General features: G+C 38.9%; 19 protein-coding genes and 1 long non-coding RNA gene across 29 annotated transcripts; 8 read left to right on the top strand and 12 right to left on the bottom strand.

Annotated features, from left to right (window-relative positions):
* The first annotated feature begins 4,544 nt into the window (after positions 1 to 4,544).
* On the top strand, positions 4,545 to 14,247 carry LOC116805683. The gene is made up of 2 exons (XR_004365338.2): positions 4,545 to 6,116; positions 14,128 to 14,247. It is a non-coding gene; the product is annotated as an uncharacterized LOC116805683 (long non-coding RNA).
* Positions 14,248 to 15,028: 781 nt separating this feature from the next.
* Positions 15,029 to 15,775, bottom strand: LOC6566581 (mitochondrial pyruvate carrier 2). Its single transcript, XM_001993334.3, has 3 exons — positions 15,617 to 15,775; positions 15,507 to 15,547; positions 15,029 to 15,441 (listed from the first exon to the last, which is right to left on the bottom strand). Exons 1-3 carry the CDS (start codon positions 15,720 to 15,722, stop codon positions 15,166 to 15,168), a joined length of 423 nt encoding a protein of 140 aa, XP_001993370.1. The 5' UTR covers positions 15,723 to 15,775; the 3' UTR covers positions 15,029 to 15,165.
* Positions 15,776 to 16,216: 441 nt separating this feature from the next.
* Positions 16,217 to 18,081, top strand: LOC6567203. The gene is made up of 3 exons (XM_001993333.3): positions 16,217 to 16,504; positions 16,748 to 16,819; positions 17,647 to 18,081. Exons 1-3 carry the CDS (start codon positions 16,232 to 16,234, stop codon positions 18,079 to 18,081), a joined length of 780 nt encoding a protein of 259 aa, XP_001993369.2. The 5' UTR covers positions 16,217 to 16,231.
* LOC6567202 (carbohydrate sulfotransferase 11) lies at positions 17,862 to 23,857 on the top strand. The gene is made up of 3 exons (XM_001993332.3): positions 17,862 to 18,410; positions 22,972 to 23,443; positions 23,513 to 23,857. The coding sequence occupies exons 1-3, from the start codon at positions 18,129 to 18,131 to the stop codon at positions 23,740 to 23,742; spliced, it is 984 nt and encodes a 327-aa protein (XP_001993368.1). The 5' UTR covers positions 17,862 to 18,128; the 3' UTR covers positions 23,743 to 23,857.
* A 2,154-nt stretch (positions 23,858 to 26,011) lies between these two features.
* On the bottom strand, positions 26,012 to 26,740 carry LOC6567201 (electron transfer flavoprotein regulatory factor 1). The gene is made up of 2 exons (XM_001993331.2): positions 26,589 to 26,740; positions 26,012 to 26,472 (listed from the first exon to the last, which is right to left on the bottom strand). Exons 1-2 carry the CDS (start codon positions 26,628 to 26,630, stop codon positions 26,257 to 26,259), a joined length of 258 nt encoding a protein of 85 aa, XP_001993367.1. The 5' UTR covers positions 26,631 to 26,740; the 3' UTR covers positions 26,012 to 26,256.
* Positions 26,741 to 26,971: 231 nt separating this feature from the next.
* Positions 26,972 to 27,627, top strand: LOC6567200 (histidine triad nucleotide-binding protein 1). The gene is made up of 3 exons (XM_001993330.2): positions 26,972 to 27,037; positions 27,107 to 27,248; positions 27,323 to 27,627. Exons 1-3 carry the CDS (start codon positions 26,997 to 26,999, stop codon positions 27,590 to 27,592), a joined length of 453 nt encoding a protein of 150 aa, XP_001993366.1. The 5' UTR covers positions 26,972 to 26,996; the 3' UTR covers positions 27,593 to 27,627.
* On the bottom strand, positions 27,431 to 28,655 carry LOC6567199. The gene is made up of 3 exons (XM_001993329.3): positions 28,440 to 28,655; positions 28,009 to 28,360; positions 27,431 to 27,897 (listed from the first exon to the last, which is right to left on the bottom strand). Exons 1-3 carry the CDS (start codon positions 28,498 to 28,500, stop codon positions 27,672 to 27,674), a joined length of 639 nt encoding a protein of 212 aa, XP_001993365.1. The 5' UTR covers positions 28,501 to 28,655; the 3' UTR covers positions 27,431 to 27,671.
* Positions 28,656 to 32,140: 3,485 nt separating this feature from the next.
* LOC6567198 (synaptotagmin 1) lies at positions 32,141 to 51,988 on the bottom strand. Of its 5 annotated transcripts, none has more exons than XM_032739394.1 (11): positions 51,939 to 51,988; positions 50,434 to 50,754; positions 44,728 to 44,965; positions 44,401 to 44,663; positions 44,248 to 44,343; positions 43,256 to 43,450; positions 43,013 to 43,189; positions 37,432 to 37,546; positions 35,821 to 35,954; positions 33,066 to 33,296; positions 32,141 to 33,003 (listed from the first exon to the last, which is right to left on the bottom strand). In XM_032739394.1, the coding sequence occupies exons 3-10, from the start codon at positions 44,945 to 44,947 to the stop codon at positions 33,090 to 33,092; spliced, it is 1,407 nt and encodes a 468-aa protein (XP_032595285.1). In that variant the 5' UTR covers positions 44,948 to 44,965; positions 50,434 to 50,754; positions 51,939 to 51,988; the 3' UTR covers positions 32,141 to 33,003; positions 33,066 to 33,089. The 5 variants fall into 5 exon arrangements, with proteins under 5 accessions (XP_032595285.1, XP_032595287.1, XP_001993364.1 ...); XM_032739396.1 differs by having other exon boundaries at positions 44,248 to 44,337; XM_001993328.2 differs by having other exon boundaries at positions 44,401 to 44,660.
* Positions 51,989 to 66,437: 14,449 nt separating this feature from the next.
* Positions 66,438 to 68,856, bottom strand: LOC6567197. 2 transcript variants are annotated; one of them, XM_001993327.2, is made up of 4 exons: positions 68,524 to 68,856; positions 68,363 to 68,465; positions 67,289 to 68,285; positions 66,438 to 66,971 (listed from the first exon to the last, which is right to left on the bottom strand). In XM_001993327.2, the coding sequence occupies exons 1-4, from the start codon at positions 68,703 to 68,705 to the stop codon at positions 66,562 to 66,564; spliced, it is 1,692 nt and encodes a 563-aa protein (XP_001993363.2). In that variant the 5' UTR covers positions 68,706 to 68,856; the 3' UTR covers positions 66,438 to 66,561. The 2 variants fall into 2 exon arrangements, with proteins under 2 accessions (XP_001993363.2, XP_032595442.1); XM_032739551.2 differs by having other exon boundaries at positions 68,528 to 68,554.
* A 663-nt stretch (positions 68,857 to 69,519) lies between these two features.
* On the bottom strand, positions 69,520 to 70,474 carry LOC6567196 (seminal metalloprotease 1). Its single transcript, XM_001993326.2, has 2 exons — positions 70,222 to 70,474; positions 69,520 to 70,164 (listed from the first exon to the last, which is right to left on the bottom strand). Exons 1-2 carry the CDS (start codon positions 70,442 to 70,444, stop codon positions 69,617 to 69,619), a joined length of 771 nt encoding a protein of 256 aa, XP_001993362.1. The 5' UTR covers positions 70,445 to 70,474; the 3' UTR covers positions 69,520 to 69,616.
* A 4,870-nt stretch (positions 70,475 to 75,344) lies between these two features.
* LOC6567177 (odorant receptor 35a) lies at positions 75,345 to 76,900 on the top strand. Its single transcript, XM_001993325.2, has 4 exons — positions 75,345 to 76,220; positions 76,289 to 76,384; positions 76,591 to 76,773; positions 76,840 to 76,900. Exons 1-4 carry the CDS (start codon positions 75,345 to 75,347, stop codon positions 76,888 to 76,890), a joined length of 1,206 nt encoding a protein of 401 aa, XP_001993361.1. The 3' UTR covers positions 76,891 to 76,900.
* A 7,169-nt stretch (positions 76,901 to 84,069) lies between these two features.
* Positions 84,070 to 85,370, bottom strand: LOC6567176 (zinc metalloproteinase nas-4). Its single transcript, XM_001993324.2, has 2 exons — positions 84,702 to 85,370; positions 84,070 to 84,646 (listed from the first exon to the last, which is right to left on the bottom strand). The coding sequence occupies exons 1-2, from the start codon at positions 84,922 to 84,924 to the stop codon at positions 84,135 to 84,137; spliced, it is 735 nt and encodes a 244-aa protein (XP_001993360.1). The 5' UTR covers positions 84,925 to 85,370; the 3' UTR covers positions 84,070 to 84,134.
* A 2,396-nt stretch (positions 85,371 to 87,766) lies between these two features.
* LOC6567175 (seminal metalloprotease 1) lies at positions 87,767 to 88,792 on the top strand. The gene is made up of 2 exons (XM_001993323.3): positions 87,767 to 88,036; positions 88,090 to 88,792. The coding sequence occupies exons 1-2, from the start codon at positions 87,826 to 87,828 to the stop codon at positions 88,635 to 88,637; spliced, it is 759 nt and encodes a 252-aa protein (XP_001993359.1). The 5' UTR covers positions 87,767 to 87,825; the 3' UTR covers positions 88,638 to 88,792.
* A 900-nt stretch (positions 88,793 to 89,692) lies between these two features.
* On the top strand, positions 89,693 to 90,581 carry LOC6567174 (seminal metalloprotease 1). Its single transcript, XM_001993322.2, has 2 exons — positions 89,693 to 89,928; positions 89,982 to 90,581. Exons 1-2 carry the CDS (start codon positions 89,718 to 89,720, stop codon positions 90,527 to 90,529), a joined length of 759 nt encoding a protein of 252 aa, XP_001993358.1. The 5' UTR covers positions 89,693 to 89,717; the 3' UTR covers positions 90,530 to 90,581.
* Positions 90,582 to 92,659: 2,078 nt separating this feature from the next.
* On the top strand, positions 92,660 to 93,661 carry LOC6567173 (seminal metalloprotease 1). The gene has a single exon (XM_001993321.3). It carries the CDS (start codon positions 92,695 to 92,697, stop codon positions 93,481 to 93,483), a length of 789 nt encoding a protein of 262 aa, XP_001993357.1. The 5' UTR covers positions 92,660 to 92,694; the 3' UTR covers positions 93,484 to 93,661.
* Positions 93,662 to 117,182: 23,521 nt separating this feature from the next.
* On the bottom strand, positions 117,183 to 150,552 carry LOC6567172. Of its 3 annotated transcripts, none has more exons than XM_001993320.3 (3): positions 150,368 to 150,552; positions 120,020 to 121,922; positions 117,183 to 119,027 (listed from the first exon to the last, which is right to left on the bottom strand). In XM_001993320.3, exons 2-3 carry the CDS (start codon positions 121,867 to 121,869, stop codon positions 117,857 to 117,859), a joined length of 3,021 nt encoding a protein of 1,006 aa, XP_001993356.2. In that variant the 5' UTR covers positions 121,870 to 121,922; positions 150,368 to 150,552; the 3' UTR covers positions 117,183 to 117,856. The 3 variants fall into 3 exon arrangements, with proteins under 3 accessions (XP_001993356.2, XP_032595521.2, XP_043070577.1); XM_032739630.2 differs by lacking the exon at positions 150,368 to 150,552 and adding an exon at positions 147,802 to 147,897; XM_043214642.1 differs by lacking the exon at positions 150,368 to 150,552 and adding an exon at positions 142,861 to 142,878.
* Positions 150,553 to 152,755: 2,203 nt separating this feature from the next.
* On the bottom strand, positions 152,756 to 153,451 carry LOC6567171. The gene is made up of 3 exons (XM_032739467.2): positions 153,227 to 153,451; positions 152,910 to 153,167; positions 152,756 to 152,853 (listed from the first exon to the last, which is right to left on the bottom strand). Exons 1-3 carry the CDS (start codon positions 153,385 to 153,387, stop codon positions 152,829 to 152,831), a joined length of 444 nt encoding a protein of 147 aa, XP_032595358.1. The 5' UTR covers positions 153,388 to 153,451; the 3' UTR covers positions 152,756 to 152,828.
* Positions 153,452 to 162,678: 9,227 nt separating this feature from the next.
* Positions 162,679 to 163,500, bottom strand: LOC6567170. Of its 2 annotated transcripts, none has more exons than XM_032739524.1 (2): positions 162,956 to 163,500; positions 162,679 to 162,897 (listed from the first exon to the last, which is right to left on the bottom strand). In XM_032739524.1, exons 1-2 carry the CDS (start codon positions 163,491 to 163,493, stop codon positions 162,869 to 162,871), a joined length of 567 nt encoding a protein of 188 aa, XP_032595415.1. In that variant the 5' UTR covers positions 163,494 to 163,500; the 3' UTR covers positions 162,679 to 162,868. The 2 variants fall into 2 exon arrangements, with proteins under 2 accessions (XP_032595415.1, XP_032595417.1); XM_032739526.1 differs by having other exon boundaries at positions 162,679 to 162,894.
* Positions 163,501 to 184,982: 21,482 nt separating this feature from the next.
* Positions 184,983 to 185,741, bottom strand: LOC6567169 (calmodulin). 2 transcript variants are annotated; one of them, XM_032739392.2, is made up of 2 exons: positions 185,198 to 185,741; positions 184,983 to 185,130 (listed from the first exon to the last, which is right to left on the bottom strand). In XM_032739392.2, exon 1 carries the CDS (start codon positions 185,686 to 185,688, stop codon positions 185,245 to 185,247), a length of 444 nt encoding a protein of 147 aa, XP_032595283.1. In that variant the 5' UTR covers positions 185,689 to 185,741; the 3' UTR covers positions 184,983 to 185,130; positions 185,198 to 185,244. The 2 variants fall into 2 exon arrangements, with proteins under 2 accessions (XP_032595283.1, XP_001993353.1); XM_001993317.3 differs by having other exon boundaries at positions 184,983 to 185,135; positions 185,200 to 185,741.
* A 21,637-nt stretch (positions 185,742 to 207,378) lies between these two features.
* On the bottom strand, positions 207,379 to 212,894 carry LOC6567168 (serine palmitoyltransferase 2). The gene is made up of 4 exons (XM_001993316.2): positions 212,487 to 212,894; positions 208,607 to 209,725; positions 208,261 to 208,523; positions 207,379 to 208,187 (listed from the first exon to the last, which is right to left on the bottom strand). The coding sequence occupies exons 1-4, from the start codon at positions 212,778 to 212,780 to the stop codon at positions 207,971 to 207,973; spliced, it is 1,893 nt and encodes a 630-aa protein (XP_001993352.1). The 5' UTR covers positions 212,781 to 212,894; the 3' UTR covers positions 207,379 to 207,970.
* Positions 212,895 to 223,096: the final 10,202 nt, after the last annotated feature.

Raw genomic sequence — 223,096 nt, 5'->3', positions numbered from 1 at the left:
GCGCATTGGCAACATTGTCAAAGTCGTTGAATCCAACAGTTAAACTTTCACAATTTGCATGTGCAACAAAAGTTTGCCCTGATTTCTCAGCAAGCTGATCAATCAACAACAGCAACAACAACGACGACGACATGGACAACAATTGTTAGGGTGTTGCATTGCATACTCAATGCAAAGTGCATCAAAAAAAGAAAGAAAAAAAATCGCTGTTTAGTTTTTCGCCATAAGCAACGCTCCCTGCATGCAGATAAAGACCGACCGACGGACCCACCAGACCCAATCGACGATCCCAGGCCGGGACCGAGTCCAAGACAAGCGAATCAAATCGAATTAATATGCAAGCTGCGTGCTTCTTTGCTTGGCTTCTGGTATCAGCGGGCATTCCTTGACGCATTGGCCGATATTTGAACTGCCGACGCTACCTCCTAAGTTTACTGGCGCTATCGCGATGCCAACTATGCAAAAAAAATAAATAAAAAAAATCCCAAAAATTTGCTGCCCTTTGACAGGGCCGGCCAAGATGGCGAAATATGTAAGTAACAGTATTCGTGTATCCTTCCTTGCAGGATGCCAAAATCGCGACAAAAACAATTTCATGCATTCAAATGCCAGAGCGCACAGCATGACAGCATCTATATGAGTCGCAAGAACTATTCCCGTAGGAGTGACGACTATTAAATACCCTCTTAATATTCAAAACTGCATTAAATTAATTTCCCGTGAAAGTTATTGGTGTTTTCGAGTTGCTCAGAGTTAAAACACTGACAGCTATTTCCCAAAGACAATATGCCCTTATCATAATTTATCATTATTATTATGATATGTTTTAAAAAATCTACAGATTTAAACTTTTACTCATTTTTGTCAAAAAACAAATGACGAAGCTGAAAAACCTTTAATTCACATACTATTTATGTTAATATATGTATATTTTCTGAATTAAAAGAGTCTCTTGCAATGAGTTACACATTTCGTTAACGGTAAGTGTAATACTTTCAGGCAGGGTATAACAAGTGTGTAAGCATTTATTTATTGCTGGCTGGCAGACGCATCCACCCTTTCCAAATGCCGTTCTAGTTGAGACCCTCGAAAAAAATGTTGTACAAAATAAAATGTCTCTTTGTTTTGCACTTTGCCCAAGCGAATCCAGCAAAACACATAAATCTAAGCATATGTGCATTAAATTGCTTCACCCTATCAACCCGCTCTCTAAAAATCTAAGAAATATTTTCGAGCTGTATACTATATGAGTATATTCAGAACGTGCTTTAATTGCCCCAACTACTACTGAAATGACTACTAGAAATTTCAATTGTTTTTCTATTGCCGTTTTCCTGACTTTGGGTTAATTTACACCTTCCTTTTGCTACTCGTCTGACTTTGCCCTCTGTCTGTCTGTTCGCCTGGTTTCTGCCAAAGCTGTCGACAAACTTAATGACCTGAAAACTGTTCGATAATGTGTGGGTGCTCTGCTTTGTGTGTGTGTGTGTGTGTGTGTGTGTGTGTGTGTGTGTGTAGTGTATAAGTTTGTGCACGCCTGCGGAAATTATCAACTCGCCGCACTTCACAAAAACCCCAAAACGAATGAAAGCTAATTTCCAGGAAGGCGATTAGAAATCGTGTAATTTAAGTGTGGCAGCAAAAACAAAAGGTTTCTGCTCTAAAAACGGTTGACAAAAAAGGGGCCAGCAATAAGAACAGACACCAAATATTTTTGGATTAAACTGGAGCTGTGAGCAATAGCTCGGATTGGACAAGGAAAATGTATATGGGCATTAATTCTATAGGGGCATGATAAGTTTTAAGTCTTTAGTGGTAAGTGCACAGATACAATCTCAAATTGAAAAGCAACTTAAGCCAGAAGATTTGTTTGTCCCTTTAGAGTTTGGTCAGATCTCGGATTCAAAAATGACAAGAAAAATTTTTGATGCTCTTCAGCTTTAAATTGATTCCTAGATATGATTCTCCTTAATATTCTGCACTTGTAGGATCTAATAAAGAGAGTTCCAAAAATATGGTATATTTACAGGTTTTTCTTCTTCAGATATATCATTTCATATTAAATTATATATGTATATTATTGTTATTATTATTTTTGTATATTTTACCTCTCTTATTTTGCACAAATGCACTCAAAATGATTTCTACCACCAAACCACTGCCGCCCGCTGCTGTCCTGCAATTTGGCAAAACCGAGTAAAAGCCACGTGACTAACATAAGCAAATACAGTTATAGCCAGAGCGATGGCCACAGCAAGTGCTCGAGAAATGTTTTGTTTGGCAAAAATCAAGATGTGTGTGCAGCACCAAGAAAAAAAAACCCCTAAAACTGGTTGATGGTTGTTGGTTTTTGCCGTTGCCCAGTTGAGGGATACAGAGTGGGAGAGAGCTTTGGCAACAACCATCGTTGTGGCTGTTACTCAAGCCCCAGTTTCGAATCGTATGTTTATCTTTGCCCTGGCCTTTGTCTAGCTGAAGTGGCGCTGGTATGCAATGGGTACAGATGTGACGGGGGTACAGGGTGCCGGGTGCCGGGTGCCGGGTGCGGGAGTTTTACATTTTCGATCCTTTGGCGCTGTTAGGGCTATAAATAAACGTTTAGTTGGTGCGGAAGCACAGCGACAGCGACAGCAACAGCAGTCTGTAATACAGGCTAAAATGGATGCGTTGTGGATGCGAGGGGTGTGGTGAGGGGATGGAGGTGGCTGGGGTACGCTTGTTTGTCTAGTGGCATCACGTGCTGTTGCGGGCTGCGGTCAACGTGTGTGGCTCCTCATTGCTGTTACCATTTTTGTACGCCTGTTAACTGTTAACTAAGTCGCCTCCCCCCGCACTAATAGCCACGTAATCGGCGCTCAATTAACACAGTTAACCCCTACGCTCCATTGCCAGTCCTTCGTTTCAGTTACTACATTGTGGCTTTTTATTTAACATGCATTTATTAGAAATTTATTAGCGCATTGCATATTTTTACAGCGCAAATTTTATGCAATTGCATAAAATTTTTACAGTGGCGCCACTCGATTTCATAACTTAAATAAAGGACTGGCGACCTGGACGAGTTCGGGCATGGATTCGAGGAGCAGGCTCTTTCATACTAACACTGATTGGCATTGGGTGCATTGGGTGCATTGGGGACCTGTTGACCATTTTCATTTCATTAAGTTTTCGACGCTCCCTTGTGAGTTTTGTCTTAGCACATTTTTTACTGCCTCATTTAAATTCTAATTTTATGACTGCGTTTATGTTTTTGTCGAAAGGCAAAGAAACACACACACACACAACACTCATACACACAGATTGCTGTATAAACTCTAGCCATCTATTTATATGTCTGTGCGGACTTTCCGCTATGCATATTCGAGTACATTCATAATTGTCAAAGACACAAGACAACTTAAGATTGTCGTTGAGATAGAGCTGTTCGTCTTTTCAATTCGATTGTTTGCCAAATGACAGAGTAATCATATCTTAAGTACCTGATCTTATATATTTACATAGGTAAACATTTGGCTTAATATTATTTTTAATTCGGTTATATTACACAAAACAATAAAACGAATCTGATTTCTAAATAACAAAGAAATGCAATTATCAAATAATTTGGAGTTCATTTTCCGATGCGAATCTTTTCTGTTTCGAATAGTTGCTATTAGATCATCAGGTATTCTTAGGTGATTTTTTGGTACATGTAAATACAAGATCCCTTAAGGGAGTTGAGAAAGCTTACATTTTGAATTCGAAATTGATACTTTGCTTATATATCCATATTGTCAACTCGATTCGTAATATTTACATATTACACCGGATCTATTATTTAACGGCAATCGAAATGCTTATTTACAGAAAACAGAATATGTAGAAAAACTCCGAGTTATGTTCCATAAGTTGTAACAATTTGAAAACAGTTTTGACCAACATTTTAAAGCATTTACTCAATCGCAGATTAACAGTAAATCTTATTCAGTGAGCTGGCATTCTTTTTGAGTCCATAGGCAGATGTGGCATTTGTTCGCATCAAAAATCAAGCCCATTTCCCCCTGCTCACCACATGTTGCCATAAATCTTCGATCCCCAGCTAAAACGATTTGCGCGGGTAAAAAGATTCGCCGCACATGTGAAAAACCGTATTCTGAAAATGGTGTTTTATTTTTTTTCTTTCTTGAAAAGAGGAAAATTATGAAAACAGAGAACGAAGAGAGCGACAGGCAGCATGAGAGCAGTGCCGAGCAAGCAGCAGAGGTCGACGTGGCAGAGACCGAAGCCAGACGATGGCAACGATGGCCAAAACGAGCGATGCTTTGTTGCAGTGGGGGTTGCCGGGGGAATCGCTTGAAGCGCAGCCAGTTGGAATTGCACGCGACAAAGGCGTTGCACGACTGACGAGGGCGAGAGGTGTGGGGCTGCAGGGGCAGCGGCGGCGGCTGCGATGACGACACAAAAAGCAGCAGAGACGACAACAACGACAACGACAACGACAATGACAACGACGACGACGCCGGCAGCAGCAGCTGTCTGCTGCTGCTGCTATTGCTGGCTGAGGGCTTCTGCTTCTGCTGTTGGCTGACTGCGAGCAGTCGTCAGTCAGTTGGCCAAGAAACTGGTAGCGTCGGTGTTGTGAGCCAACAAAAGGCTGGCAACTGGCAAACTGGCAGCTGGCAGCTGGGCAGCTGGCACAGTTACCGGCTACGGCTCTGGCACCGCCGTGCGAGAAATGTGTGTGTGAGTGCAAACCACCACAGAGCACGGGGCAGCCGTTGGATTGGCTTTGGCTTTGACTTTTGAGCGACGCGTAGCCAGCCAAGAAAAGTGGCCAACTGTCAGCAAGCCAGCCTGCCAGCCAAGTCAGCCAAGCCAGCCAGTTAGTGAGCCAACAACATCAATTGCTGGCCAAGTGAGGTGGTGATGGTAAAGGTCCAAGAAGATGATGATGACGACGCAGCAGCAAACCGTGCCAAACAGTGCAGGATGGTTGTCAAGGAATATATTTTTTTTGGCCGCAGACGCAGTTTGATTGGCCAAGTCAAACAGTGGTTTTGACCCTGGCCAAGATCGCCACAATGGACGCCAATTGACAGCTTGTACACACACACATACACACACAGATGCATACTTGCATAGACACAGTGGTGCAGCAGCAACAACAACAGCGTCATGCAGGATACGTTCGTCTCGATTATACAGCAAAACAACAACAACAACAAAATAAAACAATAAAAACGTGTCGCGCCGCAAAAACAACAACATACAAAATGCGCTGTGTTCTATATATGTATGTGTGTGTGTGTGTATGTGCGTGTGGCAACCTTTTGAACTGACCAACGTGCGCCGCCAACTTTTGGCCAGTGCCAAAACACGACGTGCGCCAATGGAGCAACTGGCGCAAAGCCCAGAAAAAACGCAGCAGCAGCCGCAGTTGCAACAACCATTGTTTCAACTGGCCGCTAATCATGTGTTGCACGCCAATGTCAGCGAACAAATTGGCTCAAAGCACACGCGTCCGAAACCTCAAAGGATGCGCATCAGGCATCAGGCGGCATCGGCATCGACATCAGCAACAGCAACCGCAGCAGCAGCAACACCACCAGCAGCAGCAGCTCTGAAAATCACGCATACGCAGCGTGCAATAAGAAAATTAAAATAATATACATAAACTCTAACCAAACTTCAAGTAGTGACTAGTGACTTCAAATACCACATTAAATATTAAAACAAAAAAAACTAAATTATATAATAAAAAAAATACAAAAAAATAAGTAGCAAACGTAGTGTTAAATACTTCTATGCCAATTATATAAACGATTTAAACAAACTATGATATAACCAACACCAATAATTACCGAATTACATAAACACTAGTGCAATCTATTAATAATTTTGCAATTTACATACAATTAGAAACAGTTAATGAACTTAATTGGTAACTGAAGACACTCGTAGACAATTTACGTTTAGTAAAACCCAAAACTGATGACATAAAATAAAATCAGCGCGAGTTTTGGGCATCGTTTCCAAAATATTCAATCGAAGTGGCAGCCCGACAAAAATCTGTGAGAGGATGCGTAGCGGCAACAGTAGCAGGAGGACATCTGAGCAGTTATTAGAGTGGACCAATGGTGAGTAGGATGAAGTGAATATAAATAAGGTTTCATATTATTGTTGGCTTAGTTCTGATCTTATAAAACTCATAAATATCTGTGCATGCACTTCGACAATTGACCACTTGTCATTATTGCAACATTATTTGCACAAGAGAACATCTTATTATTAAAGCAAATGCAGCATTTTACATATACATTCTATATATTTAAGCTCGCAATAAAGGTGGGGAGGAGAAGTTTCTTGCAAGTTTACATTTTTATTATTATTACTATTCAGATTTATCAGATTTCTCTTCTTTGTTTTTAATTAACTTTACTTCATTTTACTTCGTGTTCTTTTTTACCTGCAATTGCAAAGATAATATTCTATTATCTGTAAGAAATAAGCCCAACTCTTCAAGACCTTAGTGGACTACTAATTTTTTCTGACATCTGTCTTCACAAGCTGATCACTTCACTCCAATGCGTTCCACTTCCCTCCAAGACGCGTTGGCTTAGACAAAAAAACCAACAGCCTGGCGCCACATAAATAAAGCAAAATGCAGCACAAAATGACAACATGTTAAATGCGTCATGCGGCAGGCGGGGCGCAAGGCAGATGTAGGCGTTACAGTAACAGTTAAGACAGACAATTCATAGGCACTGCAAAAATGTTAAAGCATCCTCAACCACCTCAACCACAATGTCTACTTATGAGAAGTTCAGAGGGTTCACAATCCAGAGATTCCATCCTTGCCCAGTTTCACTTATCCAATCTGGTTGTGATTCAATTGGCAATAAATACCAATATTGTATTTGATGCGGAACAATAACAAGATTCCCAAACCGAATATGGAACCTGAAGAGATAATAATCGTAAACTTGAATATAATTGTTTTATGGTAAATTTTAAACAAAGCAAACATCTAAGGAAAATCAAATACCGACCAATTAATTTTAAAATACCAGAAAGTGCGCATGTTTTTGAATTTTAAATATCCTAATTTATGAGCGCGACTGCGAATTGCGTTCACTTACAATTATACTCGTACAAGTTTTATTATTTACCCTGTAAACATAAAAATCTATAAAAACGCGCAGATGCTGCGTGCACAACTATAATCATTGTTCTCAAATTTTAATGTACGAAATCATAATGTTTAATTGGATTTTAATGACTCAATTAAGGAGAGGCAAAATGATCTATTATTGCACAGATAAATAGACATATACGTAATATTCAATTACAGGGTATATTTAGACTAATGCGCTCGTATTTTGCTCTCTGCCTTGTACATAATATTTTCGGGCCATTAAAGCAATTAACAACAGCGAACTACACAACGGACTGCACTCAGTTAATTGGCTCAAAGGAGATGTTGGGCCCAAAAGTTACTCAAAACTAACACGGAATTTCATTGTTCGAGCGGTATGCAAATGCAGAAGGACAGCGGCAGGACGAGCTGTAGGGGGGTTGGGCGAAGGGGCTTTGGGCAACTCGCTCCTTAATGTTTGCACATTAATTTTAGAGTTTTTTTTTTCGCTCTTTTTGGTGATAGTCGAACATTTTTTGCAGTTGGCATTTGCTGAAAAGGAATTTGTTGACACCAACAATGTTTCGGACATCCTGGCAAATAATTCTTGGCCCCGTCCGCTGTTCTTAGCCGGAAATTGGCAACTAAGCCAAGCAGCGAGCGCATTGTGTCCTTTCCTCTTGAGTGCCTGCATATGTTCGCCGTGCAGTCTATGGCACAAGACAAACAAAGGTCCTGGTCAGCCCCGGCCAGAGTTCGCACTTCCTTTTTGCCAGTTCTTATCATTCACGCCAAACAAAAAATAGATGCTGGCTAAAACGATAGCCCGTTTTGCATTTGGGCACGTTTCAATGAACGGCCCAAAGATTTATGGCCCGCATTGATTTTATTGATGGTCCCCGGCTGCATTTTTTTAAAAATAAATCGAAGGCAACGCGCAACGACGAGCAATTAAAACTAATTGAATCGCTCCGAAAATGTCTCTGTGACGCAAAGAACATGCAATGTGACAAATAGTTGCGAATAAACGATTTAGCGACGACTGAGAAAACAAATACAAATAAAGTAAATGGCACAGGGTTAAGTTTAAAATAGTCGTCTATTTTATTGTGTTACTTATTTTGTAACTAGTTTGAGTTAGTTTGGACGAAGCAGAAGAGTGTCTTCAGATACATTTTCGCTAATGCAAATTTCAAGCATAATTAACAATTACGTAACACTTTTATTAATTATAAATGACACAATATTATTAATAAATAAACGGGAGTAATTAACAAAGTACTAAAAATAGTCTAATATAGGGTCATATTCTAAATAATTTTGATATTTGTAAAGCATTTTTGAGAAATTAGTTAGCCGACGTAAAAAGCACTAATATTATTTTGAATAATTGGGTATTTTAATTGTGCTCCTATTCAACTTGTCTAAATTTGTTGCAATTTAAATGCAAACTACTTTCATGAATACATTTCTAGAACAATTCCAACTGCGCAGCTGTATATGAATATATTAGTGATCCAACAATAAAGTCAACGATTCTTGATCTAATAACTACTTTTTAAAGTTTCGCATTTCAATTGAATGATATTCAATTGTCATAACCACTTCCTCGCCAGATTCCACAAACCTCCCCCAATACAAATCACGCTTCGCCTTCGAATGCCATTCGCATTTGTCGCTTGAAATTATGTTTTGGGTGCAAAAGTCAGTCGCCATAATTTTCATGGCGTAGACATGGCAAATAAAACAAACAAACAAATAAATCGCCAAATTATTATTTGGTCCTGCGACTCCTGGCAACTGCCTCCATCCATCCATCCATCCATCCAGCCAGCCAGCCAGCTGCAACTAGGAATGCTGCTCACCAATTTTTATGCGGCGCTTCAACAAAACTTTGTCTGCGCCGTTGTCCAGTCATAATGATTTACTTGATTTGCATATTTTTGCACTTATAAAAATGCACAAACGATTTTTCATTTTCTTGAAAACTTATTAGTGCGCCGCAGCGAGCCTTTGATGACCAAAAGGGAAGCCGACTATCCATATTTTTTTAAAAAATATTTTTTGTTTGCTGTTGCCCCGTAATGAGGCCTGGTTATTTATTTGTTATGCATGAGGCTTGAATATGTTTTTTTTTGGTGCTGTCCGGGCGTATACGTAATTTGTGCTGCCTGCGGCCACATTGCGTATACGCCCCGATGTCGCATTCGTCTAGCGTTTGTCTGCTCCGCAATTTGCAGCGCCTACAAGTCTGCTGCAGCAATTTTCTTGGTACAGCTCCAAGACATTTGACTTCCTGCCCGCATTTGGCACACATTACCAACATGATCTGGACGATAACAAAAACAACATCCAACATCAACAATAACAACAAAAGCAACAACGAAACATTAACATAGACGCAGCTGCGTCGATGACTGCGTCTGTCTGCCAACTTGGCACCAGCGACGCATCCTGTGTGTGTGTGTTCGTTTGTGTGGAATGCGAGAGGCTCGTGGCAAGTTGGCTGCTGGCCACTGATGGGCGGTAGGAGCCACTTGGCACTCTCATTATGATTTTAATTGATGACGCAGTTTTTTGACGAGTTGCCCAGTCTGACAACGTCATCAGTTGTTGCTGTTGCTGTTGTTGTTGTTTTTGTTGTTCTGCCTGATTGTTTATTGGCCAAAAGCACTTGGCTCGGGCAACAGGTTTCCGTTTCCAATTATCATTATTATGATTATAAGCATTTTCTATACACTCACACACACACACACAAATACATGAATACATATTTATGTAATGACGCCTTGATTGGCTCGACCTTGACCAAGAAAATCGTTGGCCGCATCGTCAACGACTTGTAAAATTTATTGGCCAATATTCAGGCAAATTTTTTGTTCATCATCACAGTTTTTGTGTTATTTTTTTTTGTTCTTGCTCTTGGCTTGCAAATGCTGCCAGTCGTTTTGGCAGCAGTTAATATTCAAGTTTTGTTGCCAATTTCCTCAGATCTATATTTGATTGTTGTTGTTCGCAATTTGATTATTTGTTTTGATTGACGTTCAGTTGCTCAGTTCTTGACGCGTCGTCGTCGGTGAAAGTTGCCGCTTCGCAATACTCTTTATTGTCCAACTGAAGCTTGCGGCTTATCTATTGGAAAGCTGACACATCTGCAGCCATTCAACCTGCCACTACAAACAACAGCAACGCATTTTAAGCGCTTCAGATACATATAAATAACATTTGCTTCTTCTACTTCTTGCCGCTTAATCGGATGTGAGACAAGCTTTTTCAAATTTTAAGTTATTATTAATGTGCTGAACGCCTTGATTTTTTCTTGTGTGTGCTTATTAGAAACAATCCCGAAATAAATTGCAATTTGTTTGATTCATCAGCGAGTTGGTTAAGAAAAGAAATAAAATTATATTATACCCTGAATTCATTAAAAATGTGTAAGAAGAGTATAATGGTTTTGTACAAAGGGAACATCTCGTCTATCCAACAATTAAAATGGAATTATCTCGCGTAGATCAATTTGATTAACTGCCCCCGTTTCACGATTATCGATACTTATCGATTTACGATAGAATAAAAAAGAAAGCAGTGCCTTCCAATTTATATACTGCTATACGACTATATATGTTGTCAATGTTTATTTGTAAATATTATAAGCAGTTCGCATTTGCGACAATCCATTAGTATTGTATTTCATATATTTGCTTTACTAAATCTGGTATAACTTAGATCAATGTGGTAGCTCGTACATATTTAATGAACCACTCTCGTGTATCAAAGTGACAGCTTCTGTCTTACTACATCGCATTGGCATCTTCAAGGTATACGTGCAAAATAAGAAAAATTCTAATTAAAACTAGAGAAACTAGCACTAATTACAATTTGTGCCGCCGCCCTAAAGACAGAGCACACAAATCCACGAGATAAAATACAATTTCGATGAAAACCCACAAAACAAAAATAAGAAAGAAAAACCAACTAACGAATAACTAACAAAATGATGAAGCACTGAAATAGATTAGGCGAAATATACGAAAACAGACGCCTGCATTTGCTCTAACTGTGCAAGCTGTATCTACATACACATGTATATAGATATAGATATATATCTGTATCTCAGTGTGTTTATGCCTGCTTTTCTATGTGCTCCACAAAAATAGACGCGACGGCGACGAGAGTCGCGCGTTTTCAACGCGTCTTTGCCCGCGTCAATTGCGCGTCATCGCCTCGGTTCAGCTCGCAGATCGGCGGACAGTATATAGAATATCGCATCAGCAGAAGTCGAAATACTATTTATATGTATACAATATATTGGGTATATGCATGCGAGCATGTACCACTTATGTGGTATATAAGGGCCTTCTGGCGACAGTTCTGCGCAATTTTTTGGTCTGTGCCTTTCGCTTGTCGATCTTCGGTCCCGTCAAGTGTGTCCGAAAATAGCAAGGTAAATAAAAAATCTACAAACAAACGAGAAAATCGAAAAATTACCCAAAAACAAAAACAACAAAAAAAGAACAAGAATATTGGGCGAAAAAAAAAATTGCTTTTAGCTGCCTAGCAAAATAAATAAAAGCAACATTTTCCCGATTTACAAACAGCGACGAAAACAACAAAAATATACAAAAGCGAAATTTGGTTAAGGCGTCAAAGGCTTTTTGCGTTGTCCGTGAATCGTTCTATATAGCACAGACCCCAAGAATGCGAAAGCTATATCCATATATACATAATAACTATGTGTATATAAATTTATATATATATATATATATATATGAGCAAAATTACTCATTAATTAATAATGTCTAGTCTTTATTATTCATATTAAATGATAGACACAGAAAATTATTTGGTATAATAAATGTTCACGAATTTTATGATAGGGGTTTGGTGGATTGTTTTGATTACATAATTTAGCAGCAAGCAACCACTAGAAAGGTTAATGAAAAACTAAGTAAGTTTTAGATGGCAAGTAATATGTTTAAAAAAAAGTAATGGCGAAAAAAAATGAAAAAAAATAGTGGAACATTTTTAACAATATTTATTTATTTATTTTAAGTGGACTAATAACAGTCAGCAGTCTTAAAAAGGTTTTAAATTTTTTAAATAAAAATTTAAAAATAAAGTTACGGATTGAATTTTATAGAATTACAAAGTAAAAACTAAATTAATAATTTAAAGTGAAAGAAACAAAATTTAATTGGCATTGAAATGTAAAATGTTGAACGATTTTTATTTTTTACTTATTGCATGGATTGGGTAAGCCAAAAAATAATCACGAATCAAACCAAACATTTTTATGCGTTATTAGCTTTGGAAAGAAAAACGTAAAGAATGCAGAAAGACTAGGCATAACTAAATTTTAAAAAATTAAAAGTTAAATGAGAAGCGAATTCAATTTCGCCATTAATTATCTTATGTAGAAAACTCTCTAAGCAGTGTTCTACGCTTAATCAATGATGACAGATCAATAAGAAGAAAAAGTCTGTCTGGTAAAGACTCTTTTAGAGAATAAGATACTAAAGTTGGTTGATTTTATTTTAGTTCGATCTACTTTTAAGTATCGCAAAAATCTGTTCATTCGCGCAGTCAAAGTACTTGGAACGATTGCCACGACTTGCATAATGCAAAACACATCTTGTCATATTTGACACTTTGCTATTTTTAGCAAAGCACTTTAAGGCAACTAATATAAGGCAGCCTTCTAGATTATACAATAATCTTCTAATCTTCTAGTATCTTCCGACTAAAGTCATAAATTGAGTGCTCAACAGCTGTTCAATTGGCAATTAATAGCAATTGTTGCCATTTTCGAGAGGAGTCCATAAATCACATCATAATTAACACGTGCAGCCTATATGAAGATGTAGTCATTGCTGTGCGGGGAAGGGGGCACCCCAAGGAGGGGTTGAGGAATTGCCTGGAATGGATAGATATCTTGTGGCCACAATTGGCAGCTGTTCAATAGCACAATTTTGGTGTGGGCCAATGGCAACAGCAGCCCTGACCTCAGTTAACTAACTCAGCAGCAAGATAGAGTCATTAAGAGTGTATGTGTTGTGTGTGTGTGTGTGTGTGTGTGTGTGTGAGGGGGCAAGATCGTCAGCCCAGTATTTGAGTATTTCCGTGCAGACAGTTTGTCTGCTCATCCAGAAACTTATTGGCAAAACTCCATGATCATAAATTATGCAGTCCAAATTTGTTTACGCGGCAGGTGGCGCTTTAATTACACTGTAGAAGAGGCATTTTGTGTGTATGTGTGTGTGTGTGTGTGTGTGTGTGTGTGTATGTGGGGAAATCCCAGGACGGCTGCCAAGATTCCTCAGCACGCAGCAGCATTACGCAACAACAGAACTTGAGAGCGGGAAAAGTTCATTGCCATTGAGATTCTTTGGAAGCGAGCGTGAGAAAATCTCTCGAAATTTTGGCAACCTACCATCTTGGCAAGCGCCCATTCCCATCCCCATTCCCATTCCCATCAATGCGTAGTGGCCCGAGCAAGTCCAACCCGCTCTCCTCACCAAAACCAACTTGGAGGGCTGGGCAGTCCAAAAGCCATGACGTATTTGCTGCAGCAAAAGTTCGCATGGGGCAAATTTATTGGATTTCTTGAAACAGAAACTGGAATTGATAGAAAAAACCATAATTTTTTCATGCTTATCAGTCATAAATGTGAACTGTTATCCTTCAAAATCAATGTCAACATTTTTTAAAAATAATAATGAAAAACACTGAAAAATTACGTTTTTATTATTATAGAAAATTACATTCCTTCTTAAGCTTATATTTACGACTTTAAAGTCTAATTTATGTAAGAATAGAAATTGCTTAGACTTAGTAATAAATTATTGACAAATAAAATTAGAGCTTGCCCAAATCTGGCCAAAGTTTGGCAACATTTTCCACTCTGATAAACCAACTTATTCACTTGCACTCGTTCCTTTTTTCTAAGTTACTCTCTCTATCTCTATCTCTCTTGCTCTCACTCTCATTCTCTCTGTCTCCAACTCTCTTTGCAGCGATGCGTTAAAGGAGCCTCGTTGGCCAATTGGCGGCCACGGTCGTTGCAGCTAGTCCTGGGTCTGACCAACCAATGGCAGCGCAGCAGCGGCTGAACTTCAACTTAGCAGCAGCGTAATGCACTTGGCAAACTACAAAGCACACACAAACACACACACACACACAAAAGTTTACATGCACAAAGTAACATACATATATATACATATATATATATATATACAACACACACATATACAAACAATTTGATTGCTGCGCTCACACGCGCATGAGAAAAACGTTGATAAATAAATCACGCATACGCCTGTTGGCACAGCAAAAACTATACGTTTGACAGTGTATGTTTACATATTTATATATATGTATATATATGTGTGTGTGTGTGTGTGTTGACTGGCTGTTTGCCAATTGCAATGCGCTGCGCTCGTTTTAGCCCGGCTCGAACGACAATTGCACGAACGAAGCCTCCTTTGCAGGCAGCGCATTGGTCTCCCCACCCTATGCAGGACGACCAATCAGAGCGACGCTCGTGCGCACCATCCTTGGCCAAACAGAAGCGATGCCAGAGCAACCAAGCTGATTACATTTTGTATATACCACAAAGAATATTTTATTTTATATTTATGTTTGATTTTAGTTCAGTTCTTAAGTCTTAATAATTATATTATTATAAGTCACATGCCCAAAGCCCAAAGCGACCACAAAAACAACAACTACAGAAGTGGACGTGAATTACTTAATATTATATATGATAAACTGCTATATATATATAGAGATTAACACATGATAGTTTCAAAAAGGATGATTGCAAAATGCGTAAGAAAAAAGAATAAAAAGAACTGTAAAGCTTCCGAGCGGCACGCAAAAAAAATAGTGTTTTGTATTTGATTTTATTTTAATTTGGAATGGATCCATATAATAAAAGGCACTGTAGTTCATCATCAACTTAAAAGTGAAATGAATAATAAATATATATATTAGCGGGTATATTTATATATATATTATCCAACTATCTTTTTTAAATATTATTAAATGCCTGTCTACTGGTCGTCACCTAAGCTGAATGGGGATTGGGAATGTTGATAAAAGGCATTTTTCGGATTTTCACTACGCCATTTCAGATGTTTTGCAATGAGAAATCCTTGTGTTAGGAATACAACAAAATTCGCGGCCAGGAGGCTGTAGTTTTTAGGAATAATAACAACGGAGTATCGGGACCAAATTAAACCGGTTGCGGCCAGGACCCCCGACTGATTGAGGGACACATTTTGAGGAGGTCGTTTCACGATATCGCCAATGCCAGCCAAAACCAAGAGCTGAATTGAAGATCATATCCGTATATCAGAAAATATATATTAAAATGCTGTGGAGCAGTACTCACCCATTTGCCCAATGGCCCCCAAAAGAAAACAGTCTTTGGACCTAAAATGCAAATGCAAATCTCAGATTTCATTTATTTAACTTATTTAATTAATTATTAAATTCACACACCTGCCGGTGATTCCCATAATGGGCGTACAGCTTGTGGCACTACTTTGTCAACGGAATTGATTACGGCATTATACAGTTTAGAGAGAGGTCCTGTTCCCTTCGACATGATCCCAGTATTTTGAATTTTGTTTCTTTTTTACTCTTTCTGAATTAGGAATTATTCGAACTATCGTACTCTAACCAAAATCAAATACAAAGTAAAGCAAATGAAGCACATATTTTGAATACTTTGATATACTTACTTCGATTGCTGCTCAACTAGAATTTTGGAATTGTCATATCCGTAAATGAATTATTTTTGCTGCAAATTCAAATTTGAAACGCAAATATGAGCAGAGCAGTGCGCGCAATTAAGTGCGCGAGCGAGCGAAATGAGTGAGCGGTGAACAATATGTTGCACCCATTGGTCACATTGATTGCAAAACAGATGTTTTGTGTACGCTACCTGTGAATGGCTAGACGCTATTGCAGATTGTTAATGTAAGTAGATTGTAGTTGCTTTGCATATCTTCCCATATTTGAAGTTTTCACCAACTAAATTCATTATTTCATCTACACAGGATAACTGTACAAGTGTGACTTTGGAGTTATTTTGATAAGATTTGAGCGCACAAAATGCAACCAAACAATAAAAAATTGAAGCGTTTGCCAATTAATTTGCGTCGCAAAGCAATCAGAGAAGCGCGCAATTTGGCAGGAGTGCGGCCTGCTGCAAATAGAGCTGTTAAGCCAAAACTAAGGTCACGACATAAACAGAACGACTTTGACCGTGCCGAACACAATGCAATGCTGGCGGCAACAGCGCATGAACTCCAACAGATTCTGGAGGATTGCGAGGAGTTGGCAGATTTACCTTACGATGCTACGCCGGCTGAGCTGTTGGGTGAGGTAAGCATGGCAGCATGGAATGAAGCACTCTCTTTTGGTGGGGTGTGACGTCACAGATCATTGAACTCAATTAGCATACGTTCGTTGCTTTCGTCACAACGCTTTTTTGGCTGACCCACTGCGGAAGAAGCTGCTAATTGACGACTGTTATGACAGCTTTATGGCTGTTACAGCTAAATGTTATAGTTATCTGCAGATCGGGCTTTCTCAATACATACACATATGAATATTTCATAATTACAGATTGCCTTAGCAGAGGGACATTCCACCACGATCCACGTGCAGCGCGACGGGCTCAGCACGCTAAAAATTGTGGTGAGTATTAGCATTCAATTGACTGACCCAAATATTCCAGCTGCATGCGCAGCTGTTTGCACTTGATCACCATTCAATCAACGTAGTCCATGTGTGCGTGTGTGTGTGTGTGTGAGAGTAGCAATCTATCAATTTGATTAAATTGCTGGTGAAATTTCCACTGTCAATGTAAACACTTTATTTATGGCTGTGCAAAAGGGTAGCGCCAATGACGTCACGCTCAAATAAAATTGAATATATCCTTCGCTTTTTGATTGTTCAATTTCAATTAATTGATTTTGACTAATATCTATTGATATCGATATCGAGTTATTTTCACAATACAAAGGAAGTATTTATCTTATTCGAATTGAATTCTTTTAATTAATATAGACTGTTTATTTTTCTGATTCCCATTGCTTTAGGTATTCAAGAGAGGAATATGAAAATGAATAGGAAAGAATATAATTTTCCAATATAGCGCATAATATTATAATGTAATAAGTTAATACATTTTAATTAACAGTAAACATGACTTAAGAACGCTTTGAGAAGCTATTTTAAATTGCTGAATTGTGTTTTTTTTTCTTCACTTAATGTTTTAATTAAAAGAGTTGTAGTTCATTATTTAGAATGAAGCAAAAGATATAAATGCTGATGCTTCAGCAGAATTGCAATAATCAGATTTCATGGTCAAGTGGTCCTTAATTATGGGGGAAAATGCTGTACTCTTTTTAAATATCTCAATGCGAAGAATGCTAAAAACTCTAATTTGCAAAAAAAAAAGACAAAAAAAAGCAATTGTTCTCCATGCATTTCTCACAATCTGCACTCTCATCGAATTTCAGCTCCATCAGCGCACTCCGACGATTGCCCAACTGAAAAAAGCGATCGCCTCAGTTTCGCTCGCTCAGCAGAAACGAAGGCAGCGCGAGCAACGTCGTGCGGCGCACGAAGACGCCGCTGGCCGAGCCGACGAAGACGGAGACGAAAACGAACAACAACTGGTTGTGACGGGACTAGCTGGAGATGGAGCGGCGATGGTGTGCTCCAGTGGCGAGTTAGTTAACTCTGCGCTGCGGAACGGGCACGAACATCGCACGCTTGTCTCTTGGCGCTTTCTATGGCGCTGCTTTGCACTGTTCAACGTGGATACAAATCAGCCGATCGATGACCACGCTGTCAACGGACGCGCAACTCTAACGGCGCTGGGCATTGAGAACGGCACCATTCTTAAGTTTGTGCATCGCGTCAAATATTTTGGTCGCCGGCGACAAAGCTAAAAAGAAACAAAAACAGCAAAAGTTTTCAAATCATCAAATGAACAGTAATGGATCATAATGTGCAACTATTTGGCATTTTGCTGCTCTACGCCTTGATGCGTCTCTTGGCCGCTGCTGCCTTTGAGGATGGCAACAATAACAATGTGAAGATCACGCAACATAGCCTGCAACTCACGCAAACGATAAACTTGCAGCGCCAGGAATTTATGCAGCGGCAATGTGATCTTATCGGCGCCGACATGGAAACTATCGAGGATCTAACCGAGCTGCAAATGGATCACATGATTGTGGACAAAGAGCACAAGCTGCTCTATTGCTATGTGCCCAAGGTACCCCTTTAAGCATTGCTACGGAATTATTTGAATGCGTCAGCTTTTTCGGCATTCAGTATTTTGTTTTGATATTCTATTCTGACTTGTGTTCGCCATGTGTGGCTTTAGCTCCCTTCCGGCTGTTGAGCGTGTGGCGTGTTTCAGCCGACCCTTCGTCAACTGCCTCGCATCTGCAGAAGCATAAGCAGAATCAGTAAAAAAAAACTAGTTTTATTTTGGTTGCTCCACGTTTTCTCTTTTACTGGCCTGCTGACACTCGATGCTCTCCTCCCATTGACTCAGACCGGCCCCCTAACGCCGCTGTTTGCCTGTCTATTGTTAATTCTTGCCACATGTGGAATGATTATTGATCAATCGATTTGTTGTTTACTCGAAGCGCTTTCACCAGACGAGTTTGACAAGACAACTGATCAATGTAGTACAAGCTGATTGCTAATCTTGAGGCTTGTAACACTGATTTGCTGGTTTTATCAATGGTTTGATTGTTCGCGATTCAGCTCCATGTCTGTTATAACGGTCAGTAATTATAAAGCACTCGCATAGACACATAGACACATAGACTGCATAACCTTCACTAAACCCCTATATACTCCAAGCAATTATCAAATATAATGCTTTGCTAGTGCAATATTCACTTATATACCCTGTATAGTCCGATCGACGAAGAGTTTGACTGTTTATGTCTCAAATATGACGGTTAACAATTTCTTTGTATATTAAATCTAATCTCTTGAATCGAATTGATTCTTAATTAAACTTGAAATATAATTTCAATCTAGTCTTTACCTAAACAGGGTATACAGCGTTGTCTTGTTAAGTATACCCTCAGTTTTAATATGCAAACTTTAGTAGTTCTAGTACAGCGTCTAACAATTAAGTGTTATTATTATCAGGCTGCTTTGGCTTGTTGTTGAGCTGTCGTGAGAGTTATGAGCAACGCAATAAGCTAAGATTAACAAATATTCGAATACACTTATCAAAATTGGTGCCAATTAATTGACATCCATTTGGGGGGTTATCAAAGTTTGTGTCTCTCAGCAGATCTATTAATTAACTTTGAATTCAAATTGGGTCTTCTTTCGATAAGAGTCACAATAATAATTTAGCAGCTTATTTAAAGGAAATTAATAAAAGAGCAGAGCACTTCAAGTAAGCATTTCCCCTATACGCCGCTGCTATCAAAACCCAAACTTATTTCGCACAGAATTAGACGAACCATTTGATTAGATTAATTAGCGCACAGCTCAAAAGCTCACCTGTTGAATGTGCGGTGTATATATATATATAAATAGCTTCGTGTTTCATGTATCCGCCGCACTTTGAACCATCGCACAACATAATGAGCGAACGACTCACCTGAGTTTGGGTGACTCGGATTGCGGTCGACTTAAGTTGAGTAATAATATCAATTGGCACTGGCAGTGTCAATAGTGAATTCCTCTTGCCAATGGCGCGATAAATTTGAAGATTACTCTTTACTTTAATCTGTGTATTTTAGAATAGTTGTTTGATTTTGTTTCGAGATCTTATTTAGAAATCTTTGTGTGACTAGGCGGAATAAAAAAAACGTTAAAAAACGAGAAATTAAGATTATTTTAAATATATTTTCAATACTAAGATATATCTTTGAAACTTCTTGCAATAAATGTTGAACAGTTTTACTTTATTTATTTTTCCATTATTTTAGAAACGCAATTTAATTTCTCTGCTTTCATTTTATATAACTTAATTCGTAACTTTAGTTTTACATTTTTATTTGAAAAGCGAGATTGCTTTCTTTTTTTTCTTAAATATCCTAGATTACAGAAAAACATTAGGAAACTTTTCCAAATAATTATACTTTGATACCGAAGGTATCATAGTATATTGGTTTTGCGTAATGTCTATCTGTCTGTCCGTCTGTATGAACGCAACTTTTTTCGACATCCATAGCGATAGAGATTTGAAACTTGGAACACATACTGGTCTGCGTCCGCGTCAGAAAAAGTGCATAAATTGGAGTGCTACGTCCACTAGGGGCTAGGAAATCGATTAAATCGATATTTGCAAATCGATAAAGCCAAATGTCTCCCACAATTTTATGGCTACAGTCACAAAATTTGGTTGGTAAATTGTTGGCGATGTCCTTCAAAGATCGGCATATGCCACGCCCACCTCCGCCACCCCCACGCCCCTCGCCCCTACAAATTTTAAATAGCTATATCTTCCTCAGTTTTTGAGTTAGATCCGTCAAATTAGGTAGGTGTATTACTGTTAGCCGCCTTTATGAACCGATAAGATATATCTACCACAATTTTAAAGATAGAGTGACCAAACTTGACAAGGATTGTCATATATTTTCAGACCACGCCCACACACGCCGCCCTCTGTATCGCGGCCATAGAAATCTGAAATGCGCATATCTTCCACAATTAGAAAGTTAGAGTCACCAAATTTTGAAAGTATGTTTCTGGGCACTCCTCGAAGAAATCGATAAAAATGGTTGGTCACGCCCACTCCTCCTCCCTAAACCGATACACCTGTTAGCGTAAATCGATAAGACCATATTTCTCACACAATTTGAAAGCTAGCTAGTCACCAAATCTGAAAGGTATATTGCTAGTAGCAGCCTTCCAAAATCCGGGGAACACATTTTGGACCACGCCCACTCCCGCACCTAAAAACAATAAAAGCCTATATCTCCCGCAATTTAAGAACTACAGTTACCAAACTTCGAAGAAACGTTACCAGCTTATATCTACCGCAATTTGAAAGGCAAGCTTGGACTGCACTTCTTGGCTACATCCACCCTGTTATCTGTTACTTGTTGTCCGCTGGAATTACTTATGTTATCAAAGTATTTCGCAGTCGGTTACACCCGACCGCAAGGTTCTCTCTTGATTTTGTTAGATCGCTTCCAAATCAGTTAATTGCTAAATGCTTCGATTAGTTATCAAGTGGGAATATTTGAGAGACTACCTCATGTTCCAATCTCATTGATAATTGCCGATCGATTCGTTTGCCGCGCTGTATGTGCGTATCTAGTTGAATGACACGCTGGTGCACGTTTCGCTTATCAGCTGTTATCAGCAAGCGACGAACGGAGGTGTTGCCTGATGTATAAGCTTGGCTTCAAGCGCAGTGCGCAGAGAGCGGAGAACGTTTTTAACCAACGTAAGTTCAACTTTGCGATACATAAATTAACATGTATATTCGTTGGCTAGCCTGCTTCCATGAAGTCGTAATTGTGTGTCTAACCTGCCCCGCCGTCCACTTTTCACTTAGTTTTTTATGCGACCACCGCGTGTTGTGCTTAATGTGAGGTTTATAGCCGAAAGAAATTGTTAAACTTTTTATTTTATGATCTCGCTTACGTATTGCAAATAATGTTTAAATATATGTGAGTACGCAGTGTGTGCGAATAACGTTGAACCTGAACCTTTGCCACGATTTACTTGCCGGCGTGCACAGTGGAACAAGGCCAATTGATAAGCATAATGTTGCCAATTGAAGGCATAATGTTTACAGTGTGATGCAAAGTGCAAAAAGTTTTTTTTTTTTGCTTAGACGTACTTAAAAAATGTCACTTTCATCTGACAAGTTGACAACGCGCTCTCTTCGGCTGAGTGATTGACTGATATTGGCACCACTGTGCGCAACTACCACTTGGCACACACCGAGTTTTTCCTGTGTACGAGAAATTGTTTATTTTTGTGATTTGAAATGTTGTTGTAGCGTTTAATTACACTCGACATTGTCGGCCCGACTGCCGAAGCGAATTGTCTATATATATATATATATTTAGCCGATTTTCTGCGCTGGATGTTGTTGCCTGTATTGTAATTATACATCTTGGCGTAAATGAATAGTTTGTGTAATTACGATTGGCAATTAACTGAATTGCATTTTAAGTAAAGTATCTCATTTAACAAGGTCACCCCGTGGCAATTTTAATGTATACATTTGCACAATTATTGCATATCTTTCTATAACCATATTACATATTTTGATCATTTACTTTCTATAATTTAAACAAAGCTCGTATTGTCAGGTCGTTTGAAATTCCCTTTAAAAATATTTGGTAACCGAATCTTCGTATCTTTACTGAGGTATGTGACAAATGGCATGTACACATGTGACAAAAGCGACACAAATAGAACGGGTTTTTTAAATGACTACGTTGAATAAGTTCCAGCTCAGAATGCTTACTTGCAACTGTTGTGCTTTAGAATGCTTACTTTCAACCCATTTAAAAACAGATATCTTTTGGTTGCATTGACAATTTACACTCAAATATACATCAAAGACGCAGAATTGTCAGAATTCGGAATCCCAGGAAGTGTGCTTATCACTAATTGGATACCCAACGAATCGCAATTGGATAGATACGAAAATTGTGAATCACAACCAGTCAGCATTTAGTGTGTCGTCTTCTTCTTATTCAGGGGTAAACATATTTCAAAAGAAAACCACAAAACACATTTAGTGGCCTCATTTCAATACAAATCAAAATCATTGTTTATTTAGTTGAAATGGAATTTCGTTCAGAATACAAATTGTTTTATATCCTCCCGTGTAGGTGGCGTGCACGAACTGGAAGCGGGTGTTGATGCTGTTAACGGGCAAGTGGCAGAATGGCACGGATCCGCTACAGATACCTGGATCGCTGGCGCACTCGTCGGGCATGTTCAGCAAATTGTACGATCTCAGCGAGGAGGAGCGCGCCCAAGTTCTTGGCGACGACTACACACGCTTCATATTGGTGCGGCATCCGTTCGAGCGACTGCTCTCCGCGTATCGTAACAAGCTGGAGGGTGGTTCGACGAGTGCGCGATACTTTCAGTCTCGTGTGGGTCGGCAGATTGTGCGGGAACTACGCCCGGGCGCCAGCAACGAATCCCTCGACCAGGGCAACGATGTACAGTTTGGCGAGTTTGTGCAGTATCTGCTGACGCCGGAGCTGAGTCGCAGCAATCAGACGGACTACAACGAGCACTGGGAGGTCATCGCCAAGCTGTGCAATCCCTGTATCATGAAGTACAACGTTGTGGGTAAGTGCGGGACTTTGGTTTCTTTCCTTTCTAATGAGTCTCAAATCTGTAATCTGTAATCCCTTGCAGGCAAATACGACACTTTACTGGATGATTCCGCATTGGCGCTGTATCTGGCGGGTGCCAAGAATTTGACATTCCCCACGGGCCACAAGCCGTCAAGCACGCGTGCCAATCTGCGTAATTATTTTGATCCGCTGCCCATTGGCGCCATACGGCGCCTGTATGAGATCTATGAGGAGGACTTTCGCCTGTTTGACTACGGCATGGATGATGTTTTAGGCTTTGAGTTCGGCTAATTACACATTCAGTGTTATAATATGTAAATGCTCAGATACTTTCAAATCATTTGCACTGTGAACATGACGCTTTCCACTGGAAAACTTTGTGATTTTAAACTAAGTTTAATTGTAATCGTTTTTAGTTATTATGTTGCACTTAATTCAGCGGCATGCGAATATTAGTTTCTTTTTTTATTTAGTTTTATTATTTTTGTCATTATATATATCTAGATGCTTAACTTACATTATAAAAAGATCTTATTCTTAGAATATCTTATATTTAAAGATTCGCTCGATTTCTTCTTTTCTGATCTGACGATCACCCAGTCCATCAAAGCAGCAGTTGCCATTCCAAGATCCTTCGAAACATTAAGAACTGAAAGCAGTAGCCCGCATTCCTCATATGTTTTTAATGTGTTTCACTTGCAAAAAGCGTCGAATGTAATCTTGACATAATAAGAGTTCCACTCCTTGTTCAACTTACACGACAGGGTTTGAGCCTTTCCCCTTTTCATCTATTGCATCTATAAGCTTCCCATCGAGGCTCCTCATTAAGCTCCCATAAACTTTAGCCTTTTGAATGTTTTTGTTCGACATACCGTTTACTAAATGTGGTGTTCAAAAGAAACGAGTTTTGCTTTTGAATACTTGTCGATAGGTAGCTATCGCCTACCGCCACCAAAGAGGGAATTTCACAGAGCCAAATGGCAAATATAAGCAAACAGGTTGGCAGAGTTAACGAGACCACAATTTAGGTTACCGCAGTTTCCACAAGGTGGCGCTAAATAGGTTAGGGAGAGTTTTGCTTATGAAAAAAAAATAAAAATAAAAGAAGTTGGGCAGGTCAGGTTCTTTGACAGGGGGGTCAAATTTTTGTGTGCTGTACGACGAACAATTTAAATATATATGAAAGTACACGAACTAAAAATATGTTCGTTCGTTTGATTTTTTCTTTTTGTGTGTTTTTTTTTTTGATTTGGCAAGAATTTAAATTCAAAATTAATTAATAAGTTTTGTTATTCATTATCTATTATAAGCAATGCATGTTAATTAAGTTATAAATAATTAATTATGAATAGCTCAAAAATAAACATACTGCTTACAAATGTGCATATGTTCCATTTTATATGTATAATTGTTTAAATCTAAAGTTCTTTCAAAATAAACATTGTTATTTAGAATAGACAGGATTGATTGTTTATTAATTGTTTTATTTTGTAATCTGTATTTTTTTTAAACGTAATCAAAATATGTTTATAGTTCTATTACGGACAGTTGTCATTTTAAACCAAAGCACAGTTGGCAAGTATTTGTTTACATTTGTTTACACCAAGCGATGCGATATTTTTCCCGGGTTGGATGCAAATGCAATAATATAACCCGTATATTTTTACTTGGCATCAATGAACCCACCTTCTTATCGGCTCCGGCTTCGGCTTACGTACATAAAATACGTTTCAGCGAGTCTTTTTGTAGACACATTCCACGATCATTGACAGGAGATACGATTACAGAAATTGCAAATGACGAGCGGTCAGCTTTCGAATTCGAAGACAATTCAACTGGAATACGTTTGCTGTCGTTTTAAGTGCGCTAGTATATCATATACATATAACCAGTACATTGTTAATTATAAAACTGTTTGACTATGTTTTAATAATTATTGACTTGACTATTACAATTTTTCATGTTGCAAACACTTTGACAAAGTGCGCATACCAGCGACAAATCTATAGGAAAACAAGCGAGAACATTGTAGTTGGGCGTAACCGAGTCCGAAATATTCCGTTACCAATAAGTAATACCATATGATAACATATATATGTTTGAAGTCTCTATCTCTAACGGTGTCTAAAATAGTTGTGTTCATACAGGCGGACAGACAGCATGACAGCATTGCACAAAGCCAATATACTCTGAATACCTTCAGAATCAGAGTATAAAAGCTCAATTCGCTGGCAACGGCGTCTGAATTGTTTATCACCAATACAAGCAGACAGCAAGCACATGCATATACATGTGTGTGTGTGTCTGCGGACAGATGATCAACGTTCAACTGAATTTAAATACGCAATTTTGTCAATAACACAGATAGATCAGGCGCCGTCCGCAAACGCATTCTGCTCGACCATCAACCCGTGGCAATAATTTGGCAAACGTATCCAACATTTATTATCGGCTGTGATATCTCTTCATAAGCAACAACAATAACAATCACGGCACCTGTAAAGCCCCCGCAAAATATTCCAAGGTCAAAACACAATTTACAAAAACAAAAAAATGACGGTTATTTTTGGCTTGGTTAACCAATGACTTTGACTCTTTTATTCAACAATAACTTAAAGTTAAGCATTGACAAGACATTCGAATTCAACAAATTATTGTGTGTTTTTTGCTGTGTTGGGTTTTAGTATGTGTGTATACATTTGGCTTTTTTTGTTTTGGTTTTTTTCGAACAGTATTAAAAAAACAAAAGCTTTGCATGTATCATATTCTCTTTCTGATTCAGTCCTTCATTTTTATGTTTCCACTTTAATCGTTGTAACTGTATCGCTGCTTCACGCTTCGATACTTTTTGAGCGAGTACAACGCCTCCACCTCCTTGGCCAAGTATCGTCCCTGCGCCAGGAGGGCGACGATCTTTTTGGGATCACGCTCATCCTTGTTCTTTATGAACGCATCGTGGACTTGTTTACGGAACTTTTGCGGCCCATTCAGGCCAGGGTAGTCGCGGCCCAGAAATTGTAACTGCAATGGGGGAATTTACGCAACTTTAGATTCACCTTCTTCACTTCACCCTCCATAAACAACTTTCGGCTGCAACGCATTTGCACGTGCTCAATTGCAATTGAGTATTTACTTACGTGCTTATAGAGAGTGATAACTTTGGAGCGCAGCTCTGACATCACCAGTAATCAAGGCTATTTTTTGACAGTTAAATGCAAAATATAAATTAAATCTGTATTTTGTTTTATACCACCCGTAGCTCAGATGACCAATGCCGATAGTTGAGGAGGTGTGACCGCTTATAAAATGTAGAAAGCACCGAGTACCTGTGTGGACTATCGATAGTCTGTACGATATATATAGATGGTCATGTCGCATTTTCGAAGCTTATGTACTTTTAGGCCATTAAATAATATTTGCAATTATCTTTATTCATAATGTTAAAATTAAAATAAATTGAATGTTATCGACATTTATATCGTAGCAAAGCGATAGTTCGATCATTTTGCCTCGTCAATCGCCGTCAGTTGGCAGCACTCGTATCAATGCTCGTGTCTGCCGGCCGGAATTTATCAATTGCTTTTCGGTAAGTGTGCATAGAATTTTCAAATTACCTTTTACATATTTTCAAATGCGCATTTCTTGCATTCTCAAGTTATCGCAGCTTAGCAACTACCTGCGCCCGAATGGCAAGCGAGGTGGATAAGGCGCAAAGCGCCACGGCATCTGAAGACACTATTTTTGGAAAGATTTTACGCAAGGAGATTCCATGCAAATTTATCTACGAAGACGACAAAGTTGGTACAAAGGGCATTTTTTCAGTATCTATTCATTATATATATATATCTTTGGTTTATCTTTCAATTTGTAGTGTGTGGCATTTAATGATGTTTCGCCACAGGCACCAACTCATTTTCTGGTCATACCTCGCAAGCCAATTGCGCAGCTTTCGCTGGCCGAGGATGGAGACGCTGAGCTTTTGGGCCACTTGATGCTGGTGGGTCGCAAAGTGGCCAAGGAAGTGGGCCTGGAGAAGGGCTACCGAGTGGTAATCAATAATGGGCAGCATGGCGCCCAGTCCGTTTACCATTTACATTTGCACTTCCTCGGCGGTCGCCAGATGCAATGGCCACCTGGCTAATATATTAATATAATATAAAAGTAAATAACAATTTACACAAATAAAAGTAAAATGTACAAAAAATATACAAATTAGAATATTAGCATGTTGCTGGAAAATATTGCTTGAAATCTATGGCATTGTTAAGAAAATTACGCAGTTTGCCCCCATTGCGTGTTTTCTCAGCCAAACTGTCGGTGTCCATGCAATTGAGCAAAATCTCATCGGCGCCCAGCTGGTCGGCAATGCCGCCCGAGCGGTACTTCCGACGTGTCTTCAACATATCCAATTTTGGTGCCCACCTCCAGGATGGGTACGTGACGCCGCTTCAAAATGGGTCGCATTTCGATGGTTGCGATTTCGAATTAATAAAACACAATGGCTGATACAGTAATTTGAGCCGTTTTTCTTTCATCTTTTTATTTAGCAGATTTTACATTAATATAATGCCATCGATGTTGCCATATAGGCGATTCCTAAGCATATTGCTTCGCCTTCGCAGCGAACCCTTTGAATCGTAAAATTCCACAAAATATGGAATCATTTTGCACGCGATCCACTCTCCGCGTGGGAACAATTCATTGCAGGCCAATCGCTCCGAACTGTTCCGCGAGGAGCCAGGTGACGAGGATGATGTACATTCTGGTGTCGGCGGCAGTCCCTTATTGCTGGGATACTCGTGCAGACGCACCTGCACATTCCACCACTCGTCACCGACGCTCCTCGTCGAGGGTGTGGGCGTGTCCACGCTTCGGGCCAGCAGATCCGTAAGCCTTGACTTACCAACACCTGCAAAAAAAAAAAAAAAAATAGAAAGGGAAAAAACGGGGGATTCTTTTAATTTGATTTAATTTTGCGGGAAACGCACCTGCGTCGCCGAGCACCAAAATGCGAATTGTGGAAACGTTCTGAATTGTTTTTTCCTCCATTTTTGTTTGAAATGAGATTGTATGCTGTAGCAATTATATTTCACGAATGTCAGCAGTCAAATGCACGCGAGAAGAGCCTGCTTGATATTATCATATTCCAAACTGAGAAATTGCCTTGACAATTTCCGATTTATCAATAAGGAGCAGTTTCGATTGAATGATCAATCAATTGAAGAGCACTTGAAAGTTCTCCTGATTTACTCTCTGTTAGCTGTTATGTTAACTTTGGCTTTGCGATAGCCTCTTATTATTAATAATCGATAATTGGCCGGTAAGTAATACTCATGAAATAAAACGAAATAAAAAGTAGCTGTAGTAGTTTCAAACATTTGTTTATTCTTTATAAACGTTTTCAATGTCAGTGTGTTTTTCTTGTGGTTTAATTTATCTATAGACGACGTTGTTGAAGGTTTGCGACTGGAAATTCGCAAACATCGGTTTTCGTTTTTAAATTCTTTGCGCTTTTTTTTGTTGTTTTTTGTTTTGGTTTGAAATAAAAGTATATACTTGTTTGCAAATATAGTTGCCACATATATATATATATATATATGTATATATATATACATAACGAAGTATGCAGTTTGTTTATTAACATAATTTAATCATTTTCGTTTTCCAGTTTATTCAGTTTGCAAGTAAGAACTTTTTAAAACATATAATCGTTCGTATTATGTATACTATTATATACGATTTGTTTGTTTTTTTTTTTGCTTGTTGATTTCTTTAGTTTTATATAGTAAATATAATTTATTTAAAATTCAAAAAACAGCTATAAACAGTTTATCATAAACAACAAAACTCCGGAAAGAGCTTAATAATGTGGTGAGTCTCGTTTGGATAGAGTGTGGTGAGAATGTGTGTCGCCATGTGTCTCACTACATACATCTATGAATTAACGGTAAATAGTTGGAGTGTCTATACTAATGCTGAGTTGCCCAATAACGGACCACAATCGAAGGGGGGAATGGGAGTGATGCATTGAACAGCGACCTATGCAGGCTTATTTATGTATTATATATATGTATGTATGTATATCGTATGGCTAAACTTCATACTATGCGGTGCTGTTGTGATTATGTACGTATGTCTGTAAATCTTTGTTTTTATGTTATTTTCCGTTATTTGGTATATAAAATGATTTTGAATTTGTTGCATTTGTATGTATATGTATTTATGTTAATATTTATGTAGGTATGTTATGCATATTCCTTATGTATATGTGTATGTACTTTCATATAATGCTCACGCTATGTGGCCTTTTTAACTCATATTTCAACATCAAACATTGCCCTATATTTTGGTTTACCTTTTTGTTTATTTGTTTACTTATATAATTCTTGCTGTTGTATTTGTCATTATTACATTTTCCTTTTGCCCAACACACTCAAACATATATTATATATATATAAGTGCAAATACTCTGCCAGATCCAACTGTCCAACTGTCCGATCATCAGGTGCGCTCTATATAGTATCGTTTTTAGTTTGGTTTTATATCGTTTTCGTATGGTGTTGCTAAATGCATTTATGCCTGATTTATCGAATATAAATTACATACACAAATATCTAAAAATAAAAATACATGGACATCTACCGTTTTGTTTTTGCTTTGGTAATTTCTATTTGTATTTTTTATTATTACTCATTTTTAACTATTGTTATTAATACTTGTTTATGTTTTTCTTTTTTTGTTTTCAGTTTTCTTTTTTTTCTTCTTTTAACTACTGATTTGTGCTTTTGTGATGGCTTCTGCTTTGCGCTTTGACTGCTGCTTGCATTTAAAATGTTTAAAAATAATACAGATACCGCATGCCTAATGATAATCATATTGTACATCCATGTATAGATATAATACATATTGAAGTGTTTGACTTTTGCTTTGGTCAGTTCATGGGTGGCTTTATGTGTGTGTGTGTGTGTTTGTTATTTCTGTAAGTATGTACATGTAGTTGGGTTAATTACACTGTCCTCCAAAATGTTTCGGACAGCGCAATATGTGTTACAATTAATATACCAAACTGAAGAAAAACGCAAATGAAGTAATTTGTTTCTTTTGCTAATATTTATATATGTTAAAGCATATATATATATATATATATATATATATATATATATATACATATATATATATATCATATATATATATATATATATATATATATATATATATATATATATGTGTATATGTATATATATAATTTGCTTTTATTCATTCATCAGTTTAAATCAATAATCAACATCATTTTATATAATTCCATATAATTTGTTTAATATGCAAGTTTTGTATATATATAAATATATACGTATGTATATATATTTATATATATATGTATGTATATATAGTTTATTCTTGTGGTTGTTGCTGTTGTTGTTATGGTTTGTGTCATTGTTTAGTTTTGATAATTTACAGTAATTATTTGGAAAAGCAAATTACTTAATTCTTTGTTTGTTTTTTATTGAACAATACTCGTAATTTATTGAAGAATTTGGTTGCCTGTTTTTTATAATTTAGTTGAATTATATTACATAAATATTTTGTTGTTAGTATATTCAGTTTGCAAATTGTGTGTGTGTTTCTATGTTTTTATTAGTTGTAGCCTTGGTGAACATAACTACAAACTGTGTGAGGGAGTTTTTAGGTCCCTGGCTACGCATTATCATTATTACATATAATTATTATAATTTTTTGTTATCCATTTTTAAATATATTTTTTACAGGACAAAAACATCTAATTTAATAGTTAATTTTACTTGCAATATGGAAATAATCAAGAATTATTTTGGCCAGCTCCCATTTTGGAATGCGTTCAATTAAGCATTTTAAAGACTGCTGTTGTTATTTCTTCTTTGTTCTTTTTGCCAGTTCATTGAAAATACCAATTTAGTAGGTTTGTGCATAGTCCGCACCACGTCATAGAAGTATATATGTATATATATATATATATATGTATATATATATATGTATATATAAATGTATATTGTTTAGAGTTCATGTATATATATATATGTTTATATATACTTGAATATAATGTAAATAGTAATAACTATTATTGTTCTTAATATTTCTTGTTTTAACATTGTTTTTTTTTTGTTTTTTTTTTTTGCCATAATCGTAATCATTTAGTTAGTATTTATGTATATTTTCATTATGACCTAATATGCTTTTCCAAATCATTAAATATGACTAACGAATACAAAAAAGTTTAGAGTTCTTAGAAACCTTAGAATTTCGACAAAGAGCAGAAGCAACTCAAAGAAAATCAGTTAATTGAAAATTATTTCATAAATTAAAATGTAATATTTAGTATTTGTGTGATAGATAAATCAAAAACAATAGGAGAAGCCTATAATGTGTAATCTTCGATATAGGTTGATAGTATTTTAAGGTTTAAACTGATGATATATTCCATTGAAATCACGCTTTAAAGTTAAACTTTTGTTATTTGCTTTTATGTTTTTTGATGTTCTTTGTATTTGTTCTACTTAAACGTCTGATTCTGTTAGCTTGTTTCGCCGATTGACCAAACCACAGCGTTGTGTATACATAACATTAGACTATGCAACGGTTATACATTTTTTTTATATATATATATATAGATGTATATATATTTACTCGTAATATAATATATTTATTAATGGATTTGGTTTTTTTTTTGTTTTTTCATCATTAGTTTTGGTTTTGGTTTCTTCCTTTCATATGTCTGTTATGTACTCTCATGTATGTTGATGTCTATGTACTTACACAGTTACAGTAATACATAATGCTCAATAATTAAATATAATAAATAATTTTCATAACAGTTTATGTTCATCTTTGTTGTTATTAGATTTCATTATCTCTAATATTTTTTATTGATTTAATAATAAACTTTCAACAGTTTTTTTGTCTATTAATCAAAATGAAAACGGTTAATATATATTTTTTTATTTATACTCGACTTATTACAAATGAATATAACTTAAGTTTTTAAAGTGATGATTTACCTTCCTTTTTACCGTTAAATAAATGTATGCATATATGTATTGAGTATATAGACTTTTTGAATAAAATTGTTTAACATACTCGTAGATTTTTATTTATGCTCAATAAACTTTAGTTTCGCGTTTTTTAAATTGGTGACAACAATATTTGTAGTCCTAGACTTGAAAACGAATATAAGTCTGCATTAATTTGAAACAAATTTGATTAATCCGAAAAGTTGTTAAGTATTAAATTGTGTGATGGATCAACCAATGTGAACAAAACTTAAATTTCTAGATCTCATTTGAAAGGTTTTTCTCATTAGATGTTCTTCCCCTTTTTGTCGTTGATTAACTTTACGGAATGAACAATTTGCAAAAACTACGATATTTGATTTGATTGTTGTTGTTTGTTGTTGTAGGCTGTTGAGGTTGTTGTATATCAATAGAATAGCTGATGATGCATACGATTAGAATGTTGACGGTTCGCTTGAGTTCTCTTTGGTTTCCTTGTTTCATATATACGCTAAGGTTTGCTATAATTCTAAAGTGCAAACAAACCATATAAATAGTCGAATGATAATGCGATAATGAGCTGGAACGCACCTGCATTTGTCATCCATGTAGCGTTTACTTCATATTCTTAAGTATTTCGTCAGTTTCCTCGGGATCCTTCAGAGTATGCCATTGTGCTATGGGTCGACGTGGCGAGGCCAACATATCGGACCAATGGCGCAGCTCAGTGCCAGTTCCCATACAGCCGAGTATACAGCGTCCAATGGGCTCAGAGGTGCCAATACGATCGTAATCCACAACGGTAACAACAAGACAGATTTTCTATACATTTCCCAAATTGGTTGGAATTGCAAAAAAATATCAATAAATTGCATTAATTAGTGCTTGGATATTTCAATAATTATCTTAACGACCGGTTTGTTAGGGACTGCTATGCGTTGAGCATAGTACAATTGAGTAGAAGAATATTTTCATATTATTTGAGATACACGTGTTTTGATTGTGGATTATTAAGGGGATAAGAGTTACTGGTTACAGGCAGACACTACAAATGCTGTATTGGAAAGCATAGTACATAGGCATAGTTTTTGTTTAATGTTGAACTACTATTCTTTATTTGGTATTGTTTTTTTTTTTTTTGGTTTTGGGTGCTCTTTTAGAACAAGGTGCATTTGAGTTTAGAAGAGTTTTGCTTTGGAAAGCGGTATGCCTATATAGCTTCAACAGATTTGATTGTTTCCTGAATTCTGTCGAAAGTGAAGAGTTTTGTAGAGAATCCCATCAAATTTAAATACAAGCTGGTAGGAGTTTATCTAAAGGTGGGCGACATATTTTCAAGCATTACAAAAAGCGCCATTAAACACAATTCTAAAGTGGATGGAATTAAGATGTGTCCATGTTTTGGATGGGGTTTTTTTTTTTTTTATATTTTGTATTTTAACAAGCATTGCATGCATTTGTCTAAGCTTTAAATTAAACAAAATTGTATAATGATACGTAAATAAAAAGTTCTGTTAGATTGCTGAAGTGATATTAAGCGTATGATGTTCTCCTTGTGAGTGTTTTTTAGTTGTTCTTTGCTTGCTGGTGGTATGCGCAATGAGCTTATATTGAAATGTACAAATATATATCTTTTCTCTTAACCTGGGGCTAATGAACAAGTTACTTTCTTATATTTTTATATATAGATATATATAATGCTTTGGTTTTTGTCAACATTTAAGCTGAAGCAAAAAGAAAAATGTTCATTAAATACTTGTAAACGAAAATGTATAATATTCAATCCCATTTGTCGTTCAAATTTTTTTATTTCCTTTTTTTTTTTTTTTTTTAGTCAGATACTACATGTTTTTCCATTTTGGGGGGGCAGGTCTCGGACTAGCGCACGTAACCAGAGTTCTTTAGTAATGGTATTCATATTTTTTTTTATTTTTTATTTTTGATGTACTATATGTATGTTGTCATAAGTATTCATGTTGATACGCTATACTTCTCTGTGGTGACTTGGCTTGTGTTCTTTTCTATATTATTTTGAAACTTGTACTGTATTGCTTGTATTGTAGTACTGTAGTTTGGTGGTTTAGTGGTGCGATTGGTTTATTCGATATTCAAATCAGAAGACAGTGTCAAAATAATGGACCCATATTGTGGTGCATTATTGACGCCGCTGACGATAGTTTGCGATAGTTTGTATTATGGAAAGAGTAGTAGGTAGTTTTAAAGTTTTGTAGTTTTGTAGTTAAGAGTGAGTGTGTTTTTTTTTCATCAATTATCGAATATTTTCAGCTTTCTATAATCTTGGACTCGTGCACTGCATTGCGAGTGTATTCAAGAGAGCCAGCGGCACTACTGCTAGCTCTCTCATATTAACTACGAGTAGACAGTGTGGGTGTTTTTTAAATTTATTTATTTTTGGTTGAGTGTCTCAATTTGTTTTCTTGGAGCGTCTGTAGTTGTTACTCCGAACCGGAACAGACCTAACCTACAATAGTTGTCATGTTGTCTGTGTCAAAATCAGCATCAAACATACAAATATTTTTAAAACCAAATCAGCTGAGCTAAGCACAAACTAAACAAAAAAAAATTGTATTGTATTTTTTAATTTAACCACAAAAGTTTCTCAATCAACTACACAAAGTAAAAGCAAATCAGGATTAGATTTTCTTTGGCAACAACGCACTGCGCTCAGCATATCTTATATTATTTACAGCCGGCATGTGGGCGTGGCAGTCGTTGAGCAAAGTAAAAGTAAAAGTAAAAAAGTAAAGCAAACGTTTTTTTTTGGTTTTTAAATTGATAAGTTAAAATACAACATTGAACATTGAGTACGTTTCGGATAAATTTGTTTAAGGAGCACACATATAACAATTAAATTGATTGATTAATCGAGTAGTTTAGGAGGAGTTTTGGAGGTATGCGGGCAATACGAAAGTTTTTTGGCTATCCGTTTGCTTGTTTTGTGTTTGTAATAGTGTTTTTTTTTTATAGTTTTTGAGTAAGAATACGAGTATTCAACACATGTAATATACAATATGTATGTATATATTTGTATATGTATATATATATATATTAATATATATAAATAGTTATATTAATAACAACAATTGCACGAAAAAGGCTAGAGTGTTTGATTTTTTTTAAAATTTTTTTGGGAGGCGGGTTCGTTACTCAAACTTGTTTAGAACATGTTTTTGGTTGATAGTTCAGAAGGGACAGCTTTAGTTACAGTTAACAGTAGGTAGTAGAGTAGTAGTAGTAGTAGTAGTAGTTAGTAGTAGTAGTAGTTAGTAGTTAGTAGTAGTAGTAGTAGTGGTTTTATAGGATAGTATAATACATTCTCGCATACTTGTATTTGTTCAAATGGTACTTCAAATGAGAACGACTCATTATAGTAAGGGTTGAGGGTGCATTTTTTGATACTTGTCTTCTTCTTTTTCAAACGTTTGCCATTTTGCATGATTGCAATTTTCACATATGGATCTATAAAATAGAAAAAATTGAAAGAAAGAAAAAGAAAATACTTCTTTTATAATACTAAAGTAAAAACTTTGAAGTTGATGAGCAGATTTTTGGGTTTTTTTGTTTTTTGTTTTTTTTTTTTAGTAGATTTTGGCTTGTGTTACACACATAAAGAAAAACGGTACATAAAACGTTGATTAAATATATATTTAATATTGGTTATAAGATAGTTAACAAATAGTACTTCAATAAATGAAAACAACGATTAAAACATATCAACAAACGAAAGCTGAAACTTGGTTAAAAACGAAGCCAAACCCATATTTGGAGGAAATGGCAAAAAATAAAATAAAATGTTTTAAATAAAGTCTTATATGCTGATAAGTTAGCATTTAAGGTTTCATCGTATAGAAACGGTATCAACATATGGAAAATCGCAAGAGTTACAAAGAGCTCGTCAACATTAGATCGATAGGATCCGCTCGGTTATCGATAATTATTGATAAAGTTTGTTTCTGCTTTCGTTTGCCTGCTGTTGAAAAGAATTGTTGAAAAAATGTTAAATCAAATATATATTTAGATATTTAGTTAACGAGTACTTTAGAACACAGTAACTCTTGAAACTCAAGGCACACAACATAAAAATCATAAGATACGAAAAAATAGTTACAGTTGAAATAGTCTCATCATCAGAATTTTAGATCGAATATCATTAGAGCATGGAATAATGTCAATTGCTTTTTCAAAACATACTTGAAAATGTTCTTTTGTTTGTAAAAGCCTAGAAGAACTCGAATACCCTTTGGGGTATTTTTATTTTTATTTTTTGGATATATTCGGCGGCAACGCTTTCAATTTGGCTCTTCACTTGGGTGAGCCGAAAAACTTGAATGTGAGTGTTTGAATTATGTAATTAGTAGAATTAGATTACATGCAAAAGTGAAGCTAGAAGCAAGCGAATTTAAATGTACCGCGAATTTGAGCAAGAGCCGTCATAATTTTCTTTTTGATTTTGCCAGGCATAGGTTAAAAAACTGTGCACAATTTAGTGATGTTAACGTTGCCAGACGAGAATATATCCATGTATTATTGGTATTAAATGATATCATTTGGAGATTTAGCGTACGCGATATTACTTAAGAGAGAATAGTAGTATTATAAAATATGCAAGTCGAAAATTTGCGCTAAGGTAGTTGAAAAATCGAAAGTTGCGAATTGACAAAAGTAATTGGGAATAAAAATTGAATATTTTGCTCTCTGCAAACGTTGCCTTGGCGTTTGCATTTCTCCATTGATCTTAACAGTAACACAAAAGTTACTCAACTCAATAATCAAATCATAAACGAAGCAATACGAAAATTAAATACACTTGGTTAATCGAGTATGCACACATATCAAAATAGAAACTGAAGCGTTGACAAAACTGCAATAACACTCCGATTCATGTCGAGAGTCATTGTTTGCATTTTGGCAACGCTTTGGTAGCACGCCATATTACCAGACAATCCGCCCACGTCCATCTTCTTCAAGTTCTTGGCCTCGAGAATGACAACCGTTAGTTTTCCGGCGGTCGGCACGTAGCGTAGCGAGAAGCAAATGTCACCAAGCTTTTCCTGTTGTCAGTTCACGAAAAAAAGTTAAGAAAACATTTCAATGAATTAGTATAAACATTTATATTTAATCAAGTATTACAACATTGAACACTTCACATAAATTCTAAGCAGATACATTTACGATTTATAAACGAGTAATATTAACTAATCGAAATGGGCTTCAATCGGTCGAGATCAAGACCTTAGCTTTACAGCTCTTACAATCCATAAATGGATTAGATTGAACGTGAAAATTATTTTGGGACATTGATTAAGAATCGCTTTAGTTAATGAGAAAACTCTTGAAATTGATTCAGAATCATAATTCAGTCAGTGAGAAATCTACTAATAATATATGAACGATATTTCGATTCACAGAATAATAATAAGAAGACTTTAATGCCTATTCAATATTAATATTATTGTCTTAGTGCTAGCTGATAAATGAAAAATTTTCATTACGAATATAGTTGAAAAGTTTCTCTTGAAGAAATTCTCGAGGGTTAGTAAATTCAGGTCTAAGAAAATGGCCACCAGGCATGAAACTGATTGGTACGGCTTTGATTTATTAATTAAATTCAATTGAGTTACCATACGATATTTATAATAATAAGCTAAAGGACAACAAACAAAAATAGTAAGATATTTTCACTTAATACACACGAAATAAATGGGAACTTAAATAGATATATATCGTATATACGTAAAATTGGTTGGGCTTACAGGGGGATAAATGAGTATACTTAAGTACGTTGTACAGGGTATACAGTTATTGTATTATTTAACAATGGTTACATTTACTTTATTTATAGTTTAATATTGACACAAAACAAAAACGCCACAAATAGATACATGGAAACACATTTACTGCACGTCTTAGAGCTTCGATTTGATTAAGTGTTTATACATAAATATTAATGGGTATAAATACATATATATATATATATATTATATATATTTTATGTATATATATGTGAGTAGAACTGAAAATTGATTAAGAACCAAACCTAAACAAACAAAACAAACTTATTGACTTTTGTTTGCGTGTTGTTTGTTTTGTTGTAGTTTCACGGGTATTTATTTTTTTTATTATATATTGATTTGTAGTAGATGTAACTAGTTGTTGTTGCTGTTCATTGACTTACTGTTCATAATGGGTAAAGATTACAGTGTGTATAGACAAATTGCTTGCGAGTTCTTATGTTGTATAACCCAGCTCAAAACCAACGGCACAAAAAGCAAAACGGATATTTTTCTTCCTTTTTTATTTTATTTATTTATTTTTGTTGTAATCAAATGAATATTTTAATTGAGAGAAAGAGAGAGTTTTGAGATTAAAAGAAAGATTGGCCGATTTGTAATATATACAGTTGGGCTAAATTCCTTGGACAACTATGTGGGCCGTGGGCTCAAAAATTACTTAGTAGTTAGGAAATCAAAAAAATAGAAATAGAGAGGAGAACGAGCGAAAGTATTGGATATTATTTATTTATATGTACATGAAATGCAAAATGGAGTAATTAGATATATATTACAATTGTAAAAAGTTGCACATGTATTTAATAGAATTATCTAACGATTAAACTTTTATAATACGAGCATGTAAAAACCCTTGGTTTGTTGGAACCACTTGCATTTGTTTGGGTTCAAGTTTAAGTTTTCGATTTCGATTTCGATTTGATTTTTGGTTACGATTTCGCCATATTCTAATATACACTAATCAAATGCCAATTGCTTAATAAGCCTGCTCCAAAGCCAGCAATTTGTACAAACTAACCCGGGATTTTGTTGAGTTGTTTTATACTAAGTATTTACTACATAAAAAGTGTGTTCTTTGAGTTGTTATTAAAATAAAGTATTTTATATAGAGAGCGAGCGAGCGAGCGTTATATAGAAACAGAGTGAGAGAGAGAGAGGAACAGAGAGAGAGAGAGAGAGTTTTTGCGTAGTCACTTACCGCTACTTTGATTTGAGTTTGAATTTGAGTTATTTAATTGAAAGATTTGGCTTTGCATGGGCTTTCAAAATGTCTCAAGACTTATATGTCGAATGTTGGGTGAATCATGTTTATGCTGACCAGAATAGAAAATAAAATTCAATTTAAATAAACAATAAAAAAAAACTCTAAATTTAATCAAATCAAAATTTACGAAATTATAGCAAATTAATATTTGTTGATCATTTTGTTATACTTTTGTTTCTGACTGTCATCGAAGCTCTGCTTAAACATTACAGCACACAAACAAGTTGCAAATCATAAATATATATAGATATATAATTGCATTATACAAATATCGGGCGAGACAGCGATATAGTTAAAAACACAAGAATTTGCTGGTAATAAAAACACGAAAGAAGCATTATTACAGTTTCATTTATTAAAACACAAAATTTATTGACGCTTGTGCAATCACATATTTTAATTTAAATCTTTGTATTTTTTTTTATTAATTTTTAGGTTTGTTTTTTTTATATTTTTACTTGTAAACATAACGAAACACAAACACAACGAAAATAACTTGAACACATTTATGAGGACAACAACCAAAGCAAATAACGATAATTATGATTTTTCTCCCACGGAGAGTATCGATACTTACATGTTTCCAGGCAATTCAGTATTGTTCCAGATGTCGGTATCGATATGAGTCAAATTGTTTCGAGTAGAGTAGAGTTTTGATATTGATTTTTTGTTTGGTTTCATTTTGGTGAATTTTGAGGCGATTGTATAGATTTTTTATTGATTGTTTTTGGTTTGTTTTAGCGATACGTTCAAAAGTAATTAAAGAGAAAAATGAAGAGCATATTAAAGATTTTTCAATTGCAGTTCCATTAGAATTTCAATAAGATGGCAAATTTGAAAAAAGAAAAGGTTTTGCTTTAACGAATTTTATTGTGTACAAGTGGTTTTGCGTGTCTCCGTGTGTCTGAGGGTGTGTGTAGTTTTGGGTGTAGTCAGGTGTGAGTGTACAGTACTAATACTTAGTGGCAATAATGTCTTTATAGAGTATATAGTCGGAAGAGTATAGTTTGTAAGCAAAAACATGCAGTTGGTTTATTCTTGGAATGTCTTTATATATTTACGAGTATGTTTCAGTTGCTAAACTAATTGCTTATAATGATAATTATATGAAAAGCTTATATTACATTTTGTTGTATACCATTGCAGATAAACTTATTTTCTTTAAACCAGCAACATATCAAACAATCTTCTTTTAAAATGTTTATCTGGATTGCCTTTAAGCTTAAAATAAATTCTCTTTTACTTAAAATAACTCTATTTTCTATTTATTTAAAGAAAATGAACGTTTATATTTTTATTCTGCAAGTGTATAACATATTCGGCATACCGAAAGCAAATTTCTTTGTTTTTACTTCCTTTCGTATTTTATTTGAATTTAACATTCGCTGACGAAATTAGTTTCTTCTTTATTTGTGTGCTTTTTGTGTAAGTTTTTGTGGGTGTGTGTGAGTTGGGTTATTGCTTTCTTTAGAATTGCATTCATTAAATTACTTGGACCAATTTTCAACTTCTTATTTTAAATGTGAGTTTTAATTGAGTGCACCGGTTTATGGCTACTTTAAGAATGATAAGCAAGATAGTTGGTTGAGCTTAGCTTTTGGGCCTTAAACAGTTCCAATCAAAGTGCAAAAGGAAAGGAAAATGTGTGTATGTAGCAAAGTGTGGAAGTGTGCGGTGTTAAGTAGGATATTTGTGTCTAAAGTTTTGGCATTTTTAGTTTCACTTGTCAGCATGTCGACAGACATTTTGGAAAATGGTTTTAAGGACTCTTGGAAAGTTTGTAGGCCAAGCATATTTTGTACATATACATATATAGTTGAGACCATGCTGATTGATTTATTCTTATGATATTATTATGCCACAAATTCTCTTCACAAAATAATATTGCAGTGTGATTATTTGCATTTCGGAATGCTAATTAAGTTCTTAAGTTTTGTACTAGTATATGTATAAACAATTTGATAGAGTAATACAAAAATTCAACTACAATATTAATGATGCCAGAAAAGATGCAGACATAACAAGAGAAAGTTGAAAAACAATGCGCAAATCTCTTAAATTCTTATTGAATATTGAGTTAGATTGATTATCTTGTATATAGTACAATAGGTTGGGTTAGCAGGTAAACAGTGTTTTTTGTGTAGTTCGATGCATAGAAATTGTTATTTTGTTATAATTATGTAGGTAGTATATTGATATATTGAAATGTTGGAGTGTATACAAGAGCGACAGACCAAAGAGACAGAGCAAGTATATAGGAAAATGAAAAAAACTAAATAAATCAAGTATGCAAAAGTGTTTTTGTATTGTCTTTTAAAACTTTAAGAATTTTTTTTCATTGTATTTACCTTCTACAAAAGTTCAAGAAAACAAGAGTTTTTATATATATATTTTTGTATGTATTGAAAACAATTTGTTGAGGGGGGAATTGGAGAAAGAGAAATTGAAGAGTATATATTTCAGTTGTAGTTTGGTTGTACTCTGTGTTTGGTTAAAGTTTTAAGAAAATCATAATGTAAAAAGTAGTAGATAGAAGAATGTGCAAAGAAATCAAATTCAGTTGTGCCAATCTTTCATCAACTTTGCCAAGAAGGTTGATCAAAGATTGCCTGAGCTTGTTTCCATGTTGTCTTTGTTATTGTTGTTGGTTTTGTTATTGGGTTTAATGGAGCTTTAAAGCTGTTATATATGGTATATATACAGAATATATATATTATTTTAAAGTTTTTTTTTTGTATTCTTTTTTTATATTATTTAAATTTGCATTTTGAACTGGGTAGTGTAAAAGTTGAATAAAAGTTTTGCACTTTGCTGTCTGTTATTTGTTTCTTTCTTGTTTATGATATATTCTTGTTGTTCTTTGTTATGGTTATTTGTTGTTGTCTTTTTTGTAAGTTGTTTCTGTTGTACTTATGGACAGAGTGAGTTTATTTGGGGTAAATATTTTACTGGAGCCGACACACATTATTCAAATGACAATTGAATTACTTAAAAAACAAACATCAAGTTGGTCTGCGTTAGTAATGGAAACGCGAATTACATACATACACACACAAAACACACAATTTCGTATAAGATTTCAGGAGTTTGAATACTTTGTAAGCACGTCTAGATTACATAAGTCAACAAATTTACGCGCTTTGAGTATGCTGTTTTCTGTAGTTTGTGGCTTGTTTTGTGGGACAACTCAAACAAACCCAAAAAATTATAAGCAACAGTTGTTATTGTTGTTGTTTGGTCATATACGTATAAGTATATTGAGTAAGTAAAAATTAAAATCTAAAATCAATCAGAATGAAATAAATGACACTTAGAGGCACATTTAGTTTAGTTAAGTACATATACATAAAAAGTGGAAAACACCATCGAGGAATAAACCGCCCATTACCCCCAGATATAAAATAGTAGATATGTTTATCGTTTGTATATACTGTTCTTGGTGCCATGGGCCAATGTCTACATACCTGTCCGCCTTCACCCTCAACGCTGATTAGATCACGCCATTCCTCAATGGTCTGCGCCAAGTCAATGGTGCAGAGCGGCACCTTCACCTCGCCGATTTGGTCATGTTTCGAGAATCGATCAAAGTCAAATATGGCAAAGACGAGCGTTTTATTCATGGCATCAGCATAGGGTAAACTCTGCAGATCAATTCACCGGTCAAAGCGGTCATCCTCCATTAAAGCTCAAAATCAAGAAATACATACCTTGAAAGTGAATGTTTCATTGAAGACGGGACTCAACGTTTTGCGATGCACCTTTGTCTCGAACTTCTTTTTCTTGTCCGGCAACAGATAGACTTTGACGTAGGGATCTGAGGTGCCGCCCATGTCCAAGGCGGGCAATTCCTCGGCCTGTATTACAGTAACGGCCAAACTATTCGAATTGAAATCGTATTCAAGCTGCAATATACACATTATAGAATAATAGCCACAAAATGAGGCATTCGTTCCCATAAAGAAAAAAGAGATAAAACAAACAACATTAGAAGAAAGCTTACACAAAATATCAACTGTAAATGTGTTATGGATTTTGTGCACTGCAATTCTAATTAGGTGAGTGTTATCAATAGATTTTAAAGAAAATTCAAATACATTTGTATTTCGAATACTTTTGTTATTATGTTATTATTAATAACACTTCAACTGAAAACTGAATTTTAACAATGGACAAATAAATTTCTAGTAACTTATTATTGCTTTTAACTTAAGGGTCTGAATTCACAAGGCTTTAGGTAAATATAAAAAACTATAAAGTAACAAAAAGGTTACTTTAAAAATTAAACAGTTGTGTAAAGGATTTTATCATAAAGTTAAAGTTCAACTTTCAGCTAATGTCATTGTCATATAATGTCAACGGTACATATAAAAAGTATTTGAAATATATATCTGAATGCAATTTCTTGTTTGAAATAGCCTCTAAATGAGTTTATTTTATGTATGTATTGGCCAATACCTTGAATGTTGTGAGCAAGTAATAAAGTTAAGTTATGCAAGCAAGTTGAAAATTGCGCTTCTTAGCATTTTTAACACTCTCGACCCGACTTGTGTTTACTTAACAGGTGTTTCCTTCATTAAAAAATAGTGCATTGACATTTACTGTATCTGGTATTGAGTTAGTTGGGTTAGTTAAGATCGTGTTGTTGGCCATTTGCAAGTAGAGTTCTGGGTCTTTGGTTATTATGTAGATCGAAGCTTACCTTAAAGTTGAGTCGCCCCAGCTTTTGTTCGCTCTGTTTGTCCTCTTCGTCGCCCTCTTCGGCATTTTCGGTTAGTTCCTCCATATCAGGCTGAACCTATGGCATACCAGAACCCAATAACTACTAAGATTTGATGGCATTGCAGATACTTACTTTCTCTTTGTATGCCGATCCCAATAACTGTACCGATTTCATATCGACACCCTTCTTACCCTTACCATCTTTGGTTCTTCGTTTCTTAAGGAATCTGCGCACACAGAAAAATATGATACCAAAGACGACGAGGAATACGAGTATTATAATCGCCACAACGCCCCATGTGGGCAGGCCGGTACGTTCAGCAATTGCCTCGGTGACCACTTCGCCGGCATGCTCAATCTTTTTGATTACCGGCACAGAGGTGGTAGTAGCTTCTTCTTGATCATGCAATAATATGACAATTTACTAAATCGTCTTTCGACAATGGGACCTATGGCTTACCCTCGGGCTCTGTTGTTGTTTTTGGTGCTAATGTTGTTTCCACTTGTGCAATTCTTTGACTCTCGGCTGCCTGTTGCTCCTGCTGATCCACTTCCCGAAACTTGGAGTGATGTGTCGTTTCTTCCAGCTTCTGATTGGCCGTCTCCAATTCTGCTGCAGGCTCAGCATCTGCCACAGGCGCCGGCTCTGACTCCGTTTCCGATATTGCATTTGGCGGCATTCTGCACTGTGTTTATTTCTATATTGAAAAACATTGTTCAGAGGGATTAGAATTGATTTTTCAGATGCAAATTACAAAAACTAGTTTGCACTTATTAGCTAACTCAGCTCTGACAAATGCATAGTACATTTAATTAAAAAATATACTGTTTATGACTGATTTGTTTTTCCCAAATATATCTTATTTCACCTACAGATAAATTTTTCTTTTTATGTGGTAGTTTCGAGAAAGACGCTTTCATATTGCATTTTTTGTGTAATTTTAGGTGTTCTTTGTGTTATCAAAAGTACTTCTGATGGGCTAAGCTTTTGTTAGTCTAAACTTTATTTCTTCTTTGAAGTATTTTACGTTCAAAGCTGTTTCTGTTGTTAATTTTTCTGTATTCTTGATTTTTATTTGTTAGCCATAAGCATTTCAAAATAACTACAACATATTTCTGAAAAGGAAATCCCACAAAAGTCGTTGGCAATTTCACTCTAGCTGTGCATATCCTTGGAAACACTAGAAGTGCGCCGAGGGTGTCGGCAATTACTTGGCACCAAGTAAAAGTACTTTTGAATAGCATGCCAAGGACACACACACACACTTAAGCGACTTCCCACACACACAATAAGTTCTCCCACATACACAACAAATTTCATAGCTAGCCCTTCGCTCTGCTTATTTCTTAACTCTCTTTTTATAAAGATGGGTTAACATAATAAAATGAAGTTGTGCTCTTTTTCAGAGCACAAAAATGGGAGCATCTCTGATTTGGATGAAGAACACTCAAGACTATATATCTTAAAATAGGAGTTTTTGTTGAGCATATAGTACAGATAAGTATAGATGCCTCCTACAAGGTATCTTCTCGTTGGTCGCTTAGCACTAATTAAATTCCATCGATTTTGTTTTGTTTGCTATTCAATTTCAGAGCATTTCTCTTTGATGAAATCCATATTATTTTCCACAAAAACAAATTCAGTTTACTTTAATTGTGTTGCGTTTAACCTTTGACCTTTTAAGTCATAAGCAATATTTTTCACAATCTTCAGTCATATTTCTTTGATTGACAGTAAGCTGTGTGACAAAAGACAGGAGGGCGTATTGTGGATACTAATGAAACTGAATAGCCAAATCTAAACAATTTCCTTATAACAAGCTTGATTTCCTTACTGAAGAGGCCCCAAGAGATATGAAAATATATCTGTCATTTCTCCATAGAAATTATATTGCGAGTGATACATAAAAATCATAATATTAAATACAAGCAGTTTTAATTCTTTTGGAAACTAGTTTACTACGTCAATACAATAATATAAAATAAGCAAGTTAGGGTTCCCAGATGAATGCTTTCAAATATTGCATGAATTTGAGTAAGTTTATTAAGCGAAAATCCTTTATTCTATCTATCTACTTAAGTTTGCGGTTTTAGATTCACTTAGCTAGAAATTGCTATTGACAACATGTCGTATGCGCATTTTGTAGGCAATGTGGCTACCAATTGCTTCTTACTGCGCCGTGCGGAGCTGCCTGCTATTGCTCTTGCTTGCACACCAAATGACGTCAAAGGTAACTGGACACCCATACACACACACACACACACACACATACGCACAGGCACCCACATACTTACACACACACACACACACACACACAAGGAGACGCAGCCTCGAGCGATTATGTTTATAAGTATGCGTGGAATTTAAATGCGACGGAAAATTTGAGTATAAATTAAATACAAATGTCTCGCTTATGGTACGGGAAAGGAGATCGGGGTGTGGATATTGGGCGTGGCATTTGATGTATTTGTAATATCTATATGTATGTATAAGTTGCTATGGGTTGTGCTTGTTTGTGTTCCACCGAAAATTCTTTTACACAAGCCATTTGTAATGCTTCAAAAGACACTCGACTCGGGTCCCTTTAAGCAGCTACGGTATGTGTGGCGCCACTTGAGTGCCACTGAGCACAAACATTGGTGACATTTTGTTTTTTCGCAAAATCAATACATTTAAATGCTCTCCACAAAAGTCAATTTGAGCTTCTGTTACAAGCAGCTGACTCAGCTGTCAAGTGCCCCAACAGCAAAAGAACAATGAAGTTGAATCCCACTGCGTTAAGTGCGTTTTCACTGGAAAATTGAGTTTGACTAATGAATCGGGGGAGCGAAAAATTGAGACTTCTCAATTGGATTATGTACTGGATTCTTGTTGTATGCCATGACTTGTTGTGAACATAGAAGAAGCATTTTCCAACATAAAATTCAACAGCTGAGCATCAATTTCGAGCACACAACATGCTCCATCTGTTGAGTCTCTTCATGAGCTCTTCAATCTTTGCTAAGGTCATAAGCTTTGCATGGAGATTTTCAATTGTGTAAGTGATAGAATTTAAAAGGTAGCTAAAACATGGTACAGCGTGTTTGATTCCCAAATTACAATGCTGTCGGGTTTCCAGCTTTATTCATTTTATTCTGCCTCCTTATTTGAGCAGACATTAAATATAAATGCGACAGCAGAGCAACAGCAGTAAAACGACCTTAGAAAGTGGCAAGAAGTGAAGACCCAATTCGGAGATGGTACGTGATATTTTATTAATGCTGCAAATCACAAGCTGAATAAGATTTCCATAAAACAGGCCAAGCAGTCGGGCATCCTTGTATGGCCATTGTAAAAATAATGTAAGACATATACGGGGCGAAGCGTAGGAATCTGACATAAAAGTACAGCAACAAAAGGGACGGAACAGGGATTTATAGTAGGAAAGTGGGCAGTGAAACTTCTTTACAGCAACAGAATCACACACACTCGCACACATACAAAGATACACATACGCTTGCATTTTATTGTAGCATATATTTAGAGCGCAGCAAATATATATTTTTTTTTGTCATTTTGCCAACGCTGCTGTTGTGTTTTTCCTTGCCTTTTCTCTGTCTTACAACACGCAGGCCAGCTAGGTGTTCTAGGGTGTGTGTGTGTGTGTTTTTTTATGATGTGGCTGGTGCCCACTTGTCTGGCATATTCGTGTAAAAAACTACGCAGTTCCAGCTTTTGCCCTTTTGACCAGCAGGTCGACAGGCAATTTCAAGGTGTTACTTATGATATGCTCCAAAGTGCTGTTATTTTATTAGTTGTGCTCGCGTTGTTTAGCTTTTGAGTAATTTTTTTTTATTATGACAAAATTAATAAAAGCGGAAACTAATTTTAAATTAAAGGCATGAACAAATTGGTGAAACTAAATCAGTGCTCGTGTTAAAGCTGCTTGGTGCTTGTAGTCAAAACAGATTTTGAATTTCTCATATTCATAAGGAATTTTACTCGGCATTTGTCTGATGCGAAGAGCATTCCAAGCATATTTGGCATTTCATAAAGCTTCCCTTTTGAGGCAATTCATAGGAACTCGTTTGCCTTATGTGTTTCTGATGACCTTTGCCAGCATTTTACCATAAATAGATTGGCTTGTGTGCGTGGGCTCCGATGTAGCGTTCAATTACAAGCTGGCGAGGCAATCAAAAGCTCAGCTGTATTGCACCTGTGAGAAAGAGCTCAACTAAAAATAGCAACAATTGGTTGTCGTTCAGATTGGGGACGAGTTCAATTTGTGATAAGATAAATTGACTTCATAAAACATGCAGCACCGATAAGTGAGCGAGGCAGCTAAAGTTATTGTTGTTGTTGTTGCTGTTGCTGTTGCTTTTGCCAGTGACAGGCACTCAAATTGCAGGCCAACGTCAAGAACTGACAATCAGGCTGTCAAAACAAATTAAGCTCTGGCCCGCACACACACACACACACACACACACACAGAGCACAGTCAAATATTTTTACCTGCAGCAGCAGCAGCGCAACAGCGAAATCACAAACACGACGTTCGCTCCTAATAGAAATGGAATTAAGTGTTATTTTGTGGTGGGAGGGTTGTCTGAAAAATAAAAAAAACAAAAAAGGGAAAAGGAAAACAGGAAAGCAGGAAGGCGACCCTCGTTGAAGCTCAGCCAATAATTGTTAAGCTTCTTCATTCGCTGATAGTCGCTGAGCAGGAAACGGTTAAACTTTTTGTAGAGCGCGCGCACGCGAGAGATAGAGTGGCATGTGTTTTGCCAGCCAGCGCGCTCGCTCACGCTCTCTGGCCTTTTCTCTCTCTCTCTCTCTCTCTCTCTCTCTCTCTGTCGTTGTCGCTCTCTCTGTCTGTCTGCGTGTTCTGCGCACATAACCCAGAGAAAGCAACAAAATAAGTTAAAAGCTGTGGATGGAGTAACGCGAAAAAGAATTGAATAAAGCCAGACGAACGTCTAACCAAGTTAAGATTGCTTAGGCGACACTTTCCCCAAGGCGACAATGATAAAAGGCCGATGATGATGATGATGATGTTGACAACAAAACTAATTTTCCACATCATTAAGCTTTTCGCTTTCAACGCTCAATATTTCATACTATTCTATCACTACACAGTTACACGGCTGCAGTCTACTACTACAGTTGCAGTCACCTACACACACCAACACACTCACTCACACAAGCACACACCCAAATCCATACATCATATTTATTGTATCAAAATTCGTTTAAGCAAGATTTTTCGGCACAAGTCTAAAGGGTCAAAAGTACGCACATACTCCAAAAAGCAGGCCCCCTGTCAATGTGTGTGTGTGTGTGTGTGTGTGTGTGTATAAGTCTTACTCTCTGAAAGTAAATATTCCTTAGTGCGTGTGTGTTTGTGTGTGTGAGTGTTTGCCTTTGTTCGTTGCTAACTTGATTATTGGCAATTATGTGAGGTTTTAATGTGTTCTTCCACGGCCATCTCTACACATAATTTGAGCTAATAAAACAAACGCTTATCGCACACATCTTAGTGCTTGCTAAATGTACCCTGCACTCCTCAAAAACTCTTTCCGACAAAGCAGACACCTTCGATTCCATGGGATGTCGTTTTTTTTTTCAGTTCAGAACAATTTCACTTTTTGGTTACTATTTTATATTCCGCCATCTTATAACCATTTTTTTACAAACGAAAAATTAAAAGTGCTTACAGGGTATCTTTAAGGGGGCCACTGAAGTCCTCTTACTAATACTAAGTTCATTTTCGGGCTCACAGCTTTGTGAATTAACAAGAGCCATGCCAACAAAGATATGCATAATTAAGTTTAGCTGACCCCTAATAAAACTTGGAAGACTTTGCCTTTAAGGTAAGTAGATTAACTCAAGATGAGATGGAAGCATATGATATTCGTAATTCTATTTCCATATAATATACAAAGTGTATAAGTGAAGATAATAAATTCTCAGGTAAATATTTTCAAATTTCTTCTCGTAACACAAAGAAATGCTAATTTAAACTTTTAAAATATAAAATCAAAATTTACGGAAAAGGACAACCCGAAGCAAAAATTCAACTTAGATTGTGCTTGTAATTTTATTGAATAGTTGAACAATAATAATGATTCGGCAGATTTGCCCTCAAAAATAGGCAACATATTTGATGTCAATTTATTTTATATTTACCTATTTCTTTAGACAATGTTGCCAATGTTTGTCGTAGCCGCAAAGCCAAATTGTTTACTGTTTGTTGTAGTTAAGGCTGTTTTCTGTTGTTTTATGTTGTTGCTGTTGCTAGTAGCTGTTGGGCTTGGAGCAACGTCAAACGAAGCGTAAACGTTGATACGCTGATCCGGCTGGAGGGCGGAAGGCTCAAGACGGTCTCAGGCTCTCAGGGCTGCTGGCAGACGAATCATGTGAATGATGTGAGGGGACTGAATGTGTGTTGTGCTGCTTGGCTAGTGAGGCCTTTGCTTAGCGCTGCTAGTCTCACATGTATTTTGAACACTTTTTTTTTGTTACCAATTTTCGATTTTCGATTGGTAATTATCGATTAACCATCGATTTGCACGGTAACAGCAAATTTAGTCGAATGTTTTGTTGTTTAACAAGTTAAATGTATTTTGGTGTATATTTTGCCAGACGAGAGGCGCAATGCAAACAGCGTGAGCGATAAACGATACAAAGAGAGAGAGAGAGAGAGAGGGAGAGGAGAGCGTGAGCGGGCAAAGAATTAGAGCGAGAGAAAGAGGGAGAGAGAGAGCAGAAAACAGAGCGTATACGTAATATTAAAAATACAATGGTATGCGTAAATATTGATAGAGCGAATCTCGCTGCTAGTTGTGTGTCCACGAGTATGTGTGTGTGTGTGAGTGTGAGTTTTTCTGTGTGTGTGAGTGTATAAGTGGTGCAGGGGAAGGGCAAATTCGCTTTTGCTGCTCTGCTGCTGCTGCTGCTGCTGTCCACGAAGACGTTGTTAAAAGCAAATTCAGGATAGAGATTTTCTTAGAGCCGTTTTCCTTTTTTTGAGCTTTTCTCTTGTCATACACACACACACACAAAGTCAAATCACACTATTGGGCATGTGCAATTTTTGTTAAATTGTTTAAAATATTTTACACAATTTTGGGCACAATTTGCAACTGTAGAAAATATTATTAATCTTGATAACAGCAGCAGAATTTTCTCAGTGGGTCACGACGCGTAAAATCATGTGGAAAAATCAATATTTAAGCCATGCACATCACACGCGTTTTCACTTTCCATTACATTTTGGCGTTAAGCCATCGCCAACAATTCTTTTTGATGCGATTATTTCAATTCACAATTAAATATTGTATATTTTTCAGCTTGCGCAAATGAATTTGCTTAAGCAACTCCAGAATTCTGATACACAAAAAATGTTCTGGTTTTTAGCACAACGCGTGCCAACACACACACACACACACACACTCACTCACCCCCACACACACACTCACACATATAAAGACACGCACACGCACAACACTTTTCGGGCCATTCGTTTGGGTTTCGCTTTATGTAATAACTCAATTGGTAGATAATGCAAATACTTTTAGTATTCCAATTGTCTTTCGACACTCTTGCAAATAATTTGTTTGTGTATTTCGATGGTTTATTTGTCGTTTAATTTTGCAAAAACTTTTTATTCTTGTTGAGTTTTTTCTATTCACCTTCAGTGCAGCGTGTTGTACTTGCAGTCAACTTCCACGGTCGATGTTCATTCGCGTTTTGGGCAATACAGTCAAGGAGCTGCGAGGAAAAAGCCAACAGACATCGTTCAGTTGTCACCAAGAGAGCGAAACGGGTCAGGCATCGATTTTGCGTTGGTGGCCAGCGGGTGGGCGGTGCGGCTTTGTAGACCAGAGCAGAGCTTTTGAAGAGAGTGTAGACTTTTGCTGGCATTGGGCGATATATGTGTTTGAAATCCTTCACATTGATTATTTGTTATACATTTGGCTTCAGTTAAACCTAGTTTAAACACACCAACAATTTTTAGTATCTAAATTTTTAAGACAAAAGAATTTTATTTCTTCAAAATCAGTAAATTTAATTTAACCATGGTTGCTTATCATAATTTTAAAAACAATTCTGAAGTGATTTGTAGAGTAAAATCCACGAAAGCCAACGAAAGAGATGCAAAAGCTCTTACATTCACTCTCTCTTTCTCTCTATCTCTCCCTCTTTTTCTGTCCATTTCCCTCAGCCGTTTTGCAAAACATCTGATACGCAGACACATGTTTCGGATATAAAGAGCCCTTAACTGAAAAGATTCGGTGCATGCGTACTACAATGGAACTTTCTGAATGACAATGGCAATAGTTACTCGAAAGCGTGCCTATATTGGTGTGAGGCCTCTTGCCGTTAACCCGGCAAGGACATGTGCCCATGTGGGGGTTGTAAGCTAACGCATTAAAAGCTAACATCGCAGTAAGCACGCCAAAGTTTAAAAAGCTTTAAAGTGTAAGCTTCTGGTTAGATTTTGTGTTGATGGTTTTATGTGATAGATGGCGCCAGTGTACATTTTTTTGTTACACACACTTTGAATCTGTGCAAAACTAAATAATAAACAACTAAAAAGCAGCGAAATGAGCCAGTCAAAATGTGTAGACATCATCATTAATGGGGCAGCTGGCACTTCCGATGTGCAATTACGGATGGCAAACACAAATCAAAATGTAAATTCAAATGTGATATGAAAATCATGTCCTGGCAACAGCCTGAGTCACACGCACGTGATCCACAGAATGGATGAGCCGCAATTCAATAAGCTCTACATAATCAAATAGATTTTGCCATATAATTCTAGTTATTTATAAAGCCAAACAGTCATTTGCTATTAACATTTTTGACATAACACTAACTAAGCGGCTAGCATTGTAAGGTGGGGGATTGCTGGGAGGCGCACTGTCTATGCAGAACACATGCATATTTACATTTCGTGCTTAGGACATTGGCGCTCTGTCAACAAATGCTTAAAGCAAATAATCTATAAATGTGCCAGGGTCTTTGGCCAGGAGGAGGCACTGAAAAGGATCAAGTACTGGCCCAGCCAGGGTCTGACTTGAGCTGCGCCAAGAATTGTCGTTCTGTTGATTGTTGTTGCAGGAGTTCGTGCTGAAATCATTATCCTGTTACTTGTCATTAATTCAGCATATCAATTGTAGCTACTGCTGCTATTGTTGTTGTCATTATTGCCACTCAGTGCGCCCAGCCGTTAAATTAGCAGCTTATAAATTATAAATTTGAATTTAATTGGCCAACTAAGAGCTCCTGGGTGTTATTGTGATGCCTTCATTCATAGCTTAAATTCTACGTTGCTCTGCTCATTTATATCTACTTTTCTGCTCAAAATGTAACTTATTGCATATTTTATTTTCATTGTTAATCAAGGTATATATCATACATGCACTAAAACAAATGCATTGCTTCTGAAAATCGATTCAGTTTTGACTATTTTGGGTTTTAATTTCCCTGCGACTCAAACTTCAAATGCTTCGATTTTTTTCATACCCTTGTCTATTACAATTCTATTTTTGTTTATGTCCACAGTAGTAGGGATGGGTGTGGCTTATTGCACTTTGATTTATAATTTCTTTATTATTGCACTTAATTTATTGCTTTTGGGAGGGCGAGTGCAATGAGTGTGACCTTTTTTTTATTAGAAAAATTTGTATTTTTAGATCACGTATGAGATATCTGTGATCGAAAAGTGTACATTTTTAGTTGGCCCTTTTTTATTGACTTGTTGACTGGTCTGTGCCCGCGACAGACAAACTGTAAAAATAGGAGTGATACTAGGGGGTTAGGAAATCGATAAAATTTATAATTGCAACTTGATAATGCCACATATCTCGCTCAACTTTGGGCTACGGTTTCCAAATGTGGTTGGTAGGTTGTTAGCGATGTCCTTCAAAGACATCGGCCCAATGCGCCTCGCCCTTAACAAATTTGGATTGGTTATGTCTTTTTCAGTTTTTGAGTTAGAATCGTCAAATTTGGTGGGTATATTACTGGTAGCCGCCTTTAATCGATAACAAGTATCTCTCTCAATTTTAAAGATAGAGTGACCACGTGGGCACGCTCACTCCGCCTCCCTAAACCGATACACCTGTTAGTATAAATCGGTAAGACCATATATCTCACACAATTTGAAGGCTAAGTCACCAAATTTGAAAAGAATATTACCAGTAACACCTTTACAAAATAAGGAGACGAACATTTGAGCCACGCCTACTCCTTTACCTTTAAAAACGATAAAAGCCGATATCTCCCGCTAATTTAGGAGCTACAGTTACCAAACTGGAAAGGAACTACAATAATCAAAATTTGAAGAAAGGATACTAGGGAACTCTTCCAACAATTTTTTATTGCCGCACCCACTCCAGCCTTTAAAATTCACTGAAGCTTATATCTACCGCAATTTAAAAGGCAAACTTCGACTGTACTTCTTGGCTACACCCACCATGTTCTTTGCTATCTCTTATGAGCTGGTATTATTTATGGTATCAAAGTATTTCAACGTTCTTTCTTGTTTGAGAATTACATTTTGTGCTAGGCGAGTAACCTGTAACCTATGTGGTAGAATTAAGTGGAAGATCGGTTAGCAGCTGCTGTGCATGAACATTATTTGATTTTTGAGGTTGGGTTCAACGATCTCTGCGTTTGCCACGTGCTGATACCTTCTTTGTGTGTTTGGTTCTCTCCCTTTTTACAGTGCACTCTGTTTGAGTGACCGTCCTTACAATAATTTCACAATTATTTGAAGTAATAGCCTATTTTGATTTGTACACCAGTGGTATAAGTTTGTAGAGCCTAAAATGTTTAAATAAAAGAAATTTTTTCCATTTTTATATTTGTAAACATTTTATTTATAAATAAATAAATTATATTATAAAAAAAATGTTATTAAGCTGAAGCCGTTCAGCTCGCCTTTTGCATGCTCGATGGGCGCGATCCTTGTTCAGGATCACCACCGCCTGATTCATAGGACACCGTATGGCTTCCATCTTTACCACTCTCCAATCTTGGAAGGGAAGAGATGGATTGCATTTATGCAACATTTTCCACATCTGGTGCGGCTTTATAATAACGCCGGGATCCAGATGCGAGCCCGAGGTCTACTGGAAACTTCGCTCCAGTCAACTGCGACCAGAGTAAACCTCACCAACGCTGGCTACGGCCTCCTTGTGTATCTACACAGATTGTGCGTCGTTACATGCAACGGCTTTATACCTGCCCTGATATGAGCCAACATCTTTACGTGCTGGTTGTGGTTCGGGTTCACTCATGATCAGTTCAAAGCTGCGGGTAGCTAGCGCTCCTTCCACCCACTTCGACTTTTTAGATATCTTTCTTAAGGCTTGTTAATATCGGAGGTAGCCAGGTATCCTATATGCTCGATGAGCGACTGGGCTATTTACGGGCTCCCAGTCAGGCTGACTATCGGCACGGGTTACGTTACTCCTTAATCCGGACCAACCTCGAACCATGATATGCACCTTAAATCAAGAACATTTCTATATGACGACCATGTCCGATGTTCAGGGAACAGATCTTAGCTAGCAGACTACTTTGATGCAATTACCAGTCGGAACCGATCTCTCTTATAATATAACAGCAATTAAAATGTAAATAATTAAATTGTTTTCTGTGGTTGTCACCAACAATTGTTGGATAGTTGGTCAATTATTATAAGCGGCAACAAAATGCCTACAGCAAATTTAGTTAGCAGCCCGAAAACCAGCGAAATGGCAAAATCGAACAACGCTGACCAAAACACTCATACATTAAGTGCTTTATTATGAACAGTAAAAATACATAAAAATTGCTAAACGGAAATACAAGTCGAATTGCACTATAACCATAACGGACAACTGATTTACGCGGCTTTCGTTGTGGCTCGTTTTACGCTTTTATGGCCGACACTTTAAAGAAACCAATGAAGCCATTGAATAACCCCAAAAAAGTCATTTGACATCAACTACAGTTCAGCATCAGAATCGGAATCATCACCGGAATGCGATGCAAATGACCACAGAAATGCATACACCGCTTCGATTGTAATTAAACGATTTCAGATATTGCCCCCAACGAGAAATTACAAATGTATCCAATGACAACAACAAAAACATCAACGAACGACCCAATTGTAATAATCATAAAAGCTGGCAGAGCTCATCGGTCAGTCAGGATGCAATTATAACAGTAATAACAACAACTATTAAATTAATGTTGAAAACAGAAAACAATGTATTTTGTAGAAAATTAAATTATACAATATATGTGTGTATGCATATAAGTATGTAAATGTGAGTGTCTGTGTGCAGCAGAGTATTTAATGAATAAATCGGACAGCTCTAGCCAAATAATCAAATCAAACAAATTTCAATTGCAGCCACTGCAAAAAGCAAAAATTATAATTCAAATTAATTATTTTAAATCTAACAACCAACTTGCTTATATTTTATTTCTATATAACCTGTTTGAGCATGCAAAAATAACTCTCATCACTAAAATCTAGCGAAAGCTGGATGAATTATTCTTGCCTGATTATTCTGATTATTCTGATGCTGATCAAGAATATTTATATGTTATATATTTATTTAAATATGTAATAAGACAAAATGTAAGATAAATATATAGACTTTTGTTGAGAAATAGAATTTCCAAAAATTGTTGACTCTAAGACTTGTTGACTCTTTATTTTGTATTCACTCGCTGTCCACTTGCGGTATCTCGGCTTAGGAAATAATGTGTTAATCTAAATTGCACATTTCCTTAACATAGCGTCTTTGAACAGATCTTGGCAAATTCTTTCAGAAGTCAACAGTTTAATCAATCACTTGTTGTTAGCATCAACGAAATGGGAAAAGACACAAAAAGTTCTCCTACCTAAGTTGCGTTGCGTAAATTGATAAATCCTTTAATCCTGTTACACACACTCACACACGCAAACACACACACAGATACACACACACACACATGCACACAAATTTTACGACAACAAAAAGCTTAGTGGGAGCGTGTTAGACGAAGAAGTCAACTTTCGATTTCGGCGAAATAAATCCACTTTACAGATTGAGGCACAAGGACAGGCAGCAGCGGAAAGTCCAACCCGTGCCATGGGGGAATTTCAATTCGTGCTAAGCACAACGACAATAAACTCATTGAACGACAGCAAAGACAAACACGTGCCCCTCCCCCACCCTCCTCCCCCTGCACATATATGTTAGAGAATTGGCGATAGGCTGGCTGATAGAGATGGCAAACATATCGTGCTCGAATAATTGAATTCATCAAAGTTAACTCGCACAATTCTCAAACGGTTGGCTGGCTTGGGCTCCTGCCTCCTTCGACTGCCTACAGCTGCCACTGCTGCTCCTCTGTCTCAACGTTTGCCGAGTTAGTTTTGTAAAGTTGCTGCCTTTGATGATGGTGACGACGGCAACAGCAACAACAGCAACAACAGCAGCAGCAGCACTCGCCCAAAAAAAGAATGTCGTATAAAAAGATTTACGAATTGACAAAGTGCAAGTAGGTTTTAGGGCACGGCACGAACCAACTGAGCAACGCATCTAGGTGCGGGGAGAAGCGTCGTCCGAGGTAGCTATGGATAAGCCTAAGCAGCAGCACAAGGCAGGCCGTGTCGCTACATTGAGGACATCCGCAGGCAATGACACACACGACAAACAACTTGAAAATCCATGTCAGTGTCACGTAGCAGAGTGCCTACAACAACAATAAGATGTAAACGAAAGCATCTCAAATAACAACAATGGAAAATTTGTACACTCAATACATCGAAGCCAAGATACACTTGCAAAGCAATTGAAACGTTCCGAGATATTAAAAAAATAAAACTCAATAAAATCGATTCGAAATTGGTGCCATAATCTCATTAATAATCCCATTATTATGACACCATTTTTTTTAGCTTTTTGGTATTTTTGTATATAATCTCGTTTTTTGACAGTTTCCAAATGATTTCACTTACTTTTTCTGACGCCATTTAGCTTTTTGGTTTGGATCGATATTACAAAATAATATATATATTTATATATACATATAAAACTCACTACATTATTAACATATAAATATAATTTCTCAAATAGATTCTGAGATGCATTCAACAAAAATGATTCTGAGTTTTTCAGTAATTCACATATAATCAACTATATCTATATCCAACTTGTTTATTATCAAATCGAAAGCGTCTCAAGCTGTCTGACGTAGTATTGTGACCCCCTTGTATAGATTGAGACATGGCATATCTGCTACATCTATAAAGATTCTACTGTTTTCTCCACAATGTTTTCGGGTTTTTTTTTACCAGTGCTATTTTTGCTGCTGATTGGTGTCTTTGTTTTTCTTTCAGCTTCATTTGCTGTTGTTTTTTTTTTTTTTTTGGTGCAGTTGTTGTTGCTGTGTTGTTGTTATTGTCCATCATTTTCATCATCATCTGGTTCATCTGGATTGCTGAGTACTTCATTGGCATCTTCGCTGACGAGCGCTTCTCGGTGTATATGTTTGTTGTTCGCATTGCGTATACGCCACGTGGCACGCACTTGATTAAGTCATTCGATTTCAATGTTTAATCAATTATGCGACGTTTGCAAATTTGCCAGTCCGTCTGCATATTCCCCTTTAGTAGGCGAGTTATTTACGCTAATCATTAAAGCTGGCTTTGGTATCCATCTGGACGGGATTCACTTTATTTTGGCTTACCCAAGCAAACTCCAGCTCAAACTCAAAGCGGTTTTGTAGCTTTCCATTTTGAACAACTGCTCCGACACGCAGCATGTCATTTTTCATTCGAATGAAAATATTGATTTTGCCGCCAGTTGCCGCTTGCCGTCTGTGTATGCCGTTGATGTTGATGTCTGTTTGTCAATTGGCGATTGCTTGCTGCGGTCGCTCATCCGCCCAGGTAGAGTCCACATCAAATAACTTTCGTCTGGCCAGTCAAGGAGATTTATGAGCTATGCGACTCAAATGAAATATCGCCCATGGTGATGCACGGTGGCCAAATAAATATTTGCTCAGCCTTCGATTGTGCTCGCTTTTTGGTCGCTTCTTCAAGCAAATCAGTGGCAAAATCCGTGGCGGAGTTCAAGCTGCAGCTGGTTGCCGTTTAAATATTAAAACCACTGACACCACTGGTCGGTCGGTCGGTCGGTGGCTGTGGGCGGCAAGTTAAGCGTAATAAGGTCATCAACAGCCAAACGGACAGTATTCAATGTGGTTAGTTAGCTGATTTATGAAGCTATACGCGTGCTATGCGTGTGCGAGAGAGGGAGAGATAGAGAAATGAGAGACAGAGAGAGAGAGAGAGAAAGAGCGACAGAGAGAGATGAAATGATAGGTAACTCAATTGGGGACAAAAAGCATACGCCATGTGGTACGATGTACGCCCCACCTTTGGGTCAGTCTCAGGCTGCGCTTTGTGCCTTCTGTTCGCTTCTTTTGCTGCCGCTCTTTTTCCACTCGCCCAAGCGATTTATAAACGTTACAAGCATAAATAAACAAGCAGCTGTTGAAAAATTCAGAAAAAGAAAGATATAGAGTGAAGGGACAGAGAGCGGGGCGTTTGTGTCGCAGTCTGGCAACATATGCTGTGTCCGCCATTGTATATTTATTTACTTTTGCTCTCTTTTATAAAATATTTTTTTAATATAGCCCACAGAGTGTTGCCAATTTGTGCAGATTTATAGAGGCAGTGCAGCGAGCCACGCGCAAAAACTGCGCTGTTGACAATCGCCACAGGAACTGCCTGGCCAAAAGGGAAAACCTTGTTGCGGAGACCGTGTTATTGTTGTTGCTGCTACTGTTGTTGTTGTGAGGTCATAACTGATTGCAGCAGATACTTACGCCTGTGCGAGAACAGTAGACAGTAGCAGCTCTATGCATTGTGGTTGCCCTCCTTTGCTTTAAGCGATAAGGGGTATTCATGATTATTCTTTACACAAAAATGTTTGTTTGCAACAGACTGACATGGTAAGATTTCTATGAACAATACGTTCCAATAACAAGACAAGCTTGAATCAATCAATTAGTTTTGAACAAGTTTTGATACAACAAGAAATCGCTGTTTTAGTGTGAACGTAAAGATAGATATGCGATAAGCATTTGCACTCATTATATTCTCGGTAAGTGAAATTATAAAAACAAAAAATTATATTTTATTTGATTTTATTTTATTTTTAGTAGGTCAGAAGCGAGTACCCCCAATAGCGCCCATGTGCATGAGTGCATTAGATGGGCAGCAAATAAAGAATCTAGTTTTGTCAATTTGACAGTATAATAGATTTAGTATGTTTACAAGTCTGTGGCTAATTCTGTTTTCAGTTTTTGTTTTGTGGCACAGCAGTTGTTGTTGTGTGAATTGTTGTTGTAGTTGTTGTCATTATTGGGCCGTCGAGACTGCAATTGCTGAATTGAATTGCTTTCGCTCGCAGACAGGATGTGGTGGAATTGGAACTGTTTGCTGCTCCTGTTTGCTGTTCCTATGGCTGTGTAAATTGTGCGGAACCGTCTGCCAAATATGAACACCGGAAATTAGCAGAAACCATCAACACGCTTACGGCTTAAGAAGGGGTCCAAAATTGAATGTACGGAGAGCTTCAACCAAGCCGTGTAATTACTTTCGTCTCAGTTCAGAAATTTGTGTGTATTTGCTTTTAGGGTACAGGTCAAAATGTTTCCGGTCACTAGTCAACAGTCGCCGGTCTAAATTAACAAAAGGCCGCCAATTAAAGGCTAATCAGCCACTTGGCCATTTGGTCTGACCGCATCGCTTGTGAGATTAGGAGGCTGCAAAATGGATTTATGATGCAATCACTAACAGCATATGGAAATATACTTGAAACTTCTCATACGTTTCTGGCCCCAATGCAATCTGCAAATGAAAATCAGGCAAATGCAACTTCAAACCCAGCACTGATTCAGTTTTTATGCATGACTCTCAACGAGTTTCTGCGGGCATTTCGACTATGTGAAATGCTTGACAAGCAAGTAATAAAGATCTGATTTAGGGTTTTATTTTACATATTTTTACACAACAATAATTTGTTATAAAAATCGACACAGTTATATGAATAACTTTTTTTAAAACAACTATCGTTTTATTGCTTAGCAATAAATGCAGCAATACAAATTGTTTTATTTATTATTTTTTTATCAATTTCAATATTTCATGTGTAGCAGAAATTCTAGTTTTTTAGCTAACAACTTTTGTGGCATTCTTTTTATGGCAATAAAATTTCAAAAATATATACAATATCTCTTCCATTTTATGCATCGAAATAAACCCAGTTTTAGGCAATTATTGATTTCAAAGTATTTTAAATTAAATTAAAAAATAAAAAAGTGTTCATCAGAATAAAATTTTTATTCATATCTGCATATTGCCAATCATGGCTGTCCGAAAAAATTAATATATAAACACTTTAAAACAAATATTTTCATTTTATTTAAAATGTAGGCTTTCAGCTTAATATTAATTTATTTAAAATGGGCAAAAACAAATCTTTCCATCTAGAAGAATAATTTGTGAATAAGTTAACATTTTAATATGATTGTTTAAATTTTGGAAAAATTGTTTTCAGATAAAGTGAATATGATTCCAAAAATTTTCAAAGAGCTTACAAAATTTCGATATGGTAAAAAAGTTGTTGCTTGAACCTTTGTCTTGCCGAGGTGGGTGCAAAAAAAAAATTAGAAAAAAATGTTGTGGTTGCACAAAGTTTTGCACAAGCTTTGCACAAATCGAGCGAGTGAAGCGCAAAACCAAAAGAGTGAAAAGTGGGCAAAATGTTGGCAAAGCGGGCAACTTTGCTTGCTTTTGTGTTGCAACTTCGTTTGCGCCCATTTGAAATTCATAAACGTGTGTGTGGCATATATTAGCATTACTTGTGGTGCATACATTTAGGCGCAGGCAGTCAGGCAGCCAGGCAGCTAGGCAGGCAGGGAAAATCAAATGCGCACAATTGCTTATGAAATTGAGCAAACGAAATGGAAATTCAAATGGCAACTAATGAGTCGCCACTCCAAAGCCGACAAACCCTGTCACGCCAACTTCTATTTACTAATTTAAAGTTGGCTATAGCTAACCTATCATGTTCGCCAACACAAACTCATCAGCCTGTCTTGCTAAGGCATAGTCAATCAGTCAACAAGTCGAGCCACAGAACAAGCCATTAAAATGCTGTTTAAAGTGGGCGGCGAGGCGAGTGTGATAAACAACGATGCGGCAGACAGAAAAAAAAAAAACAGAAAAAAGACGAAGCAAAAAAAAAAACAAACTTTACAAAACTGCCAAACAAGTTTGTGTATAAGTGCTTAAGGGGGACGAGTAACAGAAAGTATAAAAACCTGACAGCGAAATTGAAGGCAAATGTTTGGTGCAAGTTGGGCAGAGTTTAACAAAAAAAAAAAAAAAAAAAGGAAAAAGTGTCCCCGGGGCGCATTTGAGTGAACGAGGGAGGAGCAGCAGGCGTGGCCTTGCGCCAATCTTTAATGCGACCCTCGCACCTGTTAGGCACCACGTGTAAAATGCTGCCAACGGCAGTTTGACCCTCTCTGATGCTCCCTTCCTCCCTCTCAGTTTCTTTCCTTCTCCCCACCTGTATTGCTTTATATCCTTTTGTGCTCGCATGTAAATTGAAATGGGGCCAAAATGCCATTAAGAGTGTCGAGCAAAGCAAGTGAACAGGCTCCCAGTTTATGTACATTAAATTAAAAATTAACTGTCACTGGGGATATATTGAGCCGAGCAACAGGCAATAATAGTGACTTGAATTAACTGTAACCAGATGCGTCATTCTCCTTTGAGAGACAATTTTTTAAAACGAACAGCTACAGTTGCATTAAAGATAATTCCCTTACATTTAAAAATATGGAAGGCCAGTATCTCTGCACTGGTTTTTAGATCGAGATTTTATTGTAATAGATTTTAGTGAAATGGCAGCTGCTATCAATTGTTCGAGATTTTTGTATCTTCTTGTGATGTTGACAGCAAACTTAGAATGTGTAAACAACATTTATTGAGCTTAAAGTCATTCCTCACTCTGTTCTGTAATCGAATCCTTTGCAGGAGCTTGTGTTCATTTATTTGCAAGTTTCACTTACATTAGATTTGTTGTTAATTGATCAATGCCACATGTGCCAACACTTTTGCCCAAGCAGCAAAGTAAATAAATTTAATTCTTATTTTGGGTTGAGTCCTGGGACTAAAACTTTCAGCATGTGCTGGCTGCTTGAAAGGGCAGCCTTGAGTTCGGTTGCTCCATGCCCCATACCTGATTTGAGCCGTTGTTGTTTCCATCGCTATGTTGCCGTGTTGCAATAACAAACTCATGCTAATTGCTTTGCTAACAACTGGCAACGACAACTTGGGTTTGCCCTAAGACCAATGCCAAAGCGCAGCAGCAAACTATAAATATTGCCCGAATGTGGCAACAACAAGTTGCAACTGTAGCAGGAGCACGCGTCCAAGTCCTGTCCTGGCCGGGCCCGGAGCAGCCTTTAATTACGACAGTAGGACACCGCAATGCCCAACTAGTTGCACACACACACACTCTCTCTCTCTCTCTTTCTCTCTCTCTCTCCCTCCGTCTGTCCGTCTGTCTGACACACACATTTACACTTATATAACTTGTGAAGTTGACCAGAGGATGCAGGACGATTGACCTCTGCAGCTTAGGAATGGCTTGCTGCTGTTGCAGACTGCTACTGCGACAGGTGCAAGGATACTGTTCAACTGTGCGATATAAATTTGCACACGAACTGGCGATAATTGCTGGGAAATTAAATAAAAATGCAATTAAAGACGACAACGTCGCGATGTTGGCAACTCGGGCAAAAGTCCTCGTTGAAATGAGCATTCAATTAAGAACCAAGCATAGGAGGAGTGCTGAGTGCAGGAGACTGGCCAAGGCCCAGGACTCGGTTGTCATGGGCATACACTTGATGGCAGCCCTGCCAATGCCATCGTCGGCATTTATAAAATGATTTTTATCTTTATCAAATTAGAAAACGACAACAGCAATGGCGATATCCAGCTCCCTCTTCTACTATCCGCCACCATGCGCAACTCTCCTAAATTATCCAGTGCGACCAATTTCCAGCTCCAGTCAGCCGTATCTGCAGTGTCACAGCAATTAAAACTGTGCTGTGGCATAGTGCAGATTACATCGGAGAATGGCCTGAGAGGGAGGCGAGAGGCATGGGGCAGGCCTCTTGGGCCATTGACGGTCGGTGAACAACTGCTAAATGCTTTGAAGTTTATTTCCAGATTCGCAAGTCTGCTCAGTGAATATATGCATGCGAAGTGGATCTAAATTGTAAGGGCCGCATAAGACCGGGGGCGTGTTCTGGCAGCTCCTCAATGGGCTTGAGGCTAAATGATATTGGCCTGTTAGGTGTTAATTAAGGCTAATTTCAATTGGTATTAAAAATGTTATTAAAAATCATTTTGTTTTCAAAACTGCAGCAGATGAAATTGCTTGCACCAAATAGCTTTAAGGTGAATTAAACATGAAAGTCATGCTCAAACTGTTACGTACCTCTTATGCGTAATTATCTTTTCCAAAATTGTTTTATATATTTAGCTATTTATAACTTTCTACAGAAAACCTGTAGTAGCACCCTTTAAAGTCTTTACCAACTGAAACTCGATGGATATTCACAATGCGCTCACTCCAACTTATCAGGTATCTTTCAATAAAACCTTGCAGCTTTTTAATCTTCTTTGCTTGCCCTTCAATTCTTAAAACTCAAGACTACATTCCAAACTGTCTTACCCCCTCATCCTATCTGTTCTGAAAAGCTCATTTATTGCATTTGATTCACTCAGCGGGGGTTTCGATCTGATTTTTTTTCTTTGGTTCTTTTGCGCAACATTTTCTTATGTGTATTTTGCCAGTGTCTATAGCAGTGGCATTGGTTGGCTTTTCTGGTGTCTGGTGGTTACTGGTGCTCCACTCGCAACGACAAGGATTATGCAAAAAGTTTTTCATTAATGTTGGATTTAGATATTTTTTCACGCTTTGCAGCACTGGCCCTTGCCGCTGTTGCCCGGTTATTCGCACGGTTGCCTTTATTTTCGCGTTGGCTTGTTGACAACGCAACTTTTGGGTCCCAGGATACGTTAACTTTTGTGCAGTGCTGCTGCTCGGCACAGTGCAATGAAAGCTGCCACCAGCAACAAACAGCACCGACAAACAGCGATATACCGACAAACATTCAGCAACAAAAACCACCACAACACAGAGCTGCCACGTGAAGCGGGTTGCAACAAAAAGGTTTTTGCAGTTGCTATTTTGAGAGCAATATAAATTAGTGTATACGCATTAATCTGATTTGGGATTGAGCTTTGTTATAGCCAGCACACGACCAATTTCCGAATATATAAAGGTTAATTCCAGTCTAGGTAATCTATGTTTAAAATGTTTATTTAATTAATTTTCTATGATAGAAAGAATATATTTCATAATGTCAAACAAATTGTTACGTTATCCTTGTCTATACACAATTTTTAGATACTATCTTAAAAGGGTCTTTAAATATCGATTGTCTTATAATATCATAGTGGCATTGGAAACAGATTAGTACCAAACTCTTTTCCAAAAATATATTTAAACCAAATCGTTCAGTGTTTTTTCCCCCCTCGTAGTCGAATCCATTTTTTGTTAGAACTTTTTTAGTCTATTCTTTTATATAAATTGTTTTTTTTTTTAACGGAGCTTGGTTAGTTTTGGTGGTTGATTCTTTTGCGACACTTTTGCTGCTTTGTAGTGCAAATTGTTTGGTTTGGCTCCGCTTTTCGCTGTGGTTTCTTTTTATATTTCTTGGGTTTTGTTTCCTTTTGTGGCGTTTTCGATTTGTCTTCCCACATCCGCTAGACCGGCGACCTCTCCCACCCGTTATTCGGTCCCTTATTGCACATGCTTCACGCTTGCATTTATTTGAGTGTGTAAAGTTTTCTTACTTGCTTTTTTTATTCTTTTTTTTTCTTTATTTGGTTGAGGAGATTTGGCTGCTGCAATTTCACAGTTTTTACTCTTCCTGTTCCCGTTTTATGCCAACTTTGATAGTTTTGTCAAAAGTTTTTATTGCGATTTGTTGCAGTCGTGTAAAAGTAATGCCACCAAAGAAAAAACTGAAATCCCCAATTGATATTTTGGTGTGTAATGAAAAAAATGTTAGAGCTAACTATAAGGACGTTGCCCTAAATCGCGCTTAAAGATTTATTGGCTGCTGCCTCTTTTCGTTATCTAAGGGAGCGTAGATGGCTCACTATCTATTGTTATCACAATGCTCGATGACCACCACATCGCCGTAATTGGGCGGAGGCGTTTCCGGGCGTGCTGCTCCTCTCTCCACAACGTCCGTGTAGAATCTAGTAGTTGCCGCTGGTGGAGTTTCTGGGCTACTTGGCTCCCGATCGCGATTGCTGAACAGATTACTGCGGCTCAGGCGTCGAATGAGCGTTGCTGTATTCTGGTTAATTGTGCGATAGTACTGATGCCTTGCCGGGCGCCCAAACAGACGCGAGACAAAATTATCCTCGGGCCCATAAGGCTGCCGCACCAGAGCCCGCGAAGGAACGTTCCGGTAACGCGGATTAGAGCGACGCGGATTGCGAGTGCGCGGAGGCGACCAAGTGTGAATCGTGGGCAGTTGCTGTTCCGACGAGTCCAGTGTGGCTGAGAAAAAACAAATGTATAAGTTATATTGGAAAATAGACAAATAAACTGATCGCTTTATCAAATATCTTTCAAACGTACAAAAATTTAAAACTCTTATAAAAATGAAAATTTATTTAATTGTACCTGAATCTTTTTCATAAATTAGCTTTTCACAACACTTGAAATCTGTAAGATAAATTAACTGCGAAGTACGCATTTAGTGTACCCATTTAATTTAAAATTGAACTCTATTAAGTTTAAGAAATTAGTATGGCTTTTCACTCTATTCAGCTGTTTTCACTTGTGCTTTAATTAAATGAACTTTAACAACTTACAAGTGTTGCTCTGCGCAGTTTGTTGCCGTTTCTTTCGGACGTCGCAGCCGCTTTTCACACAGAGTGCAAAGCTGATTATGAATATGACCATACAGATGCCAGTGGCGCCTCCCACTGCAAATGCCAGCTTGACATCGTCCTCGTCAAAGATGTGCGTGCTTTGCACCTGGTCTGGCGGCTGAACAGCTCCGCCAGCGAGCAACTCGTGACTGACACGCTCCAGGCAATTGCGGTAGCGCAGACAAAGCTGTTCGCGATTACCTTCACAAACGTCGATAAGTGTTGATAGCTCCTCCTCTTCTTCCTGGTCTAAATTCTGTTGTTGCTTCTCCTCATCCAGCTGTTGCTCTTCTGAATCATCGGGTAGCTCTCGCCACACAGTCGAGACAGATTTGGGAGCATCATTGCTGCTGCTGCTACTCGCATCTAAGTGCTTCATGCTTTCCATCTTAAGTGGCTCGACAGCGGTGTCCTCAACCTCCACATCGAGTGGACGTGACTCCAGCCTCTCCTCCAAGCAATCGCTCATGCTGACGGCGACGCCTCGCAAGCTGAGCCAAGTGGCGACCTTAATCAGTGCTCGATCGCAGTTAAGTGGATTCTCTTCCAGGTTAAGAGAGGCCAAATAGCGTGGAGCATGAAACACATTGATACTGAGTGTCAGCAGCATATTCTGTGCCAGATCCAATTGTCGCAACTGTGGTAGAGCACTGAGCAAACTTACGCCCAGCTGATTGATCTGTGCATTGCGTAGATTGAGGGTGCGCAGCGATCTGCTGCGGAGCAGTGGAGAGTTTTGCAGAGTGGCCAGCTTATTGCCCTCCAGATTGAGGTGCAAGAGCTGTGAGTTCGATTCGAACAAATGTTCATCCACCTGCTCCAGCCGATTGTAGGAGAGATCCAAAGAGCGCAATCGTCGCAGTTGAGCAAACGCATCCACGTGCAACGTGTGGATCGCATTGTGGGCCAGCGTGAGATTGATAAGATGCACTGTGATCTATTTAATGGGTGGATATTGATTTGGTTAGCATTTAGTAGTCACTTATTACTCACAACTGTAACCGTGAAACTCACCTCAAAAGAATCCACGTCAATGTTGGTGATATCATTATAACTCAAGTCCAAAAGCTCCACTGTTTTGGGCATTTCAATGTTGGCGCTTATCAAACGTTTAGCGCTAAGTAAATAGATATTAAAAGTAAAAGTGAAAGTAAATTATTCATTCTTTCTCTCACCTACAAATGGCTCGATTTCGCTGTGCATATAAATCACACTGACAAACGCTGGGACAATTGAGCTGCAGTTGGGTCTTGCTGCGACAGACCTGGAGAACAACGCAGAGCAGCAGACCCACATAAAGCAAAATCTGCTTAAGGCCTAGCCACATTTTTGGCTGGATCATGCATTGTAGTGCCATAGATATTTGTATCCACTTCAATTGATGGACATTGTGCAATGTCCTAGTAAATTTATTACTTTTTTTAATATAATTTTTATGCTGGAAACACCTTTCGATTGTGGACTAAAAACTGAATTAAGAACTTGCTTCGAACTTTTTCAACCATGACTAACTGAGGCGCTGCTTCCAATGGTCGAGCCTATCAGTCCCCTATGATATTGTTCTGTTTATTAAGAAAATTCGTGCAACCTGCAGATATGCTCGATGGGTGACTGTAGCGCAGTTTTTCCAGTGCGATAAGATAAGCGAAGTGGAGCTTATCGATGCGGTTGCTGGGAGAAATGCAGGCAGGGGCTTCTTTGTTTGCCTCAAACTGAGTGAATGGAAGCCCCAGCTGTTTGCTATTTCTGTCAAACTTTTCTACACAAAATAATAAAGAGACATTTTTATGATACAATTTAACAATTGGGTAGCTATTCATAAATTAAATTCTTTAATCGCTGTTGTTTCTTTATAAAAATATTTATAAGTTTAAAATCAACAGAGAGATAGTTTTAGTTTAATATAATTTCGAATTGTTAATTCTAAGTAACCGATAGATATCAAAATATATAAATTAAAATCTAAAATATTCTATAATCTTGGAAATTGGTCTAAGCTAGTTTGTATTTTGGAAGTACTCGAACGTAGTCCCACTTGTTTGGGGGCTTAACCGATACAAAAATTTACGATGATAATTTAAAAAAAACTACAACGACGATAACAACGGCAAGACGATGATAACGACAAATTAGACCTGCTGAACATAATGCTCATAAAGAAAAATTACTCATTGAAGATTAACGACACTTTTTGTGCTTTATTGGTGTTCGTAGTCGACAGTCCACCTGACTGAATAGTAGAAATGCATTTTAGTTTTTACTCTTTATTTACACCTGTAATGGACACTTGTACATGGTATTGAGACGCGTCACATCAGCAGGGCTGAGAACGGTCCTTTGTCCCATTTCGGATTTACCATCTGGATGCAGTGCGATAATTGTTTCTTTTCCATTCTTTGAGAAGGCCTTCGGGCCATAGTGCAATATGCTACCGTAGTCATAGGCCACATCAAAGTCTCCCACCACATCATAATCGTACTTTAGGAAATTCTTTTCCTTTCCCTCTGAAATGTTTTCCTCGACAATTTGGACAAAATCATCGCGGTTTGGGGAGCATTGTTGATGATGGAAGCCCAAAGTGTGTAGCAGCTCGTGTTGTATGGTGCCCAATCTGAAGCAACCACTATCCAAATTGTTTGCTGTCAATCTGAGGTTCTGTTCTCCGCCACGATATCCAACAGCGGAACTACAGCCAGATTCCGAATCGAAGATATATACATAGTTTAAGTTTTCTTCACTGGCTGGCATAAATCGTATGCAGGACGCAAGTTCAATTAGCTGCATTCCAAGTTCAATATAAGCAATATGTGCTGCATCTAAAGAAACGATTGCGCATTAGAGGCAACGATTGTCATAGAATGTTCAGAGCCTACCGAATTCCTTATCGATCTTGTAGTAGACTGTGGCATTGGGCCAGTGTCGAGTCGTGGCTAGTACTCCGTTCCGTGTGAGCTCCACATCCATATCACCTTGAAAGTAACCAGCCGTTAGTTCCGGATCAGTTTCCACCTCATGCCTCATGACGGGTCCAGCAATGGCGCCCAAGCACAGGCAACCCACGACCAAAAAACCATACCGAATCCACAGTGCGACCATTTTACACTAATTCATTTAAAAATTTGCACTAAGAAAATTTAGCTTAATTATTTATTATCAGAAAGAACGCGTTTGATAACGGCCTCTTAATCAAGATTGGAAAATATGTTTGATAATCGTATGTTGATTGGACAAAATTTTTAAAGATAATTTTGTTTAAAAATCAATAAGAATGGTTTCGTCGAGAGATGGTTTCGTCGAGAGATGCCTTGAAACCATTGTTAAATACGAAGTAGGCTTGCAGAAAATTTGTTTTACAGTTGGTCAATAATATGACGAAATATTCTTTATCAATTCAATGGCTCAATATTTACAATTGTGTCTTTTATTGCTATCAGAAACCGCTTCGCAAAATTGAAGCTATCGATCAAGTAATGCGTTGGCTTATATTATAAATTGAAGTATCTTTCAAAATTGTTGATTGAGAAATTTTTAAGAATGTATATAATAAGTTTGGATATGCTAATTTGCTCCAGTTTTTAAAATGTCAGCTCAGCGCTTATGCGGCTGGTAATCAAAGTGTTTATAATTGTTTTTCTTTATAAGATGTTATGCTCGCTCTATATTGGGCTCCCAAAGTGCGATGCGTATACATGAGCTGTATATACAAATATATTTATTATATATATAGTCATAGTTTCCCTATGCTAAATATCCAAAGGATGAGTACTCTTAATTAGATCAGTCTTGGCTCTTATATATAAATAATCAAGCCACCTGCTACTCTTACATTCTTTGGTATTCCCAGAGCTAATGTCGCACAAATAGAGAGAGGGAGAAAGAGCTGCACGATGTATATGCTGTCGGAATGAAACACTTCTATCCGCTGCATCTGCATCCAGCGACAGCATCTGCAGGCCAAAAAATATCCAAAAAAAAGCAAAATTAGAAAAATAATAGATGAGGAAAACTTGAAGTCCGGCCTGAGGCCAGTAGCTACGACTTGATCGTTAGCTAGGACGAAGGCGACGCTGGCTGGGGGCTACTTAACAGCACAGCTTGCGCTTCCGCACTGCTTCAGTTTCCACAACAATGTGGCCCAAGATGTAATGGCCGCAAATCCACTTGTCTGCGCTGAACCACCCCGCTTCATGGCTGCCCCTTTTTGCTGTGCTCGTCCGTTTGCGACTTGCTTCCGCTCTCCGTTTGTTGCCTTTAATTTATGACCATGGCCTGGCGCGCCTCAGTAGCAGAGATGCTGCTGTTGCTGCTGCAGTCGGCGGCGGCGGCGGCGCCTCTCTTCAGTCTTGTGGTATGGAGGGGGCTATGCGGTGGGCCGGCCAGTGGCTGCAGCATCCGCTGTTTGTTCGAGCCATGTTATTTCCCACCCTACCAGCAGCAAAGATCGGCACAATGAATGCAACGAGAAGAAGAGAAAAAAAGAACAAACTTTTCACACACATTCAGTTTGCGCAGCTTTCGTTGCTGCAGCGTCGGAAATAGTTAACTTTTATATGCATTTCAAATCAGAAACTTTTGCATTCAAACTTTATTAAAATTACGTTTGATGTTCGTCCAATTGCGTGCCCTGGTCACCCCTGCCACAGCGCCTCTTTGCTGCACCGCTTTGCGGGTTGATTTTTGCAGTTTCTATTTGGAGTATTGTTGTCCAAAATGTTGGTCGCCATCGTCCTAGTTCGTTTGGTAGCTCTTTGTTAGGTTGTTTTTTTTCATAAGAGTCTTATATGGGGCATACTAGCTTGGCCATCACTTGACATTTTTCATTCAGCCTATAAGATTACTTGTTCTTTGAATTCAAATTACTGCATTTTGCGTTTGGTGCTGGTCCCCAGCTTTCAATACAGATTTTGTCACACACAAATGAATAAATATTCTTTTCATCGAACTATCTTGAATAATCATACGCCATATTGACTATTTATAAAGTCGTTTTGAAAGCAAATCATCAAAGAACATTTGGCAATTTCGGACACCATTAAAAATTGCATATTATTGCAAAGTTTTAATAACCTTGACTAGTATTTAACTGACTATGCAAGCATTATGATGGAAAGCGTATTTTAAGTTCGGGGCAAGCGAAATAGTTTTTCTTTTGGCTTGCTTGAATTGCACATTTCCATTATTGTTTTGACTGCTGGCGCTTTTTTGTGGCATCTTCTCTGACTGGCACTCGCATCAGTTGGGGACTCTCTCCTCGACTGACCTCTCCGCTGCTACCCACCACACCTCCTACCCACTAATGACCGACATTGCTTCCTAATTACAAAAGTTTTCCATGCACTCGTTGCATTCAACACGGGGTCGGGCGCTTGGAGGCTGGCTCCGTTGGCCGAAAAACTTTGAAGTTTATTTGATTTCCTTTATTTAATATTCGAATGCTTAAAGTTCAGCATTTCATTTGGTTTATGGAAGGACACCAACCACAATTAACTAGCGGCTTCATTGACCATGCAGCATGAGGCCTGAACCGCGCTACACATGTTTGGCCAGTTGAAAAAAGAGAAGACACAACGCACAGTGTCACATATGTCATGTGACACATGTGGTACCGAGTCAGGAGAGGCTTGAGGCCAAAACAGGGACACTCACGCGGACGGACAATCGGGGGGATGGACGAAACGACGAAAGGACGCACCGACGGCCACACTTAATGATAAACAATGCTTGCGGTCAGTTTAACATGCCGAGCTATTACCCCAAACACTAACACCCCCATCAGCAGCAGCCTCACACACCCACATAACGAGTGGACAATTTACACACATGCTGGAACTGGCCAACAGAGGGCGCTAATGCTACTGCTGCTGTTGCTCTATACACATTTTGTGAAAAAATGAAACAAGAAATCATATCTTTATTCAATACCACGAAGATTGAATACCCTAACAGACTTGGGCAAATAGAATAAAAATTTTTATTTTTTTTTAAATCAACTTTATAACTAGGATAAAATAAAAATTATTCTAAATGGAAAATAGTAAATAAATTTATATTACCTCACCTTGGAACTTCATCTTGCTGCTGTTTTATATTTAATTACAGTAACTATTTCTTTGTTGGCATTATAATTAGGACCTTATGGTAAAATAAACTAGTGTACCTCAAGCAAACCACATGTATTGTTTATATTATTTAAGATGTACTTCGTTCAAAGTGTTGCCCAATTTATGATAAAACTCGAACACACAAACTAATGTAAGGATATTAAACAAGTGCACAACCAAAGCCAGAAGAGAGCGACAAAAACAACATGCTTAAAAGAGCAGTAAATGAGAATTTATCCACTTGCTGACCAACTCACATACACTTCAACTAGCACACACACACGCACACATTAATGCTTGGACGAGTGGAATACACACGCACATCGTAAAGTTTTAATCGGATGTTGTCCAGCTTTACATGACGCCATATACTGGCTTAGAGTGCAATATCCTGTGGCACGCGATAACATCGCATACAAAGAGAACAGGCGCTGCCACACACACAGACATACACACACATGTGTGTGTGTGTGTGTTGCTTATGCCACCGTTTTGGGATGCCTGGACAAACGGTTTTGGCCCTTTGTCGTTTGATGGCATTCGGCAACGCCACACGAACTCAAACTACGCACTGCCACAATGCTATCCCTGCACCACATGGCAAAAAAACAAAGCGCACAAACAGACAAATAGACAGACAGATAGACAGACAGATAGACAGACAGGCAGACAGACAGACGGACAGCAAGACTAGACACAGTTACAGCCTCCTAGGTCCGCTGCCTCGCTCTCTCCGTACAGCTACCAATGCTGTATACAAAACGCAAAGGCTATGAAAGAGCCGCCACAAAGGCTTAAAAAGTGCTCGCAAAAAAAAGTGTGGAAGGGGAGAATAGGGTGGATCGTTGTCGTTACACGCACACTTGTCCTGACCAGTGTCCAGAGTGGAGCATTCAATGTGCCGGGGCTCCGAGCAGCGACAACTTCGTTGTCATTGTCGTGACAGGAAATTAAGATGAATGTGGCGAGCAAACTGCAGATCCAAACCTGACTTTGGCTTGACACTGGACACAATGGGTGAGGGCAGTCGGAACTAACTGTGCGGTGGAGGTGGGTTGGGAATTTCGACTTGGTTTTTGTCTCTTGTTACTACTATTTGCGCTGTTTGTCGCTTTGGCTCTTAAAATATTCATAACACAAACTGTTGCCACTATCTGCTGCTGCCAAGCCACAAAATGCGGTAATGCTACCAGCTGCAGCAGGGGGAATCGTTAGTACAAGAGTACTGGTGCGAAAGGATGGATAACAAATGAGATTGTTTGGTGCTAGAGTTGAAGTTAATTGATTTTTATGAATTAGCTGAATGACCTTCGCATGATACAACAAATAAAAGGGTATTGGTATTGAGAGTAAGCTAAATATACTGTGAGGTAGGAGTTGTAAGTGGACCATTAAAGTAATAATAAAAAATATTGTAAAATTTTATACAATATAAAATATGAATAAATATTTATATTCTATTCAAAACAAAATCTGATGTGCAAATAAAATAATATAAAATATTTAAAAAATTGACAAGATATTGCATTAGTAGCTTTTGATGTACATTCGAATAATTGATATTAAATTCTCATCTCAGCTATTAATTTAAATTATGTTTAAAACTTCTGTTTAGGATTCCCTGCAAAGTTCAAAATTAAAACAATTACATGAGGACAAAAGCGATTACATGGTAAATGGGCCAAAATTGCTGTTCAACTTTCGACTGTTTCCGTTTGCTCTGTTTTGGGCTAATAACTTAATTGAGCCATTGCACGCATGGGAGAGCTCATTAAAAAGTTGCCAACTGTCTCTCGTAAAGTCCTTCGACTGGATGGCTATTGTTAGTGCAAAGTTAAATGATTTGCTTCGTATAAAAGCCAAAGTCTACTTAGAAGTCAGTTATAGTCTTGATTATGGTTCGTTACGTGCCTCGCCTGGCTGATGGCCAACGGATAAAGCTTTCCTGGCCTCTTGCGCTGTATCGTCACGATATCTTCTTCTGGCCATTGGACCCGAGTACCTCACCCAATGGGCGTCGCTTTTATTATTCGCTGGCTTTCGTCGGATTCCTAATCTATTTGCATCTCACTGATGCGGAACTTCGCTATTTACGCTTTCAGAGAAGCAATGTAGATGCCTTTCTGACTGGGGTGCCCACCTGCCTGATTCTTGTGGAGTCCCAAATTCGCTCTGGGCATGTCCTGTGGTACAGAGCAGAATTGCTTCAGTTACTGCAAACATACTTCGCTTGCATCTATGTGGATCGTAATACGGAACCGAAAGTCTTTCGAAAAGTTGAGCGCAAGCTACTGCCAAATCGACTGGTCTCCTCGCTCTACTTAATGGTCGTCTCTGGCTATGTGATCGCGCCCATTATTATGTTGATCAAGAGAGCCCAAGATTATATTTTCCCCATGATCCCCGCATACGATAGCCGACCAATGTACATATTTGTGCCACTGACGCTAAGCTGTGTCTGGGTGGGACTTTCTATTGTTAATATGGTTATTGGGGAGACTGCCCTGCTCTGTGAACTGCTTTCTCATCTCAAGGGTCGCTATATGCTGTTGCAGCGCGATATGGACTCCGCAATAGATCAAATACTGGCAGCTCGACAGAGTCCGCATATTGCACGCCAATTGCGTCAGGTGATTGTCGAGACTCTTCGCAAGAACGTGGCACTTAATCGATTTGGAGAACAGCTGGAGAATCACTTCACTTTTCGCATATTCATCATGTTCGCCTGCTGCGCCGGCTTGTTGTGCGCCTTGAGCTTCAAGACAATTGTGGTCGGTTTTATAATTTGTATGTGTAATCGAGTATGAATTCATTGAAATTTTCCTCTATTTCTTTGCAGAGTCCAACGGGCACCTATATATATCCGATTTGGTTTGCCGCCAAAACTATAGAACTACTTTCGTTGGGTGAGATTGGCTCCGATCTGGCACGTATGGTAATTAATAGACAGCTTGATTTCAATTTATTTTCCAATTGGTATTCAATATATTTATGGAAACCATAAAGTGTTTCAAATAGTACATTACTATTATTAATCATTGAATTAGCCACTTACACATTAAACAACAATAATAGATTTAATATTTGTATTTACTAGTTTTAATTTGTAATGTATTTCTTAAATGTATTTTTGGTTAATAGACAGACTCTCTAAGTACGGTGTACTATCTAACGAGATGGGAGCAGGCAATCTATTACTCCTCCAATCGTCGTGAGAATCTGCGGCTGATGAAGGTCGTCGCAGTTGCAATTGAGCTCAACCATAAACCTTACTATATGACGGGCTTGAAGTACTTTTCAGTCAGTCTCCAAGCAGTTGTAAAGGTGCTGTGTGTTAAGGTGCTTAATCTTGCAGGCATGCACTAATCCTTGACAAACTCTCTTTTCTAGATACTACAGGGTGCTTTCTCCTACTTCACGTTTCTTACCTCGATACGCTGAGTGAGCGACTTCAGTGGCAGCAGCTTTGCAGGAGCTCATTGCGTCTGCATCTGCACGATTTAATAAATCGTAATTTTTAATTATAAATAATTAAGGATATCAGAATTGAGCAGTGAGCTCTCAAAACCATGATTGCATATAAAGAGTCAATTATTGGTGAATTCTTTTTAATTAAATTAAATTAAATTGATAAAATGTTTCGTTCACACATCGCTGCCTGCTGTCGACGCCAGTGGATATTTATGTTTGCGTATCTGTGTGTGTGTATGAGTGTGTATTTCAGTGTTAATAATGTCTGCATCACCCCGAAAATAGGCAATAAAATATTCATGACTCCTGCTGTGGGCAACGAGTGCAGAAACTTGCCAAAAAGTTAATAAAACTTTGGCCTTTGGAATTTTCCACTGAAATTAGAAACGCTCAAAAACAGCTGATCAGCAGCAATCCCATAAATCTTCAGTTTTTGTCTCATCCTTCGTCTTCTTCTGGCTTCGTTTATCACTTGTGCTGTGCTCCCATTTCAATTTCCTGCAGCACGAACATTTTGGTAAATTAATCCATTAAAGTTTTGCCCATGAAATGAACGAAAGTTTTCACATAAAAATCTGTGCATCCATCTCTTTCGCTCTGTATACTTCTTCCTTCTCTTTCTCTCTCTCTGTCTCTGTCTCTCTCTTTCTCTTTCTCACTCTGTTAACCATCTCGGTGTCGCACATAATTCTATAGTACATGCGTCAGACTCATTGATAATTAGACGCAGAACCGAATCGTCCCGCCCCATTACCCAATTTGCACTTCATTAGCGTCGCGTTGTTCAGCTCGAGCTGAACATACTAGTTGCCGGAGCAGCAGTCGAGTGGATATCGCTAGCAGAAATTGAGTTATTCTGCTGACATTCGCGATGAAGTTGCCCCCAATTGCAGTGGTACGCAACTTACCTAATGAGTTTTTGTTTGCCATGACGAGTGGGAAAGACACAGTGTGCTACCTAGTTGACATGGCTTTGTTTCAGATCTTATCAGTCACACAGATATATATTTTGAGTAGACAGTCCTTGAACAGTTTTAATAATGATGTACATATATATATACATATGTGTATATATATATGTATATATATATATATATTTTTTTTTTTTTTTGTTGTAATCTTGTCAAATATAGTAACAAACTGAATTCCAGGAACAGCTGACAATTTTTTTTCAACGGCTTCCTCTCATGTAATCCATAAATACTCAGACTATGGTACACATATTATTCATATTACATAGACATATATATCTGTATTGCGCAAATGTATATGAGTACTTTTTAAAAATTCTCTGGAAATTGTCACAACTTTTGCGCAAGCCAGTGAAAAATTTTATATTTATGCTTTGGTGTTGCCAACTGAAGTTGAAAAACAAACAAACAAACACTAACACATAAACACACATAAAAAGTGTGTATGAATGTGCTGTGGTGTGGAAGGCGGGTGAAGGGCAGGCAAATGTTCTAAAAGTTTTAGCTTGTAATTATCATTAGCGATATTGTGTCTAAAGTTTTTGAAGCCGCGTATTAAGCGGCCTGCGACCCACAGAATGCCAAATGGATGGCAGTTGGTGTGTGCTTCTGTGTGAGTGTTTGTGTCTATGTGAGTGTGCGTGTGTGAGTGTGGGTGTGGGTGTGGGTGTGGATGTTGGCGTGGCTGGTTGAATCATACAGTTATGCTTCAAAAAGGCGCATACGCATTGAAACTTTTGGCTTCATTTAACTTGGTCTTTTGATTTGATTGCACAGCCACCAAGATATAAATGTGTTGAGAAAGAGATAGAGCGAGAGAGAGAGAACGAAGGGAGCGAGAGCGAGACAGAAAAGGGCATTAAATCAAATTAAGCGCGCCATATAAGCGACGAGTTGGGCAAACAAAACTTTTAATTGCCAGCGCTTTTTCTTCTATATTTTAACAATTTTATTATTAATTTTAATTGTGTTTTTTTTTTTTTTGCCTCAAGACTTGACCAGAAGGTCTGCCGTGCATTAAATTACGGGTCATGCAAGTCATATTTGTCTACCCCTGCTGAGTGAATTACCGTTTTATGATGAAGTTATAAAAAAAAAAAATATATATATATATATACTATGCCATATATATTATATGAGGACAAAGTCTGTCTGCTTTCTTATGCAAACTTTACAAAGTCAAAGTATTACATACATTTTAATAAAATGTTTATAATTCATCACTAAATATAAATAAGTGTTTAGTTTAGTTGATACAGCTTACCTGCTTTATTATTTTGATCGATGTCATACTAATATATTGTCCGCCAGTGTATAAGGACATCGAAGTTTGTTGCATGTTTTGTCAAATTACGTTTGCAACACGTCGTTTACTTCATTAATTTTAAATGCACTTTTAATAGTTGAATTGCGCAAAGTTGGCAAATGAATTCCATTTAATGATTAACTCAGGCAGTCTGTCAATGATTACGACTATTCTGAGACACCTTTAAGGCTGAAGAACATTTTAACTTTCGCTTAAACTAAATACCAGTAAGAACAAATAAATCGCAAAAAGGTGGAAAACAGCAGGCAGCGATATTCATGTGTGACGGCATTTGTTAGGCTCTGCCTGTGATTGTGTGTGCGTGTGAATATCTGAGTTGTGTGTAATTATGTTTGAGATTATGCCCACAGTCATACTGTGTGTGCGCCTTTAATGCACACATCATTGTCCCGCCCCGCATCTTGGCCTTGTGGACGTCCCCAACGTCAAAAGTTTTTGCGGTTTTCTCGTGTGCAAATCTCTGAGAGCATCTCGCTCTAGCCATGGTAATGTGCTGATGTCTTGGAGTGAGATTTGGCCTCAGAGCCAATGACATTTGCCAAGCAAGATATGCAACTGCTAAAAAAAAAGTATTGGGCAGTTGAACTTAAGAGCTTAAGTGCAATTATTAAGGATTAAAACTTTTTCCTGAGTTCAGCGCTGTTTAAGAAAAAAACAAGCAGTCTAAGTTGAATTGTCAAAGAAAATAATATATCTATTTCCTATAGTTAAATTAATTAATACTTCAAATTTATAAAAATAAATCAGAAATTTTAATTTTGAAGCATCGAAGTTTTCAGCGTTCTCGAAAATTGTAAAGTTAATACTAAATTGTTGGACTTCATAGAAAGCTTTAAAATGCAATTTTATATTGATGTTCAAGCATATTTCAATATTATTCCATTAGTAGAGTAGAAGTCTCAGCCTGTGTCATTGAGACGTTTTGTTGTCTGAGTGCTTTAAGTGTGGTCTTAAGATATTTTACTCATATGCGCTGCTCTCCGACTTAAGTATTCGCATTTCCCTGTAGCTGCTACTGTTGCTGTTGTTGTTGTGATTGTTGTTGCTGCTTGTTGTGCTGCCAGTGCTGCTGGGTTTTTCTTTTGCTTGGCTCGTAAAGTCGCAGGAAGTTATTATCCTAAAAACTTTACCCCTGAGGGCAATACAAACAAAGGCGTAGCACAGCAACAAAGCGCAGCATTCATGTCTGACTATGAAATGGCTCTGCGTGCCCTCTCCCACACACACACACATATTATGTACACTTGGCTCGTTATATATGTATAAATGTGTATATCTGTGGTTCGCCTATGCATGAAAATAGAATGTCATAAAATTAGAACGATCATAAGCAGAACAACAGCCAAGGCAACGTCTCGAGTCGAGTAAAACTCAACACACAAAAACTTGGCCAACGCGCTGACTTTTTGACTGCTCTCGGCAAATAGTTGATAGCGAGGCGTTCTACTAGCCGCCTTAACCCATTAAATTCTTTTTATTTTATCTATTGTAGCAATAAATTTAAAACGCAAGCATTCCAAAGGACCCCAGTCCCTGTCGTTACTTTACGTTAGCAGATGCAGTGCGCAAGTGGCATTATTTAAATTTAAATTGCATTTGGTAGCTAAGAAAAACCTAAAGTTGTTTTCAAGTAACTTTTTGCCTTTACTGACGGCAGTACAAAGCTCAAAGATGACCGGATCGAACCACTTAAAGTAAATCATATTGCTGCTGCAATAACAATCGATCGAATCAATATATTAAGATTTTGTTTCTCACTAATCTTAGAATGAGATATTTGCGATTGTTTGAAGGTTTTTGCAAGCAATGAGCATGTCAAATTTGATGGCTCTTGCTTTGAATTTTTGAATTAGTTATATTAATGTATCGATCAACACCACACATATATTGGTTTCGGGGGCTGAAGTGGACGCGACCACTACATTATTTAGCGATTCTTCAAGCCGTGGTGGATATGCCCTGGCAATTTATATGTCGATCTTAATCAACATAAAAACCACTTTGAATGTGAGGATCGCACAAAGAGAGCGTATTAAATTCTTAATAGCTTAGCTCAGAGAAGTAACTTAGTATTCGTGCCTTGTTATCCGTTTTAGAGTGTGACTTTACAGCTCTCTCCTCGTAACCATCCTCTTCGCCATCTTCAGTTGTAACTAAAAACGCAAATGCATTTCCTGCATAAATTAAATGTTTACGGCTTCCGTTCCTTGTGTATGTGTCAGTGTGTATGCTGCTGAGGAGGTTGCAGGTAGCACAGGCAGTTGGAGGTTGGCATTATAAAGCCAAATATATTCGAGGTGCACATAACAGACAACACCCAACAGAACACGCACAGACACACACACATACACACTTACACAGATAACGGACTGGAAGCTGGCATTATAGACATTACCATGGCTCTTTGCTCTGAGCTGCGACTTTGTTGTTGGTGCGCTAATTTTTAATTACGACCACTAAATATTCAATTTTTAGTGCCGTGCACAGGCGACTGCAAACACTTCCTCTACCAGTCTGGATGGTGCCTTTTGTTTTGTAGATTAACCACAGCCGGCAAGTAAGAACAACAAAAAGAGAGAGAGAGCGAAATGATGTGCAAAAGAGATACTTGATTCCTGTCCCTTGGAATTGCAAATGCTGTGTTTATTCTAGGACCACCACATTAGAATGATACTTATTAAGTCCAGGCAAATCTGCTTGATTTTATCCAGTAAGTTTAATTTTGGAATTTCAATTGTTAGGCGGTTAACGAACGAAAAGCTGACGAATCTTTACGCTAATCTAAAAGATTTGCTTCTGATAAATTATACTTCGTGCTGTTTAGGGTATCATTCAACTGCTTTGCTATAAGCAGCATCACTTACCGAGGGGAAATAGCCACATGGCTTTTATTGGACATAAAAAACATGATACGTCAAAGTTTCAAAGGTAAAACACTCCCAAAATTAAAGACTTAGCTGTTTGCATATACAAAATTATGCAATATAAAGAAAATTCAAATTCCACAAGTGCTTCCGAAATTGCAATAGAAATGGCTCACAATGGATTCACCAGGTGTCCAGACAGGCAAGCTTTCCATGGAGCAAAGATCATTGTCACTTTGCGAATATAATAAATTATATTCGCTTAGTCTTTTATTACGCAATTGAAAATGGGTGAAATGGTTTTGGGCAAAAATTGATATAACACGCAGAATAAAGTATCTCCGACCTCATAAAGTACATATATTCAGGATCAAAAGCCAAGTCGAGAGTATGAACACGCGGCTCTCAGAAACTATAAAATTTTAAATATAGGCTCTCGGATACTTTATAGATAACTTCTCCGTTTCGCAAATATCAATACTTATTGTATTTTGTAGAACCCCGTTATCTATGCCTATGCATATATACATATGTATGTATGTATTTATATGTTTGTTGCAAGCCGGTGATTTCAGTTCGGGCTTATGAATAGATGTAAATATAAATATAAAAATATGCGATGGCATTTTTTTAATCTTCACTCTCTGTAAGAAATGAGAGCTACTCCACGCAAAAATGTAAAAGGGAAGTTTGGCAATAAACCTAGAATATATATAACACCTTGGTTCAGGACTTATCGTTGCGAGCTCACTAGATTACAGTGTTCTTATTTGCTTATATATATGTCAGTATAGCGCATGTCGAGCACGTCTAAGGCTGAAAAAGTTATTAAAAAATCCAACTAAAATATGCAATTTTTCGAAAAAATAATTTCATTTCTGAGATTGATTTGCATGTAAAATTTGCCATCGATTTCTTTTTGCAGTGTTAAGAGGTAAGTCAATTTATAATAAATCTATGAGAATAACTTTTTGTAAAGTCTCGGAAATGAAATTTCTTAATTAATTTGATGCTTTAAAAATAATACATATATTTAAAAAAATGATTTCGCTCTTGCTTATTCATACGAACTGCAAGCTGTTTCTATAATTAATTTTACAGAACGGCGCAAGAGCATCTGGCGTTTCCACTGTTTGGATCTGTTCTAGCGCTTGAAAAGCCGAGAAATGCTTTCAGTTTAATTTCTAAAGGCAGCCGAGCAACAAATCATGATGCGAGTCACAGTTTTTTTATTATACTGTTTGCAGCAATGCCAGCTAGTTTGCTGGCGACTATGTACAAAAAAAAGAAAATAATTAATAATCATTTTATTGTTAGTTATGAAGCAAGATGTAAGTGAAGTAAGTTCGGTTCTTTTTTAAAGGATAGTAACTGCTTCTCCGCCGAAAGACGTATCACTGAAGATAATAAACCACAATGTGTTGCCATCTGCGATAAGGACTGCGGCAATGAAACCTGTAGCCGCCCCAATAAGTGCAAATGTAACCAGAGCTTTGAAAATCTACATCATCGGCCATATAACCGGTAAGTATTTAAGCAATCATTTATTAAATTAGATGTGTGCCTGTCTGCTAAAATTGATGGACAAGCGGACAGTGTATTGCACCGGAGACGTGTCGCTGCGATGCTGGCTACCAGCTGGAACTGGTCCAGTCTGCCCCACTGTCTGCCGCAAAGGACGTTGCAAGACTCCGGAAAATTGCACATGCAACACAGGCTACGTTCTGAAAGCTGACCAAAGCGGTGCTCACATATGCACAGGGGGATGGACCCAATTCAGATTGCCTGATGTTAAGTCAAAATCATCAAGACTCAAGCGATTGAGATTATCAAGCCAAAAATCGTTTGAAATACTCATTTTAGTCAAAATGGATTTAATTCATACATAATTGATGTTAATTTTTAAAATGCTTATTGATTTCTAAACTATTTTTACTATGTAAATATGCTTAGCGCTCTCTCCACGTTAAATGTCATGGTCACAGTATATGCAACAGTTTAGCTAACCTCAAAATGCTATATTCCATTGACGACTAGTTGAAGTAAACACCATCAACAATAGATGCGCCTGAGCTTTAGCATATCTTTGATGCTAACTCCCTTCCGCTGACCAATTTGGGCACCACCATGCAATTGGACAATGGTGGGCTTCCCGTTCTTTGAGAACGCAGTGGGTCCATAATGCAATACACTGTTATAATCATAGCCGATACCAAAGTCACTCACATCGTTTGCTTTGTAGATGTCAAAATTGACCTCCTTGCCAGGTATAATATTTTGATAATCGATCCTTATGAACTTGTCCCTCCTAGGATCATTCTGCATGTGCACTAGGGCGAGAGCATGAAGTAGTTCATGCTGTATGGTACCGATTCTCATGCAACGTTGACTCAAATTGAGCTCTTGCCGTCTGCCTTGATAGCCAACAGTGGTCCAACAACCAGAGCCACTTCTCTGAATGGCGAGCTGAGGCTCCTCCAAGCTATACGTGCGGCGAAAGCGCACACAGGTCCAGTCTGAAATTCTTTCCATGGCTTTCCTGACAATTATTTCGTCAGTGGAATCTGTGGAGTAGAAACAATTATACTACCCGCTTGGCTGCACGCCTGCCCTACCTACTTAGTCCCACGATGCTGTAGACGAGCTCGCTTTTGGGCCAGTAATAGCGCGACCAGAGCATCACATTTCGTGTCATACTGTTTCCGGCCAAATGCTTTAATTGCTCTGGCGTGAGACGCATATCGCCTTCCGACAGAGTCTCATCCTGTTGGACAGCCAAGACCTGGCTAAGGCCCAAGGCATTAAGCAGGAAATTCCAAAATAAGTATTTGCAGTAGTTCATTTTCAAAATGAATTCACGAACCAACAGCAGATTTTATATATTTGTGCTTAGCTTTGTTTAGCTTTAGTTCATAGCGAGCTGTCTTAGTTTCTCAACTTGGACTGTGCTTAAGTATTAGTTTATGATATATGTATAAATGATAAGGGCTTATTGCCGTACTGACTATCATAACATATACTTAATGTTTCAGTGACCTTGAGTTGCGGTATTTTAATTGATTAATATACATATCTACTAGCACTAATCAGACAACACCTATGACGCCTCTATAGGCATCAAATCGACAAGAAAGCGCATCAGGTTTTTTCTGAACCTATGGGCCCGGTGGACGCAGGCTGCGACGCGTCCAAAATTTGGCAGGGATAGATAACTTTTAAGAATTTTGATTTTCTTTGCAATTAATTCACTTTTGTCTAGTTATATAAATCTCCAACCAAATATACGTTGTACTGTTGCATTCAAGCACTAAACAGACAAGCATGTGGAGGCGACAAATCGACTAAAAATTGGCTGCATGAAAAATCTGATCGATTGGCTACACATCTCGCTCCACTGCACTTCGGGTGCTGACAGCGGTGACCCGATTGGAATGCTTCGAAAATTTTTCAGACTTAGTGTATCGAGCAGCGAATGCAGATCATTGTTTGGCTTGCCTTCGCTGTGACATGTTCTCGAGTGGAATAGAGACCCAATTCTCTTATGGGCATGCGTGCATTGGTGCGACCAGCTACCAACTTTTTATACTACATCCTAAAGGGTTTTGAATGTGTGGGCCTGGGATGTATCTTTTGTAGAGTTTTGTGACCGCAGACTATTTAAATTTTTAATAACAAATACTTGAAGAATTCCTTAGAAGAAATCTAATTTAAAATTTGCTAAGCCAACTGTGATTTTATTAGACAAATCTTTGTTCAAAAAACAGTCGGCGCATTGTGGCATGATCCAGTTGAGACCCATTTTGTATGTGTGCATTTATTGAGAAATAATGAATTTGGCATTTCGAGACAATAATACCTTTTTTAGATTTGTATATTTTTAGTCGATTTGCCCCTATGTATATTGTCTGAGCACTTATTAAAGTCATTACACTGAGTAATTTAAAACCCCACCATAAGGCTACCTACTACCTGAAATCAGCATGACACACTGCTACAGCTTCGCTTAAATCTTTTATGGTTTTCATAAACATAATATTCCCCAAAGCAAAAAAAAGTTTATTTCACAGTTGCGCTTTTCTTTCGCAACTTAATGATGATAAATTCCAATTCCTTATTGTCCTTTACTCAGCTGCCTTGGCACTTTCTTTCCTGCCTTCCTCCGCATCAGTCGTCCACATTTAATCAGTTTATTGTGTTGACAAATGTAATTAGGTAAACTCTGTGCCGCTGTCATTTGTGTTCAGATTCATTTTGACAACGTTCTCGCCCTCATAATCGCCTTGCTGCGTAAGCGATTGGGATTGAGATTCGGATTTGGACAGTGACAGTGACAAGGCAGCAGACACAAAGACCTCGTAGAAGGTAACGAAGGAAAACATTAACGAAAAATAAGGGGCTGTAGTCGTGTGAGCTCGACTACAATATATCCTGGGCCCAGCTGTTAAATATATTCCAGCTTTATTGGCAAATCTCTCTTTAAAAAGTTTTACTTAAGGTCGTAGATGCTTTCTTCTGCATGTTACATACATTTTCACAAAACCATTATACAGTTTTATTCATTTTTAATGGGTTCATGGTATAAAAATATGTGAAATATGCCAAATAAGAAGTAATAACTAAAAATGTACGCTTTGAAGCAATCGTTTTTCAATCGTATAAGTGAAGGTTAATTAACAACTAAAAGTATGCTTTGAAAATAAGTGGTAATTTGTTAGAGATGAGATAATTTAAAAAATACCGGTAAATATAGTATAGAGTAGTATTGTATTGTTTATGGAAAATGATTTTCTATGCAATTTGCTGTGTTTCATTAAAAAGTTTTGAGATCAGCAGAATAAATGTCATCTCAAAAGCGAACTTTACTCTATAATTTGCATAAAGTAGTTTTCTGCAAATGATGTTGCATATTAATCAAGTAAATCCCAGCCAAACATATTAAGTAATTCCCTCTAAAATACATGCAGTTTAATATTTACCGAGCGAGTATATAAACATTAATTCAAGAAAATATTTTGGCACTGGAAATATGAATCCTTTTGCATTTCTTTTGTAAAAAAGTGCTATATTATTGACTATAATTTTTTTTCAAATTTTTTTAATATTGAATGGAATTCTTACAACTAGGTACAAGAAATATACTATCTAGACATAGTGTATATTATTAATGGCTCTGATAAGATAAGATCGGAAGCTTTGTTTATTTCGGCAGACGCAAAGAACCAGCTATAAATCTAAATCAAGTAGCAAAACTGTAGTCGAGTGAGCTCCACTGCAAGATACCTAGAACCCTGACACATTCATTTTTCCAGTTTTATTGCCAAATTGCCCTTTGGAAATACTTGCACAAATGTTGTAAATGTAAGTAGTTTAGCAAGTTATCTCATTTTTGATGGCCGGTTAACAAGTCTAAGGTATGTTATGGATGCTATTAATATTTTGAGTATAACTTGGGTGCTTATTATAAAGTAAATTGACTTTTCTGCTTTCTCATACAGATGGACAGACGGATATGGCTATATTGACTTGGCTGTTGATTCTGATTAAGAATAAATATGTACCTTTTAAAGTCGAAGAAGTCCATCTGCCTGTTACATACTTTTTAAGAACTTCAATATACCCATTTTACCCATTTTTATGGTTTAAGAGTATAAATAGTTCTCAATAAACTGGCCACATTTTAAACTTACTGTGAAGACTTGCGTGAATTGACTGGCAGTTGTGGAAAATCCATCCGGCGGTCAACATGAGAGCCTTACCAATAATTCTATTTGTCCTTGTAAGCAGCAAGAGCTGCCTTGCAGCTCCAGCAGTTCGTGTGGAAACCGATCCCGAACTGACTGCCGGCTATACACAAGGTGATATGATATTGGAAAATCAGGAGAGAAATGGGATGATCAACGAATCTTATCGCTGGCCAAATCGCGTTGTTTATTACTTCATCAATAGGGACATAGGTAAGCTACTATAAGAAGCTTATATAATAATAATAAATAACTGTGTACTTTAGACCAACAACATAGGGATCATATTCTTCGTGGCATACGCATCCTTGAGGCAAACTCGTGTCTGATTTTCAAAGAAGCAAGCAGTGATCTGCCCTACTATATAAATGTCACCTCCGAGGCTGGCGGCTGCTTCTCGTATGTGGGCCACAGAAACCGAGTCCAACAGCTCAATCTGGAAAACTACGATTTGGACAAGGGTTGCTTCCGTCTGGGGACCATTGTTCACGAGTTTCTGCACGCCTTGGGCTTCTATCATCAACAGAGCACATGGAACCGTGACGACTATGTTCGCATTGTGATGGAGAATATTCAAGAGGGCACGGAGCACAACTTCGACAAATACGACAAAGAGACTGTGGACAATTACGGTCAGGAATATGACTATGGCAGTGTAATGCACTACCAGCCCACTGCATTCTCCAAAAATGGACAAATGACCATTGTGCCTTTGGAGGAAGGTGCTGACGAGATTATGGGACAGCGACTGCAGATGAGTGGTCCAGATATTGAAAAGTTAAATGTTATGTATAAGTGTCCAAGACATGCTTGACGCAATGCTAAAATACATAAGCAGAAATGACCAAGAAGATTTTGCTTTTGTCGCATGCCATGCAATCAAATAAACGATAAGATAAGAACTGCCCTAATTGACGGTCTATATTTTCTATTGTCAATAATGTGCTGTAAATAAAGCTTTAAAGATAAGCTTAAAGAATTTTAAATTTGAAAGGGAACTTTGGTCGTCAAACGAGTTAAATCAGCGGCACACTCGACCATTCTGCATTTGTTCATTCAGTCGAGAACATGAAGCGGTTTTTCAGGACGAACTAATTTCAGGACATACGGAAGGTGTTATGCTGCTAAGCAGTGAGCAGTGAAATGGACTGGGTAACGGAACCTATCGCTGACCCGATCGGATTGTCTATTAGGTAGGTAGGTCAATTTGTATTACTTGATTTGAAGCTCTTCAATATTTATATAAACAGATCACGCTCACCGCAATCACAATTATCGGCATTCGTACATTCGGCAGCCCTACTATATAAATGTCACCCCCGAGCCTGGCGGCTGCTTCTCGTATGTGTGCCACAGAAACCGAGTCCAACAGCTCAATCTGTAAAACTACGATTTGGACACGGGTTGCTTCCGTCTGGGAACCATTGTGCACGAGTTTCTGCGCGCCTTGGGCTTCTATCATCATAAGGTCACATGGAATCGTGACGACTATGTTCGCATTGTGATGGAGAATATGCACGACAAAGAGATCAGGATTATGACTATGGCAGAGTAATGCACTACTCGTCCACTGTATTGTTCAAAAATGGACAAATGACTATTGTGCCATTAGCGGTGGGTTCTGGCAAGATTATGGGACAGCGACTGCAGTTGACATAAATACATAAGCAGTAATGACAAAGGAGATTTGGTTTTTCGCATGCATCAAATAATCGATAAGATAAGAACTGCACCGATTTTATGGTTTATAGACTATATTATCAATAATGCATTGTAAATAAAGCTTTAAAGATAAGCTTAAAGAATATTAAATTTCAAAGCAAACAATGTTCGTCAGACGAGTTACATCGGCGACACAGTCGACCATTCTGCATTTGTTCATTCAGTGGAGAACATGAAGCGATTTTTCATAGTCACCTTAATCTTTGTGCTCCTCAAGAATATTCTGGGAGCACCAGCAGCTCATACAGAGTTGGATCCCGAACTAATTTCAGGACATACGGAAGGTGACATGGTGCTCAGCAGTGAGCAGCGAAATGGATTGCGAGATGGAACTTATCGCTGGCCCGATCGGACTGTCTATTACTACATCAATAAAAACATTGGTAGGTCAATTTGTATTACTTGATTCGAAGCTCTTCAATATTTATATAAACAGATCAAGCTCACCGCAATCACATACTTATCGGTCTTCGTACTATCGAACTGAACTCTTGCCTCATCTTCAAAGAGGCTCTAGTAGATCAGAAATACTATGTAAATATCACCTCCGAGCCTGGCGGCTGTTTTACTGCTGTGGGCTTCCAAAACCGAGTCCAACGAATGAATCTGCAAAACCACGATCTTGATACGGGTTGCTACCGCATGGGCACCATAATGCACGAGATGCTACATGCCCTGGGCTTCTATCATCAACAGAGCTCTTCGGACCGTGATGATTATGTGCGAATTGTCACAGAGAATATTGTGGAAGGTAAAGAGCACAACTTCGATAAGTATGATGAGGGTATGGTTGATAACTTTGACCAGACTTATGACTATGGAAGCGTCTTGCACTACACTCCTTATGGCTTCTCCAAGAATGGTGAAATGACCATTGTGCCACTGATAGCTGGCGGTGATAAGATCATGGGGCAGCGACTGCAAATGAGCCAAACGGATATCAACCGATTAAATGTTATGTACAAGTGTCCATTGCATGTATAAAACTTTACTTATATATTTATTCAAAATATAGTATGCTACTTAATATTGTTTATATTGTGCATTATAATATTTAGAAGAAGATAATACAAAATGTATGTTGATCAATTAAAAACAGTCAATTAGCACTTGCGATATTTTGAATCTTTTAACAAGCGAATCTTTTAACAAGCGAATTGAAAATAAATGCACAATTCTAATGTATCAATCAACAAATGGAATTACGGATTTGTCAAAATTAGCGTCGAACTCCAAATTCCTATACCACACTCTCTTTGGTTTTATGTTCTCATTACCAGTGAGCTTTGCCAAATAATTGCACACCAAAAAGATTGCTACTTTTTTAGTTGCTTGGGTCTTATCTCAAACACATGTGCACAAAATTATCGGGTTGTTTTAATCCTTATCAAATTACAAAGCTTAAAATAGTTTTAATTGGTAATTCTCATTTAATTTAATTGGTCATATTACTGAAAGGTTTTGCACATAATTGCGATTGTCAACAAAATCCGCTTCCTACATTATAATCGCTTGATAGCCCTTGAACCGATATATACCAATAGTATTGATTGTAAAGAAAATCCACATTCTGCGTTATTATCGACTGATAAGTCGTTAACCGAAATAGAACTGTGAAGTGCTTAATCTAGTTTGGACTGTGCCATATGCGGTCATTTCTTACAATTCCGCCGGCTTGGGAACCACTCAAAATGATAAAATGAGAGAGAGAGAGACAAAGAGAGAGAGAGAGAGAGAGAGAGCGAACTCGGTCTCTCGAGTCGTATCGAGTGATAAGCACCATTCAAGCCTGAAGACAACTGTTTATCTGTAGAGTACAACGATTACTAGTGTTTTCGTATCTGGAAAGCATTCAGGTTACAATTAGTCATGCTTTGCAGTGTTTTGCAAGTTATATTAAATATACGTATTGCTCGTTGACCACTTTAAAATTCAATCACACCATTGATAATATAGATAATATTTCAATTAAGTGGTAAGGAATGACAAAATCATTTACCACATGACGTATGATATGCAGTACGTTAAGAATCAATTGTGCGTGAAATGGGGGAAAATGATAGAGCTCAAACAGAGTCTCTGCGAATCTCATTTGTCATGCCCAACATGATGTACAACTTTTTTTTTATTTATTAATTCGTTAACATAATCTTCTGCGATTTACAAATAACTTAATTTATTCCATCCATTTTAGATGCACTGCCTCTAAGTTACTTCCGGAGTACCACAAATCTTAATCATTTTAAATAAATATTTTCTTAATGGCAAACCACTTGATCCCAACGAATGTGTTGATAATTTAGGTATTTGATTAGATCCAAAGCTTTAGTTTGACCAGCATAATTCTTCAACTGCTATTTCCATTTCTGCGTCCTGGTTTTTAATATTACCATAGACTTTTATGTGTCATATTATTACATAAGCCAATAAATGGTGAAATTGATGCTTCTGAGTTAATCAGCCAACTAACTTTTGTAGGAGGTAGAAGTACAAGGAAGTTTCTACCTCTTTCTCTTCAAATTTTTGGTTCTAACTATGCTGCCCACAACCCACAACTCTTATTCTTCGAATATCACGAGTTTTTCCCCTTAATAAGCTGTGTTAGTGCTATGTGATTTGTCTATCAATCGTTGGGGCACTTGAATGTGCTAATCGTTAGCTCTTCAACTTCTAAATCAAAAAAAATAAATAATAATAATAATAACAAACTATACACTCTCCAATTGCCCTGCATTGCGGGAGCTGTTCACAAGAAAAAGTTGCTTTATAATTCTTCTAAGGAATTGTGGTAAAATATAGAAGAGCAGGAATAATTTTTAATCGTTTATCGATTATTCAAGATGTACACTATAACTAGTAACAACGACTGTTATTACTTCTATACGATATGCTATTACATAACATACGATATCAATATCGATTGATAGGTGATCATTTGTTGTGCGCTATACTATTGTCTTTAGTTAATCAGTAACATGCATTCACACAAATTTGTTTTACGCTTGCCAAAAAATTGTCCAACAGAATTTTTTGAGCGCAATCAATTGCTTATATCTAATCTTCGGTATCAACTAACAAGTACTTCATATTTATGTCCAGTACCATCTACCCACTTGCGTTAGTAATAAACGAGCAACGTCGCGAGCAAGATGCAATACTATAAAACTGTGCTCGGCTTAGTGCTGTCCACCCTACTACTGCAGGGTGAAGCAGCACCGCTGCCTGCAGGCATTGAGGATCCCGAGGAGGCAGCTGGATTCGTGGAGGGAGACATGCTGCTCACAGTAGGACAGCAACTGGTATTGGAACAAGGACCAATGGGCCGCAATGGTTTAATAGATACAACCAAACGCTGGCCCCAAAATACGGTCGTTTACAAAATATCGGCAGACTTTGATGACACGCATCGGCAGGCGATTCTAGATGGTATTCAGACGCTGGAGGAGAAGACTTGCGTGCGGTTCAGGGAGGCTAACGACGAGGATGATGGCTATTTGAGCATCACTGCCCAGCCTGGTGGCTGTTACACAGCCGTTGGTTATTTGGGCACGCCGCAAGTTATGAACCTAGAGATATATCCGATTGGTGAAGGATGCTTCAGACCCGGCACTGTATTGCACGAGTTCATGCATGCGCTTGGCTTCTACCATCAACAGAGTTCGGCGATACGAGACGATTTCATAGAGGTGATCCAGGAGAACATTGTCCCTGGCAAGGAATTCAATTTCAAGAAATATGCAGAGAGTGTTGTCACCGATTTCGATTTGGGTTACGACTATAATAGTTGCCTGCACTATCGTCCTGGTGCCTTCTCCATAAATGGCGAGGATACGATTGTGCCGCTAGATAAGACAGCTCAGATCGGGCAGCGTATCGGTCTCAGCGCGAAGGATATTGACAAGATTAACATTATGTATAAGTGCCCCTTATTAATTTGAGCATCCGCAAGTGTCAATCAACTTTGTATTGCTGCCTAAGTATTAGATAAATGTGATATTATATACCTTCCCCTGCCTAGCCTTCTCCATATTTTTTAGTCATTTTAATGCATATATATGTATATATACATCACAAAGTGTATTGCGTAAATTAAAGTTCATGTTTTGTGAAAGACGATTTGGAGTTTGTTTTGTGGTTTTTTGTTCCCCATTTTTGCGAGTGTGCCGATAAGAAGTCCGGCTCTTATCTCAAGTGGTGAACAATCGCAGTCAAAAGAATCTTGGTCGATGATTGCCCATAGCTGTGTCATGGTCAAAAATCTGCGCCATAAAAGTATTTGGGATTGCCTCTAATATCACACACGCGTACATACATGCATAATATTACCTTCAATTAAACAAGGAGTCTTTTTGTTGGCATCTATGCACAGATGGTAAAGCCTGCGTCTTTCCGGAATCACACAGACGCTGCCATGTTCGGTGCTCTGTAATTGCGTGCTCTTAATGCGATTTATATGCGAGATGCAAATGTCGAGCAGCAGCTGCACGAGCTATGCATTTTTGGATGCCTACTGCTGTCGTTCTCCTTGTTGAAACGAAACCCTGAGTTTGGCCTGGCTGAGGCACTCAATTCTCGCATTTTGACAGCGCTTGCTAAGACCATAAATTTATTTTCGTTTCGACGAAATGTCGTCTCGGCGTTGCCAATGTCTCTTCTTTCACACTGTTTCATTTGAAATTAAGAAGCAAACCCACATGTCAGTGTTTTTGAGTGTGTGTCAGCGTTCATGTTCTCCCAAAATTAACACAGGCAAGCAACGGCGGGAAGAATGAGAATATTTATAATATTTATAATGCGTAGAGTCTGTAAAACGACATTTTCGGCCTGCCGTTTGGGTTCCAGATCATAAAATAGGACAAGTACAGGATGTTAAACGGTTACGAAAAGTTGAAACTTGAAATACTTAAAATCATCATGAATAAGGAAAACATCTAACATAGTTCACAGCCAAAAAAAAAATCCGACAATTTAAAATAAAGAAATGTTTTTGGGTCACATCATAAAATAATAAAATTTGATTTAGTGTTTGAAATATGCAATTAATGCTTAACAATTTCCTCTCCGTGCTGACTTTTACAAGTTTTGTGAAATAGTTCTATATTAGTCATTCTACTATCTAGCCAAAAATTCAGAAATCCCCAAATATTATACCCTGAACCCAATAAAAATTGGTAAAACGTATAATGGTATAATGGTTTTGTGCAAATGTATGTAACAGGCAGAACAAAGCATTTCCGACCCTATAAAGTATATATATTCTTGATCAGGGTCAACAGCCGAGTCGATATAGACATGTCCGCCTGGCCGTCTGTCTGTATGAACACGCGGAACTCAGAGATTATCAGAGCTAGAGACTTCAAGTTTGGAATATAGGTTCTCGTATACCCGGCGCAGATCAAGTTTGCTATATTTTTATCGATAACTGCCCCCGTTGCTCGAATATCGATGCTCGAATATCGATACCGGCAGCAATAATTGCTAAAATTTTAAAGTAAGAATCTTGTAATTAATACATTATATGTATATGCATATTATTCATTAACTTCCTAACAAGTTCGAAATATAGTCGAAAATATATTCTCAAATTGATCTCATTTCTATCAGCAGCCCAAAGCATATTCTGTATGCATAAATATGAGAGTGCATGTGTGAGAAAGAGATGGCATCATAATCGATGCGAGCGTCAATTTTGTTTTTTGTGTATTATGCAGAGCCCCGTTACCTACGAATGTGTACGTATACATGTATGTATGTATATGCACGTGTTTGGCGGCAGAGCGCACTTGCAGAGCAGACCTGCTCGCATTTTGGTGCAAAACTTTTCAAAGGGAAATTTGCCAATAAAACTGAAATATATTTAACAATTGGGTTCAGGGTAAATTGTAGTCGAGCGCACTCAACTATAGCATTGTTATTTGGTGATTATGTGAGTTAGACTGTAAATTTTTATTACCAAAAAGTCAAAGTTTCATTAGCACTGTGATATAATTTAAGTTTTATTTTTAGACTTATAATATATAGTTTCTTAATATATAATCGCGACATTAAAAGCTGCGCAAAATAAGTGAAAAGTTATTTTTTCGCGCTTTTATTTTGTAATCTAATATGATCAGCAAGCGATAGGAGCAAAATTTATATAGAAAGTATTTGTAGTGTTTAATTTGTAATTGAAATGGCGACACAGGTGTCTCTGGCTATCAAGCTTTTTAAATGCATTTTTAATGTACGGACTTTGGACAGCTTTTATTCTGCCAATATATTTCTACAGAGTAACCAGCAGCTAAAAAATACATTATTTAGTGCTATAAAATGATACATTTTTTAATTGCACTTGGAATGGTTTCAGAGCTCGCTCAACTTTGTAAAATAAATTTTATTTCCATAAATAGATCAGAGCTTTTGAAGAGTTTAAATTCTAATTACGTTTACTATCTAGAATAAAGTAGAATTTCTTTGATTAACATTTTCGACAAATATCTCAAAAAATTGTAGTTGAAATAATAACGGATAGTTCTTAAAAGTATACAGAAAGTTAACTTTGGTTTAAACTAATTTGCTTGAGCTCAAAAGTATGCATCACGAATAGGAGGCGGATTGAAGTGCTGCTCAAACTATAAATAAAACTATGTCCGATTCCATTTTATATGCAAATACGGCATTGCTTTTGTGATTTTGGTTCGCCTTACCAATTGTGCAGGTCGCCACTAATAATTCAAATATAAGTTTCGCCGACCAAGAACAACGGTCACAAGGTGTTCAGAAAGAACGCATACGGGTGAGTTTTCTCACAGAGCGTGTGGCAGCAACTTAAAAAGCGGCAGCAGCCAAATAATATATGAAACAAATTGTGGCAATTTCCCAAAGGCCGCAGACTCGCAAATGTGACCAGCCAGTGCGAGGCCAGGGTCCTTGGCTCCTTGGCTGCTGCTGCTGCTGCTGCTATTGCTGCGATTTATTGCTGACGAATGCGTTTTCAATTTTAAAGCATGGCATATATGATTTATACATTTGATTTTATTTTTCACGCCAGCCAGCATTTTTTCCTCTCAGCTTAGTACAAATGGGAAATCACTTGCTGGAGCACCCGGGTTCCGACTTTGGATTCGTTTCCTTGCGATTTCGTGTTGAGCACAATTTCGCATCGTTCAATTTATTACTATGACATCGTAAAAAATTATGCTTTAATTTGATTATGATGCTGAGCAGTTGGTCTTGCTGAGCACACACACACTTACACACACTCACACACGTGCTCACACATTGCTATTTACGAGGATTTGTTGTGCTCATGCATTGCGTATACGCACCGTACATCCTTAAAAATTCGTTAAAAAGTTATTGACAAGCGCATCGCGAGGCGAATGATGCGTGCAAAGAACTGCTCTGACTTTCTGCCAGGCACTTCAACGATAAGCCAACAAATCCTGACTTGCACTTAAAGTTGCAGGATAAGCAAGATGGCCAGATATAGTTCATCATACATTTCCGCCCTCTCCCACAGCTAACTGCTTTAATAATAACGAAAAATGTGCAGCAAAATGCCTGTTTTGAAAACAGCTTTTTAATATCCTGCCTTTGCTCTGAGGAATTTCAGATCCATAATGATATTGTTAACGCACGCAAGCATTCATTGCTGAATCTATATCGAACTGTAGAAAGCATAAAGCATATATATTGAATGTTAAAAAAGAGTTAAGCTTCTTAGCGTCAGTCACAAAGCCAACTAATTAATTTGCAACTTCACAGCCCCCTCCACCGGCGCCCCTGTCATCCAGCGGTCGCAGCTGCGCGTCCCTCTTGTGTGCGCATTAAAATCTTAATTTAAATATGTAACTGCTTGTCTATGCTACTATAATCATTATAATCTCCATTTGGCACGATGTGTGGGGCTTGTCTGCATGTTTGTGTTTGTATGTGCTACGTGTCTAAAACACGCGTGTTAGAAACCATCATGTTAATTTCAAAAGGTAATTTCGTCGCTGAGCTTATTATGCTCATTAAGTCATCAGCAGCAGCATCGCTGGCAAAAAAAAATAATATGGGCCAGCACCTATGGCCAGAACGCCTGTCCAGGATCAGTTCATATATCCGCCACAGCATTATAATGAGCACAGCAGCCAACCGCAAACGAGTGCATTTGTTAGCTGTTGTTGCTTAGCCTCAGCTGCTGATTTTGCTGTTGTTGGTATTGTTGTTACAGTGGTAGTCACTACTGCTGGTACTACTTCACTTCATTTTGTACCCTTTCCCAGTTAAGTAAACAATATGGTATCATATGCTCAAATATGTATACGGTAGAAGGATAAGAAATCATCTGCAATTAAATGCCGTCAGATTATCTTAACGTCAATATCCATTGACTTGACATATTTATAGCCACTACAAAAAAATCAATTGGCATCCCTGGCATATTTCAAGGAATAGCATGTTAACTGCCAAAAGATCGGGGTAAAAACTCTACTTGAGAGAGTATATTCTGGTCGGATAGAATATGCATTTTTTCGTATTTGCAGTCAGGAACATCATGAAACGACTGGTCCAGTACATCGAGCGTGAATTAATTTTTAATGATGTTGCGAACTCTCCTGTGCAGCGAAAGCAACTCCCATTTTGTCTATCTCTTACAAGCTGCTTAATGTGTGTGTGCGAGTGTGTGTGCGTTTGTATCCGGTGGACAGTGCCGGATGTAGGTCATTTCAAAAATGGTTTGCCTTAAATTTCCACCGAGCCACATAAGCCACAAGTGTTTTACCGTGCACCACGCACTACGCAACCAAGCACAAACCATGTCATCAAATGAGATGAGCGGCTACAAAGAGAAGGTTAGATGGGTGTGGTTCGTACATGGGCTGTGCCCGTTTAGCCATTAGTTAAGGATCGCTGCAAATATGCGACGAGTAGGTCAACTGCCTAATTAAAAATTATATTCACTCAAAATGTTATGAGCAAACATTTCATAAATACTCTAGCTACCATTTAATTTTCCTTATGCTTAACAAATTCCTTTAAAGATACATGTATCATGTCATTAAAGACTTCTGGGCAACCTTATTTCATGTGAGTCTCACGCCTTTTCCATTTCTACCTGTTCCGGGTTAATCAATTATCCGATTAATTTGCATCCTCACTCACCTGCTCTTACATCTCTTACAGCTCTTTACTCTCTTGTTCAAGCTCTACCTCTCCTTTTCACCCGGTCTGCCTCATCCATATGTATGACAAGCGAATATAAATCAAAAGGAATTTTTATTGAGGACGCCGCTGGCGATTGCAAACAGTTCGTCGGTAATTTTATTGCCAGAGCCTTCGATATTATTTTTTTTTCGTATTTTTCCTTAACTACTTTGCAACTTGGTGTTGATTCAATTGCACTATCGCACACATACACACTTACACACTCAAACTCCTGTAAAAAGGTTTATGCAAATGCAATAAATTATATTTTATTATGAAAAATTTAAGAGCATGCCGCCCTGAATTGGAACGTGGGCAGCTGAACAAAAAAAATTGAGGAGGCCATAAAAATCCAATTAATTGTTATTTTATTTGTTTATTGTTTTCTGATTACGAAATAACAATGACAACAATAACAACAACAAGGGCGCGATTTCGTTGTGGAGCATTTTGATTTATTGCAACATTTTTATTTATAATTTAATTAATAATATATTTAAAGCAAACAATGGAAACGATAAAAGTTAAATAATAAAGGTAGCTGCCCATGAAAATATAAGTAGATGAGCGTTTAAAAATTGTATATCTTTAAATATGATTGATTATTTTAAAAAAATCTTCAATGATTGCTATTTCCACTTATTTTTATTTGTGCATTTTCAGGATACACAGTAATGACGCCATTGCATTACTGCTAAGTATTTAATGATAAAAGATTTCACAAGAGACTCCAGTTCCGCATTTGAGAAACAATACATTCCATACATTTTCTGTTGGATGGCAATCCGATATTCAAGGATATGTTAAAGCATTTCTCATGTGGTGTTTTTACCAAACTTAGCCAGTTAATTGCCAGCTGTATACAAATGATGTAACTGTGGCTACGCCAACTTGCTCTATCTCACTCTCTCTCTCTATATATATATCTGTATCATTCTCTCTGTTGCTGTCACTGTCTCGTTGTGTTTTACCTATTACCAACTCTTGAGTACCTTCATTTGGGTTGTCAGCCAGCGCAGAGTTCATTTATCACCGCCAATGGGGCGCTTTGAGCTTGGTTATTCCCTCTGAGCGGCGTCAGCTTAGAGCGTATGTGAAGCACAAAGCTCCCCTCGCCAATCGCTGCAGCTGCCCTTGTTGAGCAGTTCGCAGTTGGTGGAAAAGGCACAGGTGACAAGCGAGCGAGTAAGATAAATTATTATTTTAATTGCATTTAAATTACATGTTGAACGCGGCATATATGCAACAATTTAAAAAGCCTGCTTCCAAACCTTGTGAGTGGATGCGGTGGTCGGTGGGCGGTGGGCGTGACGCTGTCAAAGCTCACCCGCTGTTAGATTAAGGGCCACCCGTGACGGCAGCTGACCAGTATTTGGGCCAGAAGTCAGGTCTATGAAATCATTCGGGAAATTTCTGTTTTCTTATTGTTATTTTTATACATATTTTTTCTTCTTCTTTTTTTTTTGAAGCAGTAACCGTTGGGAGTCTTATGTCAGGTCGGGATATGACTCTGTCCTGTGTGGATTTACCTGGCAACGGCCTGTTTTTAGACACTGCCTTATAATTGCCAACCACCCGCAGCGTTTGCCCCACCAAAAGTTGCTATTGGGCCAAGTCAGCAGCAATTTATATTCATGAGTTGTTGTTATGTATTGTAAGCTGTTGTTGTTATTGTTGTTGTTGCTGTTGCCGACTCCCTTAAGCATGCTTATTGTTATCCGTGAATGAAGTTCTCTTATCGCGGCTTGCCACCCCAACCTCAGAAAAGTGCCTCTAAGGCGTCTATGCAGATGTTTTGTGATTTGATTTCAAGTCTTGACTTGTGTTGTTGTCGTTGCTGCTGTTGTTGTAGTTGTCTACATTGTTGTTGGTGCACAACGCATATCAAAGTTGTTATGGACGCACGCAAAATTACTTTAATTGTCATGCTGATAATTCAACGTTGATGACAAAGCTGAATACAACAAAAGCGAGAACGAGAAGCGAACGGGAAACGACGACGATCTGAGCCGCAAATCTTTTGTGGCTTTAAATTTGCTGGCTTTCGGGAGGCGCCGGAAATAATTGCCAAAATATAAACTAGTTATAAATTATTAGCATGCACATGGATGAAATGACAACCAAACGGAGCTGAAAGTCTAAATGAAGGCACAAACAGCCAAGCATCCTTACAAGCTCAGATACACTGAATAAACACACACACGAACACTTACACACACAGACACACACTTCAAGACTGGCATATTTTATAAGTCTGCGCTGTGTGGTTGAAAATTTAAACAAAGCCAAGCCACAAAATCACACAAGGAGCGTTCTTTGCCTTACTTTGAATATCCTTGAGCAACAACCAGAGGCGTTGGCAGGAGAGCAGACTGGCAATCAGTTGAAGCTTTTGGGCAGTATTCAAATTTATATACGCTAACTTTTATTTAAATTATACAGTTCCTGATATAGGAATTCAGTTTGTTGCTTGAATTGCAGGGTATTTTCTGCATAAGCTAATGAATATATCCAAAACAAAATACGGTATCCTTTTGTATATTATACAGGTTGTTATTGGTGAGTCGCTTTGGCAAGCATTTAATAAAAGTACTATGCCTCTTGCACCTTGCAGAAACTGTGTGAATTCAAGTATACCCTTTCTAAGGGTATGGCAATCAACAAAGCTCGCTGGAGAGGGCAACATGTTGGCAACATTTTCTCCCGCAAAGTCGGCGTCAGCAACACATTAAAGCAGCTTCATTGTCCTTGGCTGCCGTTGTAGTGTGAGTGTGTGTGTGTGCGTGTGTGTGTTCGTGTGTGTGTATAAAGTGTATGAGTAAAGTTTGTAAGTAGATAAAGTCATTTGCTTTGATATCTTTTACTAATTATTGCCAAAGCGGCGTCTAAGCCAGTTTTCTACACAGCAACAACAACAGCAGCTACAACAACTTGCACCGCAGCAACATCGTCAGCGACAGCGGCAGCAGCAACAACAAGCATAATAAATGACAGCAATTCAAGCTAAATGCGGCTGCTTCAATCCTTTTATTTTTTTCTCTTTTTTTAAAGCAAACACACACACGCACATACCGGCAACCAGACCACATCCTTGCTACACATAGACAGAGAAAGAGAGTTGAAGCGGAAGAGGGAGAGACAGAGAGAGAGAGAGAGAGAGAGAGAGAGAGAATGAGAGAAACCATTAACAGCATATTATCCCTGGCATCGCATACAAACAATATTCAACGAAGCGTTGCGCCGAAAACGCTTCAGCAAAGCTAAAAAGTGGGTGGGCCAAGTTTCTAGCAATTGAGCTCCCGGTTTGCCATATATATACATATATATATTTGTCATTGTTGTTGTTGTTGTTGTTGTTGTTTTAAGCAGCCAACAACAAAGTGAAAAATATGATGAAATTAATTTTTGTGTTTACATTTAAGCGCATTTCTTGCTGTAACCACTGTTGCCTGTTGTTGTTGGTTATTGTTGTTGTTGCGTCTGGGGGAAAAGGTTGAAAACTGAAATGTTTGAGATTAAATTAAAGCTGCTGAAATGTTGTCATTTATAATTTGCACAATTGCCGCTAATCAAATTTTCGACGCACTGTCAAAGAGATGGGCGGCAAAAACTCTCACGTCCTTGCCCCAGTGGCAAGCATAAATATTTAGATACTTATTTGGTTGGCGCCTTGCAAGCTTTCGCTTTTTAATATGCCATAAAATGGAGCTTCATAGTGGCAGTGGGGCTCTGGCTGTAGGATTTGGAAGAGCTGTCTGGCGTTCGGCATAAGACGATAAAATAGACAAACCTAAGGAGCGTTTTTGGTGTGTGGCTGACTGCAACTGACACAGGGCGGCGTGGGATAAACCGATGCAGAACACCAACAACCAGGCCGCCATTGTAACGAATCTATTAAGTGGAAATTTATTAAAGCAACAATAACAGGAAAGTCAAGTTAAGCTATAAAATGTATCTTGTTTCTGTTTTGCCCCCTCAGTAGTACATAAAAATATTAAAAAATATAAAAAGAGACAGACAGCCAGCCAATAATAATGGGATGGAGACGCTGCCTGCCTGTGTATCCTTTTGCTCTGGCTTTGATATTTTTATTGCTGCGGCGGATTAGGACGACAGTATTTGGTATAGCAGATCCTTTCCTTTTCCCATAGGAACACACAGAAAAATTTGCACAGCTTTTGCTGAAGCATGTGGATTCTGGGATTGTTGATAGAGGGTGTTTTTCTTGTATTTGTCGGGGAAAAGCATTTCGATGCGCATATATTGACGATTTAGCAACTGAGCTTGGCAACTCTGGCGTATGCGTAATTTTGCCGTTTATTGTTAATAGATTTGTGCATATTTTGTGTATATCGTATGCCTGAGACCTACCATGTGGGGAAAAGTAACTTCCTTTGCCTGTGATTTGTACTGTGGATAGACATTCAAAACGGATTGCTACATAAATATGCTTAACAATTGAGATTTTCATTGCAACAATATGTAAATTTGTAGGAAATCAAGCAGAGGATGAAAATAAAGAGAAATGTTGATATAATTATTTTGTATATAAATATATATATTTATATAATTTTTTTGGGAAATTCATTGAATGAAAATTGTTATATTTTGGTTATTCATTTTGTAATAATTTGACATTTTAAATTTAAGTTTCAAAATTGTTATATTTTGGTTATTCATTTTTTAACAATTTGACATTTTAAATTTAAGTTTCAAAACATTTCGAGTATTCATTAACTGAGTACATATATTTCCGTATTTATTGTGCGTACTTTTGGTTACTTCGGCTCTTAAGTCAAGAGCTATCTTCCTCTTGTTAAATAAGCTCAACGCTTAACCAAAAATAATCACAATTGTGTATGTAATAAATCACTTACTTTACTTACCAGAAATTTAAAATCGAATTCTCAATTACGTTTTTAGCTTATTATCAATTCTTCAAAATAATATAGGAATATCTATAACTTTTAATTGAGTCCAATTATGCTATTATATGTCAATGCGAATGATTCTTTTAATCTCAATTCGCAACTCTCGATTCTCCAAATGATTAAGCCTCAAAAGAAACTGATACCAAAAGTATATGAGTATATTAGTTCCATATATTTCGATACCGAAGCGAGATTGGTTTTATAATAATATGCATATAATAAGAATAATGAGAGAAACAAGAAATCGCCTTGCCCGTATTAGATAAAGAGTTATAACTTGGATGCAAATCGGTGAAAACAACATATCTTCTAAAAATTAAAAAAAAGAGGGTAACCAAATGTGGTTCGTATCCGAAAATCTTATATTTCCCTAACAGCTGGAGTCACCTGAGTATTTCGCAGTCGGTTACGGCTGACTCACTCACTGGTTTTATTTGCTTTATACATTTTACTTTTCATAAGCTTTAAGTCGACTCCCCATATCCATTGGGGCCAAGCTATGGAGGTAATTTGCCAGAGTAAAACAACAGAGGAAGACAGTGGGTGCTCGTGCCAGTAAGGGACGGTGATGGGAGGGAGATTGTGTGCCTGGGTATAACGGAGTTGTCTGCGGTGTAAGTGAGAAAGAGACAATTAAAAATCCATTAATTTGAGTAGCGGCAACCCATGTAAGGCTACTTATACTTATATCACCCAACCACGCCCTCATGCACACCACACATTCTGTATGTGTGTGTGAGTCGCTGTGAATGGAAATTTACATTACATTATACTGGCATTTAAATAATTTTTTGCAAAATTAAAACGTAATGCATAAGAGAGAAGAAGCTCTCAACTACATGCATACATACATATATGTATGTATGGCTGTGGATGGGTGAGTGTGGATATGAGTGTATGAGTGCTGATGCATTGGTCCGAGTCCAGTGTACAGCGTAGTACAAAATTATTTATGTGTCGCACATTTAACTTGCACATGGCAAAATATATTTTGCATTTACAGAATGCACTTCCATCATTATCCAACAGACAGAGGGAGAGAGAATCAAGTTCTGGCCAGGCAGCTGGCCGGATGTATGGATACAGGACAAAAGGATTGGCATTGTTTTTGTCCCAAAGTGTGGCCAGCCTGGACGCTGCGTCCGTGCGGATTAAAATGCATGGGTTCATGAAGTGGTCATCTGTCATCTTTGCGGTAGGAAGAACTTCGCATGTTGACATTGTCGCAACAGTTTATACTTACATACAATGGACGCAACAGCAGCAACAATAACAACAACCAGTGCACCCACTCAGTGGCAGCTTGTTATGGTGTTTTTTATTTCTACACCCACTATTGCAACTTCGTTGAGTTTTCTGGTGCGCACTTCCCCTTGAAGCTGGATTAAATATGGCTTAAAAGTCAGTTGACACGAGTTGGCCATTTCTCCATGCCTCCAGCCAAAATTGTGCACTGGTGTGAGATAATAAAACATTTATGCAGATAGCCAGGCCAAGAACATCATTGAAATTAAGTAAAACACGTATATGCAATGCATGCCAAGGAATGACCAAGATAAAGAGAGACAGGGAGAGGGAGAGACAGACATAGTGAGAGCACAGCGGCACCTCATTCTCTGGTTGGGTGTGATGTGTGCGGAGTGGGTGGAAAATTGCCTTTAGATGTCAAATAAAATAATTGCAATTGCCCTGACTGACTGGCAACCAGATAAGGATTTAAATTAGTGCCTGATATTGGTTTCGGTGTGTTAAACTGAAAATCTCAATTTGGAAACAATTTTTCCTCTTCAATTGTGTAAATCTTTAGCTTGTATAGATATCTCATATTTGACAGTCACAAACTATTTGAAATATCAGGACGTGAAATAAATTAGTCAAATAAATAAAACAAAAGCCTTTATGAAATAGTAATCAATTGTCAATGAAACTAAAAGAAGCATGTGAAAATTATTTTTAGCTATAAGTTATGACAACTGATCCAGTTTGATAATTATAGTTATGTAGTAAAAAGGCAGTCTACCAACTTGGTTGCTGTTGACTGTGACTTAAAGACCAGTTCTTTAAATCTTAAGCATGATTTTGTCATGTTTTCCTATTCAAATTCCATATAAAATTGATCTATGATGTCAATTATTTCAGCTAAATATTGTACTTATTAACAAAGTCTCGAGCAAGATTGATGCATTAAAGATATGCTGTCCCATCCTCACTCGTCCGACCAGTTGTCCTGTGGCAATAGAGTCTGCTCCGCTGCAGCCGTTCTTCACCCAGGCATATTGCACAAATGTTGTATTACGTCCTGACATGCAACATGAATATTCACTTTGCACTTTAGGGGCATTTCCAGACCGGATTTAGGATACAGGTGTTTTGCTCATGCAGTTGCCCTCCGTCTGTTCCTGTTCCAGTTGCTGTTGTTGGTTATGTTGTTGTTCCTTACCTGAAATTTGCATCTTAATCTCTGCCGTCAGCGCCACTGTTGACATGCAGTAGCAGCAGCAGAAGCAGCCGCAGCATCAGAGGCAGTAACAAATCATCTGCTTACGCATAAGCTTGCAGGATATGCAGAGTCAGAGCCAGACACAGACACAAGTGCAGGCAGGACTCTGACCAGCTACAGTTGTGGCTGATTGTTGTTTAGTTTTGCAATTTAAATCAAATTTTCAGGTGCAATACTCGAAGAGGCGGTCAACGTTGACATATGTACCAGGACTCCGAGCGGGTCCTGTGCGGATTCCCTATGCTATTAGCAGGATAACACATAATTGGGCAGCCTTAAAGTCGACTCGTCGACATGGTTAAACTTATGCATTGGCCGGTATATACTTATCGGCTGGACCAAGGCTCAAGGGACATCACTCGAATGAAAATACGAGTTGAGCCGCCCAAAAAATGGCCACGAAGGGCGCTCTTTCAGGCCAAGTAGCTGTTGCCTTGTTGGTTTTCCTTTTTTATTTTTTACGCATGTGTATTTTTGTTGTCCAAAAACAAATGAAATGAAATGTAGACACACATATCCTTTGCCTAACGTCATGTGTGTGCGTGTGTGTAAATGTAAATTGTATAAATGTGCGCATAAATTTTCGTTGGCAAAATTTGAAATTCCGATTTTCGACCAGATTGGTAAACAATTTATGTAAACAACAACAACAGGAGCAACATTGAAATCTGTTTCAGATATCTCGCAGCTGCCGCTTCGAGAGTCCTTTGGCTGCTGCTTTTGTCTGCTCTTTCTTTCTCTCTCTCTCTCTCTCTCTGTCTGTCTGACACTGTCGCACTCACTGTGCAAGTCTGCCTGATGGCAGCATGTAATTGCGTAACCCTTTAGTTAATAGCACCCTTGAGTACTCGAACATTGTGTGTTGTTCGTCCTCGTTGTCCCTTTGCTGCTTATGGTTATGATCAAACCAAATACCAGAACTGCCCGAGACCACTTGCCCATCACTTTTGCTTATCTTAAGTATTTTACGTATGTCCTGATGCTGTCTGTCTATCGCCAATGGTTTCTCTGGAGACTTTTGTCCATTTTCAATGTTTGCATTTACACATTTCACATTTTCCATGCTATTTACAAGCCGAGTACAAAGTGCGTATGTGTTTCTATAAATGATAACGATGCTATTTCACCATGTGGCGTACTCACGTAAGTGTTTCTCCTATCTCAACTGATGCTCTGTTTCTGACTATACATAAAACCATTATAGAGGCCTCTGTGATATGCCCACCAAGTTAAGCAATTATTATTTCCACCCTTTTAAACCAATTTCTCATGCACTTCACTTCAAAATTCTCAACGATGTGTCCCACTGTAAATCTGAATTCTATTTATTTTTGTGCCTGCGCCAAATAGTATGTAATCAGTTCGGTAGTGAAATTGTGTAAAAAATCCTTTTGGTCTCACTCACATTGGGCATGTTGCGCTGAATGCGTTAGTTAAATTGTGTTTCTATACTCTGTCCCCAAGCGCAGAATGAGTATAATGTTCCGTGCATTTGTAGAGTTGCTAAAGAGTGTCTATTACACGTATCAATTTTTTCCCTTGTTATGGGAACAGAGTATATGTTAACCAGTCCCATTGGACTGCAAAATTTCAGCTAGTTGCTTTTTGAGCCATTCTGTAGGTTCGGCTAGTATTTTGCTCAGCTTGTTGAAGGTAGTTTGAATGGCTTTATGTGCTCGACATTTTGCCATTAATTGAAAATAGATATGTTGCCGAGATTGCATTGTCGAAGGCAATTGGATATCGGTTCAAATTAATTATATATATCAGGTCCTGCTGCAGCTCTAAGTGCAGAGACAAGTGATAACCTGTGAAGCTAGTAATAAAATCTAATTCGATTTTATGCAGAAACAGAAATTAAATTTCCAGTTTCAAATTACTTTTCCAAAATCTGTTAAATGCTGCATTAAATTCTGGACTCGCAAATAAGCAGAAAAATGGAAAAATTAAAAGAGCAAAACAAAAATAGCTATAATAGTTGTGACTGCGGAAACGGATATGCTAGCTACGGAAATGCGAAGCTGTGAGTAAGTAAGGGTAGTAGGCCAGGGTTGGTTGACGTCAGTTGCGTGACATGTTAATTGAGCAGAAATTTGTTCGCACGTGTTGAATTGCGTATCCTGTGAAGAGAATGTGTTTGCTCTGACCATCTGACCATATGCTTGACACTATCCAATTGCGCGTTTAATGTTTTCGTGCACTAATATTTACACACAATTAAGTTCAACAATTAACTATTTTGATTGCCAACAGTCGTTTGGAGTAATCCATTTAATGACAATACCATGAACAATAATTATATATATATATTTGTTTTTGTTATTTTTACTGTGATCTGAAGTTATTTAAAAGTTTTCAAAGGGAGGGGCTCAGGGAGCATATCACTCCTTATTGGCTTATCCGCAATATATTAAATCTGAAAAAATGATGAAGTTATTAAAAAACAATAGAGAACTTTGCAGTCGGGCGTAACCGACTCCGCAATACTTTGACACCATAAGTAATTCCAGCAAATAAAATTTTTGATGTAGTCAAGAAATACAGTCCAAGTTTGCCTTTCAAATTGCGTTAGCTATAGGCTTCTGTGCATTTTGGAGGACAGAGTGGGCGTGACTGAAAGTAATTATAGAGAAGGGTCCTTGTAATCTTCCTTCCAAGTTTGGCAACTGTAGCTGTTGCGGGAGATATATGCTTTTAGAATTTCATTTAAGGAGGCGGAGTGGGCGTGGCCATCCAATATTTTATTGATCTCTTAGGGCAGTTACTAGTAACATACTTTCAAAAATTGGTAACACTAGGTTATATATTGTAGCTGAAGTTCCTGGGGGCGGCGGGTGTAAAAATGTATTTTTCGAAATATCGGCTTTGGCGATTATGGGCGCATGTGTGGGCGTGGCTAAATACATTTTTTATCGGTTAGTAAAGATGGCTACCAGTAATATTCCTACCAAATCTGATGGCTCTACAGCTGATACGATCTCAAAGTTTAAATATTGTCTTCTACGGTGATCTATCTACTCTACCTTTAATATTAATGATCTTTTTAAGTTAAACTAAATAGTTTTGCGTATAGGGACTAAGAATTCGGAATGCAATTTAATGTAATCCAGAAGTAAATATTAAATAAGCAATGCACCAAATTAGCTTGCACTTTAGTGTTATGCAAATATAATAATCATTGACTGGGCTCTAAAATTTGACTGCGTGGAATGGATGAGCAGACAGCCTGATGGATTATCTGATGGATGGATGGACACATTGATTTGTTAGCAAACGCCAACTTGACCACACGAGACCCGAGGCCAAAATGCTTAACCCGAAAATTAAATTGTTTGTTTGACTGCGATTGCTATTTGAACATGTGTGTGTGTGTGTGTGTGTGCACATGTTGTTTGCGCATTTGTGTGTGATTTTAATTAAAAATTGATTTGGCAAAATTTGCATAAATTATAGATAACTCTACGGTAAGCTAGCGGACTGTACGCATTTTTGCCAGTGTCAATAAATTAAAAAAGATTTATTGAAAAACATTTAATAATGCACCATGAAATAGTTTAGGTGACACTAAAATACCCAGCACCAACGCGTCATTGTCCATAGATCCTTCGACATCCGAACAAGTAGTAGTTCTCGTTGTGATAAGGGTTCTTATATCCTATCTGGAAGCATATTCAAGTTGACTATACAAATTGTTCCAGTTAAGGGATATGCATTTTTAATGATTGATGTTGCGTTATAAAATCATAAAACCCCTTTGCGAATAGCATAGCATACTTCATTTGCAAATGCGTTTATTCAATATTTATCTTTATTTTGAATTGCATTACCAAATGCATTAAAACTGCCGCCCAATTAATTGCTATCTAGAGTTTAGTTTTATTTTATTAAATATGCTATATGCTATTGCATAATTAAATATTATTTAAGTTAGCCATTGAAGTTTCATCTGCTTCCGCAGTGCTGATTGTCATCAAAAATATTCTAAAAATATGCAAAAGTTGCTAAAAAATAGATGAGGGATGATGGTGGGCTGGCTCGTCAGGGAGCGGGGTAATAGGGGTATGGAAGTCTGGCTAAGGGTGGAAATACTGAGAGGCAGCAATTTATTGTGGTACCGTGAAATATGGCAAAAGTTTTCAAATGAAGTCAGTCTGGGCCACAAACCCAACAGCATAAACAAATGAATGAGCAAGTGAATGACTGAATGACTGAGTGAGCAAGCGAGTGCATAAGTTAACAATTGAATTCTGTTGTCAGTATGACGAAGTTTTTATACACTTGTTAATCTCGCCGCAATTGAAGGCACGCTCTGTGATTTTGAAGTTACAAAGTTTTATAAAACTGTTTGTTAAATAATATTGAAGAAGTTTTGGAATAGCTTGAAATTGAGCTGCCAATGAATAACTGCTTGTTAAATGGATCTCACTATTGAGCTGGGAAAATATCTAAATACATAATAACATTTTGTGGCTGTAAGATTCGATTTATTTTTTAACAGCCCTAATATATAGTATTATAATTTAATATTAAAATATAAATAAACTAGAATAACACAAGTTGGCAATAGTTTGAACAAGTCAGCTTCATATTATAAATGTTAACCTATAAAATTGGGTTGTGCTTTTTATTCCATATCTGTCGTAATTATTTTTATCGAGTCGATGCTGCTATTGTCGCAAGCTCCCTGATAAAGTTATATAACTTATGCTAATGTTGTAATGAGCAACCCGCACTTTGGGCGGTGTTTGAATGTATTCGCTTTGGGTTCTTCGAGTTTTGGCTGTGTGTTGATTCAATTTGCTGCCTTTTGACGCCTCGCAATTAAGCCATTTGGCCGGACAAAGAGTACAGCTTCTCTTGTGCTCGACAGTTGCTTCCATCGTTGCCCTTTTGCCATTTGCATTTCATTAAAAAAGAATTTTCCCTTTTTTTACATTTCGTTTCATATGATTTTCCTTTTCCTTTTTTCTCAATTTCATTTGCCCCGCACAAATATTTATCGACACTTTTGCATGTTGCTTATACGAGTGCATGTTGCTTTTTTTTTTGTAACTCTTGCATTTTTTAGCGTATGAATACAAAATAAGTACGATTTTGCTACGAAAGAGTTTCACACTTAGAAATACTCTTTACGAAGCTTTGCTTCAACATATATAAACTAATAAATATAAACTCCTTGTAAAATACATTTTCAGAATATCTTATACTTATACTACAGGGTATAAAAAAAAACACCACCTTTGGCTATTTGCGTGGCAAACATTTCGAAACTCATATCTCGTTTCTTGGCCTTTAGTCGTTCTGCTGTTATATGAAAATGGACTTTGTTAGTTTCATCCAAACAAACTTTATGCTCATCGATGCCAAAACCAATTTAAAATCAAATTTTCCTATACGCAGCAGCCATCAACAGTAGCTGGAGGTCTGCACTGGGCGGAGGTAAGGTGGCATCTCTTGATATGTGTGCAAATTAAATAAAATCACAAAAATGGCGAGAAGAAAAATGTTTCTCATGGACGGTCGTTCGTCCGTTTGTCCGTTTGTCCGTTTACTCAACGGCTCTGCAGAACCTTTAGTCGCCCCGAGCCCTCTACTGGCCCCATAGTTGATTGTGATGTTGTTATTATTGTTATACTTGGTGTTGTTGTTGGCTTGTGCTGATTGTCTGTGATTGATTTAAATCGCCTCAAGCGATTTCACTAAACGATTCAACTTTCAAATTGGTTACTTTACATAGTGTGTATGTGTGTGTGTGTGAGAGAGAGAGAGAGAGAGATGAATGGCGAGATAGAGTTAGTGTTTGCATAGGTGTGCGTGTGCGAATGTTGTTTTACACTTGGTACTGACTGTTGCGCTTCCGGTGCACTTGCCAATAAATACTATATTTATTGAAAATCATTTTTTTACAAGACAATTGATTGAGTTTTTGTAACACATCACATCATATTGATTTATAAGACTTATATTTAACTTAATTGATAAAATCATTTATTGTTTTTTTTTTGTTTGTGGCCACATAATTACCTTACCAGCATCATTAACTAAATAACTTTCAGGGTAGCTCAATTCAATGTAGTAGTTACATAAAATAAAATTGTTAAAGCTTTATAAGATTTTAAGTAGAGTGAGTAAGCTCCAAGTTGATTAGTTTGTAATCACTAAGCCAATGGCACATTTTGGCAGTCACTCAACTTGTGATGCACACAGAGAAAGTAGATGAAGCTAATGCTGCAGCTGCAGAGTGATGCCAATTTTTCAGCGCCCGGCAATTACAAAGGCCAAAAAGTTAAGCGCCAACTGTCAAGTCAGGTGAGAGGTAAGAGCTAAGTGAGAGAAAGCTGCAACAGCATGAGGAAGTAAGCCCGGGTCGCAGGAGAGGTAGTTGCCACTTTAATGAAAAGTTTTTGCTGGGGGCCGCTTAGCGGTTTGGCAACTTCAACGGCTTGTGCCACTTGCACCACAGTAGCGGCAACATCAACAGCAACAACAACAACAACAACAGCAACAACAGCAGCAGCGGGTAATCAGCCGTGTTATGGCAGTTTTGGCAGCTCCGCTGCCTCTCTGTGTGTGTGTGTATGTGACTCAATCTGCGGACTGTGCCGCCTATCGTGGCCCTGTAAAGCGGTTACGGTTACGGCTCTGGGGATTACGGCCTTGTGGCGCACTTGAAATTGTAGTTGCTACTGCAGCTCTTGTTATTGCTATTGTTGCTGTTACTGTTTGACAGCAACCGGATAATCTGCTTGGTGTGCATCCGTATTCTCATCATCATCATCATCATCGTCCTGTTTGCCCATCTGTGTGTGTATCTGTGTGCGTTTGCTTGTGTGCTTGCATTGGTTTCATCGCCTTCGTTCTGTTTGAGTTTTAGTTTTCATTTTCATTTATTTTCTTAGTTTTTCTGGGCTTACCTTCCCAAAACCAAAAAAGAGTCAAACTTTGTGAAAGGTTTCTCTCGGTTACATTTTTCTGGCGTGCAAATGCAGTTCTTGTTGTTTTTGTTCTAGTAGTTTAGCTTAATGTTCTTATTTTTGTTGTTGCCTTGTGTGTTGCATTGCATTTTGTGTTTTGGCGGCCGTTTTGTGAAACAGCTTTTAGTGGCTTCATTTGTTTAGCATTTGGTCTCTGTGTTGGTATATTAAATCGGGTTCCATTGGCCGGATAAAACGGGCCAAAGCTATCTAAGTATTTTTGCTAACGACTCAGATACTGATGCACTTGCAGCACCTTTGAGTAAATTTAGCTGGAGTGTTTATGAAACTTGTTGAATATGTATAGTTAGAGCCGTTGATGGCATAAAAGAATGTAAAGCTTAATTCTCAATGAGCTTATGAAAATTAGATCTCAAAGTTTAAGCACTGATACTCCGTTTGATATATATTCATAGTCCTTGGCAAATATAAATCCTTTCTGTTTTAAATTCAGAATATAATGCTTATTAAATACAAATAAATTGACATAGATAAAAGCTCAAGTATAAATATTTAAACATTTATAAAAAAATTGGCGATTCTATAAAATTACTATAAATTTTAATACAGATACTTGACACAGTCATAGTCGAAATATTTGAACTTCATCTTATATTTGGCAGCGCACATTATCCTTGACACTTTCAGCCGCCATTTGCATTTTGTTTTTCATTTCGCTCTCATTTCTTTTTTTGTTTGGTTTTCCCTTTTAGCGCGGGCGAACTGCTTTTGTTTACTGAATTATCAGTGAGCTCGTTAACCACGTTAACCCCGACAACGCAGGGAGAGCTTGAGCCCAACCCCAACCCAACCGCCCATTGCGATTGCGTGTTACTGACACTGGAGATGCATCTGCCTGAAAATGATTTGACATTGATGCTTTGGCTTGCCTGCGGCCGAGCTCTTGAGCTCGCCGAGCGCTGACCTTTAGCTGAACGTTCGGATTGAATGATTACCCTCACTGACTTAATTCGAGATACATATTTAAATGCGCGCAACAAATTGAGTACTTCGAGAATCAATGAAGGCGTTTGCCACCACAGCCATTTGTAACTATGTTGCCATGCTGCTGAAAAAACTATTTTTCAATTTTCGCGTAAATAAAAGTTTTGTTTTTAACAGCAGGCGCCGCGTGTGAAACGCATTTGTGCTTGCCATTTTCTCGAGTAATGCAACATCCATTAAAACATTCAACTTTGAGGGAACGCAACATTAAACAGAATGCTCGCTCACACACAGGCTCGCGAACACTAACTCAAACAGGCAGGCAGACGGCGATAGCTTTGCACGCAGCTATTAGCCACATATCGATTGCCAATATTGGCAATTGACTGTGCAGGCAACGGTGGTGGGATGGAGGTGTGTGCGTTGTGCACAAGGACAACTAAATGGCAGCACGTTGACTAAAAATAAACTCAAGCAGAGGCCAGAGCTGAAACTGTAACTGTAACTATAGTTGTAACTGAAGCAGGTAGCAGCTGCCTCCTGACGGTAAAGTGCCAACTTATGCCACACAAAAATGCTTGAGTATAATGGACATACCCCGTACAGAGGCAGCGTGGTGTGGTGCGGATGTGTTATGGGAGTGCCGTGCTCTGGCATGCAATTGTGCGACCACAAAAGACCGTAGCAAAAGGCGAAGGCGAAATGCAAAAGTGGAACGTAGAACGTTCGGCGTTGGCATTAAGTGGCATGTGGCAGCAGCAGCAGCAGCAGCAACAGCGGGTACAAGGACATTGATAATGATGAAAAAATTCCCAAGCACACACACACAAGCTTACGCTCATAGTATACCGATGTATACACAATTTATCTGCTGCCTCGCTTGGCACACACTGACGAGAATAAAAATTGCACTGGCAGCCCAAAGACAGTGACAAAAAGCCACTTGCAGGCCAAATTTACGTTTGTGTGTATATACCCTTACTGCTGTAACCCTTTGGCCATGTGATGGCATGTTGCACAAGGTGCATGGCTGCCACCTGTGTGGTGAAAGCGGCTGTGGCAACCAGCAAACGAAATCGACCTTGACTGACAGCTTGACATGAACTCGACTGCTCTCAACGTTGCAGCTGCCCCTTACTTACAGCAACTAACACACATACTCTCTCTCTCTCTCTCTCTCTCTCTCTATCTATCTACCCACAAACACACACACTTTAGCCCTCAACAGTGGGCTCATTATTTTCGCTATAGCCGGTCAGCAGGACGTGAAGCCCACGTGAAGCCCAGAGAGAAATGGGACAGGGTATGGTAAGGTAAGTATGCAGAAATATATAGGTGTATGTGTTTGTGTATGTGTGTGCACCTTAATTTCGCCAAACCGCAAAGAGCTTGGCGAACTTGTGGTAAACATTTGAAACTGCTCTTAGGCATATTTTTTTTTCTGCTCTAATTATTGTTGGTGGATTTAAATGTTTTGTTGCGTGTTTAAGACTCATGAAGCGACCAGTTTTATCAGCCCTATGTATAGATTTACTAAATAAAATATAATTACTAAAGCATTTCAAGCGAAACAATTAAAAAAGGATGACTCATTCGTTCTCATTCATTAGACAAGTCTGATCTTAGACGATTCATATGGAATATATTTGCCTGGAATGTTTTAATGATAAATTAGTGTATCATGTATCATTAAACATGATCCCAAAATCTATCTTTTGTACATGAGCCCGAAATCTATAGCTTGCACAAATATTTGCGTATTGTTGCTATATAATCGCTTGAATTTGAGTTTATGAAATAGTTTTAAATCAAACTTGTTCGATTTATCCATTTAAGTATGTATTAGGGAATATTTGATCAAGTCTCAGTCAATAGACAAGAATTGTGTTTTTCTTTTGGAACTCGCAGGAAAGTCTTCATCTATCTGCTTTTGAGATTGCAAACATTTTTTTCGTTTGCATCAGCGTTGCAGTTACGCAGACTTAATTCATAACCGACCCCAGAAAGTAGGCAAATGCCTGCAGGTCACTATGTGTCATTGTGTGTGGGAGCGTAATGTGAGAGTAGTAGTGAGGGGCGAGGTCTGTGTAAGGTATCCGGGTATGAGGTGTAGATGTGGGTGGGGAGCATATAGCCCGCATGTGAAAGCTGTCATGTCATCGCCGTTGTCGTTGTGGGCGCTGCGTCGGTTTGAGTCCGTGTCAAAGGTTCATAAATTCCTTTTAATCCTGCTTTATGGCGACATCACATCGAACATGAACCCAAGCGCGACGACGACGACGTTAAAGACGCGACTTCATTTGCATTTTACAACTTCATTTGTGCGGCCAAATGCGCGGCGACATAAAAAAATGTTTGCAATTTTTACACAAAACCAATTGGCGCAATTTGTGTGAAGTTGCGAGTGTGTCTTTCTGTATGTGACTGTGATATAAAATTATTGCTTAATCTGGTCGAGCGACCAGGGCGTGTCAGACAAACACGCCCAACACCCAACATTCAAGAGGGAGGTAGGCAGAGAGGGTACAGCAAATGTCGCACGACAAGCGACAATTATTTTGAATGGCCATGCCCCTCCCTTGAACGGCCGCCCGCCTCTCTCTGATTGGTGGTGCAAACAGGAAACGAACATTTACACCGCTGTCGATTGAGCCAGTCATTGACCCAACTCCTACAGAAAAGAAAAAAAAAAAAAAAAAAACAGAAACAAAACGAAAACAACAGAAATCATTAAAATTCGATTTGGTTTTCATTTTGTGTATTTTGTTTCAATTCTCAACTAATTTATTTGTATTCATTTTTTTATTTTGTCTTTTGAGTTTTAGTTTAGTGACACCTTAAAATACATTTTTCTTGTTGTTTTCATTATTGTTAATTACAAGTTGTTCGTTTGAATTGAGTTGGCGTTTTTTAAATTTATTCCATATTTCCAACTTTGATTCAATTTGATTTCTCGCACTCTTGCATAACTTAAACCTCTAATAAAATGTCTAACAATCAAACGTCAATCAAACTATCAACCAATGCCAGCAGTCTGTGCCAACTCAATTCCACTTAGAATATACATATATTATTTAATTTTAGTATAAATAATTACTATAAATTGAGATCGCTTAAAGTACAAAAACACTTTTAGTTAGACTAACACGAGAGCTTTGGGACATGTATTCTTCATTCTGGATAGGAATTGAAATAGTTTTTTTCTTGGGGAAAAGGGATCTGTCTATACACTTACAATGTGACTGTTTAATATGCGTAGCGAGTAGAAAGAGTGGAAAATTGTGTTTCTATAATACAACAGAGGGGCTGGCATTGGAACCATTTGAAAACCCCCAGCTACCTAATACTTACTATATAAAATTTCAATCGGATGAACATTATCTTGCAGGCAGCCAATTGGCAGATGATTTAAAATGAATTACGAAAATGGACAAAATATTATTTTACTTCTCATGCCCCAGTGCATGACTTTTAGTTAAGATCACAGAGAACAATCCTCTAAAACGAAAAAGTTGATTTCTTGAGATATAACAGAAATCATTAATTTGGGTATTAAAAAACTATATTGATTGTTTTTCATCAAAATTAAGAATCAGTTTTACTACAAGTTGATATTGAAGGTAAGTATAAAAATCTTAAGCATTCTACTTTGTGTTTTTCTTAGGAACCATCGGACCAAAAATCTCTAAATGTGTGGAGCTACTACTTCTGCAAGATAATGTGGGCTTCGGTGCACCGAAGTCATTTTCTGGTTTCTGGCTTATTCGTCGGCTGTACACAAGATCGATTAGCTCTTGAAGATATCATGGCCGGGCTGTGGAGAGGCGGCTCCACTAGCCCCATTGCCAGGTCCATTGGTATCGGCATTCAGACGCTTCAGCATTGCATTGCGATGCAGCCAATAGGGCGGCGGATCGGGTGGTTGGCCCGGCAGTAAAGTTTTCGCCTTCAGCGTCGATGCTGGCGGCTTTGGACTGTGCGAAGCAGCCGCCGCACTATACATTACAGGATCGGCCAGCTGGGCAGCGGACTGGCCGCTAATGGCAACCCGAAGTGGCGTCTCCTTTTTGCGTATGGTGTCGCAAGTCTCCTTCATCTTGCACAGCTGATCCTGCAGATTGCGGTACTCCTCCAGGAATCGCTCCAGCTGCGCCGCATGATAATCATAGGCAGCCACCGAGGAGTTGGCTGCTCCGGCGGCCCGTGTCGCCAGCGCCGAGAAGTCAAGCAACGGCGTCGCAGCGCTGCTCAGCGAGCGCTGATGCTGCACCGGTGACGAGGGCAGACTGGGCTTTTGACCCAAGTGGTGGGCATGGATGCCACTCTTGTGGGCGCCACTCTGCACCAGATTCAAGAAGCTGTTGGCTCGCTGGCCTCCGCCCGTGTAGGTTGTGGTGCTGGCATAATTCGCATAGCTCGACTCGGCCGAGTATCGCCTGCCCAATCCTATCGCCTCGTTCAGAAAGCTTCCGTCCCCAAGCGTGCTGCTTCCGTACTTGCTCGAGTTGTCCGCCAGCAGTGGGGATTGGCTATCCGATGAGTTGCGGAAATACTTGCCACTATGCTTCAGCTTTCGTGGCAAGGTGCACAGTCCTCCGTTGGCGGCAGCCGTGCCAGTGGGCGGATAGGCGTGGCCAGTTTGCGCCGCCTGTGCCACAGCATACTTGGCAATGTCCAGCAGATCCGGATAGTTGCTGTCGAACAGATCGTGCTCCTGGCCATCGCCATTGCTGCTGCAGAACACCGAGGTGGCCATCTCATCAGCCGCATGATTCCCATAGTGGCTATATGGCGTGCTTGTCGCTTGGGTTGACTGATTGACTGGCAAGCTGTGCGGCGATGTGATCTTGGTGGTCGCAATGGGCGTTGTCTTCCAACTAGTTGCATGTCCCGCGTATCCAGCAAGACGAGCAGCTGCATCCACCTGACTAGATATCGAGCTTGAAGCCGAGTCAGTACTGTAAAGGGATTACGAAAAGAAAACAATAGATCATCATTATAAGGGTGCGAAGATAATGTTATAAAAACTATTTCAAATATTGTGATAGTTTGAGCTTGGAAAATTGAATAACTAAAAAATTTATGGAAGTATGAACATGCGACGCTCTAAAATAAGGACCTGCTCGTCATCGAATATAAAGTCGTCCCGTCGTGTGTAGTGGGTACTCATCACACATTTGATATTATGGGAAGAAAATATGCATCGAATAATTTGATTCCATAGGACTTTTTATACAACTTAAATAATGTATCTCATTTTCTTATAGATGTTATGTGTCTATCCTTCTGCCTTAATTTTGTATTTTGTTCAAAAACTAAATTTCTATAAATAATCGAAATTTATATTACTCCTTTTCTACTCGCTCTTCTTTGCCAACGAGCTTTATCTGCGTTTCCATCGATTAATTAACACAACCCCTTTTCTTTTAAATCATATATCTATTTTTGGAATTGGCCTTTGAGGCATCCCTTCATATGTTATGTGGTATTCATACTATGTATATAATCATTATTTTGCACATGAGTAGCACTTGGAGCACACAGCTCATAGTCGTTTCCTCTGACACGAGAGGCGCCCGTCGGTGAGGGGCGACCAAAAATAAAACACTCGTCTCATATGTGTGTGTGTATATGTGTGTGTGTGTGTGTGTATGGTAGGCAATGCATACTTCGCGCGTCATTAGCAAGCGCCTTCAAATGAAGTGATGTGTGAGGGGAAACCGGATTGGCGCAGCACTCGAGCGGAAAGTGTCAAGTGTTGCCCATAATATGAACGGATCCTTCGGCGCACTTGAGCATGACAGCTCTTTGACGGGGCAAGTGCAGCACAGGACACAATTGCCACTCGAAGTAACGAACCGCAGAGAACAAAAGCAACCACCACAGAGTGTGCATATGTGGTTGTGAATGTGGGATTTAGGAAGGAAGGAAGGCTGTTGGGTCAACTTACCCGCCGATGTCAATCAGGCGTGGTATGTGCAGATCCGTTTCCTCAACGGTTGTCACAGCATTATTCACAACGGATGCGGAAATGGCATTTGAGCCCTTTCTTGGCGCCAGCTGTGGCTGCTGTTGCTGCTGAAGCTGCTGCTGCGGTAGTTGCGATTCCACATCATCGTCGTCGCAGTGCGTGGACACATGCAGGTAGTCGCCGTTCGTGCGACGCGTGCCATTGCCAGCGCTCGGATTCACAGTGGCTGCCTGGCCCACTGCGTCTTGATCGTTGTTGAGTGGGGTGTGGGCTGCCCGCAGATAGTTTTGCTCCTCGGTATCTTGAAAGAGTGCTGCTCCTGTGGCGCTGCCACCGCCACAACTGGCGCCGCCACCCAAATCCGGCCGCACTCGGGCCGTCATCTCAATCTTCTCGTAGCTCTCGCTGCGTCGAACCGGTGGCACTGAGTTCCACAGTCGCAGCTTGCGTCGCCGTCGCAGCGAGCAAAAGCAGATGGCCGCAAAGGATGACCCAACTACAAAGAACAGCGCCGCCAGTACGCCCAGCAGAACAATGCGTACACCCAGCGAAGCCTCCGGGGGGCGACGGGAGACGGCAAGCGTTACGCTGGCCTCCACCTTGCCGGCCTTGTTCTCGGCGGCGCAGGTATAGATGCCCGCATCCTGCATGTCCGCCGTGAGTATTGTCAGATTGGAGGCATTCCGCAGCATATTGACCACATAGGTTTTGCGACCCTGTGTCGCAGCAGCTGTTCGCGGCTCCTCGGCATCCTCGCCCGCACGTGCCGCACTCAGATTGGCAATCAGGCGATTCTTGAGCAGCCATCGGACTGCCGGCTGGGGCACACCCTCCACATAGCAGCTCATTGTCACATTACGTCCCTCCACGCCATGGGCGGTTGTGTCAGTGGCAACAATTTGTGGTACACATGCAAAATCATCCACATCCAGTTTGTCCCAGGCTCGGCCGGCCAAACGAGACGGTGACTCACATGTGGGCGGTATACCACTGGGTATATTCTGCTGGAGCATCCACGCCCGCAACGGTCGCAGCGAGCAGCTGCAGTTCCAGGCATTGTTAGCCAGCTCCAATCCGTGCAGCGAGGCCAGCGATGTAATTGTGCCCGATCTGACCTCGCTGAGCCGATTGCCATCCAACTTGAGCCACTCTAGGCTGCTCTCCAAGCCGGCAAAGGCGCGCACCGCCACGCTGGATAGGCGGCAGTCGCTCAGCTCGAGTCGCACCAGCTGGGGCACATGACCGAAGGCGTCATCCGGCACGCGGGTTATGGGATTCCCAGTGAGACGAAGCTCGCGCAGCTCGGAGACATGGTAAAGTGCTAGCGAGGGTATCGCTGCCAGCTGATTGTGACTCAAATCCAGCTCCACCAGATTGATAAGCTTGCGGAACGCATGACGCTCTATGAAACGCAGACGGCATCTGGCCAGGTAGACCTTCTGCAGGTTGAGTAGCTGGGCGGCGGCAAAGATGTCGTCGGGTATGGTTTGAATATCGTTGCCGCTTAGGTCCAGCAGCTGGGTGCCCGCATCTAGCGGCTCGGGGATATGTGTGAGGTTGGCGTTAAGGCACAAGACGGACTCCTTGCCGCTCTTCCACTTGCACTCGCATACCGACGGGCACTCGGCGTGAAGCTGGCTGAGGCAGCACAGCAGCCACAGCAGCTGGCCAAGCGGTATGGGCGGATGCAGTCGCCGCAGTGGTCGCCTCTCCCGTCCTTTTCGCCGCACCTTAGTTGCCAGCGTGAGCTGCTGGGCGCTATGATCGCTGGCTATATCGCGGGGTCGCGGCACACAATTCTCCTCCAGCGCCGCTGTCGCTGCTGCCATCGCATACTAGGATTGTGAACGTGGCACGAGCAAAACCGCTCAGCTGATGTTGCCTGCAAAATAAAAAAAATGGAGAGTGTGAACTGGCTGAGTGATTTAAATGTGAGACGGTGGCATTGGAGTCTATTTCAAATTAAATTTTATCTTGTATCGTACAAGTAAACAGTTGTACTTATTGATCATTTTAATTAAGTGTGAGACAGAGAGAGAAATTAATTAGAGTTTAAGGGGCGTGGAATTATTCCTCTAGTAAGAGTGTTTAACAAAGTCTCAGTACCATAATCATACTTTAATATGTAGCAGTCAAAAACTAAATTATATTTCCTTCAAAACGATTGCGCTCTTTTCCTTCAAGCTGGTGATCACAACAATGATATCGATTGATATCGATATTACATGTTAAGCACACGTTACATGTTAAGTTACAGATGTTATGTTACAGTCTTCGTACTACACTAGTCAGCTGCTACATATATGAAATCTTTCAGTAACATAATTAATTCAATTTCAGTCAAATACTTTGATACTCCAATACTCAAGCAGCTTTCAGCACTCATAGTACTCAAAACTCTTTGATACCAATTACATCAGCTACAAAGAACACGTCACTTAAGCGATTTATGTTTACACTGTTAGTGGTCGCTATGCAATTAAATTGGAAAAAATATTAATAATTGTTGAAGATTAGCGTAAATTAAATTCATTGAAAAATTTCCAGATTTCATGAGCTTAAATACTAAGTAATACTAAATGTTCTACATGCTGATCAAGCTTCATTATCCAGCTGCTTTTTAATATAAGCTTCAAATGGCTTGAAATCAGGCTAAAATGTACTGCTTACATAAGAGTTGAATTTCAATTTTGTATATTACGCTTATTCAAAGATCATAGCAATATTTTCCTTCACATTGGCTCTTCAGTGCGTGGCCTATATGTATATACATATCAGCCCCTTTTGTGTACGCCCATGGTTATAGCTATGTAATGCAGCTGCCATAAACATTGCATTTGTGACATTTTAATAAGCCCTTCGTTCTCGGTGTGCTTCCATCATAAATGTCACTTGGCGCAGCGACATTAAGTCATAACAACACCAGCCCAACGAGCTCAGCCTAGACGTAGTATTCGCTTCAATTTGTACCTCTGCAGTCTGCGATCCCCTCACTCACAAGCAGTAAGTTGACTTGAGTTTTTATCGTGTGGCCGGCGGCTTTTATTTGACTTGTCTGGCAACTCAAACCCCCATCACTTCCCCATTTCATCTCGCTCTCCTCTCTCTCTCAGTCTGGCACTCTTGTGAGTCCCGGTTTGTGTTTGCGGCTTGTTGCAATTATGAACGAGCAGCATGCAAGCAAAGTAAGCAAAGTAAAGCAAAGCAATGCAAAGCACATCAAGGCACTGAGCCCCACTGCTTGTTAATATATAAATTTTGCATGTGACAACGGGACGTATGCACAACATTTTAGTAATTCCGCTTTAATATATGCAGTCAAGCGCAAATAACTTTGAAACCCTCTGAGAACATGCTGGCATTCCTACGCCATGGTGATATATTTAGTGAATATAACTATATATTATTATTTTATTTTTTTTTCAGAGATTAACAAACACACGTGATTAATCATAATATGGTCTTAAGAAAGATGTATGTAAGTTAGATAACGAACCACTTATCAATCAATTGGTTAGATAGATAGCGTGAGAAATAAAACACTTAGAGGAGAATCAATAAATATCTGTCAGAGCTTGTTATAGATCAAGATATAGATATATTCATAGAGAAACACCGGGAATGTGAAGACTTTTAAGTGACCCACACATTTCCATTTACACAAGCAGTTTAAGTTCAACTCTATTTATTAATTAAAAAAGAATGCGTATCATTAAAGCGAACTATAATCACTTTACTCCCAATTTGCATACGGAAAAAGCGACAGGCTTCGATACCTGCAGCTACTTAATTATGATGATGTGGGTATTTAATGCCGCTCATGCTTGTATTTAAATAGTGGCAGTCTGCAACGCACAGATCATTTAATGTGAATGCGAAACGCTTGTAACATTTTGACAGCAACGCAAGCCGCACAAATGCTGGCAACCCCGTTCTGCATAAATGGTAACAGTTGTAGCGCTCTCTCGACTGGCAAAAGGGTGGCGAAAAAACAAAAAATATTTTAAAGCGGTTATGCAGTTATCCGTAAAACGGATTCGAAACAAAACCGGAAGCCGCAAAGCAAACAGACGCTTTGCAAAAACCGCGACAAGTCAACGGACGGAAAGCTAGACAGAGACACAAAGACAGAGGGAGAGAGAGAGAGAGAGAGTGAGATAGAGAAAGAAGGAGAGTGTTCAGAACGGAGGAGTAGTGGAAGGGGTTGCGGTTGTATTGGGTTGGGGCACGTGACTAAGGCATGTGTGTGAGGCGTTTGAGGGTCAATACACTGGACGGCGACGTCACCGGCGCATGAAATAAAGTTTTTGCATGTTTTTACTAAAATACTCAGCCGCATTTTTGTGCACCACATACATAGAAGGCAGAGTGACAGATAAACAGTCAGACAGGCAGCGACGCGGGAAGAATGGAAGTGTGTAGTTTTGGGAGACAGTGGAGCATAGCACAATGGGGCACATGTGTGCGGCATTGTCGCTGCTGCCAGTCCGTTTATCATATGAGCATGACGACACCATGAAGTATGCAACATGCAAAATGCAACATGCAAATGTTGCCCCTATTCTTGGTGCTTTTCTTGCGGACTTTGGTTTTGCTATTGTTGCCATTGTTGTTGTTGTGCATTTACAGCAGACACTAATCCTATTTATGTTGCATTGCAGCGAGGTTAATAATTTTATTTACCAACTGGCAGTGGCACGTCCCTTGCAGTTGCAGTCACAGTTGCAGTTGCCAACTTTCAGTTGCCGTTGCTCCTTAAGCTGCTTCTGCTTATGACACACGATACGTGCCGTGGGTTCGAGAAACTTTTTGTGCGGCAAGCAAAGATTTCTTGCAGGCAATGGCCTCCAGTGGTTGAGTGCCCGAAGTGCAGGTTTGAGTCGACAGTTGTCAGAGCTTAATTAATTTAATATTATTACTTGTTTATATAGAACACACTCTTTGTTGTAAACATAAATCATAAATTGCACGCTTATATTATCGCCGCGTTGTGTTTTTTGCAAACCGGAAGCCTAATAGCAAGAGAAAAATGATTTCCGTTAAATATTCAGAGTTTTGCACATTGCCTTGAGGACAAATACAAACATTATTTATTACACTTTACAATTGAAATGCAATTGATTTCATTTAACAGTAATACAAAGGAATACAAGCAATCATCAATCCAATTGTTCATTTACTAAAGCCTCTCGAAATGAATATGCCTCGCATATCACACGGTGTTATAGGGCATTAAAAGTATTAGGTGACAGCTGCCAAATCTTTGCTGACGTCGCTTTGGCAGCACGAGCACTCATGGCACATTTACACATATTACATATATACACACACACATATCCAAACAAACGTACACACACTCTTCGGTCTCGCTCCGGTTCACTTACTCTAAAGCATTTTTTCTCGCCCTGCTATAATGTAAAAATAATGTCGCTTCAGGCCGCATTGATTGCAAATAAATTACACACATTTGCCCGTAGATGACGGGACTGGAGTTCGCAGGATGATGTTGAAGTGACTCAGACTGAAACTGAGATGGTAACTGAGATGTGAGAAGCGAGTCAGATTAAGTGCCCAAAGAGCCGTCGTTGACTTAATAAAGCAGAACAAAACAAAAAAAAAAAGCAGAAAAAATCGAAAGAAGGCCACCAGCAAGCAACAACAGCTTGCAAAATACGACCAAAATGAACAACAACAAAATGATGGCAAGAATGCCAACGCCATTAATTTCACTTTGGCGCCGACGCCGCTGAAACTTTAATTAGAAAACCTTGGCCGAGATTTTGTGTAATTTTCTCTTGATGCCGATGCTGCTGCTCGCCTACTGATAATGAAGTTCCTTTTCTTGTACTTTTCTTGTTATTGCGTTCACACTTCCGCCTTCATTATGCGCAAATTATTTTAACTGCACTTTTGGTTTACCAAATTCCTCAACTCATTCCCCCACACCCCGTTAAGGCTGTGAAAATATTTTCACTGGATGCAGCCGAAGCTGAGACTTTGATAGCGAGTTCGCTTGCCCAGGTCCTTAGCGAAAATTAATCTACCCATTGCTCCAACCCACAACCCACAACCCCCAACCAACAACCCCCAACCAACAACCCCCACACCCTTATCTGCACTGGCCACCGTTCACTGTCATTATTCATTTTTCTGTGTATTTCTTTTATGCTCTGTAACCTTTGCCGCATTGTTTCTAGCCGCTGCCGCAGCTGTAAAGCAATTTTCGTAAGCATAATAGACTTTCCCAGGGTCCTGGCCAGCAAAAAAGGCAAAAAAAAAAACAAAGATGAAAATAAAAGAAAGCAAACAAAATGCCATAAAAATGACAGGGTGGTGAGAGGTGAGTGGCGACAAGTCAAAAATTAAAGAAAAAAGAAGAACAGCAGCTAAGCATTATTTCTCAAGGGGCGCAAAGCCTAAGTATTATGTCGAGAGTTTAGCTGACTTCTCGCTATCCTTTCTGCCCTGCCACGCCTCCAGCTCGTGGTCAGTGGCCACTGCAGTTGCAATTTAGCCTGTGGGCCATTCAGTGTGGGCTCAATTCTACGACTGCTGCTATTTAACTATGCATTTTGTTTGTCCTGCATCCTGCAGCGTTCACTTTTAGTCAACCCTCGCTCTCATTTTTGAAGTGCGCACTACAGTTCTTGTTTTGTGGTTATTGTTTGCTTTGTCAACAATTCTATTACCATTTGTTGTTGTTGTTGTTGTTGACTTAAACTGATTGAGCAAAGGTAGGGGCCCATAAGCACAATTCACTTAAAGCATTTAATTCAATGTGCAAAGTGGCGTATACGTAATCAGGTTGCAGCCTTAAAGTATGTCACAAATATGTATTGTCAGCCAGCGTTCCTGCAAACGATTGCGGTATTTGCTTATACAATATTAATTGGGTATGTTTAAATACACAATGGAGTTAAAATAGAATATAATAATACATTTTTAAAAATAGATTAATTGTGCTATCACAGATTATACTTAATTTATGCATTGAATTATATTAAAATGTTATTTGGTTATTTATAAACATAAATTGATCTCGAGCTTGAGTTAATTTAAAGAAAGAATTATGTGAATTTAATTGGTAAATAAATATGTATATTAAATTCAATGTCCTATTACAAGTCAACTGAGTCTGTTGGCATGAATATGACACAAATAAATACATTAAATTTTGGAAATTTAAATTGTGAGTAGTTTGGATGAGTAACTTATGCGGTGGCTATTAAGGGAACGTTTATCTTCAACTCTCGTTCCAAAGACGAACATAATCAATTCTGAAGTGCTATTCAATATGCAGCTCGATTGGCAGATAAATTAAACAGCCCTCGGCTACGAAGATGTGCGTTTTATTGAGCCATAAATGTAGAAATAAAAGTTAAATTATATAATCGGCCATAGACTACCTTTTGGCTAAATGCTCAGTTCTGCACTGCTCTGATCTGCTCCTCTCTCTCTGCTCTCATCTCTGCCACTTGTATTTGGATATGTTTTGTCCATTGATGCTGTTGGAGTGAATGTATCCCCGCAATAACCAATAATACCAAAGCTAATAAAAGTAAACAACCCAACAAAACAAAGGCGAGTAGACCACATCCACAAAATGCTTTGGGGCCCGCATAAAACCTTACACACACACATACTCACAATGTAATACTTACACACATGTATTCGCATACGTTTACAATTTCTAAGCACAAATATCAAAATACTGTGGGTGCTTCAATTTTACGACAAGAACGACAAGAACGTTGAGAACCTGCTCGCCTTTTTGACTTCTACAGAGCGACTGACAAACGTGTTCAATTGCGGCAATAAAACTTCTTGATAATATGTGAAAATCATACAAAGCACAATATTAAATTAGCTCCAAAGATGTGAATGGTAGTTGTATGTATTGCCTGTGTGTGCGTGTGTGTGTGGGTATATATCTGATGGCTATGGCAATAAAATGTCAGCTCACAAAGAAAATAAAAATAAAAAACATGTTCATATGCAAGAAAAAATAAAGGAAGCAGCATGGGAGGCGTAACCTCAACCGCCTACAATCGAATAGATAAGCGAATGCCTCAAGGTATGAACGAAAAATATCCATATCATGTAATGTTTTCGCTGTTACAAAATAGAATGTCTTTAAAATTCAAAATGGTTTTTGTGGCATACTTTTGAAATTATTTACAAAAGATGGATACAATATGCACTTATGCATAACCAGCTAAGAAACCAGTTAAGGAGGACCAGCTACCAATTTTGACAGCAGAATAATTGATGGTCACATTCTGGGACTCTCAAAGTAAATATTTTTAATTACTTTACATATAAAGAATTTTCTCAAAATCAATAAATAGATGTCTGCGAAACTTTGGCTCATTATTGTATGCGTATGACTTTGTTTTTAAGAAGAGGCGTCTTATAAAATATTTATGTTACTCACCCAGTACAACTGCGCTCTGTTGTATCCAATATCTGAGATTCATGAACGATCCTAAGTCAATGTTCACCAACACATTTGGCATTCAGTGTGAGTCGAAGTGGCTTTGAGTTTAATTGAATATTCATTCAAATATTGAGTTACATTCGATTGATGAATACACAATACCATTTCACTTTCTCTGGCAATTCACTGGAAACGAATTGCAAACGCCAATCAAAACAAATGCAAACAACGCATCAGTTTATTTGCCGAATGTTTTGGACACAAAAGTTTCAGGGGCAAAACTTTTGTTTGGCACACGAGAGAGAGATAGATGGGGTCGTAGAGACAGTGAGAGAGAAAGAGAGAGAGAGTGGATGAGAAAGAGCAGCACATTGATTGTGTGACAGTTATTGATTATTTACCAAAAGTTTGCAAGATGTCGCTGTTAAGCTGCTGGGGAAATCAGCGAAATTGGAGCGTCAGCTCGTAATTGTCCAGGTGCCCATGGCAAAGTGGGGAAACTGGGCAACCTGACAGCTAACTCTACCGCGGCAACTTTAATGGCCATGCCCGGCATTTATAAGGAATTGAGATGAGCTGCCAAAGTGGCTAAACTGCGCTTTAAGGCAGGCGGAAATTTGATTTGCTTGAGTTACCTTGCAGCGATGCAATCTGCAGCAATGTTAGCCATAAAAACCCATTTGACGTTCACATTTTAGTGCTTCAACGAATGGAATGGGAGGGTAGATGGTGATAAGATGGGTGAGCGGAAAGGGGGGCAGGGGGGTTTCCATGCACTCGCTAAATGCATTTCGCTGTACGCTAAGGATTTCAAAGTTTCGATGCTTTCAAGGCGCATAAAAGCTCAATAATAATATAATAGATTTTCGTCTCGCGATTCCTTGGCGCATTTCAAGCGAAGTTGACTCGATTTGCACTTGAATCGCTGAAGGGTTCGCCGGGTTCGTTGGGGCATATGGAAATACTGTATAGTAAGTATGAGAGTTCGCTCTTTTTACAGCTTATTGGCTCGTCGGCTCGAAATTCCAATGACACTTTGTTTTTTATTTGCAGTGCAAATATTTGTAAAGTTTCAGAAGCTATTTGCAAAAGTTGAACTTTTTCCATGTGAGCATACAGAATTTACAGTATACTTGCCAATAACATGTATGCAAAATATATTTAAATATTATATGTATGACCCAAATATTCTTTAAAAAAAATTTAAAACTTTCATAAAGAACTTTAATTTAATGTTTAATTACTCCAACAAAAAAAAAAAATTCTGTATTAAAGAAAAATATTCACAAAGTATATTTTTTCATATTGAAATATGAAAATAAATTATATTTTATTTGGTTCTGGATTTTATATTGCTGTTTAAAATAACAGCACACTGCAAGCCGTATTTCTGCAATCCCCTATCAAATCTATTAAAAGCTTAAAAAAAAATCTGTTAAAAATTTTATGGAAAAAACATTACAAACCAACAAGGCGAGGGAATGAGGTAAAAGCAGAGGCAGAGGTAGCTGTCTGATTGCATTTCCCTTCCCCACCTGACAGCTGTTTTCAATTTCCCTTTTGCCTTCGCATCTTTAAGGAGACAATATTGCCACTGGCATTGAAAGCAGCCGCTGACTTTTCCAATTGCAACATAGCTAGCAGAACTAGCTCCACGGCTGACGATGCTCAAGGCGCTCTGCATTGGTTGATGGCTTCGCGAAACTTTGAAACAAAGTCTTCGAGTAGCAGCAGCTAAACTAACAGATGCTTGGATGGCAATGTTAGCGGGTGGGAGGTGTTGGTTACCTGAAAAAACTTGTCATGACTGGTTTCCCATTTACAATTTTCGCTCGCTGAAGCGTTTTCAGTTCAATGACAATAATCAGCCAAGTGAATGCATTTGTTTATTGGCACTGCGCTGATGAAACATTTTCGGAACTATAATATTGAAGATATCGGAATTGATTTGAAAGCTCGTCATCTGATGAACATAGAACGAAAGTAATATATTGTGTATTTTGAGAAACATATACTTAATTACGACTCTACTTTGATTGACATTGAATTACATATATCAGATAATATTAATTTAGGGCACACTCCAAGAAAACCTGTTAAGATCATTCAATTTAATTTTGTTTCATTTTACTACTATTTATAATAAATAAAATCAATAAATAAATAAATAAAAAGACCCCAGCCCCATTAAGCTACTGCTGCAATTAAAAACAAACCACCACGATTATTATTGGAGTAATCATAAAATTAAATGTAAATACGCATTTGTGACTATCATAATTAAAATTCGTGTGGATCAAAAAATGCAAATGGATACAATTGCTCTCCCTAGATACATTTGAATTGATTGCTATAACCAAAAGGGACTGCACACGAATTGTTTTTATACACATGTATATAAATATGTGCATATAACTCATTTTACATGTTCTTTTATTCTTTTTTTTTATGGTGGAAACGGCGATGACCTACATCATACTTTATAGTTGTTAGTTGCAGTCAATTAAATGCAGCGGATTATAACAAAATGGTTGCTATTTTTAATAAATATGCAAACATTTGCATAGAACACACACATGAACTCACAAATTTGCATAAAAAAGAGCAAGAAAAATGTTTTTTTTTTGCTGTTTTCATTGGCCGCAAGCAATTTATAATAACTGGCTATTTTATGGATTTTACGGCGACAATCGACAGGATAAAGCCAAAACATTTCAGGACAAGAACTAAGCCCGCATAAGCATCACAGCAAAGGGCCCACACAAAAGAAAGAGACAGGGGCATGGCAATACATTATGTGGCATTAGCTTGGCATAAATTTCAAGGCTTGCTTAGCACTTACCCCTCTGACCACTTGCCACCTTATTTATGCAGGATAACAAAGTGTATGGATCATTTAAAAATGTATGCGATATACCGTAGGCATTTATGCAACAATACAGTAAAGCTTGAATATATTTAATTTGGAAAGTGATTTAGCCAAATCAACAGAAAAATATATTATTCATTTGCAGTTGTGATCTGTCTTGGCTTGTAACTTATTGGCCAATAAGAGGTAAATAAACAAGACATTACTGGCTTACATTTGATATAATTGTTTAATAGTTTTAATTAAGCAATCTTCAATGTACATAGTTCTCCTGATGCAAAATGCACATATATATTGTAAATGGAGAAGTCAATATATGGGTAAATTTTTAATACCTTTGCTGCTCAGGCACAAGGTTGCCATACACAGCTACATACCCTTACGGTAACGAAGTCAATACTTTCTTTGCTGTTGCTTACGTCTTTTGGTTGTTGTTTGTTGGCTTTTGTGCATCGGGCTGTTGCCTCGTTGTTATTGAAAAGTAATTGGTCATCAAATATATATATATAAACATAATGGCTATATATACATATATACATGTTGGGTAATGGTTGCACATTGAGGTCAGTGGATCAAAATTGGCAAAGACAACTCGCAAAAGTTGGAAAATATTCGGCCTTTACACCAGACATCAGATTGTTGTGCCTGATGCCAGGACATGGCCAGTGAGTGTGGCCACAGATGCCGTCAGTGTGCCCCACTTTCACTTTTTGTGTTTGCTTGCAGCTGTCAAAGGTCAGGCGAACGACTCTATCAGCTGTGACTGCTCTTAACTTTGGTCGAGCGCAGCCGTTGCTCTCACCACACCTACGGTTTTGCTAAAGCCACACTAAAAGGCTTTAAAATTTCGGCAAACGATAAAAGCCAGCAGCAATGCTTAAAAAGCCAAACCAATCTTTTAGCTTGCACTCTTATTGCCACAATTCCATTGCCAATTCTCAAACCCATACTCAATTCCAATTCCAATCCCATCACCATCAGCATCTGCTCAGCATCAACATCTATTCTGCCGCATTAGGACCACAAATGAAATGCATTTGTATGCATTTTGTGCCTCACTAACCGAACAGCGGCTCACCACCCACATTAAGGCCAATGTATGTATGTGTGTGTGTTTGCTCGTTTGCGTGTGTGTAGGAGGCAAGATATGGGAGGGGTGGTATGCATGCCATTATGCAGCCTGAGCGGGCGTTAAGTGCTTTTTCTTTTGCATTGTTTGAACATTATGTGGAAAGTGTATGACAGTATTTTGGGGATGTGTGCTGCCACAGCCTTGACTACTCAGCAAATGACTATGTCAACTTTTGCCGCTGAGGCCATCCTTTTACAGCCGCTTATTGAATGACCTGAGCCCAATAGAATTTTGTAAGCCCAAAGGGAGTTGCTCTACAGCTCAATGCAAATAAATTGTGTACACTTAAAAATTTCGTACTCCTTACATTTTTAATTGGGAATTGCCAACGAACAAAATAAAATTTATACGCAGGGAGATTACATTTCTTGAAAATATACAATAAAAAATGCAAAATTAAGTTCAATCAGGGAAAAACGTTGAAGGCAGAATGTCAATTGGTTCGTAAATTGATTTTAAATAAAATTTCAATATATAAAATTTGTAAATTATTTTAATAGAAAATTCAAAGACAGCCCATCTTAAAATGTGAATACATTTTAAAACGAGTTTATTTAAGCTTGTGGCCATGTTGTTTGAATAGCGATTTTAGAAACGATGTGATAAAAAATGATTCAATACCAGAGCAACTACAAACAAAAGTGCATTTGCAGCACATATGGATGCAAAAAGGAATTGAAAGATTTGTTGTGTGGCATAATAAAAGCCACTAAAAAGAGTAAACAATTTGCGCGCATTAAAGCCGAAGAGTAAACAAAGCTGAGCCCGAAGATCCAGAGGAACGAACGAACGAACTCGTGGAACCAGAAACCGAAACAGAACCAGAACAATGCAAATTGAACAGAAGCAGCACTCGCCTCTCGCAACAAATGCAAACACACTCAAAGCCACAAACACGCACAAACCCACATGCAAACACATACAAACACACACGCACACGCACAGGCACAGGCACCAATGCGAACACACATACACACTTTAGCAAGGTACACCCTGTGTGTTGTTGGTGTGGGTGGCGGGCTTAGTTGCTTTAATTCTTAAATGGCCTCCACGCGACGTAGGCAAATCTAACAACTTTTAATTATGATTATGGCCAAACAAACACACACACACACACACACACTCTCTCTCTCTCTCTCTCTCTCTCTCTCTCACTTGTTTTAATTTATTGTGCATATTTACAAAAAGGAGGCAACAAAAAAAACAACAACTGCATTTGCGAAACCTGACAAATTTGTTCAATTTATTTTGCATAGGCAACAACTGAAATAATCAAATAGATAAATAATAGTAAAGGTAACAGGTAAACCCTTAACCCATCCCCCACATCATTACCATGGCCTCATTCCCCTCAATATCAATGCCAGTACCCCACTCTGCTGACAGTTATGTTCGCGCGTGCTATTTTTAATTGTCTGAATCAATCCGCGCTCGAAATTTTAATTAAATATTTAAATTAAATGTGCGAACAAGCAAAACAAAGAAAAGCACACACACACACACACCCTAGAGCAACTCACACATACATGTAATTGGAGCTATACACCCTTGGTGCTCATATGTGTGTGTAATGAAATTTAATTTAATTTTTTTTCACATAATAAATATTTTTAGTAGTTACCGCTTGTTGTTTTTGCCTTTAGCTGCCATTCATTTGCATTCATAAGTACTTTTCTCTTTTTACGCGTATGTGTGTGTGTGTGTGTGTTTTTGTGTTAGTCAGCAATTAAACAAACTCGTAAGGGATGAAGCTGAGGGGCACGTACGCAAAGTCAAGGACAATTTTCGCATTACACGGGCCTCGCACACACAAACCGCTCGACAGCAACAGGAGCAAAACCAAAATCAGGACAATCAAATAGTGGCACTCACTGTGTGTATACGTGTACGTGAGCTTGTGGCTCTCTTTGTGTGGGTGAGTATGTGTGTGCGCCAGTCATTTTAAATATGCATTGCACTGCATATAACAGTGAAATGCAATTCCAGCGAGCTGATTAAACAAACGATATACAAAACTTATCAATACTCTAAAATAGTTGCATTCGAGTGCATTTCACGGAAAATATAAATAAGAAATCTTTGAATTAACTTAATAACCAGTCTCAGTAATTAAAGACAGCTCAGTCAAATAAATGTTTAATTAGGACATATTAATTGCGACCAGTATCATCAATAAGCCAATATTACCACAGACCGCGTTCTTTTTAACACACTTAAACTAAACTATTATAAATGAATAACGCTACTGTCAGCTGACAATGTAGGGTATCAAATGTTCATTGTGTGTTGTGTCTGCTGCTTATTAAAATTTTAAATTAAATTCGGTGGCTTTTTCATTTTACTCACTTTGGACGCATCAAAAATGTATGACAATTTTCTCACGTACTTTTATAATATCATTGAGTCAACTTTGACTTTTAGCCAATTAGGCAAATGATGCTAACTAAGCAGATTTACAATTATGATGCAATGTTTTTGGTTATGCAACCTACTTCGCAACCGTACATACTTTCTAAACTTAGAGCTAGCTGAGCTGGGCCAAAGGTCAAATCAAATTCCAGGTTGTCACGCTCAAACAACTCAGCACACATTCGCAATTTCCATGGCATATGCTGGCCTAATTTCACTCAGGCAGCCAAGGCAGCCAAGGCAGCTAGCAGCTGCCGTGTTCCACCTTTGACCTTAACCATTATATATAAATGCTCCAAATCTGGCCGGTTATGATGCAGCACTTTAATAAACGCCACCAGCTGACCACCTAACCAACCATCCACCCAACATCCCCTCCTGCTGCTCCCGCATTCGGTTCCGTCCACAGCTAATGTCGCAGGCGTCGTTAAAGAAGAACCTGCAGACCGGACGGCAACTTTTGATTAATGTTTGTTAGTTTGCCTCGCCGGCAAATTCATTTGTTTTAAACAAAATGCAGCACACAAGGCAGATAGAGCGACACATACAAAGAACGAAGGAGCAGAGATATGGGCAGTGGGCAGTGGGCAGGGCTGAGTTAAAAGTGTGGAGTTTCCCATTTATGAAACTTCATGATACTTCAGTTTTAGTAAGCAATTTCAGCTTTATTACATCACACACTAAAACTGCGGAATATTACATTTTATTCCTCACATAACTTTTTTAATTTTACATACATATTATTCTTGCTGGTAAAAACATATCAGTTGAATTTTGAGTATAGATTCTTAAATATATTGGAAAAAATCAGGCAGACATGTGCCTAGATTTCAATACTCTCACAATAAAAACAGTTTAAATTTGTTGTATTGCAGGGTATTTTAAAATCAACCATTTGTAAGTTGTCAAAATTGATGCGAGTTGTGTTTTAACTGTCCTTTTGTGCTAGACTGTTAGCTGCTTTTGTTTGTGTTATAACGATTGAGTTTGTTTTGCTCTCTGCCTTCCTGCCAACTCTCCTACTATCATATTGGCCTTAGTCTCTCTTTCATTCATATACACGAGAAATTTCAGTGCTCATTCATCCTTGCATTCAGCAACCGCTCCAAATATTTTTTTGATATATTGACTAGCAAAATATTTTGGCTTTACACGTGTCCAAACACACACCCACACACATGGAAACAGTGATGTATGTATAAGTTTTCATATACTGTGTCAGTTTCGGATTTTTTGTTTTGCTTTCTTTCCACTGTTCATATTTTATATGTCTATGGTGCTCTATGAAAAATCAAGCGACCCTCACACCCAAACACCCACACACGCACACTATGACGGTGTATGTGTGTGTGGTGGGGTAGTGTGTTATGTATTCAAGCGTAAAGCAAAAGATTAGATTTTCAAGCAATTTTGTTGCCATTTTTTTTTGGTGATTTGGATACTTGTTGTTGTTGTTCGCTAGTCCAATTTGTACAACTAAGCAGCTGCCAAGTTGAGCAGCAAGAGAAGCGAAAAGAAGAAGAAGAATGGCAAATCCTAAAGAAACAGCAGGAAATTAAATTATTTTTCGGTTACTTTTTGCAAGTATTTAAAACACCATTATCAATGTGCTATAGCGTCAGCGGAGTATGGCAGAGAAGAGAAGATGATATCCTTTAGTTAGCATCTTAAATATACAAAGCAGAGCCCAAAAGCTTTAAAACTGTTCAAGTCGTCGGCGCTGTTGGGAAATGTGCCAGGATAATAGCAGGCAAGATCCGAACGGCCTTTAGCCCCCAGGAGAGGGATAATGAATGCGCGTTGAGCCTGTGGGCACTTAACCCGTTGTTGACCACCCTTGGTGGGTTATGTGCCATTACGTGATTATGTGGGAGTGTATGGACGGTATGTGCAAGAGTAAGAGGTAGCACTAGAAACAAGGCACAACATTTTAAATTACAAAATATGCGATAACAAGCAAGCCTCATGCCGAACAAAACTTGTGCGGGCTGTGTTTTGTTTTCTTTTCATTTGTGTGGTTTTTGTAATGCTTCTCACTCTCCGGGGCTGCTTCAATGGGTGGATGAATGAATGGTCCCGGGTCTGACAAACCACTGACAAAAACTAACTAACGCAGCGTTTAGTGTTCCATCGGGTGTCAATCGAAAATTGAATTGCATGCCGAATGCGAAATTCAAACGAAACACGCGAAAATGTCAAGTTCACCCAGCGTGTCAAGCAGAATGATGCCACTGATCTGACAGAGAAATGGGGATGATTGGGTTAGATACAGGCAGGGATTGCCGAATTGAATGTAGCAATTCTAACTGACTAATCAGACGCAACGTTGTCGCTCGTTGGCATGTAAAACGATATTTCAGCTGTCAGTTTATGCTTCAACTATTTCAAATCAAATCAATGCCAACGGATCTAACGTTGTGTGTGTGTGTGTTAGTATTTGCGAGGAGATGAGGACGTGCTTTACGCACTGGCAATGATTTATGCTAAAGGGCTTACACACATGCACACACACACACACACACACACACACACACACACATACGCACACCTACACCTTATGGCGAGGCCATGAAAATGAATGCGTGGAGTTACGCCAACAATAAAAACGACTAAAACAACAACAACTACAGCCAGAAAGAGTCTTTTGTAGAAAACGGTTGCCTCGACATGGGAATGCCCTAAGAGCAACTCATTTTCAAATGTTAAGCTGTCGAAAAAATATCGGCATCTGTATATGACATATATATTGCATGTTGTTTCAATGTACACACTTTTTATATAAATAAATAGAAGCCGCATGCTAAACACTTTCTTCAAATTCAATTTCCTTGACGTCAATAACAAATGCATTTCGCAGAGTATACAAATGGGGAATTTCCCGTCATTGTCTTCCTCTACCTCCATCGCTTTTATCGAAGACCTTGTCCTCGTACACGTCGTGTGAGTTTTTCCACCATAAATTCACAAAATGAATCTACATTGCAAATGCAAGCAAGTTGAGTGTGTGGGTATGTGGCCGTGTGTGTGCAAGTGTGTAAATGAAAAATGAAAAAGAAAATCATAAATGTAGCTGAACGCATTTTGCTGCACACGAACGGCACAAAAGAGAAACAAGAAGAGGAGGGAGACAGAAGGAAACTGGCAACTGGCAACTGGTAACTGGTAGCTGGCAACTGGAACTGGAACTGGGAACACAGCGAAACAAAAGCTAACGAAGCGTAAAGTTTGCCAAGCGGCTGCCATTTGGAATGGTGAGCGGCCAAGCGGGCAAAGCTTTACACAATCCGGAGTCGTTCTTCATTCCTCCCGCTCGCCTGATGCAGACAATTCATCCACAATTCCCTTTCAGCCTCTCAGTGTTTGCCTTGTGGTATTTTTTATTAAATATTCCTAATAAATTATGCAAAAATTCTTGTATTGCATGCAGAGACAACGAGAGTGAGACAGACCAAGACAGAGATAGATGTAGATGAAGTGCGAGAAAAAGAGATAGATAAAGACAGTAAACGAGAATTTCGGTCAAATCAAAATGTTTGCCCAAGGGCCTGGCTACTGGTGGAGGTGTGGAGGAGAAGGTTTTGGGCGTTTGGGCGTGCCATAACTATCAATAACTTTTTTCGGCTTAAAAGTTAGCAGCAGCAGTAGCCTTGGCATCCCATGGCAGCAACCATGAATGCTGTCCCGGCGATTGTCGGGATTTTTGGGTAGTCTTTAATATAATGCAAAAAGGCAAAGGATGCGCCCATATATGTATCCTTTAGATACAACATCTCTCGATGTCGGTGTGCGAGCATCGTTTATTGCGATAATAAAATAAAATTGAAATATGGTTGGCAATTGACTGAGCGCAATGAGTGGAAATTGTTGAATCGCTTGCATTATGACAGCGTGACGCCAGCGGACGGGTGGCGACGATTGTGGACGAAGGGGGAGGGAATGGTGGTGCGAGTGGTGGCATGTTAGGTTTGTTATGGTGTGGAAGGTGTTTGCCTGTTGTGCAGCATCTTGCATTCTGTCACGTGACAAATGCCACAATAAGTAGCCAATACTTTTTATTATGGCGCTACATGAGATGCCGAGCAGAACGCACATTTGATTTTGATGGTTGCGTAAAAGTGAGACCGAAAAGACCGAAAGTACATTGAAAATCGATCAAGAAATTAAGTTGGTGGTGCTAAGGCAAATGAGTTATTATTAGTTATTTCTTTATACTCGCGTATGATGTCAAACTTCTTCCTATTTCGAATACATGTAGAGATTCCGGTGTAAGCAGTACATTTTAGTGGTTTGCTAGTTCTAATTAATTAAGAGGAGTCATAAAAAGGTATGCAAGTTAATGTTCAACATTGCGTTTTTATAAGTTAGCCGTTCTTTAAGGTCAAACTTAAGTTTTCAAAACAGATTTTTGTATATACATTTTCCCCTAGTAAATCAGCTGGCTCTATAAATAATAAATAAAAGTAAAAATACTGAAATCAATCAATTGAACCGCATACCTTTTGGTAATTGAGCAGTGAATCGATTGGGTGCATTCAAAGACAAGAGTTTTGTTTGATTTTGTGCACATCAACGCGTTTCAAAATTTATAACGATGGCGGGGTAAGTGGGGGGGAGGCGAGATGCAGAGAATCTGAGCTAATAGGGGCGGAAGTTATGGCCACAATCAAATTGCGATATTAAAGAGGATTTTGGTATTGTTTTCATCTTATTTATTTGTTTGGCGCATTAGGGCAATGCTGATGATCAAAAATTTGTTCAACAACGAAATGCGCTTACGAATAAATAAACAAACGCTTCACACACACACACACATACACACAATGGCACGCAAACACGCACACATACCCAGATTTATTATGTGAAACAAATCACTCATACGCCACGTTGGACCCCGGCGTATATATCGTGAGCTCGCTAGCTGAACGTGAAACATGAAACGTGAAGTGACTGTCAGGGATTTTCACAAGAATTCCGTTTATTTTTAGACGGGCAGAAGCAGCAGCATCAACAATAACAACAACAACAACACCAACATGTTAACAACATCACAAGAACAACAACAGTAAATGTCTTGTTTATTTGAGCTTCAGTATTCTGACTGTCGAGAAAAAAAAGAAACAGCAAAGCAAAAAAATAACAAAAAAGAAATTAAGTTGCTGCCTGCAGCTTAATAACACCAGCAAATGCCACGCAACCACCCAAAAAAAAAAGAAAAGGAAGAAAAAACAGCAAAAAACACGCTCACTTCATCAACAACAACAAAAATATTTATCTGATTTAAACGTTGGCAACAGTCGCCCATCTCCCTATTCCAACCAACCCTCGAGGCAACATTTCTCCTTACTATGCTCCTTTCCATTCATGGCATGCGTGCTTGGTAAACTTATGCTGCCTGTCGCCGTGCCCCGCTTAATTTTCACTCTGTGGCAACTTTAATATTAATCATACGACCCGCATACGAGACACAAATGAAACACAAACACATACTTGCAGCTCGACCTTGTTGCGGTAGGTGCGCTGTTGAAGAACCTGTGCCGTTTCCCTTTTTCTATTGACAGACTATGAGGTGGTCCGCTCTCAGTATGGAAGTATTGCCTGATGCGGGCACAAGCAGGGAGTAAACACAGTCGCAACCGCAGCGCCAAACGCCAAAAGTTCTTAGTTAAACTCAACGTTCGCCAAAAGTTTCCTCAAGTGGCTCATTGTGGTTGGCAGTAAAATGTTGACCCACAGACAGGCAGTGAGGTGGAGAGAGATGGGTATAGTTAACTGAGGCGACACTTGCTTACTTGTGAGAAGGACACGCACAGGCAACAACAACAACATCATCTCATGCTCTTTGCAGCCCTTAGCGCTGCAGCAGGCTCCAGAACTTGGCAATGCCCAAAAACCACCAAAAATGTTGTTGCTGCTGCAACCATCAACAACAACAACAACAAATAAAACAACAACCACAACAGAAAAAACAAATGGTGAAAATCGTTGGCATGCAAAAACTTTTGGGATGTGGTAGAGAAAACGCAAATGATTAAGTGCGTCGTGGCATAATTCACCAAGACAACATTCAAGATGACACAGCGGGCAGAGTGCTGAGGGTGCTGTCAGAGACAGCGACTTTTGGAGGGAGTTAAGCTGAGTTGCAATTGAAATCACTTTCGCAATATTCAGAGCAAATCTCAACTGACAGTAACAGGGATGGACAGGCACGTGATAAGTTTGAAAGTGACCGAATGTCAAATCGGGTGCTTATTTGTGAGTTTGAATTCAATGTGTTTATTGCTTGAAAGCAATCTTTATCTGTATGCCAAACACCACAAGAAGAGGAGGAGTTGAGCTGCATTTAAAACAATGAGAGCGTCTTAAAAACTTAATTATTTTATTAGAATTTCGTTGTATGTGTGTAATTAAGAGATTCATTTATATGTATATTCTCATAGTTAGACAAATAAATCATAATTAAATCATTAATTAAATATACATGTATGCTTTGAGTTTAGACAATCATCAGAATGGTAATTTTGTGTATTTTAAGACAAATAACTTGAAAAGTTCCAAAGGAGAAAAGGGAATTCCAAAACTAAGAAGAAGTAAATGTGAATTTATTCTTAACGTATCTCAAAGAATTATTTTCCAATATATGAAGTGATTTTTTTCAGTGTACTTTCTACTAAATGCCCCTTTAACGACGCCACTGAGCCTGATTCTGTGCTCTTGGAAACTGATTCTGAGACAGCTCTCGCTGCTCTGTCCCATTGCGCTTGTTAGTTTAGTTCTTTGGTTTTGGTTGAGGTCTGGTTGTGTTTGGTTTGCTTTACTTTGGTTGTGTGCTGTTTGCCGTGCCCTGTTGCCATGTTCCTTGGGGACTTAAGAGCTCTGCCATTTGTTAGTAAGGACAACAAAAACAACAAAACGACGACTAAGCGACAACCAAGAGTTGTAACAACTAGAACTTTTGCTGTTTAGCATTTCAACACGCAAAAACGCTGCTGCTATTGTTGTTGTTGTTTTGTTCTTATCGTAGCTTTCGGATCCTTGGCATAACAGCAATTAATATGTATCTTTTACTCGGCACACTTTATCGTTGCATTACGCCCTCTCCCCTTTTGCCCGCATCGACCACACCCGCAACAGCAAGTAGAAAACAAGAAATTTTAAACAGTTTTTGTTTTTGGAATTTCGTCCAGCATTTTGCACGTTTGCTCTGACACAGTTACACATTATAGCCACGCCCCCTGTCTCTGCCCGTGCTGCTTAGCTCCATTGGCCAGAGACGCACATTTTGAGCCAGCTCAAGTGATCTATGACAAACGCTAGTTGCAGCGTGCGACAGGAAAATGAGGGGAGAGTAGTTGCATTGCGTATATTCTTGATATTCTGTGGCAGGTACAACGAATGTGACTTTTAAATCAAAAGAGACTTGATAAACTGGCAAGCAAGCAGACATCAGAAATTAGAGCAAATACTGTCAGAGCGAGTGAGTAAGTGCGAGAAAGAGAGAGAATGCTAAAAATTTAATTAAAATGCACATTTGTCCTTGACAGCGTTTTGTACTTTTGCTTAATTGGAAGGATGCAGCTGCAGCGACAGAAGTAGCAGCAGCCGGAAATACGAATGCGACCAGAACAAAACACTCACACACATACCCGCATACAGACATGCTTTAGTTAAGATGCGGTTAGATATTCAAAATGAAAAACGCGACACAACTGCTCCAAATATAGAGTGAGAGTCGTAGGCAAACCCAACTCACTTCAGGTCTGCCCCAGTTAGGCAAGCGACACGCAGTTGCCTGCATACGTGTGCATGTGTGTGTGTTAGTAAATTAAAATAAATTAAGGAAAGGAGAAAGCAACTGACTAAATTTAAAGTTGATTACGTGCCAAGTTGAAGCAAGACGAAACTTCATCACTGCGGCGGCAAATCTGTGCAAAGCGCTAATTGAACTGTGTTGGGTAAATATTTAAATAGTTTACCTCAGGACGTTTGTAGAGTTGGTTACTCATTTTCCTTAGACATCAACAATGTCACTTCAGTGTTAATTGAGCAACCGCTTGCAATTAATTAGGTTAGCTTAGGTTTACAGCTCATCAAATCAGGAAGTCCTAAATAAACTTTAGAATAGTATATAAAATTGTCTATTTGCATTTAATTATTTTAGCGGCAAGCTTAAAAACTCATTTTTGAAATTAGCCTGAGCAATGACAAAAAGCATTCTATCTGATTAATCTTATGCCAAATATAATAATTTAATCCTCAGAGCGATCAAATATATGCCATAAATAAAAGTAAATGCAAAATTGATATATGTATATACATATTAAATTTGGGTTATGTGGCACTTAGAGCTTTTTTTTGGCTGTCAATTATACAAAGTTGAAGTTGTGAATGAGCTGAACGCACACATTGAGTAAGCTCCTCTTGTGCAGAACTAACTAGAAAGATGAAGTGTCTCTTCTGAGCTGTATGACAACTCATATACATTTGGCTGTCCTCTGCTGGCCAAAACAAAACACATTAATGCGGAAACGCATTTCGTCTACTCCTATTTGCATATGAGCTTGCGCCAGAGCCTCGCACGTTTATAACTTTACTTAAAGTGAGACAGGGACAAACTGAGAGTAGGTGAGAGGGCAGATGTGGAGCATGTTGTCCTTTTTATGATAGCACATACACAAATTTGTGCCAAAGAACTTTTACTTACAAACGAGCGAGCATGCAAAAAGTGCAGAAGAATTGCATTGTTTTTCGCATTGAGATACACAGAGCAGCATTCAGGCAGCAGGCAGCAGGCAGCAGGCAGCGGACATAAGCCAGCCAGGACACAGACAAACACGCATACGTGCAGGGATATGCATGTGCCTTGGCAAGGATTTGTGTTGCTCCTGCCTATCTCCCTCCCTCACAACTTCTTACTTCACATTCACCTCTCTGGCAGCAAGCAGTTGCAGATGATGAGCCTCAGATTATATGCACTCACTGGCGTTGCTTTGTCTCCTGCTTCGTCTTTGCAACGACAGGTTTTTGTCAGTCTTGTGCCTGCTGTCTGACTTGCTGACTGTCAGACTGAACCCAGCCATTTGTAGCGACCCGTCCTGTCCCCTTTGTGTGGTGCCAACAGGACATGCATAAGTGGCCTGTCTCTTCGTCCTGGCTCGACAACGTTGCTGGATTTTTATTTATATTTACTCTTGATTGTTGCAGTCGCTCTTCATCTTGTTGTTGTTCTTGTTTTTATTATTATTTCTATAGTTGTTTTCACTGTTGTTTCTTCCACTGCTGCTGTTACAGACAAGAAAAGACTATACGCGAAACAAAAAAAAAATTACTTTGACGGGCACTTTTTGCTTTCAAACAATGTAATGCAACAAACTTTCAGTTACCACCTCTTCATCTGTTTTTCTCGCTTATTTCACAATTTTATTTTATATTATTTTTTTTCGAAGTGCCAACTGCCAAATTTACTTGGTCTTTAATTTCACTTTGTGTTTGTTTATCCAATTTTTAATGCAGTTGTCATTCTTCCTTTTTTGAAGCATTGATGTCAGTCACTGAAAAAGTAACTATCACATTGTGAACTGGTAGGGTTCGAGTCTGTCGCTGTTTGAATGACATTTTAATGGGCTTTCCATATCCGTGTGACATATGTGAGAGTGGTCAGAAAGAGAGATTCGAATATGCAAATGGCGGGAAAGAGGCAAATATATGAAAATTTTATTATTTTATTATAATATATACAATACAATTATATATATTATAAGATTGTGACGTCGCAAATTTCATCTGGAGTTGAACGCACACAAGGTCGATAATTTGTTTGGCTGCCAGATTTTGGCATTTGTTTATTATTTAATGTCAGCGCACAAATAGCATTTTGTGTCTATTCTAGTTTTAATTTTCCGCTTAAACGGTTCTCAGAACAGAGCCCAAGTCGACTCGCAAATACCACTCCACCCATAAAACTTGAAGCTCCAGCAGTGAAGCGCAAGCATCTGCCGATTACTTTGGAGTGACTTCTTCTGCTGCTGCGGCTGCTGGTGCCACTGCGTGTGGCAGCCAACTGCAAAAATGGCAACTTAAAACCAAAAATATTGGTTTGCTCTGCGCCCGGGTTATAAAAATAGCAAATGCTACCCAAAAACAAAAGCAAAAAGAGCCACAAATTGAGTTGAACGATTTTCCAAATGTTCTTTTCTTTTTTATTCTGGTTCATTCTTATTTTTGGTCTATTGACGAGGCATGCATATTGTGTGGGGTGTCTCCAAAAACGCCCCATAGTTTTTGGCATGCTCATACAATATTTTTTGTTTGCTATCGATTTCAATTGTGTCATGGCACCCTTTTCATCTTTCCCTCTCTCTCTCTCTCTCTCTTTCTCTCTCATTCTCTCTCTCTTTCTCTCTCTCTCTCTCTTTTTCTCTCTGTGAGTGTCTTTTTGCTATATTTCATTTGCTCCGCAACAACTTCAAAGCGTGCAATAAAATTGACACCCGCAGCGCCACCAATGCTCCAAATTGAAACTATGGGCGAGAAAATAAATGTGTAACAAAATGGAAGCTGCAGTCAACACAGCACAATCCACAATCCCATCCACCGTTGCCACCACAGAAGCCCAACAAGCACCCCTGCGTTGAGGGTAGCTTCCCAATGTGGCAATGAAACAGTTTTAATGAGATTTAATCTTTAAATTTCGCGCTTTATTTACGTGAGTGGCAGCACCAGCTCCAAAATGATGCAGCTAAAAAGACTATTCATGCCACATCGTGATAGTCGCCCATTAAAAAAATTATTTTATACAAAAGGAGTTAACTTCATTATGTTACTCAAGGGAAAATTTAATTAAAAGCGTGCGAAAGACTTAATTGATTATACCCAGTGCTACAGCGCTGCAAGGGGTTGTCATTATATGTAAGGGTGGCGGCTAATCGAGTAAATGGGTAAAAACTAACTTTATGAAACAGTTAGTCAAGCAGATGCAACTTGCAGGGTAAGTTATACTCTATCAGCAATAAAGCTCTTTAATTTTGTTGTGCATACGCCGCGTTGCACAGCATGCTAGATAACTCAAACTGACCGCTGGTCATTGAGAGCTGCTCAGCCTCCAGCAACTTGCCAAATATTTTAACATGTTTGTTGAAACATTTTATGAAAATTGCAGCCAAAATATTAGAGAGGGGAGCGAGCTGGCTCTAAAATAAAAGTTTACACAGTTAATAATACAACCATTTACTTTGCAAATATTTTGTCAGTAGAAATGGAGAAAAGAAGGAGAGGTCGCCAGTTGGGTGGCAGCCATAGGGCGGAAGGATGGCATTTGACCTAATCTCAAGTAAATTTTCACGCTTAGCATATGAGCCTTTGAATTTGGGAATGCAAAATGGCCGCAGGATGCAAGAGAAGTCTGGAGACGAGACGATAGTCAAGAGAGGCCAAATGTCGGTACCCCATAACCACCAACCCCCCTCCTAAAAAAAAACTAAAACCCACAACTGGGTTCGAGTCGAGATGAGTTGTGTTGAGTTGAGTTGAGTGCATGCAAATGTGTTTGCAATGGGTTAAATATGCTCTGCAGTACCCCATAGCTATATGCATATGCATTGTGTGCATGTGTGTGTCTGTCCTGCATGCTGTCTGCTCCTGCAACCTCCGCGTCCAGCATCTCCATTGGATTTTTCCGTGAATGAAGTGCAGTTGGGGTAGCGGGGAACAGTTGCAGCAGCAGAAAGGCAGCCATGAAAAATTAAAAAGGGATTTTGGAGCGGCAGCTGGTGAAAAGCGTTTGAATAGTAACTTGAACAAATTTTTTCTTTCTAGTATTTTTTTTGTTTTCTTTTTTAGGGAAAAAGGAGGAGGGCTGACAGCGTTTTTTGTAAGTGCCTCACAGCCACACAAGTTGAAAGATGATATAAGCCAGCATATTGGACATGTGCTTGCAGCTCTAGAGCATCACAAAAGTGGCCACAGTTGGTTGCCGTTTGCCGAATCTAGTGGGTTAAGAGCTATTTTCGAGCGCAGAGCTCGCTTAATTATGTGGCAAAATGATTGTGGGATGGGCTGTGTAAAGGGAGAATGCCAACTCGTTTAATTAAGTATGTGATATACTCAGGATATGATAAGAACTGTTTTACTGCTCAATAAGAAGCCCCATTGTGATTGGATTGTGGTGGGAGTATACTGATAGTAATTGGAAATTGGGAAATTGGTTGTATAGACTGAGTGGTAAGACACTTACTTAAGTTGAAGGCAATGCATTAAATTATCACTTATAATTCTCAGACGAGCTAGGGAGTCCTTTAAATAAGGAACACGAATCTTCAATCAGGTTGAAAGCTTAAGACATATATTCATATTTCATTATATCTATGCAATATTTTTCAAAATGGGATGTAAGCAAAAGTAAAAGTAAAACAACATAATTTTTTTGTTCTTTTTTTAATTATAGAGTGCTAATTTTAAAATTGATGAGAAAAGGATTTAATTAGATTATGTATTAGATATGTATATTCCATGGGATGTATTTACATACATATTGAAAACAGTTTTTACTATGCCTTATCGGCTTAACAAACTGGTAACTAATTCCTCAATTAAACTTCCCCACATTGGGTAGAAAACGAAAGTGAATTGAACACACTTTAGATATTATATAAGATCATATGGCCAAAATAAATCCTTCTGATTCAAAATGCTTTACTTAAACTGTAAGCTGTGCTGAACACAGAAAATGATTTGGAAGATTTTCTTTACACTTGTAACTATCAAAAACCTAATTGGATTTGTGCAATAGAAGTGGTCAAGAATTTAAGACCCGAAAGACTGGCATCTGCTGAAAATGACAAAAGCTGCTGGTAAATTGTCAAAGTGAGCAACAAGGAAAAAAGAACGAATGAAAATAAAAAAAGGAAAGAAAAGCTTACCTCTTGCAATAATGAAAATTCGTTGTAAAAAGTAGTTGGCAACTCGTAAAATTGTTGCCAATAGCTTCAAATGCTTTTGTTGCTCTTTACTTGGACCTCTATCTATATCTCTCTCTCTCTCTCCCTCTCTGTCTCTCTCTCTCTTTTAGTCAACTTTTATTATTACAGCTTCTGTAGATTTCGATGTTGTTGTTTTGGTATTAGCAGTTAAACAGTGTTGTTGTTGATGTTGTGTTCGCGTTTGCCGTGGTTGACGTGGATGAGGGTGAAGAGGGCGCGGGAGCTGTTGTTGCCATTGCCGATTGTCGACATTGTTATTGTTGTTGGTTTTTTTTTTTTTTTTTTTTGGCCGAGAATTTGGCCAGCGTTTTATTGTGTTTATTGTTTTAGTCACTTGGCAGCGCGTGAATTTGAATTCGCTTTAACCCTTTGCGCAATTTCAACAATTCGGAAAATTGCGAAATACTGCGGGATACATTGTCTATAGGCTTTGTCAAGTTTATTGTTTATTATTTGTTTAACTCAAAATGTCGAGCGCATAAAAAGAAATAAACAATAAAAAATGTAATACGTATTTTTTGTCAGATCGTTGAATGAGTTTTTCTGCAGCTTAAACCACCGCAACCCCTTGCTTACTTATATCGTTAACGCAATGCCAACGCATATGTCAAAAGATTTATGGCCATACAAAATGGCAGCTTGTTTTTTCCCTCCCACCCAAGTAATGAATGAAATTTGTTTCATTTTTCCCAGCACAAATATTCACAAACACACACTAGCACACATTCCCACACTTGCTGGGCAATTGAAATTTTGAGAGATTAAAGCGTCAACGTTCTTGTTGTTAACGTAAAAAATTCAAGAAAAATGATTGTTTAATTTATAAAATGTATTTGTTGGTGCTGTATTAAGCGTGAAAATGCTCGCCCCATTGCGCTGTCAGGCTGAAATTTGCACTTGAGCACACGCTTTAAAAATAAAATAAATGAACCACATGAAAAAATGGTCCGTTAAGAATGGGGAAATGGGTGCAACTCATTTCGGCTTTGCCACGCTTCTTCTGCATTTTTATCTTGCGCTCGCTCTGCACTCATTTGTGCCTCGAGGTCGCCAAGCCAACCAACTCATCCGTACCCGCACCCTGCACCCATAACCTTGGCAGCCTGGCAGCCTGGCAGCCTTCTGGGGCGCGGGCTGCTTCCTGGGCGCCGAATATCATTGGGCTAAGCTCAGACGCTTGAAGGACTTCCCTTTAGTTGGTGGTGCTGCTCTCTGACTGTGGATGTGGCTTCTGGCTTTGTCTCGTAATCTCGTAGTCCCATAGCCTCGTCTCCCTTTCCCTCGCCTCTTTTCACTTATTAGTCTGCGTTCTGCAAATATGTTTTTGCATACGAGGCACGTCTCCGTCATTTTTCTTCAACTTGTTCTTTATTTATGTTTCTCTACGTTTCCTTCATTTTATTATTATTATTACCATTGTTGTTCTCGCCACTGTTGTGCGTTTTTGGGGACAGCCTTCAGAAGTGCAAATGCGAGATTTGTTTACACCACATTAAATAGACGACAGAAAATGGCAAAAGAAAAAAGGGTCAGGGTTTTAAATTATAAAATATCGTTGAGCTTATGCCATTTTGAATTTGCTTCATATTTCAGCAGGTTTTTTTAAATACTCAACTTAATTATAAGAGGATTCAGGTGTCATGCTAAATTGCCTTTAGCACCTTGAAGATTAAGATTACCGATTACTTTAAATTTATTTTCAATTCAAATGATTTTTGCAAGAATTGATTTTAACGCTACAATGGATTTAATGAAAAACAGATATTTTATGATATGTTTCCGATTTATTTTTAAGCATAAATCACAAGTGTCCTAATTAAGTTCTTCTTGAATCCTTTCTTTATTTTATAAGGTTTCTTTGTGAGTTGTATATCAAGTTACGCGTTCTTAGTTTCTTTGTGAGTTGTATATCAAGTTACGCGTTCTTAGTGAAATGCATAGACGGTCTCAACCGAGAGTCAATATATTTGTTTAATGATTGATGTTAATTATAATTAAGCCACTTTTTGGCTAATACTATTCCCGAAAATCATTCCGAGACACTTCCAATAATACATTCAATTGCTGATTTACTTGACGACCCAATTTATTTTGCAGGCCTTGCCCTTTTCAAACTGCCTGAAGGCGGCCCCATCAAGTTGTAATTTGTAAATGAAATTGCTTTTTCAGGCATCGCTTTTTGCGGTTCCCCCGATTCAGTTTTTTTTGCCCCAAAAAATGCAAATTTATCAAATTGATTCAAGCGATGGATGTTGATGGCGGCCAATTTAAATGCCAAAAATTAATTACATGCCACACGTGCACACACATACACACACACACACTTACACACACACACACCAGTGCACAAAAATACGCACGCACACACAGAGCATCAGCATCACATGTTTTTTGTTATTTCTTTTGTTGGTAGTTGTTGCAGCTTACACCTTTTAATTGATTACACTCTCTCACACACACACACAGACACAGACACAGACACACATGTATACTTATGTATGCACACCTCTTCAAATTGTGTTGTTTGATTTTGGCTTATTGGAATTTCGTTGACACTTGGCCACTTTTAGGACTCGGTTCGAAAAAGACGTCAACACGGCACACGAAACACAAACTGTGTTGTCATTTGGCGTTTAACATTAGGTTTTGGCTATTGCCAATTGTTGGTGGCTAGGCTAAACGAGCCGCAACGAAATCGCGGCAAAACGAACATGGCCACGTTTCCGAGTTGACTGATTTGAGTTTAGCTGCTGGCCAAGACACGAGCCGCAGCACAGCACGAGCCACGGTCAAATCCGAACCACTGACTCTTATCACAGACGATGCCGTTAGTCGTGCCACTGTGTTGAATTTCCGCTTCGGTCCAAAGAGAGCAACGCAGACGCTCAGAACAGACACACACAGAGAGAGAGTGAGAGAGAGAGAGAGAGAGAGAGAGAGAGAACGAGAGCTGTTGCCGGCATTTGTTGGTGTGTGGTGAGTTTGTGTGTAGTACGCATTGGTGTAAGCTTGTTGAATGTTGCATGTGTCCAAATTTCGAGGCAGCACACTCTTATCAGTAGTGCGTAACAAATAACGTTGCAGGCGACATTTTATCGGTCAACTGTGCTACTGTTCATTTGTCCAACTGTCAAATCGACCGACTCTGACGAAAGTACAAGCGCCAGCAGCAATCATCCCGAAATATGTCCACATATCCTTCCCAATATCCTACTTCTGTCCAAACATTTCACTTGGCTCAGTGTTCTGACAAATGGCTTGAGGTTTATGCCAACAGAAAGGAAATTTTGTTCCGATTGGCATTAACATGTTGAAAGTGGAATTTTAGTACCGAGTTCATCAAAATAAGCTGTAAATCTAAATTGTGGACTTCTCGTTACGATTTGTCGAATTTTCAGTGTGATTTTCAACAGTTATGCTCAATAAATCACAGCTGTAGAAAAAATCAAATTTCACATTGTGTCAAAAAAAAGCTATTTTATACTTATTATAAAATAGATGCATTCTTCAAAACTACTTAGTGTATATTTTTGAAACTATTGTTGAGCTTTCAAAAATTTAAAGCCATTACTTTTATTTAAGGAGCACATATTTCATGCGTTCTTCATGTCGGATTCGCTTGATTAGCTTAATTCAATTAGTATGGATAAAGTTTTGACTTCTTTGTCAAAGTTACAACAAGCTGTGCTTGCTTTTAATTACAGGTATCTTTCAGTGTTCAGTTTTCCTCGCTATGATTCCCTACGCTAGGTGTCACTTTGATGTTGATTTTGCTTGAAGCCCTGCGATGTCATGTTTCAGTGTGAGATTGAAAACTTAGCAAGTTGCTGCTTCTAATTGATATATTGCCGCCTGCCTTCGTACAACATGTCCATGTCCCGTTTGTCAACCACAATGGCGACTTCCGCTTCGGCATCGTTGTCCTGCTGCTTCCACTCCCGCTCCTGCTTCTCGGTCTCGTCTGGTCTTCTCAGACTCCGTCGACGTCTCTGTCCCTGTCACTTTGGAACATTCATTTTGACTTTCATGCGATTGTCAACTGAGGACTGGGAGTGTTTTGTTTGCGGCCACTTCATCGTCCTTGCTCGTCCTCGTCATCGTCATCATCTGGTTAAGGGACTAAGTAGCGTCTGTGCATGGCTGTTGTTGTTGTTGCTTTAATGGTCTTGTCACTGTAACCAAAGAAATTCAATGCAGTTACTTGGCATATCAATGCGCCTGGTTGCTTGCATTGGCCGCTAAACAGGCCAAACTAATTACCGTGCATAATAAATCAGCGCTGTCATAGTTTGCCATTAGTTTGACACCACCCTCGTAGTGCAGATCCTTAGATCCTTGCTCCTTATTGGTACCATTTATGCAAATTGGCCTCAATAGTACAGGGTAAATGTGAGCCAAGAGCTGAGAGACGAAGTATCGAAGTATTGCTTTCGGACTTGCACGATGCATGCCTTGGGTCTGCCTTTTGCATTATTAATTGCAATTTGTTAACATTTTCCAAGAACTTGCTACAGCTATAACCTAATAAGCGACGCCCGTTACATACATATATTTTCTATATACACATGTATGTGATTATATGATGTTAGTCAACTTGTTCATGCTGACGATTCAGTTTCTTAATGCAAAATTAATTGATTTCCATTGAAAATGAAAGAGCTGACATGTTTTACTTAAAGTAATGGCAAGTGGGCGGCGGAGGGAAAGCTATTACTGTGAGAATGTGGGAAAAGAATTAATAATTGCATTGCTTTGGAAATGCTTTTAAAATAGAAACTTTTGGCGTGACTCGAATGATGATTGAGCTAAATTGCAACAAATTGTGAGGCAATTAGTTTGTGGAGAGGCAGGCATCATGACCAAGTATACTTGAAAGAGTACTTACAACTTTCTGTCGGCAACAACAATAATTATATTTTATAACATTTTTCATTATGGTACATTACACTTAACAAATATGGATATAATCAATAAAGCAAAAATGATTGATTTCTGTGAATTAAAAGAATAAATAAAAGTTACAATCCCAGGAATAAGTTGCAGCTCACCTCAACTGCCTGAAAAAGTTAACCTTTTTGCGCACTTCGGGTACATCGTGCATGTGATCATCGAGAAACTTGTATAAGGTGCCCGTTTGAGGGTCAAAATCGTTTTTAGGCAATCGATTGAACATAAAGTCGGGCGTTCCCCCTTTCGGTTCCAGTACCTTGCAGCGGGGCAGAAAAGGCTGTGTATACTCACGCATATAGCTAGATCTTAGCGGCGGTTCCGATTGCTCCTCGTAATCCACATGGCCATAGCGTGGACTACAATCGGATGAGAAGTCAGATAAACTGAAGCACGCTGAAGTCCTGTTCGCACTTACTCATCCATGTTAAAGGACTGAAAGTTGACGAGCTTGTGATCGGTGGTGCAAAGGGTGCGCTGTGGCTGTGAGCCCTGCTCAAGCATTATTTGTGTGGTTGTCTTCATGAGTGAACCATCAATATTCGACTCCCATAGCTGGGTCTTCCTCTTGCAAGACATGCCCACAACAAATTGGAAAGTGTGATGTAAATGCAAATACTTGTTTTTGAAAAAGTGCTTTTGATCAGTGGAACTCCGAATTTTATGTGTATAGATTAACTATACATTTTTCTTAACAATCTTATTTGACAGCGAAGCAAAAGTGTGGTAAATAAAATCAATACAAATATAGATCGTTTTTGTGAAGAGTTTTTAATAAATGTATTATTAGTTTGAAATATAGTTTAACAACTAAATTAGATCAGAAAGGCACAAAGTGTGTACATCGAACACCATGCAAATCTCATGCGGATTAATGGCAAGCCAAATCTGTCTGATGAAACTAACAAATGAAATGGAAATCGAATAGTCCTTGAGTGGGTCAGTGGGCAGAATATATATGTGCAGGCCTTATGGGGAATGAAATAATTGCAGTTGGAACAATTGGCCAGAACAATGGTGCTGGTTTTTGCAGTTTTCATTATGAGTTTGCCACCTTGTTTGCTTGACTCGACATTAATATGGGCTAATTAAACAAATATTGGATGATTGTGTGTGCGTTGATGTGTGCTGTACGTGTGTGCGTATGTTTGCGGGTGTGGTATGTTTATGCATATCATACGGCTTGCATCAACAATCGGCATCGATGACACCAGAAAGCAATGTTAAACAACATAATGCGATAGAATTGCCACACCAACAACACTTGCAACACAGGGAGCCAACGGTATGCATATAGATGCGTGCGAGTGAGATATTGTCTAATGGCTGGGATATGGCAGGGCGCAATATTTGCCATGCGTGGCATAAATTATGGGCCGCAATTTTACATACGTTGCATTTTGCAGCGCATAATTTGCATTTTTGAGCATTTTCACAGTGCATTGGGCATAATTAAAAGAGACCGCGACTGCAGCAAGCTAAATATTTTTTTTTTCCATTTTCCATTTAAATGCATTTAACTGAAAGCATTTTAAAATAGCTGGCCCAACTGGCTGTGCTGGAGGGAAAGTAATACTGTTAAACTACTCAAGTTGCTCACCTTAAAGATTGCACACTTGACTGGGTGTGTGGTGGGTGGTTTGGCAGCTGATGGTGGCAAGCGGCTGGCGGCCGGCGGCATGGGGCAGGCAGCCGTGGCGCACTTAACAAATTAATGTCAAGCCACAATAAAAGTCAACAGCTGGTTTGGTTTGCGGGGCAACCAGAGGCGAGGTTGCTTCTGCTCCAAAGGTGAAAGCAAAGTTGAGTGCAATGTCATGCAGAGACTTAGTGAGAGTTAAGGGCTAAGAGGGGCAGATGAGTGAAAGGGGCAGGGATAGCGCGTGCAGCCAAGAACGGAGAACAGAAGCTGCCACTCACACAGCAACATTTACAAATGCACAGAGAAAGACAGGGAGATAGTGTGAGAGAGAGAGAGAGATATATACTCGCATGCTTAAGCGCTGTGTGCCTGAGATTTTGCGCTTGACATATAATTTTTATGTCGCAACTCGCCATGCTTAGTGTATATACATATATATATATATATATATGTGCGTGTGTGTGTGTGTGGCGTCTGTGCATCCTTGTGCATCCTGCGCAAATGGCAAAAGTTTTGCCAGCACGCAGCACTTGCTCAACTCTTGATGACTGGGGTGTGAAATTTACGAGTTGCGAATCGCGAGTCCAAAAAGGCATATAATTATTTAGCACAGACACGCACACACACGACACACACACACATACCACAGCATTTATGCCTAAGCATGCAGACGTGAAACTTTAAATTGCATAGCTTGAGAAATGGCTTTAAATTTACACATCAAATTATTTACCGACAGCGCAGTAGACAATTAAGCAGCAAATGAGAGTTTAAAAAGACTTTCGTGTCTCACAGTCAATAATTTTTAGTTTACTAAGCAGCAAATGCGACTTTAAGAAGACTTCCGTGTCTCACAGTCAATAATTGTTAGTTTAGACTGAACGCGACCAGCACATACCAAGTATTAATAGACTAATTACAAGAAGCCGAAGTCAATGGATGTTCAAGTAAATGAGTCTCTGACCTCACTGAAAAAGTTGCTTACTGTCTACAATATTAAAAGTAAAATCGCTCAAGGCAAAAAACAAAAAGTCGGCGAACTTCAGGTGAAGAAATGTATTTATTTGTTTTTCGAATTGAAAGTAATCCTCTCAAGCCTAGTAAAAATTACATATAGAATGATCAACCTAACCAATCGATTTTTTTGAGGACTGCAATCATAGAACCTATTATCAAGTGTCTCTCTATCTCTCTCTCCCTCTCTCTTTCTCTCTCTCTCGCTACCCATGCTGTTAGTCACATATATATAAATACATATACTCATACAATTGGCAGTTAAAAAAAATGAAGAAAAGTTAAATAAAGTATGTTGAGTGGAATTCCATGAGCTTGGACGCTTTTGCCAACATCCATTCATATGCTGCTGCGGCTCCTGCTGCTTTAAATGAACTTCCTGGCAAAAACAACTTCACGGCACTTGGAGCCAACCACAATGGCAACAGCCCTGAGAGAGGGGGAGGGGAAAAATGCAGTTAAATGAGCGGAAATGCAAAATTAACTCGCCGCGAAAACATAGAACAAACAAAGAAATGGTTGTACAGCTAAAAAAACAAAGTAAAAGCAAAATGAAGAGGAATTGAGAATGAGAAAAAATGGAATACTGGGAGTGGCTGAGGAAAATGGAATAAACGTTGCCACTTGGCCAAATTTAATGTAAATATTTGGGCAACCACGAAAGAAAAGGCCTTGTACAAAAAATTGAACGTCTACCAGTGCAAGAAAGCTGCCTACAATTGGGTTAACTACGTTAAAGCAACGAAACGAAAAAGTTTAAAGCAATAATCAGCTAAAGGCAGTCTATTTTAAAGTAATTTAAACAATTTATTACCACATTTTCCGATTACATTCTGGCAAATGAATCGTAATCCTTATTGTGATTCACACATAAACAGCAGTGAAGTGTGCACGTCTAGCACCCTCAAGCAAATACCAACCCCATACTAAAAGCTACGTTCTCACAAAGTTGCTGCTTTCTCTATATATGTACATATTTGCCAAGGTAACGACCAGTATTGGCCAGACAACACACATACAGCGACAAAAAGCGCCCCTCCGCAGCAATCGTTTAAATCGCTTTGCCCCACACTCCACTCCGCCCAGCTGGGGTTTTTGCTCATGCTAAAAGGGTCTTTGAGAATATCCTTAAATGTTGAGCTTGATAAATAGAAAATGAAAATTGCAAATGATTTATCTGCAGCGCGTATCTTTATTTGTTGTTGTTCCTAACGCTGTTCTTGTTGCTGCCGCTGGTGACGCACTTTTGAGTATTTGAACTGGACGAAAATTGTATTTAATTGTTGTGCTGGCAGTTGGCCGTTGGTAATTGCAATACAGATATCATCAAGACAGGAAAAGAGAGAGAGGTACAGAGAGAGAGAGAGAGATAGAGAGAGCAAGCAAGCGAGCTGGACCTGGAAACTTACTCGTAAATTAAACAAACATTTTCACAGCGCGCAATGAAAATGACAATAAAAATAGCTTAAAATTTATGGCATACCAAACGAAACGAAATGGAACGAAACGAGAGCAGCAGCAACGGCAGCTTCTTGGCCCTTTTATTATTCTGCACTTGGTCCATACACCCACACACATACACATACACACCCACACTCCCAACCCAGTTGTAGTTGGCACTGAGTACGGCATCTGCCACTTGGCACTGACTTTTGCCTGAGGCAGACAGCGATCCACAAGAGAGAGAGAGGGAGAGTGAGAGAGAGATAGGGAGAGATTGAGAGAGGGAGAGAGGGAGAGAGAGAGAGACAGAGAAGCATCAAGCTGCCAGGGGCGACACATTCAGTCGCACTGACTTTTGCACAATTAATGGCGGCCAGCCTGACCCAACACCCCAACCCACTCCATCTACGCCCCTACACCCTGTCCATCCTCATCCCCACCAGTCTTGCGCAATTATTGCGCCATTGTGTGAGAACCTTTGCCAAGTGTCTGTGTCACCGCTAAATTTAACATAATCCTCGAACGCCGACGAGCCTCGAAGTCGTCGTCGCCGCCACTCCTTTTTGGCAGCTACCTCAACAACCCCCCCCCCCCCCCCCCGGCCCTACATCCCCTCTCCACCACCAACCACTGACGCATCCCTTTTGGCTCTCCTTGCATGTGATGTCTTTGTCCTGCGGTAAGCCTTTCTTTTGCCGCGCATAATTAATTTCACGTTCCTGCCAAAAATATGCGCCAGAATCGCGTCCGCTCTGCTCCACTTTGATTTGCTCTTTACGTTGTTGCTGTTGTTGTTGTTATTACAGACCCTTGTGAAGCTATGCTATTTATTTTGTTTTTGGCAAGCGCTTTCGAGTCGCAAGTAGCCAACTTGCCAATTGGCATTATTCAGTTGGCCCTAAGCAGGCTCAAAGCCGAGACAATTTGACTGGTAAAATTACGATAATGCCATCATTTCGATAAATAGCACAATTCAAAATTCTCAACACACAAATTAAGCCTAAACCCCAAAACCTTATTCTTGAAGAAGTGAAAATGATATATTGCAGATATTTCCCCAGCAACAGTTCTTGAAAAATATGTATATAATTTTTCCATGCAACATTCAATCACACACGATAAATTTCGCTGGCTTTATTCATAATTGCTTCACAGCTGCAACCGATAACAATTTAAATCCATTGTTGTCAATAAACAATTATTGCAATTCCAGCAAAACAAAGTGGAGAGCACACTTCATGCTCTTCCCTCACCACCCTCTTCCCAACCATTACACGCCTTTTGGGCTGTCAGCCCCATTAGCTGCAGGCCGCAGTCGACCATAAGCGGACCAGAGCCAATGCCATTGCCGTTTGCTGAATCGCTGATATTTTTATCTTCAAAAAAAAAAAAGAAAAAGAAAAACGCCGCCAGAGAAGGCGACAGACAGACGGACACTGTCCCAAACGAAATTCATTGCAAAATGCTAAAAAATGGCACACGATAAAAAAATTAACAAAACAAAAATAAACGTCACGCCGAAGATTACATACACTTGCAGACTGGAAATAAACTGTCGAAACTCTTACGTTTACTATAATTAAGAAAACCGATCGAGAAAACTGTATGATGTAGTAGTCTTGCTTATCAAGAATATACGTATATATACTTTAGGGGTCGGGAACGACTCTTGGAATCGTTACAAACTTCACGACAAATTCTAAAAGGATCTGCAAGGGTATAAGGAACAATTGAATGGAAATGAAGAGGAGGTGTGGGGATCAATGAAATGGCGCCCAACGGGCCACGAGGAAAGGGTAGTACTAAATAAAGTTGCAGTAAAAACTATTAGAGGCGACGGCGTACCAAAACAAAAAAGCATCACTAGAAATGCCCAAAGCATACAAATAGAGAAAATATGTGTGGTTCAGTGAAGTTGGCACGACCAGGAGATATCCTGTATTTGTCTCATATTTCTCATTTCTCATTTTTAGCTCTGCTGGCTTTCAATAGTTTTGACGAAAATCTTATGGTTCTAGCTGATATATTTACCTAAACAAGCTTACTAAATGTGCGTATCTCGATATTTATGGATACTTTATCGAAAGGTTGCTTAAAAATACATTAATTGTTACTCTCATTCTGTCATATTCATACCCACTATTATTAGAAGCAGTGCATACAAGAAGAGATTGAAAAAATTTGGCCATATTTGCAATTGGACAGGCAGTTGGGGTTGGGGTTGGGGTTGGTGTGTGCCGGCGGAGACCGATAAAAGAGCAGACAGCAACCGAAAGCATTCGGAGAAGCTGCAACCGAAATAGGAAATTACAAACGAATCGTTCGTGTGTATTTCTGTGTGTATTTCTGTGTGTATTCTGTGTGTGTTTGTGTGCGTGCGTGTGGAGGTGTGTATTTTACAGATGTCTGGCATCAGAAGACACTTCTGAGGCGGCAAAATCACAAAGTGTTTAATTCAATATGAGGCCAGGGACACTGGGCAACATGCAATGAACAGTGGCATGCAGCAAATGGTGGCCTGCTAGCAGTCAAAAGTTTGCCCTCTTACATTGACTCTTAAATTTATGTGCAAACTTTTAGTGTGCCCATGTACGAATGCGCAGCTGTGTGTGTATCTGGGTTTGGGTGTTTGTGTGTGTGTTTGGAAATTATGCAATTTAAGCGCATAAATTTCACGACTCGACCCGAGGCTAAGGAACAGCCGCGTCGTCTGCTAGCCCATAACTTAACAGACTTAACGATTGTCTAATTAAAGCCAGTTCAGCGGACGTAGCCCCTTTCCTGTCTCCCGGCTATACAAATGCCTTCCGTGGGTGGGGGTAGGTAGGATTCATAAGCAATTCGATTAACTCTTGCTAGGACGAAGCTGCGAATTCTTCGCTTATAGTAAATACTTGTGAGTTCTTAAATTGAAAATAAAATTAAGAATTGCATTTGTTAACTTAAATATAAATATTTATATAATATTTGTGACGAAAAATACAAGGACAGATTTAAAAAATGCAATAATTGAAAATAAACGTCTCAAATTAAATGTTTTGATAAAAATACATATGTAAAAATGCATACATCATATTCATAGAATATTCACAGTTCGTTGAGCTGGCACATTGTGAATTTTTAAGCTGCTATGGACCGCTCGTAAAAATAAAAGTTGGCAACACTCCCCGGAGACAAATCAGTTTGATTTTGATTGCACCTTTTATGGCCTTTGGCACCTTATAACTTTTTTCCACCTTAAGCGACCTTGCCTATCGCGGTCCGCCAGCTGCGCAGCTTTGGATGCTTTTGGCCATGTTGATATCTTTCATCTGTCTGCCGTCTGTTTTAATTCTCCTAACGTAGTTGTTTTACGTGGTTGTTATGGTTGCTCGCTGACGGTTGTTGTTTCTTGGTTGTTGGTTGTTGAGTGTTTGTTATTTGCAGTCAACGTTATTGGCACGTGTTTTTGTATGTTTTTCATCATGGTCGTCGCTGTCTTTTATTTCTTGGGATAAGCTCGTAAAACTTTTGGCAACAAAAAAAAAGGAAAACAAAACGTTCGAAAAACTTGACTTGTACTTGTGTATTTTATGCGTGCTTCGTGTCGCAACCGCCAAAAAAAAAGTGGGCAAAAGCACACGCCGAGCCACTTGGCCAGGCCAAAGTCTTCAACATTTTGTCTTAACAATTTAATGACTCACTAGGGGGAGGGGTGGCTGTGCCAGCCGGTGTATTCTGTTAAAACAAACGGCGTGACAACACAGACATGAAATATTTTCAACCGTATGCGGAAACACCAAAATATCGTCTGGACTTGACGATACTCTAAGTTAATTCAGTATACAATTGAATAGAAATTTGTATGATACACTTTCACATATAAGTTCAGAATCTGCGACGGATATAAATAACGTTTTTAGTTAAACGTATTTCATTAAGATAGAGTGCTCAAAATTAGAGCAAATCTGACGGGCCATTTGCACAGGAAACTCATCACTTTGTTTCGACTGTTGCTGCTGCTGTTCTAGATGTGTCAAAAAAAAAAAAAAAAAAAAATGCTTTGCAAGTGAAATGTCAATAATGTTTTATGGCATTGTAGCGTAAGGCTTCAAAAACTCGAACTTCATAAAGTCACACTGAACGAAACTTTGAAAACTTGCTTAAAATATTGCATATTGACAATATAGATATAATGAATGGAATAGGCAGAAGAAAACATTTCGAAAAGCTTACAATTTTTATATTCTTCTAATTTAATTGAATCATTTATCAGCAATAAATTACACCGTAACGAAGCTGAAAAAAGTGTATCCCGTAGTCGGCTTATTATTATTTTAAAAAATTAGATTCTATTGGAGAAAGGAGGTTTTGTTTAGCAGTGTAGCAACAACAGAATATTTTCATTTGGTTCGCAAAATCTTTGACATGCAACAGGAATCAAAAGCAATGGGCGGTAAAAAAAAGAACTGGGGACATGGGCCTGTGTTTGCCGAGGGTGCTGGCTAACGGTGCAGTGGGGGGGAGGCGCCATTTTGTGGCCTGTCTTGCGGTGTCGCCTGAAATTGGCCGGCAAACAAGGCAACAACCACTGATAGGCCAAAAGTGGTATACAAAGAGCGGAGGAGAGAGAAAGGCACACAAAAAACAAATGTCGAAATCCAATTCAAAATGCCATCAGACATTCTAATTTCATTCATTTCTTGATACAATCAAGCGAGCTGCTGGCTGGTGTGGGTGAAGCAGAACCAAGTCCGAAACTCAGTTCCTTATGTCACATAGAATCTGATTGTGATAACCAACAAATACAACGCCATTGCTGCAAACGAATCGTTTGCTCCTTCTTCGGCATAAATTGCGGCACAAAATTGAATTTTAATCTGTGATTTCTAAATTCTGCATATGACCAACCAAATGCCATTTGCACAGAGAAATATATTATAACTACGATTGTCCACTGCCGAGGATGGGAAAGTTATGATTTGAAAGTGGACTTGAAATATCTTTAGGTGCTCCATTGAAGTTTCTCACACGTTTTGCATTTTGCATATTTTCAATCTGGGCACGCAACACTTCAGCTGTTTCCTTTACTTAGTTCTAAGCGTTAAAATGTTGTACTTTTTTTTGTTGTATTTTTCCCCATGAATTCTTCCTCTTTTCTGAACATTTTATGCTTTAGAAACTGGGCCAGGCGAATGCCACAGAACCACTTGGAAAGCGAGCAAAGCGAAAGCAAAGAGTCAGAAAAAGAGTCATTTGGGACATTTTCTGATGCAACTGGACTCATTTTAAGTGTTTTCAGTGTGTCGCCTGCTGGTGTTCTGACTCATTTTTGTGCAAACTGTGTAAGTTGAACAGAATAAATATGAATTGGCTGTGACGGTTGCAACTTCAATATCTTTATTGAAACACAGTAATGCACATGGGATCAATTTATTGTTTGGCTAACGCTTAAAGAGATTTGCATTTAAGCTTTGATATCGAAATTGAGTAGTCATACAAAATGATAATTGGCATCATAAAGCAACAGTGCCGAACATAAATTAGTTTAAGATGCAATGCCAACAGCAACCAGAACAACAGTGCATATTAATTTCAACAACAACATACATGAATAAGGGACGAATGCAATCAGAAATTAATTGTGGCAATAATTGACTTATAAATAAATCCGACTATCGAAATAGGCGTATGTGTATGTGTGTGTGTATGTGCGTGCACCACAATGTAAGATCAAACCCAATGAAACTGCAGGTAAGTTAATTAGCTAGATAAGTTGATTTAAGGTCGCAGCCAACGGCGCGTATGATTTATTAATATAAGTGTGAGAGTGTAGTAGGAGTATCAGACAAATAGAGAGAGAGAGAGAGAGAGAGAGACAGGTAAAAAATGTTGGCAATTGCCTCAAGGAATTGTTATCTATTTGCATAATACAATAATTGACTTGCGTGGTTGCTATCCCTGTTAGTCGAATAAGTCCACTTAAAGCCATTCCCAGCCAACATAAGCTACTAAGGGTTAAAAGGCTTAACTAATATGAGGTGCACATGTTGCGTAACAATGACTCACCTGCAATCGTCAGCAGCAGCGGCAAAAAAACGCGTCTGATCCAGCTTCGATGTCTTGCCGACTGATAGAGACGTTTCTGGCTGCAACTGTAGCACAATGGCTGATACGGTTTCTTTATGGCTCTGATAAGGCTTTTAGCATTGCGATCCAAGCCAAACATGGGCAGCAACTCCTTTTCATTCTCAGCGCAGTTCTGCCACGAGATGTTCACCATTACTTTTTGCGCATGTGTCCAATCTTCGTCCTCCGTTTGATAAGCCGTGTGAGACTTGACCTTGTAGTTGACTGTTAATCCGCAGTTTGGCTGATCTGCCCGAGACGGCTGCATCCAGATTATTAGTTCGGTGGTGTCGAAATCAGCCAACTGGCCACGTCTGGGAAACACTTGAACAAGTGCCTCATTGCTGATGTCAATACTGAAGATTATGGGATGGTTGCCGAGATTGAGCAGGCTCAATTGACGCTTTTGCATGTGCGCAAATGGAGCTTGAAACTTCATGTTTGTTTGCGATACAATCAGTACATCTTTTGCAGCCATTTTCTGACAACCAATAAAGAGTTATTTTTACTGATTTGTCGAATTTTTTAACTTGACGTCACATTTCAGAGTTTTAAAGAAATACACAAAAGAAATTCGTTTATTTAGTGATTGTTTTAAACTAAACAAAAAGAGTTAATTTACACTCTACTGTCAAATTACAGTCAGCTAACTGAAGTTGGTAAATGTTTCATGGGTCCTATCATGAATGGCAAATATGTCCCATCCATAATATCAATACGAACGCTTGAGTCATTATGTAGATTACTCCTTGTGTGCTATGTACTCTTATTTGTCACATCGACAACATTATTAGCAACAAAAGTCCCATAAACGCTTTGGGGGCCCTTCAAACTACCGCAATTCCGCCAGCTTGGCCAATTTGGGGCTACCCTCGTCTTATTTTTGCTCCTTTTTTTTGTATTAAATGGCTGGCTTGAAGTGTGTCCTATGGGTCCGTCCGCTAGCCGTTTGTCTGCTGTCAACAACATTTGTACAACGTATTTTTTCATCTTTCGCTTAGCAGATTTATGAAAACGAAGTAAACGTACAAGGACGAAGGGAAGCAAAAAGAAAGCATTGTTATGCCAGTAGCCAGCCAGGACACTCGTTGACAGCAGGAAAAGCAGCAACTTTGGACAAAACGCTGCGTAGTTGAGCGCAGCTGCTTCAAAAATATAATAAATAAATAAACATAATTTATAAGTAGCAGATTTCTTCCGTCTGTGTTGGCATAAATGAATCAACCCACACACACACACACGCACAAGTAATCACACACGCATACACACACACAGTTTTTTCTTATTTTTTCCGTCTCTTCATTTTTGTCTGTCTGAATGGTTATGCCATCTCTGAGGGTATTTACCACAGCAAAGCTCTGAGACAAAAGAACGATAACAATGAATTTTTGTGGATAGCTGAATAATACGTAAACGTGACGTGGAGATGATGTGGAGAAAACTCAGCAACTCTTAAGTAAACTTTAAGTAAAAGATGCAACAAGTTTAATTTTGCAATTGTCTTTAATAAGATGCAAAGGAAACTTAGTCAAAATAAAGCCCAGCTACAAAATTCATAATATCACGATTTTCTTAACACTTTGATCCATATTTACAAATAGTGCACTTTGATTTGTCACATCCATGTATACTATATGCACGCCCACCCTCGAAAAACGCCCACCTCTCTGTAGTCCATATAAAAGAAGTCGACAGCAAAAACAAAGACATTTCCATCCGACTCGCTAACCGGAAGTCAAGAACACAAACGAACTAAAAGCCGCACTCTCAGCAACAGCGTCGCATATACACTCGTACTTATGTATATATATTTATGTATACATATGTATATATATGTATATATGCTCAAGTATATATCCACACATTTCGGGTGCCACACCCACATGCTCATGCTGGAGAAGTGTGGGGCAGCTAAAGAGGGCCGCCGCAATCAAATGGTTCCATATTTCTTGACAATTTAGGACACCATTAGCGAGAAATTATTACTGTGCAACGTAAGCGTCGCAGAGCTGTTGGGAGAGTCAGGGGAGAGCGGCGTGTGGAGTACTGTTGCTGGGCCGGGTGGGCGTTTAGGGTGGGCAAGGGTAGGGGCCATTCTCTGATTTTGGCGGGCAAAACGACAACATTGTGACACCCACCAACCCAGCAACGCCTCTAAAATGTGATGGAGAAAAAAAAAAGAAAATAGAAAAAAGTTAAAGTCGGGCGGCTGTTGAGTTCTCCATTTTTTGCATACACTTCGCGAAGGTATTTATATTTGTGACTGCACATGTAAGATGGGCATGGTTCATGAAGTGCCAAAAATAATGGCTCAGCTTAAAAAAATCCGAAACAAAGACAAGTTGGTTCATTAGATATTACTAAACATTTCCTGGAAATCTGATGAAAGAAAATAAATAAAAGAAGTTGCTAGTTCTTACAAACTTTTTAACTATTGAACTAACTATTACAACTAACTATTTAACTATTTTAATATTATTTTACATAACAACATTGAAAAATTGCTGAACAACATGATAATGTTTGCTTAGAACCAGCTCTTCTGTCTGCCCAGAAGAAGTACAAAATAGGGTATTCCATTTTCGGCGGTCCAAGGGGAGTAGTTATTATGTGTGGTGGGTTCTTTTTTGTGTCGCTCTGCTTTTGGGAGCGCGCGGGTAACTTATGTGGGTGCTTAAGTGAACCATTAGCGCCGTGCGTCATTAAGTTGTTTCCGCTTCGCTCATTTCTTCTACTGTTTTCAGCTGGCTGGGATGTGGCACGAGGTTGGCAAGGGTAGGCCTAGCACCCCGACTGCTTCCCGACTGAGACTGTTTTGAAGGGAGGAAACCGCGGATGTAGCATTGAAGCACGTACTCGTGCGCATATCGTGGGCTTGTGGCCCAAGTCATTAATGGTTATAGACTGAGTCCCGAGCAGATACAAACAGACCAGACTTTGGCCATGGCCACATCCCATCCCGTCTCCTTGACGCTTTCGGTTTTTATCCTCTTTTTTTCATCTTATTGCCTACCCATTGCGGTTCATTGACCAGACCCCAAGAGCAGGCGTCTTGATTTATAGGCAGCAGAGTTGTCTGCCCGTTTTGTGGCAACTCGTAATCATTTAAGTTAGCTCAACATATTTGAGTTGGTGCTCTATATTTTTCGACACAATTAAATGAGTTCAGCAAATTGATGGGCGAAGTGTGAGTTGGACACAGCTTCAGTTTCAGCAAACAGGTCGAATGGCAGCTGTGTCAAGCACAAAATTCAATTAAACGCAAATCAGTGTAGTAAGCACATGAAATAACGTCCTACATGAACTGTCCAAAAACCCAACTCGCACTCCCGTCCCAATGGAATGGAGCATAGAAAGCAGCTGGCAGCAAACAACAACAGGAGCTGGCTATTATAGTCCTGGCTCGTTCTGGCTCCTGTTCATTTCACCTTTGGCTCGGCTAAAAGGTACTTAAATGCCACAGCAGACAAGCGAGGCACATACGCACCCAGAGGACGCCACAATCAGCTATGCAACGGTGCAACGCGTCGTATGCGTGTTTTGATGCTAGCTGATGGCAAATAAAACCAATTGGGTGGTGGTCACATCTAAAGCAGTTACAGTCATTACCAGTTTAAGTGGATTTGATGAGCGTTTATGTGTGCACACTGCGGTGTGGTGTTGTGCACTCAGCATGAGTTCCGAGCATGAGCACGTGATATGTCCGGCTGGCCGAGGTCAAATTTCTGGTTTATAGAAATGCTTAACATCTGTTGGCCACCCATGTTCATTTAATTGAATGTAGTTTACAAGCAAACTACATTTTGTTCAAATAAATAATATTGAACTATAAATATAATTCTTAACAAATAAAAACAAATATCTAGATTTCTTCCATAATTGAACACCATATGAAATATATAATTGGTAGTTCTGTTGCCTTCAAGCGTGAAAATTGAGTATGGTCAATTCTGGTTGTATTTTAATACGTTAAGAATCGCTGCTGATGATGCGGCTATCGACACAAATTGGCTTATCGCACATTCTAATGGCGTATACCACGCCCATTGCATTTGCATGTTTATTGTGAGGTGACTTTATGGCTGCCAAAGCAATAATTAACGCTTATTTACAAGCTCACAATCCACACAACACACACAATCTGGCAATACGGGCAATACGAGCATCAACAACAACAATGTCGACAACAATTAGAGCGCTTAGAACAACGGCAACAAGCAAGGACGACAACAGCAACAGCAGCAGCAGCAGCAGCAGCAGCAGCGGCATCTCACCTGTCCGGCAACATATTGGTAAACATTGCAAACGACACAGGTAACGAAGGCACCCTCCTTGTGTGTATGACAGCTCATATTGGTAATTATTTGCATATAGGTAGAGGAGCACAATAAACAATTGACTGGGCAAACAACACTAGTTGGAGGGAAAAAGAGATGATGCTGCTATTAGAGTGTTAGCCAATCTGTCAAATGCGTTGATTAGCTCCACTCTCCACTCTGCCAATAGGGGTTAAGGAGGGGGTAGCAGGAGTACCAGCTGAGTGTGCTGCATTCCAATGCAATTGAGCTGAATGAAAAGAACTAAAATGCGTTCGCTCTTAGCTGCAAATGAAATAGAATGCTCGACATGCACTGTGAAGGTGTGTGTGTGTTCAGATTGCGTGTGTGTGTGTGTGTGTGTGGATTGTGGATCGGACTAGAGCAATTTGGCTTATATCTTTTATGGAGCAACACAAACAATTTGCACGTAAAAGCAATAAAGTGTGCACATGATTTGGTCCTTTTGTGAAGGTAAATGCAGAGCAGCGGCGAAATAAAATAGAGCCACTTGACGGCAACAGCTACGTCTGGGGTATGCCACGTGTCTGCTTCCAAGCCAGGAAAAGCCAATCCAAAGGCCAGACGATAACGAGATGTAGACAGAGACGTGTGTAAGTCGGATGGAGATGCGGATGGGGATGTGCCTGGGTGTGGGCATGAGTGCGATATCATTTCAAATTGTTTTCCATCAAATGTGACTTGCATCTGTAATTTGTATGCAAACGAGTAGCGAGTAGCGATGCCGTCGTAGTTATTGGTGTATTGACTGATTCGTGATTGACAGCACACATGGCTAGCACTGAAACGGTATCCGAAACAAAAAGCCGTGAGAAAATGCTGATTCAAGTAAAAAATAAGAAACAGAGTCTTGCCTAAAATCTCAGTGCCTTTGGTTACGGCATTTGTTGATTCGATTTTGATCACCTCTTGAGCTTGTAATGACGTAAAAATGCTTATCATAAAGAAATCGATTTCAGTTTGCTTTGCTTGCATTTCAAATATCAGACACACAATGAGCTTAATTCATAGTTTTTCGACAGTCTCTACCAGTCCTTGAAACTGAATTTCTTATCAATTTTTTTTAAACTATTGCGATGAGAGAAGGATGTTCAAATCACTTGAGTACACAGCAGACCCTGACTTGTGCATTCAATATTATGATTAATTAAATTATAATGGCCGTGTTAATTATTTAATGAAGCGAGTTGTTGAAGCTCTTGCAGCGATGCATGCGTCAGTTGCACAGTGGCATCAGTCAATTGTGCCATTGACAGACTCAAAGGAATCCGCCCAGCTAATTATTTAATTTACGCACATCCACGCATTTAAAGTTGATGGGAGGTCAACGAACTTCTGTTTGCAACAGTTTGAATGATTCTGTTTTTTTTTTCAGCGCACATTACAATTCAAACAGAAAAGAATGTCGAGAGAGGAAACGAAAACCGTGTTTCCAAAAATAAAAGCAATATTTTTATACAGATCAAACTAGATGGCCAATGTGACGGTGTGAGCTAAATATTTACCTTCTAGGCAAAAAAAAAAAGAAATATAATACAGATATATTGAATGAAGTTGTCATGAAAGCAAAATATAACAAGACAAAAGAGAAGAGGATACATAAAGAAATATACATATTTTCAAGAATAAACAGCAGCCCGCGAGCCGTTTGATTTTTCCTTACGGCAATTAAGGGTCCGACTCCCCAGCAACAACAGCAGACCAGAAATCAATAGAGAAATCACCATAAAATTCATACTCTACTCTAGTATTTATAAATAATACCAGAGGTATGTATATTTTCTTAATATTAAATATTTTGACTTAAGCAGACAACTTTGTAAAGAAAAGTATATGCATGTGCATTATATATTAGGTAAGGAATAATTCAGACAAAGTAATAAAAAAAAAGTTGCTTCTGTCGCCTGCTGTGTTACAATTTCACAATATCTCTATGGGATTATAAAAATCCAAAGCGTGCGTAAAATTGCATTAATGTTATTACCAACAAAGGAAAATAAAAGGGAAAACAGGGACATTTTGTATTGAGGTCTTAATATCAGCTACCACTTGAGGTCCTGCGACTTCTTTTCATTTTTGTCCTTCTTGCGGTTGTCCGGGCAAAGTGAAATGTACTTAAAAGTAAACACAAAAACGGTCCTTTCACTTTTGCCCTTGTATTCCAAAGAGACCCAAAATCAAATTGCTCATCTTACCAATGGGGAGTTTTTTTTATGGAATAAAGTGCGTCTGATGGTTAGAAAATTAAGTGAGCAACTCTGCGAAAAGCAGGGCGGATGGCTCTCCTTACTCAATTTCAACTCTTTAGAATTTTCGGGTAGTGCCCTGCCAAAAAATATGGCATTCATAATTCAAGGACTTGCAACCAGACGTTCGTATGCTAACGTAAATACAGATAACTGTTTATCAGTGACAGCTCCACCTGCTGTTGCTGCTACTGCTGCTTGCCACACTCTACTTGCAGCCTTGCCTCAGGCTCCATCCAGCACTCCTGTGCCGTTCTCCATTAACATTACCAGCTTCGGATTACATGTGTAGTCACACATGAAGAGAACGAAAACGAGAAGGGGAAAAAGCAGGGTGGCAAGAGTCGAAATTCGCTCTTGGTCGAAATCCACTCGCACTTTTGTTGATTTAGTTTGCCACTTGTTGCCGGCTAACAAATTGTTATCCTTTATTTATGGCGGATTTTTGCCGTCTTGTTCCTGGCTGCTCACCGTGCGCTCTACCCCTCTCTCTCCCCTTCTCTCATCTAAAGCTTTGGCCAAAATGTCGCAACAAAGGCGCTAAGCGCATTAGTCGACTCCGCTCGAGTGTAGACCGTGTGTGCTTCGGGATAATTTATTGAAAGTGTACCGTGTGCGGTGACAATGCGCTAATGTGCTGCATAAAGCACATAAATTTAACTCGTTACTGCATTGACCAACTCTTGCCAGTGTATTCTTTAAGGACATGCTTGCCGGCATGTGGCTGAATCCACACCATCCACACCATCCACACCATCCACACTTCTGCTAATAACACAGGCTGAAAAGTTGAAGTCAAGTTGACATAAAAAAAAAATACAGCAACGAAAAAAAGTATATAGAATAATCTAATCTATAATATATTACATTATTCAATTTCATTCTCTTTGAATAAAACCAACTCGAAAGAGGAACACTATCAATACTGTGCTCAGGCAGCTGAATTGCGTTCAGTCAATGTACTTAAACCTGAAAGCTTCCGGGAGCTCTTAAAACTATTTCAATGAGGGCAATCATTTATTTATTAATATATTGTTCAAAGAGTTTGTTTCGGTTTGTTCGTTGAGTCGCAACCTAATCGAGAACTTTTTCAACGACAATTACAAATTGTTTGCTGTTCATTCCACTTTGCAATTGTAAACGTTCCCCTCATTTTTGCATCTGTTCGCTTAACATATGGCAAATGCCGCACGCACATCTACAATTTGTTTGTAAATGTATGTTCAAACATGCAACTATAACTCAGTATAATTGTATGCCAATTGCATTGCAACCCGGAGCACGGGACCAAAATACAAATGAACAACGTGGCGTATACGCATTTAGATTAAATGAAGCGATGTCGACGTTTGGCTTCTGCGAATGCCACGAATTCCGTTGACTTGCCGTCGTGATGCGGACGAGGGCACAGATAGCGACAGAGATAGATACCGCGAAAGAAGGAGAGCGAGGGAGAAAGAGAGAGAGAGAGAGAGAGAGAGAGAGTGAGCAGAGCTGTACGTGCCGACACTGACACAAAGGTGCAACAGACAAATGCAGATGAAGATGCAAAAGAAGCAGACAAATGCGCATTAATTTCAGGAGCAATAAAAGCAAACTGTGAAAATCTGTCTGCGGAATATTTCAAATCAAATCAAAACCCACAAGTGATGCGGATAGAAAGATTTATAGTTTGAATACAGTTCATAAATATTTGTCTAAGCATATAGATACTATTTACACATAGTTCATTGAGTATGAAATGCGACAAATTCAATTTATAATTTGAATAACTACTTTTAGCATGCTGATACAATACAATATTGATAAGCTATATTTGTTAAAAAAAATATATCGATATAGTATTATTATTGCATAAAAATTCGACTTGCACAATTCAATATTAATATACAATATTTGATTTTCAATTTACGATAAATTAGCACTTAATTAGTTTATAACATACTTACGTATATTCTTTGTATGTTAAATATGACTCCCATCTATTTGATCTGCCGGTAAATAAACAGGCAGCTATTTAACCAAGTCTCACTGATATCATTTTAATAATGGGAGAATGCTAAGTGCAGACAGTTGCATCAGTGTGTTGAAATTAAAATACCCTCGTGGCTAGCCATAATTAAATGAGCATACAATGAAAACATTGTAGCAAAGCGCAATCATTAAATACTACAAATGTTTCACACGAAAGTCACATAATTAATTAATTGCTGTGCCAACATTATTATAATTTCCATTAAATTGTTAGCAAAGGAGCAGGTTGTTTAAATTGCACTTTGTTTTATGGGCCATTTTTATGGCAGTGTATGCTCGTATGAAATATGTTTACCGTAAAGATTTGTAGTAGTTATATTTCGCTCAATTTATTTATGTTGCACCATCACATCCATCAACTGCCAAACGACAAATCCATTTCGCGTCTGTTAGTTTCGGATTATGCCAAAAAAGAACCAACAACAGCAATAGCAATTGAAAATTCTACAGTTAGTTTTATGCAGTTGCCTGTTTGCCAAATTGCTGTGCAAATAAATGAATTGAATTGTTATTTGCCGTTCGTGTTATATGAAAATTGCATTGTACGTCATTTTGGAGACACCATCCATCCACATGACACTATATATATATATATATGTATATACAACGGCATTTGTGACTTAGGTTAGACACGAAATGAGCTTGTGATATAATTAAGAGACATTCAGAGTACAAACAGAATTTAAGTAAGTTCCTAAGCGTCAGAAGATATTTAAGCATTCCAATGCAAAAGTAAGGCAAATAAGTCAACTATGTGTCTTCCCATTTAACTGTACTGAATCGAGACAATAAACAATGATTTAGATGACACTGAAAGGGTGATTTGACAAAGGAGTTTCTGGTCTGCCAAGTGATTTGACACATTAAAACAATTTCGCTTATTTTTTATACTATCTTTTATCTAAGTTAAATATTCAATCGTCAATAGGAACATTTAAATTGTGTCGTGTGTGACACGCACATGCAAGTGGCTCGCTTCACAAATGTTAATTTATTTATTTAAAACTCCTCTCTTATTTTTGTGCCAATTTCAATTTCCTACATTTTCGTCTCGTTGTATTTGTATTTTATGTTGTCTATTTATTTCTGCGGCTGTGAATCAAATTGAGGCTACCAACTGTCAGTAATTTGCATAGTTAAGCTGAAAATTTGCCACCCACACAGAGTACATACATACATACATATACATACATATATATATATATATAGACGGAAAGATGGCGAGCAACTCTATCAAATGCTGCCCGAATGATTGAAGGCGACTTGTTAAAGGGGCGTATACAGTATAGAGATATGGACTGGGGTACTGTTTTGCCAATTTATAGAACTCAAAATTGATTTATTATGCGGTAATTGTTTTGGCCCAGTTTGAGCCCTGCATACACAATGAAGGCGAGCAGCCGCATAAATGATACGCCTAATAACTGCACCGTTTAGGACGGCATGCTCTGCCAAGCGAATGGATGGGGGCGTGGTCAGCCCAACAAATTTAGGTTAATACTAAGATATTCAACTGGCGAACATTAAACAAAGTGGCAGCAGTAGTTAGAAATTGACAAATCTAAATGTTTATGGCTTTAAAATTGAAGGGACACGACCTGAAAGTGGTATCGAAGTATTTGATCAATTGTGGACACTGTTAAAGGGTATCTACCAGTCAGGTACTTTTGACTTGTTGCCAAATGGCCAACAATTATGAGCAGACAACGAACAATTTCAATGACTTCATTGTGTTGGAATTTATGTCACAGTGCGCCAAATTGGGGGAGCACAAAGGTCAAAGGTTCACGCGTAAGTATGAGAAAAGCTGCAGCAGTCGGGATAAAAATAAACATGGAAATAAAGTTTTATATTTATAATCTTGATTGCTACAAATGAAATTCGCTCCGCAGCTTCTTTTGGATTCGCGCACTGGCATTAAGTCCACATTAAAGTTACAATGAGTGAGTTTCATGTACAATTTTGGGCAGCGAAAAGCGTTCGCTCATTCAATTTGCATTTTCCATTTGGCTTTTATGGACAGTTTAGCCAGAAAGTGCAACCAAAACAGAACAGGAAACAAAAACCAAAGCAAATTTGTAGCCACACACCCACAACCCAACGCGTTGTCATTTAATCCGAGATCAATTGCTGTAAAAATGACAAAATTATGCTGGGCATCAAAAAAAATTCGAGTGGAGTAGAGTGGAGTGGAGTGGAGTGGAGTGAAATGAAGTGGTCAAAAACAGAGTGGAGGGTCGAATGAAATTTGCAACAGTTTACAGCTTTGCTCGGTTTCAATTTGGCTTAATCTGTTTAAATGACCGTTGGACAGCCGAACAACAAAAATAAAGAACAGTAAAAGGAAACAAAAATATAAACAAAATTTACCGAAAGCTTCCATTTGACAGATTCAATTTGCAGCGCGTGCGAGCTGAGTAGCAATGGAATTTGCGTAACAGCCAATAAAAACAATCAAAAAGAGTGTTGAACATGTCACGCCTAAATGTGTATCAACTTGCCGCCAACCTGTAATTTCAACATAATCAAAATTTGTGTAATCTAATCCAGTCTAATCTGACAGAAGTTACACTAGAATGTTTTTCAATTTGAAGAAAATGTCTAATGAAAATAATTCGTATTTGCAAGCGTCTCAGCTTCGACTTATAGCGCTAGTTGGCCATATATTCAGAGTGCAGCTAAAACAAAATGGAAAACAGCTAAATACCTGAAATATTCTACAGCTGGTTATATTCAACAGCTGTTGAACGCATTTCGTTGGCTGCCTTAAAAGACCGGATCCATAATTTGCTGCTGCACATCAGAGTCAAGACATTAGCTTAGTTTATATTATGCCTGCCGCCAACAACTAAGTGCCAAAAGATGCTGCAACTCAAGTTTTCTCACTCTCTCTTTCTCTCTTGTTCATGCTCATGTTAGAGCCGCTCTTAAAGCAAAAACTTTGTTGGCCTTAATGGCTTCATAACATGCAACATTACAGAGCTATAAGCACTGTATTTGTAGGCGTGGCTGCTGCTGCTGCTGCTGTTGCCTGCTAATATGCAACTATTTATTATGCGAATGTCTCTTTCTCGCTCGCTCGCTCTCTCTCTCTCTCTCTATTTCTCTCTTTCTCTCTCTCCCGCGGTCTATATGCCTTTGTTGACTTTGGCGGCACCTGGCAACATGACGACAACACCACCAGCAGCAGCAGCAAAAACAGCTGCGCCCCACTATCAACCGTTAATAAATGTTATAGTTGTAATTATAATAAAACTTGACTTTAAGCGTTCACCCACACACACCCAAACACACACACACATTGAGAGCATAACTTTCACACAGCTGTCAGCTAACGATCTTAGAGCTCGTTGCTAGCGGCCATTGACAAGGATTCAGCTGGCACTGTTTCACGTCCACAGAGTGGAGGATATGTTATCTGGCAGACGTCTTTGAGTTACTTCCCATTCCCCATTCCGAAGGGTCTTGTCTGCACTCTTAATACACCAACAGTGAGCATAATTTGGAAACGTAATGCGATTTATATATCAATATATTCATATACCATATGATTATTCGGGCACTCAAGGCAACAAGTTACAGAAGAATGATACCCTTTACATAACCAGTATAAATAGCAAGTAATAATTAGAACAGCAACAAGAAAATAATGAGAGTCAAAGCAAAAGCATGAAATATAAATCAGGGCTGTATACATATTAGAATAGACCACGCTCAAAATTGGGTTTAGTTTACAGAGCACATATGTACTTTCATATTTGTATAATTAATGCGTAGAAGTTGTAACGTTATTTATTTAGGTATATTCCCAAGTTGGCTCTTAATGCAAGACCCAGTGTATCGTATGTGGCTTTTAGCCAACTGTTTGCAACGTGTCCTGCTGGTCTCCATATATATTGCACTCGCTTCCCCTTTTCCTCTCTGGCTCTTGGCCATCTAAGATTGAATGTGTCTATGTGGGGGCTTGAGCTTGTGTGTGTCGTTTCTATTTGTGGTATGCGGAAAACGTTTGGTGCTGCTTGAGCACAGGACAGACGCACTTGAGTTGCAATTGCCGTGCTTCAAGCATCTGCACAACCAGTCTAGCTCAATCTCTCTCTCTCTCTCTGTATGTGTGTCGCTCATTCCCGCATCTTTCCTTTTGTATGTAATTGTCTAGCGTTTTAATTAAAATTGTTCTAAATAGTCACAGTACACACACACATACCAACAGAAGAATAAAAGTTATGCGCGAGTGCAGCGCGTGCTGAAAACTTGGCCAAAAAAGGACCCGAAATGCCAACCGGCAATTTATAGCCGTACAAAAATCTTTGCAAAAACTCTCTAAGCTACCATGAACGAAACTTTCCACTTTGCTACTATGCTGTGTATTTACATCAATGGGTGCCATGTGACTCCGCCTTCATTTCATTCTCCGCCTCCGCCTTCAACTTATCTACAAACTGGGCTAATGAATATTTTCGACGTACTCGTAGATTGTAACGCAGTGGAGCTGCGGTTTTTACTTTGTCTCATCTCTCCATCTCCCTCTCTCTCTCACACACACACACAAATACTACCTCATACTGCCCCTTGTAACCCTTCCAGTCAATGTCTTCAGCTCGATTGGTTGCTTTACGCCCGCGCCATTAATGCCAAATGCCGAACGCGATTGCAAAGGCGTCGAAGCATCGGCTGAAATGCGCCTGGGACATTTTGGTCCAAGCCACACCGCAACAGCAGTAGCAGCAGTAATCCCAAGTGAAGGATAGGGGCGGGAGAGAGTGGATGAGTTGAAGCTATGCAATTGATGGCAGCGTCCACGACCATCGACCATTGACGTTCGCGTCCGCATCCATGTCCTTGTCTACGTCGATGTCAACTGCTGGCTGCTGCCGAGATTTGAATTGCAATGGCGCAACGAGCGCAAAACCAAATTGGAGTTTGTACATTGCTACTACAGATTCTTCTACGTCAAATCCGCCAGCTGCTCCTGCATACCCTGCTCCTGCTTCCTTTGGGGCTTTTTTGCATTTTCTTTTTGTTATTTTTTGCAACTTTGTCTTCTCGCGCGTTTTTTAACGCTCATTGGCTTTGGTTGCCTTTGGCTCCTCCATTTGCTGCTTGCTGCTTGTTGTGGCACGGCTGCCTTTTGCCTTTTCACCAGCTACAACCTCGTACCACTGCAGTCATGCCCGCTTAAGCCCCTTTGGCAATGCATTTTTTTTTTAGCTACTTTCTCTTTTTTTGTGAACACGCCATATCACTACACGCTTCGTTCCGTGGTCGAGCCTGATTCGGTTTGACATTTGACCGTCAGCCTCAAAGTTTAATTGTGGGTTTCACGTACACGGCTGGTCTACTCTTAACTGTTGTGGTTTTCTGTCTCTTCAAGGCTTTGAACATGCTGCAAATTAAATTCGCGTTAACCATCCAAACTCAGCAACCATTCAAAGTAATTACAGTATCACAATCAGAATTCTAAACATCATCTTAGCACCAACTACATGGAACAGAGTGAGCGATCAGAGTGAATTTCGTTTTGTATATAATGAAGCAGTAAAGATAGAAAGAGTTAACAGTTGTTACCTGATGGTCTATTCAAGGAATCTTGTAGCAAAACAACTTAGTCGCTGCACATATGCAGGGCTATTACAGTCCTGATTTTTGCAGCGGCTTACTTACTGCTATTTGGGGCTGCAGATCTGCTGACCGCTTGTAAGGTTTTTGGTTTGCGACTCTGCCATTAAAAAGGGCGTAAAAAGGCTGCTGAAAAGTGCGCACAGGAGCTCATAAAGTTTGACTTTTTCTCTAAACTTTTTCAATTCGCCGCAGCAGCACCTACAAAAACAACAACATTCTCGGCAGTAAGAAAGTTTTGGTACCAGTCAGTCGTCAGTCAATGGCTGCTGTTGCTGTTTTTTTCTTCTTATGACTTGGGCACAGAGTAGCTTTTATGGCCACAGAGGAATCTCAGACGGCGAGGTAAGGCTGTGATCGGAGTGCGGAGTGGGGCGCTGCGAGTCTCGTAAATAATTTTTAAGTGCAGCATATTTTTTCATCTATTTTCTTTATTTATTTTTTTTCAAGTTTGTCTTTTATTTTTGAGTTTTCGTCGCTGCTCTCAGATGCTTTGTTTTGTTAAATGAAATTGTTTCGCCGCCGTTGCTGGCATCGCCGAAAACTTGCTCAAGCTACGAAAATTTAATTCGTTTTTATATAAATATTGTGAAAGCGAATTTTAATCGCACTGCTTGACTTTTTCCCCTTTACTAAAAATTCTTTGAAATTGAAAACAATTTCCTTGGCACTTTATCCGAGCTTGCAACGACTGCTACTGCGACTGCTGTTGCTGTTGTTGTTGTTCTTGTTTTCGATCCCAAATCCCAGCAATGGGTTATTAGTTTTCCATGTTTTGCGTCTTGAAGAACGGAAATTGGTTTTTAAAAATCCATTACGGACAGCGGATATGCCATCGCCTAAGGCACATCCTGTCTACTGATTTCTACACTCTACTTATGTATATCTAGAGACATACCTCGAGATTGCATTTGGGATTGTCTCAAGCTAACGGCAATTAAACCAATCCTCAAGCTTTCGGCTTGGCCGAATTGTTGCCCAATTAGCAGCCGGTTTCGACTGCAATCCCAAATCATGAAAATCAACATAATCGATTCGAGGTTTCCACCAAAAACATTTCCTCGCAATTCACTTGCACATTCAAGCAGCGCGCAGACATTTCATTTGGTGGAATTTCAAATACATTCATTTCAAAGAGAAGAGAGTATACTCGTATATTGATTTTGTGAGAAAACGGGAATCAAATAAACTTTCAAATATTATAAGTATCTGAAACCAAATCGCTTATTCACATATTCCATATATTCTAGATACACGAGTGGCGTATTTCAAGACAGATAATCACGCAGTCGGTGAATTTCGGCTGTAGGATTTTTACTTTACTTTTTCATTTTGCTGCAGCTATTATTGTTGTTGTTGTTGTTGTTGCTTGGCAATTGCATTTTTGCCTCATTGCGTTTGGCTGCGGATTTCCGACTCGTCTCTCACATTTGGAACTGCCTCTTCGACGTTCTCCCTTGGTTTCTTGCTTGGCTGAGGGTTGCATCGGTTGTCGGTTGTAGCTGCTTGCTGTTACCACACTGCAGACTGCAATCGATATCAAGATACACTTACAAAATTAACTATCGTCAACATACGTGCTTGGTAAATGCAATTACTTGGCGATTGATGAGGCCAACGCGTTGGATGAGCACGATAGTCGAAGCAGATGGCAAAAGCCAAAACGCAACCCACACAACGAACATGAGGGTCTTGAGACGGTAAACGGCGAAAGATGCATTCACGTCTTCTGTGGCAGGACAAGGTCGTGGGTCTTGAGCTCTAGCTTCCGCAGAGTGCATGGCAATTGCATTAAGTCTTGAATTGATGTCTAATGAATGGAACAACAAGCTTCATAGCATAGGACAACTGTTGCACTTAGAATAAATAATGCACTAAAGAATTCAATTTGCATATTCTATTAACAACATGAGCGCGATACAATGGCAACCGAAAATGCAGATCACTGTTGCGGCATACTCTAATAGAGACCATTTATAGGCAAGTTGGGTACTCTAGTCGCTAGATAGCTCTTTTGGGAGATACCTTGTAGATAGATATTTTAAATTGAAGTAAATACTTAAAAGATTATTATTCAAGATCTGTCAAAGTCTGGCTGTATAATCGAGTATGAAGTTTATTATATCGTTTTACTTTCGTTTTAGTTACCAACAAGCACTAATCCCCCATATTCATATGTAGATTGTTATGCGGATGTTAATGGATTGCTTTGGGCACTCCTACCGCTTCCAAAATGCCACACTCCCTACAATTGTTCACCTTAAGCCCCAAAAAAATAAATGAGAAACAAACACGAAATATGTTCGACTCCAACGTTTGACATAAGTTCGCATCTGGTTGACGAAGGTCGCACAAGGTAAACGAACCCAACCAAAAGTGAGAAATCATTTTAAAGCTTGCCTCCACCCCCCCACCAAGCACACACAAAACGTGGCATAATATGCTTTGCTTGGTCAGGCCTGATGTATCGCCAAATAATAAATCACCTAGATTTTGTGTCCATTGCGGGCAACCCCAGAGATTACGACTTCGCTCTCTGTCTTTCAAGCTCACCCCACTCAGTTTGTCATGCCACAAATGCGAAGCACTCGAAAATTATTTGTAAATAAAGGAAATCGGCTTTAGCTGATGTTTCAAGCATGTGCAATGTACAGCTAAGTGGGCGTGCCAGCACTTAGGACACACTTCAAGAGGTAACTGGGCGCCGTGCTTGTGCATAAGAAAATTAAGTTTGAATACAAACATGGCGAACGAGACCGTGCCAGGTGTGGCAGCTGCAAACACAATCTGAATCGTTGGCTAAAATATCCAGTGTGGGTTTGCTGCTATGTATATAGGATGAAGTTGCTTCAGCTCCTAATTAATTATGAAAGTGAGAAAGCCATCTTACTAACATCCGGCAAACACACACATACTTCTGCTTTATGGAGCGTATAATAAAGTTACGAAAAATACTGAAGTACCTTTAAAAAAAAATGAATAAAATACCCAGCTAAAACTCACAACACTTTCTGGCCAAAAGCTCTTAGCCGGGATTCCCAGGCGCAGCATACAAAGCAAATTGCTGTAGTCAATTTAATTAAATTTGTTTGTTTGGAGCTGAACGAAACACGCCTCGATAACAGCCTGGCTGCTGCAGGCAACACCCAGACAGCTGCCACAGCTCACAACAAAATTCCCAAGCTTAAACCCAATCCACAATCCCCAATCGCAGATCCAATGTAACCCCAAAGCGTCTAAAATACCCGCGCATCGATACAAAAGGATGCGTTTATCACAATTCTATTAACGCACCAAGTCAGTCAGATATACCCAGAGCCACAGTTCAGTCTGAGTGCGGGAGTAGGAGTCGAAGGAGGAGGTGCCGACATCAGATGGATTCTATTGCTACTCTGTGTGCGAGTCTGTGCGGCAGCTCGAGGGCGTTTTTCCAACCGCTTTTCATGTTTACACTGGAAATTTGCCAGCAGCATAAGCAACAACAACTACAAATAACAACTTGTACTGTCAGCATGTGTGTAAATACAGAATAGGAGCTAGAGATTATATATTTTTGTTGCACAAGTCGCTGATGAAATACCTTCTATGATGGTTATGTTACAAAGTTAGCTGAATCAAAAACTGTCAAGTGTAGTTGTTAACTTAATAAACCAATTTTATGTCTGAATTGTTGACGATTTAGGTGCAGATAAGAGCCATATATAAGTTAGTGTTGCGATTTTTGTAAGAATTACTCAAACTGTTGGCAGTTAGAGAAGGAGAGGAAGGAAAGATTGAAGCATGATAAGCTAATCGACCCTAACTGATCTGTCAAGAAATTATAATACCCGTTGGCAGAGTAGCACTGAAATACTGAAGAAATATAAATATACATATGTACTCATGCAGATGGATAAATGGAGTGGGAGAGAGAAAATGAAAGCAGCTTTTCAGGCAGTCGAGTGTAATTAAATTTCTTGTCAGCAATGAAACGACTCAAGTCGAAGGATCCTTGAGTTTCTCGTCATGCATTTGAATGGAATTACAATTAGAAGTAGACGCATTCAAAATCAAATAAAATTCTGTTTAAGTGTGTCAAACAATGACATAGGGACGTACAGGAAGCGGGGTAAAGTGATGCTTTTGATGCTTCACATGTATTTATTTAAATAATTCTGCTGCTGATATTTTTACATTTTTTAATAAGCTCTTTTAAAAGCATGACGTTAGTTGGCATTCGATTCTGCAACATTCATGAAAATTCCCAATATTATTTAATATGCCGTCAGCAACAACAGAAACAATAAATGTGATATCACAATCCAAAAATCGAGCCACAATTAAAACGAGCTCAACAGCTTGGCCGGCCGGCGGTTGAATAAAGGAATTTACAGCTAATCCTGGGAGCAGCGTAATTACATGCTGATCCTTTTTGTTAGTGGCATGTCCTGACTCTGATTAAATCGTTCATATCAATATAAGTGGGTGTGATGACGTGGTAGGAGGCGGGTTCGGAAGTGGTCGCATAAATAATTGCAAGTGCCATAGGAGTTATTTGTTTAAATGACAAATAAAATGCAGCAATCATTTTTATAAACATTTTATCGCTTCTGTTACGTTTTTGTTGCTAGTGTTGTTTTACTTTTGCCCTGTTGGCCTTGTCTGGTTGCCTTTGGCAAATACGCGTCGTATGCGCAATTTATTTACAAGCATTTCTGTTTGTCTGGTTTTTATGGCTGGTTAGGATTGGCAGCAGTTGCTTAAACATTTATGCAACGTGTGGATTTTGTTTGCATAGCCCGGCACACGCCCATCCAATTGATGAGTGTAGAAAAAGGCTGAATCGACCCAACGACTCCCCCTAGTGCTGGTAGTCACTTCGGGGATACATTTTTAATGACATTTACATTGCTGATGGTGATTTCATATTTCACAACCAAACAAAGGTTGCAATTGAAACAGGGGCATTTTAAAATAGATGAAAGTTCGTTGAAGATTAAAAAAATTTCATTTATTTCCAACAAATAATTTTTTCTGCGTATGCAATGGGTGTCAACCAGTGCAGCTCTTTCGACAAGAGCAGTTTGCACTGTGATGCAGGCTGACTACCGCATGATATTTCTCTAAATAAACTATTAATAAGTAACACTTTATCATTTTCCCCATCATTTTGCATTTGGCTTCTAATCAAAGCATTTAATAAAAATATAACTATATTTACTGAAAACATAACTTGACTCAAGTGCTCTCCAAGTTGCAGGCTCTTCAAGTGTTGATGCTGAGACGACGACCCACTTCTGTGGCAATTTCTTCTGGGCAACCGCAAATGGCAATGTTTATTAGCCATAATGCTGCGGCTCCGTCAACAAAAGGCAACAAACATGGCCAAGGAAAATATGTTGATGTTTTGCCACCGCAACTAAGTGAGGTTGGAATCCTTGAATAAACTATAAGTTTTGTGTAGCACACGAAGCAAATAGAATGCAAAAAAAAAATATGTATATACTTAGGGGGGAACAACATAAAAGGCGAGCAGACCATAAGAAGTAAACAGACAGACCAAGGTATCCGTTCCGTACCCAGTTTTCACTCTGTTCCCGCGCAATCTCCCTTTCTCTCTCTCTCTCCCCTTTTCTTTCTCTGATGTCGAGGCGACAATTTTACTTGGCTATTTATAACTGTCGAGCCTTTGTTGCTTCCTACTGCCTCCTCGTTCTCCAGCTCTCTCCACGAACTCCCTTTTGGTGCTGCAAGCAGCGGCTCGTAAACATCTTCATTCAGTTGTGTGTGTGTGTGTGTGTGATAGGTGCACAACGTTAACAGCTGTTCGTTCTACTGCACGTCCTTGTCAGGCGACCAGGCGACCACCAATCACTCGACGCTCTCGCAAATTGCGGTAATTTCTTGTTGTCGCATTCAGGCAGCGGCAAGCAGTCGCTGAATTATAACCAAAGTGGCTAATTTGTCACACTGAGCGCCAAGAGAAAAACGGAGACACGAGACGCGAGACGCGAGACAGACATAAATACACAGAGAAGGAGAAATAGAGAAAGAAATGACAAGTGGGATGGGCTGACCGATTATAAGTCAGACAAAGCCTTAAGGGTCTGTCAGCATAATTCGATCATCCGTTCAATTGCTTATGATGATATTGCTCTACTCGACTCCTGTACAACATTTCGCCCAAGATGATTTCCTTGATATCCTCTGCATATATTCTTACCTTAAAGCAACACACACACAAAGAGCAGCAGCGTTGAGCAACGTTTACCATCGTCCAACATCGATTTGGCTCTTTATTGCTATTTTATGGAGCAAATACAACTTTCGAGCATGCAAAATTTGTGCTCAGTGCACAATGGACAATTGTGTCCTTTGGAGCTGAGCAGACCATCGCCTGCAGATGGGCTGCTTAAAGAAAATTTCGAGCATAGCAAAGCAGAGAAAATACGAGTGCCTATACCATTCAATGGTCCTATGGGGCAACCAAAAGTTGTTGCTCATCTCGTGTCTGGCTTTGATCCAGCTATTGCTGCTGCTTCTGCTGGCCCTTGTATCCTTTTTTTTTGTGTATGCAAATGCCACTCTGGCTATTGGATTTGAGTATTCGGATAAACATTTCAATTGGCCATACGCTTCATTACGTCCAACCCGCTATCGAATGCCGTCCCATCCACTGTTCACTGTTCACCCAACTTTTTCAATCTGGCTACGGTAAAATTGCAATTGGCAAGGGAAAATCAAAACGAAACACAACGAAACGCATCGAAAACTATTGAAAATTAATTTTGAAAGAAATTTGCAAAATGCATCCAACAATTGTTGCACATTTCTCTTGTAGTTTGCGATATTTTTGCCTCATCCTTTTGCTGTTTGCTCGTGTTGTTGTTACTGGTCTGTAAATTATGCAAATTAAAATATGTACACATAATTACAAATGTAAATCGCATTAATTGTACAGCTCGAATAACTCTCACACAATGTCGATGATGCAAATTTGTGGTTAAAATATCACAAAACACTTTTTACAATTTGTTTTTTTAACCACTCCATTATTTTTTTCATTGACTTGTAGTTAAGTTTTTGGGAGGTCTATTTAAACATAGATTTATCATCGGATTATGACTGTGAAATTTATTCATTAAGTTAGTTAATTAAATATTTTAGTCAGTAATATCACAGGTTATAAGCTAACTTTTCTTTATTCCTTAGAAAGGGATCACTCTCGAGTCAATTTAATTATATTATATGGTTCAAAGTTTGATAGAGTATCTGCTAGTCAACTATTTAATAGTTAATCCGTTTAAAATACGAAATGACCACAAATGATTTTTATAGCCCAGTTAATTGAGGTTTACAGCACGGTTTTCATTTGATTAAACTCAATAATTACAAATACGAGCAACTCACAAATATTTTCACAACTTGCCCATTACTAAATTCAGTCAGCTTAAACACAATTTAAAGTCAAATAAATATAAATATATATATATATATACTATGCACTTTATAATAGTTAGTCAGTCATTATGATAATTGCCAAACTTAGCAAAGTCAGTTCCATTGCACTTAATAATAAATAAATAAATGTATAATAAATAAAACAATACAAATAAGGCAATACAATTTATAATTTATTAATAGGAGGAGTTTTGTAAGGGTATAGAGCAATCAGGGCAGGCTTATTAGTAAGATTCTCCATCATATAAAATAAGTAAAATTCAAATCAGATTGAATAAGCGAATTTTAATTAGCAAAAAATTAGACTTAACATATTCAAATTTAATCAGAAAACATATTAGATTATTGCTTTGCCAACAAATGAACAGACAGAAGCCTCCATTGTTATAGGGCAGCTTTTCTAAGGGTACACAACCAGGGCAGCCTTACTAGTACGATTCTCCGTTCGATCAATAAACCAAAATAAGTGGTTTTAAAAAATGTATATATAAAAGCCTAATAAATACCGAAAGGGATTGTCGGGTATGGGGATTATTATCGATTGACAGTTGATCTATTTGGTGGTCATCATCAGGACAAACTCCTCGTAACTCAGTTTTCCATCACCATCCTCATCATGGGGGCGTATCATCTCCTCGCACTCCTCGGTGGTTAAGTGCTGATTAAGATCCATCATGACGAGGCGAATCTGAGCAACTCCTATAAAGCCGGTGTTGTCCTTGTCAAAAATGCGAAATGTTTCACGCAGAGCATCCTCGTCCGGAGGATAGCTCATTCTGTAAATCAGTAATCGCACAAACGCGTCATATTCAACGAACCCGTTGCCATCATAATCTACATCGCTGATAATCAATTGTAGCTCCTTTTCTGTCGGCTGCCTGCCCAAGGCACGTAAAGCATTCTCAAGATCCTTGACTGTGACTCTATCATCATTGTCAAAAGCTAATATCTGGAAGGCGGTCTTAAAATGTTCAAGATCATGAACAGAGGGTTCCATTATCGAGTACTAAAATTTCGACACGTTTAAAATTTTAAATAAAAAAAATGAAGAACTTTAAAAAAAAACAGAGCTTTCGGTTTGAGTGTTAAAAATATAATTCTAGAAATGTGTTCCCAAACGGATGTTCAGCAATTGAAATCACAATTTCGCCTGCTGTGATTTGTTATTGGAGTATGTTATGCGATACACGAATACTTAAGACACCCCACATAGCAAGTGACATACGATGTCAGTGTGCTCGCTGGGTCATGATTAATTGCATGTGCGGCTTTCCACATACATACACACATACCATATGTATGTATATGTATATTGCATTCTGCCATTCGCCGTCTCGTTTTCGTCTTTCGCTCTGATATATTAGTTACAGTTGCTGCCCTCTGATTTTTTTTAATGTTTTTTTTTTTATATTTATCCGCGAAAGCATCCAACAGAGCACCGACAACAACAAGAATAACAACAACGACAACACCAACACCAACAACATTAAGTTTTCGCCGCATGCTGTGGTCAGCCGCACACATCAACAGCCAGGCCCATGAGCCACACCAACAGCCAGTTACAGCAACAGAAACTGCAACAACTACAACAACTGCAACAAGAGCAACAACAATAACAATGGTTGACCAGGCGAAAGTTATTTACTGCAAATCGGTCGAGTGAAGACCAGATCGCAGCTGACGACGCACAGTAGTCTCACCTAATCAATTTCATGGCACAAATCGGAGGAAATCCTTAATAAATATAAAGAATTTTATTATCTTTTAAATATATGTTTCATCTCCTAAAAACCGGTTAAAACGCTTCTGAGCAATATTTTCTCAAAGTTTCAAATGTTATCGGAATTAGCTAACAAAAAAAAATCCGGTTTTCATATTGAAAAACAGTATTAATATAAAGGATTAAAGAGCTTAAAATCGGTTTAGATTTGACAAAGGTGGTACGCATGACCAGATGTGATCTTATAATCTTGTAGATCTTGATCCATAAAATAAATATCTCATTGCGAAAACATGTAAACATAGATAACTTCAGAATTGTGGAATCCAAATAGGCGTCGACATACATACATAACAACACATATAACTGATATAACTACACTGAAGTAATATATTGGATTCCAAGCAAGCAACTTCAGCGCAAATCGTGTCTTCCAATTTCCATAATGTAACTTTATCACTGTTCATATTTGCAATATATTACGCCCATAGTGAGACGGTTCAAAATGCTGCCAAAATTTCTGAAAGGCAAACAGCAACTGGTAAAATTTGAGCAGACCGTTGGCTTTAAACATGCTCCAAACAGCTGAATATTCAATTAAAATCTCGAAATTAATTTAAGAGCTAACGGCAATGGCAGCCAGGTAAACTTTTCTGTGGCCACTTGAACCGAATTGGGGCACGGTGCAAGCAACAAGGCATCTTTCAGCCACCATATTTGGATATTTGATTTTGATTTCGATTTCAAAGCTACACTTTGGCGCCGAATGCTAGGCAAACTTTTTACCAAAGCCTTAAATTATAATTGAAACAATAGAAAATAAATCAACAACCAAGAACTTACTGAAACTAAATGTGATGTTGAAAAGTTAATTAGCAATGCGAGAAGTTGTGATTGTTTTCGTTTACCAATTTAACACAATTATTTAGAAAACCATTTTAATTGAAACATTAATTCTAATAAATTAGATTACATGAAATTAGATTCTACCTCAGACATACATATAAACATTTCATAGAATTATAAATAGCATCATACACTTAAGGCAATTCCATTTTACATTATACTTAATATCCCATCTACGTAGAGTTAAGTAGCCGTCCATTGACGTTAAGGAATTTATGTTTTCCATCGTTTTATAGCATCTGCTAGCCGGACAATTGGGTCGACTCTTGCAATATTCTTTGCTGTGCTTATCTGACTCGCATTAACCGCTTCAATTGCCGGAATGACTCAATGGGGCAACTGTTAACCTCTTTACAAGTGAATTACTCGCCGTTTATGTTGACGACAGTTGTTCACTTGCAGTTCGTTAGATACTCGTGTGCGAGTAAATCGAATGTCTTCCATATTGAATGGCTGCCAGGCGCAATGGGAATCCTGCAATCCTTTTCAGCTCCACCTTCATTCATTGTGTTAAATGTTCCGGGTCTTATACTCATATATTTGTAAGCAATTATAAAGCATACCTTGCGCCATATCTTGCACCTTATCTTTGCAACTCACCTCGGGGCAACGTGCTACGTGCTGGGGCAGCTGCCAGCTGCAGTCGAGCGACGACGCTGCAAAGGAGGCAACAATAAATTATTTCATTGCTGACCACAAACAGTTGAATCTTGTTGTCGTTGTTGTTGAGATGGTTGTTGTGGTTGTTGCTGCTCACGTCTGCTATTAAACTCGCCGTAAAAAGAGCTTGAAATATGTAATTTTCCGGTTCAATTACGACGCCACAGCAGCAGCGTGGCCTGAAGTGGACTGAGCAGCGGGGCACGGATATCGGCTGTGTCAGGAATCCGCATCCACATCCGCATTCGCCTCCGCAACATCGCGGCCAGCAGGCCAAGATCCATGTACACTGATAGCGACTGGCGACCACCAACGCGCTTGTGCGATATGCGGCTCGGATAGCACTCAGTAATTTGTAGTAAATCTCTGCGGCACATGAAGGAAGACTGCCCGAGCAGCCTGAGTTAGAGGCAGGAGGAGGCGATGTGGCTGGAGAGCTTTGAGTGACTCGCTGCGGTTAGATATATTCGGCGGACGTGTGCCGCATTTTAAAAAGTCGAAATTTGAATTAAATCGTGGCCCTAACAAGCATTTCATGTCTTAATATTTTACATTTAATGAAACTAAGCTAAATGACCTTCACTAGAGATTAATCTACAAAGTAAATCCAAATGCTTCGATCGCGGAAATGGTCAAGGCTAATAACTTATTAAACGAAAATAATAAAATTATTTGGTATTTTCAAAATAATTTAATTTAAATGTTGATTTGGTATTCAAACGGTTAAACAATTTGATCGATGTGCAAAGGTATTCAAACGGTTAAACAATTTGATCGATGTGCAAAGTAGATACATCAAAATCAAAAACACGCATTAACAGAAAGCAGTGAATATTGCTAAAATAAGAATTGACTTAGCAATATTTTTTGTGATTATAGCAGTATAGACAAAAAGTGTATTAAAGAAAATATCAGTCACATAATACTTAAAGCTTTGCTAAAAAGAACCATTTCGTTGAAATGTCATCTTTGTACGATTACTAAGAAATGGATACGTCAAACTCATTTTCCCATTGTTTATGCAGAGCTGGTTAAGCAACGATTCTTTATCTACTTAGGAGAATTTACAGTTGATTTACATATAAAAATAAACAACAGCCTACGAGTGCGACTCGTTAAAAAAATGACAAGTGCTGAGAAGCAAAGGAGGAACAAAATCGATGTTGTTGATGGGAAAATAAATGGTTGGTGTGGATGGAGAGGGGTGCATGGGTATAGTATTTTGCTAAGCAACTTGACTGCAAAAATGCCAGCAAGTAAATTTTAAACATCGCACGTGGCCATAAAAACCATGCCAGGCCAACGAATGTGCCAGTAGCAGTCAGGACTATTCAGCAGCCAGACAAGGTGGGTGAGGGGGATGTAGGAGCGATAGACGAAGAAGGGGGGTGGAAGGGGTTGCTAAAAGGAAGCTACGTGTGGGCAACTGCATTTTAGCGCCATATTTTATACACACTTAAAGTCACACACAGAGAAAACAGCTAGCAAATGGAAATAGGAGTGAGAGGGGGATGAGAGGGGCAAGTGGGTACTGCAGTCGTCGCAGTGTCAAAGCAAGAAAGGCAACGGCAATGCAGGCAAAGATAAACGCGGTGAGTGCAAAGGGAATAGCATCAACAACAAATGGTCAAAAAGTTTTCCATTCCATGCAAAAAGACAAAAAAAAATGTGTGAAAAAGCAAGTGAAAATGGGTTAAACAAATGCCAAGAGCACAACAAAAGAGGCCGCAAATAAAATGCAAGCCAACGCCACGCCCACTTACTGCCCCAAACACACAGCAACACACACACACACTTCAGTTAACTCTGGTCGAGGTACGGCCAAATGCTGCGTACAACAGTGCGTATAATGAATATTAATAAATGTGCCACTGAATTAATTAATGAAACGCCGCATTTTCAATTAGCAACAAGACGCAAGCAACAAGCATACTTCGACAGCGAACAAGACATTTCACAAGGCCACCAACTGATTTGGCCGTGGGCTTGGCTAATTAAAATTTAATTAATTAACAATGCGACGGCAAATGGCCGAAAGCAGGCAATAGAAAAGTATCGAAATTACGCCAAAACAGCCGCCATCTGGCTAAAGATTTTTGAAGTAGTCGGAAATGAAGATGGATTTTCATTTCAATGGACCATGTGGCACGTGGCGCGTGCCACATTGGCCACGCAACACATGCCCACAAACTGTATTGATTCCATCGTTGTCGTTGTCGTTGTTGCTGTTGCTGTTGATGTTGCTCTTCTAGTAATTGTTGCTCCAATATGCCACATCATTTTCGGCTCATTAATCATTGAAGCATTTTCATTAGCCTGGGCCAAGTTTCCTCGCTTTAATTACCAAACGGCCAGTGCACCCACGATAAGCGATAAACGACAAATACAAAACCTTCTATTGAATTTAGACCACAACAAAAGGCCATAAATTGGGATACTGTTAATTTCTAAAATGCCTCGACATGAAACAAACCAAATAAATGCGTTGAGGCTTCTGCGCAAAAACTTGCTGAGACGAAAATAATGTAAAATCAATGTAATTATAGGAGAATAAATTGAAATGCATGAGTAAGGAAATTTCTTTAAAATTAAAACTGCTAAGCATATAATATCCATCCATGCCTATTCACGTTTCACAACCAATCTCTTCTTGTTTTCTCGTTTCATTGGTTGTTACTATCTAAAGAATATCTATTTTAACATTAATGTATTCCTAAAATCGAAATTTTTCTTTTGTTCCCACAGCAAGTCTTAATTTAGAATGAAAACCATTTTGACAATTCTTTTTCAATAGAATTGCTAAATATTTTGTAAATGCTTCTAAAATTTTCTCTTTCTCTTGTTAATCTAAATCTTCAAGTTCTGGACCATTGGCTTTACCAGAGGAAGAATAATTTCAAAGAATTAATGTCTATTCCACAACTATTGGTGAATTGGCCTGTTGCATTAGTAGCATCAGGCTTACGAAGTGATGGCTACAAAATAAGCTGGCACTGGAATAGATTTTGTATGGCCAACTAAATTGCAGTCAAAGTCATCTCAATATTTGGCAACAATTTGTGGCAGAGACGACAGCGTTGCAGCAAATGCTGCAGATTGCTTGTCAAACTGGCGGAGAAGATGTGTATGTGTGTGTGATTGGATGGGGAAGGAATGAAGGGCCTGCATCCATGACCATCACGTTCGGCACGTTGCTGGCCATTTTGCACATTTGACGACAGTGACAATTATCGATCAGGCACGCACAACGACACGCTTAAATGGGTCAACGACGCATCCTTGGCCTCATTTGCATAAATGGCGTGCAACAATCTCCCGCACCACCAGTGCCTCATACAAATGTGGGCACATACATATAATGTTTCGTGAATGTGCGCACTTTTTTCGAAGGCTGCTGAATATGTAGGCGTCAGTTGGACGAGGCATGCAGTTGTTGCAATAATAGCCCTTAAACATTTACGGCCAGCGGCATGCAATCAAATGAATTTCGTTGCTTGTTCCACCCTCAGCGTTAAACCGTGCTGCTCCGATGGAGTTGCAATTGCCTAACGCCTAAATCAAAGCTGCTAAATGAAATGTCTTCATTAAATTAAACTGGCGACGAAAATTAAAATGACGAAAGACGAACGAAATGCTTAGTGGCATATTTTATAGGCCATGGCAAAAGAAATATGCGGCGATAAAGTCTGCCACATCAGCAAGGGGAAAGCCAAATATAGGCAGTAACAGCACCAACTGCACAGACAACCTTTGCTTCGTCCCGATCCGCCCCGCCACCCCGCCTCCCCATACCCGTCTGTGGGCCAGTAATTGCCGAGTGTTTTATTGCCAAATTTTAGAGCTCGATGTCTACGTCTAACGTCGAACATTTGTCAGGCCACAGGCGCCAACAGAGACGTCGCCCGCTTTGTCTCTCGCTCTCTTTGTCTCTCTGTCTCTCTCCCTTTCTATGTCTGTCTCTTACTATAGCACTTTGTCCTGTCGTTTTTGGTCATAAATTTTGGCACTTGACTTTTCGCGTGGAATTCATTAGTTTTGCCTCAGCTGAAGTCAGTGCTGACGCCAAATTAAATTACATTTAATTGCTTGGCTCATAACTTGGGCAACCAGCTCCTACAGACTGCAGTTCACAGTGGGCGTATACGCAATGTCTGCTACTGATAATGCAGACCCATATGCTTCCTTATTACAAAAAATTACTAAAAATAAACAACAAAAAATATAAAGATACCATGAAAATTCCGCTAAAATTACGAAATTTTAAGTCTCTTCCGTTTCAATTTATTTTCCATAGTAGCAAAGGGTCAAACTAACCGTTTACTTATCGATTATTGATTTTGGGTTTTCGAATTTTCTAACCAATTTTCCTATATGTTTTCAATTCAAATTTAGTGGTGGCAAAAACGATACTATTTATTTTTAAGTGTAGTAGTCGGTCCGGTGACCATTCAACTTATTTGTCATCATTAGACAAATGTCCAGCCACAACTTGGTAGTGTCTTCAACCGAATTTAGTTGCAGCTGCTGGCCAGCAGTCGCCAGAGTGACTCAAGTTGCAGGCGCTTGCTTCTGACAACTCAAATATATATAATTCTGTTGATTTTCAAGTGAACTCAAGAGCGCCTGCTGACATCGGTTCAGCCAAGCTGTAGATAGGAGCGCGAGAGCTGCAAGCGATAGCTAATATAAATGCATGTAATACATTTCAGACAGGACCCAACACTCAGTTGCCTGAGCCGCACAAACGGTCGGTGCTCAAGTGGCAGAATTTGTGGCTGATGTTGTTGGATCTCTGCAAACTGCAGTTCAAACTTGGCACAACTTAGTTTTTGTCCTTCAGTAAACTACATTTACTCGACAGCCGTCCAATTTGAGCTTATCCACTTGGGGGCGCATGCTCTTCTGTGTTGATAAATGTGCATGTATTAGTTGGTGTTTATCCTAAAAGCTGAAGATGTTCTGCTTTACCCCACTTAGCTCAGTGAGATCCGCCGTAAGAGAGCTAAATAGTTGTAAAGAAAAGCCGCAAATAATATGACTATGGTTGATTATGTCTGTGATGCTATCGGTTATCGTTATCGATTTGTCCTGTCGAAAAATGCATTTAGAAAAAAGTTGGTTTCTTGCTTGTTTATACTCCTGAATAATCATTAATATTCAGTTCTCAATAAGGGATAACAACAGTTTCTTTGTTACATAATCCTACTTTCTCCCAAATATATTTGCAATAATTACGATATATTAAATGCACACTGCAAAATTCTCTCAATCGCTTGTTACGCTCATATTAGATGGTCCCCATGCAAAAATATTGTAAACATAATAAAACAATGTAAAACCAATTGCAATTCTGCTTGCGCACCTAAACAATGCTTTTGGTGTTATGCAATTCTCAGTTGCGACGCAGCCAATTTGTTTCTTCTCACTCAGCACGAATATTGAATCTCGCTCTCCTTGGGCAGGGCTATTTAAATGCAACTCCCTGAAGCAGCCGTAAACTTTATCATCATCATGGCAATTGCTACTCGAGTAGAGTGCTGACTATTGTTCAACTCTGCTCGTTCTTCACAAATACTTGCCGAAAAATGAGCTTGCTGTGTTGAGTTTCATGCAATTCATAAAAATTAATTAAGAACTAGATGTTGAAGAACTTGCTGCTGCTGCTGCTGCTGCTGTCAAACACTTGACCACGCGCCAAGTGAGACAACACAGCTTGAGACAAGTTGGGAGCCAGCAACCCACCCCCACCCACTCGACTGCTACAAGTTATTGCCAGTGTTATTGTCTTCTTGTTATTTCAGGCTATTGACCAGTTCACACTCAAGTTGTTTGCCTTGTTGCTTCCCCTCTTGCCAATGCTGCGCACTCAAGTGCTGTGTCTCCAACTGCAGCTTCGACTGCTGCCTTCAACGACTTGTACATTATTTCATCTACATTTTTGTAGCCAGTGCCTTTAGTTTGCTTAAGCTGTTATTTCATTTTTCACTTGCACATTGCCACGTTCGTTATGTGTCCAGATAAGGCAGCTGATGTTTAACCGCACTCTGGTCTCCAGTCCCTAGTCTCCGGGTAAGTTGCGGTTTCCTTACGTTCTGGGCTGGCAACGTTGCGGTGATAAACTCTCTACATTTGCAACAGTGAATGGTGCTGCTACTGTGGCAAGTTTGCTGCATAAATCGCCGTCAAATGTATTTAGATTCGGACTTGAACAGTTTTTAATTGAGTTCCGGGGCCCCAAAATCATATAAGTTGAGAACCATCCACTACCACGCCAAAGAGTAAAATTTCAGCATGTTTGATTAAACAACACTTACAGTTCAGAGAAAACTAGCCCATTACTCACGAGTAAGCCGCTATATGGCTCTCCAGTTAAAATTACTCAATACGACTAAAAGTCAAAGAGGACTCGACCCATCCACACAAGTTTCCATGTCAATACATAGATCAAGTGCGCAGCGGGAGATGCGTCTGCTTTGGGGTTACAACACCAAAAGTCGCGATTCAAGCTAAGAGTTTTTGCTGCTAATGAAATAAAGATGTCCGCTGTATCAATGTGTGTGTGAGAGAGAAAGATAAATAGAGAAAGGGAGTGCAGCACTCGCAGTGGATTCATTTCAAAAGTTTGCTAATGGTTTTAAGCGTAATGAAGCCGGAAATTAGTAAACATTTTGCACATTGGCACAAGTGACATTCTAAATGGATTAGTTAAGCCAACAGAGAAATCCAACACAACTTTGATCTCTGCAGATGTGTTTGACTAATGACAGCTCGATGCTATAACATAATTGCGCAAGTGAAAACTTGGGAGAAGAAAATAAGAAGTGTACTTGAACATTTATCTCTTACTGCTGCTTTCATCAGAGCAAATGGCTTTAACTGCAATTAAACATACTTAAACATATTAATTAAACTTTAGCGAAGCCCTTCAAAAATCGTATTATTTTTATCATAATCGAATAAAAAGTATTTAATAATATTAATAATAGAAACAATATGAATGTAATAAATCGTCAATAAGAGTACTATTAATTTTATTTATCCATCAATCATTATCAGCTTCAAGTAACCATTTCTACAATTTTTCGCCACTGTATTTTGGCTCGTTTTTCATTTAGCTCTGGTCTTGTTTTCCTTCCCTGCTGCCACATCCTCTGATTGCTTGCTATAAGAGCTCTTGAAGCTAATGCTATTGTTGTTGTTGTTTTTGTTGTGGCTGCTGCTGTGCTATTAAGAGGCCAAGTTATCATCAAGCATCGTGTAGGAGCTTGCTTCAGTTACCATCTAGCGTTTAGGATAGTTTGGTGTCCTTGGTGTCCTCTGTAGTCTGGTGCTCATTGTCTAGGCGAAGCTTTTGTTAGTTAATTTATTTGGAGTTTGCAACTAAAAGTTTTAATGTTGCCGCTTTGAATTTGGCTTAAATGGATAATTATTTTAACAAATTGTGCAAAATGCTTAACACAAACTTTCACAAGCCAGGCCCAAAATGTTACAACCTCCATTTGCTGTGGCTGCGGTTATCTAAGCAAATGCTTCAAGTCTGCGTCGAGCCATTTGCGCCAGGTGTTGAGTAGGCTTTCAGCAAGATGGCTGGCGGGCTGGCAGGCTGGCAGGCTTGCGGGGTCAGGCTACAAGTTCAACAGTTAAACGCTAGACAACATGCAGTGCCAACAGCCACGATTCATATCTCAAAACTTAACACACCGCAAAAACTTTGAAGATGGCTCTACTGCTGTTGCTGCCGCCGTTGCTGCTTTGTCACGCCCTGCCACGCCTCCTCGTGGCCAAATTTTAATTAGTAGCATTTGTTGCACAGCATCCAATTTAATGCACTTGAAATCATTCCGCCAAAGTTTCCAACAACAATCGTGAGTGCAAGTGAGGGTAAAAATTTAAGGGCTGGGGGACTTCCAAATCCAACTCGCAAATTAAATAATTGCTAAACGTTTTAAGCATGCAAAATCTACAACATTTAAAAGAGATAAATGTTCATGTTCCAGCAAACTAATTCACCTCTATTTCGCCAAGAAGCAAAAATCAATGAATAACAAAGCAGAAAACAGAAATTAAGCCTAAAATTGGAGCAGTATTTTCGACTTAAGACGGAACATAAAAGCGACTTTTACAAAAGCAACTTGGCTCGCAAAAATAAACATGGCGAAATAAGGCAGAAAGTAAATTCAATTATACAGACACACAGAAAGTTGCTAATACTTATGAATGGGGGGTGGGGTTGGGTGACTTGGGTGGCAAGGCATTTTGTGAAATCAGCGACAAGGACTGGCGTCAGTTGTTACTTTTGCTACGTGCATCGCATGGCGATTGTCGAAAATTGCCGGCAATGGGCACAACTTTTAACACAATTTATAAACGCAACGATATTTATAGAATTTTTGAATTAAATGCAAAATATTTTACCACACGCGCCCCCATAAAAGTTGACGCTACAAGTACCTCCCTCACTGCCACAGACCAGACCAGACACACGCACAAAACACACATACAAACTCTTGTCCGGTCCCCAACCCGACACGAAACAAGCGAAACACGAAAACAAACAGCAGCCGCTTGTGGAAATTACAGCAGGAAAAGGCCACTACAAAAGTTGCCACAAACTCGGACTTCGTTGCGAATTTATGAGCCGAGTCTAAGCCCGGCACATTTTAAGCATTTAAAATATTTATCCACATTGATGTATGAAACATTTTTTAGTGGGCTTAAAGTCTCGACTACCCAGAATGGAACTGGAAATATGTGAAATTGCATTTACATAATTGAAATTTTTGTTATTAAATATATACCGATATCAATTTACATCACAATTACGTTCAGGCTCATACTAGAAGGGTACCATGATTTTTTCAAGAATAATGCATTATAAAATAACGGATCTAGTTCCAATATAATTTTAAATACTTTTTGTTTGATTTTAGTTTTTAGTTCTTAGGTTATTATGTTGATAAAACTTTCTGAAGACTAAAGAATCACTCTGCCTCTCTATTACCTACATTTGTTAACTTAACTAAATTAAGACAATTTAGATTTCTTTTTAATTATTCTTCTATAATAAATAATTAATTATTAATAATTTATTTATAAGCTAAATATATTTAAATAAGATTTAATGAATTTTAAGGGCATTAAAGCTTTGACGAATCAATCGAAAATTTGTCATCTAATTATTAATGGCAATTTTGTAATACTTGCAGTCTAATTAGTATTTTTTGCACAAAGGTATATTATGAGTACAAAATTTAAATTACACTCAAATGATAAAAATAATTGTAAATTATTTGGTCCAAAATTCAATCAGTTACGGTTGCCCAGGAAATGTAATTGATTTTTCGTATTCGATGCACTTTTACAATAATTTGATTTAATTCTCTAAAATTTAAATGAAACTCTGCACGCATTGAGCTTTACTCTTTTGAAGGGAAAAAAGCTAAATACAATACAAGTGCTTCACTTTTAAATATGTTTAAGCTCGTGTGATTCATGCATCCATTTGGCAAGAACAACAAACTTTCCATTTGTTGATTTTCATTTTACCGGCTAGAGATTAATTTTTTCCTTGCTGCCTGTTAAACAACATTTTACTTGTCATTTTGGGCCACACGGCACCTTTGTGCACTTTTTTGTGGCTGTTGCATATTTATGCAATTAAATTTGCAAATATGCTGTGATGCCGCATCAGCCCTCCCACCCGCTTGCCACATTGCACTTTCTTTTTTCTGTCAAATATTGCAAAAAAAAAAAAAAAATATGTTAAAAATTTAACATTTTTTAATGATTGCCATACTCATTGTTAATCCTGTTAGCGTCTGGCTCGGTGATGCAAAATGTGGCTACAATTTAAAGACTGTTTATTGCGAATAACACATTTTATATTAAGTGGGTAAACTAAACGGATTTAAAAAAATATATTCAGCGCAACTTATATTTTTTCAATTTTTATTTCGAGCCAAAAATCTTCTAGTATTAAATAATTATTTTGAGTTATATTTGCGACCATCTAGATTCCAGAACTAAACAATATATATACACATTATAATTTCGTACTCATATCTCTATATCAATCCAGATACATCAATACATATAGGACTACCGAAAAAATAATCCATAGACTATCTGTCAGTATTTCGAAGTAATTACTATTTAAAAATATTTCTATCTCTGAACAGAGATAAATATCAAAAATAATTCATATACATCTTTAAAACTATCTATTTGTGTATTATCCTCAAATTGAGCTCTCAATGGAAAAATGCATAATAGAACGACAGCGACAATTTCAAATGGGATTCGAGCTATTTTTCAGATTGCTCTATTTTGTTGTTGCATCAAATTGAATGCCATTCCAAGTGTCAATAAGTGTGACGCCGTAATCTCAATTGCATATGCATTGAAACAAAATACAAGATGACGAGAGTGAGGGGGAGGGGCAGTGAGGGGCTTGTGAACAAGAGACTGGTGAAAGGATTTTGAAATTGTTGTGCAGCTTCTGGTTTGCTTTGATTGGTCGCGGCATAAATTTACAATAAATTGTATACACAATGAAGACATTACGTATACGCCACGCTGTGTCTGCTGCCGCACGGAACGTGCCACAGGCACGCAAAATGTATTAGAATCGGAAACAGCTGAAGGCAAACACCTGAACAGCGAAATACGATTACGATAAAGGGGCAGCCAACCCAAATCGAACAGTGGCACAAGGGGCCAGGGTCACAGAGTAGGGGAGGAGTGAGGGTGCCACAACAATTTGTTGAGCGCGGACCGTGCAACAAGTAACAGAAAGCCAAGCGCAAAAAGGGGCAACTACCGAAACTAGGCAAGATCTGCAACATAGCCAACATAGTAAAGAGTAAAAGAAAACACAAAGGAAGAAGACCGTCTAGGAACATTGCTTGCAGACGGCGCGCCGCATAAAAATTTATGATTATGTTAAAATGTAAAAGTGCCAACGGGGCAGAACGAGGCAGAACGAGGCAGAACGCAGCGGAACGTGGCAGACAGCGGTAGCGCAGCAGGTGAGCGAATTTGTGTTAATGTTCCCACTGCAAACAGCAGACAGCAGGCAGCGAGCAGCGAGCAGAAAGCAGCAAGCAGAGAGTAGCAAGCGCCCAAGGCGATGCAGAGCCAAGCAGCCAGTCAAGTGGGTCGCCTATATGGCATATATATAAAATATATGATTTCTGCGCTCAACGTAAATGCGACAAAACTGATGACGACAACGTCGCTAGTATTATGGCAAATAATGACACAACAACAACAACAGCACCGGCAACCCAAACCAAAAAAAAAAAGGAGATAAAACAGCTAAACAACAGTTTGCTGCAATTTGTTATTTAGTTGTTGCTGTTTTCTGTGCTGCCAAATACCCAGCACCCTCAATATTAGTTCAAAAGGGATACCATTTTGTAAAGTTGTGCAGATAGTTAGATTGTATTGATGGGAATAACAATAGTCTATTCGATTGTCAGCTTCGTTAAGGTTTGTGCTTAAGATAAACGTATAAGGTATTTCTTAGTCGAGCACTATTTCACTATTTGTTGTCTGTTTCTGTTTCACGAGACTGTCATCTTAGGGAGATAGACACGCAGCGAGAGGGCCATGCAAGACATTGCAGTTTTGTTTAACTTTTAACTTGGTTGGATTTGTGACAGTTTATGTTGTCGGTCTGTTTGGTTGAAAGGGGCGCTGGATGTTTGACTGCGGGTTACACAAAGTTTGGCAAATGACGCTGCGAAACAGATGTGGCAAGTCTAGACAACTTTGAGTCTGATTTGTCTAGGTTGTAAATTACATATTTGCTTGCATTATCTATGACAAATTGTAGCCTAAAGTGATATCCCAAAAAAGGGAAAAAATAGAAAAATAGAAAACTGAAGAAATGAGAGTTGAGAGGAGAGTTGAGCAGGGAATAGCTAAACAGTGCCTGCAGAGTGTGGTTGTAAAAAAGAAACTTGATGCGGCCAAAGCTAATAAACATATTTACTTAATTACAACTATACAACAAGTTCGAAAGCTATTTACACAAAACCTTTTGGCGAGAAATAAGTCAAAGAAATAATTTTTTTGCAACCAGTAATAAAATTTCAGAAACATTGCTTCGGTAAATATCTAACTCAGTCTTGATATATTTGTAGTTTTCGTCTTTTGAGCGATGCAAACTAAAAATTCCGTTTGTATTAAGGCTTCTACATGAACAAGTTTGCCAAGCGGTCTCTGTTATCATATATATTGCAATGCGACTGTACGAAATGACTTCCTGCTGAGCGTTGCATCTGCATCCGCATCCGTATCCTCATGTGCAATCCCTGCCCCCGTTTAGGGGCATGTGCTGCAGTGGCAGCATCAAATCGATTATGTTGCTATTACTTCCGGCAGTTGTCGCTACCAGATGCACACACATATCTCTTCGCTCTATACTCCTCCCCCTAAGCATATCTTAACATTTCTTATTCCTTCATCCAGCACAAAAACCACTTGCAAGCGGAGGCAGTCTTCTTAAAATAAATTTCCATGCTTATTCTATGATTTAGATTTTTTTTCCTAGTTGTGTGTCCTTTCAGGATTTGCTGGGCTAACGGCAACAGCTGTCGGGGCACGCAGCATGCTGCATGCTGCATGTGTCGCCCTTTGGGAGCAAATTGCGCCCAATTGTCGGTTTGGCACACTTGCCCCCCAACAATGCTATTAACAACCATCAACATTATCATCAGCGATGCTGTTCAGCCTGTTGTTGGCCATTTTATGTGTGAAGGCCTGGCAGGTGGCAGTTGCAAAAGTGAGCCTCTGTAACGCATGTTGCCCCATTGCTGCCAGTTGCATGAAAATTTCCAAAACAGGTCAGAGGGTGGAGAGTATTGAGCGTCGCCCGCTGGGTTTAATTTGCCAACTCAATCGACGCTGGCCGCAGAACTGCACTCGATGTTAGTGCATGCCCACATTGGCCGGCAGCTAATTAGCAGGCAATGCGCTAAGCACTTGCACATAATTGGCCCAATAAGCCGGCCAACACAGCGGGACCGCCAGCCAACGCCAGCCTTTGATTGATAACGAATTTTTGCCTAACTATGCCAAACGATGTATTCAACGCCTTGAGGCGTGGCCAGCGAGCGGGCCGTGTGGGGCGTGTGTGCCTAATGAGGCAACTTAATTAGGCAGCATTTGAGTCGTCGAGTCTTGAGTTTCGAGCACCGAGTCTAGAGTCTCGAGTCTCGTGCGTGCCATCTTACACTCAATTGATTTAATAGACTTGGGTCACGGCTCATTGTCCTGGCTGGGAGAAGACAGCGCAGCCAGAGCCGTCAGCCTGTCCCCAAATTGTGATTGTCCCTATTTTATGCGTGTCACATAATAAATCTTATTTGATTTGTTTACCTCCGTTGACCATCCGACCCAATCCCCACTTTACTCATTGTCCTCATTAGACAAGCATCATTGTTTTGCTCTGTCTCATTCGCTCTCTATGTATACATATATACATATACATATACGTATGTGTGTGTGTGTATTCTGGCATCCCTCTTGTGTTGTTGCCAGTTAATTCGATTAAATATTGTCCCATTTAAGTGACGAGGTTCAACGCACGCCGGTTGCTCATTAAATTAATAATCAAATTACGTATACGCCACGTGACATGCGCCAGTGTCATCAATAGACTACAGACTATTAAATTCAATGGTATATATACATATATATCTATTTAATTAAATTTGGGTCGCATATGTGTGACATTTGCATTAGAAATTCAATTAGCTCAGATTATTCCTAAGTTAATTTTGCAATTTGATGCGATAGAATTTTCCATTGATTTTTCCTCCAATTTATGTGAATGCAGTTTGCTCTGTTGAAATTTGTAGCTAAGTGGCTTTTTGGCTCTAGTTGAAGCTGTCAATAGCTATATTTTTGGATTTCCTTGGATTGTGGTTTTATCTTTTTTAATAAGTTTTCCAATATTTAGTATATCAAAATCAGGTAAGTGGGTTGCTCACATTTGGATAAGGTTTCAGTTACATTATATCCAAAATGGAAAATTCATTAATGGTCAACTCGTGAAAATCAATCAGAAAGTAATTCAGTTCATCTTTGATCTCTGGTGGATTTCGTATTTTGATTAATGCATAGCGACTAGAAATCAATCAGAAAGTTTCATAGTTATTCTTAGACCTCTGATGAGGTAAGTGTGATGGTTTCCTATGTATGGGTTATTGCATCACTCTGGCATCAAATTAATCTTCACCCTTTCATGGCATATTGGCAATCTGTTACATGACACGAGGCGTCAAGTCAAACACTTCACTTGGATGCTATTACTTAAGCACATGTTTTATAATAAGATTCGAGGGCAACGGAAACAATTTTTCATGTGCCTGCTCGAACGTGTCGCTTGGGGAAAATCTTCCACTCTCTCTCTCCATCTCTCTCTCTCTCCATCTTTCTCTCTCTCCATCTCTCTCTCTCCATCTTTCTCTCCCTTGCTCGCTCTCTGTCTGGGTGCTAGCTTGCATTTATGGATGGTTATCCGGCTGAAAGTTGGGCTTTGGCATCCAGCTCCAAAGGACAATCAGTCATTCGTCGAGTTGGCGCCAGTTCTTTGGCTTGCTAGCAAAATGTGTCCAAAGGTTGTCCATGTGTTTGACTTTTGTTGTGTATGATGAGTGTGTGTGATATGCGTTGTGCATATAAGGTGTATAAGGTGTATGTGTGTGTGTGTGTGCCTTACACTTTCGTCAATCCATCAAAGTCGATGCGTCGTCGTCTCTGAGCCAAGGCGAATTTAATCAAGGCGTGTCGTGATTTCATTTTCAGTATGTACATTTAAAAGTGAGGTTTTGATGAGACTTCTCAGGCCTGACAAAATAACCGCAAATTAAATTTGCTGGCAAATATTTCATTGAGAAAGGGCAACCACAGTTTTCTAATTAATGCGACAGTCACAGACAAGCACAGAGTGAATTGGCTCCGCAAAAGGGACATACGACAAGCGACGACTTAACACCTGTCACACCTAAGGACACACACACAAACACACACAGGCTAATACGCCCTAATGTCCTGTCAATGCTACTGGGTCTTTTGTTTGGCATCATTAAGTTTTGTGGGAGTCTTGTTAACATTTATGATTATTGTTTCCTGGGCGTAGTCAAAGCTATCTTCTCTCTCAAATATATCTAAAATATGCATGCAATTATTTTAGCTCCCCACACCCGACACTGATGTATTTAATTAGTTTCTGTCTGTGTTTTTGTTGCTGTTATTGCTGCTGGCTGTTGCAACATTATCCAAACTAGCTGGCCACACTGACTGCCAAAAATATGCACATAATCCACAAGCTGACGCGCTTTTGCATGCTTCAAATGTTTACAAATCGGATTTACTCTCTCCCACAATCTCTCTTTCTCTGTGCCTTGCTAGTATTTAATATTGTTAAGGTAACGGAAGAGGAGAAAAAAAAACTTTGCAACATTTTATCAGATTATGAAACACAAAATGCAACTTCCTCTGGTTACCATTTTTTTTTATCCCTTTTTTTCTTCGCCAGCTGCCATAAACGAAATCCGTGGCAGGTTTTTCTGTACCCAATACTTCGAATGTGTGTGGCAGCAAGAAGCAAAAGTTGCAAAACTAGCAGAAAACTCATGCATACATATTTTCTCGCAAGTAAACGGAAACATTAAATTTGTATTTGCTGAGCTTTTCGCGCAACGTTGCACCCAAAATAACAAAAATAACAACAACAACAACAACAAGAACAACCACTGCAGAATCAGCAGAAAAAGCCAAAAGCTGCCGCAGCAATCGAGTATCAAAAGAAGTCAAACAACTTGAAGGCAAGTTTCCAATGGGAACGCAAAGCGGACCTGGTTTAGCCTTCCATTTGCTGCTTATTTCTTATTTGAAAGCATTGGACTTTTAAATCCTACTTCCCTATTCCCTATTCCCTATTTTGAGTAAATGCTAATAACACACATATTTTTTTAAACAGCATATTTCATTAGGTTATCTGAGGAACTCAGAAATTGCAGAGCATTTTGTTTGTTTGTATTTGTTATGATTACAACAACTATCTGAGTCTTTATTAAATTAAACGGTTTGTGACATCTGACATTTTCAATAATGATAACAATATGAAAATTCAATTAAATCAAAATAAATAAATAAATATGTAATTAAACGTATATAATTTAAAGTAAAACGTGTAAAACGTATGGATCAAATTTTAAATTCTAATCGTCAATGTTTGACGTCTATATTATATCAATATAATTGACTTTACTTTTATATAAATTATTATTTATTGGTGTGTTAACTAATAAGCAATAATTAATAAATGTATATTTGATTTCAAGTAATTCTCGAATGATTTTTTCAAGACAGACGGTACTAAATGTATTTTGCAATTGCATTGTTCTCATTCAAGTCTCATTCAAACAATAAGAAATTTTTTTATTCTACTGAATAATCTTACATCTATTTGAGCAATTTGAGCTTTAGCGACTTTTCGTGTAACTTATACTGGCTTCTGGCTCCTGGCTCTTGGTCCTTTATCAATCTTCGTTAAACAGCACTTCTGCGTGATCACGAATTGCAGCAGTTTTGTTGTGGCTAGGCCCAAACTACTTCCGGCTCAACAAAAAGCCGTGACAAATGACCAACATAGTGCATATTTATGATAGCACACACACACAAACACACACAAACACACACTAACACTCACGCATGCACTCAAGGCCAGTTGCACTCGCTGGGCACTCAGTGTTCGGTAAAATGCCAACACAAAGTTTATACACACGTAGTCAATTACTCACACCAGAAAAGGATGCAGCAGCATGGCCACGCCCATCAGCCCATATTGCATGCACACTCACTTACACAAACACGCACACACACACATGTATAAGCAGTAGGTAGAATTTCCATTTTGAAAATAGCCAATCCGCACATACATGCAAAAGAGAATGCCTTATAATCGATTTTTTTAAGCAGAACATTTTAACGAACATTTCCGGACTGTATCTTCATCACATCCCCTCACACCCTGCACTTTCCCTGCAGTGTTCAACAGTGAATGTCATTGATATTTCGGCAAGTGTTTTGCCCGTATCTGAATTGCAGATTTTGCACACATGCAACGACTCCATAAATATTGAATGTGCAATAAAATTGAAAGTAATTCCATCGCAACATTTTCGCCCCATTTGGAATCTTAAAATCTATGACAATTACAATCGGAATTTATCTGATATTATGGTCAAGTGCCAGGCGTTTCAAAGTTACTGTTAATTAGAAAATTGTTAAGACTCCTCCTACCTCCCCCAAATTCAGTCGATTGCAATAAAATGTCGAATATATCCAAATGCCAAATTCAGTTTGTGGCGATGCAAAAAATGCATGTCTAAGCCAAATAATAAAACAATGATAACAACAACTATGATTAAATAAACTATAATAAAAAAAGGGAATAATAAAAGCAAGATATTTAATATTTTCTATTTTGCACATTGTTCACGTACATGTTTTATGTACATCTAAAAAAATATACAATTATTCATAGAATTTTGATGTATTCTAAGTCACAATGTGTTTAAATAATTTACAAAATCAGCTTTACATTTATTCAAAATAAACGGGCTTTTACATTTGCACTGCTTGTCCATTTTGCAGTTGTTTTGAACTGCTTGAAAGACGTTCTACTGCTTTTTGAAAACACTTTTGCACGTTAATCCTTAAACCATTTGTACAATTTCCATTCGTAATTGTTATCCAATAACATACAGAAGAATTTCAGTTTGTTCTTAAGTCGAATCATCACTGTCGGAGGTAACGATCGAGTGCAAGAATGACAATACCACCAGCATGGAATAACACTTGACAACTTCTGCAATAAGCATCGTGGTAAAATATTAATTTCATCGCTACTCACTTGTTGAGCACACACATAGACCAAAGAATACTGATATAGATACAATTACCGCCCGTGCCCAGGATAACAGGAAAAAGATACCCAAAAAAGAGGTTGTGAATATGCTCCACGTTAGATAAGTCAAAATAATGGCCGATGATTCCTAGAATTGAAAAGTTTATCACATATGATTTAATGGAAGAAGTCTCGAATCAGTGTCGATTATTTGATGGCAACTCACATGGTCATGCAACGTGGAGAACAACATCAGAATACTTAGCAGGCAGGAGGTGCCCAGTGTGATTATTATCATCGATTCCAGGAGCTTAGTGAAACCTGGAACGACGCCAAATGTATTTGAATAATCTTGACTAACTCAACAATTTTTCTGTTACCATGTGTTACAACCAGATAAGAGATTTCATATCCATAAAAGGCAATCTCAGCACATGCAGTCAACTGGCAGCCAAAGCGCAAAGTAAAAATAAATAAAAAATTGCGCAGATAAAACATATTTAGGCCGTGAAATTTTATTCTAAGGCCACTTTGTTTGCTTAATTTGAATTTTACTTACGAATTTTGAAAACAAATAAAAACATTTGCAACTGTATACCCTCAAAATAGTTCTATGGTTACAGAGTATGGAAATGTGACCACACTAGGAACTGCTTGACACATCTGATTAATTTCAACTGGGCACAGTCTGGTCACTCTGCTTGTTTTCCACTGCTTTGGCAACTGCTTTGTTTACTTCTATTCATTTCTAAATAATTCCCAACGGGGACTTTTATTGAAAACTAGCTCAAAAAATTATTCATTATAATATAAAAATGTACAGTGCTATCAATGCGAATCGTCACTATCGACATTGAGAATCCAATGCAGCAGTGAATATACCACAAGCAGTGCATAACACTTGTAAGTAGTGAATACCACCGCAACGAAAAAAAAGATAAGTATTTTTAATGGTGTCAGCACGGGCCAAGTACTAACATCCAACACATAGAACATGACATAGAATATTGTGCTGAAAATGCCCCAAATCAGATAGGAGCTCATAATGCCCGATGATTCCTATACATTTGTACATATATATTTAATAAGTCATAAATAAGAGTTAGAGGCACTTAAACAACTTACGCGTCCTTGCAGCGTGCCCAGCAACATGAAAACTGATATAACCAAGGAAGCGCCCACAACTATTATCAAGATGGACGTTAGCAGATCTTTCAAGCCTGGAACAAATCGCGTTAAAAGATAACTTTGTTAATTATGTGTATGCAACTTTACCATCTTCCGCTATCAAATAATAAAACCCAGAGCCGTAAAGAATAATTTCACTGCAACCGATTACCCGGCAACCAAATCGTAAATTAAATACACATAGGAATTTAGTCAGATAGAACATCTCGATGTATAGAACTAAAATGCTGAGCCAACTGTATTATTTAAGAAGCGATTTTTTAACAACGCTTATAAATGTGAACAAAAAATTTATGGTTTGGCATTTAGCAGTTTATTTCGTTTGACATTTCACATTAGCAAGTTTATTTTATTTATAATTTGTTTATTTGGAAAGCGAAGTGCAAGGAACAAAAATGTTGAAGTTGTTCGATCTGCCTAGCTTAGTTTAGTTTACGTGATTTTATAATCGAAAAACCTGACGAACATAATACATTTTCCATTTCATTGTACATTAAACCATATAGTGTGTATAAGTCAGCTGAAGACTTTGGAAAGATTACAATTTACAATATAGCAACTACGAAGAAGAGTTAAATGCTAAATACAAAATAGCTATCAATAGTATTATTATTATAATTATTATTTTTATTTTTATGATAAAGCTATGCAGCATGTTGCAGTCGCGCTGTTTTCATTTTCAGTTGAAGTTCAGGCCGAGTCCCTTGGGGATTAGTCAAAAAATGAACGCAACAACATGGCCAATTTATCATGATTAACCACTCTATTTCAGGAATTGGCGACTCAAAGCTCAGTTTTGTGCTGGGCTGCTCTTAACAGCTGAGGACAACTTTATACTTAAAGTTTTAAATGTGTGTGGTTGGTTTTGTGTGTGTTTAGAGTCTAGTACTCAATGGGATTGGGATCGCGAGGCTTGCGCGAATACTTAAGGCCCAAGTTCTCGCTCACATCGTCGATGACGTCCAGCGCATAGTCCAGCTGATCCTTGGTGTGTGCTGCCGACAAACAGAAACGGATGCGACCCTCCATGATGGGCGTGGCCGGGAAACCGGCGCCCACAACGGCAATATGACGCGTGGTCAAAGTTCGAATGACGGCACTGAGAAATCGAGAAATCAACAAATGAATTAACTAAGAAATTTACTTTAATTATTTGCTGCCAGTTAGCTTACCCAATTTTAGAGAAGAGATAGACGAGCATGGGCACCACAGGCGAATCCTCATGGCCATAGGTAATGACGCCCATCTGGGCCAAACGCTTGCGGAAATAGCGGGTATTCCTGGCCAGCTGCTGTACCTTGTTGCGACCCGTGTCGGTGCCATCCTCGCCCATTATGATGCTCATCGATGTGTATATCTGTTGCACGATAGGCGGCGATATGGAGCTGGCATAGCAATGGGCGTGGCTATTCGTGCGCAAAAAGTCAATCAGTTTCTGTAAAGAGCCAAAATGGGGAAAATTAAAGTGAGGGAATATTAACATTTGGGATTGTTGTTCATCATCTGTAGAATAATTACCTTAGAGCCCGCTATATAGCCACCGGCGCTGCCGAAGCTTTTGGTAAAGGTGCCCATTAGAATATCAACATCCTTGGGATCGATGCCAAAGTACTCGACAACGCCACGTCCTGTGGGACCCATGGAGCCAATGCTGTGAGCCTCGTCCAGATAGACATACGCCTTGTATTTCTTCTTCAAAGCAATTATCTCGGGCAGGCGAACAATGGAGCCCTCCATGCTGAAGATGCCCTCGACGAGGATCATGATCTTCCTCCAAGGCTTGCCGCCGTTCTTCGGATTGCCATAGCAGACGCCAGTGCGCAGCACACGGTCTAAATCCCGCATGTTGTTGTGCTTGAACACTCGGGTTGTGGCGCCCGACAGACGCAGGCCGAGAATGATGGACGCGTGATTCTTCTCATCGCTGACAACCAGACAATTGGGGCCCAGCAGCGAGGGTAAATTGAGAGCGTTCGTCGCGAAGCCCATGCCAAAGACAATGGCATCCTCGACGCCGCAGTAGCGGGCCGTCAGCTTCTCCAGATCGATGTGCATCTGGCTGTTGCCCAGTTCACAGCGTGAGCTGCAATAGGCCAGACCTTTCTCCCGAGCACGCTGCTCCGAGTTGTCGGCACAGGCGCCAGTGGCGGCGGCAAAGCCAAGGTAATTGTATGAGCCCAAATTGAGGCAGCGCGTCTCGGTGCCAGTGAACCTGAAGCTCCAGCCATAGTCGTCGGTGACGCGATCCTTGAGGACCAGTTCGTCGCCGGGCACACTGCATATGGGACGATTCCAGCAGTCGCGCACCCGCCGATAAACGTAGCGTGAGTAGAAGCTCTCGAAGGCATCGTAGAGGGTCACGTATCCATCGCGAGCCTTCTCCGTGGCCACCTTGGGCACGAAGAGCAGCTGGTTGATGTAGCCGAGTATCATGAGCAGATAGAAGCCCAGATAGGTGAGGCAGGCCGTGTGCAGGGGCACATCCTCGAAGGATGTCTTCTGGTAGTGCTCCCGTTCCGCCGACAGGACGCGCTCCGCCTGACTTGGCTTGAACTTGTCGTCGTCACACGTCTGCTTGCCCTCACTTGTGGCATGCCCCTCGTTGGTCGCCGGGTGGTAGCTGCCCTCGCTGGTTCTCTGCAAAGGGAGGGAGATCCAGAGAGATTAGATGGGAGTTGTGCTTGATTGATTGCCAAACTAATTTGTGTTGGTAAAATTAACTCGCTGGAATGACGCTTATCAAATTGAGCAACAGCTCGTTATCACAATGCCCAAAACTAATCTTGCAGCCCTCAATGAACAACATGTGTTGGGGAGAGCTTACATCAAATACCCGCCTTTATTATGTAAGCCAGCAAATTTCAATTATTTTATGCGACGCACAGGAAACATTCCGGGTGACTTCACAGGCTAATTTCTTTTTTCGGTTGATTTGTTTTTTAAACAGATTTTACGCTTAAACACATTTTAATTAAATAAATATATCTTGATGCATTAGCATTTATGTAGTTCTTGGCCTCAAGACAAATATTCTTTAGGCATAAAGTCTGAACTTTAACTTTAGCATTTAACTTAATGAACGAAAAAATGGCATAAATTGTCTAATTAAATTATATTTTATACAAATATATCTATGATACACCCCTCCCCGGGTCATCTTAAAGGTGTAAGATTGTTGCGAAGCCCATTAGTGAATGGCGAAAGAATTTTAAGTAATCAACACATGACCTGCATTTAACAAATATGATTTCACAGTATCAGTTGCTCATTTGAAGAGGTCTTACACCTCTGCTAGAAACATTTATCAGTCTCTGTAGCAGACTGTGATTGTTGTTGCTGTTGTTGGATCGTCAATCAGCCAATTAACATTCAACTACCAGAACACAAAAACTGCCTTCAATTTTCCGTCTCTCATTTACTCGCAGCATTGTGCACTGAAGTCATTCAAAATGTTGCGTCGCCACTAGTCGGATATTTGAATCATTTGCTTTTGGCACGGAAGCCATATAAATACTCTTACACATCTAGATATATGCATATGTACAGACTGCCTGTATATTAGGTAAGGCATTAACCAATTGGGCACATACTTTTCGCAGTGCGTGTACGTGTTTATTTATTTATTATGCACTCGTTATGTACACATGATCCGATCTGATATCGCACAATGGAAAGCGGCTCATTAAACCAGTTGATGATCTGAGTGTGTTATGTTTGCTATTATTATTATTATTATTATTAATGTTATTATTAGTGAGCACATTTATATGGCTAAATAATATAACAATAAGCCAATGGCGACGATAATATGCCATGTTTATTTTCATTTGACTTGCTTACGAAACTCATTTTACACGCAACTGCAGTTTTACACTGCTCCAAACATGATTCCGTCCGGTTACATATGGAAAACACTTATAACGGAGTGAATATGAACGTCAACTTCATTGATACATATAGATATATATATTTATAACTTTCGGAGAGATGTCAAAAATTGAATTCCACAGTGAATACATAGAATCTATATAGTTTTCTATATAATATATTATTATCAAATAAGATACTGCATTAAGTGCGCAAAATACCATATTTTGGAACTCATCCACATCGACTCCTTATCTATATTTATAGGAATTGTAGGTGACACATTCTCCAGGTATTATCATTGCCCCTACATATTTTATACGTTTCTTGACTAATTATAAACAGTGATTAATGCCAGAAACTCCCAGACAACTTGGATAGTTATAAGCCCCAATTTCTGATTGTTCTATCATCTAGAAATATTTGATCTAAACGCTATTATCAGATCTATTTTGCTTACTTTTGTGTACTGTATAAATTTGCCATTGCAGACACTTATTAATATATCCAGTTGAATTGAGCACTATTGTTCACGTAATAGTCTAGACTTTATCTGAATACTCTCTATCTTAACATTTACCATGTGTTTAATTTCGAAAGAATTATTCATCAATATTGATTCGTTTTACTTGGGATAGTTTGTAGTTATTTATTAAAGTACTTCATTATTACTTTAAGAAATTGCCCATATCATGCCACTTTGCAACTGTGCCTCTCTCATTGACTCTCTTTTAGACTGAAAATGAACTGAAAAAGCTTATCTATGAACGCCTTATGCCAACAGAAATAAAAACACAAAAAATCGTCAGACATAAAAATGAATCATATGAATTCAATTTAACGTTTTTACCGGCCTCGTTCTCCGAGAGCTTTACGTAAAATCCATTCTAACCGCTGATAAGAAAATGGCATGACCCGTGTAGCGTGAGCAAAAAACAAATCGGTTGCAGTTGCCATCGACAAAAAATTGTGTCAGAGGAGGTTGCAAATAGCAGCACCCAGAGGACAAAAGTCCCGTTCGTTGCCTGGGCAACCCCAACAAAATCAAAGAGCTGCCCAAAACAAACAAAAGGCAGCGACAGAGAGAGAGAGAGAGAGAGAGAGAGAGAGATAGAAATGGCAAATGTTGCACTTAAAACTGTTTACTGGGGATGTGGGGAAAGGAGTACAAACAGCTGGCTGGCTGACCTAGAAAATGCGGCAATGCAAGCGGCGCCAAACACATTCCAATTCACCTCCGCCCCCCTGCGAACAGCAGCAGCTGACTTAATACACACACACACACACATGCACACGCACTCTCTCTTTTCTCTCCTTGTTCGCTCTGTCTTCATGTACGCGGCCGCTTATTCGTTTACTCTTCGCACGCGTACACACACACGCACGCACACAAAATCAATGACGCGCCGGCACGAGGGAAACAGAACAAGAAGCAGAAACAGAAGCAAAAGCAAAAACATTTTGATTTTGCCTAGCCTGCGGTTTGTTGTTGCTGTTTTTGTAGTTTTAATTTCTTTTTAGCTCCACTCACCTTGAAATGGAGGCCTCCAGAACGTGTTCGAATTTCGGTGTAGGCTGGCGCCGAAAACTTGAGCTGTTTGTTCAGCAGCAACTGCTGCTGCTCCTCCACCTCCACCCTGTCTTGCTGCACCTCTTGCTCCACCTCATTCAGCTCTTTCTCGTGCTGTTGCTTTGCCATTTCTCGCGGCACAAAGTTTTGGTTGGGAATGTGTCCATTGCTAATTGGAGTGGATGCATTTTTGTTGGCAGCGATGCTCTCGTAGCTCTGCGCAAAGGTGACGCCGTCATCGTCCATGTTGCCCATTGCGATAGCGACTAATCGGCAAATTCCCCTGGCGAATGTATTTACACGCAGCGACGCAGCAAATTGAAACTGCTTTCAACTAAACCGTTCGCCAGCCCGTTCGAACAGAAAGTGGATTTTTTGACGAGGGGCAGGCCAGCGTATGATACACCCTGTGTGTGATAAGTGAGGGCGTGTGTTGAGTTTGACCACAGCTGATATCGAATTTTGGAAACACGCTGTGCGCTCGCAGCAGCATGTTCACATGCAATTTCAAATAAACGCATATTAAAGCGGCATATGAACAAATGTAAAATAGATATTTTGAATACATATATAAGGACTGCATCACTAATTTATCATAAATTTATTTATTTTAACTGATCGATCTTTTAATGCTCGAATATCGAATGTTAATCTACTGTTAAGCAACAGAGTGTGCTTGCTCTGGAACTGAACTGGAACTATGCAGTTGGAGTGATTGGCAACACTTGCCGCAAACCCATCAAGCAGTGTGAAAAGCAGTGCATAAACAAGCCGTGCAACAGTGCGCATGCCAAGCAGTTCAAAGTGGTTCTCTTTTCTGATAATAATTCATTTTAAGAAAAAAATGTCTTCTTTTTATCAAAACGAAATTTAAAGCGCCATTTCTTAAATTTAGATGATAACATTCTTCATATTGGGCTGATAAATCCTCATTTGGATAAATTAGCATAAGATTTTGCAAAACTTTTTATGTGAACTGCTTCGATTTGGTGTCTTTTACTCGAAGAAAAAAGATCCGCAAAAAAGAACAAGAAAAAAGAAAAAAGTGCGTAAAGCGGCAATTGTAGTAAAATTCATGAGAATTGAAATTGTCGCAAAGTGCGTTGACTTTATTGAATAGGCCTATTATTCCAATTGGAATAATCAGACAGACGCGTCTGACAAATTCAGAAAACGAAAACTTTTTACTATTTTTTGTTTTTTTTTTTGCTTTTTTTTGTGATTTTATTTTGTCTATTTTTGCGGAAGAATTTGAGCAATTTGTAAATGAGGCGTGAGGATGGAAGATATATGAGAAATAAGAGTCTCTGGCAGAGACTATTGACTCACTTCAAGGATTTTTCTAGACAAAATACATTTGGAAAACAACAAAAAACATTGAACTCAACATTTTGCGCTTGCCACGAATTATGCGTCGAATTTGTTAAAGTAAACAACACAAGCAACAACAACAACAACAACAATAAAGACGTCATCGATTGTTGGGGCAAAAACAATCAACAAGCGATTCCACATTGTAATTAAATTGAAATTGTTTCTTTGCATTCGCCAATAAATCAAAATCAAAAATAAAACTCAAATCGCAGCTTATTATTTTGGCAGCAGCAGCATATGCAAATGCCAACAAGTTGCCTGCAACTCCCCCTGCCCTTTTTAGATCACCCCTTCGATCATCGATCAGCAATTGTTGCATCGATATGCAAATTATTGCCAAATTGTCGTCGCTGCTGCTGTTGTTGTTGCTGCTGTTGTTGTTGCTGTTGCTGTGGTTGCTGCTGTGGTTGCTGCTGTTGTTGTTGCTGCTGTTGCTACTGTCAGCCCTAACCCTTTGCTAAAACTTTTTTTTATTCTTTTTTTTTGGGCTCTGAAAGCGGGTCACGTTGAGAAGCTTGCAGAGTGTGCAACAAAAGGCGACGCGACTGCGGCACCCTAAAAAAGACAACCACAAATGTTTTTGATACACAGACGAGTTAATACTCTAGCCTAATATATATACGATGGTGGAGAGTAGCCGACTGGACATACACTGTACACAAGAGCAAACAAAGTTCCGCTTCTTGATTGAGAACTAAACCAACAAAAATTAATTTTATATAGCATAAGAATAATTAAGTTTCTAATGCAATAAGAACAACTAAGAAATCCAATTTTTGGCCAATGATACCTCGTACACTAATAAAAGTATATTTATAAAATGTGTCCTGCCAAAAACTACGGGTTTCCTTTTCTTAATTCCACTGTAGATTTTTGTCAAATTAGCAAAAGATTTATCTAATTTCAAGGCTGGTTTTTTTTATGTCTACATTAATATTTTAAGATATAGAAATATAAAAAAATAGTTGATAACAGTTGATTTTCAGAATATCAGAAAGGTTTTTCTATTCGAAAAATTTCTATAATTAAGAAATATATACAAGTCTTTCTTTTGGAATTTTGACGTATTTTTAATAAATTGTAAAAAATACTGTGGAATTTATAAAAGCAAAACGCTGCTAGAAACCTGTGATTTTCCTATCCTAAGAAAACTAGCTAAAAAAGAGATTTTCTCTTCATTTTCTGAATAATAAGGCACCAAAGCTCTTGCGATTTTCTAAAATCCATTGCCGTTTTTTGAGTCTAATTTATTTACTAACGTAATTTTAATTGAATTTTGTGCCGCAGCTTACACAAGAAGACTGAAGTACGCCGCTTGTGAAGGGTATGCTGAGCTGAGTTTGCCGATAGTTGGCCAATAGCTGGCATAGATTGAGGATCTGGCTTATCGCAGACACCAAACGACAAAATCGGCGACTTATTGCGACTTATTGTCATCGAATTGAATGCCAAAATCTGTGTTGTTGTCGCTGCTTGATTTTTGCACTTTCGGCGATATCAATTACAGCGATTTGGCCGGGGTTCAAGTACATTTGTCGATTTGTCATTTGTGAACTGTTCTCTTCTGTACTTGTTCCTTATTTTTGTGGCAATTGGATTTCGCAAATTGTGTATGCAACAGCCAATAAAAGAGCAACAACAACAGCAGCAACTCATCAGTTAGCAGCAGCAACAACAACCATTGTTAACCCATAAACTCTTGTCGCTTTGCATAATTACGAGCTTGTGCGCTTAATAAATAAGAAAAGCGCAGACTTGCAGACTTACTCCCCTCCCCTCCCCTCCACAGTTACTCCGCTGCCACTCCCCCTGCCCCACCCCATTCACCAGTCCATGTCGAGATCTGTCCCATAGGCATCCTCACCCAATCTCAAACCGACGCGGGCGTTGCTCTAACAAGTATAAAAACGAGCTGAAATCAGCATCGTCTAACGGCAACAACAGCTACAATAACAGCAACAATAACAACATCAACAACAGCAATAACAACTGCTGCAGCAGCAACATTATTTGCATATGTGTGTTTGCGTGTGGGTGTTTTCTGTAGCCATTGTTGTTGTTCCTGTTGCTGTTGTTGCTATTGTTGTTGCTGTTGTCGCCGATGAATCACGCGTGATATTTGCGTTACAGTTGCAGCAGCGACGCACTGAACTTTTGTCTCTTTTATCTATCTGTACACTGCTCACTCTGGGCACACTGCATTTTACCAAACAGCTGGTAACACTTGGAGGCTTACTCAAGTTATGTGTTAGAAAGTTTTTAAGTGCATTTTATTTACTCAATTATTATTTTAATTACATATTTAAATATAATATTTCACTTTTATTTAAACTAAAATCAGAAAATATGTATACAAATTTCTGAGTGCATTTAATTACAAAATTTGTTCAACAATTGTTGCCTGCAGTTAAAAAAACTATTATAAAAAATAAAAATAATTAATTTGAATTAGTTAAGCTAAATTAAGTTAAGACAACAAGTTTAAATTGAGTTCTTAATTATATAAATATATATAATATAATATAATCATTCTAGAATACTTAAAAAATTGCAGCGAAAAATTAAATTGGAAACGGTTGGGTTTAGAAGGAACAGAAAACTTTATTCGACTCATTAACTAACTAAATTTTACCGATTCCAAACTGAATCGTATTTGTCATTATTATCTAACTTACATCCAGGCCTGGCTTACAACTAGAGTTAATAGTATAAAGAAATCAGACTCAGTTCAATGAAGCATTTCCTCTTTTAATAATGTATTTGGTTTACTCGCTATTCGATGGCTTTTCTTCGGGTTAAAAGCACACTCAAAAGTGATTAAAAATATTTTGCCATATGCATTTAACAAACTCCCATTAAATCCTCTTTAAATTAATATTGATGTCTTTGAAGCAAGGGTATATATTAGTCAGTGGTCGTCTGCAGGTAACCTCTTATTTATTCGCCTGCCCGATTCGCCTGACTCGCCTGTTTGTGTGTCTCTCTCCAAGTGGACTTTGCGCCAGGCAGGCAGCAGAGTAGTTGACATTTTCATTATGCGACTTGTGGCTGGGGGCCAAGTGTCGGTCGCCATTGCCACCGGCGGCGACAACAACAACAACAATAACAAACAACTATTTGCGGGGCGTGGCCTGGCACTCAGTCAACTGAGTTTCAAATGCGTTGACAGTTTTGCTTGTCAATCGTTTTGTGTATCTGAAGTCAGCTTCACTGTAGGTGTTGCAACTGCTCCACAACATGTGATTAAGCTGTGAACTGGAATGGGAATGAGATGCAGCGAATGAGTGCATAAACCATTGTCAATCACGCCGATCAGCTCTGCGGCCTATCCTAATAAATCGCCAGCTAACTCAATGTCTATGCTAATCTGCCAAATCTGTGGGATTTGCCAACGTTGCGGAATGGATTCTGGGTATTTTTTTGGGAAATAAACATTTTAGTGTTACTTAAGTACTTTTTGCATATGGCTCATAAATAACTCTTTTATATGTTTATTCTATTGAGTAGAATATGTTTATTTTCAATTTCGAACTGTATTTCTTTTTTATTGTTGTGTTTATTACATAAATGTGGCCGACCATTTGTTTCCTAACTCACTCGAAAGTCGTTAAAAAATCACAAATTACAAACAACACACACACAAACACCGAAATAACATCAAATTTCAATTATCGAGTTGGCAAAAGGAAGCAAACTGAGCAATAGGTGACGACCCAAACAAAAGCAACAACAACAAAAGCAACAACAACAAAAGCAACAACAGCAATGACAAAAAACGTAAACAAGTGTCTCAGCAAACACGAGAGGGAGAAAATGCAAATGTGGACACAGCAAGCAACAGTCAACAACAACATCAGCAGCAACATCAGCAGCAACAGCAACAGCAACAGCAACAACAACCAGCTGCCGCCTGAAAAGTTGTTGAACTATTCGAAAGTGATTTTCACAAGGGCAATTAATGTTTCAATAAACGATATTCTAGCTGAAAGCACAACAACAATAACAACAACAGCGGCAGCAACAGCAATCGGAAGGCATCAACAAATTTGCGAGCAACATATTGCTGCTGTTGCCGCCTCATGTTGCAAGTTGGGCAAATGTTATTGAAATTGGCTTTTTATGTTTATGAAAACGGCCGCTGAACTGCGAATCTGTACAAACCCGACAGGCAGACAGACAGACAGACAGACAGAAATTAGGAGGGTGTCGATGGGGGAAGGGGGTTGGTGGTTGCAAGGAGCTAGTCAAAGAGTATTTCTGTCTATGGATCGGTTTCGTTTTCGGTTTCGGGATCGGGTTCGCGCTCGGACGCCGCGTTAATTGCCACCATTTGCAATCGTATTTATGGCTCACGCCTCGCTCACGTTTTGGCCATCAACATCAACAACAAGAACAAACACAGAAATAACAACAACAGCAGCAGCAACAGCAACAGCAGCAGCAACATCAACAGCAGCAGTCTCAACAACAACGCATTTGCAGTGCGTACAAATGTTTAGCTAAGTAATTGCCAATTTTATTGGCCAGCTAATTTGTGGGCGGCAGCCATCTGAAAGTCAAGAGTCGAGTCGAGTCGACTCCACTCGCCGAGTCAACGTCGTCGTTGCGTCTGTGAAAATATGCTGTGCCACCAAATGTGTTCTTTTTCTATGCCTATGCATGCCCCACAAAATGGGGCAGCTGATCTTTGATTCCGTGGAATTGTAAGACGAGTTATTTCCATGAATGGAATCGCACTTCAAACCAAATCAAAATGCGACTTACAACATTAAACAAAAATGTTCTTTGCCGATTTGTATTGTAAAGGAAATTAAATATTTCATTTCGATATGTTTGTTAATATTATTAAAAACAAAGATAGCAAAATAGCCTATTCTAATCAAAACTCTTATCCACCTAAAAATACCTAAATACTTTCCAAATTTCAATTGACTTAGAGAAGAAAGATTCAAATCTCTCCAGATGCAATCAATTTAAAATCAGTGTAATAAATCACATTCCACATACTACATACCCACTTATTGCGGTGCCGCAGAAGGTCAATTAAGCTGTCTGTGCGGCTCTGATTGGGGGCGAGTTGGTTGCAGTTGGCAACCTATAGACCAGATTGACCTGTGTGGAAGCTGCTTTCAAGGCTGCACAGCAGCAAAGGTGTAAAGTGAGGCACCAACGTGATATCTATGACTATTTATATGGCATCGGCCAGCCCTCTAGTTAGTTGTTGGTTCTCTCTATAATTTGGCAGCATAACAGAGAAGAAGTCGAAAAAAGACAAGCCACATGCAAATCTTGGGCCCTTTTATACAGTTTTGGACAGCCAACACTTTGTTTTGCAAATGGGGAGAGGGGGAGGCAGGCTGAGCAGCTTGCTGTTTGGTAATCTCAAACAAAAAAAAAAAAAAAACGGCTGCTGCAGCTAGCACTTAACTTGGCTTTGATTTGAAGTTCGTGTCCCTATGCGAAGTTTGCGGCGGTCGCATACCTCCAACACCTTGCCAAGATGGCACAGCGAGAGCGAGATGGCAAGACAGATCGAGAGAGAGAGAGAGAGAGAGAGAGAGGGAGGGAGCATTGGATGTTTGAGTGAGTGATTAGCGTTGTTGTTGCGGCTGTGGGGCTCAAGTGGAAGTCGGTCGCAACAGGTTACCCATGGGAAAAACCTGCCCAGGCCGACCAATTACCCAGGTTTGCCAGGCTTGCCAGCTTTTGGATTTTGAAATTTGAACTTGAGGCTAAAGGTAAAAATTGTTTGCCAAGTAATTGCGCGCAAAACGAGGCTGCGAATTGTGTTCTGTTAAGTGTGGTCCTACTGCTATTAAAAAAAAAGTAGGCAACACGAGAAAAAAAGAAAAGTTTAAGTGGCAACATGGAATTGTGTTTTGGTCGAGTGCGTTAGTTAGAACGTCGAACGCCAACGCCCCAGCAACAGTTACAACAACAGCAACAACAACAGCAACAGCAACATCAGCTTCAATTGTAGCTCACAAAAAGTCGTGCAAATGCCAGGAACAACAACAGCAACAGTAACAACAACTAAAATAGCAACAGCAACAAATCAGGCGTCAGGTGCATTTCCATCAGCGATAATTCCTCGTTGCTGTTGTTGTTGTTGTTGCATCGATTGCGGAAAGCTTGCAACAACAGCCGCGCGGTGCTTGTGCAGCTATCACAGCTCACTGATCAGACAGCGTTCAAGTTGCTGTTGCAGCCAACAATTGTCTATGGCTGCAACTGCAACTGCAAACTGAGGCATATTATTTGCACTTTATTATCACGTTAGTAAAATGAGCAAAACGTGCAGCAATCGTCTGGAGCGAGTCGAGTGGACCAATGCCCACCCACCCAACAACAGCAACAACAACGATTTGTTGGCCACATGTTGCGGCCAAAAAGTGGCCGGCTGCTTGGCCAGTGGCTGGCTGGCTGCACCTTTGACCTTTGCCTTTGGATTTGCCAAAATTTAACGTCTAATTTCATATTTCTAATGGAATGTTATCAATGAGTCAACGAATGGTAGCCACAGACAGCGGTGCAAAGCGGGGCTTAAACATTTTTATATTTATTTAATGCTGATTTTTTATTTTTATTTTTTGTCTACATAGTGTCTGGCAACTGTAGTTGGATTTTGGGCTTGCGTGCAACTGTTCTGCAAATGCTAATGCAATTTAAGTTGATATTCGGGTTCGCAATTTGACGCATAAATTGCAATTATTGTTGCTGTTTTGTGGTTCTTGGGGAGTGTTGTGTGTGCTGAGTGCTGGACTCATTTGTTGGTCAGCTTTTGATTTTCATGTTAAAGACAATTGCCAAGTTTGAAATGATAAACCGAACAACTTTAATTAAAACTTGTCACTTTTGATTGCCATTTTAGCGATTTTGAATGGTTCAAAATGATTAATCAAACACCTTTGAACAAAACTTGTACTTGTGCTGTTAAAGATTGAAATTAACTCGGTAAGACAATTCGAAGGTTTCATTTATTTAATTAGCCGCATTCATAAGAGAAATCTGATAAATAAAACTGATGTTTTATCAATTATTTTACTCTGCTTAATGCCATAATACAAATTTGTACCCTGCCAGGGGCAATACAGTCTTGAACGCAACATCAGACTATAGTGTAAATATAGCATAGTTTTGTTATATTAAATTATAGTATATAGTTACATCATGTATCAGATTCCATAAAAAATAAATAATCATAAAACACTGCTATGAGAAACCTTAGCAAACTATGCAGAACAGTTATTTTTGGTTTAATTACACTAACTTGATGGTTGCATGCTATTAGATTTCATAATTGATTGCTGGAATTTCCTTAAATATATTACATTTTATAGTTATAATGTTGCCAAAAATATTCTATATTTACATTAAAAAAAATTAGAAATTGACAGTGTCCCAAAAATAGCACACAAACGAACCCACCTACAGCGATGACGTAGTTCTCACAATCTCTCCCTCTCTTTCTCTCTGTCCTCTGCTCCAAACCAGCTGTTGCATTCCACAAACGTCCTTATTCCATATGCCCCCTCCTCTCACTCTCTCTCTCTCTTTCTCTCTCATTCTCTCTGTTGATCTATGTGTGCTACTCAGATTTTTGCCATAGCAACCGCTTCTATCAATCATTATATTTGTCCCTGAAATCAAACGCAAAAAGCATCCTGTTGCACAGGCGAGCAGCAAAGTGTGGCAAGTGCCACTTCCGGTGCCACATTCCAGAGCGTGCCAACAAAAAATAAATTTGCAACTGAGCAAAAACAAACGCACAGGATACACACACGAAACGAAAGAGATAGCAAGAGTGTGGGAGAGAGAAAGTCAAACTGGGAAACAAGGTCAGGATACATACATATAGACATATGGAAGGCATTTACGCCAGTTACAAAATTGGCACGACCAGCAGCTGCTGAGTCCTTGAGCCATAAACGTAACAAGGACACGAGCCAGCCAACAATGAGAGAGACTGAGAGAGAGCGAGAGAGAGAGTGTGAGGGAGAAACTGAGAGAGAGAGAGTGCGCTTTAGAGAGTGAGAGTAAATGCTGCTGATGCTGCTGTGGCATGGCAACGACGCAGCAGCAACATTTCTGTTGAATGCCGCTGGCTGCTTTTGCTGTTCGCCTGGTCGACGAAGGCGCCAAAATTCAACATTTTTCGTTGTGTGCGTGCAACGCGGCGTCGCCGTCAGCGCGAGAGAAGAGGCAACAATAGCCAAAATGCCTGACGGTCGGTCAGCCGCGGGCTCACCCTCACACATGCCCCTGCTTCCATCGAGTGGTGGATTTTTAGGAGTTGGGCTCACTTGAGCCAAGCCACATTCTGCTCCTGCTCGTGCTCGTGCTCCTGCTGCTGCTTGACGGAGCGGAGCTACTTTTCGAGCAGTTATGCGGATAATCCCATTTGCCCATTGCATGTTGTTGTTGTTGCCTCAAAGCAAGCTGTAGGGATTTAAAATATATATATAGATACACATATATTTAACATATACATGCACACATTGTATATACAAATTGAGAGAGATTGGCTCAAGTGCGCGACACGGCGTAGATTTTACTTCTCAAATGTATTGGGCGCACAGCGACCAACAACAGCCTGCCTCCTCTCCATGAGTGTGCGTACGCCTGTGTGTGCCTGTGTGTGTGTGTGTGTGTTGGGGATGTTAGTCATAGTTAGAGCAGAGCACACACACACACTTCCAGAGACGCAGCTCTGGCCACACATTATCACAGCGACACGCATTTTAGTTGAACAGGCAACCAAAAACAATGCGCAGCGTCACCCGTACTAAGCGGAATGCTGACACAGAGAGACACAGAGAGAGAGAGAAAGCGAGAGCGAGAGAGAGAGAGTGCCTGTGAGAGTGGGTGGTTGTGTGTGGTGCAGCAGCATCCACATTTGGCGCGGCAACACGCCTACAACATTACACGCACACAGCGGAGTGACAAACCTGCGGTTCGTGTTGAGAGACAAACAGAGGCGCAGAGATTCGCACAGGCAGGCAGCTCCCGGAATTTCGACATATAAACAGACTAGAGTCCTTGCTCGCATCCACTCTCTGTCTCTCCCTCTCTCTCTCTCTCTCTCTATTGTACACTCGCTCTCATAAACTATTATTCTGGTACCGACCCAACTCGGCCACAACAAATTCTAAACACAACTGTTGCGTCTGCTGCTGAGTGTTCCAGCTTTTGCATCC

The sequence above is a fragment of the Drosophila grimshawi genome, unplaced genomic scaffold (genome assembly GCF_018153295.1).
Source record: "Drosophila grimshawi isolate 15287-2541.00 unplaced genomic scaffold, ASM1815329v1 contig_1377, whole genome shotgun sequence".
NCBI lineage: Eukaryota > Metazoa > Arthropoda > Insecta > Diptera > Drosophilidae > Drosophila > Drosophila grimshawi.
Note: the sequence above shows the minus strand (reverse complement) of the source record. Positions and strands in the feature narration are given on the sequence as shown.

Coding starts and splice junctions, on each gene's coding strand:
- LOC6566581 (XM_001993334.3), bottom strand. CDS start 15,722: ATGTCGAAGGGAACAGGACCTCTCTCTAAACTGTATAATGCCGTAATC. Junction 15,548..15,616: donor ATTATGGGAATCACCGGCAG/GTGTGTGAATTT, acceptor TTTGCATTTTAG/GTCCAAAGACTGTTTTCTTT. Junction 15,442..15,506: donor GGGGGCCATTGGGCAAATGG/GTGAGTACTGCT, acceptor TCTTCAATTCAG/CTCTTGGTTTTGGCTGGCAT.
- LOC6567203 (XM_001993333.3), top strand. CDS start 16,232: ATGCAACCAAACAATAAAAAATTGAAGCGTTTGCCAATTAATTTGCGT. Junction 16,505..16,747: donor CGGCTGAGCTGTTGGGTGAG/GTAAGCATGGCA, acceptor TCATAATTACAG/ATTGCCTTAGCAGAGGGACA. Junction 16,820..17,646: donor TCAGCACGCTAAAAATTGTG/GTGAGTATTAGC, acceptor ATCGAATTTCAG/CTCCATCAGCGCACTCCGAC.
- LOC6567202 (XM_001993332.3), top strand. CDS start 18,129: ATGGATCATAATGTGCAACTATTTGGCATTTTGCTGCTCTACGCCTTG. Junction 18,411..22,971: donor TCTATTGCTATGTGCCCAAG/GTACCCCTTTAA, acceptor CCTCCCGTGTAG/GTGGCGTGCACGAACTGGAA. Junction 23,444..23,512: donor CATGAAGTACAACGTTGTGG/GTAAGTGCGGGA, acceptor AATCCCTTGCAG/GCAAATACGACACTTTACTG.
- LOC6567201 (XM_001993331.2), bottom strand. CDS start 26,630: ATGTCAGAGCTGCGCTCCAAAGTTATCACTCTCTATAAGCAC. Junction 26,473..26,588: donor TTATCACTCTCTATAAGCAC/GTAAGTAAATAC, acceptor CCCCCATTGCAG/TTACAATTTCTGGGCCGCGA.
- LOC6567200 (XM_001993330.2), top strand. CDS start 26,997: ATGCTCGTGTCTGCCGGCCGGAATTTATCAATTGCTTTTCG. Junction 27,038..27,106: donor AATTTATCAATTGCTTTTCG/GTAAGTGTGCAT, acceptor TGCATTCTCAAG/TTATCGCAGCTTAGCAACTA. Junction 27,249..27,322: donor TTATCTACGAAGACGACAAA/GTTGGTACAAAG, acceptor TTCAATTTGTAG/TGTGTGGCATTTAATGATGT.
- LOC6567199 (XM_001993329.3), bottom strand. CDS start 28,500: ATGGAGGAAAAAACAATTCAGAACGTTTCCACAATTCGCATTTTGGTG. Junction 28,361..28,439: donor TTTGGTGCTCGGCGACGCAG/GTGCGTTTCCCG, acceptor TTTTTTTTGCAG/GTGTTGGTAAGTCAAGGCTT. Junction 27,898..28,008: donor ATCGATGGCATTATATTAAT/GTAAAATCTGCT, acceptor CCCATTTTGAAG/CGGCGTCACGTACCCATCCT.
- LOC6567198 (XM_032739394.1), bottom strand. CDS start 44,947: ATGCCGCCAAATGCAATATCGGAAACGGAGTCAGAGCCGGCGCCTGTG. Junction 44,664..44,727: donor AACAACAACAGAGCCCGAGG/GTAAGCCATAGG, acceptor TGCATGATCAAG/AAGAAGCTACTACCACCTCT. Junction 44,344..44,400: donor GATCGGCATACAAAGAGAAA/GTAAGTATCTGC, acceptor GGTATGCCATAG/GTTCAGCCTGATATGGAGGA.
- LOC6567197 (XM_001993327.2), bottom strand. CDS start 68,705: ATGGCACTACAATGCATGATCCAGCCAAAAATGTGGCTAGGCCTTAAG. Junction 68,466..68,523: donor CGAAATCGAGCCATTTGTAG/GTGAGAGAAAGA, acceptor CTATTTACTTAG/CGCTAAACGTTTGATAAGCG. Junction 66,972..67,288: donor AACTGCGCAGAGCAACACTT/GTAAGTTGTTAA, acceptor GTTTTTTCTCAG/CCACACTGGACTCGTCGGAA.
- LOC6567196 (XM_001993326.2), bottom strand. CDS start 70,444: ATGGTCGCACTGTGGATTCGGTATGGTTTTTTGGTCGTGGGTTGCCTG. Junction 70,165..70,221: donor CAAGATCGATAAGGAATTCG/GTAGGCTCTGAA, acceptor TCGTTTCTTTAG/ATGCAGCACATATTGCTTAT.
- LOC6567177 (XM_001993325.2), top strand. CDS start 75,345: ATGGTTCGTTACGTGCCTCGCCTGGCTGATGGCCAACGGATAAAGCTT. Junction 76,385..76,590: donor GCTCCGATCTGGCACGTATG/GTAATTAATAGA, acceptor TTTGGTTAATAG/ACAGACTCTCTAAGTACGGT. Junction 76,774..76,839: donor GTCTCCAAGCAGTTGTAAAG/GTGCTGTGTGTT, acceptor TCTCTTTTCTAG/ATACTACAGGGTGCTTTCTC.
- LOC6567176 (XM_001993324.2), bottom strand. CDS start 84,924: ATGAACTACTGCAAATACTTATTTTGGAATTTCCTGCTTAATGCCTTG. Junction 84,647..84,701: donor CTACAGCATCGTGGGACTAA/GTAGGTAGGGCA, acceptor TCTACTCCACAG/ATTCCACTGACGAAATAATT.
- LOC6567175 (XM_001993323.3), top strand. CDS start 87,826: ATGAGAGCCTTACCAATAATTCTATTTGTCCTTGTAAGCAGCAAGAGC. Junction 88,037..88,089: donor CTTCATCAATAGGGACATAG/GTAAGCTACTAT, acceptor TGTGTACTTTAG/ACCAACAACATAGGGATCAT.
- LOC6567174 (XM_001993322.2), top strand. CDS start 89,718: ATGAAGCGATTTTTCATAGTCACCTTAATCTTTGTGCTCCTCAAGAAT. Junction 89,929..89,981: donor CTACATCAATAAAAACATTG/GTAGGTCAATTT, acceptor TTATATAAACAG/ATCAAGCTCACCGCAATCAC.
- LOC6567173 (XM_001993321.3), top strand. CDS start 92,695: ATGCAATACTATAAAACTGTGCTCGGCTTAGTGCTGTCCACCCTACTA.
- LOC6567172 (XM_001993320.3), bottom strand. CDS start 121,869: ATGGCAGCAGCGACAGCGGCGCTGGAGGAGAATTGTGTGCCGCGACCC. Junction 119,028..120,019: donor CGCCTGATTGACATCGGCGG/GTAAGTTGACCC, acceptor ATCCCTTTACAG/TACTGACTCGGCTTCAAGCT.
- LOC6567171 (XM_032739467.2), bottom strand. CDS start 153,387: ATGTCTTGCAAGAGGAAGACCCAGCTATGGGAGTCGAATATTGATGGT. Junction 153,168..153,226: donor CAGTCCTTTAACATGGATGA/GTAAGTGCGAAC, acceptor ATCCGATTGTAG/TCCACGCTATGGCCATGTGG. Junction 152,854..152,909: donor AACTTTTTCAGGCAGTTGAG/GTGAGCTGCAAC, acceptor TTTAATTCACAG/AAATCAATCATTTTTGCTTT.
- LOC6567170 (XM_032739524.1), bottom strand. CDS start 163,493: ATGGCTGCAAAAGATGTACTGATTGTATCGCAAACAAACATGAAGTTT. Junction 162,898..162,955: donor GCTGCTGCTGACGATTGCAG/GTGAGTCATTGT, acceptor TTTAACCCTTAG/TAGCTTATGTTGGCTGGGAA.
- LOC6567169 (XM_032739392.2), bottom strand. CDS start 185,688: ATGGAACCCTCTGTTCATGATCTTGAACATTTTAAGACCGCCTTCCAG.
- LOC6567168 (XM_001993316.2), bottom strand. CDS start 212,780: ATGGGCAACATGGACGATGACGGCGTCACCTTTGCGCAGAGCTACGAG. Junction 209,726..212,486: donor CTGGAGGCCTCCATTTCAAG/GTGAGTGGAGCT, acceptor CTCCCTTTGCAG/AGAACCAGCGAGGGCAGCTA. Junction 208,524..208,606: donor GCTATATAGCGGGCTCTAAG/GTAATTATTCTA, acceptor GGCTCTTTACAG/AAACTGATTGACTTTTTGCG.